This window comes from Malaya genurostris, chromosome 2 (assembly GCF_030247185.1).
Source record: "Malaya genurostris strain Urasoe2022 chromosome 2, Malgen_1.1, whole genome shotgun sequence".
NCBI classification, from domain to species: domain Eukaryota; kingdom Metazoa; phylum Arthropoda; class Insecta; order Diptera; family Culicidae; genus Malaya; species Malaya genurostris.
The window spans coordinates 3,498,525-3,786,882 of NC_080571.1; the positions used below are offsets into that span (position 1 = coordinate 3,498,525).

Consider the following 288,358-nt stretch of genomic DNA (forward strand, 5'->3'; position numbering starts at 1 on the left):
TTCTGCATCATCAACCAACGTCGCAGCAAAGATGGTGCTGTCTGCTTGCTCAGGGTTAGTTTTGATTTGATTTCCACGTCATTTTTTTTCTCGATTTATATCGCCATTCGGTGGATTCACGTGGAGCGCGATGGAGATCCTTTCCCTAAACAATCTGCATCCTTCAACCTGTAAAAGGGAAATGTGTTTTTCCACAACAATCACGACTACGGCAGTCCGTGCGACGATGACGACGATGGGGCGTTGAATGTTTTCTTGTTTTTTTCTCCATTCGATCAATTCTACAAGGACTAATTAGCACCCATAAATGTCTTAATTGAATTCATATTCATGCTCGGGCGAAAAATCGGAAGCTTGTCACGGTACTCACTGATGCCACTGATTGGGAAACTATTGCCGCAAGTGACACCCAGAACTTGAAAGGAATATTTTTTTCCTAAAATCACTAAACAACAATAATTTAAGTATTCACGATAGATGAACGGTAATTGCATATAAAAGTTTTAATAACATTTTTTTAATGAACTTATCTTTTCATCACAACACCTAAATTTGGGTGTACCTCAGCTTTTGTCGCAGAGTAGCCAACTCTCTTTAATTTAATTAAAAGTCAGTCGATACATAAAATGTAATTCCCGGTGACATGCCGCCAGCTTGGCAAACCGTACAGGCAGGATACCCCTCGCCGGGACTGAAATGAGTCCCGGTTCACGCGACAAAACGGTAGCATCCAGAACCGTTGGGACAGGTTAGTCGGGAAAGCGGCAAACACGCAGGAGGACGACGAAATCGATCGCTATTGATACGCGCCGGTAATAGTAATGAACTGCCACAGAAGGTGGAAGGATAAACAACAACACAACGCCTTCTATGATGGTTTCGTATATGGGGTTCTATTCAAGATGGCGGACACGACCGTGCCGTGGTCGCCACCGTGAGAAATGTTTTATTCAACACTCGTTCCCAACCAATGGATCTTTGCCTTTCGGATGCGCGAGTTTGACGCATTCTTGGTGACACTTTGACTACCCGGCGGTCCCGAACTGAGCCTGGCGGACTTTTGTCAGCCGAACCATGCTCGGGATAGTGCAAAGCTACATGCTGTTCATCGAAGAAAGAACTGAATTTTTAATTGTTCCGTTTGGTTTTACAAGAAATAAGATGGATAATGTCGGAACATGATTTGTTAAACCACCATGAAATGATATTCAAGAAAAGAAAAATTAAAACATGTCGATCATTTGTTATTGTTATTGAAAATTATCGATGAATCGTAAGTCGTCATCTTTAATTTTGAAACGACTTAGAACATCATTTTTTTGACATCTACTCATCAAACCCGTTCCGAAACTGTCCATATTGTAATGGTTTGTAACGAATATCGATCAACCGGAAGTCACCATTTTTACATTAAAACGACTCAGAGCAAGTATTCTGAGTAGTCATTCCGTACATTGTATTATTAGTAAGAAATACATATCAATACAAACACGATCAAACTCTCGGCAGACGATAATATTGTTAGGACATTAACTAACACACTATTTTCATGTAATGCGCATGTGGGAATCCAGAGGATTCTAGTAGCAACATGAATCGAACTCGGCGTCGGTATTGATGAACATGTATAGATCAATGCAGTTTGTACAATGTGAAACCTCATCAAACTTAGATTCAAATGAAAGATCTTAAGGTCCCATACAAAGTTCCTAAGTTTCATTTAGATCCTACTTCCGGTTCCGGAATTACAAGGAAATATGTGCAAACTTATTAAAAAATGCGCACTCATTTTTTTCGGACGTTTCTTAACCGATTTTCACAAACTAAGAAGCATATAAAAGGTCTTACAGTGTGATTAGTAAAAAATTTCAGAATTTTTTAAAAAGCGATAGCCAAACGAGGTGCACATTTTCATAAAACTTACTGCTAAATTCATCTACTTGGTAGATCTTGTGTTAGTTAGTGAATATATAAAACTACTTTGGGACTACTTGTCCTCGGTTTTCCGCTTCCGAAAGCACCGATAATAGTGAAAAAATCTCCAAAAACGGAACTCACTTCGATTTCTCAGCAACGATTAAGCCGATATTCACGAATCATGATTCAAATTAAAGCTCTCATTGTCTTTTAATATACTGTGCAATTACGTCAAGATCCGACTTCCAGTTCCGAAATTTAAGGGCGATGAGTGTCAAAACATTCAAATCGTCATTCAAAATGACGATGCAAAACTGGTACGTGACGGTACGTGCGGCTTTGCTCCGTTCGCAGGGTGCTGTTCAATTTCATACAGCGTGCAGGGTTGCCACATTGAATTTATATTTTTCAGGAGTAAAAAATGAAAATTTCTAATTCTTTTATTCAATTTGTACCTACTTGTAAGTGTTATTACAAGATGCTTTTCTATAAAAGTACACTTATTACCTTTCTCATATAGAAATTTTATGCTATCACTTGAAAAATTGACCAATGAAAATTGGCCCAGAGGACTAAGTGTTCTATATCATTCTACACAGTTCATCGAGCTGAGCAATGTATGTGTATGCGCTTGTAGGTTGTGAGTATATGTGTCAAATAATGTCACTCATAAAAAAAATATCTCGTAGTCCCATATTGAATTTCACACCGTCATTTAGAGCGACGATACAAAAAAGGCTAAAATTCTTCTAGATTTGGCTTGAAACTGATTCAATTTGAAGGCTATATTAGTTTCTTACTAAACGAACTGAATTCTGCTCTGCTAGCTCCAAGTTCCAGAAGTACCGGAAATAGTGATCAAAAAGTATAAAACGAGACTCACTCAATTTTCTCAGAGATGATTTGATCGATCTCCACAAACAGGCTCAAATGAAAGTTCCTATAGTCTCATATGTTGCTGTTTAATTTCATCCGAATTCGACTTCCGGTTCCAGAACTATAGGGTAAAATGTGTTTATTGATTTAGTGCGACGATGCAAAATATAGAAAAAATCTCATTAACTTGGCTTAACTGTGAATATATAGTGAACTTGGCTTAACTGTGAATATATACTTGAAAAGGTTATGTTAGTTTAAACCTAAAAAAAAAATTATTTTATTCAAAATTGAAATAAAATTCGTCACAGAAGTTTCTAGTGATATTTTCGAGAATATAAGTAATATGAGAAAGGCATCATTACAGCACTAGGTGGATTAAAAAAGGTTTTTTCAAAATAATTTTGGTTTTAAACTTAAACCTAAAATCAACATTTTATTTTTATTTTTTTGTTAATTTGATCAATTGAAATAATTTTGAGACAGCTTTAAATTTCTGTAGAATTCTACACATAAAGAGCAATAATTTCAATCGTAGTAATTTTTTCCTTGCAGAAGTATAAATTTCGAAAAATGAAAAGCAAAGAACTCAGAATTTGAATTTATATTGATCCAAATTGGTCTCTACATTCGTGAAAAACAAATATTTTGTCATACTGAAAATGTGTGCAAAGTTTCATTCAAATCAGAACAAATCGATTCTGATTTTGCCAATTTTTCTACTGCTAATTTTTGATATTGCTGCTAAGCAATCACTTTGTGTGTGACGGCAAAGCGAAAAGCGCAAATAGACTTGCGATGCAACGTGTAGAGATTGCTGGCGAAGGGGTTGCATAGAGATACAAAAATATTTATTTATTTATTTATTTATTTATTCGGCCTTCAACCACTAGGGTCATTCAGCCCAGAGATACGAATATAATTGAACTGCGTGGCGCCCAAGTACAGCTGAACATGCTGGGTTCTTCTGTTCAATTAGGCTGTTTCTTCGTGTGTTTTCACATGCTCGGGATGAATGACACATGATCACTTTTGAATCGATTTTCTCAAACTGAGATTCAAATATAGGGTCTCATAGTTCAATACTCTGCTATAGAATTTTATCTGGATACGAACTTCGATTCCGACAATACAGAGTAATGAGCAGAGCTTAAAATTGTCACGCATTCTCAATGAAAGAAACCAATTCAACAGCCTCATTTTCAATATTTTACTGTCTCATTCGTAAATAACCGACACCAGAACAAAGAAACAAAGAGAGAATATAATTACCAACATCACTCTTTCCTCTATGACAATACGAAACCAAACTAACATCTTCAGGGAGCATTAGCAGAATTTCAATTCTCACTCTTTCATCGATGTATTGAAAATCTGTGACGCTTGGCTATAAAAAGTGACTAAAATATGACAAATCGAAGTAATTACATCCCACAACCTTTTTGGAAACCAAAACTACTAAAAATTCGAGCACCAACAGGTAAAAGTCATTGTGAAACCTTCTTCTGTAATTTTCGATTCTCAAAGCTTCGATTGAATATCGACACTGCATACTATGGGATTTTCACTGAAAACTGCAAATAACTGAAAGGCCAAATGAAAGAAAAAAACACAATTTTGATACTACTGTCCCGCTTATATCATTGACTGGACATGGAGTTCGTTCTCATAGTGAAGCTGAGAGTGACAGTAATTTCTCGTCATTTTCGTCTATTTTGAGTAATGAAAATGACTTTTATTAGCTCTGGTAATAAGTATCATTTAAAGTGATATTATAAAACATTCATTTTTGTATTAGAAACATAATTAACACTACAAAAAAATTATGCGGAGCTCCGAGCCTATGAATAATTGGAACGGTAACTTTGACCTGCCATATCTCAGCTGTTTCATGACCAATTTCGTTTAATTTCACGCCTGCGAATTTGTTGAATTATGTAAATTCCTTAAGGACTTTAATTTATGATCGTTGAAAAAAATCAATGAAAATGTGATTTTTCTCGTTCCAAGTTATCTTTTCACGCTCAAAATATTCCCTATCTGCGTTCATGCAGCACCGGCTTTGCTAATAGGGTATTTAATATTTTAAATTCAAAATGTTGTTGTTAGTAAACCGATTTTCGAAATTTATTCACCATTGGAAAGATACTACTTCCAGAAATAAAATACACTAAAACAAACGAAAAAAAAAGAGTTTTCTGCACATGAGCGATGAGCTATATCTTTTTACACATATTTCGATTGCTAGTGAAACCAGCTACAATCCGTACCAAACTAGCAAGTTTTGATACTCAAAAAACTTCTACTTTTTCGATCGACAAACATGTACAAATTTCATATTTTTCCTATTTTTACAAATAATTTAAAAATTGAAGCGGTGACATACCCTTTTTATACACTCAATTATTGCTCTTAATACTATAGTTTTACACTGTATATTTACCGATTTTTTAAGATTACTCTTGATAATGCAAAAATGTTAGTTTAGCACAAATTTGTAGCTGATATAAGGTGATTGCTTAAAAATATTAAAATCATTATTAAAAATCTCATCTTTTCTGAGGTCTTCTAAAGGGTGAATTTCTTGCTGGCATCTTTTTGGCCACACTGTTTTTTGACAGATGACACGTAAATCAGGTATAGTGTAATTGTCCAAGATCCATTTTTTTACGAAAAATTGTGCTCAGTGACAAAACTCAATTCTGGTTGAATGGATACGTCAATAAGCAAAATTGCCGCATCTGAAGTGAAGCATTGCAAGAGCTACCAATGCATCCCAAAAAAAAGTCTGAACCAAACTGTGAAATGTTTGAAAATGAATATTTAAGCTATTGTCACACTTTTCCATTGGAAGAAATGGTTTTAAATTCTTCGTTGACCTTTATTTCCATTTAAAATAAACTACTAATCGATTCGTCTCAAAACGTGATCACTATTTCGTACAATTACACTACTATTGAATGCTTTATGACTTCATAATTAGTAATGTTCACTTGCCACTTGTTTAATTAACGATTAAAAATTACCCGACAAGCAATAAAAGTCTTCAAAAATATGAGATGAAAGATTTTCACTTAGTTCACTTGATTGCGCTTTGTTTTCATCTCGTTTGGTTTCGCAAAGTTGCCAGGTTTTCTCATAATGTTACAAAACAAAATTGTTTTTCTTCTTCAAATTATCATCAACAAGTTTTTTTTTGATATATGTGACATTAGTTTAATGATATTATTGATATTTATATTTCGAAAAGACCATTTCGAAATAATTAAATTATATTTTAGCTGATTTTTTTAACAATATTTTAATTTTCAAGGAATGTGAATCAATTCTCCATGTGGAGCAAGGCGCATTAAGCAGAAATATGAAAAAACTATAGTGATTTTAGTGGCTAAATCAAGTTTTCAAGGTAACGTCCTTACAAATGAGATGAAATAGGGAGCCCTTACCCTAAATGATTTAATATCTGGACGGAAAATACGGATTTATCTAGAAATCGTATTCATGAAATAACTATGTTGAGCTCTCAAAATAAAGGTTGTTTACTGAGCTTTAGGGAAGAAATCACGAAAACAATATTTGATTTTGATGAAATTTCGAACTTTCATTTGAATACCACTGATTCATTTTGTTCATTTTTGTGAGGTTATATCGTGCAAAACCTAATTGTACAACTTTCGGGCATGTTTTCTGGTCACTTGATTTTGTTTCAATGTCCTGTTTGATTGTTTACTGATCCGAAAAGAGCGAAATCCTTCTCGCAAACGAATCCTTCTGCTTTGGTTGGCATTGAATTTTTTGGTGAAGTCGTGTCGTCCCCTGATCGATAACCGATACCCGTCAAATACAGCTTCCCATTTAAAATTTATTAATTTAATAATTCGCGGCTCAAATCAAGTATAAGTTCTTTGAAACCAAATGAATCAGAACAAAGTGTTCATCCCTGAAAGAGAAAAGTATAGTTTATTTAGAATATTAGTCTTCTTGGAAACGATGTGTGTTGAAACTTGCAGCACTGTTATCGATGAAACAATTAACGAAGCGAGTGGCGGGAAGTTATTAAGCGTGTAGCGAAAAGAACTGTCAGAAATTGTTTAATCTAAAATCGAACAAGAGTATTAAAAGCTATCTCTGTGAGGAATTAAAACTTAAACCTAATATTAAAAGTAATTGAAAGTTACAATCTTTAAAATTTTGTTTAAGCTTAGAACCTAGTTAGAACTTATTGGTAGCTTAAATCTATGAAGAAAGATTATTGTAAGTAATTGAAACATGTCAAAATTCAATTCTAACCTACATTTTCCTTGCATAGAGCTAGAAGTTTACACTAGGTGGGGAAGACTGCGTAAAATTATAAAGGCATACCGATTTGTGTGAGTAAAATTACAGTTATTACTAAAACTTAATCTAAATTAAAAATAAATTACAGCTTAAAGCTAAAATTGAACTACACTAAAACGGTGGTTTGATTTGCTAAAGCATTTCGAAATCTACGGAACAATGTGGTTTTACTTGAGACTGGATCAATAATCTAAAGCTTTTTATTTGTTTTGTGACTTTCTCCTAGTTGGTAGAAGATATCCTTATAAGAAATATTTTGCACCTGACATTCAATACTCAAAAATATTCTTTTCCTCACATTGATTGTGATAACTAAAACTAAAGTTCCTTCGATTTTGTTATGGTGGATTCAAATGACAACTTTTCAGATAAAAAAAGAACCCAAAATGAGTTTTGCATACTTGAACGCTCTTTCTAAAAGATTCTTTTGGACTAATCTTCTTTCGTTTAAATACACGTGTTTTTTTTATTTTCCGTCTCCTAACAGATGAGAAGCCATCTCCAATCCAGCCTCCAATGAGCACTATCCCTCGAATAAAAACCCAAACAAACACCGTAAAACGAACACTCTATAATTATTAATATTTTACCTGTCATAATTCGTTGTGTTCACGCTCTTTTGGTAGATGTCTTCTCTGTGTTTCTGTTTTTTTTTTTTTTTTTTCAAGACGACAGCAGCCAGAGTCCCATGCTCAATCGTCACATCCAGACATACGGGTGCATAATTCGCCGGCCTTCCTCTGCTACGGACTGGTCTTTTTGGCATGGCGGAGGTGACCGCGAGACCCGTCCAGTCTTGTTGCCGTGTCTTACTTAGGTTTTGTGTTCCCAAATCCTGAATCCACGCCAAGCATCCTAAAAGATGATCACCAGATTTTTAGAACAACTCGAGCCCGTCTGGCTATGGGTGCTCTTGTTCAAATTTTTCCGTGGTAATTTATGATTCAAGTAAGTATAAACTCGGAATCGGCCTCTATTTTTTTTCGTTCGTATCCTTCTGTCACAATCTGGAAGAGGGTGTTTCCTTCCGACGAACCGCTATCAAACAGTTCGAGGGAAGCGGGAGAAAACGGTTCGAAAAATTAATATTTATGAATATGGAGTTATAATTAATTAAATATTCATAAAACAAGGCCATAATTCTAGTTATTCGCTTTCAGCATTAATTCGACGGACGGGTTGACAGGTTTCATATTTTACTGGATTGAGTGGAGTTCTGAGAATTGCAGGTTTCTTCCCATCGAACTACGAATGATTGGAAGTTTTATTGCAAGATGGTGCATTTTTTGTTCAACAATAAGATAAAAGGGGATTTTTCGTATAGCTAGAGCCGATTTGTCATAAAAAATATTGCTGGATGAAATAAATTTTATCAGCATATTTAGCAGCTTAAAAATTTACTCCGCTGATTTATTCATACCCGGCTTTAACCTAGCTACGATCGTTCGTCGGGTAGAATTTACTCCACATTTTTACATAATCATCGTTCACTTTCAAGCATTTTTCGAACCGCTGCATCAATTTCATTAAGCCCTCGACATAGCAAACTCACATCTGGTGGGAGTGACGATCATCGCGAACATTGTTTCCTGTACGCACAAATAGGCAAACGACTACTGATTCAAAACAACACCTGAAATAGCTACACGAGTTAAGCACGTAAAAACACTTCCGCTTTATGAAAAAATAAGGCTGTGTCCATCAGTATGGAACATAATAAGAAATTTATTGAGTTTTAGAAGTTTTTCTCACAACTTAATACTGAAATACAATTCAAAATATTCCTTATTCCTTATTTCTTATTCCTTATTCCTTATTCCTTATTCCTTATTCCTTATTCCTTATTCCTTATTCCTTATTCCTTATTCCTTATTCCTTATTCCTTATTCCTTATTCCTTATTCCTTATTCCTTATTCCTTATTCCTTATTCCTTATTCCTTATTCCTTATTCCTTATTCCTTATTCCTTATTCCTTATTCCTTATTCCTTATTACTTATTCCTTATTCCTTATTCCTTATTCCTTATTCCTTATTCCTTATTCCTTATTCCTTATTCCTTATTCCTTATTCCTTATTCCTTATTCCTTATTCCTTATTCCTTATTCCTTATTCCTTATTCCTTATTCCTTATTCCTTATTCCTTATTCCTTATTCCTTATTCCTTATTCCTTATTCCTTATTCCTTATTCCTTATTCCTTATTCCTTATTCCTTATTCCTTATTCCTTATTCCTTATTCCTTATTCCTTATTCCTTATTCCTTATTCCTTATTCCTTATTCCTTATTCCTTATTCCTTATTCCTTATTCCTTATTCCTTATTCCTTATTCCTTATTCCTTATTCCTTATTCCTTATTCCTTATTCCTTATTCCTTATTCCTTATTCCTTATTCCTTATTCCTTATTCCTTATTCCTTATTCCTTATTCCTTATTCCTTATTCCTTATTCCTTATTCCTTATTCCTTATTCCTTATTCCTTATTCCTTATTCCTTATTCCTTATTCCTTATTCCTTATTCCTTATTCCTTATTCCTTATTCCTTATTCCTTATTCCTTATTCCTTATTCCTTATTCCTTATTCCTTATTCCTTATTCCTTATTCCTTATTCCTTATTCCTTATTCCTTATTCCTTATTCCTTATTCCTTATTCCTTATTCCTTATTCCTTATTCCTTATTCCTTATTCCTTATTCCTTATTCCTTATTCCTTATTCCTTATTCCTTATTCCTTATTCCTTATTCCTTATTCCTTATTCCTTATTCCTTATTCTTTATTCTTTATTCCATTACAAAGACCAGAGAAATAACCTAACTACATTTTGTTTTTCGAAAATACTTCCGTTCGATATTTAATTGGTTACCAGTAAGGTAATCAATCGTTTGTCAAAATAATAGCATAAATGTTAAAATCCGATTGTGTAAGGAAATATTAAAACTAGTTTTTCGATAAGAACGTCGTTCGACTTTCCATTGATTACCATTGAGAATTCAGAAGAAATAATTAGATATTATTCAAGAATAGTTTATATCTCTGCTAATTTCGAAAAGAATCGCTTATTGCACAAAATTTATTGAATGCGATCTTTGTTGCAGTGATGGAAATACAGCTTGGTTTGAGTCTTGGGTTCATATTCCGAGTTCTCATCTAATGTCAACATGAACTTCTGTTTCTGAATTCCGCCAAAGTACTGCATCCTTTTCTCTGAAGAAAATCGCAATCGCGAATAATTCACGGTCTGTTTGATTTTGTCGCTGTCGCACGGTTTTTTTTATAAAGTTTGTGATTTTCTTTTTCGTTTTACAGTAGTTTATAATAAAGTTTCGTATTTTGGGATGTGTTTTCCCTGTTTGTCGCTGTCGTAGGAAATTATAAATCAACCAAGATGTCGAAAGTGAGTGAAATTTTTCCTATGAAACCGAAATGTACAATCATAACCTTATAACAAGACAGTTGCCGTATTTTCTAGTTATGCTAATGTTTTATTTTCTCTAAATATCACAGGACATCCGTTCTTTTTTCAATGTGGGGGTGAAAGTCAAAAAACCGGAAACTCCAAAGCAAAATTCGGCGCAAGCTGCATCGAAACGCAAAGCCGTCGTTTATAGCGACGAAGAACAACCCGAAAAAGATCGTAAGCAGTCGGAAATCCAAGAGAAACCTATTTCACAGAACAAGAAACGGCGCGTGATCGACTCAGATGATGAGGAAAAAAGCCCCGTCCGACAGAAAAAGAGCTCTTCTTCATCGTTGACCAGTGGATCGAGCAAACTGAAGCCGGTCAGTGCGGCTGATGTTTTTAGTTCCGCGCCGGTCAAACGCACCGAAGTGCCTAGACCTACCAAGAAAGCTATTAAGGAGGAAATTGAGATTCATTCCGATGAGGAGTTAGAGAAAACACTGATTGGAATCGATGACAGTGGCATGGTAGCAGGGACTCCAACACCGACGAAAAAGAAGGAAAAAAATAGTCCAACTGTAAAGGAAGAACGCAAAACGAACGGTCATGGGAACCATAAAGAATCGAAAAGTTCTCCCAAAAAGAAGAGGGAAGATATAGAGAAGTATACCCCGGAAAAGAAAGATGAAAATCGAAAGAAACATACCCCGGAAAAGAAAGATGAAAATCGAAAGAAACATACCCCGGAAAAGAAAGATGAAAATCGAAAGAAGCATACTCCGGAAAAGAGAAGCGAAGAGCAAATAAAAACCCATAACTCTGAAAAGAAGAAAGAAAAGCCAATTGTCAGTAAGGAGTCAAGTTCTGAAGAGGGAACGACTCCAAAAAGTTACAAAAAGAACCATAACGAATCTGTTATATCTGATGAAGAACGACACGAAAGAAAACGTATGTCCGCAATGTTGTATCAGAAGTTCAAAAATCGAAGCGGACCAGCTAACCCGGGAAGTAAGGAAATTCCCAAGGGTAAGCCGGACTGTTTGGCGGGCCTACAGTTCGTTGTTACCGGTGTTTTGGAATCATTGGAACGAGATGAATGTGCTCAGATTATTAAAGATTTTGGAGGAAAGGTAGTTAGTTCGGTGACGAAAAAGGTTACTCATATGGTCATTGGCGAAGAGGCTGGACCTTCGAAATTAGCAAAGGCAGAAGAATTAGGAATTCCTCAGCTGTCTGAAGATGCGTTACTCAATTTGATTCGTGAACGCTCCGGTCTTTCAACAAACGGCTCCTCAAAGGAGACTACTGCAGCTAAAATTCTTATAAAAGAGGAGAAAACTCCTTCGAAGGAAAAGGAAAAGAAACGCAAGAAAACTGCTGAACACTCACCTAGCAAGCGTACTCCGGATAAGAAGATCTCGGAAGCAAAATCGTCGTTACCCAAAATTCCAAAGATTGAAAAGAAATCTCCAGAGAAACCGATGATTCCTAAAATCGAAAGCAGATCGCCCGTAAAGAAGCAGGAAATCGTTTCTCCAACCAAACGTAAGGAAAGTTCATACGAAAAAGATATTCACAGTACCGAAAATATGGCCTGGGTTGATAAATACAAACCGACCTCGGTGAAACAGATCATTGGCCAAACCGGAGCATCAAGCAATGTTCAAAAGTTGATCAATTGGCTATCGAAGTGGCACTCGAATCACGATGGCAAAAAGAAAATTCCCCGCCCTAATCCGTGGGCTAAAAATGACGATGGTAGTTACTATCGAGCTGCCCTTCTGTCGGGACCACCGGGAGTCGGCAAGACGACTACAGCAACTTTAGTGTGCAAGGAACTCGGGTTCGATACGGTTGAGTTTAATGCTTCCGATACACGTAGCAAGAAACTGTTGAAGGAAGAAGTTTCGGAACTGCTGAACAACAAGTCTTTGTTCGGATACTTCACAGATGGTGGCAAAGGCGATAAGGTTTCCAATAGGCATGTACTGTTGATGGATGAAGTGGATGGGATGGCGGGAAATGAGGATCGCGGTGGAATTCAGGAGTTGATTTCATTGATCAAGGAAAGCCATGTGCCGATTATATGCATGTGTAACGATCGGAACCATCAGAAGATGCGCTCGTTGGTTAATTATTGTTACGACCTAAAGTTCAGTAAGCCCAGAGTTGAACAGATTAAGGTAAGCGGTCTCATTTTTTTATCTGATTTTCGTGCATAATAATTTTTAATATCGTATCTTTCAGGGGGCCATGATGTCGGTATGCTTCAAGGAGGGTTTGAAATTAGCTCCCGGAGCGCTGGAGGAAATCATTGCGGGTACTGGCGGTGACGTACGTCAAACGCTCAATCATTTGGCAATGTACAGTGCTGGCAATACAAGCGGATTAAGCTTAAGTGTAGATAAGGCCAAACAGGGAGCGGAGTCGGCCCGCAAGGATGTGAAGATGGGTCCATGGGATGTCATTAGAAAGGTGTTCTCCGCCGAGGATCATAAAAGCATGTCAATCCATGACAAGTCCGATCTGTTCTTTCACGATTATAGCTTGGCACCGTTGTTCGTGCAGGAAAATTACTTGAAAGTTACACCGAAAGTTCCCAAGACGCAAGTCATGGATCAAATTGCCTTGACAGCTGACAGTTTAAGTCGCGGAGACATGGTCGATCGGAGAATTAGATCAAATATGGCCTGGTCATTGTTACCACTTCAAGCTATGTACAGTTCGGTTCTACCCGGAGAGTATATGGAAGGTTTTTTCAGTGCCCAGATTAACTTTCCCGGATGGTTGGGAAAAAATTCGAAAGCCACAAAGCGCAAACGTTTGGCACAGGAGATTCACGATCATACCAGGACTTGTACTTCTGGGTCAAGACTTTCTGTTCGGATGGATTATGCACCGTTCCTTGTCGACGCTATTGTTCGACCACTGAAGGAGAAGGGTTCCGAAGGCGTTGATGAATCTCTAAGTGTTATCAAAGATTATCATTTACTCAGGGAGGATATAGAATCACTCATCGAGCTGACCAGCTGGCCGAAGAAGAAAAGTCCAATGGATTCGGTAGACGGAAAAGTTAAAGCCGCACTAACAAGAGCCTACAACAAGGAAATTGCTCCCTATTCCTATTCGGTAGTGAATGCCGTTAAGAAGAAGAGAGCTGAGGCAGTCGATGAAGCGGCTGCCGAAATGTACGGTGAAGACGATGATGCTTATAACGGTGCGGCTGATTCTGAGGAAGAAAAAGACGACGATGATTTGGAAAATAATGCTTTCATCAAGGTTAAGAAGAAGCCGGCAACGAAGGGTGCAGTCGCTAGTAGCACTAAAGCCGGTGGGTCAAAAACGAAGACAACCACTTCGGCTAAAGGCAAGAAAAAATGAGCTTCTTGTTCCAATTGTGTTTAATTTTCTCATTTTAATTGTTCTATAATTGCTTTTGTAATAGTAATAAAATTACATGTGATTATATATGAAGAGATTTTTTTTCAAAACGGTTCTCCAACGAGGGCAAAGTCAAGCCATCCTTTCTCTTCTGCCATTCTCCGCATTGAGCGCAGAAGTTTCCCCCCGAACAAGTCAAACGTTCGGAAGTATGTATCCTTCAATGATACCTCATTTATCATGGCAGTGCAATATCAACGAATTGTTTAGAGCAAGCCGCTTGATTTCGACTTCCGAAGTCATTCAAGCAGCGGCTACGTCTTTGCACTTTGTTTCTAACATCATTATCATATAGTCCTAGTGTTCAAAGATATATAAACTCCTCGATACATTTGTATCATACTCCATCGATTTCCACCTTCAGGATCAACAACTTTAGGACTCCAGAATTCTATTCCAGTCATTCTGCACTTTGTTTTGACAAAATTTATCGTCAATCCTTTCACACTTTCGAGAGCTACTAGAAAGGGTGAAGAGACACTTCTTTAACCTCCAAAATGTGCTGCAATAAGACAAAAGGATTATGATGCCTTAAAGTAGTTTCATACTAAGGCGGACATGACTACTTTCATCGGTACACAGCCCTTCAAATTGAAAAGTAAAGGTGCGCGCGTAATATTTTCATCAAAATTTGGCAGGTGAAAAATCAACGGAGCCGCGCTTGCTGACTTCTGGTCAAAACAACGAATGCGAGCGCACTTGGGATGCGTGTATGTCCAGGCTGGTACGAAGTCGGGTGCACACACATTCTATTACACGCCAGAGAATGTAGACGCGGTATAGGGAGCTCAATGGGTCAGAAACGTCATGGCGTACGATCCTGGCATGCTTTTCGTGGATTACCTCAAATAAGCAGAAACCATATTTTTTAGCGCCGCTTGGAAGCGATTGTATGCAAAATTGAAACGAATCGGCCTCACAGAAAACGAGAAAAAGAGTTTCCTTATGATAATATGTTTCAACGAAATTTTGCTGAACAATCAATAAACAATCAACATAAAAAGAGTTTCGCCCCTTTCCATTTGTTTACTTCTATGCTTCTTGTGTGAATTATAAAGATACGCCCTTGCGCATTTTTCATTAAATTGGCTGGTTTTCGCGAATAAGACAAATCTGCGAGTAATTTTATTGTCTCATTTACTATTTCCAGTGGTAAAAAAATTGGAAACCATCTGATATAAAGAAAAAAAAAGTTTCGCCCTTCCTTACTAGCAATTGAAGTATCGCCCCGTTTGTTGTCATGGAACACGGAGGGCGAAACTTACGTAAACAAATGGAATGACAGTTTCGCGTTTTATAATTCTTTGTATTACAAAAATTGAGATTTTTGTAGAATCCGATTTTTAGGCAAAATTGTAGGATTTTGAAGCTTTTATTGGTAGGTGAGAGAAACTCGATTTGTTTACTTTTGTAAGATTTGGCCATCTTTGAAAAACAGTATGTATGAAATGTATTTATGTATTCGGATAAAACTGAAATGTTTCGAAGAAACAAATCACTCACTTTGTCTAATGCCGATTCCTACCAAAGCGCGGATTTAGAGGCTTGAACGTATAAAAGAGATTGTAAAGATTAAGTAGGTTTATAAAAGTTTAACACAAATCCTTCGTTCACGAACTAGTTATAGCAATTAGGAACAACAGCAGAAAATTTGGAAATAAACGATCCAATAGTTCGTGCTCTTCGCAACTTCTCAATCGATTTACAGTAGACGGCGTGGAATCTACAATCTTCCACGTGTAACGATGAAAAATATTTTACAAACATTACAAAACATGTAGGGAAGACCGGGGCTAAGCATACATTATAAATAAGTTTTTATCCATGTTATCTATACCACAGATAACAGATATACAGGCTCACATATGAACTGTGTGTAAAATTTGCTTAATCAGCGTGGCGAACACTTGCAGATGTCACCATGATCGACACGAGGTGTCACCACGATTTGGGTGACGCTTTCACATGAGCCACAATTTTGGGTGCAACATTTACTTCACGCTAGATTTTTATTTTTCAGTTGGTTAAAATGGCAATTTTATTATTGTTTTATTCCGATCGAATTCTCGTGTGATTTATGCGACATGGAAATAAATTTGTCTCTAACACTTAGGGAAATCGTGTGATAAGTGTTGAAATTGTCGTAGTTGGAATATTTCTATAACAGGCAGGAGGATTTTGTTATCGTTCCAGAACGTAGTGGAACGTTTTCAAAGATCGCGGCGAAAAGTCGAGTAGGTGGCAGTAGTGTTTCCAACGTATAAAAATTTGAAATTTACACAGGATTTTGAAAAATTTTGTTCGAGCCTGTATATCTGTTATCTGTGTCTATACCGTTGTGTAGCTTCAGCCTTCAGCTACTATTCCCAATATGTGATTTAAAAAATATGCATTAGTTTCCGTAAAAAGTCGCGAAGAAGTCAATAACCCAAAATTCAAACTTTTAGACACTGTAGGGCTAAGCCGGACGCCTAATGTGTTGAAACCGAACACTTTTTGTACATTTGAGAAACAGCCGTTAGACCTATGTTTTTACTCAATTTTTCTATACCGTTGTGTAGCTTAACCTTCAGCTTTTTCAGTCTGGTCATGGTACAAAATTGAATCGGAAATCGATTTCGAAACCGTCCTTGTTGTTCTTGTTGAAATTTTTTTATTAAGCTGCATTTGATATTGTGAATGATAGATGCTTTCTTCGAAAAGCACCATTTTTGTCTATCCCAGTGTTTTCGAAACTCTCCTTTCCTCTGCGGCAGCGCATTGAAACGTCTTTCGCCTTACCATGTGTTGTCGGGCACTAGTGGGTTATAGCAGACCCTGTCAGCTTGGAGCGAAATAAATCTTCAGTTCAGCTACGCCATCGCACGGCATCACATTCAATATAACATGTCAATTGTATGAGTGCGCAGTGCTGCTATTTTTGCGCTCACAAATTTGACATTTATCTCCCCTACTTCTATGTACGATATTCGATGCGGACTCGCCTGAGGGCAGCATTCTCGCAAAAAAGGATGTTGCCAATGATTTGTTCGGGAAATGTGAGAGCTGGATATCTTGTTAATATTGTGTCTTTGGTTATAGGGATCAGTTCGGGAATCACAGGTCGATCTATTTTAAATGAACATTAAAATTTGCATGGTAATTGGTAACCAACTTAAGTTTTCATGTATCATTGTGTATTGTATGCCATGTAGGGTTTAAAGACCACAAATATATAACTCATTTTCGCAATTAGAACGCGTTCTGCTATTTAATTTATTTCCGCTATCCGTTTAAAGTACCCCGCGAACATAGCGTGACGCACTTTGATGTTGTAGCGTTGCCAGAGATTTTATTTTTCAACTTTTCTAAGCTGTCATAACGAAACAGTGAAACAGGCTAGTCTAAATTGATCATTCTATGAACCAAACATTGGCGAGAGGTATTATTATTTGTATTTGGTATAGTGACCGGTTGTGTATAGTCGATTTCATTTGCATGAAATGAAATTTTACCGCACTGGCGACGTAATAATAAAAAAATGATAATATTATTTGAGAACACTTGAAAGCAAAACAAAAATTGAGTTTATTCTCGGATCAAATATTTGAACATATAGATCTTTTTGAAAAAATGGCAAAGGGTTGTATGCAAGGTGCAACAACTTGTTTTAGTACTGGGTATCAACCGGTGCATCAGCTGTCATTTTACCAAAATGACAGCAATTTTCTCGCATCGCAATGTATTTAGATGTGTGCGTGCTTTCAGATCTCGTGCGATTCACTCGTCATCTCGTGAGAACCCATTCGGTCATCATCATTCGTTCTGCTTGTCGTCACAGAAAAGTCGTAATGGCCAAAGTGATTGGGCGTGTTTCAGATGTTCTCCCCAAGATCAACCGTTGTTTGCTGGCCCAAGTGAAGTGATTTCATGTTTGTAAAATTGGAATGTAAAAACGCATTATCAGCTAAAATTATCAGCTGTTGTGTTAGTGTGCAAATTCGAGCTGGAAAGTCACGAGTTCAACTGTGTTGCTCAAAGCAAAAGATATACATTTTCATAGTCCTTGCGATTGTAAGCTACGTTTACGACAATTGGATTCACGCAAAAATGTTTCAAAGTGCTTACTGGCGAAAGTGAAAAGTGTGTTGTAATCATTATTGTTGAAATTTGCATAAATTGTGTACTTTTTGAAAGGTAAAAAGTGAAAAACAGATTTTTTTCGCTGCACCTTTTTTCAACTTTGCACCCCTCCCTGCACACACTAAACGTCTCATCTGTCCTGTTCGTTAAAGCAACGAAACGAAGAAGGGCACCCTCGGCGAGGTGAGTGAATAAGAAAGTAAGAGAGTGAGTGGCGAAGAATAACATGTACAGAAACTGACGGCATTCCGCCACGCATATACACAACACTCCTTCTACTTTCTGTTTGCACGGTGGGCTGAAAGTTTCGAATCATTGAAGGCAATTTACCACTGAAGTTCCTAAACCTATAACGATATTGAGCTAGCTTAGCTTAATAGAGAATTTCAAACAAATTGTCAATTGGTGTACTCATACTTTTGGGGTATTGTTTTATCTTCAATTATTCATTTAGTTCTTTTAGAGAATAATACAAATTTTGAACCGAAAATTGTTTAGAAAAAAAATGCTTCTATGGAAACTTGTGATTCTAATTTCTTATTCGCGTTTTAGGCGCATTCTCATTATCAGTGTTGAAGTAGAGTAACTTTACAATAGAGTTCAATGTAATGAAACATGACCAAAACAATATAACTTTACGTTTCTCGATAATTTAAAACGAAAAATCTTATTTTGTCACTGCACTTTGTTTTTGGTTTCATTTTTTTCTTGAACAGTTGAATTTATTGTTGTTTTAGGAACATAAAAATTATGTATAGTTCATCCACAGTTTGTAGGATAAACTATTTTGAATTTTTAAGGAAGTAATATCATTACTATCCTCGCAGTGAAAGTCAAAACTAGTGAAATCTATAAACGATATTGTATTGTCTTTATCTAGTAGTTGTATTACCAGTGTAAGGGCTATTATTGTTTCTTGTTTTTGTAGATGTCCCTCTACTTTGTTTTCTTTATACTATAACCTATACATTTCTTCGTACACAAATAAAAACAAAATGCTTTTGAATGATTTGACTATACTTAGCATGAATATTAGAGGTGGGCAACTAAAATTTTGTACGTTTCTTTGAAAATAATATGAGAACCACAACTGCAGAGCAGTTCAAATTGAACTGCTTAGTGCTAAACTCGGCAGTTCAATTTGAACCGCTAAGCAGACGTAAAGTTTCTTCTACTTACAGAACACTGTTTGTTTTGCAACGGAGTGCAATGTCTTTTCTGACGTGCCGAACGAAAACGTGTTTTCGACTATTTCTGGCCGATGCAGGTTTGGTATTTTGTAGTAAGCAGATTCAATAATCGTTAGAACTTTGTGCATGTATTTCATTCTATATTTTATGCATTTTCAAAGATCGCGAATGTATGAAACTTTTACCAGATACTCCTGTCACCACACAGTGATGCGAAGGTGGCAGAAACATATTGTTAAATTTTTCACTAAATTGAAAAGATTGAAGCGAAAGAATTGACCCAAAATCCATAATCAAATTAAAATGGATTGGAAAATTATTGTCTCTTTTTAGGTTAATCGAGTATTGTTGTTTTTTAATATCAAGACAGAAATGTACTAGATGATGTAAATATATCGATGGAAACCTATGAAACAGGTAGCTGTCGAAAGCATAAGGTGCTGGCCTTACAAGCCAGTTGTCGTATGTTCGAGCCCTGACCTGGATGGATTCTTAGTGTCAGGATCATAGTACTAGCCATACTATATTCTGCGCGCTAAGAATCGGCTGCGAAGTCTGTTGAAACAAAAAGGCCAAATTCCATAACAGGAATGTAATGCCAAGACTTTGCTTTGTCGAATATTGAAGGTTTTTGCCAAATTTTACATGGGGAGGCATAACCGTGTATCGTTCCGAAATACGTAGTTAATTTGAATACCTCCTCAAAGAATTCAATTACTTTCATTTCTATTGAAAAGAGAAATAAATGTCATTCTTTTATTATAACACCAGTTCACTCATTCTCCGAAAAGAACTAGTTCTTTTGGATCGTTCTTGAACCGATTTCTCATCTCTAATGAATATAGATTTTATTTGATATTTGTTAATAATGTATAGAACAACTTGCTGAAAACTGTTCGTAAAGGTATTAAAAAGCGAAGATAAATGTCGAGCATTTCTATTGAATTTTATCCATAAAGCAGATTTGGAATCAGTAATGAGAATAAAATAAATTATATAACTGTTTCTATGAGCAAAATTTAATCCTTATGTAGTTAATGTAGAAGTGTTACTGTATAGACTGGATCTTTTGAATCTTAGTCAAGTGCGCTTAGCACAAGCCACTATTTTTGACGAGCGAATAAGAGAACTTTTCAACTAACATTTAATTCTACCATTCACTGCTTCACAATTACATCACTACATTTCTAGTTTCAGTTAGGACCGCCGAAAGGACTGCAATATTTCGGGCCCCTAACATGAGCAGTTTATTAAAAATGCCTGGACATGAAAATATCCTTGAATTGAGAGATTGAATACAGTAACTTGACAAAATAATTCACATTTATTATATAGATAATTTTTTCTTTTTTTTATATTTGAATTTCCGGGACCGGGAGAATTTTCCCCTTTCCACCCTCCCTTTCGGCGTCATTGGTTTCAGTATAATAGAGCAGACTCTGATACTAGTATTTCGAATTGTTTTTCACACTTTTCATCAGTGCGCCAGTGTAATGCTCGCTATTGTTTGAAGTTTCGGTCAATGTCACAAATATACAAATAATTAGTCGGAAATGCTACTGAAGTCAATTCCTATTGATTGTGGATGTTTCATATTCGATTTTTTCAAATGTCAAAATTGAGATTGGTTCTAAATTAAAAAGCTATCGTTTTTTTTTATTTCCTCTGTTTTGTTGAACCCAACGTGAGTTGTAGTATCATTCTTACTATACCATGATCAGCAGGAGAGTTTTTCCAGAGAGAAAGAACGAGAGCGACCGAACACAGAAGGAAAATCTTGTCACACAGTTTTTGCAGTGCGTATCGGAAACTTCACTCAAGGGTGGGGTGGGTTCTGCATGTTCGCCCAATATCTACTCATTCAGAAGCATTACGTTCTTTGTTGGCTAAGGGTTGCTCTGGTGCTGGTGACGGTAAACTCGATTGTCTGTGGTAATGTGAATCTAAGGTGCCCTCGTTTGTCACTGTTAGTGAAAGTCTTATCGAAGAACTATACCAAAGCCTGAAAGTAATGGTGGAAAGTGGTGTTGTGTAGCTTTGTAGTCGAAAATATGAAAGCGATCAGTGATAAATGATTCAAGTGCTGCTGCTACTTCAACCAAGATAAAATCTCTCGTTGATAACACTTATGTAGTCAGGCTGGCAGGCCCATTTCTGGTAGGCTCCGTCCGGTTCTCTCCGAAGAAGGGAAACTAGGTCGACTGCTGTAACTGGATTCTGCTCTCTTTGGGCTTCCCTGCTCTCTCTCCGCGCGCGTCCGTAATCCTGATTTCAGTGCTCTGTGTGTATGGCTGCTGTTGACCTGGAAAATCGGGAGCAAAATTGAAATTTAACACGAAACGACGATAGAATGGTGAATAGTCAAAATTACTGATTTAAATTGACACCAACGCACATATGGTAAATTAACATTTTATTCGAATTTCAGGATTGAGAATGGATTCTGTATTAAACAATTTGCAGTACATTATTTTGACCTAGTAAATGAGACAAAATATGGTTTCAGGCATTGAAAATTGAAACCTTTGTCTTAGTATTTAAAATGGATTAGTAAAATGATTTTAGTTTATTAGTAGTAACGAAGGCAAAACCTTACTTCCAGAAAAAGACATGTGCCTATAATACCATACAGAAAAAGAACTGTAGGTGTTAAAACCGTATCCGATTAATTATATCAAAACTGAGCCCGGCTCTATAATTTGTATACCATCTACCTTCCTGGTCTTCCTGATCGCTTCCATCGTCATACATTCCATTGTTCACATAAATACTCTTTCGACAACCCGTCGCTATAGTCAAGCCAGTTCCAGTTGGATGTGATTGGCCGCCAAAATAAAACCACCCACGATTTTCTTATCTTTGTTTACACACCATTGATACGTAATATCGGATAAACCTGTGATCTTTTACATTAATTGAAAATAGTTCAAATTAATAGTCGAAAGACTGACTTTAGAAGGCAATCTCCAATAGCAAAAGGGACTAAAGAGAAGGCATTTATTGAATCACCGTCCTAATTTAACCGAAAGGATTTTTCATTCGGTAATGTGTTTGCTCCCGGGAGACGACTATCCAAACCGTAACAAGCACTCCGATCACTGGACTGACTTGGATTCTGCGAAACTGTTGTGGTGTGTGTTGTGCGTGTAGATATGAGTGACGATACAAAAACTGCAGAGTACGATTACCTTCAGTGCATCCGTAGTACAACACGCACAGTAATTGAGGAGATAAGCTGTGGGATTGAGAAGATTGGGTGAGATAGATTTTTAGATACATGTAACAATTGAGTCTCTATGGGACTTGTCTGTGTTTTGCAATGTGGAATATTTGTCTGATGTGACTTTGATTGCTTTCAAGTTCATTAAAAATTAATTTTGTCACGTTTACCGGTTTGGGAACAACATATTGAAGAGTTATTACCAATTGTGCTATTCAGCGCATCTAGTCTAATGAAATTGAAGTGAAAATATCTTCTAATAACTCTGATATCGAACCATTTCACTAGTTTCTTGTTTGATAGGCCACATGAGGATGACGATGGAATTCTTAACCTTTCCTTAAATGACATGGAGTAGGCTTTGGTAGTACCACATATTGTAGTAAAACAACTGTTTATATCCCCCCGGCGAACGTCCACAATTGGGTTAAAGCCGGGTTTAAATAAACGACATAAAAATAGTAAACAACTGTTTGATTGGAATGGTCTGCCCTTACAATTAAAGTCAATAATTTCCCACCTGAACATAATCAGACAGGACTTTACTTATCTGGTTTGATATTCAAAATAACGTTGCTTGAATCTACCATACAATATTAAACTATTTTTCCCAGATTTTTAGTTTGCTTCAATCAATATTTTGATAAACATAACAAATATTTTACTTGTGCGTTCCTGTAATTTACTTAACAACGTTTGACGTACATGAAATTTACAAAATCAGTTGAAAAGAAACAAACTTTTGATAAAGTTAATATTTGTGGTGCTTCAAATTTGCAAACAACCAACCTTAGAGAAGATCGGGTAATCACTGGGATGGTGAAATCGAGCGTTTGTTCTCCATGTTCTGGGTTGTTACGGTCGCGCGGATTTCGCGGTTTTCGCGGATTTAGTGTGGTTTCTGCTAAGATTTTGATGCTATGGCGCGGATTTCGCGCGAATTTCAAAAAACAACATTCCACAAATTTTTGATGCTTGTGAGTTTTATGAAACCCTAAAAAATTAAAGATGGGCGAACGTTTCAGCAAGAGGAGCTGGCCGAATTGGCGAATTTTCACCTTGATCAAACTAAAATTTACTAGAAGGCGGTTCTAGCAAATGTTTTCTTCAGTGGACAAAATTTCGATTTTATGCTATTCGATCTCGAGTGATACAAGTTGCTATTTCAACAGAGCTGTTACTAGAATTTATACAAACTTTTCGATATATGTAATGGCGTTTTCTCATTCCAATGCGGAAATCGAAAGAAGATTTTCGCACTCAAGGATATTGACGTCTGATGGAAAATATCGTCTCGGTGAAAATACATTCAATAATGCAAAGAACGCAATGAATGGAATGCGATTCTTCAATAATATGGTAACAGATTTTGTGATAAAAATGATATGATAAGAATCGCATTCTTAAAGCAAAATTAGCACGACATGCTTACGAAGCGAAGTCTGACAATAAAAGAAACGAAGAAGTTTTGGGATCCCATCCGTGGTGATAAGATAAGTGGTGATTCCTGAAATATGGAAGAAATCCAATGTGAACAAGGGTATAGTATCCAACTACCGTGGAATTGCTGCTTTGTGCTCTGTATCGAAGCTGTTTGAAATTATAGTTCTGGATTTTATAACACATAGTTGCTCTGACTACATATCTGAGACTCAGCTTGGATCCATGCCAAAGCTTTTAACTGCCCCTGCTGCGTTCGACGAAATCAATCATCACATAACGATCTCCAAGTTATGTAGACTGGGATTAAACGGATCATGCTTTAATTGACTTCGATCATATCTAACTGGTAATGAAATGATGGTGAAAATAGGAGCTTGTACATCCTCACCATGTGCTGTTACATCTGGAGTTCCTCAAGGAAGTCACCTTGGACCGTTCATAATATTATTGTATCTCAACGATCTAAATTTTTTGATCAAGTGCAATAATGATTTAAAAGCCACTAAAGGCTCCGTCATCTCTTTTAGTAGCTAAAAGTCTGTATTCAAGTTCGACTAGAATATTCCACAAACTGTTCTCGAACGCGCATCTTCTGTTAAGAACTTGGGTGTTCTGGAAACCAAGTTAAATTTTAAAGAGCACATAGAGCTTGCAATTGTTACAATTTGACATTCGTCGTCGTAGTTTTCCTATTTTTTTTCTTCGGATTCCCTATGTTAGAAGTAATTATGGATATAACGAGCCCACTGCTAGCATGTGCCGCATATTTAACAAATGTTTCAATTCTTTCATTTATCACGTAATCGTTTCTTATGTTACTGTCTCATTAGATTTAGCTACTATGGAAGCACTAGATTTAAGGAAATGTATCATTTGAATGATTTTGATCTATTGATGCAAAAGATGAGGAGGTTTCATGCCTGTTGGAGAACAAGTTTGACAGAAACTAATTCCAGTACGCTTTTCTCTGATGTAAATAAAAGAATAAAAGATGAGGAAAAGAAAGACATTCTGAGTAAAATCTGACAACAGAAGAAGGCGCTATTATAATTTAAACTGAAATTAAAAAGATTGAATCAGATCATCCTGATGTGGTCTACCTTAAAATTCTTCTTACCAAGCAGGAAATGTTTGCCGAGCAAAAAGATGTCGAAGCAAAAAAAATATCTTCGGTGAAATCTGTTTAACTTCTTTCAAAATCACAATTGTATGCATTTTTATTTTTACTGTAACAGTTAGTTAGTTAGTTTTCTTTATTAGAGAGACTTTCAGCCGGTGGCTGGTTCGTCTCTTTTACTGTAACATTTTCCGTACATCAGAGAGTATTAATTAATGATCAAGAGTAAACCAAGTTAACTTGTGTTGGTAATTTGTGTATTACGTACATTTTATTTGGTACGTATGTCATAGATCTATGTATTCATATATGCAGTGCAACGAGTTTATCAAAGTGACTGGTAGGATTGAGTTTCAAACAATCTTTTTTGACAATAATTTATTCTCAAATGAATGTTAAGCCTGACATTTTGTATGAAATATCAGTTTTGAACAATTTTTCACCAACGTTTGATGGAAAATTGCTTACATTTTTTGAGTGTAGATTTTAATTCCCTAATAAAAAAGTTAGCAACACTGGTTCAATGCATTTGTATTAGATTGCGCTTCACAAAATAAGCAAAACTAAATATTTTCTGTTACAAAAGCAGTCTTCCGGAAAACTAAACTGTTCACAACAACATTCCATATCCATTGCCTTTCGCGTGTTAATTTAAGGGTTCCTATTTTACGGGTTTACTTATAGAAGGTACGTAAATCTTTATTTCGCAATAATTTCTGCAAGCGGAAATCCTTATATGAATGTGTTTGTTGCAAATCAAATGTGTCAGTGGAAGTAAGCTGAAACTGAAATAATTTTTCTCGAGCAGTTTTGAGGAAAACCGAATAGTTTTAGACTAAGACACTTTTCTCGGTTTACAATTTTAAGCAGAATGAACTGATTGGTTTATTTTTCAACCATATGGAAGATTTATTAATTAAAATCAGGAAAAGAAGCGCCGGAATTTGTTTTTTTTACGCACATATTGTTGACATTAGTCATACGCTTGCAAAAAGTCTTGCTCCTTAACTAAGGGCGTCGAAAAAGATGGAGAATAAAAATGAAATCGTTTTCATGGGTGCTGTATGCGGACTTGTTTATTGTGTTCATATGACAAACTTATGCAGATTTTTAAATTATATTTAAGTGAATTTTCAAATATTGCGGAAAGTATCACCTGCATAAAAATAGTTGTCTAACGCTTCGCTCGAAGATCGTGCGTTTTCAACTTCGCGTGGATTTCGCGCGTTTTGATTTTGAAATTTTTAGTAACAACCCTGCATGTTAGAAGCGGCTTACAACAGCGTCTGACTCGGAGTGGGCGGCTGAATATGAAAAATGGTGTCTCATCAACTACAACAAGTGTGACAGCCCAATAACGAGACTAGGTATTCCAGTCCTGGTTAGGCGACATATCGAAATAAAATTTAATAAAATAAAAAAAAACGAAATTCAGGACGGATCAATTGGCAACCGACATTGGCATTGTTTAAAGGAATCTGATTGGAAAGTCAGGACTCTATTGGAGCCTGCATGCGTCAGTCTCGAGAGCTGCAAACAACCAATGAGGAGGCTGTGATTCTGAAAGAAGTACGATGCGCGCTAGAGGAGCGAAAATTCCGTGTGGAGGATTCAACTGCGGGAACCTAATCCAAGATCACTTCAAGGTGGTGGTTTTTATATTCACCGAGACCCAATATGTCGGCACTAAGTATGCTCTTATATTTAGTATCAAATATCAATCATGTTACAAAGTGCTCAAGAATTCGATTTACGAATAAAAACACACCTTTTCGATTGGAATGCAATTCTGTTCCAAAATAGGTAATTATGTTCTTTTTCAACCCTTTTTTCAAGATAGGCACTGTTAGGATAGAATTTTTCTAACTGAAAAATATTAAAGAAATCATTAATTTGTCACTTGAGCGTTTAGTAGAAAATTATCACTAGAATAATATTTTAACACCATTCAATTCTACTATGTATCACGTCACTATACACAACAACACTTTGAAAAGTGTATAGTGACGTGATATATAGTAGAATTGAATGGTGTCAAAATATTATTTTATTAAAGAAATATTACAATCTCATCACTCCCTTTGCTTAAATCTTATTTTGAATCGATATCTATTTGCATAAAGAAGCTCCATTTTACAGTTGCCAAGCTTTTGAAATTTATATTCCACGATTAATGTTGACTTAAAATTTGAAAAATCTATATTTATTCTTCTGTGTAGAACATATGTTTACACTGTTGGATGAATTCAAAGTGATCTACCCGTTTACGTTCGAACTATTTCCAACGACAACACTAGAGTCTGGAATGTATCGAGACCACTAAAAGTAACTACATTCTCTGTCACATGTTCGGTTACTATTTTGTTCTGTAGCTGTGGTTAATCACCAAAGTAATAGCATTTTATATTCCTCAGTGTTATGATCATCTGCACAAGAAAGTCATTTGTCATGATCATCACAAGAAGGGATATAAGGCATGTGTTACGTAGTATTGGAAAAAATCGATTTTTGTCTGATTTAATATACTAAGATACCAAAAATCTACGTTTCTAGATTTTCAAAGTGTGTGTTTATTTTAAGTATGATTGGTATAAACTGATCTGAGCAAATATTTTTTTGTGTCAATAAAATAATTGGAGCTGTCTTGTCGGTGCTCGAGGGATTGAAATAAACTGCGGTGCGACAGTAAAAACGTCTACAGTAATATCGCGCATCCAAAACTTCTTATCTATATAACGTCAAAAAAAATCACGAGAAAGTGAGTGATTGATGATCCTACTCTGTTTGGTGAATTTCGACCTTGCAAGGAAGAAAAAACGAAGCATGCAGATAAAACTTTGTAAACACGATATGAATAGAGTCTGCTTTGTTCAGGGATGATTCCTACCGTATATAAAGGCATATCCGATATCCATCTGGATGTTTCTATTGATGCGGTAGAAAAAGCATTTCTTTCGCGCATAATATCGCAATATTTATGTTCAGCTATAAAGTGTCATCTGACTTTATTCACAGCGACTCACCAACCGAATGACTGGTGGGAGGAATAACCGCCACCATTTTAGTTGTTAATCAGTAGGTTTTTTGTGCGCGAAGAGAATTCAATCGGATAGCCGTTGGTCTAAAATCATGAAGCGTCGCCTGTCATCCCTCGTTGATTAAGTCAATATTCCATCGTCGGTTGAAGCGAACCTGAATGTCATGGCATCCAATTGAATAAACATTGCCTAACCGGAAAGTAAATAGAGGAGACATCTTACACGCAGCTCTTCTTCTGTCTTGAACAATACTTTGTCAGCATGTTTTCTCATAGAACACGGCTCACTTAAACAGAATTTCAACCGGTTTTGGAGTTGGCTGCAGGATTGTGCTAATGAAACCAAAAACATGTTCGTCGTTGATATGCTATCTGTTTTCACAATGCGTTCGCTGGGTGGCATATTTTTCTCGTTCATCCATCAACTTAAATACATTGCATGTTAAACAGTTGACATACACTTTCGTATTACATGATTAGTTTATACTTATACTCTTATAATGCAATCCTTAATCTTTCACTTAAACGTTACACGAAATGGAAAAGTAGAGATATTCATAGATTCTATCAAATAATATTCATAGACATTGTTAATATTATTTTCGCATAGGTTCGTGTTTTATCCATAATCAATTCGTTGATAGTCAAATTTGAGTTCTAGAAAGTTCCACGGTTTAAATGTTAAATGAATATCGATACTATATTTTTGTCCCATTGAAAATATTCCTGTAAAAACAGCTCTGGTTATATTCCTGTATTTGCAATCGTTTCCGAGAAATCAACAACGATCAATATAGGGTAGCAATCTCACGGCAGAGATCTATGAGCATAATAGAGGAACCTAGCTTGCATTGATTTAATAAGGTTAATTCGTACGTCTAAGTAAGGACACCAAATTACAGATGAAATTTCAAAAACAGATATGACAAGGGTGAAGTGCAATGATCTAAAACAATAACGATCAGTGATTGCTTGTACTATTTTTAAGATATATTCAATATTTTAATTAGTTTGTGCAATAATGTGTAAATAGTGATCTCTCCGTAACATGTAGCAAGCAAACTCCCGGCTTTACAATCCTTTTGTGGAATCGGGCCTTTCTGTTTCAACAAACTACACAGCTGATTCTTAGTGTACATAATCATTACATGGCTAGTACTACAGACAACTGGCTTGTAAGACCAGCGCCCTTTGCATTGAACCGCCAACCCAGAGTGACCAAAACATGTGATATTTGAAATAATATTTATTCAATAATTAATTTCAATTAATAATGTCTGCACACGCAAAAAGTTCTAGAAAATAATCTGAAAAACCTCCGCTTCATAATTGCGTTTCAAGAAAAAATAATCTTTAATTAGCAATATGATGACTTACTTCAAAATATTGCTAAAGACTGTCCCAGAAAGTATGGACGCAACCAAAAACTGCTGCTATTTCGCAATGGTTCAGAATCTGTCAATTTTTATGGCTGCGTCCTGTTGTTTACACTCTTCTCTAACCACTTGTGCAGTTGTTTATTCGTTTTCATTAGTTTGTTTCGAAATGCGTAGACTTTCAGCAGAACAACGTCGAACAATTGTGTACAAATGGTGCACAGAACGCGGACTGTCACTGAGAAAGATAGCAAAAATGGAAGGAGTAAGTGAAAAATCCGTGCGTAATGCAATCAGGAAGTTCGGCGAGGATAACACCTTTGAGAATAAACCAAAAACGGGTCGAAAAAAAGGTCCTGCTAATCCTCAGTTGGATAAACGCATACTGAAGGCGTTCGAGCAAAAGAAGGAGGCTTCAGTTCGGGATGTGGCCAATAAAGTGGGAACTTTGAAGTCAAATGTTCTTCGTGCTAAAGAACGTTTGAATCTTCGAACCTATAAGAAGCAGAAACAACCAAAACTTAGTCCGAAACAAGAAGCATCGATCAGGCCGAGGGTTCGAAAGCTGTACAATACGATTCTTGCTGGAAATTTGAACTGCATAATCTTAGACGACGAAACCTACGTGAAACTCGATTACAAATCCTTGCCGGGACCACAATATTACACCCAAACCTCCATTTACGAACCTTATATATGTATGTATGTATGCTTACACACTCACTCGTTTGAGTATATGTATATATATTTATACATATAAATGATCGCTTTTCTTTCACTAATATTTATATGTATTAAGAAATACCAATATTTGCACACATGCTTACATATATTAATACATATATACATATATAAGTTACGTAAATGGAGGTTTGGGTGTATACGGTGCGAGAAGGGCAAGTTTTAAACCAGTCCGAGACATCAATTGAAGTCGAAAAATTTGGTAAGAAATCTATGGTCTGGCAAGCCATTTGTAGCTGCGGTAAGATTTCGAAACCCTTCATCATCGCTGCTTCAATGAACAGCGAAATATACATCAAGGAATGTTTACTAAACCGACTTCTAACCATGATTCGAAGCCACAAGGATCCTGTTGTCTTCAGGCCAGATCTTGCTTCTTGCCACTACTCGAAATCAACGGTAGAATGGTATACTACCAAAAATGTCACTTTCGTCCCAAAAGACATGAATCCACCAAATTGCCCACAACTTCGACCAATTGAGGAATTTTGGGCATTAACGAAGGCACATCTTAGGAAACATGTCTCGGCAACCGAAACCATTCAACAGTTCGAAAAAGATTGGAAAAAAGTGTCAAAACTTGTCGTCAAGAAGTCTGTATGGAATTTAATGAGGAACGTTCACAAGAAGGTGCGCCAGCTAGTCTACAATGGCTAAGTAGCAAATGTTGAGAATAATATTCTGTTGTTGTTGTCTAATATTATCAGTATATCGAATAAAATTTGAATATCTAACACTTGTGAATTATTTACAGCGAAATCAAAGTGCGTCCATACTTTCTGGGACAGTCTTTAATACTGTAATGTTTTTAATACAGCGAGCAAAAACCTTCCGTTGAAATAATAAGTACATTCACGACAAAGTTTCTTAGACTAATATTGGCATGAATAATATATTTTGTTACGATCTTGTGTACGTTATCTACCGAGGATTAGAAGAAAATAATCAAATTTTCGGGTTTGGAAAAATGTATTGTTATCGCTTCTAGAAAGTAAATGAATTAATTTTATATTAATTCAACTATTCTGTCTTTTTTTTCTTGTCAGTCAATAATATTTTTAGTTATTGGTTTCCAATCTTGAACTAACTAGGAATTATAAGCTTATTATCGGTTGTTTATTCTACAACTAACAATTATTAAAATTCAGAAAGCAAATTTGTAGTCTCATCAATCTGTTTTAATCCACCTAGTGGTATAAAGATGCCTTTCTCATATCAATCATACTATCATATGTAATACTGTGGAAGCCTTCGAAATAATTTTCTTCGTTTCTTCGTTATGGGACCATAAGACCATTCATTTGAATCTAAGTTTGTAAAAATCGGTCACGATCTATAAGCAAAGTTAGTACACATATAATCATTTTGTTGCACATTTTACTCCAGAATTCCAGAACCAGAAGTCGGATCCAAACAAAATTCAGGAATGTTGTATAAATCCATAAAACCTTGCATTTGAATTTTGTGCATCTAAGTTTGTAAAAATCGTTTTAACCATCTCCGAGAAAAGCTGGTATATTGTTTGTACATTTTACAACAATATTTAGGAATTTTTTATGGGATCACAAGACCTTTCATTCGAATCTAAGTTTGTGAAAATCGGTTCAGCCGTCTCCGAGAAAAGTAAGTGCAAAAAAAAACGTTACGTTCACACATATGCACATACACATGCAGACATTTTGCGTACTCGACGAACTGACCTCGGTTCAAAAGTCGGTTTTCACAGTGATTTTTTTCTTCAATTTTTTTCAACGCCTTTACCTGGAAATAAGCAGATATTTATAAGTTTATATGCGAAGTAGATAGTTTTTTACTCTCCTTATCTTCTCACAAAATATACAATTTTTTTCCTTCATCAAATTTATATATTTTCCAGCTCCACGAGCAATGACGACGTGGTGCCTTGCGAAATCGATAAGATAACAAGTGTCTCACCAAATTTCAATGAAAGCTAACTCACTGTTCGAAATCTCAGCAAACGGATTTGGGTATCTCGGTATATTTGTATATTAGTGACAAGTTCAGCATAATAATATGCCTAACTTCGGCAAAAGAACGCACTTCACCGATATATCAGCATAATAAATTAACGAATTTCGGAAAAGAATATGTGAATTACTCGAATACTCGAACTACTCTATTTCGGAAAAGAATGTGTAAATTACTCGAATACTCGATACTCGAACTGTTTGCAGTTCGACCCCTCTGGTAGAAGGAGAAAGTGTAGTTACGAGAAGCCTTCTGCTTACTTACATTACCTCTACATCTCATTATTATTATTAATATCATTTATTTTAACCCAAAAACCAAACAACTATTATGTCTGGTACTTGATTTTGATCCATCCAGCATCGTTAGTATCGAAAGCCATGGTCTTTTATCATATAATACATTTTTTTATGATTCACATACAGATTATGAGACTGCAAATGTTTTTTTTCTTCTGAAATTCAATTATTATTAGTTACTGAACAACCAAAAGAAGGTCAGTAGAACTTAAGACGTGGGATTGGATTTTTTTTTTTCTTTTAAACGTTCATGGAACATTTCAACATTTTTGAATTTCGTTGAAAGAATATATGATGTCTGGAAAAAAAGTTTTTTTTTATCTCGGGCTCCGATCCCTAGTGTTATACACCATTCGACTCATCTCAAAGAGATCCGAAAATGCATACGCGAGCTCCTTTCTTCGATTCTTCTTTTCTCTTGATTTTATCGGAGATGACCCCGTCAGTTTCAGAACTGGTTTGGAGCCACTATTAAGTCATTGATCTAGATTGAAGATAAAATGGCTGACACTTCCGATTCTACAGATGTAATCAAATAAGTGATGTATTCGACAAGCCGCACTTTTTTCCATTCATTTCATTTTCTAGAAGATTAGTGAACCGAATAAGGCAATTTCAGGCTCTTTTGGAAGCTTTTATTGAGGGCATTGTTCAAGTTTGAAGAATCTCCGGTTCCGGATATGTAAAGACATATGGTGAATAAATTTACTGATAAACCACAATATATTTATTTTCCGCTCAATTTTCTCAGAGTTGGTCAAATTCGTTTTTGACAATATGAGCCTCGTTTTGAAGGAATTATTGAGTAAATTGGGAATGCTACCGGCAAACGGGTGTATACATAATCGTTTAAGCGACGTAACCAACGTAGGCAAATTTCCACTAGTCAATTTTCAAGTGATTGCGTAAACTTTCTGTATTAGAGGTGCAATAAGTGTACTTTTATAGAAGTGCATCGTTGTCATGAATTTGTAATAACACTAACAAGTAGGTACAAATTAAATAAAAGATTTAGTAATTTACATTTTTTTCACCTGATTTAAATGTGGCAATCCTGCAAGCTATACGAAATTGAACGCTGTGAGCCGCACGTACCATTGCGTACTAGTTTTGCATCGTCATTTTGAATGACGATTTGAATGTTTTGACGCTCATCGCCCTATAATTTCGGAACCAGATCAGATCTGAATCAACTATTCGGGAACTTTTTGAAGAATTCTAAGGCCTTTTATTTTATTTTTTTATTCTAGTTTGTGAAAATCGATTAAGAAAATTCCGAAAAATTTGATTGCGCATTTTTTCATAAATTTGCACATATTTCCTCGTAATTCCGGAACCGGAATTCGGATTCAAATGAAATTCAGAAAAAATGTATGAGGCCATAACACATTTGATTTGAATCTAAGTTTGTGAAAATCGGTGTGTGACTATTTTTTTCCTTTTTTTTGGTGCATATCACCCTGTAATTCTGGAACCGGAAGTCGGATCCAAATGAAAATCAGGAATTTTATATGGGACCTTAAGACCATCCATTTGAGTTTGTGAAAATCGGTTCAGTCATCTCCGAGAAAATTGAGTGACATTATTTGTCACATACACACAAACGCGCGCGCACACATACACACAAACACACATACAGACATTTTGTGATCTCGACGAACTGAGTCGAATGTTATATGACACTCGGCTCTCCGGGCTTCGGTTGTAAAGTCGGTTTTCACAGCGATTACATATCCTTTCTATATGAGAAAGGCAAAAAGTTTCAAGTTAAACTGTCTGTTGCAACTGCATAAATCTCTCAACTATACATCTACCGTTATACTATACTCTTACTACCTATACTACGGGAAAGAAGCAAACACAGAAGATAGTACAATTACATGCGCTCTCGGAAGTCATCGCCGGGAAGGAGTCAACAAACACTGGACTGTTTGCGTATTTGTATATTGTTTGTATAAATAAGCGCATTCAGCACAGAAACGTCTTAGCAGCCAGGAAGGGCGGGAGTTTTTCCCGGAATGCATGTCTTTTAGGTTGCGAGTGCATTTTCTTTACTGTCCTTTGTTACTCAACACGTCTTTCCATCTTGCACTGAAGCGCTTTAGGTATTGTCAGAAGAAGTAAATAAAATATGTCACACTAATCCCAATCTTCTGTTCTCTTTAGGATCCACGAAACTCCGAAACTACATCATATTTGTGAGTATAGTCACGAGAGAGCATCGTTGGTTTTACTTTTAGTGATAATGTGTTGACAGTTCCGAAAACTCCAATACAGTATCGCCATACTATCTACTGGGTGTTGACAAACAACAGAAAGTTTTCGATACTGTTGCAAGCCATTCAAAATTAAGATTAGATTAATCAAGAACCCATATCGGTCGCTTCCTAATGTTCAACCGGGCTACAATCGCTCATACTCAACGCAGTGGCATACTAATTGGAGGCGACTGTGATTAAGTTGAACAGCCACGGGCTTGGTATGTTTGGAAACTAACACAACACAAAAAGAAACGACCACAAACTGGGACGAGATTAAAGTACTCCTCTTTCATTGCTGGTGTGGTTTCTGATGAATAGGAGCTCCGAAAATTTGACTGCCTTCGCTTTGAAATGATTACTTGCTACTAAAATATTTAAAATTTGAACAATAAATGTCGAAACGGAAAAGACTTACTTGATTCTTACGAGTCAAAGAAAGTTTCAACGGGTCACGTACCCCCTTCATTCTCGTCGGCAGGGTCGATGATTCGAACAGATGTTCACGACGTATTACCTCACTGGGGCAACGGCAGCTAGGCAGCTAAAGCAGCAGCAGGTTCGGTTCAACCGAACCCAACCCAAACCGAATGCTCGCCGAATACCGGCAGATTGCTGACTGCACAAATCCGCATGAGAGCACGAGAGCAGCAAGCAAATTAATTATGTATAGTGAAAAAACCCGCTTCCTTTGCCTTCCTTCCCGAGGTGGGCTGATGATGGACCGGGTACAAGGTAATAAAGGTACGTGGCCGTGCAGTATGCTTACTTCCTACAGTAAATTGTGGAATAAAATAAAAGAAATAACTGAAGTTTGACTGGTTGGAAGGTATGTAAAACAGATGCTTGCCTTCTAATAATAATACAACAGCGGTGTTGAATGGCCCGGCAATATTGCGAACATATATGTGTGTCTACATATAATTCCAAGGAGTTTTATTCCTATATATCACAGACATGAATAACTCAACGTGTTCTGTGAACCCTAGAGGGAATGGCTCTTTAGTCCCGAACGATGTTATTCTGAGCCGGTGCGCGCCTGGAAGGTGAAGCATGTTCTGCCCACAAGGCCGTAAACACTTGAACTACCCACTACTGGTCCCCGGTTCACCGTTACGACGTTAGCGAATCGAGCCGGTGCTGAAGGTATTCCCCATATTGAAGATCTTTTCTTGCGAAATATTATATTTATCATGTACAGCTCGTACATATATACAGAAGGCACTGCGAAACATGAAAATAGTTTGCTGATCAACGTCGCATTAGCGTATTCACACTTGATGGGCGAATTAACAACACTATTGCATACAGACACAATCAAACAAGCAAACTGCGGTCAGTTTGAATATTTCGAAATATTGATGGATATAATCTTGATTCTTTTGGATGTGCGCTCGAAAAATTGATGAAACTGTCACCAGAACAATGAAAAATTAAAACCGGTTCTCTGTGGAAAATTTTATTTTTTTTTAAAAATACTTTTAATTCAGGCCTATTTGCGTACAAGCTTTACGTGGCCGATTGAGCTGAGTTTTTAGATAAAAAAATTTTTGTGTTGGATCTCGTTGTCACCCTTTTTCTAGTGGGAGAGGAGCTTCCATTTCCCTCTTGCGAGGATTGAGGGACAGTTTGTTCGTGGTTCGTCCCGTCATCCATTGACGCATCTTTGGTATTGTTGTTGACTTCGTTGCTAGTTGCTGTAGATGCGCCTTGTTGTACATTGTTTGCAGTTGCTGGTTGGTTGGATGGTAAGTTGTTAACTGCAGCTGGTGTACATTGTTCTATAGGGAATACGTTGGATGGTTTTGTTGAAGGGGTTGCTTCACTGTTGTTAACTGTCACAGGTGTACTGGGGTTGCTTGGGGTTGGTGTGAAGGAAGCACCGTTGTCCTTTGGTGTAATTGTCTCCTTGTTCAGTTTATCACATGACTTTCCGTATTGAACAGCTTTTTGGCAATATTGACATGTGGCCATCTGATTGTCATAGGTAATAAGTGATTTGCATGGGATACTTGTATTCTGACCGAAAGTCACATAAGAAGGTATAGGCCTCTTCAAGCGCATGCATAACAAACGTACGCCATTTAGAATACCGGGGAAAAAGTTCTTCCGCTTTTCTTTTTCGATAGAGAGAATCTCTCCGTATTGGGACATAGTTTTGCGAATATATGAATCGGTGACGCTTGAGTGAAGATCATGCACATGCACTTCTATAGCACTATCTTCCATATACACTGAGGTCTTTTTTTATGCGGTTTTTTTACGCGACTTTTTTTATGCGAATTTTCAGAGTTATGCGATTTTTTTTATGCGAAGTTTCAGAGTTATGCGGTTTTTTTTATGCGAATTTTTAGAGTTATGCGGTTTGCCCTTCTGCGGTCTTTTTTATGCGAAGTTTCAGAGTTATGCGGTTTTTTTTATGCGAATTTTCAGAGTTATGCGGTTTTTTTATGCGAATTTTCAGAGTTATGCGTTTTTTTTTATGCGGGTTTTTTATGCGGTACGTAAATTCGCATAAAATAAGACTTCAGTGTATACTGGAATGTTGTACTTAATGTTTTCGTGCTCCACATAGTGCACATTGTTATTGTCTTTTGCGAATTGAATTGCATCCAACTCTCTATAAAACGGGATATAAACAACATTATTTGTCTTATTGCATTGAAGTAAATGCACACGTTTAATGTCAAGATGCATTTGCTCCTTAAGCAAACTTTCAAGTTCTCGTATCGAAGGTCGAATTTGGCACTGCTTGAAGTCAACAATAATTGTATTCTTTCGTGTCGGCGTTAGCTTTTGTTCGTTTGGTTCACTCATTTTCGATGTCGTTCTATTGTTCACTACACAATACTGTACTTGTTTTCTTCCGTCCCGATCTGTGGAAAATTGGTACGGTGATATTCATGATTGTCAAGGTGGTAAATCGCGGAGCTAAAGATGCTAGGAAGAAAACTACTAATCGTACACAATGTACAAGAACGGTGCACTGTTGAAACTTTATGGAATTTGGTTCTCACTCATTTCAGACACTTCTTTTAAGATGTAGCTTTAGACAAGTAAACACTGTACTGCACCACTTTCTTTTGTATGTAACTTTTTATTGCATGGGTAAAAAATGATGATCTGTCAAGTAGTTATAGAGATGGCTTTCAAACGACGCGGTCGTGGAAAATTCAAACGCAGAAGGCGCAGTCACACGGATAATTGGGAATCGACAATTCGACCGTGTCCCATGTGGTAAAATCGATAAAGGAAGTGGAACCCTGTGAACACGAAGAAGTTGAAGGAATAATTCAAGCGCAATCCGAACCTTTCGATTATGGATATGGACAAGAAGGTCGTATGGTTTGTCCAGCATCCAATGAAGCGCATCAAAATCTTCAAGTCAAGAAAGGCACCCAACCGAACCGATAAACAAGATACGGTGGCTCAATCCTGCGCCAGGAAGCTGTTTCGCGAGTGATTGGTGCAGTCGGTTTGCATCGACCGGCGAGTCCCGTTCAGATGTTCCGGAAGAAGAAGGTTGACTTACTTGCCAACTAAGCACTTGATGTGGCAGGCGATCTGTAGGTACGACTGATTCAGCAATTCGTAACGACCGGCACCATCGACGGCCAAATATTTCCGGAATATTTCCAGAAGAACCTTCTGCACTTACTCTAGTCCCACTAAGGTGAAATTTTGTTTTGGCCAAATTTGGCATTGTGCTATTACGCGAAACCGATGATTGAGTGGTACGAAGCCAACGTTGATGTTTTTGTACAGCCGGAGGCAAATCCGCCAAACTCGTCAGAACTTCTAGATGTGGGCATTTACCATAAGAAGAAAAGTAGAATAAATTAACTTTTCAAAACCACAAAAATATCAGACTCAAATTAATCTTTGTTGATCATTCTGAAAATGCGTGATAATGGACGATGTTCTGGAAGACTTTAAGCATTTTCTTTATATACTGCCATGACGCTCCCCCGCTATTCTGGCATGATTTGGCATCTTGTCACTACGCCAAAAGTGTTTTAGAATGGTTTAAATCGAATGGAGTCCATGTTGTACCAAAAGAGGCAAATAAACCCAACTGCCCGGAGTTGCGACGATCATTCATCCCATCGTTTTTTTCGTATAAATGAATAATAATGCAAAACTGAAAAATGCATATTGGATTGAACTAACAGCAAATTTGTTGTTTATCTAAATTTAATGTCGCGAACAAGTCTTAAATTCAATTTTGGTGAGGGGACGGGTACAGCGTGATGGGTTAGGCATCGGCCTTTCACACAGCCCACCTGGGTTCGATCCCCAACCCCGCACATAGACTCAGAAAGCTTTTCTGGCCCGAAGGGGCGAATGACCTTAAGGTTAAAACCTCTATAATTAAAAAAAAATTGGTGAGAAGTTTGTCAATTTTTTTTTGATTTGCCAAGCGGTTTGAAAATTGCGTATAAAGAACTAAGTTTTATGTTACAAACGAACTATTGAGCTCGAATCTCTACAAAGAAGTGAGTCTGAAAAAACAAATTCTACCATTCATCAAAGCTTACAAGAAAACATCTTGTAAAAAAATGACCTGATTTGGCGGACTGCCTTCATAGTCGAGATCTTTTTTAAAAATGCTCCTAATTGCGGTAAAAGCTAAAGTGGTCTCGGGCCCACAACAAAAGACATCGGTCGCCTGAGACATCATCTGGACATTTCTTATTATCTATATAGAAAAAGATGGCCAACCAACCGTTAATTTTTCGAAAGATAACTCTTCGTATCAATGTATTGCTATTGAAACCATAGCGATTCATAATAACTACATATTTTCAGGATCAATTTATTTCGAAAGTCTTTCAGACTCTAACACCGAAGATCAGTCAGTGAAGTGGACCACCGATAAAACTTGGATGTAATAATCAGTGGCGAATAAATCATTCAGTAACAATTAATTGTCTATACCCTTTGAAAATTCTTTTGCCTTTTGCTTGCTTCGTGTGACTGCCTTTCTTTGCAAATGTAATTGATATCAATTAAAGTCAATCATTTGGCCTCAGCCGCCAGCTGGCAGCTGGTGATCTTGTGAGGAACAATTTACTGTCCGAGTTTCGGTTTTATCTTTTTCAGCGTGTCGGTACTACAACTGAGACGCTCGAGTGGAAAATTTATCTTTCCCCTTGACGATAATGGCCAACGAATTAGGGCTGAGTTAAATCGGGCAAGATAAAAAAAAACAATATTATTGCCACCGTCAGGTTGGAATAATATCTGTTTGTTTAAAAGCTAGGTAAAGTAGTTTTGGAATTTATCGATGACATGGAAATGAATAATGGGCTTAGTTTGTCTGAAAGAATAAATTTCTTTCGGTCAGATTGGCGACCAACTTTTACGTAAGCTGATTAGACGGTTGCTCTCGTATGCATTCTGTGAGTTGAAAGTTGCTATATATACGCCACCAATGACGTCAATTCTGTTCTATATATTTCGTGCTATTGTTCAGCATTGCAGCTTAGTAAGTACTTCCTGTGGAGAGGAAAGTTATCATCAACCAGTTAGGCCGTGCAGTGCTGAATAGAATGAAGCGCAGGTTTCTTATTTTGTATTATATTGCCCTCACTTTTTTCTTTGCTATAACACGAAACGAGAAATCAGATGTTATTCGAAAGCTTATTGCAATGTTCAGTATTGTGATGAGGTTGTAACATCCATAAAATTTATTTTTCGAACTCGAACTGATCTTCGTCCTTGTCGATTTACATCTATTATTACCGAACTCAATTCATTATGCTTTTATTAGGACAGCGGACCGATCAAACCATCTAAAATATACATAGATATATTTGCATCAATGACCCTTTTCACCATTGAACGACATAACGAGCTGTGGACAAAAGCGAACTGACAAGAAATGAATCTCCCACCATGCATAAATGATAACGATGATGGATGCATGGGTACCAGGACGATACCATTTGCTTTTGGATGCTGGCCAGCAATCACTGTCAGGTGTCCGGTTGGCGAGAATAGGCTCCGATTAAAATTATTATCGCCACGAGTTTACACCTAGTTGGACACACGATGCGAACTTGCAAGTAATTTTTTAATCAATTACGGTAGCTGGAAAAGTGACTAGGGTTCTATAATTAGTGAGAAACATTGCGATATCGTAGCCTTCACCAAGTTGATTGATTAGATACCAGATTGCACAGGATAGGAATGACCTTCGATCGTCAAAATTCGCACTCGGTAGAGTTTGTTCAACACTGAGAATATCTTTATTTTAGTTTAAGTTAAAGACGAGAAGATTGCATTGTTGCCAAGAATACCGAGTAGTGAATTGAGCTGCTCAACGAATCCAGGCGGCTCCGAATTTTCCGACTCACGTCGCTTTAAACACCGACTTTCGTACATGTGCTGTAACTTGGCAATGTCCTTATCACTGAGACCTTTTCGCTGTCCCAGCGTAACATTCGGTTGCAGAGCTTCCATAGTTGGTTCTTGGTTCTTAGAAAATGCTTTCGCACTATAGTGCATGACACTACCGTAATCGTACTCGATTCCGTAGCTGGTGAGGTCACTTGCATTGTATTTGTTGAAATTATGCTCATGGCCAGACTCGATATTTTCCCATAAAATCCGTACGTATTCGTCCCGATCGGTAGCACTCTGCTGGTGGTAGAATCCCAATGCATGCAGTAGCTCATGAATCACAACTCCATGTCGAACGCAACCTGGAGAATGTAAATTCACAGTCTGACCTTCCGATTGCATACCCACGTTGGACCAGCAACCACTGCTGGTGGATCGAAATACCACCCAGTTGGTATCATTTTTACGATACGGACGAAACTTGATGCAAGTTTTGTCGTGATATTCCTTGATAGATTTTAGAATCACAAGTTCCTCCTCATCCGCTGTAATGAAAACAAAAACATTTTTTTTATTATGATCATGCACTCTCATAGAAAATTTTAACATACTGAAGTTCTCCTCATCGATGTAGTACGGAACGGTAGCTTCAGTCCATCGAGCGCTCTCGTTGAGTATCCCATTTCGTACTTGTTGCGAATCTAACAGTATATCACCTTCGAACAATCCACTCAGCTCCCACGGATTCACTTCCGCGTCGTCATCCAGTGCATCGATCTGCATCGCTATTCTGGATGCCTCTTCATCACTATGCGGATGACTGCTGCCATGTTTTGCGACCGGCGGTCTATGCCGTAGATCATCACTACAATTCACCAAACTAACTGCTAAAATTAGCGGAATTATCCAACGAAAACCCTCCATCGTCACTCATTCCGTAATCCACTATAATCAGCATTGCCTTTGCGGAACTTCCTTATAAAGCTCTGTACCCTTTGCCATGCATGACTGTTTGAAACCGCCATCAGCTCGGCGGGGTACATCCCAACGGATCGCGTGTGGTTGAAAGTGGCGCTTATCAAATTTAGGGCGCACACGTTGCCTCAGCGGAATGCGAAGTTCAACTTGATTGTCGACTCCCAATGGGGGAAAAGAGTAGCTAATTAAATTCGTACTTGACAGTTGCGTTGCTGAAACCAGGGACCAGGGTAATTGTTCTAGGGGGTTAACTTGAATTAGGCGCTGATCATTGAATTTAGATGACTTTTAATTTTCCTGTAGGGTTGGACAGCGATGATTTCAATGGAATAAACAAACTTTGGCAAAACAGTTATCTTGAGTTGCAACAATGACAACGACTCATCAATTTCTTCCATAGATACGGCTAACTCGGTTATTTAAGCGAATAAAGAGTAGGGAAACGGCTCCCTATTTTATCTGAGCTCCTATTTGCATCTCATCCCGTCACCTCATTACTTTGAACATGAATAATATTTTACAACCTACCTGAATCAAACTGTAAAATGTTTTGAAATGATTATAAAAGCTATTGTCACACTTTTCCATTGAAAGAAATGGTTTTAAATTCTTCGGTGAACGTTTTTTTAATTTAAAATAAACTCACTTTTCAATTTAAGACACATTCTCGTCTCAAGATTTACAGTTCGTCATGTTTCTGATTATCTACTAATCGATTCGTCTCAAAACATGATCACTATTTCGCACAATTACACTACCATTGAATACTGGATGACTTCATAATTAGTAATGTTCACTTGCCACTTGTTTAGTTAACGATTAAAAACTTCAAAAATTACCCGACAAGCAATAAAAGTCTTCAAAAATATGAGATGAAAGTTTTTCACTTAGTTCACTTGATTGCCCTTTGTTTTCATCTCATTTGGTTTCACAAAGTTGCCAAGTTATCTCATAATGTTACAAAACAAAAATTGGTTTTCTTCTTCAAAATATCATCAAAAAGTATGTTTTTGGTATCCTTTAGTTTAATTATATTATTGATATTTATATTTCAATAAAACTATTTCGGCATCGAATATTACCAGAAAGATCGTGTCAAATACTATTGAAATAACCATTGTGGCAAATCTAGTAGCACTGGTTTCATTCCGCTATACGTCAACATAACGCTGTGAAGTGTGTGTGTTTCATCGGCTGTGCACAGAGATGCCAGATATTTTCATAGTAAATATGTATTACTTTGCATAGAAAGTCTATATCTGCTCTATCTGTTTTCACTAATAAAATGATGTTAATCATAATCAATTATCCGCATAAAAGATTTAAACTTTAACATGTGATTTGTCCGTTGATTAATAAACTTTTAAAGAATCACTGCAATCAAATACTAATAGATACTCAGAGAGAAAAGTCTATTTTTTTACTTCTCACTTTTTATGAACCTGTACAAATCTGTATTAAATTTAGGAAATCTGTATAAAATCTGTACGTTGATTTAAATCAATATGCGAACGCGAAAATCTATACAATACAGATAAATCTGTATAAATGGCATCTCTGGCTCTGAATTTTATTTTAAGAAGGGCTAATGCCTAAATAGTAACAATTCCGTTTTTGGTTTTACTCAAAGTTCACTAAATTAACTTTGCAATAAAATTTTAAATTCAAATCGAAAGGTAACGGAAACGACCGAAAAATTTTAAATGTTGAAATGATTTCAAACTGGTTCTAAAAATATCGTGTGTTTGCTCATAGTTGGTATTAGGCCGTTCTTAAGAAGAATTCTGACATTTTGAACCTGCGAGTGTAATAGTGGAATATTTGGTTTTGATTGCTGTCACCATTGCTAATTTATAGGATGAATAAAGGACCAACGATTGGATAGATAAAAATCCATTGAGATGAAATTAGGAGCAGAGTAGTGAACACAACGTAAGTGTTTTTAGCTGTTTCATGAATATTAGTTAAATTTTCAAGAAATGTGAATCAATTTTTAACGTGGAGCAAGGCGAATGAAGCAGTAATATGAAAAAGTTGTAGTGATTTTAGTGGCTAAATCGGGGTTTTGAGGCGACGTTCTTACAAATGAGATGAAATAGGGAGCCCTTACCCTAGTTAAATTATTCTAAGCAAACAATGTAATAGTGTGTTTAAGGGGCTGGGGTCCCGTAGGAGATTGATAGTACCTATTAGCTCTCTCCGGACAGTACAAGCCTAGATACCGTGTGGAAACCAGCGAACCAAGAAAAGATCCACTGGGTTACTGCTTCCATGTCGTAAAAGGCGACAATTGCAGGAGTTTCTTTTTCCTTTCAGTTAGCAGATATTTTCAATGTTTCACTTCTGATTACTAAATTTTACTAAATTATCTCTTCATTCAACCTATCAATTTCTGTCTAGCTTCAGATAAAAGTTTTATATGGAATGTTTCCTTCTTCCATGTTATTGATTGTCTTTCAGGATTATAAATTGAATGATAAAAATCAACTATTGCAAAAAAAGGGGACGGGTGTGGCGTGATGGGATAGTCGATGCCTTTCACGCAGCCCGCCTGGGTTCGATTCCCAACCCCGCACATAGGGTCAGAAAGATTTTCTGGTACGAAGAGGCGAATGACCTAAGATGTTAAAGCCTCTATAATTGAAACAAAAAAAAAACTATTGCAAAAAGTTAATAACATATATCGGTATATTGAATACACAGTAAAAAACCAGTTTTAATCCACCTAGTGGTGTAATGATGCCTTTCTCATGTATAATATTGTGGTATTCTATTCAAAAAATTTTTCTTCGATTTTTGAAAGAAACCAAGAGATTGTTTGTGCATTAACTAGTAAAACATACAGAATAAAACAGTGCTTTGATTGCGTAGGTCATCCTTAAGAAAACAAAGTGGGCTCACTATTATATGCTCTTTCGGCACCGGAACCCGAGAACCGGTAAAATCAAAGTCGGTTCGTACGGCCACCAACTAACATGGCATACAAACTCTACTAATACGCACTCTAAATTACGATTTAAATGTTTGTCGCATCCGAAAATATGCAGTAATTTTTGGTAGGACCATAAGACCTTTCAATTGAGCCAAAGATTGGGAATAACGGTTAAGAGTCCAGTTTATAACATTTTTTACGGGTTTTGTTCCGCCAGTTTAAGTGACGGTGTACAATGTTGAACACACTTTATCCTATAACTCCGGAACTGGAAGTCTGATTCGGATGAAATTCAGGAATTCCGTATGGGATCAGAAGACCTTTTATTTGAATCTAAGTTTGTGGAAATCGGTTAAACCATCGCTGAGAAAAGTGAGTGAGATCCATTTTGGATATATGACCACTATTTCCGATACTTCCGGAACCGGATACCGGGAACCAGGATAGCCGAAATCGGTTTGTTTAGTTGCCTACTGATAATGACTATCGATTTGTGTAGTTTTGAGACCAGTTTAGAACATTTTTTACGTGTTTTGTTTCGCCGGTTTAAGTGACGGTGTACAATATTGAACACACTTTACCCTATAACTCCGGAACCGGAAGTCGGTCCGGATGATATTCAGGAATTCCGTATGAACCACGAGACCTTTCATTTGAATCTAAGTTTGTCAAAATCGGTTCAGGCATTTGGCATTTCAGTTATTTGGCACATACACACACATACATTGCTCAGCTCGATGAACTGAGTCGAATGGTATATGACACTTGGCCCCCTGGGCCAATTTTCTTTAGTCGGTTTTTCAAGTGATTGCATAACCTTTCTACATGAGAACGGCAAAAAACACTTGATATTAATATTTCAAACAACAAATTATTATTTTCTTCGGTAGCCGGCTGCCCAGATCAACTAATATAACCAATTAACAATTTTAATAAATAAAAAAAAATCGCGGTAAATCTGTTGACCTTATTTGGTGATTTAAAATGGTTTTATAACAACTGTTTAGAATATGTGAACGCAATGAATCAACTATTTTATCTAAATCTTATTCACTCGTTTATTTTGTATCACGTAATTTCATTTATAAAAAATAGTTTTTATTCTTTACGCGATAGTATTGCAAATTTTTCTTCAGTTTCCTCGAATAAAAGCTGTGAATCAAGACTTCCCGGGACTTCAATATAGGATATTGTTGAAACGTTCACTCGGGATGTCAGTGAGTTTAGTGCGGCGCATCCGAGCATCTTGAAACCGGAACATACTGAGTCGCGCACGAATAATAATAATACTGAAATTTTTACTAACAAATATCCTTCTCCCGTGACTCTTGTGGAGTGCGCAGTAGTATATACGGCCTCTAGTAACAACAAGTGTTGGACTAACATCCCTTCCCATTCCTTAGACGATCTACGTTCAGGCCTGGCCGGCACCGGTACTGATCAATGAATTCTGGGATTACCAGAAGATGTACATTGAAAGATCATTTATAAGTCCCGGGTCGGATCATCTAGAAACTCCCTGTACAATTTCAGCTAATCCCGATCAGTAACGGAGTAGCAACCAGGGGTGGTCGCTCAAGCTCAAGCTCAAGCAAACAATGCAATAGTGTGTTTATCTTTATTCTAGCGGAAATACAGTTGAGTTATCTAAAAGATACTATAAGACAGATCGCACAACTGAAGTCAAAAATACAACTGCGAGTTGAAATTTTTATCACCAGACATGCGTCTAAACGGTTTTAAAATATGTTTTAATCCACCCATGAACTTCAGTTCATCATCTTCTCAAAGTTACGTACGGACTTTCGGAAGATCGTACCATACGTGCCGATCTTCGCTCTTCGAATCGCACATTCCAAAGCAACATCTGACGATCATCCGTAATAACATTATCGTGCATATCGGAAATATGTGTTCACAGAATCACAGAACTTATCAATCCCGCACCATTACGATCAAAGCAGTTCCATCGAACGGTAGCAAAGAACGACCGACTGATGCTTGTTCCCGTATGAGATATGCCAGTTTTTGCCCATGACAATCGTAATGCTAATTCAATTTCTCGTGGAAAAAATATTAAGGTGACTGGGGTGACTCGCTATTGTCATGTTGATACCCTCCCACTGATTTATGACACACTATAACTAACCTAAAGGCACCACAAGTGGAGTGATTGTTTCAAGCAATTGAAATTCCTGTCGAGGTTTGTTGCATTGATTTCGAATTAAATTTTTCGTTTGAGTGGCTCAGGCCAGTGTCAATCGTGTTTATTGTCTGATAGAAAGAGACCGAGGACACAAACAAACGCATTCGCATACTTTAAGTAATTGGTTTGAGCTTACATAGAACACAATAGTTTCACAGATTTTATGGTGTTAAACAAGAAAGAAAATTTGATAAATTTGAGTAAGTGAATCTTTCAAAAAGATTTATTTTGTTGAATGTATCGAATCTATAAAATTTTCCGCACTTTTAAGGCAATTTTACGATATTTAATTTACGTTTCGGATATTCCACATTTATCTCACACTGACAAACGACTAACAACCGATCTATCGCATCATTTTTCTTCTAATATCGCTCAGTGCGCGTAATTAATTTCCTTCGACAGTAGCGCAGCTTGTGTTGTTTATCACATGATCTAATGTTTCTAATATTTTTCTTTTCTTTTTCTTTCAGCTTACGAAACCCACTCCCGTTGCTCAGTTGCCGCCGATTTCAACCAGATTCGAGTTCATCTGATTCAGAGCTGTATATGGTGTGTGGAATGCTGGAGAAAATTGTTGATTTGTTGAAATAATTGTTTAGAGCTTAGGGAGTGAATTAATTTGAAATATAGTGTGAAATAAGTCAAGAAAATATATATTCTATTCTAGCGGCGTGTTTCCCATAGTAATCTTTTGCTGAGTACGAGTTCAAAGTCAGCTTTGTTTATTGAGCAACCACAGAAGCGCATGTAAAATATCGAATTCGTGTGGGTGATGCAACGAGAACGATGAAGACGAGTGCGGGTAGTAGAGTTGAAGAAGCGATGGTGGCAGTCAGTGAATATTCATGAAAGAAGAAAAGAGTATGTAGCCCAGATGTGATCTGCCAGCCAAGAGATAGAGTAGATGTGCGTTCGTTGATTTACTTTGTGTTTTCTGTTATCTGGTTTAGTCATTACACTTGCCCTATAGTTGTGTACGTGCGTTGCTTCGCGAGGCAGTGAATGAAAAGCAGCAACACACCGCAAGAGCAAAATAAAACGAAATAATAACGAAGAAAATAACAACCAGGGAGGTCAACAGAACTACGTGTTTACATCACAGCTGAGGTAGATGATTTCACGTGATCCGTAGAGACTACCGAATTGTGCACAAGTGTGGGTGTGTGCGGGTGTTTATAGTTCGGAATCGTTTATCAGGCAATTGTTTACAGTTGACCTATTAACAACAAAACCGCGGCAATTATGTCACTAGATTCGATGGGACCGTCGGCCACCGGTGGTGGCAGTTCCGGTGTTGGAACTTTATCCGGAACCAGAATGATTCACTCACTGAGCACGCCGTCTGGAGTGGACGGCACTATCTCGGCTTCACATTCTCGGGGTGGCAAAAAACTGGCTGTTAGAATACAAATGCTGGACGACACGGTTACCATGTTTCAGGTTCAGGTAAGACCTATTCTATTGGTATTAGTTTAATGTCCGAATTTCAGTATCAGCCTCGTTCAGCTCAATAATTTTGCACTGTCATAAAACGAGTCAGTAACCTCTTTGTAAACTCATTCCGAAATCGGAGAAATCGCCAGGCAATTTTAGTGCTCTGCATTCACGAACCGCAAACCAGGTCAGTGAAGACATAGCAAAATGAAAACGAGCCTTCCTGCGTTACCGTCTCCTTTTTTTCTGCTGTTTTGTTTATTCTTGTGTGTGTTCAGCAAATTTGGAAAACCTAATGTTCATTTGCTTTTAATAACGGCGCCAACATTCTTCCAGCTCTGTTCGTCAACCCTTTCTATTGCTATGAGAGGTTTGCCGGTCTCAACGAATCGCTTATTTTATCGAACGGCTGAAATGCTGAAAAAAAAATGTTTAAACGAGCCCGAAACGACTAGATTCTTGTACTGATCTTCCGAATCGGAGCTTGTATGAAAATCAAACACAAATGTGTCTGAGGGAACCCGCGTCACCAGCGTGGGCACCATTGATATCTTTCTCTCGAGTGCCAATAACAGGCCAAACTAGTTTTCTGACGATGAAACAACCATCAACAGTTCTCTAGCTCTTCCGCGAACGGTTCATAACGGCTGTATGTCCTCAGTTGAAGCCAACTGGCATTGTGCGTTTCACTGGACAACGTTTTAACAATAGCGGGCACCGAACAGTTAAGTTAGGACAGAAGAGCTGTTGATATTCAAAATCACTTCATTTTGACTTTGCCATGAGCTTAGACCATACAAAACAGCAGGCTAACAGCAGATTATGCTTGGGGCGAAAGTAAAACTCAGTTTTGTTTTATGGAAAACGTCTAGATTTTTGATAAAAAGTATACACATGAAAATTGTTAAATGTTGTAGAAAATGCCTGAAAGCACTAAAACGTACTGAAATCTAACTGAATACTTTTTTTCAACCTATATTATATAAAGTTTGGATTTACATATGCAGGGTTGTTACGGTCGCGCGGATTTCGCGATTTTCGCGGATTTGGCGCGGTTTCTGCTAAGATTTTGATGCTATGGCGCGGATTTCGCGCGCATTTCAAAAAACATCATTCCACAAAATTCTTTGCAATTTTTTTAAGTTTGTGAGTTTTATGAAACCCTATTAAAAATTAAAGATGGGTGAACGTTTCAGCAAATTGGTCGAGATGGCCGAATTTTCACCTTGATAAAACTAAAATTTACTAGAAGGCAGTTCTAGCCAATGTTTTCTTCAGTGGACAAAATTTCGATATTATGCTTTTCGATCTCGAGTGATACAAGTTGCTATTTCAGCATTTTGCACTCAAGGATATTGATGTCAGATGGAAGATATCGTCTCAGTGATAATACATTCAATAATGCAAAGAACGTAATAAATGGAATGCGATTCTTCAATAATATAGTAACAAATTTTGTGTATGATAAAAATCGCATTCTTAAAGCAAAATTTGCACGACAGGCTTACGAAGCGAAGTCTGACAAGAAAAAAAACGAAGAAGTTCTGGGATTCTATCCGTGGTGATAAAAAATTGTTCTAATAGTTTGTTGGTTCTACTATCAAACATTTTCAATTGTTCTTTTCGCTCTGGAAATATGGAAGAAATCCTATGTGAACAAGGGTATAGTATCCATCTACCGTAGAATTGCTGCTTTGTGCACTGTATCGAAGCTGTTTGAAATTATAGTTCTGGATTTTATAACACATAGTTGCTCTGACTACATATTTGAGACTCAACATGGATGCATTCCAAAGCCTTCAACTTCCACAAATTTAGTAACCTGCACTCCCTTCATCATACAAGCACGACTACAAGTAGATTCTATATACACCGATTTTGCTGTTTCGTTCGACAAAATCAATCATCACAAACGATCTCCAAGTTAAGTAGACTGGGATTAAACGGATTATTTTTGAATTCGATCATATCTAACTAGTCATGGAATGATATTGAAAATAGGAGCCTGTACAACCTCACCATTTGCTGTTACCTCTGGAGTTCCTCAAGGAAGTCACCTTGGACAGTTATTAATTTTATTGTATCTCAACGATCCAAATTTTTCGATCAAGTGTATGAAACTATCGTTTACCGATGACTTTCATATTTCATATTTCAAAATGGTTTCAAATGTTACTAAATGCTCCGTCATCTCTTTTAGTAACAAAAAGTCTGTATTCAAGTCCGACTATAATATTTCACAAATTGTTTTCGAACGAGCATCGTTTGTTGAGGACCCGGGTGTTCTTCTAGAATCAAAGTTAAATTTTAAAGAGCACATAGAGCTTACTCTTACCTCTAAGCTATTAGGATTCATTATTCGCGTTACTAAAAAAAAAGCATCGAAAAAGCTGTAGAATAAAAATGCAATCATTTTCATGGGATTTCTTGAAGTGTTGTATGCGGACTTATTTATTGCGTTCATGTGACAAACTTATGCAGATTTTTAAATTATATTTAAGTGAATTTTCAAGTTCTGCGGAAATTATCACCTGCATAAAAATGGTTGTCTAACGCTTCACTCGAACATCGCGCGTTTCAGTTTTCAATTTAGCGCGGATTTAGCACGTTTTAGTTTTTGACTTCGCGCGGATTTCGCGCGTTTTGATTTTGAAATTTTTCGTAACAACCCTGCATATGGTAAGAAACTATGTTCGATAGGCAAAACTTTCGTCATTTAAGAGTGTTTAGTGCGAATGACTATTTTTCTTCTTCGTTTTTCGTTTTTGTAAACATTCCTTGATGTATATTTCGCTGTTCATTCAAGCAGTGGTGATGAAGGGTTTCGAGATCTAACCGCAGCTACAAATTGCTTGCCAGACCATAGCTTTCTTACCAAATTTTTCGACTTCAATCGATGTCTCGGACTAGTTTAACACTTGCCCTTCTCGCGCCGTATAATATTGTGGTCCCGGCAAGGATTTGTAATCGAGTTTCACGTAGGTTTCGTCGTCCATGATTATGCAGTTCAAATTTCCAGCAAGAATCGTATTGTACAGCTCTCGATCGGCATGATCGATGCTTCTTGTTTCGGACTACGTTTCGGTTGTTTCTGTTTCTTATAGGTTCGAAGATTCAAACGTTCTTTAGCATGAAGAACGTTTGATTTCGAAGTGCCCACTTTTTTGGCCACATCCCGAACTGAAACCTCCTTCTTTTGCTCGAACGCCTTCAGTATACGTTTATTCAACTGAGGGTTAGCAGGACCTTTTTTTCGACCCATTTTCGGTTTATCCTCAAAGGTGTTATCCTCGCCGAACTTCCTGATTGCATTACGCACGGATTTTTCACTTACTCCTTCCATTTTTGCTATCTTTCTCAGTGACAGTCCGCGTTCTGTGCACCATTTGTACACAATTTTTCGACGTTGTTCTGTTGAAAGTCCACGCATTTCGAAACAAACTAATGAAAACGAATAAACAACTGCACAAGTGGTTAGAGAAGAGTGTAAACAATAGGACGCAGCCATAAAAATTGACAGATTCTGAACCATTGCGAAATGGCAACGGTTTTTGGTTGCGTCCATACTTTCTGGGACAGTCTTTAGTTCGGTACGTCAAAGACTTTTTCCTTTGGTGCAAATAAGTCTTGCAAATAGCATTCGCTTTACATTTGCTTAGCGATTTATGTGGCACTAGGAGTTTAACATAAAAACTAGTCTCAAAACTATACCAATCGGTAGCCATTTTCAGTAGGCTACCAAACGAACCGATTCCGGCTATCTTGGTTTCTGGTTTCCGATTTCGAACGCACCGGAAATAGTGGTAATTTATTCCAAAATGGATCTCACTTTTCTCAGCAATGGTTTGACCGATTTCAACAAACTTAAGCTCAAATAAAATGTTTCGTAGTACGGAACTCCTGAATTTCATCTGGATCCGACTTCCGGTTCTGGAATTATAGGGTAAAACGTGTTAAAATTTTTAACTGTCACTTTAAGCGGCGAAACAAAACACATAAAAAATAATTCTAATTGACCTCTGAACGACTCCAATCGGTAGCCGACAGTCTTTTTAAATATTTCAATGGTTCTAAAGAGAACCGATTTGTGGAATTTTTCCGATGTTTACAACTGTTGAGTACTTTTTGAAATCTTGGTTTTTTATCTACACCAGAACCAAAATTCTGCAATGCAAGAGCTAAATACAGAAACCGATCAATAATTCAATCTATGCATTAAGTTCCAGAGTTCATAAGCTGAACTCTTCTTCTCAACACAGAATTCGCATTTAGTGCCAAAACTAAATTCTGAAATTGTATCTGAATTCAGTACCAAATTCTACTTCCAGCACGCAGGTTCTGAATTTTGAACCTAAATTTAGAAAAAAAATGGTGTCACATTTCGGAATTGAAGAACACTTTCTACCACTTTTGAAAAATCATTTATTTTTTTCTTTGTATTTTCTTATAGTAAAACATTTCAAGAATATTCTGTGAAATTTTCAAACCTATCGGAACAAAACTCAGCAAGTTATGGGCCTTTATCTTTGCTTATCTCATACTGCGAAGAAGTAAGAGCTCGGCGCACAGGCCCAAAATTTCTGCTTCGATGGACTTAAAACTTGACAACACATTCTTGAAATATTTCATTATAACAAAATATAAAAGAAAAAATGTGATTTTTGGAACATGTTAAACCCTACGGGGTCCCTAGAGAAATAAATGGTTTACATCGATTTTATAGACAAAAAACGCGTTTTTCTTGAAAGCAGGTTTTAAAAGTCTATGTCCATCGTCACTCAAAAACTACTAAAACTAACGTTTTTGAATTTTGCACACACTTTCTATATGTAAAATATTAGACCTCAACGTTTTTCTTTTCGTTGTTTGTTACTTTAGGGAGGTTTTAAGCTGCAAAATGGCGGATTTTTTCGTGGAAAATCGTAGTTCTGACTACTAAAAATAAAAAAAATCAAACACAAGCGTTGGGGTCTGGAAAAACATCTACTCTATCTGTGCTGCTTCGATTTGTGGACTTCTGATTAGTCTGCGCTGAGATACAGTGTACACCGCAAATTATTATTTTTAAGAAGCGTTCTCAAAAATAGCTCTTTACCGAATTATTTCTCAATATTTTTCCACGAAAAAAAAATTCCAAAGTGTTGTTCGAATGATGCTTTGTATTATGCAAAATGTTTGAGTTTATTTTACTGAACGATAGTTCTGAAAGAAAATCACAAAATTATGTTTTTTTTTCATCATTTAGATCTTCAAATTAAAGTTTAGAATTCAGCTGGACTAGAACCCGGGAAGTCAGAATCAAAATTTTAAATTTTTGAGTTATTTATGGTTATTTCTCACTGTAGAAAATTGCATCAAATTACTAATCATGTTTCTGGTGGTATGAAGAAAGAACTATGTCGATGTGTTTAGTACAACACGAGATATGAAAAATTAAGTTCTACCCAGTCTTATAAATGCACATAAAAGGAGCATAGTAACTCACTTAAAGTTACAATTCAAAGCATTTTAAGATAAGTCATATCGTTATTTTCACGATTATTTTTACATTTGTTAAGACGTAGCGCCGCTAGTTTTAAATTTGATCGGTAGAGACCCTCTATCCGTGCAAAAATAATGGTTTGTCATGTTGAAGATGTGTACTAAGGTTCTATCCAATCGAAAAAAGTCGATCCTGATTTTACTACCTTTTCTGTTATTAATTTCTGAGATTGCTATAACGCATAAGATTGCTATAGCGTGATGGATAAGTCGACGCCTTTCACGCAGCCCACCTGGGTTCGATTCCCAACCCCGCACATAAGGTCAGAATATTTTTATGGCGAAGAGAATATTTTTATGGTGAAGAGGCGAATGACCTTAAGGTTAAATCCTCTTCCATCGTTTGTTTATTTCCTTTCAAGTCAAGACTCGAACATGTAACATCAGCCTTCACTCTGGCTTCGTCCTTATATTCTAAACCTCCGAACCGGGCATTTGAATTGGTAAATATGTTTAAAAAAATCCTGAAACACAATTTGGACAGTTAAAACAATAGTAATTTTCCGAAAATTAACATGTTTTGCGAGTTTACAAAACACGAATCGACGGCGTCAAATTAACAAAAACACTTGGAAGAAAGATCTCATTATTGTCATACTGTTTCCGGTATTTAAATATTTAATAATATTATATAATTGTATATTGTCGAAAATCGTTGAAGACTAAAATGCTCTACAATTAAGACTATCAAGAATTAAATATTGGCAATAGCTTTTAACAGAGTCCAATTGAATCCCAGTAATGTAATTTGATTTTGAAAAACAAATTTATTAGATTGATCCACATAAAACGCAGAATAGTTAATGTTGAAACGATTTGTGATTCGCCGTTCGACTTTGATCTATGTACTGTCGCACAGCTATTTAGTCTGATTTCGTTCAATTCATAATCGATTCATAGCAAGATCGTAGAGAAAGCCGCTGTGAGTCCAATATTTTTAAAAACTACATCCAGCCACCATATGAAACTTCCGTTCCGTGCTCAATTCTTCCTAATCCAATTGCAATAATTTGTGAAAGTATACTCGAAAGTTCTGCAGTGCGCTAATTCAACTTGTGTTTGCCAAATTACTTTAATATTCCGAATGGAAATCATAGATAGTACGATAATCCCATTGCATCTAACTGACCCAAAGCAAATCGCTACTTTCAGCATAAATCTTGATTCAAAACTCCTATAATCGCTCTTGCAACATCCGTTTGGCCCATTCTATTTCTCGTGCCAGCTCGTGGGGTGACGTAACGAAAAACGAAACGTTCTACTTTCCAGTCGCCTAGGGACGTTCTGCAGACGAGAAATTGCATCCATATAATATTCACGGAAAACTCTGCCAATATAGTGTACGAATAGTTGCTGCCACCAGAGTTCCATATTTGTACTGTGTACATAACCCAATGTCAAGCAGAATCCCACTCTCCCTTTCACTCATTTTCCTCTCGGTAGCTGGCCCTACAGCTTCGTGGTAAAATGAGGCATTTGATAGTCGACGTTTGCAAAACGTTCTGATGTAGGCAAATGAGCTATGCCCTCGGCTCTGGGTGAACCAGAAGTTTCCTTTCATGAGATTTATGATAAATAATAGCGAGTGGCTTCCATGTTAGCTTAACGGCTTGTTTTCTCATTGAAAATTCTTCGCCCAGGGTCGGAAGGTTGTTACTGCATCAATCCGTTTTAGATCATTCGTCAAGTTAGAGAGGGCAACCATTGTCTCGAATTTAGAATACAGCTCAAATATCCGACTTTTGGCTTCGTTTCGGCACACGATACTGAATTTATCCAGAGCATTATTCTCATTCATGACCTGGGGAATCGTTTGCAAAATTGTGTACTAGTTCAAGTTGACGGTACAAGTTAGAACTTTAGTGTATCTCAGTGTCCTACATAGCCTGTCTCGTTTGTCATTTATCATTTTTTGATAAGCTGAATCAGAGATGATGTTGGTATTTGGGCTTTATATTTGGTATGATTTGGAAGCGAACAGCTGGTTCTAATGATACATATCGTTATAAGCATAAACTTTTTTTCATTTTTTGTCCGAATAATGTTTATTGACATGCTGGTGCGGAAACAGGGGAAGGAAGGGCGGTTGAGGGGTTAGCATCCCGGTGGTACAGTTGCATACAATTGGCTTGAAGCCGAAAATTTTAGTTCTTTGTTGCGATTTCGCTGTCAGATGCTGTGTTTAAGCAGTGTTCATATCTTTTTTTATGCGGTTGCTATAATATAAGTAAACTCAGTCAGAACATAAGGAGTGTATCGATAAGTAGTTAGCAACATTCAAACAGTTATTACTCTGAAATGGCTTGATTTTTTGCAGCGTGTTTTGCGGTGACATGTTTGTTTACATGTCAATAACAGCTGCGCAATTGATTGGTTTCGGTACGGTTTATCGTTTCAATGATGAGTCGAATTGATCCGGGAACGCGAAAGAAAATTCTGCACACTTGGTGCTCAGAAAGTGGTGTCACGTACAACCAAATTGCAAAACGGGTGAAAGTGCACCACACCAGTGTCAAAAATATTATCGAGAAGTTCGGTAAGACCCTTTCCATGAAGGATTTGCCCAGATCCGGTAGGAAAACGGGTCCCAGCCAGCCCGGCCGGGACTTAAAAATGGTTGAGTACATCGGGAAAAATCCATCGACGTCGACTCAGGATTTGGCCAAGCAGTTCAACACCAACATCGGGATGATTCAACGGATCAAAGTTCGGAACTCCCTGAAAACGTACAAGAAACAGAAGGTGCCGAAAAAGACCCTGGTACAGCAAGTTCAGGCCAAAACAAGCGCGCGAAAACTGTATAACCGGATTCTACAGTATAAAGACGGATGCATCCTGATCGACGACGAAACCTACGCCAAGGAAGACTCTCGAGCGCTGCCCGGACCGCAATAGTATACGAAATCGGTATACCAGGACCTGGACGACGCGATGGAAAAGTTTGGGCAGAAGGTGTTGGTCTGGCAAGCAATTTGTACCTGTGGTTTGCGGTCGTCGATTTTCTTCATGAAGGGCACAATTAACGCCAAGGTGTACGAGGAAGAATGTTTGAAGAAGAGAATGCTGGCATTGTACAGAAAGCATAAGGCTCCTCCTCTCTTCTGACCGGATTTGGCTTCAGTCCACTACGCCAACTCCGTTCTACAGTGGTTGTCAAAAAATAATGTACAATTCGTAGAAAAGGACATCAACCCACCGAACTGCCCGGATCTTCGGTCAATTGAAAGGTATTTGGCAATTGTCAAGCGGCACTTTCGGAAGGAAGGTACAGTGTCCCAAAACATGCAGGAGTTCAAAAAACTGGACAGCTGCCACCAGGAAAGTCACAAAAGTAACTGTGCAGAATTTAATGAAGAATGTCAAGTCCAAAGTGCGAGTGTTTCACTGAAACTAGGATTTTCTTCAATATAATCAGTGAAATGCATAAAAATGTAATTTTTCTACAATATATCGAAAACTGATGTCAAAATATGTTTTTATTCGTTTTTTTATTAAATAATCAATGTTGCTAACTACTTTTCGATACACTCCTTAACCAAACTACAATAAACAGAATTTAACATATTATTCAAATTAAAGTTAAAATTAATAATAAATACAATGAAATTTTAACGTGAAGCGACTGTATTCACAATCAATTTCATAATTGATATTCAAATTCCTCGACTTTTGAATCCTTTGTTCCGTATTGAGCAATTTATGATTTTTAATAGGGGAAGTGGGGGTAAGCCCGCCACTGTGGGTAAGCCTGCCACCTGCCTGGTATTTCACTAAATATCCTCTTTCCAACTCAATTAACAACACACATTTTTCCTATATTTCTGATTTTTAACACTTCGAAACAAATTGGACTACAAGCTTTCAAATGTCAGGTAAAATTGAAAAAAAACCTGTTTTAATCCACCTAGTAGTGTAATGATTCCTTTCTCATTAACATTTCATTAGAAATCGATGCAAGTTTCAATGGAGTTTTTGACAATTTTTTTCCAGAGCCGGTCCGATACCGTCACAGGCGTAAAAACTTTTTGCGGCCATCAAACAGCTACGCTTACAAGTTTAAATAGTTATAAAGTCTGCTTCGAAAATTTCGTTCTTATCTGTGTCGTAAATTTTATGACGATCAAGCATTTCGACCAACATATAATAAGCTCAGCGAAAAAGCTATTGTTTGAATTAAAACTGGTTGATTCAACTCTCATACACTATTTAGATTGAGTCAATCGAACGAAAATAAAACCAAACGAAAACCTGTGCTCCTGTTACTGCTGTATAAGAAATTCCAATTATTATATTATTATTTTTAGATTTTTTTTGTTATTATCAATGTAATCATAGCCGATGAATTTGGTTGTGTTTTGAAAACGTTGTAAGTTTTCAGTCTCCCGTTTACGCTATAAAAAATCGAACAAATCACACGTGCTCCATTCACGATAGAGATTTGTGGAGATCGGTTCAACCGTAGCTGTTAAATCAGAGCGAGTTGCGTTTTTGGTATTTTTCTTTTCGATTATCGTTGTTCCGGAACCAGTAACCAAAAGCTGGTAGTCCCAAAGTAGGTTTATATATTCACCAACAAACAAGATCTACAAACTAGATGAATTTACCAGTAAGTTTTATAAAAATTTGCACTTTGTTTTGCCAACACTTGTGGAAAAATATTTATGAAATTGAAAAAAAATTGCAATTGTCGCACTGTAATACCTGAACCAGAAATCAGATCCAGATCGACATTTCGGGGATTTTTTAAAGAATTTTTAGACATTTCATTCGCATGTTAGTTTGTGAAAATCAGTTAAGAAATTCCCGAAAAAAATCAGTTCGGCTCTTCTCACTAATTTACACTTATTACCTTGTCGGATAAAAATGAAATTCAATAGCAGATTGTGGACCATCTCTAAGAAAAGTCACTTATTTGCTTCTCACCCTGCAATGTAATTCCGGAAGTCGGATTGGTATAAAATTCAATAGCAGTCTACGGAATCATAAAAGCTTTCAGTTGAGTCTGAGTTTGTGAAAATCGGTTTGGCCATCTCTGTAAAAATTGAGTGACATTATTTGTCACATACACATATATATATACACACACATACAGACATTTTGTTATATCGACGATCTGAGTCAAATGGTATATGAAACTCGGCCCTCCGGGCCTCGGTTGTTAAGTCGGGTTTCATAGCCTTTCTATATGCTAAACATATTGGCACATTGTCGCAAAGCTGATTTACCGGTAGCGACACCTCCCAATGAAAAATGGAACCAATAAAAGGTATAATATAAAAGTAGTGATTTCCAACATATTTGTCGTTTATTCTATTATACAAATAGATATCAGCAATAAAAGTACACTCGGAGTAGAAGAAAATCGATTTCAAAGACTTTTTTTAGTGTAAACTACGATTAAACATGAAAAATTTTCAGAAATGTGTAAAATTGGGTAAGGTTAGGTTTTTTCGGATCAACATTTTTTTAAACAGAAACCAGTGTAATGTTGATATCTCGAGTACTAGAATGTGTAGCGATCGAGTACTATTTATTTTGGATCTTTTATTTGTTATTTCCAGGCATTTGAAAAATGGTATCAAACTGAATTTAATGCTCTATTCTGAATAAACGGTAGATTCCGCACAATGAACTAATATCAATATTACCACCTCAGAATAAAAACTTTTTCTTCAACTTGATTTTTCAAATGAATTTGCCCGTTTTCATAAGAAATCGTTGAAAAGGTGGAAATTTTTATGCCGATTCGACAGCTCTTGCTGAAAGTATCATCTCTAAACAAGCAGCGCCTCTACATTTCAGTTTTGCGACAATATGCCAATTGCATAGCCTTTCTATGTGAGAAAAGCAAAACAAAACGGATATCGCCACGGAAGAACGGATATTATTTTTCTGCTCAAAAGTTTAAGCGTATAGTACTAAAGTATCAATTGAAAGCTATTTTAAACGATATATAAAATTTGCCGACACTAGGATTCTAAGAATGATGAATTTGAACAAGTGTTTACTAATACGTGCATCGTTGGGGTAAGCCCGCCATTCTCCGCGTGGGGTAAAATTGCTTCGATGTTTGATTTATTTGATAGTCCTGATTAAGACTGAAGTCTTTCAACAAATACCATGGAACTAGGAAAGAGGAAAACTTAGCCGTATGAGTTAGAGCCAACAGTTAAATCTTGCCAGAGAGGTAGTAGTCCTTGAAATGTACTCTAAAGGCGTATAATGTTTTACTTTTAATTGTGAGTCAAGAGCACTCGAACCATATCAGTTTCAGGAAACATAAATAAATAACATCATCAACTTAGCCCAAAGTTTGGATTGTACAGGAATTCTGAGGTTGTAAGTTTTTCTGAAAATTTTTTATACCAAATGTATTCGAATCGCGGAAACGTCGAGATTGGGTGTAATCACGGAAAAAAATTTTTATAAAAATTCGACTCTCTTTGAGATTTCCGAAAACGAAATTAATTTTCTTTCATGCCAAACGTCTTAGAATTACACAAAACGTTGTTGACAACAACGTCACCACAGCAAAAAGCGTTGGCTTCAGGAACCAGCGTTCATAGCAGGGAGTTGGTCGCCACCCTGGAAAAATGACCAGATTGAATATAATGGAATGGAATAAGCTTTGTATTCTCCCACTATATTCAGTGCGTAGCGACTGATAGATAGATGGAGTATCAATCATCGAAATAATAATCGTACACGGTCGCATTATTATTCATTACGCAAACTTGTCTGAACACTTAACTCAAGATGCGCGAAGAGGTAAAACTGTATGCAACGGTATTCTTCCCAAGAGTTCTACCGTACATGCTAGTTAGTAACTATATTACTATCTTTTGGCAGTCGCATGTTAGTAGGTAGGGTGATTGTACCAATATCACCTCAGTTCCGTCGTTTTGCTTATCTATTAACTAAAGAACGATGTTCTCCTTCCCTCTTCAAAAATTTGAAAAAATGTGTAATGTCTCGACTAATTAGATGAACATAGGAACAATTACTATACATGTTAAAACATTGTAATTGGATTTGGTATGCCCAATAAAACCCACAACGCTGAATGTGTACGTCTCCTTTACTAACTTTCACCCCGGGATGGCTGTGGTTAGAGCGGTGATTCGAATATTGAATAGACCTGTGAACTATTGCTCAGAAGGTGTACCACCATTGTTCGCTACGTGGGACTACAAGCGGGAGGTAGATATGCAACCACGCCATCGGACCGCAATTCGATATGTTCCCTAGCTGAGATGTGGCTTCGGTGAATATCGCTCTGCCAAGCGGTAGTAGGAGGCACTTTCTGATATAGTCCCCCACAATGGTTTCCGTTTGTGGCAATGACGTTTTGGCCTCATTCATTTAGTCGCTAACTTCAAATATACCTACATACACTTACTCTGAGCTGAGCTGCAGAACTACCCTGACTCCTGCTGTGCCACACTATAGAAATAAAATCATACTCGAACTGACCAACCAGTAATCAGTAGGCGTTTGAAGTGCCCTATTTCTTCGAGTCTGGACATTCAAAACCAGACAGTACCAAATGAACGAAATCGTAAGACCTTATTATAGCTATAATTGATTCATTTTGATGTTAGTTGTTGGTCCTGTGTGATCCAATTACTATACTATTTCCGGGTTTATTTGCTTCTTCAACCGTCCACATCCTTTGCCATTGATCCCAATGAAGTTGTTTCGTTGCGATAATGACATAAAAATGTATGAGAGCAATATCACCAACAGCTGAAATTTTACCCTTCAGTGCAGTATTTGAGTGTAGGCAACGAACAAAAAATCTAAAAAAATTAATTTCAATCGTAAGCTGAATTTAATATTTGTTTTTCTGTTTGCTTTTATTGACTACGAGATCGTCTGTAAACCCCATCACCATTACAGTAATCGACGGAATTCATTTCAGTACGCTATTTCACACGACCAACTTCCGCACCCGCGATAATCAGGACTATTCCGCAGTAGGTGGATACTGAGAGACACGCCTTGAAACTAACCCCTTCATTAAAACGTACTTTCATCAATGTCGGAAAATGCGATGCCGAATAAAAAGCGCTCACTCTTTCTATTCATGAGTCACGTTTGGTGGACGTTTTCATGTCGCTTAACAAGTGGTATTGTGAGAAGGATGAAAGACTCCATCTCTCAACATAGTGACAGTCACGACACGGCAAATAAAATTATGCTCCCTACATTTGCCAGGATATCCCGTTTGAAAACCCGCAAACGTGGCGTCGTTCCCGTCAGTCAGTGTCAACAATTTTCGAACACTATCAATGAATAACGAAATTGATTGATTTTCGTTCATGCATTGCTCAAGCATTTTCAGCTAGCGAAAATACAGAGACTGCTTTGATTTGAAACAGTTAAATAATGATACTTAGACCAGGCATCGAGAAATGCATTCATATGCTCTTCATATGCGGGTTTCAATCATAGTTCACGCTGAATATTTTAACTGAAGAACGTCATCTGAATAAAATAAGTTTCTTTCAGTGAAAATTTTGATTCTATATAAACGGTGTTATATTCGAAGATGCTTGAGCCTGTCGAAAATATGTGCACATTGGAAGAAACTTCAACGGCTTTACCTGTTTCAAATAGAGGACAGAAACGAAATGAGGAGAAAACAACTTTGACTGAAATTGCACTGAGGTTTATTGGCCACACAAATGGTAAAGCTTCATGTTGTATTGACGCCGGAAGTGGCTGTCAGAATGCGCAGGAAAAAAATGACATCCAGAACTTCATCCGTCATTTCCGAACCCGACACTTTGAATTGGCAAAGACAAACGGATTAATTAGAGATCAAGAGGTGTCAATGAAGAAGCAGAGAGTTATTGCTAAGCGAATGGTGGCTATTGACAAGCAGCTTTTGATGGATTCATTGTTGAAAATGATAGCATTTCACAATCTTCCGCTGCGATGTTTCCAATGGGATGGTTTCAAGCAAATTATTGATCCATTGGCGTCTGCTGTTGGTGTTACCATAAATACTGGCAACATGATAGCTTTTCTAAAAGAAATTTCACAAAGAATTCGCGCTGAAATCAGTTCAGAGCTGCAAAACAAATTATTCAGCCTTAAAATTGATTCTGCGTCTCGGCAAAATCGTCATATCGTAGGCGTAAATGCCCAGTATGCCATCAATGACGTGATAGTAATCCGTACCCTGGGTAAGTTTTCACAAAAATGAGCAAATAAATTATTAAATCACAAATACAAGGAAAATTTATTCCAGATATGATAGAAGTTCAAGAACGTCAGACAGCGCGTTTTGTAAAAACTAAAATTTTGGAGATAATTCAAAACTTCGGAGTAGGAATTGATCCAATATTTTCTATCACGTGTGATAATGGGCCCAACATGTTGGCAACGGTACGTCACCTGAAGGAAGAAGTAGAACTAATGACCGCTTGTTCAAATGATGATTACGATACTGAAGAAGAAGATAAAAAATTACATAACTTCACATCTGCTTTAAGCAATGAACTGCAAGAAAATTTAAATCTGGTTCGTTGTACTGTTCATACCCTACAGTTAGCTATACTGATGTAGTTGACAAATCGAATTCTTCAGTGAAAGCAGTTACTGAAATTGCAAAAAAAATTAGGCATATGAAATACAAGCCAAATTTTGTTTTGTCGAATGCAACATATCCTCCAATTTGGGGACAGACCCGATGGGGAGGAATTTATAGAATGATGCTGAGTTTTCTTCAGCAAGAAAGTTTTTTCAAACAGTTGGCACAACAGTTCCCAGAGTTAGGTAAGCTATTAGTATAAGTTTTCTAATGTTGAACTTGTACGAAATTATACATTTATTTAAGAGCTTGATGATTCGTGGGACTTTATTAAAAATTACGAGCAAGCTTTCAAGCCTCTATACTCATGCACTGTAAATATGCAGGCAGAACATGTTTCATTACCAGATTTCTACTTGGCTCATGGCTATAATGGAAGTATCGAAACTAAATAATCCTTTCTCGACACCATTGACAGAAGCACTAACGATTCGGTTGAAAAATCTATGCCATTCACGAGTTTTCAAAATGGCCCTTTATTTGGATCCTCGATTGAATTATATGGGATCAAATTTATTTAAAGCAGAAGAAAAAGAGCAGATACAGGTAGGATTAGAAAAATTCATGTTTCATGTATATATATGACTTAAGCACGAATTTTTTTATATTGAAGATAAAGAAATTCGTGCTTAAGTCATACATATATTTTTTATAATCCATTCAATTTTAAGAGTTACGTGATTGAAACGTACAACAAGATTCGTTCGTACAAAAAGAGTACTCCGTTAACAGCTTTGGAGATATCAGCGTCCACAAAGAAAGATGATTTCGATTCATTCATCACAGCAATGTTCGGCGAATGTGCTACCTCCTCGGGAACAACGGAAAGAACACAATTCTTACAGCAACTCAAAGCTCTTGATGTAGAACCTAGACAACATCATGCATACAATGTGTGGAAGCACTGGATGGATAGACATCTCACACACCCTGAACTCTCTGCCGTAGCTTCGGTTGTTCTAGCTACACCTTCAAACCAAGTGTCAGTGGAAAGGTCATTTAGCGCATTGCCGTTGATCATGACCGATCGTCGCTCGGGAATCAGCGAAGAAAATTTGAGAAACATTCTTCTTGTAAAGTTGAACAGAAGTCTTTTTGACACAATAATGTCACCCCAGTAAGTAAAATAAAATTGTCTCGAAAAGATAAGCTTTCCGTCAGTTTTCTTCAACAATTGTCTAAAAATGAGTGTATTCCGAAACGCACCTATGCTTTTTTATTTCGATTATGAAGGTTCAAATCTTATACTCATTTGGTTCTCAAGTATGGAAAACTTGACCCATACTCATCTCGCTATAACCATCTCCATCTATTCAAGTTTTTTTTCAGAATATTTTTCCATAAAAATCATAAGAAATTTTCAATTTTTCATTCTACTTCATAATATTGTCAATTTATTCATTCAATTGGTTGAGTTGATGATGACTATCTGAAATTGTTTTCAAGTTGAAAGTAAGGTGACACAATCACATAATTAAAATCATTGGACGTTTGCAATTTTTGTATTTGTTTTCTCATCTCGGTTATTTGTCATACAAGAAAATCGCAACCAGGTGAATATTTCAAAAAATTTTCTCACAAAAATACACGAACGCAACCCATTGTAATGCAAAGGTGTGTTTAATTCTGTTCTAAGAACGTCTACGTACATATGGAAATGTGTAATGTTCTAGAAATATTTGCAGCTCGAAAGGAAATCTACCCCGTACGTTACAAAATTGAAGATAACCGATCAATCGAAAAAAGTAGCTTCCCACTTAACGGTAATGTATTGAGACAATGAAGAGTAAATAAATAAATGCTCTACACATCAAATTAATCAACTATTGCCTTCTACCGGAAACGAAAATGATGTATCATTCTCATATTACTTTCTTACACATTGACGTATGTTAATGTAACCTCTCTAGAAAGTCAGCACAGATGGAAAAAAATGATCACTAGTACAAATTCAAATCTAGCAACAGTGCACTGTTTCGAATATCAATTCTTCATTGATGAGTTGAACAGTGTATTCATTTCATAGTGAATATGAATAAATCCCAGCCGAATGTACTTCGGATCCCTTTCAAAATTAAAATATTCATCATAGTAATCCAGCGACTTGCATAGAAGTGATGCTCAGTAATATTTAACTGAAGGTGCAAATTATTCAGTGATTGAAAATGAATATTTATAACTCTGCCGTCAGTATCTCGTTGGTTGGTGTGGACAGAAGTATGTTGCAGGCACCTACCAAGAACCACTTCTCCACTATGAAACGAAGGATGATAGAGCAAAAAGGGATCGCAATCTTTCCAGTGGATGAGTTTGGTTCATAAAGAAACAAAAACTGATGGGTTGCCATTTGGTTTTCGACAGGATCTAGTCTGAAAACGGGTACTCGGTATTAACAACTAATTTCATTTTCGAAAACAGGTACTATGTGTGACAGTTCGTTGCACAGTGAGGGTTTAGTGCAGGGTAATTATCTCGGGAGGTGATGCGAAAAATGTTCACGTTGACTAACGTGAGACGTGCAAGTATAGACGTATAACTAATGCGTAGGTGGTGTTGCAGCCTAGAATGATAAATGAAGGGTGGGTGAACTGAATAAAAAGTGTTAATAGATTATTCGATTCCTAGTCGCCTCGAGATTACAGAAATTTCATTCGGCTGGACATCAAACAATCAAAATAAATGTTTTTTGTTGCACTTTCAGACAAAATAACTACAGTTTGGCCAGTGTTTCACAGGACAGCGTTTTTTAAGCACAATTCTTGGTAGATCTTCGAATTCACAGTTTCAATTGATTCGTAATCGTAATTCTGAGAGATCGAAAGATTGGATAGCGTACTCTTTGGCATACCACTTTAGCTCGATTTGTATTTATCACGACTTTGACGTGATATATATTATATTGGAAATTCAGCATTATCATCGAACTCATACATTTTAATAACTAAATCGATTGTAACTGTCTTCAACTAGAACCACCGATAAAACGAAATTTTCAATTTACTCTAATATATTCAAGAAAATTATTATTTGAAATTGTACCTTTTATTTTAATAAATATTTTGTCCTATTTATTTTATTGAAGCAATCGATTACTATTCTTCCTAGTCACCATTTTTTAGAGATAAACGATTATTGATGCAGAAAACATGTGGATCGACAAAAAACAGATATCATCTCACAGTTAGGAGGGTAAAGTACGTTTTCTTCAAAGATATCGATCGTTGGATTCGTATTTATTTTACTAACGAATTTGTTATTGTATCGACAATTACCTGTAGACTACGCTGTACTGCATTTCTTTTTGTATATCGATCATTTAGGAGAACAAAATGAAATAGGAGTCAGTGGGAAAAAAATGCAATTAAGAAAATCAAAGTCTCTAACTTCTTAAAAGAATTGGAATAAGATAGAATTGACAAAAATGTAAAACCTTATTCAATGCCAAACAGGCTCAACACTCTTGTGAGTGAATTCTATCATTGTTTGTGATCTGTGACTGGCCGGAAGTTTCATGGTCACCCGAATGTCATCAAGTCCAGACAAATAACTCTCATTTGAATGGAGATGGGACCCAAAATTTAAAATTTTAGCTGTTAAGGAAATTACTAGATTGTTGCTCACGACGTTCATTCAGTAACATTTCCGGAACCGAAAGAAACAGCTGTAATACATTTGCACTTGATCATTGACCCTTTTGCAAGCTTCAAAGTACGTTGAAATTGGTTAAGACATCATCAAGAAAATTGTACAATGGGCGGTTCGTCGATAGCGCTTCTATCTCTAGAACTGGAAATGTTCGTCAAAATCCATTTGAACTTTATCTGCGACCGCACGTTGCCCGTTGAGATTATTTGCATCGGGAATGTCATCTCCGAAAAATGGAACGGATTGAAAAAAGTGTAATCTGTTAGATAAGTCACTTATACGATTATATTTCCTAAACCGGATCGAGAAACGAATTACATCAACGTAGCTTTCAAACAACCCTAAGAATCGATTTAACCATCTTCGAGAAAATTGATGCGAATAGAAAAAGGGTAAAAAAGTGCACTCTCAAACTCAAGCTCGTTGAGCTGAGCAGAAAGGTATGTAATACTAGGTTACCGGAACTCCCATCGAAAGCTGTTTTTTCTCTGCATTACCACCACATGAACTTGAAAAAATTACAAAACATGTTTTGCAAAAATTTTACATTTTTTTTGAAAAAACGAAAGTTTTTGATTTGTCTTCTGTTTTAAATTAGCAAAATTGATGTTACGCGCTTTGATCAAAAATAAACAATAAAAAGACCACGATAAAAAGGAGCGAAAGAAACAAATCTGCAGGGTGACAAGTGACCGGGAAAACCTAGAAAAAGTCGGGAATTTGGTTTTACCGGGAAAAAGTCGGGAATTTTAGTGCAAATTCGGGAAACAATTTACTAGTCCTAATCTTAGTAACGATTTTCAGCATCATGATTTTCCTGATACAACAATTTTGTGTTTGAACTAGAAGTTCAGTACAAGTTTTGAATCATCTTATTGTCCCACACAGGTTCAATGGTGCACAATCCATTGAAAATGGGACCAACACCTCATGTCTCAACGGTTTTTGTATGGGTTTGACAGCAATTTTAAATCAATAAGAGCTTTCTTAGTTGTCATCAATAACAGCACAATGAAAGCTCATAATGAAAAATAAGGATAATTTGGATGCTTCTGTTGGATTTCTATAAAATCTCGACAAATATTAGAAAAGGTTCCAAGTGCAATTAAAAAGTTTCTCTTTGTTTATTTTCTCTTGCTGTTATTACGGCGTATTCCTGTATTTTCCAACATTTTTTAACAGTATATCGAAAGTTGGAGCTGTCATTTACACTCAGGACCTTTTCTAGTGTTTGTATTCAAATTTCAGAATAAGTATGCATAATGGTAAAAGTAACATTAGGTAACATGTTTAATACATTTTTTAAGAATTCTTAGGAGCCGTGATTTTAGTTGTCAGCCAATAATTCCCCTAATTTCACAAAAAAATATTCAGTAATGTCAAATTGTGACAATACTTGTGTAGTAATCTTGGTATTGATTTCACTTTCATTTTATCCACCGTTTGCAAGGAGTATTTGATTTCCCTCTTTGACAGCTGAAATTGGTTTTTAAGAGTTCGTAAGAGCCTGTTCAGTGAATCTACGTTTAATTTTTTTCGAAGATTATCAGCTATGATGAGGATATAGATGTCGACGAAGGAGCAGTCGAAGATTATCGATGATAGGAGAATCAAATTTAGATCATCTCAGTCACTAGAGGCATAGATTGTTGCTGTTTTTCCAAAGTGACAAGCGTACATTTAAAGAATTCTAGAAGGATTTTGTTATCTCGCCAAAACCCAACTCTGAAAGAATATCGTATACGTTGTTAGCAGTGGCGTCTCGTCCTCATGTGCACCTCGTGCACTGCACAGCTGGTCAAATAAGCTTCAGTGGCTTATGCTTATGGCAGTTGGAAACAAATTGCTGTCTCAGTTGCAATGTCGAAACGGTTCTGATATCATACCATATAAGCAGTGCAATAAGTAAATAAGTATTGAAATACACTATGGTCTGTCCGCGAACGGTCCAAAAGAACTAGTTCTCCTCGAAGATTCAGTGAACTGGAATTCTTTATTGAATAATGATAGCTTTCTATTCTTCTCAATAGAAATGAAAGTAATCGAGTTCTTTGAGTATGTGTACAAATAAGTTGCGTCTTTCGGAACGTTTGCTGGTTTGAGGAATCTGGTAAAAATTCGCGAACTTTGAAAATGTATACAAAAGAGAATGATTATTGGTAGAACACATGCAAAAAGCACTCACTATTATTGAATCTGTTTACTGCAAAATATAATTTGTAGCTCTCATATTATTTTCGAAGAAACATACAAAGTTTCAGAAAAACGAAAGAACGGTTCAATAGAACTAATTCTTTCGGTACAACTATCAAGTTTTCAACAGTTTTTTGAAATGAACGGTTTCGCACATTTCTAGAATACACTCCTAACTTACATAAGTTTTAAGAAGGACCGATTTTCCAAATTGCCTTAAAAAGACTGATTCAGTGGTAGTGAATAGCTCAAAAAATAATTATTTAATTTTAATTATAAGACTTCAAATTTAATTTTTCATCATTAGGCTTTAAAATAACTGATATTTCTTAAAACACCACCAATAATCAAATATGATGTGAAAGCTGCGCTTAAGAGCATTATTGGAAAAAGCAAGAAGTTTAAATAAAATGTGTTGATTTTTCAAGAAAATTGCAAGAATTTTTATGCTTCATTCATTTTTATGGTAAAACCGGGAAATGGAAATCGCTAATTCACTTGCCACCCTGAAATCTATTTGACATTTCCAATCGACCTTTTAACATAAACAACTAGCCAATTGTTGTTTGCATGTATTTATATTCGCTACATGATGCTACTGTTTTCACAGACATTTTGCATTTCGGAAAATCGGAATTCGATGCGTCTAAGATATAGTATTTTTTTTTATTTGAGAAATACAGTACAATTTAAAAACAGTACAAATTAGAATACAGTGGTAATTACAGTATTTTCAAGGGGAACATTTAACTTGTATGCATGCATAATTTGGGTAAAATAGGGAATAGTTAGTAAATTTCATTTCCTATTTATTTTCAACGAAAAATTACACAGACTGGCTGTGCCAAGTATAATAATGTTACTCATTATACACATTCTAAAATCTTACCGATCATATTTTTTTCTCCATCACAACTTTTTTTTGACAAAAGTTAAGTGACGAGATTTTGGTTTCATTACATACCAATTGTGTACAATGTCAATATTCCATAGATTATGGACAATGAAGTGTATCCAATACCACCGTTCTAACAAGTCATGCTCGTGAAGATACACTTCATTGGAATTTACAATAGAAATGTCTCCCCAGTTCACCCGCTTTCATCATTTACATAAACAAACGAACCAAGCTGCAAACATTCTGCTTTTGCCACTCAACGGCAGATCTGGCAGATGAAAATTGATTGGTGTCGTAAAGTACCTCTTTTAAGGCCCTGTTTAGATTCAGTGACCGGGAGAAAATGTTAACATGCTTGACGAAGCCTGAAATTTTACAGTAGTAAAACATGCCATTATTAAAATGTCGGTTTGGGATCAGATAACATGGAGTTCCAAGTTAAGAGGTTGGATAATCGACTGTGCGAAAAACAAAAAAATGGCTACAGCAGTGCCATTTTATGTGGATTGAAATAATTTCATTTGTATAACAATCCCAACATTTGCTTTTGACCGAATAATCATCAGATTATTTTTGCTGTGATATCGTTATATAGAAACACACCTCTCCGATTATTAAGAAGCTCCGATTCAATCTAATTACTATGTCCCAAATGCATAAAATCTATTCCAAATGGATCCTAATACAATCACATTCATAGCCCACGGAATGTCCATGTAAAAACATTTTCTATTTTTGTCGCTCTTATGCCGCGAGCCTTCTTCAATTCCCGTCCATTATCGAAATTACGGCCATCGGGAGTGATATCGTATGTGTGTTTTGCAACATCACATCCGAATAGGAAATGAAATTTTATCCATACCGTACCGTTCCATCGCCAAATTGTGAAATGGCTGTCAGTTGTACTGCTAAAAATAACTCGTATCACTTTCCTTCTGAGTCCGACATGTGCGGTTACAGGGCCAGTGACATACGAGCAAACATTTCACCAAAGAGAAGAAATTGTTTATTTGAATTTGTGGAACGTTTGGTACATTTCAGTCTTTTTTTCAGTTCTGCTTTCAACATCCTAACGGAAATTTTATTTATTATGCAAAAGCCCACAGATAACAAACCGCTTTCTATGTATTAGATGAATGTATAGAAAGAAATGAAAAATGTGTTAAATTTAAGAAGTATTCGTAGTTCTTCTTTGTTTTATAAATTTCCTTCGTATTCCTATAACCTGTGATGGCTAAAATATAATACACTACATCAGAATACATGTCAAAAGCGATCAGTTACACTAAAATAATGAACAACCTGATGTCTTGGTGACTGCGTTCAGGAATGCTCCTCCACCAGTACTGGTGTTTTGTTTATTTATCTTTCGTCCAATTCCAATACATTCCACTGGACGTTTTCCATTGCGTACCTACGGATAAACTTCGCCGCATCAACGATAACGAAAGCCTGTCGAAAGGTAAATAAGAAATAATGGAATTTTTTGTGGTGAATAATTTATTGCCTCACTCTTCCTGATCACGAAAATAGAATAAAGATTATGGATATTTTTACACCGATATTCCGCAGTTAAACTGAACATGGTCAGCGATGTTAGGTTTAGCTTTCAAACAACAGTCTGTTTGTACTTTAATAAAGAAGGATAAGCTCGATAAGGTTAGCTGTCATGTAGTGGTGTGTGGTGTCTATTTCAGAGTGTTCATGACATTGATGTGCTTTGATCGAGATTATAAATCGGTTCCGTTTCAGATTACAGTCAGGGCCGCCGAGAAAAATGCAATATTACGGGCCTCTAAACATGAAAATAGAAAAAAACATTGTGAATATGGGAATACATTCGAATCAGGAGATTTTTAAATACATTATTTTTTTTTTTTTCATAAATACGTTTATTTCTTAAGGCAGTTTACATAAGTTTTTCTTCGCCTTAGCATCACTTTTACATAATATTCTTATCCTAATTTAATTCTAACATAGTCACAACGTTTTGCATTTATTAAAACATATTCTCTTATTACTTAAATATCATCTTAGGTAACTCGTCATTAATTATGAAATCTACTCGGAAATATTATTTGAACCAAACGATTAACTTCTATAAATTATAAAATAAGCTGTTATTTTCAGACATTTTGTTAATAATTTCATAAACTGTTTCGAGTTTGTTTGTATCATTACATTATTTTTATTCTAATTTAGCTATTGGTTGAACTCATGGACGTAGCTGGGATCAGAACTAAGTCTTGAAAGGGGCCTTTATTAAATTGAAACTCCAGTTTTCTTTATGAAATGATAAATAAGTTTCATGTATGAAAGGTCACGACAAGCAAGAATGTCTCGAACTGGGATATTGGATAGTCTACCTTGGGTACGCAAAGAATTTATTAGTTGAGATCTGACATCACGATACTCCACGCATGTCCAAACGACATGATCAATATCTCGATAACCTTCGCCACAAGCACAATGATTAGTCTCGGAGAGCCCAATTCGAAGGAGATGTGCATCTAACGTGTAGTGATTGGACATGAGTCTGGACATCACACGAATGAAATCCCTACTTACATCCAGTCCCCTGAACCATGCCTTTGTCGATATTTTCGGAATAATTGAGTGCATCCACCGACCCAGATCATCTTTATCCCAAGAAGCTTGCCAGCTGGCAAGTGTTCTTTGGCGAGACGAGCTATAGAATTCGTTGAAAGCAATTGGTCTCTCATAAATTTCACCCTCAATAGCACCACGTTTGGCTAAAATATCGGCTCTTTCATTGCCAGGAATGGAGCAATGAGCCGGGACCCAGACTATAGTGATTAGATAATTATTGTTCAATATGTCGTTCAGGCACTGTTTTATTTTGCCCAGGAAAAACGGTTCAGTCTTGCCAGTCATGTTTGAGCGAATGGCTTCAATTGCACTCAGACTATCTGTGAAGAGAAAATAATGGTTTGGAGATAATGTGACGATTACACTCAAACTATAATGAACTGCTGCTAACTCTGCTATATAAACAGATGCAGGTTCTTGAAGCTTGAATGAGGCCGAAACATTATTGTTGAACATACCAAACCCTGTCGCTTCTTCAATTCGCGATCCGTCCGTGTAAAACATTTTCTCAGAGTCAATATGCCTGAACTTACTTGAAAATATTTTTGGGATTTCCGTCGAACGTAGATGATCCGGGATTCCACGCACTTCGCGCTGCATGGATGTATCGAAAAATAAAGTTGAGTCAGGGACATTTAGGAGGCTGACACGGATAGGAATATAAATACATTATTTTAACAAAACAACTTTGAGTCTTCGGATTTCAAGGCCCCTCGGAAAAGCCCGGGCACGGGAGGATTCCTCCCGTTCCCTCTAGGCGGCCCTGATTACAGTGTATACCTACTACATCAAAGTGCAGTTCAACAAAATAGTTTTCAGTAATAGGAGGGATTAGAGTAAATTAACATTTCATAGTTGAAGATTGATCGAAATCAGACTATGCTCATCAGGGATCGAGTGTTAGCGATTTTCTGTGGTTTCTGATTGAACTTCGACTAGCAATAGTAATAGCAATAAGTCAGAAAACGACTATAGTTGACTTGGACGGCAATCAAGATGCTTCCGAATCGATCGCAAATTGGATTTAATAGTGCTTTTCTAGTAAGAATTGACCTAATTCGCAAACTAACACATCCATCATCCTGGACTTTTCAATTTGCTACGAAAAAGAGACTCATAATTATTAGGGTTAGGGGTTAATGAATATGTTATGAAACGTCATTCTTTTCAAGCATTGACATAAATTTTGTGAGCTGATCAGGGATTAGTTGTAAATTGAAATGTGTCTTTGAATAATTACAAATCACGTGGGCATCATCCAAAAATCGCACCCCTTGTAGGTTGTAGGCATGATGAATGTAGTTCTCTCTTAGATTTGCAGCGTTAGCGTTTGCATTAAAAAATGGACATAAATTGCTAATTTTTCATGGGTTTACCTTCACCCGCACTGACTAAACTACCCATGTAGCATCAATCATAGAAACCCATGAGTCAGCAGGCAAAATTTGACAGCTCTGTCGCTCCAAAAGGGACATTGGGCGGCACTTTTTGGATACGCCCATCGCATCGCAAGAAAGCCCAGTTCCAGACGGCCGACGTTCCCGGAGCGAAGAAAAACCCCTTTTCTTCGATCCGGGTTGGCCGTGAACGAGAACATTTATAGTAGGAAATTCCTGTTAGAAGTTGCTTCGTTCATCAAGAAATACCATAAGGGCGAAGACGCGGTGTTCTGGCCGGATCAGGCGTCGGCCCACCACTCAAACGATCGTTGGAGCAGCTGGAGCCAACTCAGGCCTACTTCCCATCGAGAATTTCTTGGCCAACCTGAAGCGTAATAACTACTCCAACAATTTTGTCGCAAACTACCATTATATCTCAGGAACCAGAAGCGATAGTCATTTGAACTTCGAGTTCAATCAATTACTCAATAGTATCTCTCAATCGAGCCTAAGTTTATTGAAATTAGTACAGCAATCATTATATCTCTGGAACGAAAGGTATTTAAACATAAAATTTGACCAATGAATCGATAGTAGCTTTCAAATGAACCTAAGCATGTTGAAATCGGTTTAGCCTTCGTCAAGAAAATTGAACCGATAAAAAAAGTGCGGTTAGACGGCTACATCACTTATACCAAAAACTGCAAACGACAGCTTTTTAATATTTAAAATTTAGCTTTCAAATGATTCCAAGCTCGTTGGAACTTGCTAAGGCATCTCTGAGAAAATTGAGCGGTAAGAAAAAAATACAAATCTTATTCAATTTTATCTCCGGAACCAAAATTGACAGCCATTCGAATTTCAAACTTGATCCATGTCTCAATAGTAGCTTTCAAACAAAGCTTATTGAAATCTGTTTGGCCATCTCCGAGAAAATTGAAAGATACACGCTCATACATACTCACACAAACATTTCACGATCTTTTTTTTTTTTTTTTTTTTAAATAACTATTTATTGGAATATGAGTTAAAATTAAATTATTAAGATTTAAATTGGGTTTTCAGCCACAAGTGGTGACTTTTCAGCCCTGTTATATATATATGATTTGGTTATTACCATGAAGACATCATTTGCTTCCGCAATTCTGAGATTTTTGTGTAGGGAAAATTCTAAACCTACTTGTATTGTGTAATGGGGAAAAGGAACTTATATACTAACTTACTAACTAATACAGAGAGCGAATCGATTCAATTGAAGATTGCATCGATTTTTGTCGGAATTTGCTTATAATATTATGTGACATTACATCTAATGGTTCTATATTTGTGAGTCTGTGTAACTCATTTGTACTAAACCAGGGAGGACGCTTCAGAATCATTTTCAGAATTTTATTCTGAATCCTTTGAAGCGTTTTCTTCCTGGTGGAACAACAGCTTGACCAAATTGGTACCGCATAAAGCATGGCTGGTCTGAAAATTTGTTTATAAATTAACAATTTGTTTTTTAGACAGAGCTTAGAATTTCTGTTTATAAGAGGATATAAACATTTAATATATTTATTACACTTTGCCTGGATTCCTTCAATGTGATCCTTGAAAGTGAGTTTTTTGTCATACGTTAAACCTAAGTATTTAGCTTGATCAGACCATGTCAATTCCAAGCCATTCAATTTGAGAATGTGATTATTGTTTGGTTTAAGAAAAGAAGCTCTTGGCTTGTGAGGAAAGATAATTAATTGCGTTTATGCTGCATTTGGTTTAATTTTCCATTTTGACAGATAATCACTGAAAATATTTAAACTTCTTTGTAGGCGACTGCAGATCACTCTTAGATTTCTACCTGTGGCTAACAGACTTGTGTCGTCACAGAATAGCGATTTCTGACAACCAACGGGTAGATTTGGAAGATCAGAAGTGAAAATATTATACAAGATTGGAGCTACACTCGAACCCTGCGGAACACCGGCTCGTACGGGTAGCAGTTCAGATTTACAATTCTGATAGCTAACCTGAAGAGTACGATCAGTTAAATAATTTTGAATCATTTTGATCAAATAAATAGGAAACTGGAAATCAGACATTTTTGCTATTAAACCTTTGTGCCAAACACTGTCGAATGCTTTTTCTATGTCTAGAAGAGCAACTCCAGTGGATAACCCAGAAGATTTATTTGATTTTATCATGTTCGTTACTCTGACAAGTTGATGAGTAGTTGAATGTTCATGACGAAATCCAAACTGCTCTGGTAAAAAAATTGAATTCTCATTTATATGAGTCATCATTCTTAACAAGATAATTTTTTCAAAAAGTTTACTGATAGAAGAAAGTAAGCTAATTGGGCGATAACTTGATGTTTCTGCTGGGTTTTTATCAGGTTTTAGGATAGGAATTACTTTAGCGTTTTTCCATCTTTTTGGGAAGTTAGCTAATGAAAAACACTTGTTGAAAATTTTAACCAGGAGTCTCAAGGCAACATCGGGAAGATTTTTAATAAGAATATTAAAAATTCCATCATTACCAGGAGCCTTCATGTTTTTGAGTTTCCTAATAATTGATTTAATTTCATCAAAATTCGTCTCAATAATGTCATCGTGTGATAACACTTGGGTTGAAATTTGATCATACTTCAGTGAGACTTCATTTTCAATAGGACTCACAACGTTTAAATTAAAATTGTGGACACTCTCGAACTGCTGAGCTAGCTTTTGAGCTTTTTCACCATTTGTAAGAAGTATTTGATTTCCTTCCTTGAGAGCAGGAATTGGTTTCTGAGGTTTCTTAAGAACCTTAGAAAGTTTCCAGAAAGGTTTAGAATATGGTTTAATTTGTTCAACTTCTTTAGCGAAATTTTCATTTCGCAAAAGAGTAAATCTATGTTTAATTTCTTTTTGTAAATCCTTAACTATGTTTTTCATAGCAGGATCACGAGAACGTTGATATTGTCGTCGACGAACATTCTTCAACCGAATGAGCAGTTGAAGATTGTCATCGATGATAGGAGAATTTAATTTAGTTTGAGCTTTGGGAACTGAAAGATTTCTAGCTTCGATAATATAATGATTCAAATTATCAATTGCTGTGTCGATGTCCGCAGAATTTTCTAAAATAGTTTCATGATCCACATGATTTTCAATGTGAGATCTGTAATCCAACCAATTAGCTCTATGATAGTTGAAAATAGAACTAATTGGATTAATTATAGCTTCGTTGGAAAGTCTGAATGTTACAGGAAGATGATCTGAGTCAAAATCAGCATGAGTAATCGGTTCACTACAAATGTGACTTTGATCTGTTAGAACCAGATCAATTGTAGACGGGTTTTTCACGGAAGAGAAACAAGTAGGATTACTGGGATGAAGAACTGTAAAGTAACCAGCTGAGAGTTGATTATGAAGTATTTTACCATTACTGTTATTTTGCCTACAATTCCACTGGACATGCTTAGCATTTAAGTCCCCTATTACGAAAAATTTCGATCGATATCTTGTAAGTTTTTGCAAATCGCCTTTAAAGAAATTTAATTGTTCGCCGGTGCATTGGAATGGCAAATATGCTCCAGCGATGAAATAAATTCCATGAATGGTTTCAACTTCGATTCCCAAGCTTTCAATAACTTTAGTATTGAAAGAAGGTAAAATTCGATGTTTAATTTGCCGTTGGACAAAAATGGCAACTCCACCACCAATTCCAGTAAACCTGTCAAATCGATGAACCACATAATGTGGATTACTTTTCAATTTTACATTTGGTTTAAGAAAAGTTTCTGTCACAATGGCAATATGAATTTTGTGAACTTTGAGAAAATTATAAAATTCATCTTCACTCGATTTCAAAGATCGAGCATTCCAATTTAAAATATTCAAATAATTATTTAACATCACTGTTAAATTTTAAATTCATTATAATGTTATTTGCAAATTTCCATCCGATTTGAAATGCTTCAAAAAGTGATGAAGTCGAATTCATTTGGATGATCATTTGAAAAAGTTGATCTTGTAGGTAGATCATTTTATTTTCAGTTATATCGCCTAAATCGACTTCATTTAAAGAAGCGAATGGCATTGAAGGAATATTTGTAGGTAGACTGCCATTAGAAGAAGATGATTTGGCCGGTCTACCTATTAATAAATTGTTTTCTTTAGAAGAAGAACTGCAAGGCGGTCCTGTGTTTTGATTATTTACATTAGAAGAAATAGGAGATAGATTTCTACCTAATATACCAGCATAACTGACATTAGAAGAAGATGATGACGAGGTCGATCTACCTGTCAATAAATTGTTTTCGTTAGAAGACGAATTGGCAGGTGCCTTAGAAGAATTTTCAGGTATGTTCTGTAAATTTAAGGTCCTTGATTTGACTTGTTGTCTAAGCGAACGAGCGTTTAAAATTTTTTCCCTGACAGGACATTTCAAATAATTGGATTTATGATTTCCATTGCAATTTGAACATGAAAATTTATCAGTGGTTTTATTCATTGGACAAACGTCTTTCGAATGCGATTTACCACAATTCAAACACCGTATATCCATATGACAATTTTTGGTTCCATGGCCGAAGCCTTGGCAACGACGACATTGCGTTAAGTTTGCAATACGATTATGCCGTTTATAATGTTCCCAATGAATTTTAATGTGGGAAATGAAACGTACTTTTTCTAAAGTTTTCAAATTGTTTACATCACTTCGATTGAAGTGTATTAGGTAAAGTTCATGGGAAATTCCAGAGCGTGGTTTAGAAGTACCATTCGCTCTTTTTTTCATAAGTGCCATCATTTCACGATCTCATCGATCTGAGTGGAATGGTATATGATACTGGGAGTCTCCGTGGTTGCGACAATTATTTGCCCTGTCTGTAGAGAAAGGCAATGAAGCATTTAGATACATTTCTTGCCTCTCAAGATAGTAGGTTTAGAACATAATAAGCCTAACAAGTAGAATGAGTCATTCCATCTCAGTTTTATCATATGCTACGTGAGAACATCGTTGTGGAGCCGAAAATATAGTCGAGATCACGACACACGATTGCCAATAAAATGGTATTAAAACAAACATGAAATTTCCCATTTCATTAGTATTTTTTCTCAAACGATGGTCAAAAACAGATAAAAATCCCATAAAACTGTCTGATAAATTCTTCTAGTTTGCAGAGCTTGATATAAAAACTTAATTCGTCACTACTGGTCCCCCCTTTTCCTGTTCCGGAAGCACCAAAAGTGGTGAAGAAAAACTCCAAAAATAGAACTTTCTTCGATTTCCCTGCAATAGTTGAATCGATTTTCACAAATTTTGATTTTAATTAAACCTGATATTCGCCCTTATTCTGAATAACGACGTATCGTTTTTTTGATCGTATTTCATTCGTATTCCTAATAACGCTAGCAAAATCAAAGGTAGCTATGATTCGATCGAAACACATTCGATCGAAAAATCAATACGTCGTTATTCAGAATAAGGGCGATTATCTTTAAGGCTGCTGTGAAATTTCATCCGGATCCGACTTCCAGTTCCGCAGTTACAGGGCGATGAGTATCAAAGCTTTCAAATCGCCATATTCAATAACAATACAACAGCGGTACGTACAACGTGGAAGAATAGAACACAAACGATGAGTGCTTTGTTTTATTTCGTACACGCTATAAAGAAAACGAAACGTTTACGGATGTTTGCTATTAGTGTGTGATATTGGTAAAAGACGGTGCTGCAGTTGATAAAAATTTAGCTATTTTAAGTGCTGCCGAAAGAATGTGGTGTAGTGACGTCAATAATAATAATAATAATAATAATAATCCTACTACATGTTTTATGCTGCTGATTCATGCTGTTTAGCTCGACTTAGATATGCAGAAGTAAAAGAAACGCAGGTTCGTTTCGTTTAATTGTTTTGTTTAATTTCGAACATTCTTTCTTATTTCTATTCAATGAACAGTCTTTCTTGCGAGTAAAAAGAGTAAAATGAGAAAGACATCATTACACTACTAGGTGGATTAAAACCGGTTTTAGTAATTTTTTCGAACATAGTAGGCATTGAAAACAATTGCGCAAAAAGTTATGTACTAAAATTTGATTTTAAGGAGGTTCAAAAGAAAATGTAAACCTTTTTGTGTTAGACCTATAGTTTCTTTGGCAACGATTTTTCTCATATAGAAAGGCTATACAATCAATGCAAAAACCGACTTTTGAATCAAGACCCGGAGGGCCGAATGTCATAAACTATTCGACGAACTGAGCAACTGTCTGTGTGTATGTGTGTGTGTGACAAATATTGTCACTCACTTTTCTCGGAGATGACTGAACCGATTTCCACAAACTTCCAATTTTCATTCGGTTTAAATCCCTGCTTCCGGAGGTTGGGTGCTTAGTGTACAAATGGCAGTTTCAAGTTTTTTTCATAAACTACCTCTTTATATTTGCTAGTTAATTTCTCTAGTTTGCCGACCATGAGAGTCTGTAACCAAATAAACCAACCATTGATAATCCCATAAAAAATCTGAATGTTATTCAAGTTTGACTACTAGTACATTTTTTCCCAAAATTCAAATCTTCATAGAGAATCGTAAATAAATTGGTAGGTCATATTAGTGTATGGTTGAATGAACCGAATGTCACTATGCCGATATCCAGCTTTTGGTTGCGGAACTACGAACAATAGTCATTAAATTTAATCAAATGTAGCTCACTTCACTTTCTCACACATGATTGAATAGATTTTCACCAACTTAAATTCAAATATAGTATATCAATGTAGCAGTATTATGCAACAGAAATCTTCAAAACTATTTTCTAAACTTTTTTAAATTGTAGTATTTCCGTGAATTTCTGCTGTGATATACAGGAGAAAGTGAAAATGAGAAAGGCATCTTTACACCACTAGGTGAATTTAAAAACAGGTTTTTATCGATTCGAATCACTGTGCGGTGGTGTAGTGATGTCATCAATAAAAACAGCCCATAATATTCACATGCATGTTTGTTTCATACTGCTGTATCAAAAATATTACTTCTTATTTAACTTGAATTTCAAACACAAAAGTAACAGGAGCCCAGGATTTCTCTTGGTTTGTTTAATTTCATTCTATTTTTTAATAGAAATAGCGCATGAGAGGTATGGGGTTATATGGGAAAAGATGAAAAGGTTCTCGCTCCACCAAACTTTTCGTTTTCTTCTTGCAAAAGCACAATGCAAAAGTTTAGCTCGATCGGAAAAACTATATTTTCGCACCTGAGGTTTAAAGTTTGTATGGGATTTAGTATGAAGAAATTACTTTTCACAAAAAAAATCGGCTGGAGATCAACCTTTGAACTCTAAAAATCAGTGCATGTAATATTTTCGTAGGAAATTTAAGGCATAAAACAGTACCATTTATATCTTCTAAACTATAAGAGATATGGAGTTTATGTCTTCGGCAAAGTTGTTGGATTAGACTTTATCTAAAATATTGTAAAAGATTCCATAAACCTGTTTCTTCAAATTAAAAAGTTAGACTTTTTTGTGTCTTTACAGTGATTTTTGGAACAAGGCTTGTCGCTTAAAAAAGTCTTCAAACTTTTGGAAGACATCTAACAACTCAAATATACCGTTATAGCATAATAAAAGAAGGCAAAATCGTATTACCACCAATAGCAGCAGTGGTGCTAGATATATTAATGAATGAGCCTTTGTTCGGACCTTGTTTCGGTTTTCCTTTAATAACTTTTTCTACAAATGTCAAATTGTTTTGTCGTCTTCCTTTTTCCTCCTTGATAAATTTCCCTAAAAAATAACACTCACAGATTTCATAGATTGATTTCCAGTCGATTTTTTCGTTAAAAAGGAATTTTTCCATACTAAATCCCATATAAACTTTAAACCTCGGGCGCGAAAATATAGTTTCCCTGACCGAGCTGAAATTTTGCACGGTGCTCATGGGACCCAAAGGGAACACGAAAAGTTTGGTGGAGCTGAAATCAATATTTTGTCCCACCCTATATAAATCAATTAACTGGAATTGGAACATAGTCTTTGTAACTGAATTAAATATTCGAATGGAATTTTTATTTAACCTAATATATTAGATATTGGTATGAAAACTGGAATAATTTCTTTGAAACTATTCAGTGAATTCTTGTAGCATGCAGGTCTTATAAGTTTATAACCGAAAAAAGTCACTTTTGCTGAACCAATTAAATTTAGATTCAAGTAACTGGCTTATCCAATTTCCGGTTCTGAAAGTACAGGTTGATGGAAGTTAAAAATATCCAACCATCATATAATTGACGACACAAACAAATGCGAAATTTTTAAAACAGATTTCAAAACTACTTGAACTTTTAATCTTGCTTATTGATGATTGTGAAACCTTACTAAAGCTATGACGGACAGGTTACGGAAACAGATTGTCAAAAACTGCAATATGAAACATGTACCGATTTCTCACGAAATGAGAAAGGCACCATCACACCTTTAGCTGGAATAAAACAAGTTTTTGTTAATTTCATTTATTTTAGCTTGTAGTTTCGAAATCACCCGTAAAATAATGTTTTATATGATGAATGCTTTTTGTTATAGATGATGCAATAGAAATTTAGATCTGTGTAAAAAAACGTCAAGTATCATATTTAACAAAACCCCTGTATAATCACAAAATTATTAGTTTCACAAGCTTTTTTCTTTTTCTCCCGTAATACAGGCTTATTAAATGATTTTGACATCTCGCCGAATGACCTTACGGTTAAATCCGATGTCAAATAAATAAGTAATAATAAAATGGTTATGATAATATACGATTACGGGTTGTTCAATCGTCAAAATGATTTCATTGAATTATATGTTTAAGATCTTAATTCTAGTGAAAGGCTCAATTCTAGTAAAAAAAAACCAGCTACAAACTAAACTTGAATTTTACACGGTACTTAATACCACATACGATGTAATCCATAAAAACCTAAGTTGTTAGATGACGGAAAATTCTACTTGTATTAACTTAATGTTAATACAAGGATTAGAATGAATTTTACTGGTTCCGACTGTAATTTGCACCATTTATCAACCAAGTAGATTAGTGCTTCTGTGGGTCAGCCGATTAGCGCACATACTTTGTGATTTCGTATTTTTCCAAAGATTCTTGGTTCAAGACGCGGCTGTCGCTATCGATATTTTTTTTATTTTAATGAATTTCATGTCTTGCCATTAACCAATCATGTTCTAACATGAAATTTCCATAAACTGCAGCGCCCAGTTTATGTGCATCTTATATGATGTAAAATCGCAAGGTTTTTTTTCGTAGTGTGCAGAGTTTTTCTATTCACAACAGAAACTCTCACTAATGACATCCCATGAACTTATCACAAATCTTGCGATAAGCATTTTGCTTTCAATATGATGCCACACATGAAGGATGATACTGTACATGTGCTGCGAGAGTAACTTCGATAATATCATTATTAGTTTTGTGACCCGGTTGGTGGTGGTAACATCGAACTCGTTGGAATAAGGACAACGCAAATACTTAAATGGGTCACGTAAGCCGAGTGCTCGAGCAAGATTTCCATCTGGCACTGAGAAAGCATCGTTTCGTTATATAATACGAGCAGTAAGGTTTGCCTGGATACATGCCATTACTCCGTTTGGAAACGTGACCTGACTTACGGTGTCCCAAATAAATAAATAAAAGGTAACGTAAATAGTTGCCGTAGCACTGAAATAGAGACTGTACAATGATACAACAATATTGCCATTTCATCAATGTTACTGTTGTACGCTTTGTAAACTTTGCTAATTAAAATTGGCAGATATTTGTGAGGGACAGGTCGTTGATCCTTACCTAGCTCAACATTTTTTAAAAGTGTACTTTGGGCGTGTGCCAGAATTATTCACTTCTGCTGGCTTCCCATTTCCATTCTGTAGCCTCCAGTCTCAGATGGATCTTTATTCTATTCATCCTTCCGTCTGCAATGCAGTAAGTTTTTCTTTCACCTGCTACAATGAAAATCACAATTCCTTTGAGTCTGTGTCATGCCTCAACGCAAGTTACCGAGTTTGTTCATCTGCTTTGTGTGGTTCTCTTTTGACTGTTTTAGCTGACAAACCGTTTTTTTTTATAAAAAAAAACACATTGATAAGTTTCGAGCGGTTTAATGGATGGTTTTTACTTTCATTTTTTTTATTGTGTTTGAAAGGATGAAGCTGATGTACAAAGATAATTTGGTTGATATTGGAAGACATCGTAGTTAGCTGTTTGTCACGATGGATGACGAAAACCTCTGAGTGCTATAAATATACCATCGCAGTTCGTCAAACCAAGGTACGATGGTTATAATAACAATTACTATCGTACTTCAATTTTTCATCTGGTTTCGAGCAATTTTCCGTTCTTTTCCTTTTTCATCATCTTGTTTGTTTGTTTTTTCCTTGTACTGATCATACCCTTCCAGAACCAGTCTATGTTAAGTTTTACTCTGAATAAAGGAATTGTTTTTCTGATGAATGTTTTCGAGTTAATGCGCAAAGAGTTTGCCGTCTCGTTTTGTTTGTCGGCCGGTTTCATGCAAGATTCCAATAGCACGGATAGCTAGAAAAAATCGTCGCGACTAATATGCATACTACTAAAAACTTTTTGTTTTGTCGTAGCTTGTACTGCAAACTTTTCAATTTTTAAAGCAAAAAAGCATACAACACCTCACCGTTAAGTTTCATTAGAAAAAGTGGTATTGCTTCGGAACAGCAACAGACAAAACACAGCTTTATAAATGTGAGCATTTCAGGAAAAACTTCACGCTATAAGAGCCATTGCTAATGCTTTGCTTTCGGGGATAGAGATACGTCGGATGTTTGATGACAGTTGGAAAAGCTTTCGTTTTATAGCAATTGTTTGCTCTCGTTTAGGTCTGTTGTTCTGTATAATCTGTTTCGTCAGATCTCGCAGTACGGTCACCCGAATCGGTTCTTTGTATCCAAATGACACAAATCTCCACTTTAAAATAAAATATAAAAAAAGTAATCAATATTTCGACCAGCAATTTCGACTTATGCACGATTTTCATAAAATCAACGAACAAAGCTTTATAACATAATTCTGTAACGTCACTGGAAGCCACTATCAAAAAATTTTACACATTGGTTCCTCTGTATCAAATTAATACAATTCATTAAAGGTAGTATACAGCGTTGCTATACATGGATGTGAGCCTATCAGAACTACTCTCGTCTCAAAGGAGATTCAAAAAGTGTTTCTAGGAGAAAGATGTAGTTGTACGTCACAATAGAGGAAAGAGGTTGAAGGTCTATTTGATCTGATTTTCCGTGAAACGAGCATTTGATGAAGTATTTCCAGAGATATACGTATTTACGGTTGTCCAGATTTTGTCGCAAACAAACCTTACAACTCCTCCTGTAATCCTGGATCCGAAGGTCGGACGTCGATAAAATTCAGTACCAGCTGAATTAATGAGCTCTACTGCTCAGAATCCGAATACCGGTATAACCGAAGTCTATTCGTGTGACCAACAACTAACAAAGTCTAAAAATAGGAAAAGTTTTAAGCATAATTTAAAACAACGTTTGTTGCATCACCGTTTTATGCAATGGTTTGAAATTTTAAACACTCATCACCGGGTAACTCAGGAACCGGAAGTCGGATCTGGAAATTTGAGACCTTTTATTCGAATCTAAGTTTCACCATTCGTGCGTAAAATGAGCGAGTATCGACAACTACTTTCGGTGAGTGAGTATTGACCGCTGCTTCCGGTTCTCCTGGAATCGGTATAGTCTATGTCGGATTTTGTGTCTAGCAACTAACATGACCTATAAATTAAAGTAGTTAGGCTTCCAATTTATTACAATTTGTTGCATCACCGTTCTATACAACGCACAGTGGTCCTAAGCTGGAAAAAGGCGGTCAAAAGTCTGTACTGACTTTCACTGATTTTTAAGAGCTAACGTGTCTTCGAAGAAGTTTTACAATATTATAAAACGCTTCTTTTGAAAGTGGCACCTTAATTTTTGTTAAGGGGGTAGTACCAATTTCGAATAAATTTTTTTTTATCTTATTTTGAAGAAAAAAACCATTTTAAGTATATTTGCTGAAGATATGCCACGCGTAACTTAAGTAAATTGTTGCGATTTTTATTTTGTTTACTTTTTGACAATTAATAATATTAGCAAAAAATCTTAGTGGAACTCGATGCAATTTTTAAGGCCTTTTCAAAGCTAGTTTTAATTATTGAAAATCCGAAAAATTATCAAAAACTCAACACATATTTAAAAAATGGAAAAATGTTTTCTAAACAAAATATGATAAATTATTGTAAAAGTATAAACCTTTACGAAGAGATTCCATGTTTAAACGTGTAAATAAATTGAGTTTCCGCGAAGCAACACGATTTTTAAGACGAGATGTAAAAGTGAGTTACGGAAAAAGCAGATGCGTGACGCCCTCCGTTTCTTAACCATTCATTTGAAAATGAGTCATACGAATAGTAGTCAGGATATTCTCATTGGAAAATAAATTGTATTATGAATATATTTTCCTATAATTATTGTAAAAAATAAATTATGCTTATATTTTTAGTCAAAGTAGGCCATGAACAATTAGGGTTAGAATCAAATTACGCGGTATATATTTGTAAATAGTTTCTTAAAAGCAACTATATGCATTAAAAGAACGGTTTGTCAGTTACTGATTTATGTCCACGTTTTTTATTGATTCGAACCACTGTGCATCGGTTTGAAGTTTTAAACATTTATCACCTGTTAGCCTCGGAATCAGAAATCGGATCAAAATCAAATTCTGGAATTTTTCTTTTTTTTACTATTTTTGAAAAATTGCCTCATATTTACTTCTTCTGCCAAAGCAAACTATCGCAGTTTTTCATTCTGTAATTTCGGAACCGAAGGTTGATTCTGTAGAAAACTCTTGGTCCAATTTTTCAACCAGTGTCTCGTATTAGCTTATTTCCCTAATAAATGAAAAATCTGTGATGAAATACTACACAAATAGCTACAAACAATCACAGATGAATTGCTCACAGAAAGCATCGTTATGCAGAAGATAGCTCCAAATATTCATTTTCGCAATTTTGGCACAACAATTTCAATTTTGGTACAACACGCCCGGTAAAGTTTTGAAACAAATAATTTCCTTATAATCTCAACAGTTGCACTGAACTTTGCGGAAACTGATTATTGTTTTGTAAGCTTCTTCTACTTTTAAACGAGTATAAAACTACTCAACTAGCTCAAATATAACTCAATTACTACCTGAGTGTTTTTCATTCTACGTTTTCGCTTCCAGTTACATTCTATCTCAGTTTGTGAATCATCTGGGATAATCAGGCCATCTAGTAAAACAATATTCAAATAAATTGAAGCGGACTTGGCTATAAAATGTAGGTCACGATCCGCACCACTTTATCATATGAGATTTTCGAACTCCAAACAAACTTATCTCAATAAACGACCACGATTCCGGCTTTGTAGAGTACAAATGTGGTGAACTAAAAACAGTCTGGTATTTTTCTATTCACCATTTTGTGCAACTGAAGAGAAACAGCAAGTTTTTCCCTTTGCAGGCGTCGGTTAGATAGGTCAGAGGATGATCCTTTGCTGCTTTTCATTCTCGAATCGTTTTGCCGTGTGTTTCTGTTATTAACCGAGGCATCACGCCTTCGAGTTATGCAGTACAAGACCAGCGTTTTGTTTACAACATCCGCTCCTGTTGTCTCTCATTCTTCACTAACATGTTGTGAAATAATATGTTTTTCTATGTCACACATTTTCCATTTCGCTGGTGACAGGAGTGGTGGAGTGTTCCGAAATACCTATCAACTCTGTCACTTTTCATAGTCGTTATTTTTCAACAACGAAAGCAACGTTGGCATGAACCGCATCGTTTATAAAGGATCTCCAGGACAGTGACATCGGTTGACCGCAATGAATTATCCCGAACTAGGTATATTGAATATTTCAAACTAATGGCTTATACGCGACATACTTTTGCCCGTTTTAGAAACCGGACAACATGATTTAATTGTGATGCATATTTGATCATTGTGGGATGATTTTTTTTAATTGATACGACTTTTTCATGAGCTTAGTACAAAGGGATGACATTTTCAATAGCATGGTAACATAGAAATAATACAAAAGTCAGACCTCAATTATTTGCATTTTATTTGTGAAGGCAATTTTATGCTTTATGCAGTTTGATCTGATAGGTCCTATATTGGTACTCGTTTTCACACATTTCATGCGGTATCTCTCGCGTAATGACACTTCAAATGATGGCTTTCAAAGCACTAATCATATCAGGCGTGTTCCTAAAAACTGTAAGAAAAAAAAATTCAGGAAAATAATAGTAAAAATCCGATTTTATACCGTCTCTCTTCGTACTATCAGGGAAGTACAACATTTAGTTTAATTTCACTTCCCTCTTTTCCCAGTAGTCATTAGTTTAGTTTCTACAAATCGAGATAAAATATTTTCAAGTGCAACGATGTAAAAAGCAACAAATTCCTTAAAACTGAACAGAAATTTCTTCTAGTTTGTAAAATTTTCTAGTTGATGGTCTAAATTGAGTTAATATTGGCTATACGGGTTCCCGGTCGCGCTTCCGAGAGTACCAGTATTTGAGGTCGAAATAGAGATGGTACTCGGAAAGCAAAGTATCGATACCAAGGTATCGGGATACCGAAATTTTGGGTATCGATACAAGGTATCAAATGGCAATAAAGTATCGATACCTGTAAGTATCAATTGATACTAAACAGTAATCATTTCGAAATAGACTAAAATTGTCGACTGTGGCGTTGTGTCACCAGTATATGTATATTTCTTGCCACATAGATTGCACTTCGCCATCACGACTTTTGGTCCACGTCAAAGAATTTCCGCAAGCCACTTTGTGTTGAAGCCAGTTCCGTACCCAGGATTTCGTTCCGGGAGATGCCCAAAAGAAACTATCTGATGATCTTCTTATGTATCTAATTCTTGGTATACTTTCAATAACTTTGTAGATTCTAAAGTATCAGTTATGGGTTGGTCTTTATTAGAAATTGATATAGTGCACATTTTATGTAAAATTATCAAGTTTTTTCTGACATATGGTTGCTCAAAGAAGATGGTACTGTGAGGGATTGAAGCAAAAATCTTGTAGTGTTAAAAGATGAAAGATTATATTTTTTTGGTTTCGATTGTAGTGGTTTTAACCATAAGGTCATTCATCTCTTCGGACCAGGGCCAGCTTTTTATCCCCATGTGCAAGATTGGGAATCGAACCCAGGTGGGCTGCGTGAAAGGCATCGACTAAACCTTCACGATATACCCGTCCCCCAAGAGATTATATTAAATTTTGTCGACTTATAGTTTTTGAATACCATAGTCATGAGTGTTAAAACTATCAATTTGAAGAGAAAAAAATACCTTAAAACTATTCAGTAAACCCTTCTAGTTTGCAAATTTTTGATGGATATTCACTGAACAAATTTACTTCCACTAAACCTTTCTAGGCTAGTCTACCAAAAGTATACTATGATAATGCCAGAAAACAGACGTAATGACGTTTCCTCCTTATGGAGTCTTCCTAGGCCGCTTCGGACCACTTGTAAGGATTTTAGTTTATTATCGGGAAATCGGGCGCATAAAAATGAATCTAGGTTTCATGAACAGTTACTTATCGGCACCAAAAGTTCAACAAAATTTCCATCAGCATAGCCAAACATGCTTCCGAAATGCACTCGCCCGAACAAGTTGTTTTTGCACCCAGAAGCAGGATATCTTTCCAATCTGCAGAATCTTTCCCAAACTACGACGTGTGCGCTTAGTAGTAATCCTTGTAGCATCTGTTACTTCGCGCACATTCACTTTAGAAACATTCAGCTTCATTTTAAATAGTTTCGATACTATCTACTGAATCCGTTTCGTAGGGTCTTTCGCTGCGAGCTTGATCGGTAGTGGAGTTTTGCGAAGCCACTATTTCACGGTGTAATCTGAAGGAGCATTTGCTATGTTCTTTGGCTGTTTAGGCACTCATGAAAATGTTTTTTGAAAGAACGAAAATCCTGTTCTTTTATTATAAATTTATGCGTATAACATATGTATAAGTAGATAAGATGTGAAAAAACAATCAATAAAATTGGCTGATTTCGGGAAGGGCCAGGGCCATGATGATGATGATTTCACATTTTACCTATTTTCTCAAAAATTTTCATGTCATAACCTTTATGTTGATACACGGATACTACACTAAAAGCCAATTTCTATTGAACATTTAGGAATTTTGTTGGTTTGTGCAAAAGCACTTTTTTCTATTTGTGCGTGTTTTTTTTATGGTTTTCTTATTCAGTGCACGCGTCGAAATCACCAAACTTGGGTAAATTTCGATTTCTTATAGATGGTAACTAAAGAAAAAAAATTGTCGCCAGATCAAGAAAAATATGAAACGTATAGATCTCAACAATTTTATTTGTTAAAAACTTTCTAAATCTCAAAGTCGACTAAAAAAATTTGTTGGAGATAACACTCGATCTCGACGTTTTGCGCATTTCTAAGGCAAAACAAAAAACGAAAAATTTTGAAAATTCGCATAAAAAAACACATCACTTTGAAAATTCGCATACAAAAAGTCGCATATAAACCGTATGATTTTACTTTACGAGTTTTCCAGTTGTGTGTTTTATATCATTTTTGAAAGTTTTTTGAACTTTCTTTTATGCGACTTTCCGTATCTGAGTTCTACGGTTTTTATTCGTTGGATATTCTTCGCATAAGACTTCAGTGTATAATTGTTGTGTGCCGGTCGTATAAAATATTAAAACTATTTCATCGGTTTTTTTTCTGAAATTTATCTTTACACTTACCAAACTAACTCAGTTTGCTTACGGCGTTGTTCGGACGATTGAACCCTTCAGTTATAAAAAAAATACTTTAGGAATGAGTATGTTACTTTACCCAATAGCCTTTATATCCATCCAGTCTCATGCATCTCTTCAATTCGCGTTTGGATTTTAGATCAGAATGCCTAACAATTCTTAGCGCGTCTGCTCTTCTAGACTTTCGACCCAAAGGATTCAGGCTGAAATTTCAAGAGAAAAACTTATCTGCGACAGAAACAATACTTTGTTTGAAACTGTACGATTATTACATAATTTCTTTTGACAGTTTCTTCACGCGCCAAGTTTATGACAGGTCTTTTATATTTCAGTTTGTTTTGGCAATATCAGCAATGTTTGTGTATACGATTCTTATTTTTTATGCTTATCTGGATTTCGGATCGCATGTTAACTAAACAAATAAGCACTAGGTTCGACAGAATCATTCATAATCGAAATCCTGTGAGAGCTTCAACAATATCTACCACCTCTCTGAAAAAAAATCGGATGAGAGATATGAATAAATCAATCTTATTCCAAGCTCGATTCAACATTGTCTTCTCACTCGTTCCTCTCCAGGGAACTAACCACAAGTCAATCAAACAAAAGTGCGAAATTTCATCTTTCGTAGAGTTATATATCTATCAGAATACGAAATTATTATCTCACCCTCGAATCAGTGATATATTCTGCTGATGCATTGTGACTTTGATTGGGATTTATTATAAAAGTCTTGGTTCGTTTCACATTCTAACTTTTTTTTCTATTTTCTAATTCCCACAGGCCAAAGCCCTTGGTAAGGTGCTATTCGAGCAGGTATGTCGCCAACTGAATCTGCTCGAGGCAGATTATTTCGGGCTGGAATATCAGGAGGCACCATCCGGAACCAAGTACTGGCTAGATTTGGAAAAACCATTGAACCGGCAGGTTGGCCTGTCACTCATCGAACCAATGCTGCGATTCTGTGTAAAATTCTACACACCTGATCCGCTGCAACTGGAGGAGGAGTATACCCGGTACCTGTTCTGCCTCCAGGTCAAACGGGATCTGGCGACCGGGAGTTTGCAGTGTAATGATAACACGGCAGCTCTGATGGCCAGCTACATTGTACAAGGTGAATAAGATTATGTTGCAATAATAGTCGTACAACTAGTCAACGGTTGATCTGCACTATTTTAGCATCTTGCGGAGACTACGCCCCGGAGGATTATCCAGATCACACGTATTTGTCGTCATATCGATTCGTTCCTCAGCAGGACCACACCATGCAGCGAAGGATAATGGAAAACCACAAGAAACACCTGTAAGTCAATGGAAGCTTTCACATCAAGTCAAGTTTATCATACAGTACATTATTTCTATCTTACACAGTGGTCAATCCCCGGCTGAAGCAGACCTAAATCTACTGGAAACGGCTCGTCGGTGTGAACTATATGGCATGAAGATGCATCCTGCGAAAGATCATGAAGGTGTCCCGTTAAATTTAGCAGTAGCGCACATGGGCATCGCCGTTTTTCAGGGTATCACTCGAATCAACACCTTTTCCTGGGCAAAAATACGGAAAATCTCGTTCAAGCGGAAAAAATTCCTTATAAAGCTACATCCGGAAAATTATGTGAGTTTCAATTAGAAAGCGGACAGTCTCGTATGTTATTTTGATAATGTTTTCACGCAGATGTATCACAAAGACACGGTGGAGTTTTTCTTCGAAGGTCGCAACGAATGTAAAAATTTCTGGAAAAAGTGTGTCGAAAATCATGGCTTCTTCCGATGCTCAACGGTTCAGAATGTGCAGAGGCGGAAAGCCCGAGTTCTTTCCAGAGGCAGTTCTTTTAGGTAACACATAACTGATTCCGCAGTTAACATCCGCTTTCTTACCAAAACTGAATTTCTATTTGTTTTCGTTCACAGGTACAGTGGTAAAACGCAAAAACAAATCATCGAATTCGTACGCGACAATTACGTAAAGCGACAAACGTTCCAAAGGTAAATATTGATTTTCACACCATCCCTAAGAAGACTTTCCTTCGGCCTACCCACATAGACATTTACGAGGCTTTCTGTCCCAATAATTCGTATTTTCTCTTTTCTGTACTGCGCTATTTCCTTTCGTCAAAAAAAAAGAAATCTATACGTACGACTATAAGCAATCTACACCTCTTTCACAGTTGCTTACTTATACGTTGCTCCCAAATCCTTTCATAATTTATGCTTGATGCTCATCCCATACGCTTCCAGCATTTTTTGTTGTTGTTATTGTAAACCTATCATCGTGCGTCAGCAAAGGGAAATCCTACCATCAGTGAAAATGACTTTTGTCAATTCATCGAGCTTTCCGTTTATTTTTCGTGTTCGATTCGGTTAGTAGTTTGTTTTCTATGAATATTGGTTTCGAGATTATTTTTCGTTTGACGCTTCAGTAACGCCATTCGGTTTTGTTGATTATGAGCTCTGATGTGTGCTAGCTTCCAATCACCAAATCGACAGGTTATCATTTTAAGATAAAACCGTAATTTTCTACTTTTCCCTGTTTATTTAATCCTATTCATATTGTTTATTTTTTTATTTGTTCTCCGACTCTTAATAGAGAGAGGTAACTGTTTTCTAATACGTTCAATCAATTTTAGTTGTTTGTTAGCAGTCATTATGTGTTATCTCCAAAGCATACCTTGTTAATTCGCTGATAGCCAGTGACGTAACATAAATGGCTTATAGAGAAGATGATCGAAAACATCTTGTGAAAAGTTAAGAATACTTATTCGTAAAACCAGTGGAAAACATTTCAAGCACTAAGGCCCTCGAATCTTGAACACTTTTCGTTCGTTAAATATTATAAAGGGTGTTTTTAGAGTGTCACAACTTTTTTATAAATCAAACCAATTTTTGATCACTTTCTCACACAAATCGGGATGTAACACGCTCAATATCGTCCTCCGAAGCATCCAAAGTATTGCACTAATTTTCATAGACCAGCGACTCAACGTAGTCCCACAAAAAAAAATCTGGGGATGTCGGATCACACGATCTAGGCGGCCAATTGACGGGGCCAAAACGTGAGATGACATGATCACCGAAGACAGTCCTAAATAAATAAGGTAGCCCGCAGTGTATGAAGAAAACGTTGAGCATGGCACGGTTACGAAACCCATTCACAGTGATGTTGGCTCCATCCTCATTTTTAAACAATCAAAGATCGATGACGTCACCAGCGTGAACTCCACGCCAAACTGTGAACTTTTCTGGATGTAATAGGGTCTCGAGAACTTCGTGAGGATTGCTCTCACTCCAAAAATGGCAATTTTGTTTTTTCACAAACTTGAACCAAAAATGCTTTTTGAACTAGAGATGGGCAAAACAGTTCATTTCGAAGAACCGTTCAGTGATGCCGAGTTCTATCAAAAGAACTAGTTCTCGAGAGCCGTTCGTTCGTTCTTTATAGTTAGTTTAGTAGTTGAATGACTAACCGAGATTCCAATTAGAACTAAGGTTTCGTAGGCCGAAAAAGACTGAGCGAGCAAAAAAAAATTGTCCATGACTTTGAGACTTTGAAAAACTACCGTTCTCAAAAAAAGAACTAGTGGTCATTCATTCTTTCAAAAGAACTAGTTCTTTTGAACCGTTCGCGAACGAATTGCCCATCTCTAATTTGAACGCCAAACACATTACGCCATTTTCTGTGCGTTTCACGAATTGAACTATTGTTCTCGAAAGATTTTTTTTCACAATTTGGAAGTGTTGCTCTGGTGTAAACCTATCCATGATGAATTATCAAAGATTACTGAACAAAACTTTGAAAGTGACAGTGACAGTTAGATGACCAGAATGACAGTTATACCTGTCGAAGATGTGACACTCTGTAAAGAAAAGTTGCCGTTATAGGGAAGATTATGACAAAAATAACATATGGCCACTTGCTTTTTGTAGACCGCTAGAAAATTTTACAGGGGTTAGTTATCCTAAAGCTGTGCAGCCGGTACTAGAACATTTTGAGACTTTAAGCTAAAAAAGTTCAACCGAATACGATGTTCATTATATATTTTTAACATAAAAAACAGCATATTTCACTCGATAAAAGTATACTTTATGACTTGACCAAAAATTATTGATACTGAGTTTCAAAAATCTATACTACACACTTGAAAATTAAAACTAAAAATCTCCGATCTCGATCTTCTATCTTCTATCCGGTTTCTTATTGGTTCAACAGGCGACATACACTATCACTTGAAATTATTTTCGTTGTTCACGATTAAACCGAATTTGGATAGTGTCATTTTACCAATTTGTCAATCAACTTACAGGTAGCTCAGAAAAGACAGCTTCTTTTTCTGTAGACACTTTAATTGATAAATGTTTCTGCTCAACCTTCCCAAAATTACGGGAGAAAGATTTTTCAGTCAGTAACTACAGATTGCTTATTAAATAACAAAACACTTTGAAAACATCGAACATTTTCATTCTAAAGTGTTCTGTTGATCGAGATCACAATCGTCACTGCTGCGACCACACATCAGCTGAGATCATCAACCCAATGGGCAGCAAAAGAGACAAAAATAAACTCTCAAATCAGCGTCTGACAGTGAAGCAGAAAGTGAAGATAGACTTGCGATGTGGTGTGTGTGTTTTTTGGCGAATGGGTTTCCATAGAGATAGGAGTATAATTAAAGGCTGTGGCGGACGAGTAAAGCGAAGCATGCTCGGTTTTTCTACTCAATTAGTCTGTTTCTTCAAGTGCTTACAGGGTTTTCATTACATAGCATTCGCATTTAATTTCTCCAATCTGTTTGGATGTTTTCGATATAAAAATCGAACGCCGACTTTCACTAATGTGATTTGATGTCAACTAAGAGTTACCATTACATCAAAAACGAAATAACGAAGAGATAAACGGCACCAGAATAAGGTTTAATTTTTAGATAAAAAGCCATGTCCATATCACATTTTTAAAATAGAACTGCTCATTGCGTGAAGTTTACCTTGACGTTCAGTACTTTTTTCGTTGGAGCTTCCAGTAATTATATCGGCCTAAACTCCGCTACTATGTAGAAAATATTTCAAATTGGTCAATTTTAGGGTGCCGTGTAAAATTGCCGCAATCTTAATCACATCAATTTTGACTGACCAGTTCTTGAATGAATTTAGCAAAGGTTGTAACTAGCATTGAGAGTTTTACTTTGTTGCTTTGTAGCCTCTTTAGAAATCATTATCCTCATTGATGAGAAACTCCTGTAATTTTTTTCATTGTTCTCCCTTATCGCTAAGAAAGTTTTGCAATGCACAAAAAGATCATAATCTCTGAAAATCCGGCTTTGAATATATGATGGGTGCATCATAACTTCCCAACCAAGCTCCCGCAGTTTGAGTCACTATAGAAGTGCGTGGCCAGGCGCTGTCCTGATGAAACACGACACATTGACTGTTTGACAATTTTGAACGTTTCAAGTCAATCGCTGGCTTCAAGGCCATCGTCCAAGTACCATGCGCGAGGGTGGTTTTAGGAAAATTTCGATGGAAATTTTAAAAAATTTCCCGAATCAAACAACATTTAGACCTAGACCTCTGAAAAATTTTTATATCCATCTGCAGGACGAAAACGGCAGGAAAATTCGGAATTTTTTAATTTAATCAAAAATAACATTAAAATTTGTATTTTTGTGATCTTTCACAATTATCTCGAAAAACGATGCATTTTGGGGAAAACTTTCCACAGTTTCCATAGAAATTCAAAGAATTTCATATAACCGATTTTCGCGCATGGTACTTGGACGATGGCCTTAAAAGGTCCAGTTCTCATCCTCATCATCATCAAATCCTGAACGGAATTGATAAAAATTGCGCACAAATAGCTGTTACGGTATCGGGACCATTTGTCAAAAAAATGTTTAAAATGTACCGAAACTTTCCTTTGATCACATTCATTTTAGCGCCCTGTTACCCACAACAGAAAACAAAAACAGTGAAAGAACTTGATAACGAGCGTACATTAAATTGTTGATCGATACTTTATGGAATATCGATCACCACAGCCATCCACTAATAAAATATATAACTTTTTCTTCCCAAACTCGATACGGCAGTTTGCCCATCTTTAATTATCAATGAAAATTTGCATTAGCTTATCTAGTTGGATATAAATATAATTCATGCCCTTGCAGCTTCCACTCATAATCATTGTTCATATCGACATAATATATTTTCATGGTCATTCTCATTTGCTCTCTTCGTCAACTGAATGATAAACTACGGTAAATTTGTTTGCTGCTCTAGGATTCCATTGGCACCCTGCATTTTGCACAATTGTTCTTTCTTTACCTTTCACTTTTCTTGTTAGCATACAAGCTCGTTGCGGTCACATACATAAAGTCGAGCTTAACAAATAAAATAAAGCCAACTTCATTCCTTATCATTACTATTAGTATTTGTAAGTCCCTTTGCTGTTTTTATTCGTATGACACGCTATTTTTTCTCATACCTCTCTCTCTCTTTTTTCTTTGTGTTTCTCTCTTTTTGAATCTCCAATTACAAACAGGTCTCAGTCTTTCCGTCAGGGTCCTCTACATTCAAGTAACCGAAGCCAATCACGCACTTCATGTAACGTGAATCAAAGCATCTCGGCTCATCCTTTACTTCCGATCGAAACCGGTTTGTATTATTTAATTTATTTATTGATTCGTTTACTTATATTAATTTATTTTTCGTTCTTTAAGTACTTTTTTTCTTATTTTTCGTTTAGTTTAAGTTAGTCTATATATTGTTATGATGTTTTTGATTTACTCACCTTGTAGTTCGTTTGCACCGTTTGTTGAAAAATATTGACAATTGCTTGCAACGTTTAGACTTGGTAATCACTGATCCGAATTAAAAATGTGCTGAAATTTGTAAAGTTACGTTCAAGTATTTATTTTTTAGTTTCAGCATTTGTAGATGTAGTTTTTTTTTATTGACCCCACTTAGGCGTTCCGTAATTCGAGAGCTGATCTAATCTTGCACTTCGTGTCTCTATCTATACTCCATAGCGGAATGGGAGCGTCGCAGTCAGAGCAACGTCTTGAAGACGCCTTCTCAGATGAGGAAACCAGTGGATATGGAGGAGGATCCCCGACCCGGCAGTCCTACCGGCCGCAACCGTTCTCAGCTCACGGAAGCCCAGGTGGAGACCTATCCGACGAGGAGCTTTACCCAAATGGGAACGGATACATCCACGGTGGCGGGGGACCGCCATCAGCAGTCGGGCAACCAGGACTCGAGCCGATCTGCCTCACCGGGGGGCACATGGAGTTCGCCATATCACCCCAACAGCAGCAGCAACAACAACAACAACAACAACAACAACAGCAGCCATGTGCGAGAAGTCGATCGGGCTCGTGTACGTCAAGACGGTCTCAGTTCCGGTAAGTAGAAGTACCTATGCATTTCTCAATTGATTCAAATGGAGCAAGAGTTTTTTTTTTGTTTTTGTACACGTTTTGGAAATTTATAAAACTAACATAAATCATTGAATGAAAGTTGAACATATGTCATCTGTCACACCAACATCAACACATCTGAACAGTGTTTTAGTTTGTACAATGAAATGGTTGATTAAATTTTATTTTTAGCAAATGATTTTCCGATTGACTAAGGTGTTTGGCGTGATAGGCATTTCTTTTCAATGGTTGAATGCATTGTTGGCCTTTTTAATGCGTGAAGAATCCATGACAATCAGTTATTAGAGTTAGGCAAGCCTCGTATCTGATCAAATAGAACGTTATCAAAAAACTCCTCGAACGAATCAAACACCCCAGATAGATTGTTCAATCAAAAAACTCTGGTCTTCTTTCTCTCATAACAAGAAAATAAATGAATTTTTTTTAATAAAAAAAAACTAAACCGGGCGATTTGAGTCTATCCCAAAAACCGGGAATTTTTATCTCGCAATCCGGGAAATTGAAATCGGCAATTCATTTGCCAACCTGTCATTTGGTTTTGTTGCTACGAAGATGTGCGTGGATCAGAAGGATTTTAGTAATCGGTTTCAGGTGACGAATAGTACTAAGATGCTAATGACCTCCTAACACAAGAAAGAGTTTAGTAATTTTCAATGTTTGGTAATGCATTGGAGATGGTCGGGTAAGCATGTTTTCAAACCCGAATCTGAAAATAGTCCCGGAACCAAATTGTTTAACCCGACTCTTACCCGTTGAAAATGAACAAATCGGCACCCGAACCCGACAAACATATCCTTTTCATATGCCTGCAAAATATCATCAAATTGTACATCTCTCTTGTCACATTTTATGGATACGAGACAAAAACCTTTTATATCTGTACTTATTTCAGTGGAATTTCTAAATCACGCCAAACAGCCTTGCATTTCAGGAATATCGCTTATAAACATTATCAATCGTTTAATTTTACGCATGGTTAAGTTGTGTTAATCATTAGTGTGATCATCCAAAAAGTGACCTCGTATCGATCGGTCTACCGTTCCTTTTCCAATCGAACACCAAACGAAACTCGGACGCGCGCCGGAACAGGTCTGAACCACCGCCTCTATGCCACTATGTCCCCCAGTTACATTCATCGCAGCCACAGATATACCACGCCGCCGCAGCAGCGTCGGGCCTCAGCCGGTCCGCTGGGCCAACCGGCGGATCGCAGCAGTTCTATGGGGGAGACAACGGTCTCCTCCACCAGCCGGGAGAGTGTTTTATCGCCGGCGGACATTCACATCAGACGCTCTTCGGCAGTGCCGGCAACGGGCCGCATGGGCCCATCGGGAACCAACAACTCTCAATCCCACCATGCCACACTAGCCCGTTATAGCAATACGAGTACTTATTCGATGTCTAAATCGGTCAGCACCGGTACCGACCTGTCGGACGATATTGCCGATAACATTATCTACTCGGACATTAACGATCTCTATCGCCGTGGCCAACGATCCGATCGACAAGTCGCTATCGGCATTATGGTTAACGGCGGAGAGAGCGCTAGTGCTGCCGAAGATGAAGAAGAAGAAATTATGGATGAGGTGCTAGATGAAAACGCCATTCGACAAACGTACGTAGATGACGATGAAGAGGACGAAGATGAAATCGACATCCGCTACGCTACAGCAACCCAGATTAAGGTGATGACGGGAACCGCAGCTAACATCTCGATGAATAATGCTATAAGCAATACTGTTGTCAGTGACGATCTTTACGCAACGGTGAATCGAAAAAGTAAAACCAACAAACCACAACTACTGCTACAATCACAACCAAAACAAGCCAATATATCTCATCATACCGGTAAACACTTCAGTGATGAGTTCATAGATGATACCATTAGAAACTATAATAGTCATACTAACATAAGTAGTCAAATAAACACCTCTAGTACAGGTCAGCTCAACTTCGTCAGTGGCGATATGTACGCAAAATCTTCAACCCACTTCGAAGAGTATTTCGGCGCCAATCGGTATTCCGACACGTCGGATTATTTCAGTCACAGTCATAGCCAGCCACACTATTCCCATTCGCCAAATTCTCACTCGTTAGCCACGACTATAACGCACAAAAATGGACTTACCGACGATGACGAACGCTACTCGCAGTCGCATCCACCACCGGTGCAACCGCGAACTTCGCACTCGTTACCACGTAATTCTGAACTGTCCAAAATCGATTCCATAGATTCATCCTACAGCGGTGGAGAACATCATCTGGTCGGCCATCATTCACTGAGTAATCTGCCCAATTCCTCCAAGGTTACCAACGATTATCTCCACTATTCGACTCTGTTGAAAAATGCCGAAGATGATGGTATGAATAGCAAGAAAACTTCATCGGAACGATTGGAGTACGAGTTGTCCAATGCGAACCTTTACTCTACGGTTCAATATAAGGGCACCTATGACGATCAGGATGACTACGAAGACGACTACACGGGTGGCTATCCGACTGACACAAATAGCATTGGGAAGAACGTTTGGCAACGAAGTACCTCGTGTAAGGAATTGTACGATTACAACTACGATGCAGGAAGGCTGGACTTTTCGTCACTCGAGCGAGAATTCCTAACTTCTGATCGCATCGATAGTCCTGTAACGCGGTATGACGATTCTCGCCACTCGATGTATGTACAGAAAAATCACTCCATGGATATAGGCCAGGAATTCTTGGGTACGGATGGGAAAGTCTACTCATCCAGTTATCCCGGAACGACTTACAATACAATTGATCACAACAGCTATAAACGTCAGAATGGAAATTTTTATTCAAACTTCGAATATGGATCCCAGGATGATATCTCTCACGATAGCTATGAGCTCCTGGAGAAATCCGACGATGATATTTACTTCAGAGTGAAAGACGAACCACACACTCGATCATGCTCGTTAGACTCCGGAAACTATATTCCAACTGATGACGAAAGTATTTCCGAACATCATTCGCACCACATTTCCCGATTTGCCCGATACCGAAGTAGTTTGGAGACTAAATCCAAAAGCACAGCAGATATTGACGATCTGGACGATATGTTTTTGATGGAAGATCCACGAGATCTTCCGCGAGAAAAACTGTGTGTTAAATCTGATGGTAATTTCTACAAACAGCTCAAAAAAGCAATGGGCTCAAGGACATCCAGCCCGGAGTCACGTAGCGATTGCTATGAATCTAAACTATCTAAAAGTAGCGATTCGAGCAAAAAATCAAAAGACAGCGTCTACCACACAGATAGTAATAAAAAATCTCGCGAGACTCTCAAAAGTAAATCCGGTTCTGGATTCAATTCTAGAACCTCCAGCCAGGATTCGCGAGATTCCTTCGGAATGGATATTTTATTAACCAAGAACTACGAAATGCCGACAACCACAAGCAAAAAAGCGAAGTATCTCAGTAAACGCTTTGACAGTAGCTCACGAAATTCGAGTCAGGAATCGAAGAGTGATTACTACGACGCCAATGAGCAGGCAGTCGAGTTGGAGGATATGGAATCGGATGAACTTTACCCTCGAGCAAAAGTTCATTCACACGATAATATTCCTGGTGAAGTCGGTGGAGCACCGAACAAAACCGTCAGCAATGGTTTCTACGATAATCAGATTTACTCGTCGACGTTCCCCAGTGCACAGTCAAAACCTCCCACGAAGACAACTTCGCACGTGACTTCGATTTCATTGCAGAATGTAGAACTGGATCGAAACGCTCGAAGTTACCCGTCGTTCAAATCACCCGACCCGGTAGTACCTCAGGCGATGCCAAAACCAATCGATAAGCAACCTCCGAAAGCGACACACATCTGGCCAGAAGAGATAGAAGGCCTCCCGACTACGATAAGTAGTGAGAGCCAGCGGATTGATCGTACGCGAGCTTTCCGTAGAAAATCGGACAGTGAAAATATATTCAGTTTTGATAAAGAGAAAATCGAATCTTTAACTAGTAGTATGAACGACGAAACTCCAACCACTGCAATCATGATAGAAACCAAGGCAAAAACCAGTCCAGACTATCCTTTGACCCCAGAACTGTTGTCGGAATTCGATAAACAGAAGATCGAATCTCCTCACGCTCTTCCCAAACAGTCCCGCAAGGAAGAATTGATGGCAAAGACGCACTTCGAAGAATACAACCCAAAGTTGATCCTCGATACGCCAATTCCGGGTGTTCTGACTTACACCCACGCCACCGTTGAACGTACCAAGTCGGATCCAAACTCTTTGGCCAATCGGCCTCGTCTGGGACCGAACTCGCGGCGTCATACCCTAATGCATCAAAAATCTATCGATCTAACTCCGGCCGATTCAAGCGAAGAAGAATATATGTACAGGCAGATTCCGAGTGCTCCGCCACTGTGTAAAACTCACGGCAGTCATTTTGAAATCCCTCAAAATTTCGATATGAATATGGCAGTAATCGACTTACCTCCGAACGGATTCGAAGTACCCAAGAGCTTCTTCAAAGACTACAACCGTCGAATGCACAAAGTACTTAAAGATGACATCCCGTACGTTCTGCACAAGCGTCACATAATGAACGGAACGGCACCTTCGCCGTCGCAAGAGAAACAGCACCGATGTGCGAAACCAAAAAGTCCCAAATCTCCCAAAAGCCCAAAGTCTCCGAAGTCCCCCAAATCTCCGAAAATGGAAATGCGAGACATAACAACACAGAAGGAGAACACACTGCGTGTGCAAGAGAATTACGAAGTTCAGATGGCAGACAATGGTCAAGGATTTCTTTTTACCCAAAACATAGATCTCTCTAAAGTTGATCCCGTAACCCTAGAAGTCGACAAATCTGTTCAAACTATGCAGATAACCAGTCCGAAACGGGACATAACAAAGAAAATGGACCCACTAATGCTAGAACAGCTTAACAACAAGCTCAGCCAAATTGAAAGCGATTCGGCTACGAGCTCACGCACGGACAGCAATCCAAACAAGAAACTGGAACCGAAACCCGTCGAACTTCCGTACCAGATTGAAAAGAAAAACACTGAACTTACGGTACCTAAGCGAGTTGTTAAACCTCGGATGGCACCAGTTAAGACAAAAACCGGGAAAGGCAAAAGAAACGCCAAAACTCGCATTACGTCATTTTCGTCTGATGATGAAAGCTTAGACTCGGACGATGTTTTCGGATCTGCGGAAGCGATGCCTACCAAACTAGAATTTTCGCCACCTCAATCTCGCAAAGAGATCGAACCTATTCTGAAACATGAGTCAAGCAAAATGGCATCCAATGCATGGGCTCGTGGACAGACGATGAGCTCAACAGAAATTGAAGGATCGCCGCCACAGTGCAGAAAACTGGCGGAATTGGAGAGCCGCTACCATACCGGGGCAAATCTGAATACCCATCAAATGACCAGCACCGAACTGCGGAGAATCTCCGAGCGATCTTTCTCGATTCCTAGCTCCGAAGATGAAGCAAAACGCGAAGAATCAACAAAGGCCTATCACAAAACAGAGAACATTCCATCGCCCATCATTGAGTCTACCGAACATCATCGCACAGATGACGAAATCTACGAGACGGCTCATGAGGACAACTTGGGCTTTGCAAAAACCCAACGAAAGGATCCATCTAAGAAACCTAAAGAATCCAAACTTTCTCCTTCAAAGACTAAACTAATCGAAGAAATGATTGATTCGTCGATCGTGATGCGCTCGAAAGGACATGCACCCATACTGTTTGCTCACGCTCGTCTGAATTTGAGTGAAGGATCTGCGTTTGCATCGCTCCAACGACAGCGAGCAACACTGGATTCGCCAACATCCGGTCGACGTGCAAAAAGTTTAGATACTCCCGTAATATCTTTACACAAGCTGCCACCAATGAACGCTTTCTCTTCAAAGGATGATACTGTAGGTTACGAAGAAGAAGCGGAAGTGTTGGAGGTGAAGTCCCTACAGAAGAAAGATCAAATCATCGAAGAGGAACTGGATGAATCGACTCACTCCTGCGGCGATGCGATTGTCGTTAGTGATCCGAAAGCGTCCCGCAAAACATCCACTCTCGATGATGAAGAATTTCGAATGGTTCAAATAGACGATGATGAGCTAGAGTTGTTGGATCGTCTAAAATACATTGAAAAGATTGAATTACAAGGAGTGAAAATCAAGGAAAAACGTAAGACAAAAACCAAACTCAAAAGTGGAGATCAATTAATTCTGGAAATTCCGAAGTACAAATTCGAACCGTTCAGTTCTGGAAACAGTTCGATCAAGACATCGCCGGCCATCAGTCGTGCCAGTAGTGTTGAGAGTACCGGAAAAATACGCCAGAAAACCGAAAGCGGAACGCAAACGCCAACTGGCGGAACTGCTGCCGTGAAACCAAAATGCAAATCTACCAGTCCCAAAGGATCCGAGAAGATTCCTCAGCCTAAGCGACGAGCATCTGATGAAGTGAAAAAGAGTTCTCCCAATGATATCCTGCGTACCAAGAGTCAAGAATCTTTAGGGAAGAAAGGTAACAGCAAGGAAAAATCTAAATCGCTCGATAAAATGGAATTAAAACGATTAGGAAGCAAAGAGAAGAAATCAGTGGAAGAAAGTGAACTGGAGCGTGCTCGTCGAAAAGAACGACAGCAAAAGCTTTACGAATCTGCCATGAAGCAAACGATTACAATGCTGAGCCCAGTAAAAGATCAGCTACCTCAGTTTCCGGTGTCCGAAGATAAGATATCAGTAAAAACTGAAGGCGATAAAATTATTATCGACGCCGAAGTTAAGTCAAAACCTGAGGATCTTGTATTCATTGCGAAGGCTCCTAGGAAATTAGATTGTGGGCTAGCGAAAATTAGTCGTAGTTTTGAGGATCAGAAAAGTGTCGAGAAGCTAGACAAGGCCAGCCGAAGTTTCGACGATCGGAGTAAGTCTTTCGATGACCATTCGGATCGGTCGGAGCATGGCAATGCTGATGACAGCAGTAGTATCGTCATAAAATCACCCACGAAGCTATCGAAGAGTCAGGAACTGAAACAAAAAATCGAAGGATCGGTAGTACATAAAAAGATCGAGGGTAAGTCAAAAAGTTTGGAGAAGAAAACTGAGCCTCAATATTTGGATATAGAATATAAGACAAGAAGCTTAGATCAAAATTACGTTGATCATTGTGGGGAAACAACTTCACCCGATTCAGAAGGCAATGCGTATGCCAGAAAGCAGGAAGTGGTAAAGGTTGACGTTCATCGACCGAAAACTGAGCCGTCTCATACGGAACGCAAACGAGATCGAAAATCTATCGATAGTGATAATAAATATGCAGAAGATCGCTTACGATTCGATAAAGGTAAAAGTTTAGATGCCAATTTGGGCACCGAAAAGGATAAGACTCCTGCAATAGAACGCAGATCGCACTCACAACCCGATGCGCTCATCGGGGAGATTGATATGCAAGATATTATTTCAGAACGACGTACATTAGATCTGATGAAGAGACGTTCAGAGGAAAGGACGCTGGATAACGGAATGAGTCTCATGGAAAATGAAGATCGCAAACCGACGAAAACTGGTAGCGATGAGTCGTTGACAGAAGTTAGTGAAATGAAACCCGAACAAAAGATAGGTTACCCGTATTGTCGTGTTCCCACAATCGAATATGAAGAACCTTCACTGGAAGAAGATTTGGAAGAAGAAAAAGTAGAGGTGGTGGCGACTAGCAAGAAAGAAATTATGAGTAAACTCAATCTTGAGAGAAGTAGAAGTGATGAAACCACTTCTTGGGTAACTATTGAGAGTGAAGAATTCACGGGAACCGATGGGATCGGGCAGCCTGAGGATGAAGTAGTCGACGGAATACACAAATTCGAAACACAAACTACATTCGATGACATTCGAGATATCACTATGCCCGAATCCGAGGTATCGACATCGGATATTACTGTTATTCAGAGGAAAGTTAAGACTAAAACTGTTACTGACACAAAATCGTTTGATCGGCCGCTGCCCAAGATTCCAGAAAAAACTAAAAAAGATAAAGGCCCCACAATGGAGGAGTCCAAGATTTCTCCAGAGGAAACTCAAGGTAAACAAGCTTCTCAACGGCGGGGAGACTTCCTTCGGCTGTCCATAGAGCGATCGCGCAGTTCCGATACGGGATCCAGCCGTGAAAACGACAATAGTCCCGTGCGGCATGACTCCAGCACACCCCGTGGCAAAGGATCTTTAGATGAAGAGTCTAGTTTGAGTTGCTCGATTGCCCGACCTTTGGGAATATCACAAGATATGGATTCGTTGGAACACATAAAATGCAATGAACTACGGGAAGCGATGCTTAAGATGGAGGAAACTGATGAAGTTAAAAGTTGTGTTAAAAAAATGTCACCAACGTTAGAGAAACAGTGTCCAGTAGATTTAGGCTCTGGATCAGAACTCGATGTGGATACGGTTGAAGATCGTATTTCTAGAATTCTGCAGAGAGAAGAAAGTGAATCCAGCTCAGACAACGGTGCTACTCAGAGACCAAAAGTTTTAAAACCTATACGTACTACTTTGGTGCACAAAAAAGTATGTCGCACTGCTCAACCGAATGAAAAGCAACAGCAACAAACGACGGCGGAGCTTAAATCGGGTACCTTAAAATTATTGAGTGCCGACGGTGATCGTAGTTCGTTGGAATCAAAATCTAGTTTAGAATCTAAAGGATCCCTCGGCTCATTCGAAACCGAAAGCAGTTCAGGATCGCTGGGAGCCGCACAGAGGAAAGGCGATTTACAACAAAAGGAAGCGGTATCAACGTGGAAACCGTTTCCGATCGAAAGTTCCGGTAGTTCGAGTGTCGAAGAAAACTGGATGCCTCCCGATCAAGAAAGTTATGAAAGTTTTGACATAGCTACCGAGACTATAGAACTTCAACGAGTGGCAGCACCGGATCAGAAAGAATCTTCTCCTGACGAGCAAAAAGAAAGTGATTCTGATTTCCAAGATGAGCTGAACGATTTTCCGGCTACATTCGGATATCCGGAGATGACATCGACACTAGGGATTAACATAAATACGGTGGGATACGGCACAGGTTTCGGCATCGGGAGAACGTTATCGAGAATCTCCGAGCGTAGCACAAACTCGGAGAAATCGAGTGCTGAGGACATCGAAGCTGAAAAATCTAGCTTGGAAGATCTTAGTGCCCACGATGAATCGGCAATCTCCAGTGAGCACCAAGCTAGTTTAAGCTCCGATTTACATTCTAATTCGAACCAGGCCTATATATCAGATGCAGATCGAAGAACGTCCGCTGAAATGCCCGACATTCCATGTGATTCGGCAGCAGCTGAGCGACTATCGGAAATTTATAAGAATAATGTTGTGAAGAACGGACGTTTTACTGTATCCAATGTGAATGATGGAGGTAAAAAACGAGACGTGAAACCAAATTTACAGTGTTTATCTACTGGTGGTAGCCAGGATTCCGAAGATTGGCCTTTACCGGAAATCCCCTATGACAGCACACCGGTTGAAAAATACGATCCGAACTTTATCCCGCCTCATCCCGACAAGCCATACCCGAAACCATACTGGGCTGGATCGGCTGCAACAGGTCATTCTCAGGAATCTGATAACTGGCCAACGCCACCCTCCAGTATGTTGGATGTTGCGATAGTAGAGAATGTTCAAACTTTCCGCGTTAGTGAACTCCAACATCCCACGCAAGTTATGGTGGAGTCTTATACAGAACCTACCGGGGACGATGATTCTGATCCTGACTACGCCGAGGTTCCTGACGAAGCACCAGAACCTCCAAAACGTGATTATAGACCTGCTAACATTCAAACAAAACCGATTATAGGAACATCCCCATCTTCGCCGATGGTAGATCTCTTTGAAGATATGCCCCACTTGAATGAAACTGTCACTTATGAAGGCTACGATAACAACACATGTCTCAGCAGCACTTTAGGGCCAACAAGTTGTCTACGTACCACTTTTGATGCATGTTCAACTCAAAGATCATTTTCGAATCAGGGCATCATGAAAGAAACCACTGCTGATCGCGTGATTATTTCGCAACCAACGAAATCCCCTCAGAGCCTAAGTCCTATTACCGACGACGATTTCTTCCTGAACGATGAAGTTTTCGGCCCGGGAACAGTAAAGATAGAAATATCACCTGATGATAGCAAACCTCCATCCGATCTTACGATTCAACAGAAATTTTCACGAAGTTCCAACAATTCCGATACATCGATCGACGACATGCTATCGACTTCATGTACCACATACATGGAGGAAACGGTGCGTCGAAACCTAGAACCACGAAGATTGAGCAACGAATCGTGTAAAAAGTGTAGTCATAGTAGCCATTCTGAGGAGGAAACCAGCTCATTCGGTACTGATCTGGATGGTACGGTGAAAATGGGTTTACAGCAGAAACGGTGCACCCACAGTTCGCATTCGGAGGATACTTCGATTGGCCTTAGCATCTCTGAGTGGTCTACCGGTACCAACACGGTGCGACAGTATGCGAACTTATCCGGGTCGGATAGTCTGTCAGCGGTATCGAATCATTCGGGTAATGCGAAAAGTGAAAAATCGAATCACACCAAAAGTAGCGTAAGCTCCGTGCATAAATCTACAGAGAGCCTAGATGAGAAAAGTGTGAGTTTATCTAGTAACAACAACAAACGGTTCTCGTTGGAGAATCTTTCGGATGGTCCGAAGTATGAACCATTTAGCAATTCAGATACGGATAAATTTTCTTCCGGAACGAAGAGTGATGATACGACGTTGACTTTGACGGAAATGGCGCAAACTATTACGGAATGGTCGACAAGTAGCAGCAATACGTTGATGGCTCAGGCAGAAGCATTGAAACACATCGAAACCAAAGGTGACAGAGCAATGAATCGAACAACGTTTGAGTATATACCATTGAAAGCTCCAAAGGTAGTTAAGAAGCCTCAGCTCGAGGATAGGAAAAATCTCCCAGCTGTACACGTAAAACCCAAACCAAAACAGGTAACCCCTCCGCAGGTGGTAACCCCGGAAATGGAAACTAAGCCTCCACCACCAGACGTGATTCCTAAGTCTGCAGTAAAAATCCCACCAAAAATAGTGGAAATGATTGAAAAATCCCCTAAACGATCAGCTCAATCACTACCTCCTCCAATTCAGGAACAACCTCTTCCACAACCGTCTTTATCAAGAGATCAACTATACTTTGAGCTTGAGCCACCAGAGCCACTAGTCAGTAAACGTCGAACACTGGAGATGATGTCCCAACGTTATGCGAGTCAGGACTGTTCTGAGTCGGAACTAATCTCAGAACGACATCAAGTTCCAGATGTGTCGGCCCCACCATCAAAACCACCCCGTGGAGACTCACTTCCATCTGGCAGTTCGGTTCCTATGGTCGAGAAACCGTTAGCCAAACATCATAGCTATGACGATAAAACCCTTTCCAAGTCTCAAATCCGAGAGTACAAGTCCACTAAAATGCGCCACAGTCAATCGTTCCACGAACACCTGGTATCCTCAGATCTAAACAAAATTGTAGAAGAAAACATGGGAAGTTCTTCCACGACTACTCACAGCAGTGAAGCTACGGCCAGCACCGATAATTCATCTCCAATGTTTCCGCGACCGGAAAAACTTGTCCGTTGTTCACCGTATTATTCTAGCAGTCTAAGCTCAGAATCTCCTCCAATTCAACCTATGCAACAGCCACCTGTTCAGAAACCTCCACGTAAAACATCTATTCCACGCAATCTGGCCCCGAAAAGTCCTCCTAGCGGTAACGACACTGATAGTTCATTAGATCACCGGCAGCAGCATGATCCGAAACTACGTCCTCGCGGTTACAGGAAAAAACGAACGGTTCCACTGAAAAAGAGTCGATTAGACAACCGTCCACTGGAACACCAGGAGAGCTCCGAATGCTCGGAAGGCTACTTCCCGGAAATAGAGTCCGGTGGATCGGATGTGATCGATCAACAGCAGTATCACCGCTATCCGGACTTTGAGGAGGAGTTGGAGCAACTGCCGGAAGACTATGAAGACGAGACGTATCGCGTGGAAGACGAACGTGAGAGTAAGAATGGTGGTGGAGTGTATCCTAGCGCTTCGTATTCCAATAAATTCGAAGGATTAGATATGATGGAGAACGTAGATGAGATGGGATTCCCAAGATATGATCGATTGGGGCACATCACCAATCCAAACCTATACAAATCGGACACTCCTTCACCTCCGATCAAACCGGCACGACAACGCAAACGACAAGTCAAGCGAGACGATGGAGACGGTGAGTACGCGGGAGTGCAGTACACGCCGGAAAGTGGCAGCTGCTCGGAAACGAAAGCGGGTCTTTCGGATGATGTTTGCTATTCGAGTGAGGATAGTTTTGCAGCGGGTTACACACATACAATGGTGGGTGGTGCCCGGTATCAGAAAAACGTGGAGATTCCATATCCGGACTTTCTATCCGATTACGAAAACGAATCGTCGTCCACCACCTGTTCGTATGCTCGGCGAATGGAGCAGGACCGGCACCGATACGTCGAAATGGAGCACGGTGGTGGAGGTGCCAGTGCTGATGCGGAGCGTGGCGGCGAGGCGTCCGGATTTGACCTGCGGGCACTGCCACCTCCGATTTTCGTGGAAGGTCAAGGATTGGAGGAAGAGGAAGACGAAGAAGAGATAGAGGATAATGCAATCTAATGAAACTGCAAGACTGAGACGATTGTAACCGAATTGCCAACAAAAAATACCTTTGCATTGATCGATCAGATGAAAACAAGTAACCGATGTAGGCGCGAAGAAGGATGAAGTAAGGTGGACGGCAAAGAATGCTCCGGGTGCCATCTATTAGTGAGATTTTATACTGAACCTCATCGAGTGTGGCTCACCGTTGCCATCACAATCGTCTGGCGATAGATGAAGACCGAACCGAACGAAATAATATCTGATGATATTCAACACCGAAAACAACATTAAAAGCTATATGTCGTTAAATGAGGGGGTTGAAGGTTTTAAGCGCTAAAAGAAAAAGAGAGACAAAAGTTATTAGTGGAATATATACATGATAAACTCTAGCTGTTACTTCACTCTAATCAAAGTTTAACATTATACAAATAGATAATTAGTTTCAAATAAGAATTTATAACGAACATTCAGTGGCCAGTAGGTAGGTATAGCAGGCATGGAAGTTTTCTGTTAAATCGCGGAATGGCCTATGAAATTTTTGCTACATCCACCGGATTTAGCAAGATCGTTTAGTTTAGTTTCGTTCGGTAAAACAAACATGAACCTGGAGGTGTTCATTGAGTTCAAAAACTATGTTGAAAAAACACATAATTTCAGATAATCGTTTCGCATTGTTTTCAAATAATAAATGATCAAGCGTCGTTGACTTTACTTCGGAAACTCTTTAAAACAAGAACCATCACAGCTATGTTACCTTTCTGGACTAATAATAATGCAGACTAATTCAATAGTTACACCAACCTACTGGACACTGTGTATGGACAAGTTTTTTAGAGAAAACATGGTAAACCCTTAGGTACCGTAAGACACAGCCGAAGCATGCTCTAAACAATTGTTATATTCTCACTAAGCACATTACAAATCGAAGAAAAAAAACAATTTTAGATATTGCATTATAACAGAATCTTGCATTTATGAAGTGTAGCCAATTGAGAAAGGTATCGAAACGAGAACATTATAATATTATAGGAAAGGTGGAGTCAGAGATGTTTATATGTAAACGTTGTTAGAAAAAAGGAAAGTTTTCCCGATATTAAAAGCAAACTTTACTTGACGTGGATCTGTCGATATAGAACTACAAATGGGAAGTAACGAATATAAAACTCAAAACTTAATCAACAATAACAAACGATTGTTTTAGCATAATTCAAAGTTTTCGAGGAAGAAGAATTTCAAACAATCATTGAAACGAATGTGTCAAATTTTCCCTACCTGATTTACTGTTCGATTCGTGAAATCCGTGTTATGAGTAGTTTGTCTACTTCCAACGTACCTATGAATGTCAGCCAAGTTTTAATTCTATTCAATGTTATCTCTCTGCTAGGTTTTAATCATCAGGAATTTTTGAAACATAAGTGAACACTTTAATATTATTATGCAATAAAAAAGAATACGGTTTATAAATACTTAGGAAAGAGAATAATACTTATTTTGTATCGACTTTTATTCTGGAATCTCAATTACGATATAACGAAGTTTATAGAAAATAATGTTAAAGTAAAATCAGAAGAGGCACATTATGATTGTATTCAATTCAGTTCAAGAGCTGATTGCAATGCCAAACGGTTCCGAAGCTAGCAGCGAATAGAGTATCAATGGACGGTGAACGAAACGATGATGAATGCCAAAAGATTACATTTGCCAATCACCAGTTTAGTATTTTCTATTCGTTTTGCAATCAGAGAACACGCCAAAATGCTAATCGTAATCCAAACAATCTGTCAGTAGACTAGAAAAACCTCTGATAGGAACCATTCAGCTCAGTTCATCGCATTTGAAGAAATAAAAAAGACAAAACATTCAGATTGAACAAGAAAAATAATAAGCCGGTAACAAAACAAAACCAGAGCAAAACAAAAATAGCCGTTCACGGGCAATCCAAATTAAGTAACAAACATAACATAATGGTATAATAAATAGCAAGTTTGGAAACTTTAAACTGTTTCGAACGATTCACCTTGATTCATATTGGTCTGATTTATTTCTATACCAGGTTGGTGGATTATCCTATTTTGCTTGAATGCACCAGGACTACACTGCCGTTCTACGCATAATTGTCCCCTTACATTCAGGAAATCCCATAGAATATGGGACAGCTATGCGTTGAGCGGCAGTACAGGTGCAGCATGTTATTTTTTCTCTTATTTTCTGCGGCACCAATACATGTTTTGACTTGATTTACTTCTCCAGGTGAATCGCAAAATGCTTTCCGAACTTCTTGCACACAAGTCGCAATTTCATTTGAATTCTCAAATTTCGCATAAGCATTCTCCATAACCAAAAAAATAGACTTCAATTCATCACTTTGACTCTAGCCTTACTTTTGAGGGGGATATAAGTAAAATTTCCTTGAAAATTTTCAATGTTTAATGTTTTAGTTATATACGGTAAAAAAGGTGGGCTTTATTTTACTTTGAAAATGATTCTAAAAATCAATTTCCTTAAAATAAAAAATATTTTTTTTATTTTAGTTGTTTATATATTGTAGCTGATAATTGCTGAAGTTTATTGTAAGGAAAAGTGGGTAATGCCACGTTTTGGGATTTGCCGAATTTGTTTCAAAGTTATAAGGATTGTGAAAATATATTCTATTTTGTCATTCTGAGACTTCGTAATTAAAAATTTAAATCGATGTAATTTAATTGAATTTTAATGATTTTAATGAAAAATATAGATATTTTTTCCTGAGCTACAGTTTCCGATTGATCTTGATCATAAAGACCTAATTTGTCAAATGACGGAAAATTTTATTTGTAATGACTTAATGTTAGATGAGCTTGAATTTTACTGGTTTCGACTATAACTTGCGTTCTGCTAGCAGGTGCGACTGTATCAATTTAAATGCACCTTTTACCAACCAAGCAAATGCATGCTTCTGTGGCTCAGTCGATTAACAGACGTACTTGCGATCGAATGATTCTCGGTTCAAGTCGCGTCGGTTGTTATCAGTATTCTTTTTTTTTATTCTAATGAATTTCATGTCATGGAGTTTTAGACACAATATTAAATGTTCTTTGACGTAAATTTGCGTGAACTCCGACGCTTGATTTATGTACATCTAATAAGATGTAAAATAACAGGGTTTTTTTTAGTGTGTATTATTTTTATTAATAATGTATTGTTGTTTCGACATTCTCCACTAATTATGTTCTACAAAATAGTCGCCCATGAGTGAGAGGATCAAAATGTCATGCAAACATTTTTTCAGATTGTAAATAGTATTCACTCACAATGGTTTTAAGGATATTGCGCATTTTATACTTTATTAGACTCCGACGAAAAAATTATTTGCATAGTCCGTTTCCCTCAGTACACACATACAAGTAAGCTTAGTATATGCACACCAGTGTTGCTACGCTTGCAGATTCATCTCTAAATTTACAGATTTTTTATTAACGCTGCAGATATTTATGGAACCGTCGATTTTTAGGGATTATACTTATTATCAAATGTAAAATGACCATTTTTGAAATTTATATATCTTTCGAGCATTTGCGCTGTATATTTCCTAGCCAAAAGCAATGTTTCCGCTTTCAACGTTAGCAGATTAATTGCACAAACAATAAAGAGCCGGTTTGAGCATTTTCGTTGATGTGAACAACATTTGCACTAATATTAGTGTGCGATTAAAAAGCTCATGTGAACATTTTTCGTACTAACTAGACGACTAGACCGATTCCTACAAACTAATTTTCGAACAAAAGGTACATATTATGGTTCCATTAGTTTCTTTACCTTCTATTTTTTACCCAAAAGTGTAATAAACTTCATCAAAAGACAGCTACAACAAATAGAAAAATTCAACCAATCAAAAGTAATTTTTTTTTCTAAAAAATTGATTCTTTCAACAATTTTTTAGCAGTGTACAGTTTATCAGCATAGTCTCGACAGTTTCCGAATTTATTCCCGAAGATACCAAAATAATCAGACCAACCGCTTTTGAGATATACACTCAAGTTTATTTTTATGCAGGGGATACAAAAAACGGAAAACCAAGGAAACTTTTTTGCCATGGGGTCTTCAAAATTTATGAAACGTCGAGATTTATTGTTAGCGTTAAAACAAGAAATGAATGTTTCGATATTTTCTAAATGAACACAAATAATCTCGACGCTCCGTGCATTTTAACAAAATTCAAATTGTCTTCAATTCTCAGAAGTTTACATAACTTCTATATTTTAGCATATTTAAAAATATGCTTAGATCTTTCTCAAAAGTAAAGCTAGAGTCAAAATGGAAAACTGATAATGAAAATTTTTTTTTTTTTTCGTTTATAAGCAATAGCTTATACAAAGTTTAAGTCAAATAAAAAAAATAGAAATTTATTTATGGAAAAATACTTGATTTCCGATGGAATTACCTTCAAGCATGAACCGACTCTGGGATTGCCTTTCTCTATATTTGTACCTAAAATAAATTGTTATAGGCTTCCTTTTGGAATCTACAGTTCATTACGATGCAACTCGACACAATCTTCCGTTAAAAGCATGTTTGTACTGATTTGTCTTATTTATAGTCATTTTCCATCATGTCATCAATTCTGCGTATGAATATCAGTTCCACATCACCTATGTACCGTAAGGGTGCCAATAAAAAGAGGTAATCTCGAATTTCGTAAAGCAAAAAAAAGTTCCTATGTAAAATTTAAGCTAAATCGAATGAGAAGTGTATCGAAAATAAGCTATCCACAGAATTTTCTTTCAAATTATGATAAAAAATGATGTTTTATTTAAACGAGGTTAAATTGAGCATAATGAAAACCAGATGGAATTTAAGTTATTCCTTCACGAATTTTCGAACTTTTGATCGAACGCTCTTCATCAACTCCTGAATGTTCCCAGCTGCCTTACCAGTCTTCTTGAAGACCCTCTTCACGATTGTCCAGTAACGTTCGATGGGTCGAAGCTGAGGGCAATTTGGTGGATTGATATATTTCTCAACGAAATTTATACCCTTTTCAGCAAGCCAACTGAGAGTGGTTTTGGCATAGTGAGCCTACGCTAAATCCGGCCAGAACAGTGGAGGTGTACTATGCGTCTTATATAAAGGCAGCAATCTTTTCTGGGGACACTCAGATCGATAGATCGATTCTGCATTTATAGTTCCGGTAGTGTAAAAAATGGTTGACTTCAAACCACAGGAACATATTGCTTGCCATACCAGTATCTGTCGATCGAATTTCTCCACTTGAATCGACCTGTCCGCATCGCTCACATCCTAACCAACGACGACAGTAAAGTATTGTGGACCTGGAAGGGTTTTTGATTCCCCCTTTACATAAGTCTCATCGTCCATCAAAACGCATGCATCCGGACACTGCAAAAGACGCGAATACAATTTCCGGGCCCTTGTTGCTGCTCGCTTCTTCTGTTCTACACTTTGTTTCGAGATTTTCTGCTTCTTGTAGGTCTTCAGGTGATTTCACCTCTTGATACGCTGGATCATTCCGACACTCGTTTTTGCTTTTTTGGCCAAATCACGTATTGACATTGATTTGTTCTTCATGATTAGAGATACCACTTTCTGGTCCAGTTTCGGGTTGGAAGAACCGGATTTTCAGCCTCTTCCTGGTAGCTCATCCAAAGAATAGTATTCCCCGAACTTATTAATGATGGTTTTAACACTGGCATGATGAATTTCAAACCGCTTCGCCAATTTTCGCATAGTAATACCCTTCTCACATGTGTCCAGAACCTTAATTTTCACTTCCTTTTCAATACGCGACATTTTTAAAACGCAGAATTTCAACCGCACAAACAAACGAAAGCTGACAGCCGAACGCACAGCATGCTGTGATCTGAGCATAAAAAAACCATCACAAATATATCACAACACGGGACCTTCGTTTGACGATTTTGAAACAGACCGTTGAACCGAATGCCATTATTTTCGTTCAACAAACCCGGCAGTCCATTGTTGAGCTATTTTTAATATGAGGAGTTGGAGTCCCGTTGAACTAGTTTTACTGGAGAATTGCTGAAATTTATTCCACTTACTTTTTTAAACTAACACTACATACCTGCACAGTACTTCTACTTCACGTAGAATAACAATAAATTTTCTTTCTATATGAAGGTAACACACACTTTTCATACTATTTTTGCAAGAGAAAAAACAACAAAAAACCGTTCCAGCAAGTTGAACGAATATTTCGTGCAGTATGTCGTTCAACAAGCGCTCAAGGGCCAACAAAATAGAACGGCCTGCTGAGCGGGTAGCTTACTTTCGATGCACTCCTTATATGGTGTAGTCCGGTGGTCAAAGTTTGAGCTTTCTCGAACTTTGAAAATTTCCAAAATCGAAAAAAAAATTGATACCGATTGTCTTAGAAGTGCATGAAACGTCGAGATCTGGTGTTTGATAAAAATCGACTCTTTGGGACTTTGATATTTCTGAAATCGAAAGACTACAATGATTCGTATTGCTTAAAGACGAGGCTCTTTTGTACGTCCTATATCAGAAACTGGTATCCTAATTTGGAGCCCTTATCAGCTTGTATGGAACTGATTTTCGTGCTTCACAACGATTGCTGCGCTTTAACAGTTTACTTCAGCCGAGATTTCATCGATCGACGTTCGGCTATTACGAACCGATAACGTCACGCTTGATGCATTTGACACTGTTGAACATCCTTTCGATTTTGGTGAAACATCTCATAAATTTGCGCTGAACGTTCTGCGATCTATCATGTTATGACTTGATTGATATTAAGAGCATTTTATTAATAATTAATATATAAATACCGTGGTCATCGCAAATGACTACAGAAAGACTACATTTTGGAACCTTCAACATACAACATGTTGCAATTAAAAATGTTTCGCTAACATAAACAAAATTAATATTCTTTTTTTTATTTATTGAAATAAAATCACATTTCCTAAATAAATATAAGGATATCACACCTTAATAATGCTCTAGTATTTGACCTTTAGACAAGGAACAAGCGACAACCCTATGCGGTTGTTCTGTTGACATAGAACTACATAAATAGTTTTCAAATCATTGATTGTTTTTTGTATGATTCATTCAGATTTTTCTCAAATAAATTCCAAAGAAATGATTGCCTCTCGTGCGAACGGAACTAAGTAAATTTGCAAAAAGTTTTCTAGCTAATGTGTCCACCATCAACTTTCTCCACGGCATTAACGTACCGCACAGAATGCCAATCGGTCCAGTACTAATTCTGGTCATGTGAAGGATCTATTTAAATGTCAGTGGCGATGCTTTGGCAAATGCGAAGTGATCTTATGAATACAAAATTGTCATCTCTGTCAGGGGATTCTATGATAAAGGTTCGGAAAACAAGGGAAATTAGCCACTATTTGTTATTAACCGAATTTTCGACTAATTATCTAAAAAATATCTACTTGAATCGATGCGTCGAAATATTTTTAAGCGAATATTTCAAAAATCTGTTCACAAATTGATCGAATTGTTGGTGTTGAAAACAAGATCACTGTTTAAACGGCTTTATTTTCCGTATTTTGAATTGGCATCCCTGAATTAAAGAAAAAAACAGAGATGTAGTCCTACGTCTAAATCTACCAATAGTACATGTAAAAATACCTTCACATTTCGTCGCCTTATGCACAGGTTGGAATTCTCGGTTCAAAAATATCTCCATCATTCAATTTATTATTCATTATTATTCATATTGAAATAAACAAAGTGACGGAATTCATCTGCTTTTCGGTGGAACTGAAAGAGTCGAGCAGACTGGTTGTAGAATAAAATCAAGTGAGCTCAACTCATACATTAATTTCCGGTTTTATTACTTGTACAGTCTCCTAATTCTAGCACAATAATTTAAAGTTACAGTCGAAGGAATCAACGTTCGAATGTTCATGCAACAACATGAGGGGAATAAGAAGCTAGCTACCAGCCCAATCAATGCTTTGCACACTTCAATTCATTTCATTCATCTGTTCATTCTGAATTCTCGGCAATTTGTTAAGTTTGATTTTGTGGTATTGAGTCTAACTCTTGCATGACAAATCCAATTTATTGAATTTTCTCAGGCCGATTTGTTTTGCCCGATCCGAACGTAGTTTACATATTGTTTGATTTGTTTTGTTTGTTTTTTTTTCTTTCCACCCTGCGTTCGATTTGTTTTGTTCGTATTCTGCCATCCTACCCCACCCATGTCCAACGACGATCAAAGACGACTACCACGGTATCAACGGAAACGTCTCGTTGGATCGGCGCAGTGAAGTTGTCCAATCACCAAACCGGTACGAACTGGCCGGTCTCGGAACAGGAAGCTCGTCTGATCGATCCAACAACAATTCGCTGTCGCGGACCAGTGAAGCCGGAACGTACGATCTGGGCAGCGCCGAAACGAAGGCTCGCAATGGTTTAAACGGAAACGGGTTGCATACGGTGGATGAGAATGTGGTTAACAATAATAATAATAATAACAACTTTTCGCATCATCAATATCAGAATCAGCCGTCACCGCAGTACGGTTCGATGTCGATGATTCCGGGTGGACCGAATGGAATGAACGGTGGAAGCGGAACGTTGCGTTCCATTGACGAGGAAATCAGGAAAAAGAAGTGGCCCACAGATAGGGCTTACTTCTTGGCGAAAGAACTGCTGATGACGGAGAGAACTTACAAAAAGGATTTGGACGTCCTGAATGCGGTACGTAATCTTGGAATACAATAACATTTGGGTCATGGATTTAATTTGTTAAAACTTATTACAGTGGTTCCGTGATGAATTGACACCGGAAGACGTGGAAAATTTGCAGCCTCTGTTTCAGTATTTCGATTCGATGCTCGAACATCACAGTGTGTTTCTGCGTGACCTCGAACATCGTATCTTGCTCTGGGAAGGCCGTGGGGGCCACGAAACACACCGAATTGGGGATGTTATGCTGAAAAATATGGTTGTTCTTCCGGTAAGTATGGTTTTGATATTTCAAATATATGCTTTTTATTGTGGAACATGAAAGATTTGCTTCAGTCGTTTTTGGTCGTGGTAACGTTCTGTGGAATATGAGCAATTCCAGAAATAATTGATAAGTCATTAGACTTCCGTATCGGAGAAACTTTACACAGGTTTTTCAGTGTGACAACCCGTTTTTTTTTTAATTACTTTAATGATACTTAATCTAAGATGATTTTTTTAGTTACTTTAAACTTGGATAATATCTTCAATTATAAAAATTGTCGGAATCGTGTCGTGGTGATCTCTACGCACGTCCACACGATATGCTCGATCTCCTGATAACCATCACCATAGAGGTGTAGAAACCGCGAGTCCAACATGCCGGAGATGTACTTTAAACGTGTAGGGGTTTGACATGAGTCGAGACGTCACACGAATGAATAATGGAATCCTCTCAATTCGTCAGTTTGCCAATTTTCAAAAAATTTCTGACGAGAGATGCTGAAAAATTCATTGAAGCACAATGGTCTTTCATTAATATAACCTCCTAATGCGCCAACCATAGCACCGTCGCAACCAAAATCGTTCCGCAACCACCGTATTCACCTAATTTAGCTCCGTGTGACCTCTGACTATTCAGAAATCTTAAACTACCCTTGAAGGCTATTTCGAAAATTGACTAACAACCGTTTCGAGGATTGGAAAAATCTTGGTATAAGTGTATTTGGGCCGAGGGGATTACTTTGAGGGGGACGAAATAGATTTGGAAGAAAAAGTAAAGAATTTTTATGTTTTATGAACAAAGTCTTACTATTTTTTCCAACAGTAGTATACTGTTTTAAATAAATAATTAGATTTTCGTCACCCGTTTAAAGTGCAGCTTCAAATCGAAAGCGTTGAAAAAAATTAGTTGGTTTTGTGATTACTACGTTATTGAAAAAGTTAGATACTATTGGTCTAGAAAGATTATGATATTTATGTACAAGCAAGGAGGTGAAGAGTAGAAAAGTTCTTATGATTAAACTTAGAGTAGTTAAACTTAAGCATCTGATCCACCTTTTTACCTTTTTTTATAAATATAAAAAATAGGTATAGAATTCGCTCAAACTTTAGAAAAATTTTCCGAGGCCCGGAGGGTCGAGTGTCATATACCAATCGATTCAGCTCGACGAACTGAGCAAATTTCCGTTTGTGTGTGTGTGTGTGTGTGTGTGTGTGTGTGTGTGTGTGTGTGTGTGTGTGTGTGTGTGTGTGTGTGTGGGCCTGGATGTGTGTTGTCAACAAAGAGGTCTAGATCTCAGAGATTTTTTTTTCATAAATACGTTTATTTCTTAAGGCAGTTTACATAAGTTTTTCTTCGCCGTAGCATCACTTTTACATAAAATTCTTATCCTAATTTAATTCTAACATAGTCACAACGATTTGAGTTTATTAAAACATATTCCTCTTATTACTTAAACATCATCTTAGGTAACTCGTCATTAATTATGAAATCTACTCGGAAATATTATTTGAACCAAACGATTAACTTCTATAAATTATAAAATAAGCTGTTATTTTCAGACATTTTGTTGATAATTTCATAAACTGTTTCGAGTTTGTTTGTATCATTACATAATTTCTATTCTAATTTAGCTATTGGTTGAACTCATGGACGCAGCTGAGATCAGAACTAAGTCTTAAAAGGGGCCTTTATTAAATTGAAACTCCAATTTTCTTTATGAAATGATAAATAAGTTTCATGTATGAAAGGTCACGACAAGCAAGAATGTCTCGAACTGGGACATTGGATAGTCTACCTTGGGTACGCAAAGAATTTATTAGTTGAGATCTGACATCACGATACTCCACGCATGTCCAAACGACATGATCAATATCCCGATAACCTTCTCCGCAAGCACAATGATTAGTCTCGGAGAAGATCTCAGAGATGGCGGGACCGATTTTGATCAAACTAGTCGCAAAATGAAGGTTATCTCGTCACCCAGAACGCTATTGAAAGGTTTTGAGATCGGATGTTTACTTCTTGAGCTATACGAAGTTTTATGTCAAAATTTTCAGTTTTTTGACAGTATCTGTCACACTTGACCTTAAAAATAGAATATGTTTTCAGCCTTAGATCTCGCACGGTAATAACTATCCAACAAGCCATAGATTGTTAAAATCCGTCCATTTTTAATGCAGATATCGACAATTTTGTGTAAGCGACCTATTCCAGCAATAGGAGTGTTGGGCATTGTATGACAAAGCAATGCTTGGGAGCAACACGAAATACGATTTTTTTTTATTCTGTTACGTACAATTGTTTCTAAGTACCTGTGTACAGCATCCTTTTTCATGACAATTTGCCTCGGACCGAGTTTTGGACGGTTCGTTTTGGGCAACATAATCGTTCGAATATGACATATGTAAACCAGATGAAGGCAGAATTTTCGAGTTGAAAGCAATTCCATAATTATATTGATTTAAACGACTTATAGCAATAAATGCTGAAAGAACATAACACCATATTCGAATCAATTCGTCGAGATCAGCTAATGCGTATTTGACAAATAATTTCACTCAATTTTCTCGGAGATGACTCAACCGTTTCCTACAAACATCAGATTCCTATGAAAAGTCGTATGCTCCCAAACAAGATTCCTGAATTATGTTTGGATCCTACCTCTGGTTCCGGAACTACAGGATGATATGTGAAACGAAATTGTGTAACTCATTTTTCTCGTAGATGGCTGAACCGATCTAAGATTCAAATGAAATCTAAGAATCATCTAAGATTCAAGTGATACTATAAAACATCTCGCTTTTCAGTCAGATCCAACTTCCGGTTTAGGGGATACATGGTGATTAGTATAAAAATATCAATTTTACTTAAATTAATCAGGTTTATCGGGTCTGCTGATTCGAATAGTCGACGACCAAATAAACTTATTTCAGTTTTAGTGGGATTCAATTTTCGGTCCGAAAGGCACCCACTTGCGCTACGATTTCTCAAAGATATCTACACTTATTTTCAAACATTTTGAATCCTATGTGAACTATACTGTTTCTCAGGTGAATTTAACTGGCTTCGGTTAAACCGACTTTCGACTTCCAGTTTCAGTATTGAATCGTTTCCCAAAGCTTTATCGTTTTCTTAAAAGAAGGCCAAATCGAATTTCAAAAACGAAAAATTCAAATTAAGGGCTTTATGGTCCCATACAAAATTAATGAATTTTACCAATTCTCACTTCCGATTCTGGAATTACAGGGTGATGAGTTTTTAAAATTCAAACCGATATAGAAGCTGACAATCCCGAAAAGCTTTAAATTTGGACTATTGAAATTTATTCGTCATATTTATTTTCATTTAATTTCGATTTATTCAAATCTAAATTAGGATTTAACTGGATCAAACCTAAATTTAATTAAATGAATCGAAAATGCGACAAAATTAGCCACGCAAAAGTGGATCTTTTTTTAAATCTCCAATCCAAATTTTAAATCTCCAATCCAAATCGAATTTCTCCACAATTTGTAGACTCCATCGAGTCCTTAAATTTAATTAAGAACTACTACTATTGTGATGTTAAATAAATATCATGATTCACTAAATTAATTAATACGATTTAACAAAAACCGCACGACTCGAACCTAATACGCCAAACGCAAAACATATAAGGGAGACCGGTGCGAAAATGGCCACTTTTGGTCTTGCGCAAAAATAGCAGAGAAAATAATATTTTCACTGGAAATGTTATATACTGTTCGAAAGCTATAAAACGCAATCTGATTTGGATTGCACCAACCTCGACATCCAAAATCTTAAAATAAATGGGGCTAAAATGGCCAGTCACATTTTGACGCAGGAAACCATCGGACTTGCCCTAATATTGAGTGTAAATAATTTTTTTGGCTTTATTGATATCTCACAATTGTTTCGTACATGAAAAATTTCATATCATCTTGAATTTAAAGATACACATATGTGAAATCGGTTGGTTATATCGTTTTTTTGATCATTGATTATGTCCGTGATTCGGGGATTTTGGACTATGGAACAATGCGAGGGGACCAGGCCCGTGCGCAGGGGGGGGTTTTGGGGGTTTTAACCCCCCCCCCATGAAGAGTACTTATTATATTAAAGTGCAAATAACTGACATAATTTGAACCCCCCCCCCCCCCCTTTAATGATTTCTGCGCACGAGCCTGTCAGAATTCGTTTTACATTATCAATATAGTGGATAAGGCGCCTTTTCACCTTGTGGACACCCTCCTCTCCCCTTGAAACCCCCCCCATGGATGATTCCTGCGCACGGGCCTGGAGGGGACCAAGACTAAAGAAATTAAATAAGACCGTTCAGATGAAGCTCTCAAATGTTCCCGTATTTTCCCCCGTTAATATGAGGGATGCTTCCCTGGCTCCATTGCCCGGAGAGCCTCTATTGAACTTAGACTGGCCGTGACAATGAAGTAATAATCTTTGGCCGAGGTATCAATGATCTCGAGGGTATACTGAATAGCAGCTAATTCTGCGACGTAAGCTTAAGCCGGATCACTGAGTTCATACGAAGCGATGATGTTTGATCCGTCAGTGTAAAACATCATTTCTGTTAAATAGAACAGTACGTTGATACGTTGTTCTACGATGCATGACTATTAAAATGCGGAACAAGTAAAATTCAAAATAAGCAATTCGATGCTAGTAAATAATAGGTAGTTTGGGGTTGGTCCGCTTGGCATTAGGTCCTTTGACATATTTCCGTTTGGCCTAAGAGTTTAGTAGTGGTCGAAACTGCACAGGCCTCGGTGCGGTTACACAAGACAGTGTCAAACATACAGTGGTGCTTTATGACCGGTAATTGAAGGTGGCGAAATAGTTCGAGCAAGATTCTGCAAATAAGAAAGACAATCTACCGCTGGGAGCCGCTCTTGCTCTTATTGTGGCGCTCCTGGTGGACGGATTTGGAAATTCTTGGCGCCCACGTGTCAGGAATTTTGTCAGCTTCACGTTTGATTTTTGACATTCCGCAATCCGACTGTACTTTGTAAACAATCAAGCCGAAAGAAGGAAAAAAAACTGTGCACAGTTATTTGGAAAATCCATTGTGGTCTGCTTCTAGGATAGCTAAATAGCTAAAATTGCCCAGAAATACCGTATGGCGCGTTATCAAACGGTATAAGGAAACATTGACGACGATTCGGAAGCCTCAAACCAATCGTCGGAGTGTAACTGTCGACCGGAACCTGCGTGGTAAGATTTTCAAGACGATTAAGAGGCATCCTAATCTGTCGGACCGTGATTTGGCCAGAAAATTCGGTGCTGCCTATAGTACTGTGAGGAGAACTCGACTCCGGGAAGGAATCAAGTCGTATCGAGCTAGCAAACAGCCAAATCGGACCATAAAACAGAATAGTGTGGTCAAAATTCGTGCGCGGAAACTATACGACCAGGTGCTGACCAAGTTCGACGAATGTCTTCTGATGGACGATGAAACCTATGTCAAGGCTGAACTCGGGCAAATCCCAGGTCAAAAATTTTACTTGGCAACGGTTCGGGGAAATGTTCCAGCCAAATTTAGGCTCGTTTTTGCCGACAAATTTGCAAGAAAATTTATGATTTGGCAGGGCATTTGCAGCTGTGGCAAAAAACAAAAGTTTTCGTTACAAATAAGACAATGACATCGGAACTATACCAAAAAGAGTATCTCCAAAAACGAATTTTGCCGTTCATTCGATCCCACGACCATCTCGTAATGTTTTGGCCATATTTGGCAAGCTGTCATTACAGCGAAGTCGTTCAAGAATGGTATGCAGAGAAAGGGGTCCAGTTTATTACGAAAAACCTTAACCCACCGAACTGCCCCCAGGTCCACCCTATTGAGAAATACTGAGCAATCACGAAGAGGAGACTCAAGGCATAGGGAAAGGTTGCAAAGACATCAATCAGATGACGACCTGGTGGAATAAGATAGCTAAAACGATGGGCGAAGATGGTGTGCGCCGCCTAATGAGCCGTGTTACAGGAAAAATTCGAGAATTTTTTCGGAACCGGGACGAATAATTTTATTCGTATTTTTTCTTAAAAGTATGAAGAAAACGCTACATTTGTATAAAAATGATCTTGAATTCAATAATAAATAACTGAAATACAGGCAATTGTCTTTGTTCCAATTGTATCTGAAGCAAGTTTTATGCACTGAATTACCGTCATTTGAAGTAATGTATGCTGTTCTCAAAATATATCACATCATCGCAAGCCTCGTGGATTGTAGTGTTATAAAAATCGGCCTAGTTATCTCTAAGAAATCGTAGTGAGCTTCGTTTTGGAGGATGAAATCCAATAGCAACCTATGGCACATTTTATCAACCTATGGGATCAAGAGACCTTTCATTTGAATCTAAGTTTGTGAAAATCGGTCCAGCCATCTCCGAGAAAATCGAGTGCACATTTTTGTTACACACACACACACACACACACACACACACACACACACACACACACACACACACACACACACACAAACACAAACACACACACACAAACAGAGACATTTACTCAGTTCGTCGAGCTGAGTCGAATGGCATAAGACATTATGACATTTGGCCCTCCGAGCCTCGGTTAATAAGTCGGTTTTCACAGTGATTGCATAACCTTTCTATATGAGAGAGGCAAAAAGGGCTGCTATAAGGATTGTTTGTCCGAAAATCCGAACAACTACAAATGTTACATTGATCTGCTAGAATCAGATCAATTGTAGAAAGATTTCTCGTAGAAGATGAATTAGTTGAGCTATGGGAAATAAAACTGGCTTAAAACCAGTGGAGAGTTCATCATGAAGAACTCGTACTTTCTGATTACTCCACGAGCATTTAGAATCTTGTTAGGAAAAAAATAGATACCTTGTGCGTTTTAACAGATATTATTTGATTTATTTGCTCATCAACGGATTGAAATCGTAAACATACTGCATCCCAAAAATGGGATGATATGAATGATGTACCTCAGGTATATGTACATCTAATGATTTTAAATTGAATTTTATTATATGAAAATTCAAAATTTTTGATCAGGACATTATTAATAATTGGTTTTATAAGGTTTCCAATACAATCGCAGCATGACAATTCATCTGAGGGTATCGTCGATTGAACAGATATGCTTGTAAGCGAATTACCATGATTTAAACATCGTATGTCCGTATGACAATTTGAAGAAATCGGTTACGTGTAACCAAAACCCTTTCAAAGACTAGAAAAGGCTTTACGCTTTTCTTATATGCACATGTAATAATGATTATTTCCTATTCATACTTCGAGATGCCTGAAAAGTACTTCAATCCTCAATTAGCTGATCATGTTTGGACACGGGATATCTGTTTAAAGTTTGAATTAAAGAATATATAAACTACTAAACAGGGGCGATTTGAGCCTTTTCCAAAAACCGGAACCGTGAAAAAAACTGTAAAATGAAATCGGCAATTTAATTGCCACCCTGGTGTATGCAAAAATGTTTCCCCCCTTTTTCAAATTGAAGCAAGTAGGGGACGGGTATAGCGTGATGGGCAAGTCGATGCCCTTTCACGCAGCCCACTTGGGTTCGATTCCCATCCCCGCACATAGGGCCAGAAAAATTTTCTGGCCCGAAGAGGCGAATGACCTTAAGGTTAAAACCTCTATAATCGAAACAAAAAAAAAATTGAAGCAAGTCGATCCTGATTTCGCAATCTTTTCTGTTGTTAACGTCTGGAAAATACGGTCGAATTCGATTGACCCCTTTGCAGAACAGTGTCTCGTTTGTTCAACAACTTCATCAAACGATTTGATATTACTGTTTGATTACAGATCTATGATGAATACGTCGAGAGTCACCGGGAGATCCTGCAGCGACTGAACGATTTGTACGAAAACGACGAACGCTTCCAGCAAACGTATCGCGACTTCGAGCTGCAGAAAGTGTGCTACCTTCCAATCTGTTATTTCGTCCTGAAACCACTTCACCGCTTGTTGCACTACCAGCTGCTACTGGAACTTCTTCTTGAGCATTACGGCGAAGAGCACTTCGATCGAACCGATTGCCATGGAACACTGATGATGCTGACCCGAACCACTGAAGTGGTCCGACGCGAGCTGGCCTCGTCCGAGAACTATACCCTTCTGTGTGAGATTCAACGCGATCTGGTTGGATTTGATACGCTGGTGCAAACCGACCGGAAACTGGTGCGTCAAGGCTGTCTGCTGAAACATTCCAAACGTGGCCTACAGCAGCGAATGTTCTTCCTTTTCTCCGATATTCTGTTGTACGCATTCAAATCGCCCATCACACAAACCTTCAAGGTATTAGGTCATGTGCCAGTGCGGGCACTGCTAACGGAGAATGCTGAGCATAATGCATTTGTGATATTCGGTGGCCAACGAGCGATTACTGTTAGTGCCGGTACGACGGCTGAAAAAGCACTATGGTTGGAAGAATTGACCAAGGCAGCGGCCAGCGTGAAGCACAAACCACAAACGCAGTTACCGTTGGTGTCTATTAAATACTGCAGTAAGTGTTTTTTTTTTTAAATATCAACAGCAGAACTTTTTATTATATTTGTATACTTATTTTTCAGCATCATCTGAAGAGAATCTGGAATCGTGTGGGCTAAATAGTTCTCCGTTGACCACACCGCCGAAGCCATCATCTAGAAACAACACAGCACTGCATGTGTGCTGGCATCGTGGAGTCACCATCTGCCTGGATGATCATCTTCGTGCAGGACGGGTACGAAAAACTACCGGAACGGTTCATGGTCATCGATTTCTTAAAATGTATGTTTCTTTCAGAACCAGATATCCGGCTATCTATTGCGCAAATTTAAAAACAGTTCCGGTTGGCAAAAACTGTGGGTTGTGCTGACTTCGTTCTGTTTATACTTCTACAAGAGCTATTCGGATGATGCGGCTTTGGCTAGCTTGCCATTACTCGGATATACGGTTGGCCCTCCTGGTATCCAAGATGCCGTGCAGAAGGAATATGTATTTAAATTATCGTTCAAAAATCATACCTATTTCTTCCGAGCAGAGAGCGAACACACGTACCAACGGTAAGAGTACTCCATTTTTCCCCACATATTCACAACTTGAAGTTTTTGGTATGCATATTCCAGATGGCTAGAGGCCCTACGCAGTGCCACACAAATGCAGGATCTTAAATTGTCCACCGGAACCGGTAACACTCATCACATTACTAGTAGTGGTAGCAATATCAATAATAACCACAACAACAACAACAGCACTACACCGGTAGTGGCATCCCAGTAAAGGCCAAAGCTCATCATCACCCCAGAGTAAGCCAATAGCAAAAAAAACAATAACAATAAGTCAATCATTATATTGATAACTGCAATTAACGTATGTGTTGTGAGAATGAGAAATGCGAGCAGCTCTAGTTAGATTGTTTAGGAAAAATAGGGTGTTTTTGTTAGATTCTCAATATGCATCTTTCACAACAAAGACAGGATCGTTTTACATCGGTGTATTACACAGTTTCCTCACACTCTGTCACACACACAATTACACTAACCGCTGTACATAATACAATGCAGAAATAAATAACCATTATAAGTTTGTTAGTCAGTCACGTAGGACGTGTTTTTATTATATCCACGCTCTGTTAATCCAACAGGTTATGGGCCTGCATATAAAATAAAGTAAATCGTAATAAAATGGATGGATCCCGTTTTAGCATCCAAAAATTAAACAATAGCAACTACCCAAGCTGGCGTTTCAAAGTCGAACTGCTTCTTATCCGCGAGGAACTATGGCGATTCGTCGAGCCAGGAGTCAAGCCGGATAACGAAGATGCCGCCGTTTGGAACGCAGGAGACGCTAAGGCGAGAGCAACTATCGGGCTCCTGATTGATGATAATCAGCATAGCTTGATTCGCGCCGTAGGAACCGCAAGAGCAACCTGGCTCGCTCTGAAAAACCACCACGAGAAAACAAGCCTAACCTCGAAAGTCTCCCTTCTGAAACGCATTTGCGATAAACGCTACTCGGAAGGGGAAAATATGGAGGAACACTTGTTTGCCATGGAGGATCTTTTTTCAAGACTCGCAAACGCTGGACAAGAGCTGGCAGAAAACCTTACCGTCGCAATGATTCTGCGCAGCTTGCCAAACTCGTTCGACGCTTTAACAACCGCCCTTGAGAGCCGGACCGAAGCTGATTTAACATTGGAGCTGGTGAAGCGGAAGCTTTTGGATGAAGCTTCCAAGCGCCAGGGCACTCAAATGGACGCAGTGCTGAAGGTTAAGGAGGAAGGCAGAAAGAAGAAAATCATCTGTCATTTCTGCAAGCAGCCGGGGCATAAACAAAAGTTTTGCCGGCAGTTCATTCGAGAGGCAGAAAAACAAGGTAATGTTCAAGCACAGCTTACAAAGAAAAAACAAACAAACAGTGTCTCGTTCACATTCGTGACCTGTGTCACCAGAAGCGACAACATGAGCAAAAGCTGGATTATTGACTCTGGCGCTACGAGCCACACCGTCGCGGATCGAGATTTTTTCATTGAGCTGCGCCCCAGTGACGTGAAATCCGTCAAATTAGCAGACGGGAAAGTGGCCGAAGTCAAAGGTGAAGGCCGCGGAGAAATTGAGTGCTGCGACGAAAACGGTAACCGCAGAAAGATACTCCTAAGCTCGGCATTGTACATTCCCACACTAGCGATGAATTTGCTGTCGGTATCAGCGCTCATCGAAAAGCAAGCAGTAGTAGTTTTCAGTACCAACGGTTGCCAAATTAAGCGTAATACCGAGACAGTTGCGGTGGCAAATCTTAAGCAAGGATTGTACCAGTTAAAACGTCCCGACGAAACCGTTCTCCTCACAAAGAATCACCACAGTAAGAATTGCAGACACATTTGGCATAAGAGGTTTGGCCATCGGGAGCCGAATGCTATTAGGAATCTGGAGAAGCGCAACCTAGTGAACGGACTCGCGATAGCCGAGTGCGACATCGATGATTCCTGTGAATGCTGTCTAAAGGGTAAGAGCACACGCATACCATTTTCTAAGGAATCGAAATCACGTACTGCGGCCCCCCTGGATATAGTTCACACAGATGTGTGCGGTCCAGTGGAAGTCCCTTCAGTGAGCGGATATCGCTATTTTATGACAGTAATCGACGATTTCTCCCGTTTTTGTACCGTATACCTGCTGAAGGAAAAGTCAGAAGTAGCCGACAAGATGGAAGAGTACGTCGCATACGCGAAGAATCAATTTGGTCACTACCCGAAAATCGTGCGCTCGGATCAAGGAGGCGAATACTCCAGCAAACATTTGCGACGTTTCTACAAACGACTCGGCATTAGTGCTCAATTCACAGCGGGTTATAGTCCACAACAGAACGGTGTAGCGGAACGTCGCAATCGCTACCTAGTAGAGATGGTAAGATGCTTGCTATTTGATGCGAACCTGCCGGAGTGCTATTGGGCGGAGGCTTTAAACACAGCAGTGTATCTCCAGAACATGCTACCGTCCAAATCCGTGAGTGTTACCCCTTACGAACTGTGGTTCAACGTGAAACCGAATGTTAGTCACCTGAGAATCTTTGGCAGCAACGCATGGGTGCACATACCGAAACAAAAGCGCAAGAAGCTCAGCGAAACATCCCAAAAATTAACGTTCGTCGGCTATTCTTCAGAGCACAAGGCCTACAGGTTCCTAGACCGGACAACGAGGAAAATCATTATAAGTCGCGATGCAAGATTCGTAGAAGAAACTCCTACAGTCCGGAACAGAAAAAAATACATTTAGCAATGAGGACAGCGATACGGTCGAATTCGAACTTCATCAGACGAACAATAAAGTCGCAGACCCGGTAAACGTCGAACACGCAGACCCGGAGGAAGATCTCGACGATATTGTAACAGATAGTTCAGAGGACAGTTTTCATGGATTCAGCGATGACGATTCCATAGAAGGAGAGGAAGCCGAACAACCAACAAGATGCTCCGAGCGTTCAAATAAAGGAAAACCTCCTGCAAGATACGCCGACGTTACCAGAGCAACGACGCACAGTATCGATGAGCCTAAGAACTACAACGAAGCGATTAACAGCCCCGACAAGTTATACTGGCAAGAAGCGATGAAAGATGAGATGACCTCGCTTAACGAACACCAAACGTGGGATTTAGTTCAACCCCCTCCAGGCAAAAAGGTCATCGGATGCAAATGGACCTTTAAGAAAAAGAAAAATGAAAACGGAATGGAAGTACGATATAAAGCCAGGCTTGTGGCGCAAGGGTTCTCACAACAATATGGCAGTGACTTCGACGAGGTGTTTGCCCCCGTAGTTAGACAGCCAACCCTTCGAACTATGCTGACGATCGCGAGCAGAGAAGGTATGATGGTTAAGCACCTCGACATCAAAACGGCATACCTGTACGCAGAACTTAACGAAGAAATATATATGAAACAGCCACCGGGGTTCGCCACGGATAACGGACTTGTTTGCCGCCTTAGACGCAGTATATATGGTCTTAAACAGTCGGCGCGAGTTTGGAACAAAAAGATAGACGGCGTGCTTCAACAGATGCAGTTTAAACCAGCCGAAGCGGACTCCTGCATGTACGTGCGCAAGCGAAACGGAAAGTCGACATTCATCTTAATTTACGTCGACGATATTGTCGTCTTCTGCCATTCGGAGTGCGAGTTCCAGGAAATCCGTTGCGTGCTACAGAAACACTTCAAGCTATCCAGTCTTGGTGAGCTGCGGCAGTTCCTCGGCATTCAAGTGGAAAAAGTAGGCGACCACTACACACTGAGCCAGAAAAATTACATAGAGAAGCTCGTGACCAGATTCGGACATGAACACGCGAAGACATCGAAAATTCCCCTTGACCCGGCATACGCTAAACAAAAGGAGGAGGAGGAGGAGCTACCTAACAACATTTCCTATAGTAGCTTGGTTGGAAGTTTGTTATACGTTGCGGTCAATACTCGACCAGACATCTGCGTTAGCACTTCACTACTCGGGAGGAAAGTTTCCAAACCGACGAACCGTGACTGGACGGAAGCGAAACGTGTCTTGAGATACCTCAACGGCACAAAGGATTTGAGACTGCACCTAGGCCCCGGAAGCGGAAACCTTGAATGTTTTGTAGATGCCGATTGGGCCAGCGACGAAGGAGACAGAAAATCAAACTCTGGTTTCCTAATCAAGTACGGCGGCGGATTGGTGAACTGGGGTACGCGCAAGCAATCGTGCGTTGCGCTTTCATCGACAGAAGCAGAGTTCATCGCCTTGGCAGAAGCATGTCAAGAACTTCTATGGCATCTAAAGCTATCAAAGGATACTAACGAAGCACATCCTTTGCCAATCGCTGTGTGGGAAGACAACCAGTCCTGCATCAAACTGGCGAAGTCGGATCGCATTGGAAAGCGATCGAAACACATCGATACCAAACACGCATTCGCTAAAGACTTGGTACAACGTGAGATGATCAATGTCAAGTACATCCCGACATCCGAAATGCAAGCGGACATTATGACCAAGCCTCTAGAGCGGGTCAAATTAGAGAGACATCGAAACGCGATGGGGATCAAACCCATTACCGATACCGTCTTCGTTGAGGAGGAGTGTTAGATTCTCAATATGCATCTTTCACAACAAAGACAGGATCGTTTTACATCGGTGTATTACACAGTTTCCTCACACTCTGTCACACACACAATTACACTAACCGCTGTACATAATACAATGCAGAAATAAATAACCATTATAAGTTTGTTAGTCAGTCACGTAGGACGTGTTTTTATTATATCCACGCTCTGTTAATCCAACAGTTTTTTTAATACAAGTACTGCGAATAACAACAAAGAAGGAAATTTAGAGATAGGCTTCCTCAAAGGAAGTATAGGCACCACTTCGGGCCCGTATCGAAAACTATACAATGATATAATCAACTGGTCATTCGAAGGGCAATAAGCCGGTAGCGTTTGGGCTATTGTGAAGAGATTTCTTGAAAAAAAAATCAATCATAACTCAAACTTGAGTTTGGTTCTCACTGTGAGAATATAGTTGCAATCATTGAGTTGTAAATTGTTTTTACGAACAAAATCATTAGCAAACAAATGCCAACCGAAAAACGGGAATCTTATCAAAGATGACGATTATTTATATACGTACATATATCTATTTTTCTCTAAACATTTTCGATTGTTTCAATTCAAATGCAACTAAAACAGTAAACAGATAGCGGCAGGAAGAAATATAATTTAATAAACGAAAGTCTTATATTCACGAAAGGTAACGTTTTCGGGAAAGTCGATTTATTGTTTGGAACGAAAATTTGAGAAAATAACGCCATGAAACTAATTCGTACCCCAATCGTCGCCTAAAATATCATAAATTCAGAATTTGAGAACACCAATACTGCTGGCTTCTGAATTGTTTTCAATGACTTCCACTGTTTGTCTGTCTGTCTGTCATACTCGTTCAACCTTTCTTAAATCTTTCTAAAGTGGTCGGGAACTTCAATTTGTATGTATATCCTAGCTCGCCGAATTGAATTTCGAGCATGAAACAGAGTTCATCCAGTGTAGAGAGAGCAGTAGGCCTTGCCAAAGTCGGATGTCAAAAAATTTCGTGCCAAGTTTTTTTTTATTGAAAACTAGTTTTTCTATTAATTGAAAAACATCCTAAACGGTTTATTCCAATGCGTGTCTCTCAATTTGTTTAGCTAGGAGATTTTACTACAAGGACGACACTCGGAGCTCGAACGGACTTGACTATGAGCATAAAAGCTAAGTATTCAAATCGATTTAGTATTATTCTTTTTCAATGTTACCCTCTACATAATTTGTGCGATGGCTTCACTAATAAATACTTCACTACCTGCTGACAGATTCCGAACCGTTTTGATGACTGTTAATAGTCATGTTGAACTGAACTGGTTTCTCTCAAGTCATATTTATGTTCATTTTTGATAAAATCGACGAAGTCGGAAACGGCGGCCTCCGCTATCCCTTGGCCTCGCATTAGAAAACCGCAAGGCGGCGAAGCTGCGTTTAGAATTTATTTTCTAGTTATATACCACAACGAGGACAAGGCAACGTAGTACGAGTCGTACAATCACTAATCGAAACACTAATCGGAAAACCTATAATCCAAGTGTTATCAGGCCATTATGTATTTCAACCTTTTAAATCACTCCCAGAATAAAACAAATAAAAAAATATGCACAATTGAAATTATGCCAAATGAAACAGTATATCTTTTTTATTTTATGCCAAACGACATTATGCCAAACAGATTTATGCCAAACAAGTTTATGCCAAACAAAATTCGGCTAAATAACGTACACCCATTTTACAGAATGCTATTTGTTAAATTGATAGACGGCGGATACTCTTTACTTGATTTCTCTTCTGATGATAGCTGTCCAATTTTTACGTCTAATTCATAACTATTTGTTGTTCATCCAATCGTTGTTGAATATGTTCATACAGTATGAATAATAACAACATTATTTACTCAAACCCGGAGCTTTCAGTGGATTCATCTATCTTGTAAATTTGATCGAGCTACTTATGAAACATGATTTTGTAACGAGTATCTTTCACTCTGCATAACTCAAACTACAATATCTGTGGACCTTTGTAGTGACCTTAGTGACTTGATATAATTTATAGAATATGTCAGTAAAATTAATCTACGATATTGTCTAAATCCTATTCACTCGTTTATTTCGTAGTAAGTAATTCCATTTAGAAAAAATAGGGAAGATCTTATTCGTTACATGATAGTATTTCGAATTTTTCCTTAGTTCCCGCAAATAAGAAATATTAATCCATACTTCCCGGAACTTCAGTCAGGGCCGGTGAATGAGGTGGGTACAGTGGGTAGCACAACCCACCCGAAAATTCCAAAGGTGGGTAATTACCCACCTGAAATTTCGAAGAAAAAACTATGGAAATATAAACATTTTTCATAATAATAAGAATATTTTTGTTGTAATTCGAAATAAAAAATTAAATCAAAATTAAAATACGCTAGTTCTCAAGGTAGACCAAGCATGTGAAGATATACCGCAGAAAGGTGAGACGTGAGCAGGCAGAAATCTTTTAGTAATTTAACTTTTCCCTTCCAGCAAAGGAGCCGAGCTTATACATCTCATCAATGCGAATCACTCGGGTCTCTGAGATACCGGAAAATACCGATAGAGGTCTTTTACTCTTTACATTCCGAACTGGCAAAAGAAGAATGCAGTAGCAAGTAGAAAGTAACAACTTTTGGTAGCTTTGCGGGAATAGTAAATAGTAGAAGACCTTCATCGGAATTTTCCGGCAGATGTTTAAGGTCGACTCCTCTTGTAAAAAGTGAAAGTTAAGTTACTAAAAGATTTCTACGTGATGAAATGAACCTTGTCACATCTCACCTTCGATATCTTCACATGAAGAAAATCACTCAGAATCTTTTGACGTAGGACTACGTTTTTTTTCATTCAATAATATAATATAATTTTAAGGCACACTGCTTAAGCTCTAAGATGCCAAGGGTATTTTCTAATCTTAATTAACGATTAACTTAAAACTAGAATAGTATCATTAGGTAATGTCGTATCGGGGTCGCGGATTCTCGAAAATTCAACTTTCTGGTGGCGATCAGCAGTGGCCGGTGAATTGAATATAGCATGAGAGTCTTCCAGATGGCGTTGGTAAATATCTATGTTGGCCGCATCATTCAGTCCGTCGTGTAGGTCCGCGGGAAAAATCATCAGGCTACGAAGACTCGGCGGGTGGCCCGCAGCCTGGTCATCGACTGGAGCGGTTCTCCGTTGTCGGTGATGGTGATGTTACTGAAGAGAATGAAAGAGAAGTAAATATTGTGGAAAACGAGGTAAAAAGGGGATGTGGGAACAGCATGTCTAAATACAACAGAGATCTAATTGAATTGAAAACAAATATTGGCAGTGATTTTGAAACCAGGTTAAACCTTAGATGCGAAATTTTGTTTTAAAACTTAGCACCGAAAACTCTTCAAACTTCTAATTTACGCGTTTCATGAAAAATTTTATAGAATCAATATTTCATTTAAAAAAACGACTGCAATTTTTAGGGATAAATATCATATCCATTAGAATAGAGAAATACTTCGAAATAGTGGGTCGTTCTCCGCAGTATGAAAAATTACCCACCTGGGTTTAACATGTTTCACCGGCCCTGACTTCAGTATCGGATATTGTTGAAACGTTCACTCGGGATGTCAGTGAGTTTAGTGCGGTGCATCCGAGCATCTTGAAACCGGAACATACTAGGTCGCACGAGAATACTACCATTACTGAAATTAACCTAACCGATATCCTTCTCACGTGACACTTGTGGAGTGCGCAGTAGTATATACGGCCAGAGTAACAACAAATGTTGGACTAACATTCCTTCCCATTCCTTAGATGATCTACGTTCGGGTCAGGTCGGCGCCGGTACTGATCAATGAATTCTGGGGTTACCAGAAGATGTACATTGAAGGATGATTTACCAGTCCCATGTCGGATCATCTAGAAATTCCCTGGGCAGTTTCAGCTAATCCCGATCAGTAACGAAGTAGCAACCAGGAGTGGTCGCTCAAGCTCAAGCTAAAGCAAAGTTCATCCAGCGTATTACGATCGGAACTGAATGACGGCCACATATCCTTCACCCCGAACGACAGCTGTTTCTGCAACTATTCATGAATGCGTTTCGAGTTGTGGCACAAAGACCAATTTTGTTGAAATACTTTTGTCTTCGGTCCGTGTTATGCTTTGATCCATAAAAGAACATGCTGACTAAAAATCATGGTAATGACCTCTATGTTTACTTGTCGTCTTCTGGAATGACACAGAGTATGTTCTGTTAACATTTACAGGCGCCAATCCAAACACCATAACAGGATAATTGACCAGATACACGTTTTTATTCTCGCCACACCTCTTACCAACAGAGAACTAATACAGCGGTCGGTTCTGGTAAACATGTTCCCGTCGGTGTAAGGGATTTTTTCACTTGAACAAATTCAAGAATTTCTTACATCGCCCGACTCGTTGCTCCCGAATGCGGTTGGTAGTAATGTGAGTTTTCTTCCATGCCTTCGACTTCGCCCCACAATCTTCGCTTACGATCTCCCGTGCCGTAAATCGCTGATCCCGTGTTCTTTCCTCCTTTTAATTATTGAACGCACTGGATTCGCCAGAATACAGCGATAACCCTCGGGGCTCGAGCGCTGACCTTGGACGACCTGTGATCACCTTCGCGTATAGTTGTCCGTTGTTTTTTCGGTCTATTTACGGTTCACCGGAACGCGATTGAAATGTCAGTTTAGCAATGACTGAGTGGAATTATAGATTTAAAAAGTCAAATGAATTAAAACTCACAGAAAAGATTTTTTTTGAAAAAAAAATCTCTCAAAGGCAGGACTCGAAGCTGCATTCATTCCTTGCCACCCAGGTTTTGTAAACAGATAAAACAAGAAAACACACAGACACCCCGATTCTGTATTTCATTCGAATCGGATTGTTTCGATCGAATACGAAATTTTGCATTCTGTAGCTTGATCGAGTTCGAGTTTTCCATACAAAAGCATCACTCGATCGAATTACAGAATGCAAGTTTTTACATTCGTTCGACAAAATCCGATTCGATCGAAATACAGAATAGAGGTGAGAGCAAAGCAAAATATTAGATTTTAATATACTTAGTCTTTAAGGCAACTTCAAACATTTCCTGAAAGTTTCAAAAATATCCGTCTTAAAATTAATTTTTGGTAATCATTTCTGTCGGTTGCAACAGTCCTAATATTAGTATTATTGAAATGTTGTGCAACGCAAACGTAGTTTTCTAAGCTGTCGTTGAAAAGAGAAATATAGGTTGGGTTGGTACATTTGTCTTGATAAGCTGATGTTTTTTCCCTAAATTGATCTAGCAGTTTTGAAAATTGGATATTTGTTTCAAATAAATTTAAAATGTCTCTAACATCATCTTGACCTGAATTTCGTATTTAATATATTATTTCTAATTTCAAACTTTTCGAGCCAATTTTCTGCACTTTTCCTCTAAGTTCAATGAATTTCTAAATCATGTGACATCAACAACAGAATTTTCGATTTCGGAAATTTCATTTACACAAAAAACTGGACTAATTTTGGCAAACTGGACAGGAAAATCTTCCAAATTCAAATTTGTTTAGTTGACAAATGACCAATACTCTGGCTCCGGTTGCGGAAGCCGAATCAAACAATAGCTAATCTGCTGTTGTGTGTGTAAAGAAAAATCAACATTCTCTGAGTAAATGCACATATAAAAATAAATAGCAAAACTAAATATATCTTTGTTATTAAGATAACTACATGTTTTTATTAAAATATTTATATCAGACATTTCAAAGCATTTCCCATACGTGCGCGAGTAGTATAATGACCGAGGGAATCTCACAAATGTATGGAAAACAAAGCTCAATAGAACGAATAGTTTTCAAATTAGGTCCATTTCTATTTCTCAGGACACTTCTTGAAGGATTTTATTCGTGAACATCCATGAATAGAGAAGAAAAAAAACAAACAAACAAAAAACACACGCAATCGGTTCGAATCCCAGCAAAGGATCTTCCGGCTTTTTTTTCGGAAGTCCTTCGAAGCGTGACATACAGTTGCAGTGATGAGATGACGCTGATTCGTTGCGAACACTACTACTCCCGCCGTAGATTGTCCAAACGAGCCTGTAAGTCGGCATCGGCATCTGAAACTGGTGAATTGGCTCCAGGACCACTCACTGCTCCACCTGCGCCAACAGCAGCCGCTTGTGGGGCCTTCATTCCTGCTGATATCGCCAGTGAGCCCGAGGCCTGTATAAAGCGGAGAAGCGAATCGTTCAGAAATTATTGATTCATCCGAACCAGCTACACTAACCTGTGGTAATCCGGACAGTTGATCATTCAACTGCAAGCCCAATTCATCTAGAACCTGTGACACAATGGCATCAGTTTCTTCTTCGTCACCCTCGTCTTCCATTGCATCATCCATTGCGTCGTTAATCATTTCTTCCTTCATATCCATAATTTCTGATTGCTTCTCAAACTCGTGTAAAATTTTCTGTATCTGAGGCAAATTTAGCTGTCGATTCATGTTGGTCATAGCCTTTGTAACACCCTTCATCGCTTCTCCCATGGCATTCTGTGATTTCAGTGTCTGAATCTTTAACGAGACCGCCTGGATGTTGGCCTTCATCAGCATAAACTTTCGAACGTAACGCCGCGTCCGCACTAGATCTTTGGCCATTATTTTGACCGCGTCCATTTGATTTTCCTTCGCTAACTTCTTAATATCGGCAATGATTTTTTTCTCCTGCTGCTCCATTTTCATCTTTTCCCGATCCAGATCTCTCATCGCTTTATTCAGTGCACGCTGGTTCTTCCGCATCATTTCGTCCGGGGACATTTTCTTACCAAAGAGCCAGTCCATTTTACGTCCGGAAGTGGTTTGATCTACTCGTCAAAATTGCAAATATCTGTTAAATTAGGTGTTAAACTTCACCCGACACAGGATTTGTTTTTCAGTGATTCTGACTCATCAGCAAAAACAAGGCAAACATACATTTGACATCTAATGTGATTGCAAAATAATTGGTCGAGGGTGGCGTCAAAGGTGTCAGCCAAAATGAATTGCGTGAAACTAACCACCAAAAATCTCATGATAAAAGTTTACAGTTATACATAGAGCCATCCATCAGCGAATAGCAGAACTAAAAATACATCACCTACTTGTGAAAAACAAAATACCTGTAATCTAAACACCAAGCAATTAGGTTCTCTGACAGCTCACTTACAACCACAAATCTCGATGAACATTAGAAAAGGTCCCAAGTGCAAGTGACAGTTTCTCTTGGTTTACTTTCTCTTTCAATTATTACGGCAAATTCCAGTAATTTCCAACAAATTCTACAGTGCATATCGAAGGTTGATGGTTTTTGCTATAATCCTATGTGAAGTGTTAGATGGAAAGATTGCTGATTGGATCGTTATACTCGAAGGAGAAAGTAAACAAAGAGAAACTGTCATTTGCACTTAGGACCTTTTCTCGTGTTTGTCTTCAAATGCAAATGAGATTGGTTTGTTTTCATCAGGAAACGCATGCATTAAACACGGTTCAGACGATCAATCAACTTCCGTCGACGTCCAGATTATTTTTATTAAGTTTTTTAGCCGAATATTGCTCACGTATCCGACGTTAAAATGTTCCGTGAACTTGACGTAGTGTCCTTTCATATGAATTGCTTACAATTAATGTTGTTGTTCCGTAATCGTTCCATGCAGCTGATAGTCACTTGATGCTGCGTGTGAATCGCTTTTACATATTGTTTTGTTTTTATCAGGAAACGTGTTGGCCACCCATTCTTCAGTTGGGCCGCCGTTCATTTTTCACCGGGCATAGAAACCTCAATACAATTGACACATTGTCGCAAAGCTGATTTACCGGTAGCGACATCTGCCAATGAAAAATGGAACCAATAAAAGGAGAATTCTTTCGGAAATTTTCATATCGGCAGTAGTGATTTGCAACATTTTTATCGTTTATTCAATAGTACAAATAGATATCAGCAATAAAAGTACACTCGGAGTAGAAGAAAATCGATTTCAAAGTTATTACCACTACTTTTTTTAGTGTAAACTACGATTAAACATGGAAAATCTTCAGAAATGTGTGAAATTGGGTATTGGGTTTTTTCGGATCAACATTTTTTTAAACAGAAACCAGTGTAATGTTGATTTCTCAAGTACTAGAATTTGGGTACTTTATTTGTTATTTCCAGACATTTGTAAAATGGTATCAAACCAAGTTTAATGCTCTATTCTGAATAAACGGTAGATTTCGCACAATGAACTAAGATCAACATTACCACCTCAGAGTAAAAACTTTTTCTTTAACTTCTACTATGATCTTTCAAATGAATTTGCCCGTTTTCATAAGAAATTGTTGAAAAGGTGGAGTAATTAGAACTTTTCCTACCGATTTGACAGCTCTTGCTGAAAGTGCACTCAGAGAAATAAAATGGTAACAGCTACCACATGGGAGGTTAGTTTAACCGACGACACGACCAGGCACTTCGAAGAAAAATCGCAATAAAAAGTGTTCATGCGCGATCACTATCAGTTACCGAAGTATTGAAAGACCCCTAGGTAATAATAAAAATATATATTACAAGCATCACTGCTGTGGTTGCTACGAAATAGTCACCATGCACAGCATGATAAACAAACAGGTAATACTTTAAAAGATGTGTTATAAGTAAATCAGTTTATTTCAAGTTAGGCTAATTATATTGATTGCAGGAATAAACCAGTTTTCATGGCGCTAACAATAAAGCGATGTAATGATGATCGAGCAAAATGGAACATATCCGTATATATTTGCCACTGAATTTTTCGTTTGCAATCTACGTATCTATCAAAAATATTTGAATGACAACATGAATGATAATATCGTTTCGGGATTTTGGTTTTTTTGCTTAATGTTCAGAATCACGATTTTGCATTTCATTCTAATAATCAAAATACCCTGTCAAGTCGTTCCCACGGATTGTCTCGTCTTCTACTGGCGTTTAAAAAGAATTTCAGGTTCTAATAACCGTTCTCACTTCCACTTTCACTTTCACTTCACACTTATATCACTTCACTTGATTTTCCCTGTTACCAGTATCACCCACACTGAAGTAGTCACGTAGTGAAAAAAATCATTTTTCCAAAAAAAAATGATGTGATGTTCGTAATAACCACAAGCTCATAAAAGTAATTACTTTTTCCTCTGATGCGACTTTCGTGATAAATACCTACATTCACTTCAATTGATTTTCACCGTGAAGTGATACCGGTAATAAGGGCCTCATTATATGAATTCGATATAAGGGAAGAATTAAAAAGGGACACTCCGTTTCCGCATTTTAGTGTAGGACACTCGACCTACGGTTTCGTCCACTTCTTTTGGTTCTTTCACACAACGGCATGTAGCTACGTACATATATCATTAAATGCAATCCATGTCAGCGAAGCGCAGATCACAGTTGATTGAAATTGTTATCGCAGCATATTTCACCGGTAACTAAAGAATTTTTTTTGTAAGACTTTTATATAATTGAAATATTGGTGAAAAAGTCATATAAAGTTTGTGAATGCTGATTAGTACATTTGAAAGTATATAAATAATTGCAATCACGATCGAAATGATCTAACAAGTAGCAACATCATCAAAATTGCAGCATAACACCAACATTCGCGGTCATACTGTTCATCTGAGTACTACAATGCAATGGGTTGAAGATCATTCTGGTCTCACGGTGAGATTTTCTTCACCCTCTAAGCATCACGCCGTAGATAAACGCAAAACTGGTTAGTTTCGGGTCTTTACGCACTTTGAAGAGAGGCTACAAGAATACATATTATTAGTGAACAGAATATATAATTGAATACAAAATTAGCAAGCCATAAAAACTCTCAATTCCGATTTAGATCTGCAGTCGACGATGAGAACTTTTGAGATGCTCTAGATTGGGCATGTGAAATAATGAAACCGAGAACGATTACCTTGAAAAGATAAACAATGGTAACTAGGGTTACTGTAACTGTTATTTCGAAAACAACAATTTCTCTGACCGCGTTCCCAATTTTAAACTTTTTTCATAAGATATCATTTTGACATTACCAGTTACTGAGGGGTTGCTCGATTTGCGATACAGTTTTAAAAGCGAGTGGCAGGTCGTGTCGTCGGTTTAACCATACGAGTATAGTGGTTTTCAGCACACAATAAAATCAAATGATGTTAACAATATGCAAGCTCATTTTTACTATGAATGGTTTTGGCTCTAGAATTGTAATATTGAACTGTATATGGTATGAATAACTACTACAATTGGAATGTTTAGCATTAACGTGAAAGCATCTTATTTTTACATTGTACTTATTGTTTTAACTAGTGCCATGGTATTTTAGACATTTCACTTCTGGTTCTTTCGAAACATGGAAATCTGGTTAATTTGACAATGGTGAAGATCATTCGAACATGCAAAAATGTTCAAAAGTTATATTTATTGAAATTTCGATGCAAAAATAACAAGCATACATTAAAACCTGCTTTATTTTTCTAACACACTTTTTCACTGATTTAACATTATATATAAAATTGTAAGAAATTATTCATAGTAAGAGCTTGTTTTTTAACGCCTGTAGGCATTCAAAATTATCAACTTGTTGCTCTCTTTAACATTTTAACGTTTCTGTTATGAAATCGTATTTACACAGAAGCTTAAGGGAAAACTCAGAAAATTTTTCGGATTTTATTTCCGAAAAACCTTCGATATCCGCTAAAGAAATTCATGTGCCGAGTGTTCACGATGCTCCGAATCGAGCGCTCCGTGTTTTGAAACAATTTGTAACATATTTTCCTTTATCATTATTTCTTATGAAATTTACTCGCCTGCAATACCAATACTGAAGTACAACTACGCACTATTACAAAATTAAACACCAATTCAATACATCGCCATTTCGTCGTTGGAATATGAAATCTGTCACTGTAATGAAGCTTTATGTGACACTAAAAAAAGCAGACGCGTTGATTGACAATTTGTATAGTCGCACTAAGAAAATACATGATCGGTTGAAAAACACATAAATTATGTTGATATGAACAATATGTATAGTGCTTTCAAACTCGACAATCTGTATCCAACTATATGTTTATTCATGGTAACATTATTATATTCTGAAGAAGAACTTACTCACATGGTAGTCATAACTATATCACTTCTCAACATTATGGTGACTGAAAGTTCAATTTCACCTTACTTGTAATTGTCATTGGGACTTTTTCGTTCTTATTTTAATGATTGTCAGAATTACCACGCCAGAAAAGTCATAAAGACAAATAGTATAGTCAAGCAGTAGAGTTTTTGTCCTAGTGCTTATTACAATACAGATGGTAAATAATCTGATATCATGGTCGTTACTATTATTTGAGTGCATAGTTGAAATGACCACCCGTAAAATAATAAACCATTGATTTTACAGCATAAACAATTGATTCACAATTACATATATGGGTTACAATACATTTTATTGTATCTTGACAAGATTTTTTTCATTTCCAACAATTCAATATATTGTTTCTACGATTCTACAACTGAATTTATTGTACACGTGGTGTTTTAAACAATATGCAAACAGTACATTTGATTGTTTTCCAAGAAAACATGTATGAGAAAATTTTATGATTTGAATTGTTACGATACTTAACAACCTATATATTCTATTGTAAAACGCAAGTTCACAATTTATTGAATAGTGTATAACAATACATTAAAAAAAATTTCAATGGTCACAGCCAAATTGTGGCAGGTTTTGTAACAGTAAATCGTATTGTTTTCCTACAACATTTTTCATTCGGGCATGAGGAACAGGTTGCGGTTACTGTAATATTTGTCTGAGTGTATCATCTCTAAACAAGCAGCACCTCTACATTTCAGTTTTGCGACAATGTGCCAATAGATTTTTGCACCGAATAGTTTTTTTTAAATGACCTGGCAACACCGGTTCGCATCTGTTTATGGTTTCGATCTCCAAAAGTGTAAAAGTTTAAAGGAATAAGGATTTTTACCATACCGGTTATCAATATGTCTGTTGCTGTAAAGAGACCATTTACAGAAACGACACAGACTATTCAGGTAATAATGATTTCATATTTTATACACAAATTTTACGCAGCACCGGCGATTCCACGTTCTTATTGCAGGAACCTGTTCCGATTGTTCCGCAACTGTTGGGTTCTAGTAGCTCTAATACTACTCGGATCTACAAGCGCATACGATTGACGTCCAGGAAATCCAGTGGTGTACCTGTGTCAATTTTAGCTTACGTCAATTTACTAGAGGACACGGTCAACAGTAACGATGCCCTTCAGGTTCTCATCAAGATCAGTGACTCGATGCAGTTTGATGAGTCAGAGTTTCCGGAAGCGATTAAAAAGTTGGTTGAGCATTTCCGGCGTGAGTCGGAATCGGCTGTACGGGTTAAGATATTGTCGCTATTTGGTGATTTAGCCTGCGAGACAGGCATAGAATGTCCACCATTGATTGATGAGGTGATAGCCATGCTGAAAGGTGAAACATCCGCAAAGGTGATTTCGCAAGGCTTGTGCGCTCTTGAACGTATTGGCCGAGCCTGTTCGCTAACGTCAGTTGCATATATTAATAAGATGGTATTTTTCGCAAAAAGTAAATTGTTTTCATCCAGTCACAACGTTCAAAGACATGCAATTTTCCTGCTTGGCGTATTCGTGTTGGTTTCGGATGCTGAGAAGGAAAGTTTAGAGCTGATTGGAAAATACACTGATTCGTCCGATGCTAGGGTGAGAGCTCAGGCTTTTCGATCGATGCTAACGCTAGGTGAACGAGGCGTACAATTACCAGCATCACTTTACGAACGAGCTTGCAATGCTTTGATTGATGACTACGAATGCGTTCGAAAAGAGGCTCTCCAGATGGTGTACGAGTTGGGTGTAAGGCATCCGGAGTACTCAATTAAGCTTCCGGAATCGGAACAGAATGTTCGATTGATAGACGATGCGTTCGGAAAGGTTTGCAGTGCGATTAGTGATCTTTCAATGCACATTCGAACGCAGGCCGCGGATCTGCTGGGAGGGATGACCATGGTTAGCGATGAGTTTCTCCACCAGACACTGGATAAGAAACTGATGAGCAACATGCGTAAAAAGAAGAGTTTACATGAACGAAGTGCTGAACATTTCACTAGTGGTGAGTGGTCAAGCGGGAAAAAATGGGCGGATGATGCTCCGAAGGAACTAGTAAATGCAGATTCAGTTTCACTGATGGCATCTGGAGCCTGTGGTGCTCTAGTTCAGGGATTGGAGGATGAGTTTCTAGAAGTTAGAACTGCATCTGTGAATTCAATGTGTAAACTAGCTCTGAAAAATCCGCTTTTTGCTGTTACATCCTTGGATTTTTTGGTCGACATGTTTAACGATGAAATCGAAGAAGTTCGTCTTCGAGCAATTTGCAGTTTGACTGCCATCTCTAAGCACATTATTTTACGAGAAGATCAGCTGGAAATAATGCTAAGCTCACTAGAAGATTATTCTGTGGATGTTCGAGAGGGACTTCATCTGATGTTGGGAGCCTGTAAAGTTTCAACAAAAGCGTGTCTTTCACTGGTCGTTCAAAAAGTATTGGATGTACTTTTGAAGTACCCGGAAGACCGTCTGTCAACATTCGGATGCATGCAACGAGTTGGGCAGAAACATCCCGAAATTTGTATGACATTGACTCCGCAACTGTTGCAAGATCATCCGTTTTTCGACAGTGCCGAAAGAGATGTAGAAGATCCGTCTTACGTTTGCATTTTGATTATGTTGTTTAATGCTGCTCAGCATTTACCGCCGATGCTAAGCCTTTTTCCGGAAATTATAGTGAAACATTACTCATACTTGCGAGATACCATGCCGGAATTCGTACCTCAGTTGAGTCTTGGAAGCGGTACCAGTGTAACGATGCTAGCTGGGTCAACCGGATCTCGACAGTTTCTGGAAACATTAATACACAACATCCAGCAAGCATATTCTATTCCAAAAGCCCGGTTATCATTACTTAAAGCCGTCCAGGAAAATCTCGATCAGTTGGCTAAAATCGATCCTTCCTTCTCTGGAACTGCCAACTTTACCGCCACTTTCGTGGGAATACAGTTACTGATGGAAAAGCTACATGTGGCAATTACTGGCCAACCAACGGAGGAACCTCTAAAAGAATGTCTCAATCAATTGATACGAAAATGTCTCGAAATGCAGAACCTCTTTTCGGAGCTTACACTTGACGATCATCTTCTTGTCAAACAGATGTGCCTTCGAGCTAGTGCGTTCAATCTTGTCCTGGTGGTTAGGGATCGATCCCAAAGCGCACTTGCACCTTGTCAACTGCTACTGCAAATTGCGGCAGATGCTAGTAAATTCATGCAGGAGAACAGTTCGCTTGTAGCTGATTCATTTACAAGTGCAATTCTAACAAAATTGGCATCTATAGGTGATCCTCGGCCCGGACGCGTGTTTAGAGAAATTCTACCGGTTGTGCAGGCCGCCTCTCTGGCGATCATTCCGAAAATTAATACAAATGTACGTAGATTTTCATTTAATTTTGTCGAATCAAATCATTTAAGCCAATTTTACTGTATTATAGATAAAAATGTGCAAAGCACGAATCGTCGAACCAGCGGAAAACTTCTATAATTCGGACAACGTCATCAAAGTCACCGCTGGTCTGATAGCTGCTCTTCCGTTGGTTGTTGAATTGGAAAACATGCAAGAATCTCAACGACAATGTCTTCGAGTAAAGGTAAAATATCCCGATCAGAGTGTGCACATTATAGTACCGCGGAGACGTGACATAAAAAGAATAATAACTGAACAGGGCGAAAGTGAATCGCATTGGCGCCTTAGAACGACGGTTCTACTGTCGCATGGTACATGGACTGAAGCAGCCCAGGTGGACATCAGCATCTGCTTATCCGTGCGTCCGAACAGTGAGTTGGAGTTGTGCAAACCGTTGAAAGTGCACTTTGCTCCCAAACCGGTTAAAAGAGGTATTTGAGGTGACTTGGAAGTGTGCCAAACGATAACAGTTGGAAATAAACCAATTAACCAATATTGATGAGAAATAATATCTCATTTCTTTGCATATATTCGAAACGTTCAGCATAATTGTGATCTCTGTTCTACTGTGATAAATCTCGATTAAATAATCTGTATGCTATTCCGATCCCTTTAAAAAAGTTTGATGTAACATTTCTCCACCGTAAAAATGACTATCTGGTGTGTAAGAGGGTTGTGCGACTTTCTCCCGAAAACTATTTCTCAGAAAATAAAGCAACGAAGTATTTTATACCAGAAAAACATCTACTATAATCAGGCGCGTATACATGGGTGAGGGGGGGGTGGTGGTGTTGGAACCCCCCACCACCTCCCGAAACTCAAGAAATTATTAGAGGAGACAGGGGCTAGACCGGACAGTTTAAATATCCTATAAACCTGCTATGTTTCGAATCATAGATTGACTTTGTAAACGCACTTGGAGATGACGCGGTAGAGATGATTTGGGTAAAAACCAGAGATGCCAGGTAAAAATTTCAAATATCTTCAGACAGTTTATTTCTCTATAAAGTATGATACGTCAAACTGATTCGGCAATTATAAAAGTCTGTAAATTTTGACGAAAGTCTGCGAAAAACTAGATTTTCAAAAGTCTGCATAACAAAAAATGTCTAAAAAGTGTCCGATTTAGCCCCGGTCTCCTCTATATTATGATTCAGGTCGAGACGAGTGCGCTGACGACCCGCACCGGGCACTGTGGGGGGCAGCGCCCCCGCAGAAATCACCTCTGTCTAGTTTTTTTTTTTTTTTGCCCACCACACTCCCCCACACCAAAAAGCTTCAATTTGAAGCCCCCTGGTAGTGGACGCAACTAGTCTCAGCGGAAAAACAAGAAACAAATAGACACTGGCAATAATAATACTAGAAATACAAATTTAATTTTGATTCAAAGTCCGCTGAGATTCTATTTATTCATGGTTTGATGTGCAATTTATTAAAGTGGAATCCCAGTGGAAAAGATTTCCTTTTAAGGGATCCACAATTTAATTACTACGCTATGTTGGAAAGAAAGTACAAATTAAATTAGGTAATTAGTTATTAATATGAAATACTGTTGACGATAAATACATTACATTATAAAACAAAAAACTAAATTAGCTAAATATCTCGTTCAGTCTATGCTTAAAATGGTACTTTAGTCTAACCGCAAATGTGGCACGATTGCTTATTCCTCGCATGTCAGGCGGAAGTACATTATATTTAGTTGGACCAACAAAAAGGATCCGTCTTTGACCAAGGCTTGTAGCTGCTCGAACACGAAACAAATTGTTACTACGGCGTGTTGTTCTAGAATGGGATATAGTTGGGAACTGTAGGTTATGGTGTACTGTGGATTTATACAAATTATCATGGATGAATAGCAACGTTTGGACATCACATAAGTATGTTATTGGTGAAACATTATGGTTTCTGTCAGAGTATAACAATAGACTCGAGAATAGTAAGGGTTTATTGAAAATGATTTTTAGGCATCTGTTCTGTAGAATTTGGAGTTTCTTCAGATGAGAACTAGCGGCTCGCCCCCACACCGATACCAAGTAGTTGAGCTGTGAAAGGATATAAGCAAAATAAAAATTTAACAGCACACGCTGGGGAACAAAGGACTTGACTCTCCATAAAACACCGCAGTACGACGCCACGTGCTTGGCAACAAACTTTATGTGGTGAGCCCAGTTTAATGTGGGGTCGAAATATATGCCCAGATACTTGAAATAGTCAACTTTTTCAATAATATTGTGTCCAAGCTGGGGATGATTATGCGTTGGTATAATTTTCCTTGTGGAACGGAAAATCATATACTTAGTCTTTGTGGCATTTAATGATAATAAGTTCGCATTGAAATATTGATCAAGAGTTCTTAAATCACTTTCCATTGAGTAAATAATAGCATTGATGTCACTGTCAGGATAGAACAGAGCTGTGTCGTCGGCGAATAGTCGTGGAGTTCCTTTAAGATGTAAATTACCTATATCATTAATATATAAAAGAAACAATAGTGGACCAATATTACTTCCTTGTGGAACACCAATGTTTATTGGAGCAAGGTTGCTACTGTCACTTTCGATGGATACAAATTGTTTTCAATAGTTGCGGGCGTTTGCCCGGATTACCCAAAGCTAGTGGCTATCCCTCAGTTAAGTCCGAACGAGCGGCAGCGAGGTCAGACAGCAGGTCATTAAAAACGATGAGGCCGCATCAGACCTTTCAAAATCGCAGTGAATTAGAACAAATTCTATTAAGCAGCATGTTGATCTGTTATGCCAAATAATCATTATGCCAAACGGTATTATACCAATAATCATATTCTAGCAACTAATACCTTCGGGTGTATGGTTTTCTGGACTTTGGTACAATCTGGAAATTTTTTTCTGGATTTTATTACTTTATAAAGTTTGTATTTCTGGAGATTAGTACTTTCTGGTCAATGATTTTCTGGAGAAAAAGTTTCGGTTTTTTATGATCTGGAGAATAGTTTTCGGGGAAATGTTATAGAATCGTGTAAGAGCGGACGGTCGAGCCAGTGCTGGTGTCTATTGCCGTGGAATGAGATTAGAGTAATCTCGTTCACTGGGTGATTGCTGTACTGTATTTCAAGCAGAATTCTTTACGATTTTCTGTGGGGTACTGGTAGGTTATCAACACGGTATCTGCGGTAAATTCATTTATTTTTTTTATCACCCCTATTCTGTATTTCGATCGAATCGGATTATTTCGTTCGAATGCGAAATTTTGCATTATGTATCTCGATCGAATTCGAGTTTTCCATACAAAAGCATCACTCGTTCGAATTACATAATGCAAATATTCCGACTCGATCGAACTACAGAATAGGGGTGTATAAAAGTTTTATTTAACCCCCATATTTACCATTATGGTTTTTCGCCGGGAGATCAATGTTAAATACAATGCTTTCGTAATTCATGTAAACATAACATCGTTCTAGTCACACAAGCAGTAGAGTTGTTTGGAGCCGGACTAGAATCGTTTTTGGTTTTTGGTTCTTCTAAATATGGCTCAAAACTGTTGCTTCACTCCAAGTCAAAAACTTCAAAACGGAACTAATTTCATTTTTATTGATGACCAAACCGGATTTCAAAATCTTAGACTAAAACGAAATGTTTTATGGCTCTACAGACTGCTGTTGAATTTAATCTGGATCTTACTTCCGGTTCCGCAACTACAAGGTAAAGTGTGTTCGTTAGAAACTTGGCTGCCGGGAGAAAGGGGGACATCCCTCCGGGCTCGTACTTGTCATGTGGCCCGGAAATTCAAAGATTTATATGCAGACTATAAAAAATATGGGTGTGTAATGTCAGAGACATAACTGGTTGTCGTGAATACGAATAAAACTGACACGATTTCTTTATACTTTCGAATTCGAATTGATAGTTGATCGATTATGTGAATTGTGAAACTTTCACTACTAGAATTTTAAACGACTTTTGAAGTCGATTATCTCATTTCGAATTTGCATATTTCATTGAAAGAAACTATCAAGATGCTGAACAGGATTCATTTTTGCCTTTTAGAAGGATCAAATCGTGGAATTCTCTACGTTATTTAGCACAGTTTGGAACATTTTTCTCGAACGATTTTCGCACAGCGAATCGCAAATCAAATTATTTTGGATTTTCACTAAAATGATGATTTTCACCTTCGATTTGCATAGAAGTAATCTTAATAGTTCTTTAGATAACATTTAGAGCCATTAGAACGGCTGATTTTATATAATGTTGTCCACTTTTCGTTTTTCGTTTTCTTTCTCTCCAGCAGCTCTGTTGGATGATGCAATCGCTCTTGTTTGAGTTGAAACTAGCTTTGCGTACAAACCGCAACACATCCGCTCGCAGTGCCAAATGATGCGAAACTGGTTTAATGCGTCTTCTCGCCTTAACGACCGGAAGGCAAATAGCGGACCTTACACGATCATTAAAAGTGTCATTACTTGTTACATACGAATAAAAGATGGCAAAATGCTTAATCGTATAATTGCGTCTTGTTTTAACGAGAACATGTAACAGAATGAATAATTTTTCTTTCCTCGCTGTCAGCTTCGATATTCTTTCAATCACGGCATACTTGATTGTCCTCTCTGTATGTAACATCTCCCCCTTTAATTCAGTATCGAATGTAGTCTTCTAAACGTCTGGGAGGTTTGGAGGATCTGGTAGGCCTGACAGTAGGATTAGCTTGTTGAAAATTTATCGGCGTCAAAGTCGAATAAGGTGGTGTAGTTGCTCTCATGGTATCATTTAGGCTGTTAGATGAACTTCCTTGATTTGATCTGGAATTTTCGACTGGTTCTTGAATACAGCTTGTTTGAGTAGGAACGGGCAATCCAAAATCGTGAATTAATTCTTCTAGAGATAATTGAACTTGATTTGTAAATTGTTGTTCACCATTGAATCTAAGTCGTAATTGATTTGCATGAGTACGAATGAGTTTCCGACGACATGAGGCTTGATCCAAGAGAACATTAAAATTCACATTTCCTATAACTTCAATGATTTTTCCAGGATTCCAGTTCCAATTACTTGCATTTGTGTACACCTTAGCATACACAAGCGCACCAACTGTGAAGGATGATGATCGTTGAGGATATGCGACTGGTGATGGACTAACTTGTTGAAACGTTGTACATCGCAACAAATCGAGTGTAGTCTTCATTGGTCGACCTAACATGAATTCTGCCGGAGATTTCCCTTCCAGACTGATACATGGTGTTGATCGATATACTTGAAGAAACGTTTGTAGAGCATCAGATGATGGTATATTCTCCCTCGCTGGCATTCGGTGACTAAAGTCTCGAGATTTACCATTGCTGCTGCGTCTGTTTCCAGCTTGGACAGTAATTTTGTTCTAACGTCTGCATCTTTGGAAGCTTGAAGTCCGCAAATGAAAATTAGAGCCTTGAACTGGTCAATTGTCAAGTTGTTCAATTCGAAGTCCTCACACTGGCGATTAACTATACCAGCGTAAGTTACATAGTCATCTACTTCGTTTTTCACAATCCTGAGACAATCATATCGTTGACTGAATTGAGATTTATGAAGTCCAAAAACGCTTTTCAGTTTCTTCACAACTTCTTCAAACGTAAACTCTCGTGGGTGTCGGGGCAGGAGATAGTTTAAAAACTTTTCATGAACTGGATCGCTGAGACTTCGCATCAGTAAACGAATTTTTGCTGCGTCATCCAATTCTCTCCCGTCTGCGCTGAATAAATCTTCATACTTCGAAAACCATCGGTCGAACGTCATACCTTCGGCTGGATTATGATGAAACTCCTTGATTGTCACAGAAAGGGACTCGATGATCTGCTCGGGAATAATATTTCTTTCCTCGCTAATGAGAACTACGACCTGAGCGTTTGAGATTTTTAACCACGCAGAAGGTGCGCTCTCCGATGTCGCTGTTTGAATGCGTCTTCTCGCCCTGACGTCTGCTTCCATCCAACGCACAAGAAGAAATGATCGATTTTCGACCACGGTTTCCCTTTCATAACGTTCAGTTGAAGATATGTGCCTGACTACCTCAAAATTGCGCGAAAAACTCAAGCGAAAGTAGAGTTTTCTGCGTTGTTTTCAAATTAAAAAAAAAAAACTTATTTTAGAGTTGTTTGTGGTTGTCTCACACTGTTCAAAACATTATCCTAAATTCCTAATCATATTTTTGATTAAAATATTGCGAGAATTGTGTTGCTGCCATTAATACAAGTCGAGATATTCACGATTAAGTTCTGCCTATTCTTCCGTATGGCTAATTTTGAAAAGGCGCCCCAGAGTAAGGTATGTCGTGCGGCGTGTGAATTATTTGGTCAAGTGAATGTAATTAAAAATCTTTTAAATCGACGAAATTCCCATGCCCACCAATGTTTAAGAAACTTTTCATATAGTCCCCCCTGGGCCAAGTTTTCTCTCGACAGCCCTGACCTGGACTCTACCTAGTCAAAGAAATTCACATTTATTCGTATTTCGATCGAATCGGATTATTTCGATCGAATGTGAAATTTAGCATTCTGTATTTTGATCGAGTGATGCTTTTGTAAAATTGAAAAAAAGCATTCATTACAATTAGGATTTTACTCTTTTCCTTGTACTTAAATAAGCCAAATATTTAAACAGTATTGAATTATTGTATGTAGCGTGAAAAAGTCCAGCGCAGAATTAAACATTCAGCAGTTTTTTTTCTATTCGGGACGTGTCATCATTTATAAAACGGTAATTTATATCAAAAAAACGACATCAACAAGCGTGTCAACCAAATTTACAAAAGTATATTTGCACCTCATTTCAGAAACTTAATTTTGATCGGGTTGCACTTTGGAGGCAAACACAGAGAGAAAAAAAAACGCAACCAGACTCGCAATCAATTTCTTCTCACCATACAGTAACATTTTTTTTATTCTGAGAGATGCAAATTAATACAAAATGTATCTTACCTAGATCGGTGTTTATTTCGGTCCAAGCATATTTTCCGGACGAACCCATTCACTGAATTGCTGTTCCGTAAGGTAACCCAGCTTGAGAGCTGCCTGTTTCAGTGTGGTGCCTTCCTTGTGCGCCGTCTTGGCGATCTTGGCAGCCTTATCGTAACCAATGTGTGGATTCAGTGCCGTCACAAGCATCAGCGATTCGTTCATGATTTTGTCGATGTTAGCTCGGTTTGCTTCAATGCCAACCACACAGTTTTTGCTGAAAGTACGTGCACTGTCCGCTGCAAGGAAAGCAAACTGTTGGACTCGTTTATTTATTTTTAATAAAATAATTTTCTACTTACACAACAATCGAATGGATCTGAGCACATTAGACACGACTAGCGGTTTGAATACATTCAATTCAAAATGTCCATTGGATCCGCCAACGCTAACTGCCACGTTATTGCCCATGACCTGAGCGCACACCATGGTCATCGCCTCACATTGAGTCGGATTCACCTTTCCCGGCATGATCGAACTTCCAGGTTCGTTTTCTGGTAGACTCAGCTCACCCAGTCCACATCGAGGTCCCGATCCCAAGAATCGGATATCGTTTGCAATTTTCATGCAACTGACGGCAATTGTATTCAAGCAACCCGAAACTTCTACCATTGCATCACGAGCAGCTAATGCTTCAAACTTATTCGGAGCAGTGACGAATGGCAGTCCGGTTAGCTCAGAAATCTTGGCAGCACATTTTTCGGCAAATCCGATGCGAGTGTTCAATCCTGTTCCAACGGCAGTACCTCCCAAGGCCAACATGTACACTCGAGGTAAACATGCGTCAATTCGTTCCATAGCAAAAGCCATCTGCTGGACATAGCCACTGAATTCTTGACCGAGAGTAAGCGGTACGGCATCCTGAGTGTGCGTACGGCCAATCTTAATGATATCCTTGAACTCATCCGATTTGGCCTTCAGAGCATCGTGCAAAATTTTGATGGCTGGTTTTAAATTGCCCGTCAGTTCGCGGGCAACCGAGATGTGAATCGCTGTCGGGAACGTGTCGTTCGATGACTGTGACTTGTTGACGTGATCATTCGGATGCACCGGTGTCTTAGAGCCCAGAGTACCTCCGAGCAGTTCGATCGCCCGATTGCTGATGACTTCGTTTACGTTCATGTTTGTTTGAGTGCCGGAGCCGGTCTGCCAGATGACTAGCGGGAAGTGTTCGTCATACAGTTTACCGGAAATCACATCGTCGGCGGCTTCAGCAATAGCATCCGCAATCTTCGAATCAAGCCCATACTCTTTGTTGACGAGAGCGGCAGCTTTCTTCAAGATGCCCATCGCTGTTATGACTGGTTGCTGCGAAAGAAAGGCAACTCTTTTACTGAATATTTAACATTAGTAGTAAACAACGAAAATTGGAATCGAATGCTTATCGAAAATCTTCTAAAAACATTAAGTTAACTTTGGAACTTTTATAACCAAACCATTTACGTTATTATTATTGATCGTCAAAAAGTGAGGGCTCAAAAGTTCCCATCTCATGCTTCCCCGTTTTTCTATACGGCTTCAACTCGGTGATATCGCCTTCTCCGTTAGTAGCAAAATGAGATGGTGTGAATTGATTTGTATTTAATAACTCATTTGAAATGCGAAAATTATAAAAAATCCTGCAAACATAGACCTAGTATTTTGGCTTAACATCTTATTGCAAAAGTGTCTAAATTGACTTTAATTTATCCAGACTTTTTGTCAACTGGTTTTCATAAAACCCGTCTGTAACATTCCTCGCAATATCCCTAGATGAAAAACGTCATCCTTCGACAAAATCAAAATACGTCTTAAGAGCAAGAGTAACTGATTGGGTATAAATCAGGCGTTTTTTTTGAGAACGGCCAATAAGCAACCTGTCAACTTCCACTGACGAAAGAAATTGCAAGCGAGCTATGAAAGATAGAGTATTAAATTTAAGACCAGACGAAAGAGAAAACTTTTTCCTGCCATTTACTATTATGACTTACTCTCAGCGAGTGCCGAGTCATTCGAAATTACTCTTCAAAGTGAATGTTGATGGATGGCTTATTGGCCGTTCTCAAAAAAAAAAAACGCGTGAAATAATCTTTCTACTCTTATTAGTGTTTTATATAGGAGCGTCTATAGAAAAAATAGTTAGATGTGTGCAATATCATACTATGTCCCAAGGGTATAATTGGATGGTTCCAAAGGTTGAAGGTTCGGATACGGTTGGTAAGAAATAGGATATTGTATGCATACTGGAGTATCGGTAAGAAATGTGAATTGTGTGTACAAAACTGAATAACACAAACGAAATACGCGTAGATACGGAATGGGTCATCAAAATTCGAATTTGCGTGTATGAACAAAACACACGAAAACTTTTTTTCTGTAAAGACATCTCCGAAAAATGTTGGTGCATTGAAAACACTGGGATTTATCGGCTCCCGAACCAGAAATATTTTCCATTGTAGCTTTCAAATAAACCTAACTTTGGCGAAATTCGTTGAGTCATCTTCAAGGAAATTTATCCCACGAAAAAGATTTCGATATTTCCGTCCACGTCCACGGACCTTACCTCTACCGTACGTTTCGCTAAGTTGGACAGATTGGGTTTAGGTTCTGACATACTGCTTTGGTTTCATGTGTATCTCAATAATCATCGATTTGCAATCAAGATGATGGAATATGTATCCAAAGAGTTTATTCATGCATCTGAAATTCCATAAGGTAGCCATCTTGGACCTCTGATCTTCGTCCTGATATTCAACGATGTGAATCTTTCTTTCGCTGATGATCTTAAGCAATTTCAAATAGTTCGAAGCATCTTGGATGCCGTTTTCTCTTGAACTTTGACAACTTTCACCATTTCAAAAGAATAATTTGAAAAATATACCTCTATTATAATGTTTATGACTCTGCAATATACATCTCATCTATCACTATTGTAGTTTTCATACGAACAACTTATGAGTTCCAAAGTATATGTTTGCCTTAGAAATTTCGCACAAAGTTCTTAACGGATCAGGGTCATTTCGCCGAAAGCCGTTTCGCTGAAAGCCATTTCGCCGAAAGGGTCATTTCGCTGAATCCTGAAATCTAAATCCTAAAATCGTAATTGGAAATGATTAAAAAAAAAACAAAGGAAAGATGATAGCGTTAACGCTCCTACAATTGTACTCCATGAATAAAGATTAATTCTTGTACTCTTGAATAAAGATTGTTTCATGAACCTAAGAACGGAGTTCCCACGAAAACTTGTTGACTATTAGCTACTAAGCATCAAAGCAATTGCATAGATGTATCTACCAGGCAAGTGTATGTGGTATTTTCCGTTTATTAAGTGAAAATGAAAAAATATCGTTTCGGTTCATGCACAGATAAAAATATTTTGTGAATTTACATCTATTTTCATGCACATATTTGGAGCAGATAATTAAACATAAAATTACTTTACAATTCTGTACGTTTCAATACAATTTGATCGCAAAATAAGCGTTAATTGAAAGATACAGTTATATTCATTGAAAATTCAATGCAATTCAATTTAGTTTTGCATCGATGAAGGTTTTCAATCAAAATTTCGATTCAACCCATGGCTATTCCATGTTACTATTGATTTACATCTCGTGTAAATTTCATTATTTCTTTCTGTGTGTACTGTCCGACATCGCTACCGCTCGTTCGGATCTAGCTGAAGCAAAGAAACCTAGCTTTGAGTAGACCGGGCAAACGAGGCGGTTACAGGTTTGTATGCAAGAGGCTGCCGCTTCCGACTGGGTCGGCGGCCGATTCAGCTGACGTCGCCTCGGCGGCTTTGTGCCGCCGAGCCATCTTGGTTTCAATTATGTGGCTGTGCCACGTCAGTTATACATACAAGAGACATAACACGCAGGAGACATGACCCTTTCGGCGAAATGACCCATTCGGCCAAACGACTTTCGACGAAAAGATCTATTCGGCGAAACTACTTTCGGTGAAATGGCATTCGGCGAAACGACTTTCGGCGAAATGACCCGCCCGCGTTCTTAACAATTTCATATGAATTTCATAAGACTTTTTATTGGAATTCCAAGTTTCGTGACTTCAAAACGTGGTCTTATGATTCGCATATGATATTCTTGTGGCTGAAAACCATTCGATTTCATTATGGAATTCAATTCAATTGTTTACTTGAGTACAAGACTGAGAAGCATGCTTTAAAACGTAATTATATGCAATCAAAGTTGTCAGTTGTCGACTTGTCCTTTTTTTAAATATTGTGCCGTTCAACACAAAAAAAAACACGGAGAAATCGGTTATTGTATTCAAGCGGTATTTTTTAATCAATCAGTTGGTAAAATTATATAACAAAATTTTAAAGTTTCGGCGGCGAAGTAGAAGAGAAAAAATAGACCCGTAATCGATGTATATGTTTCTGTTGAATTTGTTTCCGTGGATATAGGACTGTAGAGTGAATGCCGTGGTGACCAAACACAACGAAGCACGCTTGGTTTCGTCTAATCAATTGGACTTTCTCTTCATGTGTTTTCATATGCAGGGTAATTTAATTGGTAAAACAATTTCCCCGGTTAGGAGTTAGTTATGGGTTGGAGTCCCGTCTCTGCGGTAACATTTTCGCGGTTTTCATTACATAATTGAATTCATATGTCAATTTTCCAATCTGTTTTCACCAGCCACCTGACACCGGTATGAGAGCACCAGCCATTTGAAAGTACACCGATTACGTTGAGCCCCTCGCGTTTTGATCCCCAAACACTGCGATGTTTTGATACTCATCGCGACTCTCAAATTGTGAAAATTACCTGCATTTGATGTCCCAAAACACTGTCTGCTGTATTTTAGCTAAACCGACAAATTATTGTGAGAGAGTCGACCCAAAACTCACTAATTTTCGTGCACTAAACCAGGTAAACCGTGAAATAATTGCATTACTGATTGTTTGTTTACGTTGCAATTAGCTGATTTTGAAGTTCCGATTTTGATCTCATCAAGATGGTGTCGTGACAGGGGGCCGCTTTTCACCGTTAAATACTGATCATATTTAAAATTTTATGGTATGTTTCGGTTTCTTATTGTCTGCAGTATAGTGAATATTTTAGCCTATCCTGAGTTAGTGATGTTTTTTCTGCTCAGCTATGTGCATTTTTTCTATCGCACGATCGCACATCTAGCAGTTTGTTTGCAAGCTGATCGCCCATCAACCAGTAATGAATGTGCATAGTAGATTAATTGGCTTACTTTTATAAACTTGTGACGCTCAAAAAGACAACACGTGCATCCGCATCCGCTTTCGCAAAAAAAAAATCAAACGCAAATGTTCTTTAGGATACATAACAACAGCTTGAAAAAACCTTTCCGCGTAGCTCAAATTTTAAATTGTAATTTTTAACGAACGATTTCGTGAATTTCGAAGTGCCAAAACAAAGAATGACGCAGTCCATTGATTGTTCTCAGAAGAGAATGTTAACTCGCTGTGATTTTCTCCCTGTACTGAATTGATTCCGGTGATTGATGGGTTAGTCGATATTGCAAACATCATCGGACATGATCATAACTAGTTAAATATTGATTGCAGTTAGGCTATATAGGATCTGATCAGGATGAAGATGTGAGACTTTCTCATAATTTGGTTTGGAGAGCCCTTACACAATAGACATATGATCTACATATAACCATTAACGAATGAAAACATGGGTATGAAGCGACAACAGAACATTTCGAAAGGATATCATATGTTTTATGTTTGTTCATCAAGCTATTGACCAATGTCGTTTTCCCTTAAGAAAACTGAAGCTGACCCAGGGTAGTTTCATCAAACAAACACTTTTCACGGGGGTTTGAGCAAACCTGATATAACAACCAGGTTCAAAACTGACTATATTTATTCTTAGTTCAACAACTTAACGTTCGAAACTAGCTTAACTAGGTTCGAAACTAGCTTCAAACAAATGGTTTGACAGCAGTTAGGGTGGAAACTGGATTTGGTTTGGGATTAAGCGAAAACACCAACAAGAGAAATTATGCGATACCTTCAATATGATGATCAAGTACACATGAAATAGTAGCTAGTAGCTAAACGATCAATTTACTTACCGGCATTCTCTCGGTGGGTCCACCAATGGGAAAGTTCATTGTGGAACGAACGGTTTGGGCACCATAATACTTATCATTCGGCACCTTCAGCTCTCCAAATGTATCCGACTCGGTTCGGAAGCCTTGGCTAACCTGCGACCAAAGAGAAAACCGATTAAATATGTTTTGTCCAAACTAAAATAAGTATCACAAATTGTGCGATAAATGACTAAAAGATTTAAAATATGGTATATTGGCTAAAAGAATATTATAAAAGCACATTCGGCACTTCATTACACGTACGGGTTTTCAAATCTAGAGGAACCAGAGGACTCTGACTCTGACGAAAATAGTGAAGGTAATTCGTTTATCACTACCCAAGGGTCAGTTAAGAGAAAGAAGTCTTCTTCCAAATTACCAAAAAAGACACCTAAAGTTTCATCTTCAAAAAAAGATCCCCGTGTTAAACAAAAAAAGTCAAAACCAAAGACTGTGCCTCCTGGTTTGTCAAATTCACAAACCAATCCAGGATCTAGCACAGAAAAAGGTAATAATCCTGTGGGCTCCATTTCACAGCCACCAACAGGATTACTGAAGTTTTCGGAAATTGTTGAATGGATTTTCTCAGCATTCAATATATCTGAACCCTTAAAGACCCTCATAATGGCATTCCTTCCAATAGCTAGAAATTTTTTGAAGCAGTTATCAGCTCAATTGCCAATTGTCTCAGGTTTTGTATCTTTTGATGGATAATTTATCACCCGCCGCAAATGATACAATCACTGTCCTGCAGTGGAATTGTCGAAGCATCATGCCAAAACTTGATTCATTAAAAATTTTATTGCATAGTCAAAAATGTGATGTATTTGCTTTATGCGAAACATGGCTTACTTCAAACATAGCTTTAAATTTTAATGATTTTAACATTATACGTCTCGATAGAGACTCTCCGTATGGTGGAGTGCTTTTGGGAATTAAGAAATGCTGTTCCTTTTATAGATTAAACATCCCTTCAACTTCTAGTATAGAAGTTGTTGCTTGCCAAATAAACATTAAAGGCAAAGATATTTGCATAGCTTTGGTTTATATTCCTCCAAAAGCACAAGTTGGACAGCGACAGCTTAATGAAATGGTTGAAGCCCTTCCTGCTCCACGATTGATTCTGGGGGATTTAAATTCGCACGGAATGATGTGGGGTTCCGTTTACAATGATAGCAGATCATCTTTAATACAAAACATTTGTGACAATTTTAGCATGACGGTATTAAATATGGGTAGCATGACACGGATCCCAAGACCTCCTGCACGCCCAAGTGCATTAGATATATCTCTTTGCTCAACATCAATTCGACTAGATTGCACCTGGAAAATATTGCCTGATTTACACGGTAGCGATCATTTACCAATCATCATCTCAATTAGCTGTAACAAATGTATTGCTAATTCAGCTAGTATTCCATATGATTTGACAAAAAATATCGACTGGATTACATACCAAAGTAGAATCTCTAGTATTTTGAATTCAATGGAAGAGCTCCCTCCACTTGAAGAATATGACTTCCTCGTTTGTTCGATTCTGGAGGCCGCAGAACAATCCCAAACTAAACGCTTTCCTGGGCCAACGACTAACAGAAGGCCTCCCAACCCCTGGTGGGACAAAGAGTGCTCAGAGGCTAAACTCGCAAAACAAAATGCTTGCAAGACGCTTCTAAAACGGGGAGGAGGAATTCCTCAGAATTTTGAAAAACTTATGGTTTTAGAAACCAAGTACAAGAGCATACTTCGAGCCAAAAAATGTAGCTATTGGAGACATTTTGTCGAAGGTTTGTCAAGAGAAACCTCAATGAGCACTCTTTGGAATACGGCCAGACGAATGAGGAATCGTAACGTGGGCAATGAGAGTGATGAATACTCGAACCGATGGATATTTGACTTTGCTAGGGAAGTTTGCCCAGATTCTGTTCCTACGCAAAGCATTATACGGGAATCTCCTCCAAATAATGGTTTTATTAATAACCCATTTTCAATGATGGAATTTTCTATAGCACTCTTGTCTTGTAACAATAACGCCCCTGGGTTGGACAGAATTAAATTCAACTTGGTGAAGAATCTGCCCGACCTCGCAAAAAGACGTTTGTTGGAATTGTTCAACAAGTTTCTTGAGCAAAATATTGTTCCACCTGACTGGAGACAAGTGAAAGTTATTGCCATTCAAAAGCCGGGGAAACCAGCTTCCAATCACAACTCATATAGACCCATTGCGATGTTGTCCTGCATCAGAAAATTGTTCGAAAAAATTATTCTACGACGTCTCGACACTTGGGTCGAGACGAACGATTTGTTGTCAGATACTCAGTTTGGCTTCCGTAGAAATAAAGGGACGAATGATTGCCTTGCATTACTTTCGTCTGACATCCAAATTGCCTTCGCTCAAAAGCAACAAATTGCATCTGTATTTTTAGACATTAAAGGAGCATTTGATTCAGTTTCCATTGATGTTCTTTCAGACAAGGAGCGCCAACATGGACTTCCAGCGGTTATAAATAATTATTTGCACAACCTTTTGTCAGAGAAGTGCATGTATTTTTCACATGGCGATTTGGCAACATTCAGAATTAGCTACATGGGTCTCCCGCAAGGCTCATGCCTCAGTCCGCTCCTCTATAATTTTTACGTGAATGACATTGACAGCTGTCTAGTAACCCCATGTACACTAAGACAATTGGCAGATGATGGCGTGGTTTCAGTTACTGGGCCCAAAGCTATTGATCTGCATAAACCATTGCAAGATACCTTAGATAACTTGTCCGTTTGGGCTGTTCATCTTGGTATCGAATTCTCTGCGGAGAAAACAGAGTTAGTCGTCTTTTCAAGAAAGCATGATCCCGCGCAGCTTCAGCTCCATATGATGGGAAGAATGATCCAACAGGTTTTAACTTTTAAATACCTCGGGGTGTGGTTCGATTCCAAATGCACGTGGGGAGGACACATTAGGTATCTGATAACGAAATGCCAACAAAGAGTAAATTTTCTTCGAACAATAACAGGATCTTGGTGGGGTTCTCATCCGCAAGTTCTAATAAAATTGTATCAAACAACGATACTTTCAGTGATGGAATATGGATGCGTTTGTTTTCGTTCCGCTGCAAACTCTCATATTATCAAACTTGAGCGAATTCAGTACCGTTGTTTGCGAATTGCATTAGGCTGCATGCATTCGACACATACAATGAGTCTTGAAGTTCTGGCGGGAGCTCTTCCATTTAAAGATCGATTTTGGGAGCTTTCATCACGCCTGCTAATAAGATGTGAGGTGCTGAATCCCATGGTAATTAATAATTTCGAACGACTAGTCGAGCTTCGATCTCAAACAAAATTTATGACAGTATATTTTAACCATATGTCACAGGAAATCAACCCTTCAAGATATATTCCTATCCGTGTCAGCATCCTAAGTGCCCCTGACTCAACTTTATTTTTCGATACATCCATGCAGCGTGAAGTGCGTGGAATCCCGGATCATCTACGCTCGACGGAAATCCCAAAAATATTTTCAAGTAAGTTCAGGCATATTGACTCTGAGAAAATGTTTTATACGGACGGATCGCGAATTGAAGAAGCGACAGGGTTTGGTATGTTCAACAATAATGTTTCGGCCTCATTTAGGCTTCAAGAACCTGCATCTGTTTATATAGCAGAGCTAGCAGCAGTTCATTATAGTTTGAGTGTAATCGTCACATTATCTCCAAACCATTATTTCCTCTTCACAGATAGTCTGAGTGCAATTGAAGCCATTCGCTCAAACATGACTGGCAAGACTGAACCGTTTATCCTGGGCAAAATAAAACAGTGCCTGAACGACATATTGAACAATAATTATCTAATCACTATAGTCTGGATCCCGGCTCATTGCTCCAAAATATCGACAAAGGCATGGTTCAGGGGACTGGATGTAAGTAGGGATTTCATTCGTGTGATGTCCAATCACTACACGTTAGATGCACATCTCCTTCGAATTGGGCTCTCCGAGACTAATCATTGTGCTTGCGGAGAAGGTTATCGGGATATTGATCATGTCGTTTGGACATGCGTGGAGTATCGTGATGTCAGATCTCAACTAATAAATTCTTTGCGTACCCAAGGTAGACTAAAGGCCCCTTTTAAGACTTAGTTCTGATTCCAGCTGCGACCATGAGTTCAACCAATAGCTAAATTAGAATAGAAATTATGTAATGATACAAACAAACTCGAAATACTTTATGAAATTATCAACAAATGTCTGAAAATAACAGCTTATTTTATAATTTATAGAAGTTAATCGTTTGGTTCAAATAATATTTCCGAGTAGATTTCATAATTAATGACGAGTTACCTAAGATGATATTTAAGCTATAAGAGAATATGTTTTAATAAATTCAAAACGTTGTGACTATGTTAGAATTAAATTAGGATAAGAATATTATGTAATAGTGATGCAACGCGAAGAAAAACTTATGTAAACTGCCTTAAGAAATAAACGTATTTATGGAAAAAAAAAACTTCATTACACGCACTTTTTCTCAAAATAATTACCATATTAAAAACAAACAAGCCCACTGAACAATTCACAAACAACCAAAGGTGACCTTAAACAGTTTCGCTTCCTTTCACTTCTGATTTAAATCTGTCTGACTACTAGGTTGGATGGTTTGGTTTTATGTCCAAAAAGTTTGACCGCTGTGGGAAAAATACTACGATCAGTGGTAATAACCGAAAAAAAACACAAACCACCGAAGCGCAGAAACGCAACGATAATGAACCAAAGATGACTAAGAACTGCGCAAACGTTCCAAACAATTCCAGTTGTTCGTGACAAGTAATTATACTGAATGTAGCAAATCTCTGCCAGTGTTGGGTGGATGTATTTGGAGACTGACTTGGATGAAACAAAATTAATCCAACGGACGCTGCAATGCTACTCCGTCATCTCGCTAGGCTGTCTAGCCAGCAAGAGAGAGAGTAAGAGATAAAGGAGTACAAACATTGAAAAAACAACAGATGAATGTGATTGATACCGGTTTGCTCTGGTGGTGATGTAACCGCAGAGGCCTGGCAGGCAAGGCATGTTACTTTCCATTCGAATGTACGACCACTAAGTACTGATTCATGAATTCACTAAGCGGTTTGTGGTGTTCGTCCATTTTACTGATAACTTAGTAGCATTTTCGTTTTCTACATTACTGGTTCAGGACAGTAAAAAGCATCTCGATTACTTTCAAATTCAAATGATCATATCATTCAATTTGACGACTTCGTCTAATCAAATCTTATGGATTATCGCTCTGGAAAAATAATTGAGCATAGAGATATTAGTAAAAACAATATGCAAAATAAATCCTGTAGTGTCACTTTGAATGGTTCGATCTGTTGGGGTGTAGCCAAAGCTTTTAAATTGGAACTCCTTGATTGAGTTAGACGCCGCTATTTGTTAGTATTCAATAAAGAATTTCGTTCCACTATAACAGTGGAACATATTCAAACATAGTTTTTCTTCTCGCAAATAATTCTCAAACAAGATATCGCTAAGAAATTTAGTGCCAGCCGAAACACTTTCAGAAGGATTTCTCTCTTTTCGGGCAATCATCAATGAGGTGTCCGAGAGTTCAACAAACAGGTTCTTACGAAATACGAAGGATGCATCCTCTACGATGACAAAATCTACGTGAAGATGGATTATGAGATGCTTCCCAGACAAAAGTTCTATAAAGCTGTAGACGACAAAACCCCAAGAAAGCTTTTTATTTGACAAGGTACTTACAACTGCGAACAAAGAACTAAAGTTTACATGAGAGACCCGACTATGGATTCCCAAATGTACAAGACGGAGGAGTGCCTGAAAAAGCGTAAGTTCACAATTTAAAGTTTTTGCCTGATATGACAACCAAAGTAGCAATCCGCAACTAGTTCTAAGCTTGAGCGACCACCCCTGGTTGCTACTCCGTTACTGATCGGGATTAGCTGAATTTGTACAGGGAGTTTCTAGATGATCCATCCTGGGACTGGAAAATCATCCTTCAATGTACATCTTCTGGTAATCCCAGAATTCATTGATCAGTACCGGCGCCGGCCAGGCCCGAACGTAGATCGCCTAAGGAATGGGAAGGAATGTTAGTCCAACATTTGTTGTTACTAGAGGCCGTATATACTACTGCGCACTCCACAAGTGTCACGGGAAAAGGATATTTATTAGTAAAAATTTCAGTATTGGTATTATTCGCGCGCGACTCAGTATGTTCCGGTTTCAAGATCCTCGGATGCACCACTAAACTCACTGATTTCCCGAGTGAACGTTCCAACAATATCTTATATTGAAGTCCCGGAAAGTCTTGATTCACAGCTCTTATTCGAGTAAAATGAAGAAAGATTAGCAATACTCTCGCGTAACGAATAAAAACTTACCTATTTTTTATAAATGAAATAACGTGTTACAAAATAAACGAGTGAATAGGATTTAGACAAAATAGTTGATTTATTGCATTGACATATTCTAAACAGTTGTTATAAAACCATTATTTATTATTTATTATTCTTTATTATTTCATTATTTTATTTACTTATTAAAATTATCAATTGGTTATATAGGTTGATCTGGGTAGCCGGCTACCGATAAAAATCTTAATTTATTGTTTGAAATATTAATATCAAGTGTTTCTTTACTACGTGTTCAATATATCGATATATGTTATGTCTGTTATTAACTTTGTAATATCAACGGATTTGCGCAATAGTTTTAGATTATTTATTTTTTTATCATTCAATTTATAATCCTGACAGACAATCAATAACATGGAAGAAGAAAACATTCCAAATAAAACTTTTGTTCGAAGTTAGACGGAAATTGACGGAAACAAAATCACGAACATGTTTTCTCTGTTATACTGGTTAATGTGACAGAAATATTTTATCATTACATAATTAGTTACCCAATAGTTTTTTTAACTTTCCAATCACATCTTTTTGTTATAATGAACCAATTATTATTTATAATCTATATGCTATGTTGTTGTTGTTTTAGCTACTAGTTAAAAATAAATTTATTTGACGTTGCGAAACCGTTATGAGCACGGAAGCGTATGTGCAAATCGCTTCTGTGTATTAATTTAGCAGTAACATAGATATTACAAGATTATAACATACAATTTCTTTATTGATTCAGGTAGCTATCCGTTAGCTTCCGAAACGTAAACGAAAATGAATCGTAGAAAACTTTTCGTTGGATTGAATATTGTGAACACATTATGGAGTCGTAAGAAGTGTATGAACTATACATAAAACAATATATTACGTTTTAAAAAACTAATATTGACAAATATAATAAGTGGCTATTTAAGTCATATTTTCTCTACATACTATCATAAATACGAAGAAATTATAATTCTCCATATAAATGAATTTAAACAAATAACTAATAAGAGTTTAGTGTACATGATTTAATTTAGAGCATTTACAACGGGGGGTAATCAAGGATGGCTTTTATCGTATCAAAGAACGCTCACGAGCAACTCTTCACACGATTCAATCAGTGCCATAAAAAAGAGACGGATATCATCGCAGCAACAAAAAACCGGCATGGTTCATTTAACATAGAATAGACACCAGTGCGAGAGCGAATTTCTCTCCATGACCTGTCTGAGAATCAAAGGTTAGCTCGCTGCTGTGGGGATTCGCACTGAAGCAACAAACGGTCGCTTATTCTCGTTTCGCGATCCGATTCTGTATGGGCAGTGGATAATTGCTATAGAATTATTTTACTATTGCCGCTTATTCTAACTATGTGCATATAACCTTTGTATAAGTTGTGTCTATGAAAATGTATATGAATTCTCCACACAAGGGTTATGAAATATTGCAACCTAGTATGAGAATCATCAAGTCGAATCATCGATTCGATTTTCTGCGATAACTGTCAACTTGCGATTCTCTCTTGGTAAATTCCACACAGCACCAATCATTATCAGACTGTATTTTTTTATGGGCCGTGAAATACTCAGATTATGAAGTGGAGCGAAGAAATGTAGAAAAATTCTCTCGCGGTTCATGCATTGAGAGACTCGAGTTCTTGTAGCATCTTCTACCAGATTGAAAATGTTGTATACAATATAGATAAATATCGAGCAGTTTCTGTCAAATTTTCGGTAATCACCAACACTGGGGGTAATTTCATAGTTTGTTTTTTGCATCTTTATAAACAGATTTTGATTGAAGACGCATCAAAAAACACTTAACGAAAATTAAATTAAATTTTGCTCGAAAGTTTTAAAATCGTTGTAAAATTTGTACATCGTATCAAGTTTTTAGTTTAAAATACTATGCTGCTTTATATTGTTGATAGAAACAATCATTCAAAATTTCTTGTTGAAAACTAGTCGCAGATAAGCTGCCGTAACAACAATGATTACTTGGGAGATTTGAAGGGACTCGAGAGCGAAATTCGAAGGGACGCGAGAGCTCCCAGACTCGGACGTAGTACATCACTCTATCCATCGTTGCTTTGACCAATCGCGTTAGTTTATCAGGTAAACCGTATTCGTGCATGATCTGCCATAGCTGTTCTCGATCGATTGTGTCGTTTACCGCTTTGAAGTCAATGAATAGGTGATGCGTGGGTACGTTATATTCACGACACTTCCGGAATACTTGTCTATCGTCAACATTCAATACTTTTTCCAAGTGTAGTATTAATTTTATTGCGAATCAAACAACCGGTTGTAAAATCTAACAAGGTGTGCATCGAAAAAGAACATGTGACACTACATAAAAATCCCTGAAATTTACAAATTGACCATTTTTATCGATTTGAGCAGCTTCATATAAATTGACAAAAATCATTGATTTTCATGCTCCTATAATATTTCTTATCATCTATCCTATAATATTATGTTTTGTAGTATTTTACAAGACTGGCTTGGAGCTAATCTTCCTGTCACACGTAGACCGAACTCCCCGCCTTGGAGTACGCCACTTTTGCGTTCATTGCGCCGAAAACGAAATGCATGCCAGCGCAAACTTCGCCGTAGACGTTCGACTGTTACTACCCATGATTTTCATGCCGCCAGCACTGCTTATCGGAACCTTAACGCTGTCCTTTACAGATCTTATGTTCTGCGAGTTCAAGCAGGCTTGCGACACAATCCTAAAGGCTTTTGGAATTACGTTAACTCTAAACGGAAAACATCAAAAATACCTCCTAATGTCTACTTTGAAGATGTGACTGCATCTTCAACTGCGACCGCTTGTGAATTGTTTGCGAATCACTTTGCCTCTGTTTTCGCTTCCTGCTCTGCTACCGAGTCTGAGTTGACTTCTGCCTTAGCTACTGTACCGCATAATGTTGCTGATTTGAGTACCTTTTATGTGTCACCGGATATGGTACTTAATGCTATCAAAAAACTTAAAAGCTCGTTCTCTCCTGGTCCAGATGGAATTCCGGCTGTTGTGTACTGCCGCTGTGCTGTCGCTTTAGCTGAACCCTTATCTCAAATTTTCAATCGATCGTTTAGTGAGGCAAGGTTTCCTGAAGTTTGGAAACAATCTTACATGTTTCCAGTGTTAAATGGAGACCGACGAAATGTCCAGCAGTACCGTGGAATTGCAAATCTTTCAGCCGGAAGTAAATTATTCGAAATTATCGTCTACCAGTTTATTCTCCGCCAAACCACTAGTTACATTTCACCTGACCAGCATGGATTTATGCCAGGCCGATCCGTTTCAACTAATCTACTGCAATTTGCGTCAACTTGCATTAACCATATAGAAGAGAAAGCACAGGTCGACGTTATATATACTGATTTGAAAGCAGCCTTCGATCGTATCGATCACGAAGTTCTTCTTCGTAAGCTCAGTTTACTTGGCGCCACACACCAGCTAACTACTAGGCTACGATCTTACCTCACCCAAAGAATTATACGTGTTAAATTAGGTTCTTGTGAATCGTCCGCATTCACCAATAGATCAGGTGTGCCACAAGGTAGTAATCTGGGTCCCCTGCTGTTTACTCTCTTTTTCAATGATGTGGCTACGGTTTTGGGTGCTGGATGCAAGCTTATATATGCTGACGATCTCAAGCTCTATCTAGTAGTAAAGTCGATTGAAGACTGCTATCGATTACAAACCGTATTAAATAGTTTCGTGGAGTGGTGTCGCTCCAATCTGCTGATCATTAGCATCGCTAAATGTTCCGTAATGACATTTCATAGGAAGAGCAATCCGATCATCTTCAGTTACAGTATTGATGGTATAAACCTACATAGAGTCAGTGAAATCAGCGATCTCGGCGTTATTTTTGACCACAAACTGAATTTTAACTCTCATATAGCTAACATAACTAAAAAAGCGTATAGGCAACTGGGATTCATTTCAAAAATATCCCGCGACTTTACTGACCCATATTGTTTGAAATCACTTTATTGCTCTTTAGTCAGGCCAATACTTGAGTTTGCATCGCCAGTTTGGAATCCACATCAGCTAACTTGGAGCTTGAAACTTGAAAGAATTCAGAAAAGGTTCATACGATTAGCGCTCAAGAATCTACCATGGCGTGATCCGCAGAACCTTCCACCATACAAAGATCTTTGTCAGCTACTAAACCTTGAATCATTAGAACGTCGTCGTCGTATACAACAAGCCGTAACAGTAGTGAAAATCCTGAATGGTGAAATTGATGTACCCGAACTGCTATCCCGTATAGATCTACGAACCTCTAGGAGAACTCGCGATGTATCATTACTATCGACAAGATTTCATCGCACAAGTTTTGGATATCACGAGCCAGTTACTTCTATGATACGCACTTTTTCACAAGTAGATAGTGTCTTCGAGTTTGGCGACTCATCAAAAAAATTTGCATCCATCATACGCAGACTACAACTTCTGTGATATATTTTATTTTATTTAATTTTTGTATGTATTCTGCTTTTAATCAACGACAATTATATTAGTGTTATGTGTATTATGTCATTATTTTTAGTATAGTTGAAAAGATAGTGGTTTTTATGCCTGTTTGAGAACTATGCCATTGGATGTGTTGGTAAACTCAAATGGGCTTTTTCCCACTCAAATCATTTAGACTGCAATGTCCGATGATTCAAAACAAATAAATAAATAAATAAATAAATTATTCATCGACTAAAACTCACAGCTTAATATGATGTTTAAAATCTCATTGATACGTCCCGGGTTGGCGGTTCAATGCATAAGGTACTGGTCTTACAAACTAGTTGTCGTAGGTTCGAGCCCTGACCTGGAAGGATTCGTAGTGTCAGTAGAATCGTAGCACCAGCCATGCAATGGTTCTGTACAGTCTAAATCGGATGCGAAGTCTGTTAAAACAGATGGTAAAATTCCACTACAGGAATGTAATACCAAGGCTTTGCTTTTTTTACGTGGTATCATTAGTTAATAACTCCTGTAGGATTTCTGTTGTAACTAATTTTCACACGCCTCACTAGTTTAAAAACAATATAGACGATCTTAGACGAAAATCAATCGACAATCATGTCAGATGACATACACGATGACCTTGCAAAACCGGTATGTGCTGGTACGGAAGAAGAAAACCAGTGGCGCCTCGTGACAAAATTGACTAATTGTGCACTGCCTATGTGGTATGATAGCAGATGTAACAGTTCGTAGTAAGTAAAAACTAAAGATTGAGGAATGGAGATTCGCTTGTATTTTTTAATACAATGAGATAACCTTCGGATGGGATTTTTTATTAAGCAAACAAATCTCAGACCTGAGATGAGTAATTCTTTCTCTTCTTGAATCTGTGCAGTAATTCATGTGCACGGAAGAGATACTACCACAGCGACAACAGATACTTGAAATTTTATGTCTGATGTATATGAGATGCGTGTAAATACACGCAATTCCGGTGCGATCCAACCTGCTTTCATCGAATGACTAAAGATTCAAAAAAAACAATTGAATTTGGATGGGGTGAGGGACGCAGTTTATTCCTTCAATTCGACAGGTTGTGCAGTGCACGAGGTGCACATGAAAACGAGAAAGCGTGCCTTGTTCAATTTCGTATAGCGATCAGAGTGGCCACATTTCAATCTGTATTTTTCAGTAGCAAAATCCGTACATCTGTATCGGAAGATAAAATTCTGTATATGAAAATGATAAGAAATAAAAGCGCAACGAAAGTAAAAAGTCATAAAATCGAATCTGAAAATGGCAGCTACTGTTTGTTTAGAGGTAACGTATCGTAATGTGATTGGTTATTTTTTTACAACCTTAGATTATGACCAAAGCCACCATCTTTCCATCTTATCAGAAAAAATAGCAGATGGAACCATTTGTAGTTTTTACCATCCTTGAGATTCTCTTTTATTCAGCTTGTACTAACCAGTATTATAACACAATCATAATAACGATGCTAACCCGATTTTTACAGTCCTAGGTTCAGATAAAAAATATCATAGTCCCATAGGTGGCTATTGAATTTCATCATGCTTTCATAGGGTAAAGTGTGTTTAAAATGGCACATGTAAAAAGGGTACAATTTTTCTAGATTTGACTCAAAACTTATTTAGTTTGTAGGCTATATTCGGAATATGTCTGTGTGCGCACCTGTCTACACTTCTTCTATCCACTCAATTTTCTCGGAAGCGGCGAAACTGATTTTAACAATCTTAGGTTCGGTTGAAGACAACTATTTGAACACAGTTCGCTTTCACATCTCATCCAAGTCAGTCGATAAAACAAAACCGCTTACGTTCGGGACGGAAGAAACCAAGTACAGTATTGTGTAGTGAACAATAGAACAATCTCGAAATGAGTGAACCAAACGAACAAAAGCTACCGCCGACACGAAAGAATACAATTGTTGTTGACTTCAGGCGGTGCAAAATTCGACCTTCGATACGAGAACTTGAAGGTTTGCTTAAGGAGCAAATGCATCTTGACATTAACTTCAATGCAATAAGACGAATAATGTTGTTTACATCCAGTTTTATAAAGAGTTGGAGGCAATTCAATTCACAAAAGACAATAACAATGGATGTCTGTTCTCTGTGACTTCATGCCGTAGAAGTTATTATCGGGTAAACACGGTAAACGGCTATCCGCATTAGGCCGATCCGACCGATCCGAGCTCTCCGGCGTTTACTTTTTCTCTGCTTCGGCTATGGCTGAGCTGCACATGTTTTAAACATTCGAACCCGACCTCCCGCGAACAACTCTTAGCAGCAGAGATGCCAGGTTCACTGTATAATCTGTGTTTCACAGATTTTCAATATACTGCACAGATTTCCGAAAGCGATCACAGACTGAATACAATGAAAATATGTTTCGGCCAGTGCGCTTGATAGCGTCGAGACTATGCTCGCGAAAATTATACCTTTCTACAAGGTTCTTATGTGAAGCGGACACAGATTTTGCACTGGTTATTATATCGAACAGATTATTGGAAAAATGAGCTGGCATCCTTACTCAGTAGTGAAAACCGATGCTAGACTACAGACTCTCATAGTAACAGACTGGCGAATACTTCTTAGGGAGCCAAACGAACCTACAACCTATGCTACAACATATGAATTTGACGGTTCGTTTGGCTCCCAAAGAAGTATTCGCCGGTCTGTTACTATGAGAGTATGTAGGCTAGATGTAATACTTATAATCTTAGCATTGGGGCAACAACATAAGCAACTGGCACAACCTTACAGATTCTTCTATCGATATTTTTTAATAATTCAACTAGTATAGGATTTATAGCTCAAATGGTAATCCGGCATCTGCCATGACGCATCAAGGTCTATTCAAAATTTTCCAAATCGGCTTCGTCCCGGTACGGACGCGAATATCCTTCAACACGTTTCGTTGCGTGTATTAACACTTGCCCGACATCGTCTCATGTCGGAATACACACATTGAATCGTGGGAATTTGGGAGGCAAGTGCAATCTATCACTAGACGAATGTATTGCTCGTTTTTGAACTTCTCTTCCAGCAATGATCAACACTAACCGGCTTGCATTTCTTTCTTTTGGGAGATCTATCGGGTAACAAGCATTCATATTGGTGTCCATTTCTTTCACTAGGGTCACTCATTTTGCTTCATAAAAAACACTGTTATCAACGACTCCTGAAAACTAACGATGTACCAAACGATATGACCGATCCAACCGACCGATTACCACCAACTGCACTCTAAACAAAATAGATTGATTTACTGAATTAAGGTAAAGTTGTATTGTTCTGTAATTCATGATAGGAAAACGATGGCACAACAATAGTACTGTTCTGATTAAAATGAATAAATTTGACTCTAGTCGCGATTATGTATACCGTTTAAAAATTTTCTGCTTATACCGACAATCACGATTATCATTTTGTTTCGCATTTGCACTTTATCAAATTATTTAGCTTTCAATTTCAATGAGATTATGTAATTTTCGCATTTATCTTAGCCGATAAAAGATACTTACCTTGGTAGCGGTGGACAGGGTTCGGGTTTGTGCGGCGACAATTAATTTCAACTGCTGCTGGCCTCGCAAAGCAACACGCGACAGGTGCAAGATCCTGCAAGCCATTCTTCTTGTTCTGTATCAAAAACTTCTCACAATCCGGTGATAAAAATTAAAATAAGGATATGAGCACTGCTTTCGTTTTTTTAGGAACAACGAAACCAACAGCAGCAGAACGCAACTGCACACGATGTGAAAAATATTTTTGTCACTTCTGTCAGTTTCGCAGGTTTTGTTATTATTTCAAATGTATGTGTGTTTGTGAAATCGTTTTCCATTGATGTTTCTGAGTGTCAAATCGGTTAATTTGTAAACAAAATCATGCGTAAATTCACGATTTATTTCAGTTCGAAATAGGTATAACATGATTAGTAAATCTAAATCATCGTGATGTTGCATGAATTCTGTATAATAATTAGAACCACATAAAAATTCATAACTTAACATTTCTAATTCTAACAATTCGTTGTTTCGATGCGCTTTATGTAATGAAAATTTCATGATATAATTTGTATAAAACAAACGAGAACCCCATGGAGGAAGCAACAGACAGCGAAAGTTATCTTCTAAAGGAGTCAGAAAAACTATCTTCAAAAGTTAAGACAGTGGAACATTTTGAGTTGAATGACAGCAGAAAGGCAAGTGAATCAATTATTGCAAATAATGGAGTAGAGCATCAGGAACCACCGGCAATCGAAGAACTCACCGAAAATGCTATTGAAGAGAAATTGCTCAACAATGTGGAAATAGAATCAGATTCCGAATCTAACCTGGATGAGGCAGCTCTTCTGGAAGAAGCAAAACCTGATCCTGTTGATCCGATGATAACCGACAATACGGAAAAACTTAGTGATAATGTAACTCCTGAGTCAATGTTTGCCGATCATGTTTCCGATACACACCAGTGTACCAGTGCGCTTGAAACGCAAGTCGAATATTCTGAAGTTCCTCAACGAACCGATTATGAACAGGAGTATTTGAAAACTATGACGATTTGTGAGATTGGTCGTTGTTCTTGGGACAAAGCGACAAAGCAAAATTACGTACGTGGATGTCTCTGGTCTCCAGATGGAACATGCGTCCTAGCAGCGGTTAACAACGATGGGATGCATGTGTTTGAACTTCCCTCGGATATGTACTCGTCACAACAAATATCTACAGAGCGCCCGGTTCAGCTGCTCGACGCTCCGGTACACGTGCGAGAATCAACCTTGGTATACGACTACAAATGGTATCCTGGGATGAACAGTTCCATGCCAGAGACCAGTGTGTGGATTGCCTCTAGACAGCATGAACCGATTCAGATGTGGGATGCATACACGGGAAAGATCCGATGTTCTTACAAAGGGTATAATTCGGTAGATGAAGTAGAAGCAGCCCTTAGTCTTGCTTGGTCTTTGGACGGAGGGAGTATATATGGTGGCTATAAGAAAAGTATCAAAGTGTTCGACGTGAAAACACCAGGAAGAGAAATATCCTCTTTTTCTACCAAAGTCACTGCTTCTTGTATGACGGTATGCTCACCATTACCAAATTTGTTAATTTTCGGTTCATGGAGTCGTTCAATTACGGCTCTTGTGACCAACACTAATCAAACCATTCCTGTTGGAAACAACTCACAAGAGTGCAGTCACAATGCTGGAGTTACGTTGCTCACGTTTATTCCCCGGACGAATCTGTTCGTATCCGGTGGCCGAAAGGATCGCAAACTGATGATGTGGGACATTCGGAAATTAACACAGCCGTACCATGTACTCGATCGGATTTGCGATACCAACCAGCGCATCTATTTCGACAGTTCGCCGTTTGGAGAATGGCTCATTACTGGTAACACAGACGGAACTGTGCGCGCCTGGAATTTGCTGCAAATCGAGACGGCCAGTAGGTCATACCGTCAGTATAATGTAAGTTCGGGTGCACGAGGTCATTGCTATTTTATGCAAGTTCGGGGATAGGGATGAATGATGTGACTATTTTTTTTTTATTTATAGTTTCCACTACATCGGGATTGTTGCAACGGCGTCTCGTTTCACCCATCCAAACCAATAGTGGCCACGGCGAGTGGACAATTTCACTTCGCTTCCCCTGAACGCGCCGAGGAAGCTCTTGGCTTGGATGACTCAGCTGCAGACAACATGGTCGGGCTCCAAAAATCTAAAGATCAGGAAAATTCACTTACACTATGGTGGATTGGCGCTTTGGATTCTTCGGAACAATAATTTCACACTGGGAATCGAGCCCCATAAAGTTTTTTGTGTGTAGTACATTTTTCTTTCTTTTCCGTCGTCGAATTAGTTTAAAATCTTTCTGATTCTGTAATTATTAGATGGATTAAATATGCATTATATGTACAAAATAACAATAAAATAATTAAAGAGTTTTCTTTTACGAGTAACGATTTTTAAAGACTTTCCCTCGCGTTGCGATTTGCTTTGTTTACTCTCACTTTGAAAGAATTTAGTCAACATTATTTGCATGTTAGTTCATCAATACAACTTCCTAAATTGTGTAGTTATTGTTTGTTGCCTTTATTAAATCTAATTCATGCACTTTTTGGATTCGTTTTGCCTACAACGGAGAAAACAGACTCTCCTTAAATATTTTTTCTCGATTGATTTCTTCTACACAGTCAAAAGTCAACACCCTTTTCATAAGTTGGTTGGTATTCTAAACAGCTTCTATTTACAATTGTTTGATCAACTGTGGAGTTTTAGAGACAATGTTCGGGAATTTCATTGTTGCTAGACACAAAACTGTTGTTGCTGTTCTTCCTTCAACTTTTTCACTTGTTACTAATATTGTATATTTTGATATGATCATCGCCGTAGCATAAAACACGATTGAATATGCTTCCGATATTTGCTCTGCTAGGCCCAACTGATTATTATGTTTGTTGAATGGTACCTACATTGCTAATGTGCCTACGGAAAATGCAGAGGTTGGACTGAAATAAAAAGCAAAGCATGAGCTCTAAAGTTTGAAAATAGATCAAAAAATGATTAACAAAATATAGGTAATATAATTTATTAAAACGTTGATGGATTATATGATATCAAATGCTTTCATTTTCCCATAATCACCAAAAAGAAGTTAAGGAACACAGTGATTTATTGCTTAGTGTAAGTTTAAACGAAAATATTTGAAACAAGCCGTAGTTTTGTATAGAATAAATATTCCTGAAGAGGTCATTTCATTTATATGATGGAGCAAGCAGTGTGTGCTTATTCGAAATAAAAAAGGTTCTTCGTTACACTAACACATGGATCAATAAGTCCCGAGACTAAAGCAGAGATGACGCTCGTAGTAAACCAGTAATCACGTCTTTCTAGAGTACTAACCTTTGCTTGAAACGGGTCAAAATTTTAAGTCGATCCGACCAGAAACAGCTGAGTTATCGAGGTTGGAGTAAAGTCGTTTTGTAGTTTGTTTAAAAAATGGAAAAAAACGAGTTTCGTGTTTTGATAAAACATTGTTTTTTAATGGGTAAAAACACCGTGCAAGCGAAACAATGGATTGAAAAATGTTATCCGGACTCTTGTCCATCAAAAGCAACGATTTGTCGGTGGTTCGCCGGGTTTAAATGTGGTCGTACCGACACAAATGACGCGGAACGCTCGGGTAGACCTGTGGAAGCCGTTACACCGGAAAATGTGAGTGAAGTGACAAAAATTCTAATGAAAGATCGTAAAGTGAAGCTCCGTGAGATTGCTGAGATGACACAGATATCATATGGAAGTGTATTTACTATCCTTCATGAAAAATTGAGCATGAAAAAGGTTTTTTCCAAGTGGGTGCCGCGATTGCTTTCAATGGAACAAAAACAGCAACGAGTCACCCTGCCACAAGTCGATGAAAACAATGGCGAAATTGAACGAATTGGGCTTTGATCTGCTTCCTCACCCCCCATACTCGCCAGATTTAGCCCCCAGTGACTACTGGCTCTTTGCTGATCTTAAAAAAATGCTCCAGGGAAAAAGATTTGGCTCAAATGAGGAGGTCATCGCTGAAACTGAAGCTTATTTTGAAGCGAAAGATAAATTTTTTTATAAACATGGCATTGAAAAATTGGAAAAACGTTGGAGCCATTGTATCACCCTAATAGGTGATTATGTTGATGAATAAAAAAAATTGCAAAAAAAATGTTGTTTCCATTGTTAGTCTCGGGACTTATTGATCCATGTGTTAATATTTTATTATTTATTTTCGAAATTTACAACGTACCATACAGTGTAAACGATAGGAACGATCTGAGGTGGACAAACCTACAAATAAATGGCCTCGACTAAAAAAAATGAAAATGAAAACGTATCTGTATAGAATTTTTTTTACAACCTAAGTGTAAATGACGGTTTCCGATTCCGATTATTACGGTATTCTCAGTAACACTTCTCTTCAACTTTTTACAGAGAATAATAACTAAAACTTAATCTGCACTGATGAAACTATCGAGAAATACAGGAGTATGTCGTATTAATAGAAAGTAAACAAATCGTAATGAAAATTCGAAATTGATGTTCAGATGTTTTTCAAAGAAGGACGAATCTTACAACAGTAAACAAACCGAGTTTCTCTCACCTACCAATAAATGCTTTAAAATCCTACAGATTTGCCTAAAAATTCGGATTCTATAACAATCTCAATCTTAGTAATACAAAGAACTTTAAAGGGTGAAACCGACGACACGACCTGCCACTCGTCTATTAAAACTGTATCACAAATTCAACTACTGGCCATCAAGACTAAACAACTGTTGTTTTCGAATAACAGTTACATTCATCGTGACTACCGGTTTCGGCAAAAAAAAACAAATAAATTTCGTATAAATTTGTAGAATAAAATTCATGAGAAAAAACACGGTTTTATCTGTATGTCACCAAATAAAATGAGAAGATTCTATAAATATCTTCTTTGAAAAACAGCTGATATATAATACACCCAAACCTCCATTTACGAACCTTATATATGTATGTATGTATGCTTACACAGTCACTCGTTTGCGTATATGTGTATCTATTTATACATATAAATGATCGCTTTTACTTCACCAATATTTATATATATTAAGAAATAGAAATATTTGCACACATGCGTACGTATATCAATACATATATACATATATAAGTTACGTAAATGGAGGTTTGGGTGTATAGCAAACTCAAAAACATCCACACGTTAACCTTATGTGAAAAAACACGTAGATTCCAAAAATGGCTTTGCATTGGAGTTTACGTGATCTTAACAACCATCGGATCATGATTGAATTTGAAATGAATGTCAGAGTTATTGCTGTTGTCACATATATTTTATGTGTCACGCACTTACTTGAATTCATTTTGTCATGTTCGTTTTGTGCCCGCAATATGGAGTCAGTTGAAAAATCTAGAATTGTTTGTTCTAGGCCAAATCCCTTTTGACCCTTCTACGGTATTTCTCACAGTAATTGCTCATTAATATTATCGACAGTTATGCAGTATAGCTAATTTTTATTATATTTTCAGATCTAATATTAGTATAATTTATAAGCAAATGTACCATTTATTGAGTTTACTAAATGGATCTACAAAACCAACCCTCAACAACTTATTTGCATGACCAATTGATATTACGCAAATTCTGTGCGCCAAAAATACGAAACTGAAACACAACTCAATTTTGTTTTTTTTTCTACAGTGGAGTTCAAAAGGCAAAACCTCTAGATTGTGTTCCAGCACATCAATTCTCTAAAAGTGGATTAACGAGATCACATCTTGAACTACTAGTTCCAGCTAAATTTATTCCTTAAAGGAAACAATGTTTGCTTCAGTATAGCTGCTCCGAAGAAAGGATCAGTTCATACATTTAGAATGCGTTCTGCATTTCTGATATTTTTCACCAGTCATTTTTTGTCATTTAAAAGTAAAATTTTCAAAATATCTGCGTGCGAACAAAATTTATCGCAATGTTATGTCCAATAGACTATGTAATTTATTAGTTTTTAGTACCAATATACATTATTAAGTTTTAATATAGAACCTAGTAATAATTACATGAAAATAATGTGATTATTAATTAACATTCTGGTGAAAAGTAAGTTCAGATGAAATTAACTTTACAGTACAATTTAAACGAACTTCGTATAAATTCCACAAAATTAATCTGTAGAATCTACGAAAAAGTCACGTAGATATTACATGATACAAATGTGGACTAAGAGTTCATGAGTTCATTCTGTGCTATCTATACTTTACATAAGTAATACAAGAAAAGTTCTATGAATAAAAATCACATACGTTTTCATGTAGCATTGTAGTGAGGATTTTTCTGAGTGCTGCAATGCTCTGTTCAAACGCATCAATTGTACACTCAGAAAAATAAGATGGTAACAGCTACCATATGGGAGGTTAGATTAACCATACGAGTATAGTGGTTTTCAGCACACAATAAAATCAGATGATGTTAACAATATGCAAGCTCACTTTTACTATGAATGGCTTTGGCTCTAGAATAGTAATGTTGAACTGTATAACGTATGAATAACTACTACAATTGAAATGTTTAATTTGACAATGGTGAAGATCATTCGAACATGCGAAAACGTTCAAAAGTTATATTAATTAGAATATCGATGCAAGAATAACAAGAGTACATTAAAACCTGCTTTATTTTCCTTAACATTCATACATTAATTTAACATTATATATAAACATTATCATTAACATTTAAAAAAATTATTCATAGTGTTTCTTCAGCCTGATGAAAAACCGGCGAATACGACATGTGCCAAATGTTTAACATGCTCCGAATCGAGTTCTCCATGTTTTGTAGCAATCTGTAACAATCTTTCCTTAATCATTTTTTCTAATGAAATTTACTCACCTGCAATACCAATGCTGAAGTAAAACTGGGCACTATTACAAAATAAAACACTTATACAAGATATCGCAATTTCGTCGTTGGAATATGAAATCGGCCGCTGTAATGAAATTTTATGTGACACTAAAAAAAGCAGACGTGTTGGTTGACAATTTGTATAGTCGCACTAAGAAAGTACATAGTCGGTTGAAAAACACCATACGACGATGTTCTTTCTACATAAATTATGTTGATATGAACAATATGTATAGTGCTTTCAAACTTGATAATCTCTATCCAACTAAATGTTTATTCATTGTAACATTTTTATATTCTGAAGAAGAATTTACTCACATGGTAGTCATAACTATATTTCTTCTCAACTTTCTAATGACCTAATTTCACCTTACTTGTAGTTGTCATTGGGACTTTTTCGTCCTTATTTTGATGATTGTCAGAATTACCACACCAGAAAAGTCATAAAGACAAATAGTATAGTCAAGAAGAAGATTTTTTGTTCTAGTGCTTATTACAATACAGATGGTAAATAATCTGATATCATGGTCGTTAATATTATTTGAGTGCATAGTTGAAATGACCATGAGGAACAGGTTGCGGTTACTATAATATTTTTCTGAGTGTAGTATGTATACTGGAAATGGTCGGGTAAGCATTTTCTTAAACCCGAACTCGACCCGTACCCGATCGAGAATAAACATATTTTACCCGTATTCGAACGGAACCCGAGAATAATGTTTCTTCCAAACGGGTCCGGAACTATTCTTTATTTTACAAGACAAAATTTTCGTTTTGTACCGAACAAATCATTTTCTGCATGTTGCTTCACCGTCTACATCCACTAAAAAACGATGACTTTCTTCAAATCGTTTTTGTAGGAAGTGTTACTTCATTACTTGTTTGAAATTGCACAATAACACAATAACGAAATGTCATACTGGTCAATAACTTCCAGGAGAATATTTATTTTTGCATGTGAGTAAAAATTTCTATTCAATTGAGTAAAATAATCTATTCAATTGGGTAAAGGATTCATACAAAAATATAAACTTTGATTTTTACATGATAAACGAACCAGACATTCTGGATAGACAACAGCACCATCGATTAAAAAACGTAATGGCGATGAAAACTACAAGCGAATGTAAGGTTTTTTCCGACAATGAGGAAGACTTATAAAAACACTGATGAAGAACGCAAAAAGCGTTTCGAAATACCGGTATCTGGTCGTTCACTATTACGTTTGTATCATAACAAAATAGTTTTTTTTCATAGTGGAATCCAAAGGAACCTAAAATTTCTCTAAGAAGTTTTAGTTGTTGTAAATGTTCTGTTCAAACCACCAGAAAAGATAGAGTAATTCAGAAATTTTTACTCATGTGCGACTTTGTATCTGATAATCTTCCGTAAAACGCATTGAAATAAATCAAAACTCGATAAATCTTAGCATTGCAAACTTTGTAGCTTTCAAAAGAACTCAAGGAGGAAAGCATGTTTTGAAAATACGTCTCATAATAAAGTAAGATGTATTAACATCAAAATGCGATCTGTTTACATCCGTTAGTAGACTGTATCTTCGAAACCAGAAGTTACAGCTGTATCTTCGGAACCGGAAAGAGTAACTTTCAAACGATCCTGAAATTGCAGGAATCTAACCATTTCCCGATCTCATCAAGCTAAGTCGATTGGAATACATCACTAGGGGTCTCCGGGGCTACGGTCAAAAGATGGGTCTTCATTCCAGTAATTACATATTCTGTCTAAAGAGAAAGACACATCATTAAGATGTTTCGCATATGCTCGAAACATACAAAGTTAGCTGCATGCGAGTATGTCTAGAATTGACGATGTCTAGAAACCTTGGTGTTACATTCCTTTCGTGGAATTTAATCATCTGTTTCAACAGACTTCGTAGCCGATGCATAGTGTACAGAATCATTGTAAAACTATTAACTCTAAAAATACTTTGAGGTCTCAGCTTGTAAAACCAGTGCCATATGCATTGAACCATCACCCGAGCGGATCAAATTCCTCAACAAGCGCTCACGTGGCGCACGTGGTTTGCAGTAAAATGTCAACGTTATACAAAATCAATGGTTTGTACCAAAATCTACTCAGACAAACACAAAAATTGAACAATATCTACTTACTTGATACTGGTTCCTACCGTCCGAAGAGCCATCCCACATACATCCAGATCGGAAAACTAAACTGGATACTTCCCGTCCCATCTTCTAATGATGCTGTTGTTGATGCTGCTGCTGTTGCTGTCGCATCGTACTCGGGTAGGTTTTGGCCACATTGAGAAACGGAATCGGAGCCGAAAACTCGGTTACCTTACGGAAATAGAACGAGTATTTAGCCTCTAGATCGATCTCCTGCAGTGGAACCATCTTGCGTCGTTCGGTGCCGGTAGTTCCAGCAGCATTCGTGCCTCCCAGCATGGTTTCCTTTCGTTGCAAATTTGAGCTCTGTGGACTACTACTGCTGTTGATGATATTGCTAGAACTGTTGGCGTTGGCGAGTAGCTGTTGTTGCTGCTGCTGTTGCTGAAGCTGTTGTTGTCGAATGGAGGAAATTCGTTGCGGTGGCTGGGGTGGAGCTTCGCTGCTACCGCTATTACTGTTGGTGCTGGTGTTGAGATGCTAGAGTATGAAATAACGATAGCGATTTTAGCAATGGCATGGATTTGACGTATCAGGATTTATCTTATCAGTTGAATTTCAAGATTAGATAGGACAAAACAAATATAGTAGTTTCTTACAGGTGGTGGAGGTGCCGGACAGGTTCGATGTGGTGGCAACGGCGGTGCCGTGGTTTTCATGCTGCCACTGCTGAGAGTTTTGGTGCTGGCAATACTGAGTTGGCTGGTAGAAATGATCGAATTAGAAGATGTGGTAGAAGCGGTGAGCGTTGCGACATTATTCGCCGATCCGCTATTGACTAGCTTCGATTTGAGCTCGTCGGCGACGGCACTGGCCACGTTATTCGCAGACCCGAAATTTGGTTCGGGTGCTTCGGGGGCCAAACTCATTGGTAAATGCGTCAGATTTGTGTTCGACACGCTTCGAACCGGTGGCGGCGGCGGAGGTTTCATCACCGGTGGTTTGGGAGGTGGCGCCGCTGGTCGTCCTGAAAGATTGAATACTCGGTTGAAATTGAGCTTTTTCTCACATAAAAGTTCAGATTATTTACCAATCAGATTATTTTGCCTCAAAATGGACTCTGAAGATTGAAAACTTGAAGGGGGACCTCGTAATGTTCCGAAATGGTTCGGATAGCTGGGACCGCTTGGTGCAACTGGTGGTGATCTATTAACGATTGAAAAAGCGATTAGTCTTCACCTGCCACTCGTATCCCGGGTACCATTCTTATTCTTTGAGTAACTACTATTTATAACAATTAGCATATCTAAATACCAATAAGCTATGTATGTTCACCAAAAAACAAGGAAAACAATCAGCGATATCACACCTACCTGGGACTCCGCATGCTGTGGTGCCTACCGACCATGTTACGATTGGTGCCATTACCATTACCACTGGTATTAAGTTGCATTCCCGGTGGTTTCGGGGCCAGATTTGGTTTACCATGGTTCGGTACTGGCTTGACGGTGGTCGTCTGAGCTAACACCGGCGGCACCGGACTTCCCGAAGCGGATGAGTTCGCACTGCTGCTGCTGACATTGCTACCGCCACCGCTGAAGAGGCTCGATTTGTTCGGCTGCAAATGGTTGTTGCTTCCGGCAGGACTAGTGACCGATGCTGGAGTCGTTCCATTCGAGGGTGACGCCGGTGAAGGACTCGGTGTCGCTGGCGCTTGGCTACTTACCGAGGGTAGATCATGAACAGAGGCACGATCGATACGGGATAGGTCAGAGCAGAATTATGGTTGATGATGATTGATGCACAACCCGAGTAGTGTTTAGAGGAAGAGAGAGAATTGGTTGCGTGTATGATGAGTACGCTAGCTAATACGACGATTGATGAGTGTAAAGTAGGTGATGTGAATAGAATATAAATTTTTACTTCGTGTTCCAGTCTTACTTTGTTTTAAATTTCCTTCGGGTGACATCCAAAGTCTGGCTCATTTAAAAATACTACTGTTCATCTATTTCCTAGCACATTCATTTAATGATGATCAGACATTTATTCAATTATGATGATCTGGCAAGGAATTTGTAGCTACGAACACGAAGTCAAACTTTTCGTTACCAATGAAACGAACAAGGAAATTGGAAGGATATGAGAAAACGCTGCACTGATACCTCATTATTGAAAAAAAATTGTTCGAAACGACGACCGACGGACGGAAAAAATCAAATTTTATTGAATGGTGCTAAATTTCATACTAATTTACAAATTACTAACATTAATTCAATTACGAGAAGTACCAGGTTTTATTTTTCGGTAAAGAAAACGGATCAGGTTTTCAATGTCATTTTAGATAAAGAAAATATGTCTGCAGGCTTGTGTTTGATTCAGGATTTAACTTTGAAAAACAGCTTTTTAAGACTATCTATCCAAAGAATTGCTTTCAGAAGTAATCAGTTTTGACTTAGCACTACGACTTCGAGATTTGATTTCTTAGTAACTGTTTTAACAGTTTGAGTATTTTTTTTTACTTTTTTCACGAATGGAAGAAGGTGTAAGATTGTTTAAATAGTGATATAAATAGGTCCCAACAAAAAATCCTCAGAATCTATAAATAGTTGCACATTTGTTAGCTTCAGTCTATGAAAATCCATTAACGGAGACACATTGAGTGCGCAGACCGCCATCTACGTCAAAACAGTGGAACTGCACCCGGCATAATTCAACTGATGATTCAGTCAATAGCGAATATGAAGAACAACAACTAATATAGTTCTTCTGTGAGCAGTTCTGTTGTGGGTCGTTCACAGTGTGAGGTTTGTTTTTTTATATCATTTTTTTATACCCGACTTTAACCTAGTTGCGGTCGTTCAATGGGTCGAGGTTCGCTTCAAATAGGTCGATTACATCATCATCCAGCTGCTGGTCGTTTGCATTGGAGCAAAATATACTGTAAAGTTTAAAAAAGCGGAAAAATTTTCACAAATCAGCCTTCTAAAGGCTATGAATGTTAACAAAAGAACTATAAGAATTATTCAACTGCTAAAATTTCCGGATCGGAAGCGAAAATTATACTTTTAGTGCACCATTCGCAGTGCGAGCTTCGCATCAAATGAGTGCAAATAAAATAAACATTCAGCTATTTTGCACTACAGGAAATGCACCGAACAGTGCTCAATATCAAAGATAAATTCCACAATTCTTCCCTTTTAAAAGTCTTAAATAAGTTCCATGTAGCATTATGATTGTTTCTTTCGCCGTGAGGATTGTCCATTTGCCACAAAGCTGCAAACAAAATCACGTAAATTGAAAATCCTTCACGAAAATTTCTTGAATTAATCCACACTGTGAACAGTTCTGCTGGGAACCGAACAGCGATTATTGTCGGAGAAAATTCATCAGTTATGTTCATTCAAGGGCCAGAATTTTCGGAATTCATTAGCATTACGTTAGTTTCTTTGACCGAAATATGCAAATCCGAAATAAGGAGTGTATCGAAAATAAGCTATCCACATACATTTGTGTTGTACGTATGTATTTGTGCTGGTTTTTTTATGCTCAGATCACAGCATGCTGTGCGTTTGGCTTTCAGCTTTCGTTTGTTTACTTGATTGTACGGTTGATATTCTGCGTTTTCAAAATGTCGCTTATTGAAAAGAAAGTGAAAATCAAGGTTGAGGACACATGGCTAAGTGAAAAGAGTATTACTACATCATTCAAGTGTTAAAACCATCATTAATAAGTTTGGGGATGAGCTACCAGGAAGAGGCAGAAAATCCGGTTTTTCCAACCCGAAACTGGAGCAGAAAGGTATCTCCAATCATGAAGAACAAATCAATTACAATAAAATCATTCTGTTCAAACACTTAAACGAAAAGTTAACAAATCAATGTCAATACGTGATTTGGCCAAAGGAGCAGGAACGAGTGTCGGAGTGATCAACCGTATCAAGAGGCGAAATCACCTGAAGACCTACAAGAAGCAGAAAATCTCGAAACAAAGTGTAGAACAAAAGAAGCGAGCAGCAACCAGGGCCCGGAAATTGTATTCGCGTCTTTTGCAGTGTCCGGATGCATGCGTTTTGATGGACGATGACACTTATGTAAAGGACTCAAAAACCCTTCCAGGTCCACAATACTTTCTTGTAGTCGTTGGGGAGAATGTGAGCGATGCGGACAGGCCGATTTAAGTGGAGAAATTCGGTCGAAAGGTACTGGTATTTCATGCAATATGTTCCTGTGGGTTGAAGTCAACCATTTTTCCCACTACCGGAACTATAAATGCAGAAATCTATCGATCCGAGTGTCTCCAGAAGAGTTTGCTGCCTTTATATAAGAAGCATAGTACACCTCCACTGTTTTGGCCGGATTTGGCGTCAGCTCACTATGCCAAAACCACTCTCAATTGGCTTGCGGAAAAGGGTATACATTTCGTTGAGAAAAATATCAATCCACCAAATTGCCCTCAGCTTCGACCCATCGAACGTTACTGGGCAATCGTTACTGGGTCCCCATCGAATCATTACTGGATCTTCAAGAAGACTTATAAGGTAGCTGGGAACATGCAGGAGTTCAAAAAAAATTTGGCCTCAAGCGTCAAAAAAATGCGATGCAACACTTGGCCAGAGCTTGATGAAGAACGTTCGATCAAAAGTTCGAAAATTCGTGAAGGAATAACTTAAATTTCATCCGGTTTTCATTATGCTCAAGTTTAACCTCATACAATAAAGGATCAGTTTTTAGTTTGAATAAAATATCGTTTTTTTATCATAATTTGAAAGAAAATTTTGTGGATAGCTTATTTTCGATACACTTCTTAATGTAAACGACAAAATATTTTTAAAATTTTATCTATTTATTCAACCCCGGATTTAACCTAATTTTGGTCGTTTGCCGGGGGACAACAATATTTTCTTCAATACTTTTTGTGAGCGTTAATACCGACCGTTTTGATTACAATGAAAAGGAAGCCTCATTTCAAACGAGTCTTTAACGAAAAAATAACCCCAAAAATAACGATGAACAAATTAGTGTTAAACAATACAACAAACAATGATATAGCTGTTTATTTTTGTAGTAGATTTACATCTTCAGCGAAGAAAACCTTCGAGTAGTGGCTTGGGAATATTTGAGTACTTTTTGCCACCCTTTATTTATCTACACTAGAACCTAAATTCTTAACCTTGGACTGATGACTCCGAGTTCAGTTGCAAAATTAATTTTCAAAATCCAAATCAAGAATTCATTCCAGTTTGTTCAGTTTCCGAATCTAGTTTCAAAACCCAAGTTCCGAATTCAATTCCAGCATGCAGGTACTGAATTCTGAAACTGGAAATGGAACTGGAAATAAATTCTGAACCTGAATTCTGAAAGTGAACTCAGGAAGAAAATTCTGAAAATTAATTCAGGAACTTCAGTTTCAGAAGTCAGTTTCAAAATACTGGTACGGAATTGAGGTCTGACATTTTGTTCCATATACATCTAAATTTATATTTTCAATATTACTCCAGAATTCTGAAGTTGAATTACTGAGTCAGAATTCAGGATACAAATTCCGAACTTAGATTAAAGCTCTAAATTCAGTTTCAAAAACTAGTCAAGGAAGTTGCAAAAATCTAGTTCCAGAATCGAGAATTAGGATTCAATTCCAGAGTCTTAGTTTTAACTTTTGAAACTGCAACTGAAATCTGAAACTAAATTCTAAACCTTCAATTCAGTTCGGAATTCAAGTTGACAGATTCTGATTTCAGTCAGAAAAAGGCGGGTGGGTAATGTCAGAGACATAACTGGATGTCGTGAATACGAAAACAACTGACATGTTCCTTAACACTTCCGAATATCAATTGTATGAATTATGCACGCATTCCCCTTTTTCACATTTTTCGCAAAAACAAAGAAAGCTTCACTTGATCTCGATTACTGTGAATTTCACACAGCAAAAAGTGCACAAATCTAAGCAAACTATTCTTGATTTGCAGTAAACTGAGGATATTTCCCTACGATTTGCAAACAACAAATCCTAATAGTTCTTTAGAAAACTTTTAGAGCCATTAGAACGGCTGATATTGTGTAATGCTCTCCACCGTTGTTTTTTTTCCCAATGCTAATGACTGGCAGCTGTGACGTAATCGCTCTTGTCGAAAGCGTGCAGACGACACAAAACACATCTGCTCGCAGTGGCGATACAATCCAAACTGATTCAAGTTTTGTTGAGAGGCTTGTTTCTACCTGATTTCGTTTGTAGCTTTTTCACTAATGGGCGGTCCTAACGGCTATAAAAATAGCCGCATACAGAATTTTAATGTCGATTATTTCATTTCGGATTTGCATATTTTATTGAAAGAAACTATCAATATGCTGTAGGGATTCGTTTCCAGCATTCAGAAGAGTCAAATTGCGTAATTATCTACGACATTAAACTCTGGAACATTTTTCGCAAAAAAAGGCTTCACTTGATCTCGATTACTGTGAATTTCACACAGCGAAAAATGAACAAATCTAAGCAAACTGTTCTTGATTTGCAGTAAACTGAGGATATTTCCCTACGATTTGCGAACAACAAATCCTAATAGTTCTTTAGAAAACTTTTAGAGCCATTAGAACGGCTGATATTGTGCAATGCTCTCCACCGTTGTTTTTTTCCCACTGCTAATGACTGGCAGCTGTGACGTAATCGCTCTTGTCGAAAGCGTGCAGACGACACAAAACACATCTGCTTGCAGTGGTGATTGAATCCAAACTGATTGAATTTTTGTTAAGAGATTTCCTTTTATGTGATTTCGTTTGTAGCTTTTTCACTAATGGGCGGTCCTAACGGCTATAAAAATAGCCGCATACAGAATTTTATTGTCGATTATTTCATTTCGGATTTGCATAAATTATTGAAAGAAATTATCAATATGCTGTAGGGATTCGGTTCTAGCATTCACAAGGACCAAATTGAGGAACTCAATTTGCTCCGTCGCTGCTGGTTGATGATTCCACTCCCACGACGTCTGCTTCCATCGAACGCACGAAAAGAAATGATCGATTTTCGACCACGGTTCCCCTTTTATACGCATTCAGTTGAAGATATGTGCCTGACTACCTCAAAATCGTCGTCCTTGCGCGAAAAACCCAAGCGAAAGTAAGGTGTTTTTCGCGTTGTTTTCAAATTTTAAGAAAACTTAATTTTTGAGTTGTTTGTGGTTATCGCACACTGTTCAAAATATTATCCTGAATTCCTGATCATATTTTTGATGAAATGGTGAAATAATTATGTTGCTACCATTAATACAAGTCGAGATATTCACGATTAAGTTCTGCCCATTCTTCCATATGGCTAATTTTGAAAAGGCGCCCCATAGTAAAGTAAGTCGTATTCACGACAAAATCAATTTTAGAATCCAATCCAAGTGAGCCACGCAGAATGTTTGTTTTTGCAACTGCTTATGCCCCGTTTACACTTCTGCTGGCTGTTAGCATGCTGGTGCCAGTGTACTGCCCTCTCAGGAAAAAACGTTCAACTGTGGTTCAATGATCCAAAATATTAGACCAACGAAGGAACACCGTTGAACGTTTTTTTTTTCCTAAGAGGGCAGTACACTGGCACCAGCATGCTGGCAACCAGCAATAGTGTAAACGCTACATTATTAAAGACGACTGAGGCCACCTCAAAACCGTCGCCCGGGTGTGAAAAATGCAAGCAAGCGTGATAAGTTTGTCTATTTTATTTCAAAAGTTTGATCTGATTTAAATCTTGGAATTACTTATGGTTATCCTTTTAGGGGGAATTTGGCCTTTCTGTTTCATAAGATTTCGCAGCCGATACTTAGCGCAGCCGATTCATTGCATAAATTCCTGATCATATTTATAACTACATGGAGAAAGCATTATGTTACAACGTTTAGTACAACAGGAGACATTCACGATTTTGTTCTACACAGGACAAATTTTGAAAAGGTGTATTCATAGTAAACTAAGACATATTCACGTCAAAAAAAAGTTAATTTAAGGAGCATCCAAAACTGATAACAGCGTTCATTTAGGAGTTGACCTATTTTTTGTGCTATGATATATAACCCATTTCATTAGCTCTAAGTTTCGTCCAAGACTCATCAGTGCACTGATGAGTCTTAGACAAAAAGTAAATCCAACAGTAATAGTAAATTCAATAAAATTCGAGAAAATCTACCTGAGCCAGATGGATTGATGGGAATAAACAGTAAATCACACTGTGACATACACACCAAAGTACGAAACCAAACAATTTACTCATGACAGTTTAGTTTGAACTGATGACAAACTCATAGGTAGCTTTGAGCATTAAGATAGAGTTAAATTGTAGAGACTCAGAATTTAGAGTGAAGCTAAAATGGCAATTTTATCAGTAGATAGGAAGATTTGTTCTAGCAAACAATCTACTGCTAAAAACTGATCAAGCAATACACACAGTCATTGTCGAACGAATTTTAACGAACTAACCCCAAACGAGAATCAACACTGTAAATCTACGTCACACAGACAACGCACCGATAGGAACCAACGTCAAAGCACTTAATATATTATGACCATGTAACCATATATGGAACCTACCTTTTTTGACTGGAATAACTCGATTTCCCCTGAGGTGTCAGTGAATCATTTGCGTTCTAAAAAGATAATTTGAAAAAATGTCACACGATCGGTTGAATTACAGCACATAATACACTTCTTACCTTCAGCTGCACCGGGGGTTGCGGTGGAGGTCCTCTATTCGTTCGCAGATTGTTTTCCGTAACCGGCACATGATGATTGTTATTGTTGTTGCTGTTGATGGCATTGTTGCTACTACTGTTGACATTATTGCTAGTGTGTTTCTGTTTCTTGAGCGTCAGTTTGGCCGCCAGCTCATCGGCAAAGTCAACTGCTCCACCTCCGCCCATTCCCCCACCTATCCGATTGTTGCTTTTAATCGTGTTCTCTGGTGATGGTGACTTATTGCTAGTTGTTCCTGCCGATGATTGTGCTCCTGGCATGAGGAAATAGGAAAGCATATAATCAGTGTTCACTTATCAGCTCCCGTCAAGACGACCCCACAGGCGCCCCACGACATTGTTACTAGAATCATACAACTGTGGTTTAGTGTGTGAGTCATAAACCCTTGAAAGGTATGCGTACTCGTGGTGTTCAATTTAGAATTGTTACAAGAATGTAAACACAATAATGTTCAGTTCTGATATCTATGTGAACAACTACATTTATTTACAGTTGATAGTGATTCACACGCACAATACGAAGCATTCGAGAGGTTACTCAGATTTATGACATATTCAAACGTAGTCATCGATACAACAGAAAACCGGAAGAAGGTAATCGATGTTGAACTAACATGCGGTAGAACAGCCAGCACATATCTTCACTGGGTACACCCACATCGATTATTCCATCATCGAATGCGACAATGTGACTCACCTCTACTGCCGACCGGTTTGAGTTTCGGCATCGATGAAAGACCTTCGAAGATACCGCCCAATTTAGGGCCTCCTCCTGCCGCACCGTTGGTATCAGTGGCGGGTGGTGCAGGTCCACGATGATTATTCACCACCGGAGCCGCTTTACCCTGGATCATCGGTGCACTTTTGTCCACTGTGACCGTTTTCTTCAGTTTGGTACCCTTCTGGATGGACTGCAGCAGCGCGTTTCGTCCATCAGCTGACGGCATCCCGCCACCTACTTTCATCACTGGCGGGGGAGGTGGCCCCGGAGGCGGCGGTGGCCCTGGAGGTGGTGGCGGTGGGGGCATTTTTCAGGAAACTGTAAAAAATGAATCCTAATTAAGATAATTCAAAATAAATTTATATGCTTAAAGCCACACAATGAAAACAATTTAATTGATGATTGAAGGTTGTTCGTAAGTTTCAATCTGCCCTAATAAAAAGCGGTGCATCCTTTTACGGGACATCGATATAAAAACTGCATTTGCATTTTGCAACAATGACTGTTTTCCTAGAATTGTAAATTGCCTCTTAAAACAACAAAACGGTCAATTTGCAAAATTAATGTATGTTTTATTTAAATTAGGACATGAATGTTTTGAGTCAATGTTTACTTTTATCTAAAATAATTATATATATTCGAATTTTAGCAGACACAGTATTACCAAGAAATTCAGCTCTCACATTTTACGAACAAATCATAAACGACATACTTTTTTTTAATTGCTGTTTCACTAACATGACAGGCTAAGGCCAGTGATAGTCCATCTTGCCCGTACATTGTTAGATTATATTTTTATTCTGTATTTTAATTTTAGATTGTGTTTTTTTTTTTCACTTTTATTCATATAGGTTATATTGCAATTGTATTTTTAATTTCGATTATTTTTTGAGTTCACATCGAAACTCGTACATACGAGCAGGTGAGAAAAATGGCAAGCCTGTGCGCGCGAAAATAGCGGCTCGGCACACCCATAAATTTATCATGACATGTTAAATGAATTACCGTGCGATGGCGTTTTTGAACTAAGGATTGATTTTGCTCTAAGCAGACATGGTCTAATCGACGTCAAAATTATGGTTAGCAGCAGTCTTTCCGGAATCGATATGGTGGTGCCTGTGCAGGAGACTCAAGCGCATATCCAACCTCAAATTTACTGTGAGTCCTTGTTCAAGTTCTTCCCGGGCACCGTACACGAACGAACATAATACTTGGTACGAGCATAAATCAAATAAACATAGATTTCCCAGTGTAATAGTAATGTAGTTGAGCAACCCGTGACACCAAAAGCACCGTCTGGTGGAGAATGGGTGCGTAAATGCTCCTAAAATGCATGCAAAAAGTTGTCTGCGCATTTAATGCTTATGACAGACATGTGATATCGGAATCACTGTACACTGTGAAATCACATGTCTGTCACCCTAAATCACGGTGGTATCACCCGAGCATCATGATACAACGGTGATTTCCGTACTACGGTCATTTATCGTTGTACTGTGCAAAATCACATCACTGTTTACTGCTACCAGCGCCATTGACGAGCGATGGTGAACTCACGAAACAATATTTCCTTCTTCTGAGTATCAAATAATGAACAACCTTTGTTTTATTTTGAAAAAATCTCGGTAAAATGCTAACCAGCAGCATAAAACTACACTTTATCAACGTTGTAGCTTATTTCGAAATAGCAGCCAAACAAAGAAATGTTTATAAATTTGGTGAAGTTTTTAAATACAAATATATTACAATATATTCCTATTTGTACATAAAATCAGCACTATTAAGTTATTGTTTTCTATTCAATAACAAGTAAATTTATTGTTGAAATGGATTTAGAACACATAATGATTCATATTTTGAATGCACATGTGGTAATAATAAACGATAAATATCCAATACATCAATAAACCAATTGTGTAGTCACAACTTTAAACTCCTCAAAATCCTAATAAAACCATAATGAGATTATATTCCAGCCTAGTAGACCATTTTTCATAAGCGTTATGAAGTAAAACGAAGCATCAAACCTATGTCAAATCTATTTCGGAATGATTTCAAATTCAAGAAGGTTTTAAAATCAGCTTTATGATAAACATAATCATTTTTATAAAAATTTCGTAATGCATAAACTGTGCCATACATGGTTACATACTAAGAATATCTTAGATTTATATACTATTTTGAGGCTCAATGTTAAAAGTTTATGTGCTCTTATTTTTATTGTGAATATGAGGGTAAAAAAGGAATTATTACTGAACAACTTGAAATTTTTCGGATTTTGCAAAGTCAGGCATGATTTACAAACAAAATTTGGTGATTCATAACTTTTTGGGAAGAAATCAGCTTAGTTGCATACAAAATAGTGCTAGTGTTCCGAAAATTAGTTCTAAAAGTCTTTCATACTTCCTCCATTTTCTATTTCTTTTATGTTTGTGAATGTTTCGGTAGAACATCAAAATTATGGACATCAAGTTTTCCCTAATGCTAGTTACATTTAAATAATGAAGGTAAAAATCCTGTATCCCAGAAAAAACGTGTCATAAATGTACCTTAAAATTTGATATGAGTGAAACTGTCATTCGAAGAACACTCACACACAAAATTAGTTTAATAATTCAAAGAGGCATTGATTAAATCTGTTGGTTTCTATATTATCGATCATCTGAGCTGGGAAATCAAGCTAAGTTTGAGTTGTTTCGTTTCACTGTACAGGGTCCGGCACTCGAAGTGTAACCAACTTCAGACCTTCGAGCCTGGCGTCATGGTAAATGCGACATTATTATCGGGAAAGTATTCTGGAGGTTGCTTTGAAGCCGTGGGCAGACAAACATTTCGGTGGCAGACCATGGACGTTTCAGCAGGACTCGGCACCGTCTCACAAAGCTCGAGTGAACCAAGAATGGCTGAAATGGCTCTCGAATTCACCAGATGCGAATCCAATGGATTATTCTCTTTGGGCCATTTTGGAGAGCAAAGTCCGAACTAAAAAATACACCAGTCTCGAGGCGCTGAAAAAAGTTATTGTCCGCGAGTGGGCCAAAATACACCTGCAAGTCACATTCGGGCAGCTTGCGATTCGTTTTTTGACCGTCTCAAGGCCATAGTCAAGGCAAAAGGTGGTCATATCGAGCAAAAGTGAATTGATTCTGAATTTTGTATTATTTTTACACATTTTGTACTTTGAATTAAGTAAAAGTAATTTTCCAAACTGAATTTATGGCCTTTTTAATTGGTTACACTTCGAGGGCCGGACCCTGTATATTCTTTCTGTGCGCAAAACATGTCTGTCACCTCATCGTTGTACGCGTACAGCGTTGTACAGAAATCATTGTACGGAAATCACATGTCTGTCAGTGGTATAACACAACCACAGTAGCTAATGGAAAAAAGTACACCCGTTTTTCACTAGAGGTGCTGTTAGTGTCACCGTACAGTGAGAAATCTATGTTTATTTGATTTATGGTACGAGTTTCCGTGTAGATACATCGTGTGCGTACGCCAGGCACATGCTGAACCGAATTTTTAAAACTTTTGGATATCTGGTCTAAAAGTGTCAATAGTTTCTAAGAAAAAAAAGGCGGGTGGGTAATGTCAGAGACATAACTGGATGTCGTGAATACGAAAACAACTGACATGTTCCTTAACACTTCCGAATATCAATTGTATGAATTATGCACGCATTCCCCTTTTTCACATTTTTCGCAAAAACAAAGAAAGCTTCACTTGATCTCGATTACTGTGAATTTCACACAGCAAAAAGTGCACAAATCTAAGCAAACTATTCTTGATTTGCAGTAAACTGAGGATATTTCCCTACGATTTGCAAACAACAAATCCTAATAGTTCTTTAGAAAACTTTTAGAGCCATTAGAACGGCTGATATTGTGTAATGCTCTCCACCGTTGTTTTTTTCCCAATGCTAATGACTGGCAGCTGTGACGTAATCGCTCTTGTCGAAAGCGTGCAGACGACACAAAACACATCTGCTCGCAGTGGCGATACAATCCAAACTGATTCAAGTTTTGTTGAGAGGCTTGTTTCTACCTGATTTCGTTTGTAGCTTTTTCACTAATGGGCGGTCCTAACGGCTATAAAAATAGCCGCATACAGAATTTTAATGTCGATTATTTCATTTCGGATTTGCATATTTTATTGAAAGAAACTATCAATATGCTGTAGGGATTCGTTTCCAGCATTCAGAAGAGTCAAATTGCGTAATTATCTACGACATTAAACTCTGGAACATTTTTCGCAAAAAAAGGCTTCACTTGATCTCGATTACTGTGAATTTCACACAGCGAAAAGTGAACAAATCTAAGCAAACTGTTCTTGATTTGCAGTAAACTGAGGATATTTCCCTACGATTTGCGAACAACAAATCCTAATAGTTCTTTAGAAAACTTTTAGAGCCATTAGAACGGCTGATATTGTGCAATGCTCTCCACCGTTGTTTTTTTCCCACTGCTAATGACTGGCAGCTGTGACGTAATCGCTCTTGTCGAAAGCGTGCAGACGACACAAAACACATCTGCTCGCAGTGGCGATTGAATCCAAACTGATTGAATTTTTGTTAAGAGATTTCCTTTTATGTGATTTCGTTTGTAGCTTTTTCACTAATGGGCGGTCCTAACGGCTATAAAAATAGCCGCATACAGAATTTTATTGTCGATTATTTCATTTCGGATTTGCATAAATTATTGAAAGAAATTATCAATATGCTGTAGGGATTCGGTTCTAGCATTCACAAGGACCAAATTGAGGAACTCAATTTGCTCCGTCGCTGCTGGTTGATGATTCCACTCCCACGACGTCTGCTTCCATCGAACGCACGAAAAGAAATGATCGATTTTCGACCACGGTTCCCCTTTTATACGCATTCAGTTGAAGATATGTGCCTGACTACCTCAAAATCGTCGTCCTTGCGCGAAAAACCCAAGCGAAAGTAAGGTGTTTTTCGCGTTGTTTTCAAATTTTAAGAAAACTTAATTTTTGAGTTGTTTGTGGTTATCGCACACTGTTCAAAATATTATCCTGAATTCCTGATCATATTTTTGATGAAATGGTGAAATAATTATGTTGCTACCATTAATACAAGTCGAGATATTCACGATTAAGTTCTGCCCATTCTTCCATATGGCTAATTTTGAAAAGGCGCCCCATAGTAAAGTAAGTCGTATTCACGACAAAAACACACAACATATTAAACAATTAGCAAAATGAAACTTTTCGTTTTAAAGTTATAATTTTTGGAAAATTTTCAGTCATGCATTTATCAACCATGCCCATTTTGAAAAACTCACAACTTTTGAACGACTTAGTCGATTTTTTAAATTTTCTGATATGCACTTTAAAAATGATATTTAACAAAAAAAAATTGAAAGCGCTAACGGGTCAGTTTTTAGCGATTTTCACGGTTTGTGGATAGAGGGCGCTACATGTTTCCATTTTTTTGAAAATTTAGACTTTTGAACGTAACAGTTTTTGAGTAATAATATTTTGAAAATTTCAAGTAGAAATTTGGTGCAAGACTTGAAATCTAAAAAAAAATTGAAACTCAAAAACGAAAAATTTCTATATGTTATGTGAAAACGACCAAATCATTAGAAAAATCTTTTTTAATCCACCTAATACTGTAATGATGCCTTTCTCATGAATAATATTGTGGTATTCTATTCAATTTTTTTCTCTTCGATTTTTGAAAGAAACCAAAGGATTGCTTGTGCATTAACTAGTGTAACATACAGAATGAAACAGTGATTTGCTCGCATAGGTTATCCTTAAGAAAACGAAGTGGGTTCACTATTATATGCACCTTCGGCACCGGAACCCGAGAACCGGTATAATCGAAGTCGGTTCGTACGGCCACCAACTAACATGACTTACAAACTCTACTAGTTTTAATTAAAATTTGGAAGATTTTATACAATTTTGCCATCGCACTCTAAATGACGATTTAAATGTTTGTTGTATCCGAAAATTGGTAGGACCATAAGACATTGGACCCTAAGATTGGGAATAACGGCCAGTTTAAGTGACGGTGTACAATATTCAACACACTTTACCCTATAACTTCAGAAATTCCGTATGGGAACGTAAGACCTTTTATTTGAATCTAAGTTTGTGTAAATCGGTCAAACCATCGCTGAGAAAAGTGAGTGAGATCCATTTTAGTATATATGACCACTATTTCCGGTAATTCCGGAACCGGGTCCCGGGAACCAGGATAGCCGGAATCGGATTGTTTAGTTGCCTACTGATAATGGTAATCGATTTGTGTAGTTTTGAGACCAGAATGAGTTTAGGATTTTTTTTTACGTTTTTTGTTTCTCCGGTTCAAGTGACGGTGTACAATATTGAACACACTTTACCCTATAACTCCGGAACCGGTAGTCGGATCCGGATAAAATTCAGGAATTTCGTATGGGACCATGAGACCTTTCATTTGAATCTAAGTTTGGCCGAATCGGTTCAGCCATCTCCGAGAAAATCTAGTGAGATTATTTGACACACACAGACATTGCTCAGCTCGACACTTGACACTTGGCCCTCCGGGCCTTTTTACTAGTCGGTTTTTCAAGTGATTGCATAACCTTTCTATATGAGAAAGGCAAAACATCACTAGAAGATTCTGTCAAGTTTCTTTTTTTGAAAATTGAATAAAATCAAAAACTTTCTTCGGTATAAGCTACCATCACCTTTTCAATTTGTAAACAGTTATGTCAAGTTAATAAAGATTTAAATGTGGCTACCTTGCACGCTATACCAAATTGAACAAAGAACGCTGTGTGCTAGGCGGGTGCGTTTTCTTTTTCTTTCGTACCAGCACGTACCGATTTTGCATAATTTTGTATGACAGTTTGAAAGTTTTGATACTCATTGCCCTATAATTTCGGAACCGGAAGTCGGATCTGAATGAAATTGCGCAGTATCTTTTAAGACAATGAGAGCTTTAATTTGAATCATGATTTGTGAAAATCGGTTTAACCGTTGCTAAAAAATCGAAGTGAGTTCCGTTTTTGGAGCTTTTCGTCACTATTATCGGTGCGTTCGGAAGCGGAAACCGGGCACTACTAGTCCCAAAGTATATATCCACCAAATAACAATGTCTGTCAACTAGATGAATTTATCAGAAAGTTTAATAAAAATTTGTACCTTGTTTCGCACATCGCTTGTGAAGAAATACACATGAAATTGAAAATTTTTACTTATCGCACTGTAATACCAGAACCGGAAGTCGGATCTAGATAAACTTTTCGGGGACATTTTAAAGAATTTCAAGACCTTTCATTTTCATCTTAGTTTGTGAAAATCGGTTGAGAAATTTCCGAGAAAATTGAATGCGCATTTTCTCATAGATTTGCACATATTGCCATGTAATTCCGTAACCGGAAGTCGCATCCCGATGAGATTCAATAGCGATCTATGGGAGCATGAGACCTTTCGTTTGAATTTAAATTTGTGAAAATCGGTCGCACCTTCTCTGAGAAAAAAAAATATACACCCAAACCTCCATTTACGAAACATATATATCCCAAGTAACAATTTTTGTTGCGCTAGCTTATTTGTAACTAGTTTGCAACCAGAAATTTGAGTGATTGTTACTAACATCTAACCAATTGCGTGACTCAAAAAGCGCAGTTTCTACTAGTTGCTAAGTCAGCTAAAAATAAGTTGTCATTACGTTGTAATGCCATACTGAAATAACTTGTCTTTCCATAACTTGTTTTCAAGTAAACTAGTTGAAATTTAGTCTCCATCGACAAAATAAACATTGAATGAATCCAGAATACTTTTCTATCATCAATAAAAAGGTAAAAGAGTACTTTAAATCACAAACTTCGTGCAAGGTACAAATTTCACAACGATTTTAAATCTGTCGAGCAAAATTCAATTTTACTTAACTGTTTTTTTATGCGCGTTCAATCAAAATATGTTTATGAAGATTTGAAAAACAAACAACGAAATAACCATTTGTTCAGAATGCTCAAAATTAATCCAAATAGAGTATGTTATGTTTTATGTTTCATATATCATGAGAATTATCATAATCGATGTTCAATTTCTGTATTGTTTTCTTCGTGTTTATGATAGGGCATAGAACTTAAATGACTATTTTCGGCAAAAAGTAGTTTTGAAAAAAGTAATATCTTGGTTTTATTTATGTTTCATACACTTCTTGAGACTCCTTATTGTGTTCGACATATTCAAGCCAATAAAAGTTTTTTTGGTTGCATTTTCGTTATCATAACGTTGGGAAAACCTACCGCACGGAACCACCCGCGATCCCATTTCAACCAGAATATTAGTTGATTTTCTGAATTCGATTGGTTAAAATTTGGTACAACTAATCGATTGTTGTTTTAACTAAACTGTCATTTTTGTTTTTTGATTAGCAGAAACGATGGTTGAAACAACTAATTTGACTGTTTGAAAAAAAATGCTGTCAATTAGTGAGGACACATACCTTTCAATTTCAACAAATATCTTAGTTGAAATAACTGGTGTTGTTATTGAAACAAAATTCTGTTAGTTGAAAAATACATCGGTTTTATTTGTTTTAGACATTGCAAATAGTTGAATCAATTCGAACAATGTTATTGATTTGCGAAAATTTTAGTCAATTTATATGAGCTTGGGTGCATCAACCGCTGGGAATTGGAATTTTGCGACGGCAATTCAAACGCGCCATTCAATCGCAGCGCGTTCTGTGTGTTTGAAACCCTTCGCTCCTGTTACTTTCATAAATTAAATTCATGTCGAAAAGCGTTTTATTGCTAATGCATGAACATCATCATCGGTATCAAACAGCTGCAAGTAAAACAGTCAGGTGGAAGTAAATCAATGATCAAATTTTAAGTATAAAATTTTTGCGCATACCTGAAAGATTACGAAATGATTATTCATTAACATTTTCTAATTTGTTACCAAATCTTTTTCATCTTAAACAAGGTTAACTTTATCACAACACCGCTGTTAGATAAACACTTGTTATCATAAATTTCTCAAATCGAATAAACACAATTTACCAAACGCTTTAACCATCGATGTTGTTTTCATTGACATTTTGAAGCGACGCGAACAGATTTCAACTAAAAAAGTTGTTGATTTTGCATTGCGATTATTGTTTTGCTTTCAACTGTCTCCGGCATTTGACAGCATTCAAAACAACATATTTTTCAACTACTTGAATATATGCAAATCAAAAACCATATTGGTTGAATCAAAAAGAAATTAGTTAAATCAACTATCGCAAAAATCAAAAACTGCGATATCGCAATTTTATGATCGAAGGGTTCTCCGTGCGATAACTATCTGAATCAATGAAGAAATTATATGTTATAATTTTATAATATCTATGTTATTGCTATATCAATTCATAGTAACGATTCACATATACGTTAACGTATTTATAATGGTTTCGCAACGGAAAATAAACCTTATTTCAACTGGTAGCTAAAAGCATAGCTATGATTAGACATGTTGGATTAAAGTAACGATAACTTACAAATGATAGTTAGTTCAATCTTTACGTTATAAATAAACAGCGCTGTCACCTAATTTTAACCATTATAACATAAAAAACATGTTCGTGCTCTTGTTGCAACACAGTTGGGTTAAATGGCATCAAAACTAGTTACGGGTTGCTACTATTGAAGCCAAATAAACTTATTTTCAACTAGTAGCTAGAAGCATAGTTGTGATTAAAGATATGTTTGGATTAAGTAACGGTAGCTTATAAATTATATTTAATTCAATATGACACAAAGATGTTATGATTGGAAACCTAAATAACTATTTCGTAACTAGTTATGTTATGAACAAACATCGCTGTCACCTTGTTTTAACCAGTATAACATAAAAAACATATTTGTGCTCTTGTTGCAACATTGTTTGTACTTCGTCGTATCAGAACTAGTTGCGGATTGCTACTTGGAATGTATGTATGTATGTATGCTTACACACTCACCCGTCTGCATATATGTGTATATATTTCTACATGTAAATGATAGCTTTTACTTCACCAATATTTGTATGTTTTAAGAAATACAAATATTTGCACACATGCGAACATATATTAATACATATATACATACATAAGATACGTAAATGGGTGTTTGGGTGTATAGCGCCATCTATCAACAAACCGCTAATAACTTATACAATTGACATTTTCAAACCCAAAAATGCATTGTTTTAATTTTATATTTTTCTGGAAAGTATAAGCATTTTCACAAAATATATCAAAAAATATGCTCCCTCTATCTAAAAACACTAAGAAGCCTCTAAGGTCGAGGCTCGAACATACGACACCTGACTTGTAAGATCAACGTCCTGTGCATAGAAATGCCTACCCGGGAACGTTACTGGTTCTTTTCATATCAATTTTGTTAGATTGTTGTTTTCGCTGAAGAAGCGGAAGAAGTCATCTTCGGATCATTATCCGTGCTCTTGGTAAAGCAAACATGAAACATACCCTCTCCTACTGTTCAGAGTACAACATTTGTGAGGGTGACACCGTATTTGCCATTATAAGCAGTACCATCAATCATACACTCAATTCATCTGTTGTGCGAACCCTAAGTATCACTGAAGATAACCACACCAACCAAAACAAAACCACGTAAAACACGACCCAACTGTGATGGAAAGACGAGCTTCGATAATCGTAGCACTGACAGTCACTGTTCGTAGTATGGGCTGATGATCTAACTAAGTATCTCATTAGCAAGTAGTAACAAGTGGTTCGCAAGTGCGCAGGGTGTATCAGATTACAATGAAATAAAAACGCATTTTAGCACTCCAAGGAGACACTTTTCCGTGGATCTAATTTAAGCAAGTTCTATAGCTCGATGCGATTGGATGAAACGATGCGCTAGTCAAAACTGTGTTGCAAAAATGGTGTCGAACGCACGATGTTAAAAATAAGAGTATAATAATAATCCTTCTTTGTGGTTTGTGGTTGTTTGCCACGATTTGAAAGATAATAGACTTGACTAAAGTTGATACTGCGGGTGTTCAGTATCAGATAGTTTTTTTTTGTAATTTCTGAGTCATTTCGATTCCATTAAGATTGAAAGGTCACTGAGTTAAATTATCATTTTCACAATATATGGATATTCTAATGTATTCGCACTATTGGCATTTCCGCAATGACAGCTACATGGTGTTTTTCACATAATGTCAAATATATAAGAAAATCAAGTTATTTTTATAAGATTTCCATATAGCGAATATAATTTCATACATTGGGACAGTTTATGAAGTGGTTATTGCATTCGACCCGAATTTATTTCTAGTTCCATATACCAGTAATATAAAGAGCAATTGGAATAAACAAGTGATGCGAATACGCTGCATATTACATATCGTGGGCTTATTACATTCAGATAAACTAGGAATAGCAAATGTGAGACAGTAATGAAACATACTTTATAGCTATTCAATAGTCCGTGAAGACATATCCTTGTTGGAAGTTGAATAAGCTGATGTGCTAGCGCTTATACATATACGCGAAAATTTCAGGAGAACTGACTGGAGCAGTTGATAAATATCGAGGACACACAACCACAAGTAATATGATTTGCGACCATTATCATGTAAAATCTAACTCCTTAATAAATCAAAGTTGATTTTTTCTCAATAAAATTTACTAACTTCTTCAACTAAAAAAAACTGCGTCTCTTGTTCTTCCATGAACAAGACTTCATGTACGCTTCCAATAATGATTAAAACTTATTGGACATCGGTTAGTTTTTGAATGCACCTTTATTAAAGGTTATAAATTTTCAAATGTATTTCATGGAATATTGTACTATGTACGTACTATGTATATTTTAAGGATTTTTTTTACCACTCGATTTTCTCAGAGATGGCTAAACCAACTCAACAAACTCAAGGCTCGTTTGAAAGCTACTATTGGACCATTGATCAAGTTCGAAGTTCAAATGACTCTCGCTTCTGGTTCCGGAAATATAATGGTATAACCGAAAAATCGCACGATTTTTTTTGCAATCTGCATATTTATTACATTGGTAAAATCATACATTTAATATTAAACGAAACATGTATACTCATCGTGTATTTTCCATAAAGTAAATAATAAATATGGAAAAATCTGATGCGTCAGAACATAGAACTGCGCAAATATATTCGAATGCTCGCCAGCAAAATAAGCCTTTTACTATGCCTGCTATGCTTTCTAAATGTTTTATTAAAAAAAAAAACAAATGTATCATTTGATTGCAAATCTCCTTCACATTCGAAAGAATAACTGCTGGAAATCAGTTAATCTGTTTTCAATGTATTCGAACGGTTGATTTGCAACACTGAACTGACTGATCTAAACTACTGCATTCGTCTGTAAACGAGAATGGGATTCGTATGAATGATGATCGAGTACACGCATCGTTTGAAACTGAACTAGCAGACATTCTAGCGTTTCGCATAATGTTAACCAAGGGAATTTGAGTGATTTCTTCATGGCTTAGCATTTATTTTAGGAAGTTTACTGATATTTCAATATTTAGTGGCAAACGGCTCGGTAGATGTAATCTCATATGTTATGTAACTTGTTTAAAAACTACTATTAGTGTATTTTATGAGCTCACAATACTAACGGACGACTATTTTATGACGGTATTTTCACCACTAAATGGACAAGGAGGGGTTTTAGCTTTTCTCATCACTGTGAAAATCGACTTTTCAGGTTCGGAGGGAAGAATGTAATATACCATTCGATTCAGCTCGACGAACTGAGCAAATATCTGTTGTGTGTTTTTGTGACGAATATTGTCGCTCAATTTTCTCGGAGGATTTTCACAAACTTTGATTCAAATGAAAGGTCTTATGATCCCATTCAAATTTCTTGAATTCAATTTGGATTCGACCTCTGGTCCCGGAATTACAGGGTGCTATGCACCACAAAAACGAAAATAATTTGAGCTATTTTTTACGAAAATGATTCAACCGATTTTAACCATCTTAGATTCAACTGTGAGGCCTCAGATACCATAAGAATATCCCGATTTTTGTTCAGATCCAACTTCTGGTTCGGGAGATAGTGTGCTTACAGTAAAAATATCAATTTCAAGTGGTTTTCCATAAGTAACTATGTGATGAGGTGCGATTTTTTTAAATTAAATTTCTCTAGTTTGCATATTAAGATAATGTAGGGCCAAATAAATTCATATCAGATCTTCATAAATTAAAACTCAAATTAACAGTTCTGATAGTCGCATAAAAATATCCAAGTCCGACTTCCGGTTCTAACATTACAAGGTAATAAGTTTAAAAAATTTCAAACCGTCATAGAGAAACGTAATATATTATCTAAGTTGTGCTCGAAACTATGCCAATTTGTAGTCACTGTTTCAGTTTGTAGTTCATATTATCTGATGGTTTAATGATCCGAATTTCACCGGTGTCTAGTTTTCTGTTCCGGAAATAGTGTCCAAAATCTTCAAAATTGAGCTCACTACATTTTGTCAAACAAACAATAGCCTCTAAATATTTGAGAGCGGATCATTTCACTGAAAGCCCATTGCACCAAAAATCTTTCCTCGAATGGGCGACCGCACACTATAATTCACTCGTTTACCCGGGATATCCAAATCTAGCTTTGCCTTAGTTTAACTCAAACAGACGTTGCCGAAACAATGTTATCGAAATGTCTTTCGGCGAAATTACACTGATATTTCTAAGCCTTAGAAAGAAGCTATTATACATTTATCTATTGTGATTGTTCGGTGAACAAATCTTCTAAGAGCTCAAAAACTAATTGTAAGAAAAGCGGATTATTAAATTTAGACGCACAAAAAACGTATTTAATACAAGGGAATATTCTACAATTCGAACTCGACCATCAAGAGTTGTTACTCGATAATTTCGTCTGATAACTTATCGTTCGTTAGCGTTTCGGGTAGAATGAGCAAAAATATATGTAAAAACCAAACTTTATAGTTAAAAAAGTCGGCATAAATCTCATTGAATGCCTTGAATTGTTATTTCATATTTACGAATGCACAGGTGCTCAAAACAACGGTGATATTGAAATCGACATTGGCAAGAGTATAGATAATGGTATCACGATTGATAAGTAGAACTGATTACAAGATATGGTTTTATGAACGATGACTCATGCAAATAGTATAACAGCCTTTATATCTAATGATGTTGGAAGAATGAAGCAGAAAACCCACGCCAAATAACTTGCTTATTTTTAATGTAGTCTTTCGGATATGAAAACTAACTGATCGGATGCGTATGTCGTTTACTACTTGCAAATGTCTGAATCAGAATTAATCAGAACTCAATGTTTAACCAATTAAGGTATGAGATAGGAAGAGCGGGTGGTGTCGACTGGTAGTAGACATGTCTTTGGGAAAGTGACCGTTCTCCAAAGTCAAGCGTCGTGTCTGTTTTGATAGTAAATGAAAAGGTTACGAATATACACTACCTTGCGCTCTATTCGGTAGGGGGCATGTAGCAGAAAATACATTTTTAAGCTTTCGGTTACGTATAATTTTAACGGTGCGAAAACCTGTCGTTGGATATTAAGGGTCATAATGGATTCAACAAAGAACTAGGGGTGGAATCATGTAAGGCTAGATCTTGCTTCTTGCCACTACTCGAAATCAACGGTAGAATGGTATACTACCAAAAATGTCACTTTCGTCCCAAAAGACTTGAATCCACCAAATTGCCCACAACTTCGACCAATTGAGGAATTTTGGGCATCTTAGGAAACATGTCTCGGCAGCCGAAACCATTCAACAGTTCGAAAAAGATTCGCAAGAAGGTGCGCCAGCTAGTCTACAACGGCTAAGTAGCAAATGGTGAGAATAATATTTTGTTGTTGTAGTCTAATATTATCATTATATCGAATAAAATTTGAATATCTAACACTTGTGAATTATTTACAGCGTAATCAAAGTGCGTCCATACTTTTTGGGACATTATTTCTATTTTCGCGCCCGAGGCTTAAAGTTTGTATGGGATTTAGTATGGAGAAAATCACTTTTAACGAAAAAATCGGCTGGAGATCAATCTATGAAATCTAAAAATCAGTGCATGTGTTATTTTCGAAGAAAATTTATCAAGGAGGATGGCTTGATGGATCAAGGAGGATGGCTCATTCCTTAATATATCTAGCACCACTGCTGTTAGTGATGGTAATATGATTTTTTTCATTTATTTTGCTAACCTTACTGTAAAGAAAAAAATATTTATGTAAATTATGTTTTTAATTGCATAAAATAGTATCGTCTGTATCTTCTAAACTATAAGAGATAGAGAGTTTGTATATTTGGCAAAGTTATTGGATTTTTCTAAAATATTGAAATAGACTCCAAAAACCTATTTATTTAAATTAAAAAGTTAGATATGTAAAAATACTGTAAACTCTTAGTGGAAAGTGTATTTATTCAGAATTTGTGCACATTTGAAGCGATTGTGCATAATAATGTTTTTACACGGAACAGTGAAGTGAGTTTCGAATGTTGCACTCTAATTGTATATGTCAAATGATGTTTTTTGTATCTTCCAATCTTCTGTGCTACGCCGTCCGGTGTACAACTTGTATTCGGTTTTTGTTTTCCGAGTGCTCGAAGTTTTCAGCGAGAGAGTCGATTTCGCTAAGTCAAATGAAGAAAACAGCGATTTAGAAGAACATTTTTTAAAAAAGAAGCTTTTATTTCGTTTATGTCTTTTCCTGCAATACAACATCGTATCTATACCTGCCAATATAGAAAAGACAACCGTGACTGAAAAATTCTTTTCGGTAGTAGTTTGCCATCTAGTGACTAGTAGTCATTACGTTACGGTGTAAACGTTTTTTCGGTGACAAGGCGCCATATAGCTGCAGATTGCAGAAGACAATTCAACCATCCATGTTGGTTGAAAACAACATCTTATTTGTCTAATTCAACTAAAAAATTGGTTGAATGGAAATGGGGTGTGCCTTAGCTAAGAAATGACAGCACGTTCAATCGGTGAATTCAACTAAAAAAATAGCCATTTCAACTAATATTTTATTATTATTAAGAGAATGAGAATTAAAAAATCTAAATTTGCAAAAGTAAGATTTTTTTAGTTGTCTCAAAAATTAACTAAAATCAGAAAATCAACTAATTTTTTCGCCAAAATGCTGATTTCGGTCTTGCAGTGTGCCAATGGTGAGTTCAACTATAACTGTTCGATAGGATATTCATGAGCAACGTTCCAAACGATTTAAGTACATTCAATATCTGCACCTATCTAAGTACGTGCAAAATAAGTTTGTTTTGCTAGACAAATTCTCTGGTCAATTACTACGTGCGTTAATTCATGCACCAACATCACGGAAGTGTTCTAATTCCGATTGTCTTTTATTGTCCATTCCGCTACTGTCGGATTATTCGAGCATTAGTTCTAAATGATTTCTGTATTACAAGGTGAAGGCTTTCTGCAATTGCCCTACGCTACTCCATAATCAACCACAGAACATTTGCTCTTATAAACAGTCATTTTTTTCGGTTTACTCCAAAACAGACCAAATATCGGTGCATCAATGACGAAATGCGGTAATAAACAACAAACACAGTTCCAAATTTGGACTATTGCTGTAATTCCAGCGAGAAACAAACAACCAACGCTGTGCACTCGTATTTTGTGTCAAAGATAGATCGCCCTCGGTCAGCCCGAATAGGCCAAACGCACAAAGCCGCTAGGCGAAATTCGAATGGATTTCTTTTTTTTTATTGCGAAACTGCGAGTTGATGCTTTGTTTGCAAACTCTTGATTGGTATTCCGGAATTCAGTTTCTGGTTCACTTCGAAACCGATTGACACTTTGTTGTCAGTAAACAACAAACATTTTACAACGAGATCTGTGGCATGAATTGAGGAAATATCAGCTGTGACTGATCGATACCTTTTATGTTCTGTTCAAGCACCTGCTGCCAATCAATGAATCGGCTAGATGTGGGAAAATTGATCGGATTGCGTATTAGAATGGCCTTCGCCTACGTAAAAGGAAAGCTAAAATCAGAATCGATTGATGCTTTGTTTATTGTACAAAATGAGGCAAATAATTCTCGGTCTTCCCAGTGCAACTTGAAGAGTAGAATCAATTAATCTAGGTCCAAGGCCTGTTTCTAACACTATGTGCTGCTTAGAGTACAGATAGTAGCAGCCATTAAAATTTTTCTTCTACTACTACTACTAAATCATAATCGCAATCATTGTCACTGTCATTTGTCAAGTTGTAAGATATCTTATCGCGTTGGGTTCAACGCGAGATGGTCAATAGTTTGTCTTCCGTCGAATGATAATAAAGCAGGAATAATGGAAAACAACTACATGCGCGGATTCACTCGGGCAACGGTTCTTTTTTTTTCGTTGGACTGATTTTGGCCAATGCTATAAATTGTTCAGCACATATACATCGATAAATTTACTAAGATTGAGTTCTGTAATAAAATTTAATCCGACGTAAGTGAAAATCCCGTGCTGTTGGTAAAGCTAATAATTTGTTTAGCCGATAACGACCAGCGTCTAGTGCAAAAAGCTCTGGTGTTTGTAGAAATGTTTTCAGTTTACCTACCTACATAGTATAACATATAGTGACTTCAAATCTTCTGTTCTCATCCATAGTTGTTAGATTTACTAAATATTCCGGTATGAAAAGTGCGAAAAGATGCAAATGTGTCGAGCATGAACATTTGATGTGAATGAGCCTCATTTTTTTTTGTTTGGCTGGTACGACATCTACCAAACATGTTTAATCTACATCAAGTCGTTGAACAAACAACATCATATTTTTTCGTCGTGTTAAAAATGTTAAATTTCGTTCATTTATCAAAAAAGTGCTACAGAGTCGCATCGAATACCAAAAGCGAATGGCATCAATGTTAAATGTTGCACAACAAACGATTTCAGACCCTACAAAAGCTATGAAAAAAATCCAAGTGTGGAAAATTTGTGCCACATAAATTGAATGAAAAGCAGATGAAAAACCCTTGTGAAATTTTGTTTCAAAGTCACAAAAAAATCAGTTTTTGTTACTGGTGATGTAGAATTCTAAACGGAAAAAAATAATGGGTTAATCCGGAACAACAACTGTAAAATCAGATCGATTCGGCAAGATGGCAATGTTCTGTGTTTGTTGGAATCAGAAAGGTGTGGTGTATCACGAGCTCTGAAACTTGCTTAAACTGTTAATACTAGCCACTACAGACAACAAATGATCAATTTTTATATATTTTACTTAGTCTTCGATAAATTACATCGCACAGACACCTAATTACTAGTTCTTAATCTAAACATATTTTTAGACACATTAAAATCAAATTTGTCGTAGACTTCGTTAAAAAGACGGCAACATAGATTAAAAGGGTGGTTTTGTCCATATTGAGTGCGATGGATTGGCAACCGTAGAAATTGCACACGTCGAGTTCGCCTTAATGGAGAAAAAACGGCGTTTTCCTAACAGCTCCGCGCCGTCAATGTTGTTAACTATTACATCAGGAAATCGCCGCTGCAAGACCTGTCTCCTGCCCTCCAGTGTTGGTAAATTGATGAGTCGACAGCGGTCCTCGTAAAAGGGTAGATGAACGGGATCAGACCAAGGGAGTAGACGTGGTGCGTATCGTATGAAGCTCCTTTGCACGCTTTCAATTCTTCTGATATGAACACTATGGAACAGTGCCCATACCGGAACGGCATATTCTAAAATACTGGGAACAACTGAACAGTACTGTTCGGGACAACACCTTCGGCAACACTGCCGGCGGCCGATGCGGTGGATGTGGTTGACGTATAGACCGGCGGCGGCTAAACTGGGCCGATATGACGTACGATCGGTGTGAGGCAGAATGAAAAGGTAAACAAAGTTTGGAACAGCAGCACGTTGGGAAGATTAAATTTGTTTGATTTGCTAAAATTATAAGTTTAATCATTGTTTTGCGATTAAAATCGAAGTTATTATCAGTTATCGATTGCTGGTATTTAAATAATTAGCAGGTAAATGGTGATCTAGTGAGATTAAACATCGTTACTAATTATGCTAATCTAAAATAGTACGGACGGAGATAATAAAAGTACGGTAGAAGTACGGAACAGTTGGCGGAAATATTAAGAAGTTTTCCACTGTTAGGGTGAGTTAAAACTTAAAAATAAGGTAAAATAGACATTACAAAACAAGCTAAAATATTTATGCAGGATCGCAGTACTGGCTGTGCATTCGTTAAAAAGGGAAAGAAGCCTAAAAAGAGGAGAAGAAAACTAATCGTAAGTAAAGTGAAGAACATGTAACATAACCTAGAAGCTAAAGTTAAATTAAAATTGCAGCTTTGATCTGCATCTGAAACGGGCAGATTCATCGAAAGTTTTACTTGGTGTAAATCCGAACAAAATCAAAGGATTAATCGGACCAGTTCTCGAAGGATGGCTTCGGATTCCCTGATGAACGAATCGTTGGCGACTTGCCTGATGTGTGGCGGTCCGGAAGAGGATGATACCCACATGGTGAGCTGCAACGAGTGCAAACTGTGGGCGCATTTCAAGTGCGCAAAAGTTACCGAAGAGGTAAAAAAGGTGGATTGGTATTGCCATAAGTGTATAGCATCACGAGATTCACTGTTGGACGTACCGAAGCCGAAGAAAGGCTCGAAGAAGGGCTCTAAGAAGGGCGATACGGATTCAGTTCACAGCGCAGGATCTTCGGTTGCCAAGCACGTTGAGCAACTAGAGCAGGAGCACAAAGAGCGAGAGGAAGCTATGTTCAACGACTTGACAATACGAACGAAGAAACTGGAATTGAGCCGTAAGCTGAAACAAAAGCAACTGCTGCTTGAGAAGGAGATGCGTGAAAAGGAGCTCGAATTGGAGCGCGAGATGCAAGATCTTCAGCTGAAGCAAGAGCAGGAATTGCTAGACCGACAGCTGGCCGCGGAGAAGGAGTTCTTTGAGAAGAGACAAGAAATTCGGCGGAAGAGGGAAGAGAGCCTGCAGAAGGTCAAAGAGTCATCGGACAAACCGGCCACTGGCGGAGGTAAACCGGCCGGCAAGGCGGGCAAGGGTGGCAAACTGGTTCTGGCAGGTGGAGCTGGTGTGAGCGAGAAAAAGCCGAACATTCCAGCTGGTTCGGCAAGCCTGGTACAAAGCTGGCTCTTGGAGCACCTTCTGAAGGGCAATCAGCTACCGGAAGAACAGCCGGAAGAGTCTGAATCGTCCGACAGTGAGGAGGACGAAACGGATGATGATTCGGAGGAAGATTCTGATCCGGAAGAAGCACGTCGACCGGATGAACCAGAACTTTCAAAGCCGGCACCAAGCACAGTCGGGTCGAAGAGAAGCAGTGGACACGGGCCGGGGCCGCATGTAAAGGTGACGAAAGACCAACTAGCAGCTCGGCAGGGTGCTTCAAGACATCTGCCAACGTTCAGTGGTGAACCGGAGGTATGGCCGCTGTTTATTAGCAGCTTCGAGTACTCGACTGAAGCGTGCGGATATACGAACATCGACAACCTGAAACGGTTGCAAGACAGTTTGAAGGGGAATGCCCTCGAAGCTGTGCGTAGCCGACTGATACTTCCGGCAAGTGTTCCGGATGTCATCAACGATCTGCGCAACTTATTCGGGAATCCGCAGAAGCTGCTGAAGACGCTGATGGCGAAAGTACGGAACGCGCCAGCACCCAGAATCGACCGTTTGGAATCCTTCATACACTTCGGGATTACGGTCAAACAGCTCTGCGATCATTTGGAAGCTGCTGGATTGAAAAAGCACCTGAGCAATCCAATGTTGGTCGACGAGCTGGTAGAGAAGTTGCCCACCAGTTACAAGCTGGACTGGGTAAGATATAAACGAGGCAAACGCGGTGCTTCGCTGAAGACGTTCTCCGGTTTTATGCAGGACATAGTGGCAGACGTGTCCGAGGTATCGGATTTTCCCAGTTGTTCGCGAAGTGAACCGGCGCGTACTGGAAAAGAGAAATCCCGGAAGAAGGAGTTTGTACATCTGCACGATGACTCTAAGAAGGAAGAGCAGAAACCTTCGGAAAGTTCGGAAAGTTCCGGCAAGCCGTGCTGGTATTGTAAGCGTACCGATCATAGGGTTCGGGCTTGCGACGACTTCAAGAAGATGAACGTTTCCGAACGGTTGAAAGCAGTGGAGAAGCTGAAGCTCTGTACGCTCTGCCTGAGTAATCACGGCAACAGCCGCTGTAACTTCAAGCTGCGATGTACCGTGAAGGACTGTGGTGGAAATCACCACCATCTCTTGCATCGTAGAGAAGAGTCGGTGCAGCAATTCGCACAGCGTACACCGTACCGTGATATTCCGTATGGTTCCAGTGACGCTGATCGTGGGAAAGTTAGCTGTGAGAACGTTAGCTTTTCTGGATGAAGGATCGACTACTACGCTGATGGAGGAGAGGATTGCTGGAAAGCTTAAGGCGAAGGGCAAGGCTGAACCCTTGATAGTATCATGGACCGGTGATATAAAACGCCACGAAAATGGCTCCCGTATAATAAACCTGCAGATCACGGCAAACGGAAGCAGTGAGCCGTTGCCACTGAAGAACGTGCGTACGGTGTCGAAGTTGATGTTGCCGAAGCAGAACGTAAAGTTTGCGGACGTTACAGCACGATATCCGCACCTAGCGGGTTTATCGGTAGCTGATCATTCGTCGGAGGAGCCGGCGATCCTGATTGGGCTGGACAACCTGCATTTGTTTGCGCCATTGGAGTCCCGGGTTGGTAAAGCTGGCGAACCAATTGCCGTGCGGTCGGAGTTGGGTTGGACGGTGTATGGTCCGGAGAAACAGAAGCCATATGCCGAAACGTTCCTCAATCTTCACGTTGCGAAACCAGCAAGTAACCAGGAGCTCCACGATATGATGCGAGAACAGTACGTGCTGGATGAGGTGGGCGTCACTTCGTTTGGAGTACCGGAGTCAGTGGAGGACCAGCGTGCTCGAGCGATCTTGCGGACTACGACGGCGAGAGTAGGCGATCGTTTCCAGACTGGTCTCTTATGGCGCGAAGACGAACGACGATTCCCCGACAGTTATCCGATGGCTGTGCGTCGAATGAAGGCGCTCGAGAGAAAGCTGGAGAAAGACAGTGGACTCAAAGAGAATGTGTGCAGGCAGATTGATGAATATCAAGCCAAGGGATACGCACATAAAGCTACGACGCAGGAGCTTGCAGAAATACCGAGTACAGTAGCTTGGTATCTGCCGCTAAACGTCGTACTGAACCCTCGAAAACCGGATAAGGTACGATTGGTATGGGATGCTGCGGCATCTGTCAACGGTGTGTCGCTCAACACGGAGCTGTTGAAAGGGCCGGATATGCTAGTCTCGCTTCCCGGCGTCATTAGTCGCTTTCGCGAGAGACCGGTTGCCTTCGGAGGTGACATTGCCGAAATGTACCATCAGATCCGGGTCAGACCGGAAGACAAATCTGCCCAGCGCTTCCTGTTTCGGAAGGATCCGGAAGAAAACCCGCAGGTGTACATGATGGATGTACTTACGTTCGGGTCGACGTGCTCTCCCTGCTCGGCACAGTACGTGAAGAATCTAAACGCTGAGCAGTATTCGGCAGAATTCCCGGAAGCAGCGGAGGCGATCCTTCATCGTCACTACGTGGACGATTATTACGACAGTACGGATACAGTCGAAGACGCGATCAGGCGAGCGAAGGAGGTGCAGTATATTCACGATCACGGAGGATTTCACATCAGGAACTGGGTGTCAAACTCCAAGGCGTTTCTCGATGAACTGGGTGAGCGGAAAACGAGCGCAAGCGTACACTTCAACCGGGACAAAACCACCGAGTACGAACGTGTCTTGGGCATCGTCTGGGAGCCGGAGCAGGATGTATTCTCCTTCGCTACATCTTCTAACACGGGGCTCCAAGAAGCTGTGCAGAGCGGAGAGCGCCCAACTAAAAGGAAGGTGCTAAGCTGTGTGATGGCGCTGTTCGACCCACTAGGTCTTCTGTCGCCGTTCACGGTGCTGGGACGAATGCTGGTCCAAGACATTTGGCGACATGGCTGTGACTGGGACGAATGTATCGACAATGTATCCCACCAGAAGTGGACACGCTGGTCCGGCTTGCTATCGGACATCGAGCGGTTTAAAATTCCGCGGTCGTACTTTGGAAGTGCGAAGTCAGGTGAAATCGAAGATGTGCAGCTGCATATATTCACGGATGCCAGCGAAACAGCGTACGGCTGCGTGGCATACTTTCGAGCAGTGATTGGAGGCGAAGTCAGGTGTGCCCTGGTTATGAGTCGGTCAAAGGTGGCACCACTGAAGCAACTGTCAATCCCACGACTAGAGCTTCAAGGTGCGGTTTTGGGAGCAAGGCTGGCACAAACGGTTCAGCAAAATCACAGCCTCCGAATCAGCAAACAGTTCTTTTGGACTGACTCGCAAACTGTTTTGTCCTGGATCCGTTCCGACCAACGCAGATACAAACAGTTTGTCGGATTTCGGATAGGGGAGATTATGAGCTTGACGAAGCTCACTGAATGGTGTTGGGTGCCGACGAAGTTAAACGTCGCAGACCAATTGACCAAGTGGGGCAAAGACCTGGAACTACTTTCGGACAGTTCCTGGGTACGAGGCCCAAACTTTTTATACGAGAAGGAAGAAGATTGGCCGAGGAAAAGTATGCCGCCGGCGAATACGGCGGAAGAGTTGCGGGTACATCTGCTTTTGCACGACGTGGCAGTAGCGGAAAGCTTGCTCGACTTTCGTCGATTTTCGAAGTGGACAGTGCTCGTACGAACCATGGCGACGGTGTATCGGTTTATATCGAATTGCAGAAGGAAGGCCAAGGGTTTGCCGACCGAGACGTTGAGGTCAACGGAAGGCCAGAAACCGACGACCACGAAGAAGGCAATCCGATCGATCCGTGTACCGTTGCGGCAGGAAGAGTATCAGAAGGCAGAGCGGTCGGTGCTGAAGATGGCGCAAGTCGAAGCATACATCGATGAGTTGAAGGTTCTGCTGAAGAATAGAGACCGTCCTACCAGTCAATGGCAGACGGTGGAAAAATCCAGTGCGTTGCACAGGCTAACTCCTTTAGTCGAAGAAGATGGCTTGATTCGTATGGAAGGGCGTTCCGCAAATGCGGAGTTTCTTCCGTTCGACTTGCGGTTTCCAGTCATAGTTCCGGACGAGCATCCAGTTGCGAAGCTTCTAGTGGAACACTACCATAAGCGGTTTGGTCACGGGTACCGCGATACGGTGAAGAACGAGTTGAGGCAGCGATTTCACATTCCGAAAATCAACGCAGTAGTTCGGAAGGTAACATCGTGCTGTGTCTGGTGCAGGGTACATCGCAGTCGTCCACAGGCTCCTCGAATGGCTCCGTTGCCGGTACAAAGGCTGACTCCATATCTCCGAGCGTTCAGTTACGTCGGTGTCGACTATCTGGGTCCCTTCGAGGTGACGGTTGGTCGCAGAAAGGAGAAAAGATGGGTCGTCTTGTTCACCTGCCTGGTGATCAGAGCCGTGCACGTGGAGGTGGCGCATAGTTTGACAACGCAGTCCTGTTTGATGGCGATTAGACGGTTTATTTGTCGGCGCGGAACTCCCATAGAGTTCTTCTCAGACAACGGTACAAATCTACGAGGAGCAAGCAAGGAAATCGTTGGGATCTGTTACACCATCGGATTGGATTGTGCCGACGAATTTACGAACGCGCAAACCAAATGGACGTTCAATCCACCCGCTGCCCCCCACATGGGAGGCGTGTGGGAGCGGCTTGTACGGTCCATCAAAGAAGCACTGCAGGCGTTGAACAACGGGCGACGGTTGACTGATGAAATCTTGCAGACGTCCATCGTTGAAGCTGAAGAGATGGTGAATTCTCGACCACTCACTTACGTTTCGGAACAATCTTCGGAAGCAGAAGTACTGACACCCAACAAGTTCCTGCGAAACTTCTCTCCGATCGACCGGGATGCACTGCCATCGCCGGTGAAAGCAGCAGAAGCTCTTCGGGACTCGTTTAAAAGGTCTCAAGAACTAGCTGAGGAGATGTGGAAGCGCTGGATTACGGAGTACATTCCGACCGTGAACCAGAGAACGAAGTGGTTCAAGGAATCCAGGCCGTTAAAAGCGGGTGATTTGGTGTATGTAGTCGAAGGAACAAGTCGGAAGTCATGGGTTCGCGGAATAGTGGAACAACCGATCGTCGCTGGTGATGGGAGAATACGACAAGCGTTGGTACGCACCAAAAATGGTGTATTCAAGCGTGCGGCAGTCAATCTAGCGGTGTTGGAGCTGGATGATGGTAACACTGGATTGGAAACGGGTTCCCAACCAGGATTACGGGCCGGGGAAATGTTCGGGACAACACCTTCGGCAACACTGCCGGCGGCCGATGCGGTGGATGTGGTTGACGTATAGACCGGCGGCGGCTAAACTGGGCCGATATGACGTACGATCGGTGTGAGGCAGAATGAAAAGGTAAACAAAGTTTGGAACAGCAGCACGTTGGGAAGATTAAATTTGTTTGATTTGCTAAAATTATAAGTTTAATCATTGTTTTGCGATTAAAATCGAAGTTATTATCAGTTATCGATTGCTGGTATTTAAATAATTAGCAGGTAAATGGTGATCTAGTGAGATTAAACATCGTTACTAATTATGCTAATCTAAAATAGTACGGACGGAGATAATAAAAGTACGGTAGAAGTACGGAACAGTTGGCGGAAATATTAAGAAGTTTTCCACTGTTAGGGTGAGTTAAAACTTAAAAATAAGGTAAAATAGACATTACAAAACAAGCTAAAATATTTATGCAGGATCGCAGTACTGGCTGTGCATTCGTTAAAAAGGGAAAGAAGCCTAAAAAGAGGAGAAGAAAACTAATCGTAAGTAAAGTGAAGAACATGTAACATAACCTAGAAGCTAAAGTTAAATTAAAATTGCAGCTTTGATCTGCATCTGAAACGGGCAGATTCATCGAAAGTTTTACTTGGTGTAAATCCGAACAAGTACAAAGTTTTCAGGCAATAGATGTCTTCGAAAGACTGTGTATTCCGACGGATGAAACCCAACATGGAAAAGGCCTTCGCGGTGATTAGTGTGACGTGTTCCGAGAAGCGTAGTTTGTTATCCAAATAGACTGCAAGATTCTTTATTATAGTGACTCGCTCAATACTTGTTGCGGAAATTTTATAGTCGAAAACAGTTGAAGTGCGTAAACGAGAAAATGTGACAGCATTACATTCATGAATGTTGATCTCCATGCCATTGATATTACACCAGTCGATAAGTGTTTCAATGTCACATTGCAGTGCGTAACAATCCAGTGGTGATATAATACTGCGGAGAATCTTTAAATCGTCTGCGTATAATAATTTTGGAGATTTTATTGCTTTGCAGAGATCGTTGATAAATAGAACGAATACCAATGATCAATATGAACTATGAATTGATCGAAAAACGATCAAAACGGGACAAAAGACACGGCAAAGTCATTTTGTTACACCACAATGCACTTGCACATAAAGAAAATCCGTTTCAGGATACAATAAAAGTACATGACTTTTATCCCTCCCGCCGTATGCATTAGACTTGGCCCCTCCAGAGAATCATTAGTTTTCATCGATGGGCAATGCATTGACTGAGCACCACTTCGAATCCTATAAAGAAGTCGAAAATTGGGTGTTTGACTGGTTTACTACAAAAGACGAACATTCCTATTGGCGTGGTGTCCAACATTTGCCAGAAAGGTGGTCAAGATGAGTAGAAAGCAATGGTCAATATTTGAATAAAATATTTTTATTTTCCCATTCAAAATTAGTGTTTTATTTTAACAAAAAACCATTCACTTATTACCGGTATATGTGGTATACAAGAGTTAAAATTAGTGAAGATTGTATATTTTTCACTTTTGTGAGTTTAATGCTATTTTAAAGATGTGATTAAAAAAAATTACGTCATTTTTCGAAACTACTTGGTATTGATTTCCAGAACCCACATATGGCGAGAGTAAAGAGACTTAATTTTGTCATTTATCAACAATACATCTCAATAGAGACTGACGTAGCATGATAATAACTTTTCATGCTCTCTTCCTTTGTTTGGTTTGCACACGGTTCGGTGAAAGAATTTGTTAACCGGAAAAAAGTCCCGAAATATTTTCAATATTTGAAATCATTTTGGGCACAGATCTTCGTGAACATGTTTTAAGAGAAAACATTATTTTCCATATTCCTAATGACAAAATCGTTTACATAGATACGGAAAATCTAAAAGTGATAGACAGTGATGCCAGTTTTCTCTGAGGTCAAATCCGTAGGTTTGGATTCAAGTTTCCTCATATTCATACGTGTTCATGAAATTAACTGTTTGGAGTTATGAGCGATAAAGAAAAACTGATCAGCGATAGAGATATATTGATATTTTTATAATCGGGCATGCAAAAATACATTCATGAAGATAGTAAAATAATTACACGGAACGACCGAAATAAGCTCTGCGCCTAATTCGTATTACTGTTTTTGAATTAGTTGATTTTAACAACAAAATTTCCAAAATAACTATAAAATTAGTTAAAATTTAGAATTAACTGTGCTGAAAAAAACTCTTATTTTTAGAGAATGTGTTTAGTTGGCGAATATTCTGGACATAAACCAGCAATATTTCAATCCAACACGAAATTCTCATTGACAACTAATTTCGTTATTAAAATCAGAAAATTTGATTCTATTTATCTATCACCGTCATTACTGAAGTACAGCACAAAGAAAACAAAAATGAAATTGGTTTTATTAACAAGTTTATTAGCCAAAAACTCATGAGAAGTGTCAAAGCAAAACAAAATTACAATTAAAAAGCTAAAAGTCTTGTGAAACTGCTTGCAAATTGTTTTTATGTTTTTCGCATGTGTTGCGATATATCCATATATAAACTTCTAAACCGATATGTAAAAATGACGTAAACTCTTAGTGGAAAGTGTATTTATTCAGAATTTGTGCGCATTTGAAGCGATAGTGCGTAATAATGTTTTCACGCGAGACAGTGAAGTGAGTTTCGAATGTTGCACTCTAATTGTACACGTCAAATGATGTTTTTTGTATCCTCTAACATTCCGGGCTACACCGTCCGGTGTGCTACTTGTATTCGGATTTTGTTTTCCGAGTGCTCAAAGTTTTCAGTGAGAGTCGATTTCGTGAAGTCGAATGAAGAAAACAGCGATTTAGAAGTAAAATTTTCAAAAAGAAGTTTATGTTTCGCTTATGTCTTTTTCTCCAATACATCATCGTATTTATACCTGCCAATATAGAAAAGATAACTGCGACTGAAATTTTTTCGGTAGAAGTGTGCCATCTAGTGGCTAGTAGTCATTACGGTGTTAACGTTTTTTCGGTGACAGAGCTGCAAATTGCAGAAACCAATTCAACCATTAATGTTGGTTGAAAACAACGTTTTATTTCTCTAATTCAACTACAAAATTAGTTGAATGGATATGAAGTGTGCCTTAGCTAAGAAATGAAAGCACGTTTATTTGGTGAATTCAACTAGAAAAATAGCCATTTCAACAAATATTTTATTATTATTGAGGGAATTAAATTAGAATTAAAAAATCTGAATTAGCAAAAGTAAGATTTTTTAGTTGTCTCAAAAAATAACTAACCAAAATCAGAAAATCAACTATTTTTTCGCCAAAATGCTAATTTTTCCGTGTATTTTCTGTAGTTATCAGGAGGAACATTACAAAATCTGGAGATTACTAGATAAATAATGCAAAATCCGTTGATTTTTTCATGCTTATCCGTAGATCTACGGATAAATTGTGTTGGCATCACTGGTTGTAGACTCATTCTTAACACAATCTCCTATTTGTAAACATTTCGATAGTCCTACGACAAAAGGAACTAACTTTGTTTACTTTTTCTTTCACGATTGATTTCATATTTCTGTATAAAATGTTCAAAACGACAAATGTAGCAATGAGAGATTCTCTCTGTTTACTTTCTCTTTCGATTATTACGATACTATTAGCCATCCTTCTCTCCAATTATTTACCGATAATAATAACTAAAGTTATCATCTTTGAATCTACACTGAAGAAATTACTGAAAAAAGCAGGAATATTTCGCAATAATCGAAAGAGAATGTAAACTAAAAGAATCTCCTCATTGTTACATTCGTCGTTTTGAACATTTTATACGAATTTGACACCTTTTATATTTGAGGACACGTTCATTGATTTGAGATGCGATTCCAATGCATGTCAAGAGGGCATAGGCAGAGTATTTCTACAGATTAGAGAAAGCTTCCAGGTGAGGTGTTGGTGTCGTGAGATATTTTTTGTGAATCCTTTTTTTTTAATCTATTTTGGACACAAGTCAAGTAATCGTCAAAATAACGTGGTGACTCTATCCTTAACTGTTGAAAACTATTGGTAAAAAATAACCATGTTTTCATCATTTTCTGTTATAACTTCGATTTTCTTGAACACTACAATTCATAGAAAGCATTACCCGAATAGTTATACCTAATTTAATTATTTATAATTTTATACTAAAACTCACAAAGTTTATAGTGCACTTTTATTTCATTGCTCTTAAGTCAGCCCTAAATAAAACAGTCTCTAGAAGTGTAGTTCAATGATTTTTTTAATTAGATAAGGTCTTTCACACAAAGTTTGAAGGTTATTTTCCTTGTTTGGACACCTCTGGTAGACTAACGATACGCGATTCAAGAGGTAGTACGGACGACCGGGTAGAGGCATGTCAACAGAACAGACAACAAGAGCGATCCGGGAGGCGACAGTATACACATAAATGACGAATTGCTCACCATTGCCTCCCGCAGTCGATCTGTTTTTAATTTTGTTATGCTCGGTGGGAGAGTTCTTGAATCGTGTACTGTTCTCGTATATGCGAAATAATCTCTAGGGAGGCGTACGGAGTTGTCAAACATACAATCATATTGGTGCATAGATGATAATAAAAATGAAAAAAAAACTATTCAGTCCGACGTTCAACTTTTTACTGAGCTTTCACTATGATAGAGCCAGGTCATACGTCAGTATCAACAAAACTTCAAGAACTCAGAATCTTGCGAGCATCTGCTGGCACTTGACTATTGCTCTTGCACTAAAGCAGCAAACCTCCGTAATATGACTACGTGTAGACAGACGATTACTCACCACCTGGTTTCGTCTTGCGGACTTCCCTCCTGTTGCTGCTAATGCCACTGCCACTGCTACCTCCGCCAACACCACCGTCCGCTGGCTGCTGGAGCTGATGATGCAAAATTTTATCTCCGTTCGACTCCAGCTCCGTACCAGATAAATGAACCGTCCTGCTTGGAATTTCGCAGTGACCTTCTTCCGGGAAAGAAAAATCTCACCACAACTGAACACCTTATCTAATCAACCTCGTTTAGTTAGCCAGAAATCATCGGAGCGCAAGCGGTGATCACTTTTTTGCATTTGAACAGGAATTTCACAAATATTATTGGTTTTGATTAATCAAAAACGTATGTGCACACATACACAATTCTACTGCCAGGCAGACTCAACTTTTTTTTTCTTTACTTGACACTTTTTTCACACTCATCCACGCACTCAGTCGTATATTGCATCCTTGTCTGACACATGAAACTACGTTTTCTAGCACACTTCCATCGACATGTTCCGGAGTTGACAAAATAAAATCTTTCCGACAGAATCCAAAATTGGTACCGAAGGATGATACGTATGATGTTTTATTGAAGCACTATCCGCACGGGCCGAGGATCGACATAGCGATAGAGAAAAGGAACGGGGCTCCAATTCCAATTTTCCGTTTTCTGAATGGACACTGTAGTCGTCGTCGTGTATGTGCAATTTTCGAGCGAGCTGCGAACACTTTTGACGTCTTCACTTCGAGAGAGACCCGTTCGTTTTGATTGTTCGATCGTCGGTGCTCGATGACTTTTGTGATTATAGCAGCACGATAGCACTCATTTCATGAGACTTTCATAATACCGTCAAAAGAAGTAATGAGTTGCTTGACAGGCGAGGAAGAACAAATCACTGACTGTTCATTATACCTAAATATAGGGTTGCCGCCTGAAAAAACGTTCTACGGAAGTCCTCCGCTGGCCCAATATGTTCTACAGTTAGGTTTTGCACGAACATGACATAACCTCACCAAAATGAACTAATTTTGATAGTGGTTTGTTTATGTGTTTATTCTAGTTTAAATACGTGTTCATAGATATGTAAACACAACTTGATTCATCGGCAGTTTATTCGTGTCGTCATCGTGCAAAACCTAGTTGGTTCGAAGAATGACCCCATTTATTAGTGGGTATCAGGCGTTTTTAACAGGCACTTTTTCGTCATTTTCCAATTTTTAATTTGAAGTCGCAAAACAGTAATGACGAGTTTTCTATGCAAATTTGAAATATCATTACTTAGTCATCATTAAAAATGCCAAAAATAATTCTCGTGTAAGGGCCGCTTTTGATAATATTTTCATCAATCCGATGCAGGGATGTCAGGTTCACAGATTAATCTGTGTTACACAGATTTTGAGTTTTCTGCACAGATTTTAAAACTGACACAGATTTTCACAGATTTTTGAAAATGTTCACAGATTTTCACAGATTCTTGAATAAATCACAGATTTTGGAAATCAAGTACAGTTTAGCACCAAAAAGTAACACAGCGTGTTGGTAGTGAGACCTTTTTTTTTTTTTTGCTCACTAAATTGAATTCGAATCAGCAGAAATGGGGACGGAAAATGGGTGGTGAGAACTTTTTTTTTTTTTTGCTCACCAAATTTGATTTTGAACTGCTATCGGGGTACGGAAAATAGTCACAGATTTTCACAGACTGGTTTTGGATTTGACCACAGATTTTTGAAAAAATGACCTGGCATCTCTGATCCGATGAAGTTCCACTACACGATCAATAGTATTGTCAGTACTCCTTGGATTGGAAAGTGACCGGGAAAATCAGAGAAACCGGGAAAAAGTCGGGAATTTGGTTTTAGCGGGAAAAAGTCGGTAAAAAATTAGTGCAAATCCGGGAAAAAATTTACTAGTCCTAATCTTAGTAACAATTTTCATCATCATGTTTTTCCTGATACAACAAATGAAAAGATGAAGGCCATTTTGTATTTAAACTAGAAGTTCAGTACAGATTTTGAAACTTCTTATTGTCCCTCACAGGTTCAATGATGCACAATCCATTGAAAATGGAGCCAACACCTCAGCAATTTAAAATCAATAAGCAAGCTTTCTTAGTTGTCATCAATAACAGCATAATCAATGCTCATAATGAAAAATAAGAATAATTTGGATGCTTCTGCTGGATTTCTATGAAATCTCGATAAATATTAGAAAACATTCCAAGTGCAAATGACAGTTTCTCTTTGTTTATTTTCTCTTTAAATTATAATGTTTAACAGCAGATCGAAAGTTGATAGTTTCAGTCGTTATTCTATACAAAGTGTAAGATAGAAGGATTGCCTATAGGACCGTAATAATCGAAAGAAAGAGTAAAGAAAGAGGAACTGTCATTTGCACTTAGGACCTTTTCAAGTGTTTTTCTTCATATTTCAGAATAAGTATGCATGATGGTTAAAGTAACATCAGGTAACATGTTTGATAATTTTTTAAAGAATTCTTAAGGGCCGTGTTTCTAGTTGCCAGCCAATGATTTCCCTAATTTCAAGAAAAATTTGTCTCAGTAATGGTAAATTGTGACGATACTTGTTTGGTAATCTTGGTATTGATTTCAATAGGATTCACAAAATCGACAAAGCTGTCGACTTTCATTTTATCCACCGTTTCCACATTTGATTTCCTTCTTTGACAGCTGAAATTGGTTTTTCAGAGTTCGTAAGAGTCCGTTCAGTGAATCTATGTTTAATTTTTTTCGAAGATTATGAACAATGATGAGGATATTGATGTCGACGAAGGAGCAGTCGAAGATTGTCGATGATAGGAGAATCAAATTTAGATCATCTCAGTCACTAGAGGCATAGATTGTTGTTGTTTTTCCAAAGTGACAAGCGTACATTTTAAGAATTCTAGAAGGATTTGGTTCTCTCGCCAGAACCCAACTCTGAAAGAATATCGTATATGTTGTTAGCAATGGCCTCTCGTCCTCATGTGCACCTCGTGCACTGCACAACTGGCCACATAGGCTCCGTGAGAGCTTGTATACACACATTCAGGAGAGGCTTCAGTGGCTTATACTTATGACAGTTGAAAACAAATTGCTGTCTCAGTTGCAACGTCGAAACGGTTCTGATATCACACCATATAAGCAGTGCACAATCCGTAAATTTTTTCACGAGACGCCACTGGTTGTTAGAAGTAATCGGGTTTGAGGGAGGAGTGTTGTGCTTTAGTTTATTCATTTTTAATTTTTAACCTTATACTATACCAGGCTAAAAAGTATTGGAATATACTAGAGATGGTCAGTTCGCGTACGGTCCAAAAGAACTAGTTTTCCTCGAAGATTGACTGTACTGGAGTTCTTTATTGAAGAACGATAGCTCTCTATTCTTCTCAATAGAATAGTCTTTCGAAACGTTTGCTGGTTTAAGGAATCTGGTAGAAGTTCGCGAACTTTGAAAATGTATACAAAAGAGAATGATTATTGATAGAACACATGCAAAAAGACTTTATTATTATTGAATCTGTTTACTACACAATATTATTTGAAGCTCTCATATTATTTTCGAAGAAACATACAAAGTTTCAGAAAAACGAAAGAACGGTTCAATAGAACTAATTCTTTCGGTACAAGTTACAAGAAGGACTGATTTTCCAGATAGCCTTTAAATGACTGGTTTAGTGGTAGTCTTGAAAAAGATTGAATAGTTCGAAAAATAATTATTTTATTTTAATTGTAAGATTTTCAATTTAATTTTTCATCATTAGGTTTTCAAACAACTGATGATATTTCTGGAAAACTACAAAACACCACCAATAATCGACGAATATGATGTGAAAGCTGCGCTTAAGAGCATCATTGGAAAAAGCAAGAAGTTTAAATAAATTGTGTTGATTTTTCAAGAAGATTGCAATAATTTTGATGCATCATTCCTTCGTGAAATGCAAGACTTATCACTTTCATCACCGTTGGCCAGATATGTTACTTGTTTTAATCCTATTGTTACATCGATGTTACTGGCGAATTAAAATACAAAATAAAGACGGAATACATTGGGCTGGATGGTACTGTTGGTTCAGAAGCTAAACGTTTGGACAAACTGTGGATGAGAGTTTTAATCGTAGTTCCAAGGAGATACCCGAAAAATACTTATTTCTTAAGTCTCGTTTTTTTGGACATGTGAAAAAAGAGGGAATTTTTATTTTGCGCACCGGTAAAACCGGGAAATTGAAATCGCTAATTCACTAGCCACCCTGATTTTCTCTTGCTTTAGAGTGTGATTTCATTATTTCCTCAAATATACACTATTTTTCGCACTGGATAAATACTACAACAATATCAATATAGAATATTTTTTTCCATTTTCTGTCTTTCATTGCTGTAAAAAAAAAAACAACTTTTAATCGGAAACCGGAAAATCTAGTGTTATATACCATTTGACTCAGGTCGATGCGTTCGGAAAATGTCGGTTGAGTGTGCTGCATTCATGTGCACTTTTTACACGGATTTTCAATGAATGAACGATGAAAGTACTCTAGAAAGGTCGTGAATACAACGTACCCACGCATCACCTATTCATTGACTTCAAAGCGGCACACGACACAATCGATCGAGGCAGGCTATGGCATATTAAGCACGAATACGGTTTTCCGAATAAACTGACCCGATTGGTCAAAGCAACAATTGGTAGAGTGATGTGATACGTCCGAGTAGCTGGCACATCAAACCCCAAAATGTTTTGTATATCAAGTTTCGTTGCTGCTCATTAAATGTAATCAACAGTTCGAAAAAATCAATTTCGATTTATTTTATCATGAATTATTAAGTGTTATCTACAGAAAGCGTACATAGCGCATTATTGCTCTTTATATGGGACATGCTTTTTGAGTATATTCTTGGAAAATTAATGAGATCCCGAATTTCTACACTTTTTAAACAATTTATTTTTCTCTGCTAGTTTTATACGCTATCTCTAAAGCTGTCGTGATAACATTCATATCGTTTTCAATAGTCTTAGCCCAGTTTTCAACATCACCGATTTCCTACGAATAGAAGCATTTATTCAACTGAAATAATGCAGGTATTAATATTACTGTCTACCTTCAATGACCCGTTAAAGTTTTCGATCAATGTCAACCATTGCTGGGTTTGCTTCGCAAAGTTTGTCGCACCTACGTGCAACTGTTTGGCTTCTGCGTCCAATCGTTTTTGATTCAGATATGCCTGGGCCACGCTGTAAATGATTGAATGACAATAAAATAAATAGAACAATAGAGGATAGAAATTTAATGCCACTGACGCTTCATTTTTTGGATAGAATTTCATTCTATTCACAAAACAAATGTTTCTATAAAAAGGAAAAAACAGTAGGACTCGATCCAGGGTAAAATTTTACTATCATGAGCTGAAGGCTTCTAGTTCAGTACAAAAGGAATTGATGATTTTATATGATAAAATTATATATTCTAGACTTACCCCACATTCAAATGGTCAACCAAATTCTGTGTGAGCTCATTAGCAGACAAAATAGCTTCTTTCCTTCGGCGCTCTGAAAGAAAATATGCGACTTATCTGCTTATTACACATTACATTTCAATTTTTTACGCACCTTGCTCTTCTTTTTTTGCTGCTTGACGAGCTTGATGATCCTTAATCATTGCCGATAGCATTTGAATAACAGTTACTATTTGCTACTTAGAAATGCAATTGAAAATACTTTTGAAAATGCATTCAAAACAAAACAATTTTTGGCAGTCACTTGTTATCACACAAAACAATGTTCATTTTCAATGAGTTCAAGCAAACGCGAAAACGAAACAGGGCATATAGTCGGCACGACTGGCCCTCTCCTCGAACTGACAGCCGTCAGTTCAACAAGATGAAGAAGAAGAAGATTTTCAATGAGTGTCATGAACACAATAAAATACACACTATCGGAAAATATAAAAGAACTAGGTTTGATCGAAATTTTAGAATCCATCTCCGAAAACATTGCTGCATTTCCATGCTTCAGTACAGCTAGGCCTTGGTTTTTTCGGAGCACAGAATCATTGCTTGACTGGTGTTGCGATACTATTGACATCCTTCTAGATCGTTGTTCGAACGTAAAACAGCTAACTTGTTGAACAAGCACCCTATCAAGAAGCATAGGGAAATGTTACGCTTCAGGCGATTTACTTTCATGAATATTTTTGCAAAAAACTAGGGTAACAGTGGTGTTTTGGCCACTTCATATATTTTGGCCCACCTAACAAACTTTATGGATTCACCCGATGTTAAGTAACCCATGTTGTATCAATTTGATGCTAGCCACATTAAATTACCTATTGCGGAAGGATTTTCTAAAGATATTACAACATTTGGTGGATAGTGGGCTAAAATAAAATAAATCCAAAATACGTAAACGTGAACTGCCACTGGAAAATACATTCTGATTATTTTTACTTTTTTCAAGCGTCTTTCGACTATGGTTTGTAATATTATCAAATTAAAAAAAATGAATCAATACGAATGCGTGAAGTAAGTAAAACATTAATTCAATGTTTTTTGTTCGTGATCACATGAGACATATAAAATATTTGCTTTGGACTTACTTTAGCATCCTTTGTTGAGTGATTTTATACTGGTAATTGCTTTACTGCACGTTTTTGTTGGTTTGTATAAATTAATGCTTAATTAGTTGGTAGGTCGTTTCCAAGTTCGTGTTCACCACACAAATTTCTTTCACTATCATCTTTCTTAAAATTCATTAAATCTATGTTTGTTGTATTTATCTGCCTGATGTTTTGCTCTGTTACTAACATACACACGAATGTTAAACTTTTTTTTCAAATTGAGTTGTTCGGTACGTAATGCTTTAAATGCCAACGTTTCTCTGTCTATCACATCCCAGTGGAGTTCACACGAATGAATGAGTCCTAGAAATTCTAATGAAGTAGTTCCGTTTTACTTTACGTTGGGGTATGTCGGCAAGTCCACTACCTCAATTTTGTCGTTAACTTTAAACGATGGGAACAACCCCACCTGACTGGTTCGTACATTCTTACCCTTGGAGAATCCATTCCAGTGATTGCCTGCGACGCCAACCAGGTCACCTTTGCGCAGATGTATCTCATCATGATTCTTCGGATTATGGGCCAGTACGGATTCCCGGTTGTGAGCATTCTGACCACCATAGTAGTAGATGTCGTCCAGCGATTTAAACCGCCGGGAAGCGTCCGGGTACATGCTCTGCATGATTTCATACGCCACACGGCACACCTGCGAACTAAAAGTGCACACAAGATAGTCACTCAACGAGAGCAGATGGATATCCAGAATAATGCCGTTCAGCGACGAATCGGTGTATCGGGTTGACACTGCCGCCACCTTTGCTACGTCCGGGTCACCAATAACCTCATAGTGAGGATATTTAGATTTGGCCTCATCAATAACCTACAACACAGAAGTATAATAGGATTCGTATGGGTAAGATTTGGTTATTTTACACACCTTCGGATCATCACTGGCGACAAACACCCTCCGCTTATCAACCGCTTCTACCATTTCCAACTGATCGTAATAATCGTCAACTGCTATCATGTACTCTTCAATTCCATGGAAAGCCGCTTCCGTTCCCACCTTGTCCGTACGTCTGACGTGAATTCTAGAAATAAAAACAATGTTTGGAAAAAAAAAATTCTTGATCTTATATTTAACAAACTTACCCAACAATCGGTTTGCGGAAACCAAGCTTCTCAATTCCATTTTCTAGCATTTGACGCGTCTCTCCGGTCGGCTTTAACAGATACTTCAGAAACTGCCCAATCCACCAGACTATCGGATCACCGTGCAATTTTATCATGCGTGGTGCCAAATCGGCTGGAATCGCCAATGGTAGATAGGGAGGACGTGGATTCAAGGAATCGATTATCGGAACTGTTAGAACCTGGGTTTCTGAGGTTCCGGGCCAGCTTCCATGACTGGCTCCATTAGCATCGAGGCAGGTATCTGAAATGGGTTGGAAAACTTCTTCCCAACCAGCTTTGTGATAACGCCAGCCTTTTGATTTGAGAATCAACGTTCGTTCGGTGGCATAGGCCATAATAAAACAATATACAACATGATGCAACTGACACCCGTAACCACAGCCTTTGTTAAGCCGACAAACCAACTTACGAGCTGAACTGCAATCTTCCGGACTTTGTAGGTAAGTCAGTCGCTTCTGAACCAAGTCACTCAAATCCTTGGCTTCTTTGATACGCCAAAACTCGTAGCCGTCACTGGCACGCATCTGATTGATATCGTTCAGCAAAGAATTTTTGTGTTCCCTCGCGAGCGACAGGAAGTTCTCTAATGGCGCTGCCACTTCTGGTGAGTTACGCCGTGCAATTTTGGCAACCTTAACGACTTCGGAATGTAAATAGTTCCACAGTTCTTCTGTGTTGCTAGCCACTCTTCTTCTCATATTTTCATATTCCAGTGACACACCTTTAAAGCGACCGGCACCAGCTCCCTGAATTTGAAGCTTATTGCCAAGTTCATCTATAAACTTTTGCTTCCGATTGTACGATGTATCACTGAGGTATTCGTCAATCAAATTACGCAGCTCCTGATCAACTTGTTTGGATTTTTCTAGATAAGCTAGCGCCTGGTTTAGCCTTCGCTCGGTATTATCATTATCACCACCACTGCTAGTATTTAGCTTCGAGTAGAAAATTACTACAAGAATCACCCACACTGCAATGAAGCCAGCCAATACACGTACCCAATTATTTAATCCGGTCAACTGTCGAAGAATCATGTTTATATTCCCTTAAAACTACCTCCAGCGTAATCGTATAAAACTTTGACACTATTCCCGTTTCGGTTATTGGGTAGGAACTAAAAATGATGATCCATATGAATAGGCGTCATTGCTCTGCTTCTTTCTCCTACACTTTAGCTTTCGTGACGTGTATTCTTTTTTTCAAAAGTGGGTAATTATCCAGTCAAACTCCACACAGATTGGCAGATAGCAATTTTTCGCAATCTAGTTAATTCGATTTAGGTCCAGTACTGGCGTGCTGCTACATCTGGCAAGTGATCATTTAAAAATTTATTTTCTGCACAACCTACGTTTTTCATTGCAGCAAACGCATTGCATTTTGATCGCAGAAATAATACGAAAGCAAAAACGATCTTTCCACTTGAGCAAATACGTTTTCACTGTTTCCTATTGTTATTCAAATACCTCCAATGAGCAACACCTTCATACTAGTTCGTTTCGTAGCTGCGATAATACACGACAGAGGAATACCACACAATGTATTTGACCTATAATTTCCAACTCATTATTGTTTCCATGCCAAACGCTCTAGCAAAGGTATCAGAACATGGATGAACACTGACAACATAATCAATGCGAATGTCACGAATGTCATGACAGCTCCGCCAGAGTAGCCAGATGATATGTTAATGAGTGCAAAATAATTTTCAAAAGTCATAAGAATGAATTCTGACTTTTAGGCATAAGTATTGTCAATTACGCCTTTTTTTTGGCTAACGACCAATAAGCTATCCATCAACATTCACTTTGAAGAGTAATTTAGAATGACTCGGCACTCGCTGAAAGTAAATCTTGTGTTAAATTTAATACTCTATTTTTCATAGCTCGCCTGCAATTTCCTTCGAAAGTGGAAGTTGACAGGTGGCTGATTGGCCGTTATAAAAAAAGCGTAAAATGTAATCCATCAGTTTGTCTTATGAAATTTAACAGAGCGACATTCCATTATATCTAGGTTGATTTTTCGAAGGGCCATATGAGCAAGGGCTCGTTTACTTTTTCTTTCGATTATTATGACGCGATTATAGAAGTTTTCGGATATTTATCAATTCTGTTTGGAAGTCGGAGGCTTCGGGCTATATTTTGTACAAAGACTTGAGTGATAAACGTGCAAATCGCTTAGTAAATAATAAAAGATTAATTCCGAAAGTCCCTCTACAAAAGGGCCTCTCTTTGTTTACTTTCTCGTTTGATTATTACGGAGCCATTATTGCAAATTCTCTAAAGTTACCAATATAAATTGAAAGATTGTAGTTTTACCTTGAAAGTTTCTCGAAGAGTAAAGCCACAGACTAACAGACAGGACACTCAAATTAGATTCTTTAACCATATAAACGGTCATTTCGAATATTCCTTTAGTTGGGACAGTACTCGCATATGTCATGATGGCGCCACGTTACCCTATCAAATACATCCTGTCTGTCATCTTGACTGTGTTTATTTTTTTCATTTACCAACCGAGTTGCCATTCATACAGAATTACCTGTACTGTATTGATTTGTATACCTCCATGCGAATTTCATGCAGGATACAGATTAATTACATATTGCCAAAACTATATACAGAATTGTGCCTACTTCTCATCCTACAACGCAATACAGAATCGAACCCGTTTTGTTACAATATTTACTTTCTTCTGGTCTGCCGTCACTTAATTTCGGGTGAAAACTACCAACACAATCAAAAATAGTCTAGATGAACAACGTTGAGTAAAATAAATGTTTACCTTCCAACATCGCTAAAAAAGTTAAATATATTATCAACGTAATCCAATAATTTATTGTGACGATTCATTATCAAATATTATGATGAAATCTGGCAACCCTGCAAGCAGCTGATCGGTGTTGACAAACGAGGGGAAACCAACTAGTAAAAAAAACTTTTACGTAACACAAGGGGTGTACCGATAGTAAATAGTTCGCGCAGTACAATATAGGTGGAACCAGTGCATCACGAAAAAATATTTTTATAAGAATTTACTCATAGTGTCATGTCTGTTAGTCTGTGGTAAAGCGTCAAATATAAAATCAGTTCGGTAAATCGTGAAAGAAAAAGTAAACAAAGAGAAACTGTCATTTGCAGTTAGACCCTTTTGTCGTGGGACGGTCGAATTACACAAAGAGACCCAGATTGACGATTGACTATCCAAGTATTTCTCACATTGCAGTTGAGACATGTCGTTTTATAAACAATCTATCTATACGAAATACACTACGTTGAGACTTACTGTTGAATTCCAAGATTTACAAAGTAGTACATTTTCTTCGAAACCGTAATTAACAGATCGGCTGAAAAGTTCGTATCGTTTCTATGAGAGGGCGCCACTAGAATTAAATCCATACCATTTTCAGTTAGTACCAACCTTCAAAAGATACGTGTATAAATTTGACAGCTGTCTGATTATTAGTTTGTGAGATATTGCATTTTGAATGAAGCTACTTTTGTTATTGTGAAAAAAAATGGAAAAAAGGAATTTCGTGTGTTGATGAAACACTACTTTTAGATGAAAAAAAGTGCCGCCGATACCAAAAAATAGCTTGGTGAGTGTTATCCAGACTCTGCACCGGGCGAAGCAACAATTCGTAAGTGGTTTGCAAAATTTCGTACTGGTCATATGAGCACCGAAGACGATGAACGCAGTGGACGTCCAAAAGAGGCTGTTACCGATGAAAACGTGAAAAAGATCCACAAAATGATTTTCAATGACCGTAAAGTGAAGTTGATCGAGATAGCTGACACCCTAAAGATATCAAAGGAACGTGTTGGACATATTATTCACGAATATTTGGATATGAGAAAGCTTTGTGCAAAATGGGTTCCGCGTGAGCTCACAATCGATCAAAAACAACAACGAAAAACCATGCTGAAATTGAACGAATTGGGCTTCGAATTGCTCCCGCATCCACCGTATTCTCCAGATTTGGCCCCCAGTGACTTTTTCATATTCTAAGATCTCAAGAGAATGCTCGCTGGTAAAAAATTTAGAAGCAATGAAGAGGTAACCGCTGAAACTGAGGCCTATTTTGAGGCAAAGGACAAATCGTACTACAAAAATTGTATCGAAAAGTTGGAAGATCGCTATAATCGCTGTATCGCCTCTGATGGCAATTATGTTGAATAATAAAAACGAATTTTGGCAAAAAAATGTGTGTTTCTATTAAACGATACGAACTTTTCAGCCGAACTGTTACCGTGATTTGGTGTATTTCATTCGAGTATGAATCCAAAAGACGCTTTTTTAGCACAGACTAACAGACATGACACTATGAGTAAATTCTTTCAAAAATAAATTTTCGTGGGGCACTAGTTCCACCTATATTGAGCTGTGCGATCTATATACTATCGGTTCACCCCTTGTGTTATGTAAAAGTGTTTTTACTAGTTGGTTCCTCCCCGATTTTAACAGGCTCTGTAGAATAAACGAAATGAATCATGGGGTAATTTTCATCCGAAATTAAGTGGCGGCAGGCCAGAAACAAGCAAATATCGTAGTAGAACATGAGTTCGATTTTGTATTGATTTGGAAGAATTGGCACAATTCTGTATTTAGTTTTGCCAATATGTATTAAATCTGTATCCTGCATGAAATCCGCATGGACGTATACAAATCACTACATTACAAATACTTTGTTTAAATCAAAGATGATGGTGGCATCTCATCAGGATTGTTTTTTTTTATTCAAATATAAAAATCGAGAACAAGTTTCATTTTTCAACAAAATCATTTTTGATAAACGATGACGATATCGAGGTGGTTGACGAGTTCGTGTATTTGGGCTCACTGGTGACCATGGATAATGACACCAGCAGAGAAATTCAGAGACGTGTTTTGACAGGGAATCGTGCGTACTTTGGACTCAGAAAAACCCTTCGATCGAGAAAAGTACGACACCGCACGAAATTGACCATCTACAAAACGCTTATTAGACCGGTTGTTCTTTTATGCTTTATGTTATGTTTTATGCTGGCCATGTCATAAAGATGTCGGACGACAGCCCAGTGAAAAAGGTTCTTGAATCTAATCCGACTGGTACAAGAAGAAGAGGAGCGCAGCGAGCAACGTGGATCGATCAAGTGGAGAGTGATCTCAGAAGCATCCGTGCCTTGAGTGGCTGGCGACGAGCTGCCATGGATCGAGTTATGTGGAAACGTATGCTTGACACAGCAAAGGACATCCCAGGACTATAGCTGTTAGGTAAGGTAAGGTAAAATTCATCATTGTTGACAATAACATTGTCAACGCGCAAAGCGGCCCATACACGCTCAGTTTTCCGGACAGTTTCTCGTGAACTGAACGACAAAACGCAAAACTGAATAGTCACCACACAAGCTCAGTTCAGTTACAGTATTTTTTATTCCGTTCAAGGTTCATTTGGACTGTCCGGAAAACTGAAGATGTATGGGCCGCTTAAAGGTTGCTACTTGGCTGTAAGATAAACTTGTGATAAGAAATCGGTGGGTCTGGCCACTCTGGCACTTCTGATTTGAAAGCTCGAAGGTTTCACAATGGGTTATTTTGAAAGATCGAATCGAAATCTATCGAATGTAAACAAAGTTCATCCGGGGCACACACGGATAGGGATGTCGAAGTTCTCGAATTAGTAGAAACTAGTTTCAAACTAATTGAATTAAAGTCAGTCGATTATCTGAGTTATCAATCGATTACTTCATTAATCGATCGAAATTCAGACCGGCTATTATTGTCTGAATTGGATTTTGTGGGGTGGCGGATCCCTTATGAGTATTTTCGGTTCCGTCTTCCATAGTGGAGACAAGCGTTGAAATATTTGCTGTATTCATTTGTGTGATGCAAAGATATTTTTACCGAACACATCGCATTCCATTGTTTGTAGATATAGTAATCTAGGTGGCGCGACTGGAGGGATGCCTATTGATACAGTAAACCTATTTTTCCGAAATTTGACAAACTAATATCAAAATACACTTCCGGTAAATCTCTCAATGGGTGAGCACGTTGTATCGTTCTAGTGCAGTGAAAATTCGAGTATTTCGCGAGAAAGAAAGAATTTTTATCCGTACTTTGGGGACTCGACATAGCCAAACAGTGAGATTTTCGCTTGTAGTCCAGTGAAAAGAAAGTCCATTGAAGTATCCCCTCTCCCCCATTGTTATTTCATTAAATATTCTGTTTATTTTTTTCATATGTAAAGTTTAACACAACGTTCACGTGTACATGTACATATTTTGTGATGAAGCAAATTTCAGTTTTGTAAAACACTTGTATTTCTTTTTTCATTGTATACGCACACATTTTATTTATTTTTTGAATGTATAAGCGATATTATAATTCATTATTTGAACGCAATCGTAGGAACCAACACATCATTATCTAGTGACACAATTCTGCCTTTCGACGGTTGTGCGGCCTTAATCCAGATGGGAAAAGACAGATGTAATCGTCTAACCACTCCTACTTTCAACGAGACTTCAATTCCATAGCCAACTGAGAGATCCTCGGCGTTGTGCATCAAACCGACAGTGGACACTTCGATGGCGCGCGGCACAGGTAAATCCATTTCGTATGTGACATGCTGTTGGTTGCTGACTGTAAGGTGGTTGGATTTGATTCGATTCACAGTTAGTTTTCTCCCGTGGCTGGTATATTGATGCAATTTTATACTAATCGAAGTGATGTTTCCTCTAAACTTACTTATGGTAATTGGAACATGCTGACCAGGAATGAAGCTTGTGAAGGGAACTTGAACTGATATCGAAGTTGGCGGGTAGAAACCAGAGCAATGGTATGTTAAAGATGGTTCCTGTTCCATTCTCGACTGTTATTTCGTACTTTGACCTTGGATTAAGTAACACTACCAAAGGTCCCACAATAATCACAACTTCTGTGAATCAACAACAATGCACGAATGTTCAGCGTGCTGCATGCTGCGAAGGCGTGAAGCATGACCACGCCTGATTTGCATACGTGTGTACAAACAGCTAGAAACGTATGCGGAATTAGGGTTAATAAAACTAACACGATATGACCTGAGCTTGGTCACGGAATCCTTTCGTCGCGAGCCTGGTTATTGTTACTTTTGATCTTGATTGAGAGCAATATTACCGCACTACTATTCCAGTTCCTCGAATTAGTGACACGCAAAGTTTAGTTTAGAATATCAATAGTGGTTTGCAGTTTTCCTGCGAAAACGACGAAATGCAATTTTATATATACAGGTACAGCATTGATCTCCCTTTCTGGCATCGTATGTTCGAAGTATTGTTTACCTATTAGGGATGCGATAAAACTAATTAAACAAAAAAGATTGATACGTTCCTTTTGGATTTGAATAGTGAACAAACAGATACCGGTATTTCGAACGCTATTCGTGTTCCTCATCAGTGTCTTATAAATCTGTTTAATTTAAAAAAAAAATGCTGTTTTGGTACTACATTCAGCCGCGGAGTTTCACCTCATGTTTCAACAGTTTTTGCAACCGATAGTACGCAGGACATTTTAAAAATGAATTTTTCATTGGATCCAGCCTCGGTTATATCGGATGCCAGTTCCCGACTCCGGAAGTACAGGAAATAGTTATCAAAACAGAACTCATTTGATTCCCGGGTTGGTGATTCAATGCATGGGGCGCTGGTCTTACAAGCCAGATGACGTATGTTCGAGCCCCATCCTGGAAGAATTCTTAGTGTTAATAGGATCGTAGTATTAGCTATGCAATGATTCTATACGCTAAGAATCGGCTGCGAAGTCTATTGCAACAAAAAGACCAAATTCCAGATTGGAATGCAATGCCCGAACTTTGACTTTGCTTTAGTTTTTTCATACCTGTCAAAACCGATTTTCACAATCTTAGGCTCAAATAAAAGGTCTTATTGTCCAATAGGTTGCGATTAAATTTTCTCCGGATCCGATTTCTGGTTGCGTAACTACAGTGTGAAGTTGTTGAAAATTGCAAACCGTCATTTAAAGCGACGATGCAGAAAAGGAAAAAAATTCATCTAAATTTGACTAATCACTGTTTACAAATTGAAAAGGTTATGTCATTTTATTCCCATTTTTTTCTAGATTTTCGTTTATGAAAATATGAGTAATATGAGAAAGGCACCACACTAAAAACGAAATAGACTCCCAATTCAGTTGCCAAATTCCAGAATAGAGATAGAGATAGAGAATTCAGTTCATGATTTTAGTTCTAGAATTATGGAACCGAACTCATTTCTCGAATTCAGAAGTTCTGGAACTGAATTTGGAAATTCCATAATCTAATCTAATCTAATGGAAGATTCCAGAATCCAAGTTTTGAATTTTGTTTCAGCATTCCAATGAATTCTGAAATTTGGGAATTAAATTATGAAACATAATTCAGGAATTAACTTCTGGTTCAGAAGTCAATTTCAAAATTCAGGTTTGGAGCTCAGATCTAACCTTGGGTTCCAGATTCTCGATCTGAAATTCATATCCTGAATTTTGTTTCAAAAACCCTGAAGTTGAAATTAAATTCTGAATCTGTAATCTGGAACTAAATTCTGAAACTGAATTTTGAAGCAAAGTCCAAAAGCTGAAATGACGTTCAGAATTCAGGTGAGCCAGAATCCATGCTCTGAACGCAGTTCCAGATTCAGCATTCAGAAGCTGAATGCGATTACTGATATTCTGTGGTCGCGGCTAGAAGATCATCACCACGACGTCCAGTTCCTTGTTAAAAACAGGTTTTTTTTTACATTTTAAGATCATTCAATCCTTTGATTCCTGTCAGAATCCGCAGATTAACGTTTTATTCATACGTATCAAAGCTTATGAGGAATGCATCATGTTACCAATAGGTGAAGTAGTACTGTCATTTTTCTTATAAATACACTGAATAAAAAGGTTTTTTTTTTATCTATTTCGTTATAAAAAAAAAAACAAACTATCCGTACGTAAACAATGAAAACAAAACTAAGCGTTATTCATTCTCAATACAACATTATTAGTTTTTTTTAACACCAGTATATATTCATTTTATAATATATAATCAGAAACAATTTTTCCGTGAACAGTTATCTTGTTATTTCGTAGCTTACAGATGTTGTCCTTAATAATAAAGCATTATTTTCAGATAACCATGAGCATTAAAAGAGCATATTCAATTTGCGTTATACGAAGTGTTTGTATTCTAGATGAATAATTAAAAATGGTTATAAAGTAATATAAACAAGTCTAATATACAGTCAAAACTGGGGCTAAATAAACGATGTATAAAAAACTAACATACTCGCGTAAAAACAATATAATCTGATGTTATCCGTTAGTTTGTATTCATTAAACATTTCAATGAAATTATTATTTATCGTTTTTATTTTCAATAAATAATTCCAATTGAGATTATTGAATCTCACAACATCGATTGATCGCCCGTTTCCCAATTATACAAACTCAACACTAGTTTCGAAAATCGAAAGTTGAATGTCACCACATCTGTTTAACTAATACCATCGCTCGAATTATCCTGTTTTCCACCAATCATGACGTACTAATGCACGGAACTGAAGACAGTGCGATTGACTGAAGGGCCACACGCAAATCGGTGCGCTAAGTATCGCGATTGTTACCATAACTACGTTGTACAGGCTACTACGATGCATGGATTTTGTAATTGCACACGACACCATCGTCAGTCTTATGGCGTATGTTGAACCACAGAGTCGCTTAGATGTACCTATATAAGTGGACCGCCTCGCTACAAATTGTATCATTCAGAAACGGCGGCATTTGTTTACAAGTAAATCCACCAGCTGATAAAAGCCGTCCATATCTACTGAGCAGTTGAGAGTGTATCAATACAAAAATATCTTCGACATGCCGTGCAAGTGCTGTGGTAAAGGTGAGTCTGATGATTAGAAATTTTTGTGATTGTATGGTATTGTATTACGGATGCGGTTTAATCTTTGACAGAATGCAAATGCACTACGTGCTGCGGTGTGGACAAACCGTGTGAACCAGGATGCAACTGCAAGTGTGCATGTAAAACGGGCATGGAAGGCGATCATCCTGAGGGATGCTGTAAGAAATGAATGTCATCTACGATGTGCATCTTAAGAATATACTTTTTAAATTAAATTATTGTACTCTTATTAATAAGACATTATAACTTATGTTATAGTAAAACTTAAATAGATTTGTATTCAATTCAATTTGTACAGGCCGAGTTTGCCTTGCCCTCGCAATGAAATTCAGGTTTTGATAGAAAATTTTGCTGTTTCGCAATGAGGATTTCTAATTTGACTAGACTGGACAATTGGGTGGATTACAAAATTGCTTGCGAAAGGCCATCTAGGCTTCGGTTATGTGGCTGTACAACATAGAGAGATCTGAGAAAAAAACATCTACAAACCCTTAACCGCCTCGTTCGCCGGGTATACCCAAAGCTAGATGTATTTACCTTAGCTAGGTTCATTCACCCTAGTAGGATACATTTACATTAGTTATCTCGCAGTCAAACCCAATATAGTTTCAGTAAATTGTTTGTTGGATGAAACTACCCTGGGTCAGTTTCAGTTTTCTCAAGTGGAAACGACATTAGAAAGCAAGATTTGGACAACACACGTATCAAAGCGGGTCAGTGGCATTCCGTCGAAAGCCATTTTACCGAAAAGGTTATTTCACCGAATTGTACAGCAAAGTCTTGGCATTACATTCCATTTGTGGAATTTGACCTTCCTGTTTCAACAGACTTCGCAGCCGATTCTTAACGTTCAGTATCATTGCATGACTAGTACTACCAAAGATAAACTCAAGAAGGAGTGGTCTGCGATTTCTTATGTATCATTTGAATAGGACCCCTCGTTGAGCTCGGTTCACTGTCGATTTCAGTCTTTTGAAGTAACACAACAAGCGTCTGATGGCTAGATGCGTCGTAACTATGACAATGATTGTTTATATTTGAAAACAATATCAAGTTACAGTATGAACGTTATTAAGCAATTTTGCCTCATATCCATTGCTATTGCCTCATCCAATGAAGCTTTAAAATCAATCGAGCCTAGAAATCACTATGGAAAATGTTTGCGATACTTTCCGTTAACTACCGTTCGCTACCGATGGTGGTTCGGCGGCAAACTCAGCTGATGTCGCCTCGGTTATGAAGCAGCACTACACTCTTAGAAAAAATGAAATTTACGCTTGACGTAAATTCAAGCATGCCGTAATTTCGTCGGCGATGACACAATATTACATCTCCTAACATGTAAAAATAAACTTTGCGTCTGTGTCGATGTAAACTTAAGCTACATTAACTGTGAAGTTACTGATATGACTCATCTGTACATGCTTAGAATTGTGAATGTAAGTGAATCGCGACGCTCCATTTATGTGCATCTATAAAGATGTAAATTTTTCTTAGTGTGTACATAAATTATCTAGGAGACGTAAAAACAGATAAATATTTTTGATGAATAGCCAGGTTTTGTATTTTTTAAATTAATAATGTGATGTATTCGAAACTACCCTTCCGGCGAAATGTCCCGTTCGGGAAAACGACTTTCGGCGAAATCGATCCATGTTGGGCATATTTTTCTTTGGGCCCAGATAATGGAAAAATACCACTCTGTCTTAATCATGTCGTTTTCGTTTGAGGAAATTGAAACTAACCCAGGGTTGTTTCACCAAACAAACACTTTTCACGAAACTGTGTTTGGTTCGCACTTAGCTACAGGGGTGTTAATAATCCCGAAATAAGAATCAGATTCGAAACTGACTCGAATTCAAGTTCAATAACGTTGAACCAAGGTTCGACGGAAGCTGGATCAGGTTTGGTATCAAGCGAACACGACATCCTTGTATGGCTGGTGTTCACTAGAAGATCGATAATACCTATTATCTTAGGCCGTGTGGAGTCCTGAGGAAAAAATGGTCAATAATAGATTCACTGTATCTCTAAATGTTTCAAATCCATTCTACCACTTCTTTAAACCAACAATTTTTGTTTCAATATCTATTTATTAATTCTTCGAAAAAAATTTGATCTATTGTTTGAACTTTCAAAATTCTTTTCCTCACGTTATGTTATTTCTTATCGTTCATAAATAATATTTGCTTGTTCCTTTCGAGTCTTTCGGAATACCTCTTCAAAGTGAATGGTGGCATATTGGACGTTATCACAAAAAAAACGCGAAAGATGTACATGGGAGTACAAAATGTTTAACATGCCTTAACTTATTAATGTTCAAAACCAAACCATTTTTCTTTATTAGATTAATCTAGTCCACAATTTATCAACACCCAACGGGAAACAAATCGAAAACGGCATAGACTCAGAGGTCGGTAATCTGCGGCTTGCGAGCCTCATGCGGTCATTTGTATATGAAGTTGCGACTCATTAGTTCAAGATTTAACGAAGATTATACACCACTCCCATCTTTCAACCATGTACACTCGCATTTCACCGAAATACGGTGCCAATGTCGTCATTTCCGGTCGAAATAATAAAGGTCATCGCGCCATTTTGTAGAATTCCCAAAAGAAACGGAGGCTCAATTTACCAAGCTTCTCCTTCACAATAAAGTACAATGGCTTTCCAGAAGTATATTCTGGAAACGTTTTGCTTTGTACTTAAATGAAATAAATTCATTTCTCAATGCTAAAACCCTTCCTAATCCACCTAGTGGTGTGATAATGCCTTTCTCTTTCTTCAAAACAGTCTCATAAAAATATTTTTTATCTTTTAATTAAATAATTTGTGACACTAATTTGAACTCATTTTTGACACCAATTTAATAAGATTGAATCGAGTTTTTTTAGATGACACTAAATCTCGACGTTTCATGCAATTTTAAGAGTTTTGGCATTGAAATTTTTTTTCGATTTCGGAAATTTCATGCCCGATTTAGCTCAAATTTTGCATGAGGACTTTTTTCGAGGTGCTAAAACTTTTAAGAACTAGCGCTTTACGAAATTAGAGGTGATCCCAAAATAATGGCACCCTTATATATAAGAACGGTAAAAATCAACGTGTTTTGTCGGTTACGTCACTTATACCATCATATCTCCGGAACCAAAAGTCACAGTCATTTGATCTTCGAACTTGATCAATGGCCTAACAGTAGCTTTCAAACGGGCCTAGACTTGTTAAAATCGGTTAAGCCATGGGAAAATTGAGCGTTAAAATATCTTCGAAAAGTGCACACACACATTGATTATCAAATTTTCAGAAATTCGAGAATTGATTATACACTACATACTATTTATACTGTATATTAATCGTACTCGATGAATAACCTTATTTATAGTAACAACTTGAAAATAATTTTCAAAGATTCTTTAGAACAACTTGTGATCAACTGAACGGTCTGTAAAAACTCGCATAATTTCAGTAAAACATAATGATTTTTTTAATATTTACCGTAAGCTTTCGACAAAAAATTATCCAACAGCAAAATTTAATGAGTTAAAAATCGTTTTCGCTTGAAGATAACTGAAACTAACCCAACTCCAACCCCAAGTATAATCAGAACGAATTGGCTTAAGTGGCACGTTTCCCTGATTTTTTGAAGACTTATGCCATACATTTGTCATCAGTTGCACTCAGAACTGGGGGGACGGTTTTTTTTTCAAGCGAAAACGCAATAAAACTGTATGGGCAGAAAACCCAGTCTATGTTTTGACACAAGAATTGGTTCACTTCGAAGAAAAATCAATTCTTTTGAAGAAGAATTTAGAGAGATAAATTACTAAATTTATAAATATTCAATTTCTAAAACAATATTGCGATAACACCAGTGCATCTGTAACACAAATTATTTCAGTATTGTTAAAGAAAAATTGAAGATGAATTTGATGGCAGATTTCGGTAATTCAAAGTCAACAAAAACACTCGAAACATCTATAGTAAATCTTGTTAACACATATAGTAACGACATCCACTTTGAGTCATTTGGAGTTAATTAGGTTTTTATAAAAAAAATCAAGTACAATTTATGTAAAGAAATTATTTCGTGGTTCTTTAAAACGTTCGAAATTTTGTTAATAGTGTTTTTGACTCTTTCGACTCAACAGGTTCCTGACCCCCAGCTGTCCCAGAAGGTTACGGGTTCAAGTACTATTCCTGAAGCTGGAAGCTTTATGAAATTTTGCACAGCTCGATTTTAAGCATACAGTTTTTATTTTAAATGATCATTTTCAAAAACTTTTCAATTTATTCATCACTCTATTTCTTAATTTCTCAACACACTGCTTCTTCCAACTTCCAAGCGTAATTTATTTAAAAGTTGTAAAACGCTCTTAAATTTTTCATGTATTGTTTTAAATCTTTAGAAATGCTAAAGTTATTCCTATTATAACTGAAAATGTTCGATTGATAGTTTGTAGTTTTAACCTAACTGAAATAAAGAGAGAGCCTCTCTTATAGTATTGAAAGAGTAATATGTTGGAGAACCGTTTACCAGTTGAGTAAACTGTCGTGTTAGTCAATCAGTATGTTCGACTGTTCATACTCTGCACACGCATTCTGGTTAGTCGTCCACCCCTTCGAGTTAGGCTAAACCTACAACACGATTCTGTGAGTATTACATTATGTCGGGTGTAAAATGATAAACGGCAGTTGCTATATTGCATAAATAGGTGCAACACAGTGGTAGAAATCAATAGAAGGATGTCTCACACGCACGATTGACGCAAGACCGGCGACAGACTGGCGCCGCTTGCTGTGATGCTGTCACAGCTTCACATTCCTTTTCGTTCCAAACGACCACGTCGTTTTCTTCGCGGCTACAACAATGCCAACCAAGCTTGGAATCGTTTTCACCAACAGCACGGATGGAATTTTCTACCCTGGTCAGGAAGTTATTGGTGATGTTGTTGTGACCTTGGGAAAGAGCACCAACGTATCAAGTGCGTGAAGTACTTTTTTCAAGAAATTTCATATTATTAAAGTATCTGAATTTCATAGAATTAAAGATTACAATACTCGGAGTTGGTAAAACAAAGTGGTACGAACGGCAAGGGCGTGCTTCGATTGCTTACAAAGGAAAGGAACGGTACCTATACTCTGAACTAGTTCTCTTTCAACCAAATGGTAAACAAGCTGTTGGCATTTGCATGACATCCTACAGTCCTACTTCTTCCACAGAAAAACAAGCGGTCGTCCAACCCGGTACGTACAACCATGGATTTGCCTGCAAGTTACCGGAAACGCTACCAGCATCATTCGAAGGAAAACGTGGTCATATTCGCTACTGGCTAAAAGCGACCCTCGAGCGGCCCTGGAGACAAACAAAAATGCATTCATTAAATTTTCAAGTAGTCCGTCAGTTAGATCTAAACAATGAAATCCTTTTGCCCGTTAGATCCGAACTGACAAAATCTCTTGGTTACTGGCCCTGTGTGCCTAGTGGTGTTCTGTACGCATCGGTAGAGTTACCGACTTCAGGTTTTGTGCCAGGCCAGTTCATACCGGCGGTCATACAAGTTAATAACAAAGGCGGTAATAAAATATCACGAATTGTAACCATGTTGGTTCAGAAAATAACCTACAATGCACGACGTCCGAAGATGCAACAGAAAGTGAAACGGATGGTAGTATGTAAAAACGTGACACCGGAAATCACTTTACCGGAAGGGGGCGTCCTAGCAGCAGAAAATCTACAGGTACCCTGGGTACTTCCAACCAGCAGTTACTCCCGGGTAGTCGAAATCGGATACGAATTGGTGGTTGAGTTCGAGATCGATACCTGCTTCTTCAATGCCAATCAGAGTGTTCGCGTTCCGGTGGTGATCGGTGTGATACCGGCCCGGGACTCGGATATCGTTGAAAGCAACGCCCTTCGGGTTTGGACACGGAAAGCTTGAATATCAATTGTTGTTGTGCTGTTGTTCCGGATGTCTATGGAAATCAGTGTACTGACTTTTCTCTGCTTTACCTTTTCTAGCATATTTATTGTTGTTCACGAAAGATTTAAGAAAATTTATTTAATAAATACTGGGATTGTGCATTAAATCTGTTCTGGAAAACGGTCAAAATTATTAAATTTTACATGCATCTTGTGTGATTGCTTAAGGTTGGAGCAAAATATTAGTGTTTGTCGTTTATTGAACATCTTCATCATTTCGGTAGTGCATAATTCTTCTTCTGTTTGGTGTCACCTCATTTGAGATGATGTCGATTGATAGCACAGCAACTTAGGCTATATTGTCAGTTAAACGTATAAAAATTCTTTCTTTCGCGCAAAATACTCGAATTTTCACCGCACTAACACAATACAACGTGCTCACCCGCTGAGAGATTCACCGGAAGTGGTAGTGCAGAATAAACGGCTTCAAACAATATGATTTGCGATTTAAACACTTTCCAACCCTTAGTCACTCATCTAGTGATGCGTCATTATAACTGGACAACCAAACATCAGGACGGTTGCACTCGATACTCATGTTTCGTAGTAGGCTTGGAACGCTTCGTAAGAGAGGCAGTTTGAAAACTACAAGCACTTGCACACGGCCCCCATCGAAATAATTGGTATACTCTGCACCCGCCGTGCTCTGCAAAGGAATCACCCGCCTATAAATTGTCGCCCTCTCGATGGGTACTGCATCATTCGGAAGTGAAAGTAATTGTGATTGCAAGATACGCGGAGCTGTTGATTAGCGGGATTGCTCAGTATTGAAGAATCGCGTAGAGTGAATTTATTGTATTAAGGTGATCATTACATCAACAATCAAAATGCCGTGTAAATGCTGTGGAAATGCAAGTGAGTAGATTCATACATGAAATTAATTCAACAATTCACCATATGAGATATAACGCAACTGTTTTTTTTTCTCCTCTAGATTGCAAGTGCACTACTTGCTGTGGAACTGACAAACCGTGTGACTCAGGATGTGCGTGCAACTGTCAGTGCAAGGTAGGAAAACCCTGCATTCAACCTGGATGCTGTTAGATGCACAAGTTATACTGAGTCAATTCTGATTGATTGGATTTTTTTCAAATAAATTCATTTTTTCCTAACAACTGTTTTCTACTTAATTCTATAATGTTGAAGCATATTCATCACGTTGCTTCGAGTTACCCATATATCAGGCCCGCAGCCAGGTTTTCGTTTCGGGAGGGGCTCTCAGATTAATCAAGGGGTTGGGTAGGGTACTAAATGATGAAACAATCATCATTTTTGCGATTTTTTCACAGAACTATCGTTCAACAAAATAAATTCTAATCTTTCGTATAATAAGAAGCATCATTCGAACAACATTTTGTCATTTTTTCGTGGAAAAATATTGAGAAATAAGTCAGTGAAGAGGTATTTTTGAGAACGCTTCTTAAAAATCATGATTTGCGGTGTCCACTGTATCTCAACGCAGACTAATCAGAAGTGAACAAATCAAAGCAGCATAGTTAGAGTAGAAGTTTTTCTAGATCCCAACGTTTCTGCTTGATTTGTTTTTAATTTTTTGATTTTTTGGTGGTTGTTCAAAGTGAAAACTACGATTTTTCACGAATAAATCCGCCGTTTTGTAGCTGTTACACCTCCCCAAAGTAACAAACAACGAAAAGAAAACGTTGGGGGCTGGTTTTTTATATTTAGGAAGTGTGTGCTAAGTTTGAAGCAAATCGGTGCAGTAGTTTTTGAATGACGATGGACACGGACTTTCAAAACCTGTTTTCGATAAAAACGCGTTTAAAGTTTTTTGTCTATAAAATCAATGGAAACAATTTATTACTCAAGGGAGCCCGTAGGGTCGAACATTTTCAAACAATCCTATTTTTTCTTTTATAATTCGTTATAATGAATCATTTCAAGAGTGTTTTGTCAAGATTTCAAGTCAATCGAAGCAGAAATCTTGTTCCCCAACGTGTTCTGTTAAATTTTTATTTTGCTTACATCCATTCACAGCTCAACTACTTGGTATCGGTGTGGGGGCGAGCCGCTAGTTCTTATCTGAAGAAACTCCATACTCTACAAAACAGATGCTTAAAAATCATTTTCAATAAACCCTTACTATTCTCGAGTCTATTGTTATACTCTGACAGAAACCATAATGTTTTACCAATATTCATTTATTTATTTATTTCGTCAAGCAAATGTAGACTACATATAAATTGTTTATAATGTTCACTTACATACTACGCATTATTTCTACGACAAAGCTGAGATTTGATTTGATTTTTAGACATAGTAAGGTCAAGATGTTCGCAGTATTGATTGTAATGGCGCATTATTCGATTGACTGGACTGTATTTTGCATAATTTGTTCTAACTTGTTTTTCTAAAAATAATTTCCTGGAACGTAATTGACGGCTAGGTATATAAAAATTTAATGCCGATAAGAATGGAGCTGAAGCTGAGAAATAATGTCGCTGATAAAATAAAGCACTGCAAAGTCGCGGCGTTCTTTAAATGTTTGTATATTGATGAGCATGCAGCGTGCTTCATATGATGGTAGAGGAAATGCTGTCCAGTATAATTTACGAAGTGCATATAAAAGAAATTGTTTTTGAATAGATTCGATGCGTTCTTCGTGAATAATATTGTATGGATTCCATACTAGGCTGCAATATTCCAAAATAGGTCTGACATATGTAGTGTATAATAATTTAATTGTGTATGGGTCCTGAAAGTTATGCCTGAAGCGTTTAATAAAGCCCAGCATGCTATTAGCTTTATTGATTATGGTATTGTAGTGTTCCACAAAAGTGAGCTTGGAGTCTAAGATTACGCCTAAATCTCTTACAATTTTACATTTTTCTACAAGTTGATTTCCTAGATGTATGTTTATAGGTATAGTTTCATTTTTCCTACTGAAAGTTATTGAGTTACATTTTTTTACATTGAGTTGGAGTAGACTTTTGCAGCACCAAATGTGGAATAGATTGATTTCGTTCTGGAATATTACAGCGTCGTTGATATTTTTAATTTCCATGAAGAGTTTCATGTCGTCTGCATATATAAGCACTTTCAGATTTTTGAGTATGAAGGAAATGTCGTTTATATGTAAAATGAAAAGGAGAGGCCCTAAGTGAGAACCCTGAGGTACGCCAGAAGTTACATTAATTGGTTCAGACAGAATGTTTTGGAAGCGGACTACCTGTACACGATTCGTTAAGTATGATTTGAGCCATTCCAGAAGAGTATGTTTTATGCCATATTTTTGTAGTTTGTGTAGAAGTAATGGTATGTCAATACGGTCGAAGGCTTTGCTAAAGTCAGTGTAAAGAGTTTCTACGTAGTTTCCGGCGTCCATTGCATTCAGAGTGAATGTCATAAATTCTAAGAGATTTGTTGTAGTTGAGCGGCCTTTAAAAAAGCCATGTTGTTTGTTTGTTATTACATTTTTAAGTTGATGAAAAAGTTTTTCATTTACAATTTTTTCAAATAATTTTGGAATGCATGAGATAATGGCTATTCCACGGTAGTTCCGAATGTTAGATTTTGCACCAGATTTAAATATTGGTACAAGAAAGGAAGATTTCCATGCTTTAGGAAAAGTACATTTATTAAGTGATAGGTTAAAAAGTAGTTGTAGTGGTAGTGTAAGTTCTTCAGCAAGATTTTTTAAAAATATTGGTGGTATACTGTCAGGTCCAGGCCCTTTTGAGGCGTCTAAGTTTTTCAGTGCTGTCGAAATGTCATGTTCTGATAGATAGTTTACAGAGATGGAGTTGGAAGATGCAGGTATGAAAGAGAAGTATTCACGGTCACGGTCAGTTTCTGAATAAGATGTATATACTTCTTGGAAAAAATTTGCAAAGTGATTGCAGATTTCTGTACTATTTTTCCCTACATGTTCGTCGAGGTGCATTTGAGATGGAAAATTGTTGCTTTTTAGTTTAGTTTTTGTGTAGTTAAAATAGTTCTTAGGGCAAGTCTTTATTTCGTTTTCAATTTTGCGGTTATATTCTTCATGTGCTGTGTTAATGGCTATTTTAAGTTGATTGCATAGATTTAAGTAATTTTGAAGATGAGCGTCACTTTTTTCTTGTTTGTAAGTTTTGTGTGCTTTTTGTTTCCTATTTTTCAAATGTTTTAGTTGTGAATTGAACCATACAGGTAATTTGCTGTTATGATTTTTTCTTCTTCTTTTCATAGGCAAAGTTTCGGCTAATATTTTGTTTATAATGTGATAAAATTTGTTTACTTCGACGTCGACATTTCCTTCTGTACTCAGTATGTTCCGACAATTTATTATACTTAGTCTACACTTGACTACTTCAAAGTCAATTTTATTGTATTCCGGCACTTCCTCTTATTCCAAGTCGTAGGGAAGGGATGCATTGTGTGTAAATAATGAATATTCAATTGCGGTGTGAAATGCTTCATTTTTCCATAATGGCAGGTTTGATGCATTCACACAAAAGTCTTCTGTGCAATTTGTGAAAAGATAGTCTAAATATGCGTTTTGTTGATTTTTTACGGAGTTTACTTGATGTAGGCCAAAATTAGAAAAAGTAGTGCAATGTTTCGTTTTCTCCTACGACTGGAAGTAAGATTGATTCATTTTCAATGTCAGAAACGAAGTCCGCATTACGTTGATTGAAGTCGCCAAAAATATGAAGCTTTACTTCAGGTTCCTTATTCGAAATAATTGTGTCTAAAGATTGAAAGAATAATTCAAAGGAGAATTTGTTCGCATTTTCGGGTGGGAAGTAGACAGAGCAGTAAATATGTTCTTCTCCCAATATTGAGACTTTGGCCCATACATGCTCAAATTCTTTATATTTTGGAGTAATAATTTCTTCAGAAGTAAGGCAAGAGTTTATGGCTATGAGGACTCCACCTCCAGATTTTTTCTGACAGAGAGATAAATTTCGGTCGTGCCGGAATACGTTAAAATTATTTCCAAAAACTTCTTCGCTTCTAACACTTTCATCCCAGCTGCTTTCAGTTCCAAGGATTACGTCGAAAGAGGAGGTTATTAAATTTTGATGAATTTCTTTCATTTTGGCCGGGCTTTTCATGCGGTTGAAATTTTGGCAATAGACCAAAATTTCAGTCACATTTTGTCTATGAAGCGAAGAAGTTTTTGAGAATTCTGGAATACTTACATTACTAATTCCTGTTTCTATTCCTTCGTCAAAGGGCGTCGTTATTTCCGAAAATTCGGCCTTGTAAAATTGTGGTCGGCTTCCCGGATTAGTTGGAGTCGGCGGATGTGTTCACTTGTCAAAAATTTCCCATAAGAGTCCAGGTCGGCCTGCGCTTCCTTAGGTTTCATTCCATATTCCTGATGCACTTCGATGAAGATTCGTAGGAGGTGGTCAGGTGTTGTTGGAAGGCCTTCTGATGCTAATAGCATTTTTATACTAGCTGGTGTCATACCCTCGATGCATACTGTAGGTTGTTGATTTTTCATGTATGACAAATACAGACGGACGACGTGCATTATTTTCGGGTCACGAAGCCTTGCTTTTAGGAAGCGTTCGTCGCCATTTGCAGATTGTGAAGTAAGACGTACAATTGGAGGACGCATTGGATCAATTTCGAATTGGCTGTCTGTACTCATGTCCTGTGATACTGTAGATGTATTTATGTTCTGTGATATAGAAGATGTGTTCACATACTTATGTGATGTCCAAACGTTGCTATTCATCCATGATAATTTGTATAACTCCACAGTACACCATAACCTACAGTTCCCAACTATATCCCATTCTAGAACAACACTGAACGAGATATTTAGCTAATGTAGTTTTTTGTTTTATAATGTAGTGTATTTATCGTCAACAGTATTTCATATTAATAACTAATTACCTAATATATTTGTACTTTCTTTCCAACATAGCGTAGTAATTAAATTGTGGATCCCTTAAAAGGAAATCTTTTCCACTGGGACTGTGTCCACACAAACAAAAACTCCACTTTAATAAATTGCACATCAAATAATGAATAAATAGAATCTCAGCGGACTTTGTATCAAAATTAAATTTGTATTTCTAGTATTATTATTGCCAGTGTTTATTTGTTTCTTGTTTTCCGCTGAGACTAGTTGCGTCCATTACCAGGGGGCTTCAAATTGAAGCTTTTTGGTGTGGGGGAGTGTGGTGGGCAAACAAAAAAAAATATCTTGGACCTGTGTGCCGAGCTCTTACTTCTTCTCAGTGTGATATAAACAAAGATAAAGGCCCATAACTTGCTGAGTTTTGTTCCGATAGGCTTGAAAATTTCACAGAATATTCTTGAATTGTTCTACTATCAGAAAATAGAAAAAAAAATAAATGATTTTTCAAAAGTGCTAGACCCTACCCGCCCCTTAAGTAAGGGCGCCAAAAGAACAGCATACAGATTTCCATTTGCCGATATATACGCCCTTATTCTGAATAAAGACGTATTGATTTTTTGATCGAATGTGGTTCGATCGAATCATAGCTACCTTTGATTTTGCTAGCGTTATGGGGAATACAAATGAAGTACGAGGGAAAAAACGATACGACGTTATTCAGAATAAGGGCGATAAATTTGGGTTGGGATTTTGTGTAAATTTTTTTCGAAACGACCTCCAAATTTCGTCAATTGCTTCAAATTGCAAGTTCAGTTATTTATTTGAGTCCAAACGTCTTCAATTGGCCCAAACGCGATTCGAATTATATCAACCCAGAGTATTCCGAAATTTCTAATTATTTGCATTTGAGTAACTATGAACAGTTTCGTCCAATGTACTCGAACCATCCCGTTTGCTTCTGTTTTTAAATTACATCAATTGAACCGAGATTCGGGAACTCATCGACATGTTTTACCTATTCGAATGATTCACTCTCTTGCTCATAAACTGATTTTGGTTGTATTTTGCTTGAATCATTTGGGACTTTTAAGAGCAAGAAAAAACTGCTTGAAAGTGTACGTGTGTACCTGAATTGGGGAAAAATGTTGAGATCGAATCAAAAACAATTGTCATATGATTCATTTTTACAGAACACTCTACCAATCTACTTCACTAATCTCGAGCAATCATGAGGGTCGTTCGATTATTCTAATTTAAGAGTATTCGAAATAATATTCATCCAAAGATATTTTTTGAGCTGTGAGAAATTCACAGGGACTACAGGTATAGAAATAAAAGGAACAAGTACAGAAGCTAAGTTCAGGAAAAAAACAAAGAAGGTACAGGAACAAGTGCAGAAAGTACAAAACCAAGTACAGAAATGAGGGAAACAAGTATAAGAAGTACTGGCACAATTGAGTGCAGAAAAAGGTACAGAATGTGCAGATGGTACAGATATAAATTCAGAAGTTACAGGACGAAATACAGAAAATACTGGAGCAGGTACAGAAAGTACATGAACAAAGTTTGAAACAAGCACAGAAAGTACAGGAACAAACACACAAATAAAAAAAATAAAAAACTTGTATAATCTATGCTCTAGAATTTCTACGATTACTTACTTCTTTCTAGTACTAACTCTTGCGCCATATTCGTCTAACGTGTTCTGGTTGATAGTGCTCATACATATTACATCTAGGAGCCTGAGTATCTGCTTTCAGCGATTTATTGTTGATTTTTCATGTTATCAAAGTAAGAATCAGAGTAGGTGCGCGTGTTCTGTAGGTTCTGTACGCAAAATTTTACACGGACCCTGTTAGGGCATATTCAGGAGTGTTCTAGTTCTAGATGCATAATTTATGTCAGTTTTAAAATTTAAATCTAGAAATTATAACAAAATAAACTGGCAGCCCCAGCAGCGTTTTATCTGTGTTTCGAATATAGAAAAAATAGAACGGCAATGTATACCAGTTTTAAATTTGACAGTAGAACTGGTCGAATAAACTAAAACGGATTGCTGGGGATACGTTTGTTTCAGTTTCATTTACATTATAGATAGTCATGGGCAATACGGCTCATTTCAATGAGCGGCTCTGAACCGAACGCTCTTTCGTAAGAGCCGGTTCAATTGAACGGCTCATTGACTCAATAAACGTCAATGTGGAGGTTCAAGAGAGTGAGTGTGAGAGCCACGTAAATGCATGAGCGGTATGGGCGATCTAAACTTGTGTTTCACAACTAGAGATGTCCGTGTGCGGGGAAGCGGGATATTGAAATAAATTAGTTGAAATTCCATTTCGGAAAAAAATCTATTTTTCTTCTCCTATTATGACAGAACTCTTTGAAAATTCACTGCTGGATAAATGTTCTATGTATTTTTGACAGCTTCATTAGAAAACATCATCGTTTAACCAACAACGCAATCAAATTTGGGTGTACACAGGCACACATATTTTCCAAGTTGAAACACAGATTTTAAAATGGCACCTCTGCTTGAGATCCGCGGTTCAATTTTGAAGAGTCGTGGTTCGTTCGCTCATTGCTACGAGTCGGTTCAAATGAACGGCTCATGAGCGCTCGCCCATCACTAATTATAGACCACCCATATGAATCTTGCAGCTGCTGAATTTGCTCTTAAGGGTTTAGCAAATATAAATATTCGCATATTTCCTAGTGAATCAGAGTGAATTTCTAACATTTGAAATTTTACATTTGAACTAGTGTAATTTTCATAATAAGAATTAGTGTTGTATTTTATGGTGCCGTACTCAAGAGAAAATATTGAGCTGATTCGCTCGGACAATGACGTATGCAATTCAGCTAAATATTTGAATTATATAAATATGAAATCCGATTCTATGTTCCATGTAATTCCTAATATTAAGATGTTACCTTACAGAATGGAGTTTCATATTCGATCATGATGTTTCGATTCAGTCTCATTACAACACCGGGATACAGTTTCTGTTTATTAGAATGTTCTTTATTGTATCAATAGAAGTTGTGGTTAAATTATCATTTTGCACGTTTTTTGGTAGTTAGCGACACAATGTATTATTATATGAATTACTGAATGTATTTACTCGTATTCGAAATACTATATACTTTCTCTATCCCTGTAAACAATTGAGAAGGATGTGGCCGGCAATGATGGTTATCATGTTCAATTCATATCAACTCCATGAAACTCTTATTAATCAATTACTAGAAATCATGAATGATATCGCAGTATGCAATCCGGCAAGTCCAAAATCACAACGCGACGATTGAGTTGTCAAAAATTAGTGAAAAAAAACATAAAAATAATCGAAAAGAAACGCGAAATTTTAAATACGGTGTCTTGAACAACGTCACACGAGCTAGTTGTCGGAGTTCAAAGACCAAACATGTACGGATTCGTTATCGGATAATTCCGAGTCTCGTTCTAACAGTGTTCCAATCACAATCGGAATGGAAAGCGTTATGAAGGGATCGTGCAGGAAGTACGTGTCTATTTCCATCGTTACCTTCAGTTCGTAGGTAACTTTGATGATTCTCGAAAAATCACTGCTAGTCGATGGCAGTACACAAGGCACTTGTAGATTATCCTCTGCCAGCACACCCCCTTCGGGAAGGGTAATTCCGGGTGATACATTTCTGCAAATCACCGTGGTTTCGATTCGTTGTCGTCGTTTTGGAATTTGAGCATTGTACGTTATTTTCTGCGATAGGACGGTTGTGATTTTGCTAATTCTAAAATTTCGCCGGCTGTTGACGATTATCAGTGCGGGAATAATTTGACCTGGAAGAAATCCGTTGGTTGCCAGCTGGACTGACATCGATAGAGACCCAGCCGATAAACAGGGCCAACAGCCAATAGTCTTTGTGTAGTTAGCTTTGAGCGGTAAAAGAATCTCGTTCCTCAGATCGAGCTGACGAGATACTTGGAAATTGAGTGTGTGTGCTTTGGAATGTTTCCATGGTCGTTCTAAGGTGGCCGTAAGAAAATATCGAATGTGTCCGTCTTTTCCTTCGAAGGATGCTGGCAGTTTTTTCGGAAGGGGACAAGCAAATCCGTACGAATATCCTCCTGCTGGTATAAAATCTGTAACCATTGGATAGAGGGTATGGAACATATTTGTTGAATTTACTGAATGAAATAACAGAACTGTTTACCGTTTACTTGACAAAGTACTAGCTCCGAATACAGATACCGCTCTCTGCCACTGTACACTGTACTGGACGCCGCATCATTTGCTTGAAATAGAAATTGTTCCAGACTCAGGAATCTTGCACTGTTACTAGTAGTCTCGCTCCATTCTGTTTTTCCAATCCCACAAATCAGTAACTTGACGCCTGAAAATGAAGTCAATGACAACTAGATATCCTCAGCATCGCTCCCTGACTGTCACACATACGTGAAATCTTAATTGTTTTGGTCAATTCCACAATCACCTCTCCAACAACCTCCTGGCCGGGAAGGAAAACACCGTCGGTTCCACTGGTAAGAACAACTTCAACCTTGATTCGCATTTTGTTTCGTTGAGACGACACCCAAACCGCAGCGCGAGAGAAACTTACATCTCTACTGTCTGTTTTTTTTTTTCTTATAAAACCACACGTGGATTAGCCTTTGAACACTGCTTGCCGATGGAAATAGGATGCTGCTCGATGGCGCCAGTCTGTCCTGATGGTATGTTCTATGCAGTACGATTTTGGCAGCGAATCGTTTTGTGACAATTTGTTCACCCAAACAGCACTTGTGTCATTTACAAAGAAAAGTGCATATTTTGAACCAAACTTTAAATGATGAACTTGATATCCTACTAAATGCTGAACCTTATTAGTAGTACTATTTATTTATTTCAATGGAATAAAGAATCGTTGTTCATATAACTATTTCGACAATACTTTTAATACGGTTCACCTCATTTGTAATGGATGTATATCTGAGTGAATACAGTGTCTAGTGTGTTACTCACCAAAACTATTAGTGTAAGTATAAATAATGGAGATGATTTGTAACAAAATCACATTTGTTGGTCAAGGAGAAAGCTCTTGGAAGCGTCGTCGATTATGTTCAAGAGGATCCGGAACGAAACTATAATCGATTTTACGGAGACGGGCAGAATTTAACAGAAGTCAGATTCAAATTAAAAGTACATTACTCGATTTTCAGTTCCGGATTGTTTTCGTTCGACACGTCAGTAAGGACAAATAGCAATAACTTTACGTTTGCCTAGCGGTTTATGTTGAACTGCAGGTGGTAAAACAGTTCAACGCAAACTGTTACGCACTGACGAGTCTAAGAAAAAACGTAAAGATAACTAAATAATTCCAAATGGCTAAAGAAGGATATTGTTACTATTTGTTTTGACAGGATTTACTATAAATGTTAGAATGATTTCGTTTTTGAATTGATGTAATCTGCCAGAAAAGGGTGTAGCCGGGTTTTCATATAAAAAGGGTTTATATTGGAGATGGTTTTCCCATAATTTTAACCCTTTAACTGCCATATAGGTGGAGTTATGGTGGTTCTTCTGATTTTCATTTTGATTAAATTTCTCTTTAGCAGAAAAATTGAAAAAAAATCAGGAATATTTTAGGTATTATGGGAAACCTTTCTGATTTGTTTTAGAATTTTTCAAAATGTATTTCATGTGAAAAAAAATGTTCAAAATTTTCGAATTTATTTTAATCACACACACAATTTCGGTACCACTCTAGATTTTACATAAAAAATAAATCATTTATGAGTACATTACGCTGTATTTTTTCAGAATTTTTAGAAAAGCATGCGTCCGACGACACGACCTGCCACTCGTCTATCGAAACTGTATCGCAAATTTAACTACCCCTCAGTAACTGGTAATGTCAAAACGAAATCGCACTGAAAAACTATTGAAACTGGCAACACAAGTTGATAGATTATTGATTTTAAATAACAGTTACCATAACCTTGGTTACTGCATATTGAAGACTTGGGAAATGTAAACAAAACAAACTGCCTTGAGTGGAATTATCATTTAGTTTAATCGAATAGAGGTCTTCGTTAAAGCTTGCTGGTGCTCATATTAAAAATGACTTCCAGACAATTCAATATTTATGAATGTTTGTTAAATAGTAACCGTACTTAAATCTATAATGACTATCTGCTATGTAAATAAGTTTCATTTCAATTCGCCACATGTTTAAAATCGTTCAACCCTCGTTGCTAATCAGCATACATGTTGTGAAACAATGCGCTGTCATATTTTGGAAACTCCTTTACTTCTACTCTCAGTAATTTGAGATCTTCGAAAAGTGCGTGTATACTTTGATGAATATGAAAGACACTTGAACAGCATGGAAATCAAATTTTTCGGGATATTAGATCTGATTGAAATTATACGTTTTGAAGTGCACATGGAAAGCCTCCAGTTTAAACTGATCTCCTTCAAATAATTTGATTATTTGTGTCTCAAACAGACTGTAACCAAATACAAATAATACAAATAATTTGTGTTTGCTGTAGCTACAGTCTACCGTAAGGCGGCTGGAACTTGTTGAAGTAGTCGAATGTGAAGAGTGTCGGATAAAATTTAACGATGAAGTCTCATTTTCGTTTCGTGAAGACTGGTACTAACTTCCAGTTTGGTTGACAGTATATTAAGCAAAAGTCATGTGTTTCGGAAACTCGGCTTCCTAAAAAGAAAGACCATCATCATGGATGAGTTAGATGAATACACTGCAGATAGAGCTAATGGGTAGTTGTGGACGATATAGGATGACGCCTTTCTGTCGCAACACTACTTCTAGTACTAGATTTGGTTATTGTACTATTGTGGTCGGCGCAAATCTAGAAAGTACGTTGTAACAAAATTTAAATTTATAGAAAAGTTTCACAACTTTCTCAAATAATTTGTTTATTTATTATAGCGCTGCTTGGTAACTAGTTCATAGCAACTAAAACAGTGTTGCTCAAGAAGATTATTTTCATGATTATCGAGGGGTCGCTATATTTATGGTAACTGGCGGTAAATCACTCTCGAACACTTTTTGTTCAGGTTTTTGTTCGGACTGCCTGGTCGTGTCGTCGATGCGTCCCTATCAAATTGTCATCAACCGATGGAGACGCATTGCATTTATTATTAATTATTAGCAGATTATTTTAAAAAATCTGAAAAAATTACAGCGTAATGTACACATAAACGATTTATTTTTGATGTAAAATCTAGAGTGGCACCAACATTGTGAGTACGATTAAAAAAAATCGAAAATTTTGAACATTTTTTTCACATGAAATACATTTTGAAAAATTTAGAAAAAACATCAGAAAAGTTTCCCATAGTTCCTAAAATATTCCTGATGTTTTTTTCTTCAATTTTTTTGCTAAAGAGAAATTTAAATAAAATGAAAATCAGAAGAACCACCCTAACTTCACCAATGGGGCAGTTAAAGGGTAAAAATTTTGGGACAATCTACTCCAATATAAACCCTTTAAAACAGCGTATATCAATTTTTTTTTTTTTGGTGCAGTTTTTATATGAAAACCCGGTTACACCCTTTATCTTCAAATTTGTCTCTAACAGTGCTGAAGTAATTCGTGTCAACTGTTTCACTGGCTTTATGTCCGTAAACCTTTGGCAAGATTCTATTTTTGTTTTTCGAACAACCCATTTCTGGTTTGGAAACATAAACTGAGTTTCGTTTTCTTGCAGTTTTGTAGATTTTTCGCTACATTGTAACTTTTTTATCAAATGTTTTGGGCTCTGAGCAATTCTAGAAATTATGAGCAGAAAAGGTGGTAAAATGGAATCATCATGTTCCGATTTAGATAAAACTTTGCAAACATCTTCAGTATGACAAATCATGCTTTTTTCCCGGAAGGAGTGACCAATCTGACTGAAGACTGACTTTTAAAAAGAGCATATGTATTTTTGCATGAACATTTTTTCAATAAGGTTTAACTCGGAAACTGTTATTGGGCTATGATTTTGTTCAAACGCAGCACCGATAAACCACCTCGGTGGTACGATTGTTACCTGCATGCAATTGGCTTGAAGCCGAAAATTTTGGTTCTTTGGTTCTAGTTCGCTGTCAAATGCTGTATTTCAGCAGTGTTCACACGTTCACATTTTTCTTCATGCGGTTGCACCAACATAAGGAAACGATTTCGATGGAATATAATCAAACTATAATAAACCTCCATTTCTTTTTCTTATTCAAAAAGAGGTCAAATTACTTGTTTTATGGAGAATACAAGACTAGAGTTATAATTATATTGGGTTTGAAGAAATTAACTTTCGACATCAGTGTGGTTGGATTGTATGGTATGAACGTAGCTTAACATATTGTTGACAGCAACGCCATCAAAACAAAAAGCGTCGGGTTCAGGAACCAGCTTCCACAGCAGGGGGTGCGTTAAGCACGATTGAGAACACGTGCGAATGTGTCTTGAAAACTTTGTAAGGTATTCGTTCTCTCGTACACGCTATACGAAATTGAACAAAGGATGCTGTGCGCTTCCTTCGCAAAGGCGGTGGTGTTTTCTTCTTGCGTACCAGCGCGTACCGATATGTACCGGTTTTACATCGTCATTTAGTATAACGGTTTGAAAGTTTTGACACTCATCGCCCTATAATTTCGGAAGCGGATCTCGGATCTGGATGAAATTTCACAGTATCTTTTAAGACAATGAGAGCTTTGATTTGAATCAAGATTTTTCAAAATCGTTTTAACCGCTACTGAGAATTCGAAGTAAGTTTCGTTTTTGGAGTTTTTTTACACTATTATCGGTGTTTTTGGAACCGGAAACCGGAGACTAGTAGTCCCTATCCAAGATCTGCCAACTAGAAGATTTAATAGTAAGTTTTATTCAAATTTTCACCTCGTTTGGCCATCACGTGTGAAAAATTACCTATGAAATTCAAAAATTTTCATTTATTGGAACCGGAAGTAGAATCCGGATCGACTTTTCCGACTTTAAAAAAAAAATCAAAACCTTTTATTTGCATCTTAGTTTGTGAAAATCGGTTAAGAAATTTTCGAGAACATTGATTGCACATTATCTCATAAATTTGCACATATTTAGAGTCTTTCTTCTCACAAAATGTGCATCCACATTACCTTGTAATTGAACTGAAAGTCGGCTGTAGGACCATGAATCCTTTCGTTTGTATCTAAATTCGGTTCAGCCATCTCTGAGAGAATTGAATGACATTATTTGTCACATACACACACAGACATTTTGTGATCTCGACGAACTGATTCGAATGACTCTTATTGTCTTAGAAGATACTTTGCAATTTTATCCAGATCCGACTTCCGGTTCCGGAGGTATAGGGCGATGAGTGTCAAAACTTTCAAACCGACTGTTTGCAATATATATTATTGATAAGATCTCTGAAATGTTAGAATTCATTCGATGAAAACATTGCATTGAGACGAGGTTGCTCGATGGAATGATAATCTCGGAATACAATTTGACTGCTATCGGGTCTCCGGAATTCAGCTAATAAAATGCTTTTCGAAGGTCCAAGGGTGATCATGTGATAAGAATATGCACTCAATTTTCTCAGAGATGGCTGAACCGATTTGTATAAACTTAAATTCAAATGAAAATTCTTACGAACTCAGAATGCTATTGAACTTGATCGAGATCTGACTTCGGAATTACAGTTGATATGTATGAAAATTTTATTTTGAAGAACGTGTTTCCGACGACACGACCTGCCACTCATCTATCGAAACTGTATCGCAAATTTAACTACCCCTCAGTAACTTGTAATGTCAAAACGAAATCGCCTGAAAATCTATTGAAACTGGCAACACAAGTTGATAGATTATTGATTTTAAATAACAGTTACCATAACCTTGGTTACTGCATATTGGAGACTTGGGATATGTAAACAAAACAAACTGCCTCGAGTGGAATTATCATTTAGTTTAATCGGATAGAGGTCTTCGTTAAGGCTTGCTGGTGCTCGAACATAAATGACTTCCAGACAATTCAATATTCATGGATATTTGTTAAATAGTTCAACGTAACCATACTTAGATCTATAATGACTATCTGCTATGTAAATGAGTTTTTAAATGGTGTTAAGTTTTGCAGTCATTCAATCCGTCATTGCGAAACTTTTTATCAGTCCGATCATCAGAATTTAGTATTGAAAGCATATCTGCTATTTTCTAATAACTTTCTAAAGTAAAACCATTTCAATTCACCCCTTGTTTCAAATCGTTCAACCCTCGTTGCTAATCAGCATACATGTTGTGAAACAATGCGCTATTTTGGAAACTCCTCTACTTCTACTCTCAGTGATTTGAGGTCTTCACAAAGTGCGTGTATACTTTGATGAATATGAAAGGCACTTGAACAGCACGGGAATCAAATTTCTCAGTATATTAGATCTGATCGAAATTATAGGTTTTGAAGTGCACATCGAAAGCCTCCATTGCAAACAGGTCTCCTTCAAATAATTTGATTATTTGTGTCTTAAACAGAAAACAGACTGTAATACGGTCTACCGTAAGGCTGCTGGAACTTGTTGAAGCAGTCCAGAGGTTCCCAAAGTGGTCGATATAGACCCCTTGGGGTCGATCGACCCCCTGTTGTTTGATATAAGTTGTTATTTGAAATATTCATGCTAGAAAAGTTGTGTTTTTTTGACCATCCGCATAAATTGGTAAGTATTTTACATCAATATTAAAAAAGCAAGAAATTGAATTTTCAAAGGAATTTGTTAATGGAGGCTGTCTGAGGGGTAAGTTAATTTTAGTGAGGGGGTCCATGACCCAAAATAGTTTGGGAAGCCCTGGTAGTCGAATGTAAAGAGTGTCGAATACAATTTAACAATGAAGTCTCATTTTCATTTCGTGAAGACTGGTACTAACTTCCGGGTTGGTTGACAGTATGTTAAGCAAAAGTGATGTGTTTCGGAAACTCGACTGGTTACTAAACGGAAAGACCATCATCATGGATGAGTTAGATGATTACACTGCAGATAGAGCTAATGGGTAGCTGTGGATGATATAGGGTGACGCCTTTCTGTCGCAACACTACTTCTAGTACCAGATTTGGTTATTGTACTATTGCGGTCGGTGCGAATCTAAAAAGAATGTTGAAACAAAATTTAAATTTATACAAAAGTTTCACATCTTTCTCAAATGATTTGTTTATTTATTATAGCGCTCCTTGGTAACTAGTTCATAGCAACTTAAACAGTGTTGCTCAAGAAGATTATTTTCATGATTATCGAGGGGTCGCTATATTTATGGTAACTGGCGGTAAATCACTCACGAACACTTTTTGTTCAGATTTTTCTTCGGAGTGCCTGGTCGTGTCGTCGGTGTTTCTATGCTAGACGGTGTAAAATTGAACGAAATCCTTTGAAAAAGACATATAATTCTTTTTTGTGCAGGCATTCTAAGTTGATAGCTAAACATTTCATTTCGGGAACATAAGAAATATGAGAAAGGCTTTGATAATTTCAATAATCTCTTCAGTTCATTTGAGACTCAACTGCCGAAAGAAGGATCAATGTTTAGCCAGTTCAGCTTTCGGTTTCTTCAGTTCAACCGGGACTCACCTGCTAGAATAAAAATAAACAATATTCTCATTGAATGCTCGAAAGAAATTTTTAAAACTGGTGCAAGTTTAATTTGAAACTTAAAATTTCCTTCTCTCAAAAATCTAGGCATACTTTGATTTTGAATCTGTACAATCAACAAATTTCATTGTTACACTTTTTACCGTCACGGCTAACTTCAAGTTATTTGACAATTCTGCAGTACTGTTTACATGCTCGCAATAATGCAAAGTCCATGGAGGTAGTATTGTTGAACTGTCAAGGATGAATGTTTGTTCATTTTTGACGTCACGATAAAAAACATACTTACTTAATATCATATGTAATGATGAAATAAAACAGTCAGAATTGAGCATTTAAAATGGGTCTAAGGAGTGTATCGAAAATAAGCTATCCACATACATTTGTGTTGTACGCATGTATTTGTGATGGTTTTTTATGCTCAGATCACAGCATGCTGTGCGTTTGGCTGTCAGCTTTCGTTTGTTTACTTGTTTATGTGGTTGAAATTCTGCGTTTTCAAAATGTCGCGTATTGAAAAGGAAGTGAAAATTAAAGTTCTGGACACATGGCTAAGTGAGAAGGGTATTACTATGCGAAAATTGGCGAAGCGGTTTGGAATTCATCATGCCAGTGTTAAAACTTTCATTAATAAGTTTGGGGAACACTGTTTTTTGGATGAGCTACCAGGAAGAGGCAGAAAACCCGGTTCTTCCAATCCGAAACTGGACTATAAAGTGGTATCTCTAATCATAAAGAACAAATCAATGTCAATACGTTATTTGGCCAAAAAAGCAGGGACGACTGTCGGAATGAGCCAGCGTATCAAGAGGCGAAATCACCTGACGACCTACAAGAAGCAGATAATCTCGAAACAAAGTGTAGAACACAAGAAGCGAGCAGCAACAAGGGCCTGGAAATTGTATTCGCGTCTTTTGCAGTGTCCGGATGCATGCGTTTTGATGGACGATGACACTTATGTAAAGAAGGACTCAAAAACCCTTCCAGGTCCACAATACTTTCTTGTCGTCGTTGGGGAGGATGTGAGCGATGCGGACAGGTCGATTAAGTGGAGAAATTCGGTTGAAAGATACTGGTATGGCAAGCAATATGTTCCTGTGGTTTGAAGTCAACGTCCAAAACACTGCGATGTAACACTTGTCCGGAACTTGATGAAGAAAGTTCGATCAAAAGTTCGAAAATTCGTGAAGGAATAACTTAAATTTCATCCGGTTTTTATTATGCTCAAGTTTAACCTCGTACAATAAAGGATCAATTTTTAGTTTGAATAAAATATCGTTTTTTATCATAATTTGAAAGAAAAAATTGTGGATAGCTTATTTTCGATACACTCCTTAACAGCAAATAACAGATTTTCTTTGTTCACTTTTTGTTTCGATTGTTTCTGCGTTATTATACAACTGCACATTAACTATCTAGTACTGAAAGCAAAATAAAAATTATAGGTGTCATACTACACAAATAGTTAGGAAATAAACGTGAAAAATGATGACACAATAAAAGAAGAGAATGTAACCATAGGAAATCTCGATTTAAAAGAAAAATTTTTTCCGCCTAATTCCACTATATTTACAAAAATATTTATTATTTCGCCATCAATGTCACGAAATGCAACAGACTTGGAACTGATACACTGATGAAAGTTATCAAATGGCACACCGAAATACTGATATCTGGGTATGTTACTATCTCGTTAAATGGAAATAGTTTGCCTTTTTAAATCGATTTTGTTCATTCCACGCTCAAAATAGTAATTTTTGAAAGAAAATCAGTCATTGGCTTTTATTAAGGCCCATTTGAAATGGTCATGTCAAGATGAGCATTGAAAATTGAGTTTTATTGTAGGGCAAGTTTTCGATTTTATTAAAATTGTATTTAATATACTATGCATATATTTAATCTCGTTTTTTCACATATTCTAGAATCAAAATTCTGAGAAATGCAATCAAATTTCACAATAATAAACTTAAACATAGATTCAGTTTCAGAAGCTTTAGCATGAACGAATGAAACCCGAAAGCAAATGAGCAAAACTGTTTGAATATTAATTCGTGTCAACTACAAATTGGTTATTGTGCCACAATTATTACCGTCTCCATTCATCAAGCCGACTTCCTGCCCCAAGCAACAGTTGCATATGTACATTTTAACTATGTTTATAAGTAGTATCTACAATGCAAAAGATGAATGAGCAGTAAGTGGTAAATTGAATGAGTTGGTTCTTGCTACCGTGTGCATCATTTCCTCAATCCTGGAATGTATGCAATTTGCTCTGCACATGCGTGGAGTTTTACGGTTCCTTTTGTGTAGTTCATAGGTAAAAACATTCAACGTGGGAAACTACTGTATAAGGTGACATTAGCGGCGAGATATTTTGGTAACAAAAAAAATGACAATAATCAATAATATAATCAATACGTATGGAAACTCTTTTATACTGAAAACATGCTTTTTTTTCAAAGTGTGGTAGTATATAGTGACTTGAATATAGTAGAATTGAATGGTGTCAAAACATTATTCGAGTGAAACAATGAAACAATTTAGATAAAAGCATTTATTTGACACATGAAATGGTACATTTTCCCCTGCGATGCAGATTTTGCCCTGTTGTACCCTGGCTGCGGTTGGCATGAGAACAGTGTGAAGGTGCGAAATTGAGTTTTTGCCACCGAAGGACTGATAATAGCAAACACACCAACACATGGGTGGTTTCCTACCGCAAGCAAACATAGAAAGCGTCGCGACATGGCACTGTTGCGCCTGTGGGGTATACTCACTTTGACCTCCTTCTCAGTGTTTACTAGGATCCCGTAGCAAGCGAAACCATCAGCGTAGATATAAAATCATCTTTAATAGTTTTTTTTGTGTGCGAAGCTAGACCTCTTAGGTGTTACCACCATGCCAACCACCTGTAAGTTTCGACTACGGAACGATACCAACAAAGTGTACTACTGTGGCGAAACGTTGGATGGCAGCATAGACCTTACATTCTCCGAGATTAAAAAAGTAAACGGTAAACATATATTTTTCTTTGTGCTTTGTTGGGTTCAGCTGCTTCTGTGTCGTTCTATTCGCAAACTGTTTCGCAAACAAGGACGAGCAAATAAGCGAAGGGTGGGGTGAGAAAATGGGCGCGACTGGCTGGTTTGCTTCGCGAATGGCATACCTTGCAGGCGCACTAGAACGCAATAGAATAGTTGACGCGTAAAATGAAAACTGAATGCAAAAATCGGAATTTGATTTTTTTAGGAATTAAACTTATTATTGCTGGCGTGGCCCAAGTAAAATGGATACAACATCGTGGTCCCAATCGATATAGTACCACTTTCAAAGGCAGTGAAGCTTGTCTACACTCCGAAATTGATCTACTGCGAGCAGATGGTAGGAAAACGGATCCCATTTCGGTTCATTATTTTATCATTCGTGTACTCTCAGGTGACTCAATGGATGTTCCAGCTGGGAAGCATACATACAGTTTCGATTGCCCCCTACCGGAATCATTGCCAGCCACATTCGAAGGGAAATATGGCCGGATTCAGTATATAATCACTGTGATTTTGCAACGCTCCTGGAAGGCCGATAAAATATTCACGATCGAATTTATTGTGTTGCGAAATGTGGATCTTAGTGCGGAGCCACCATCGATACGTGGTCCGGCACGAGTAGAGATATGTAAAGCGTTTCGGTGCTGGCCCTGCCGAACCGGTCCATTGATGGCTACGCTACAGACTTCCGCAACCGGTTATATTCCCGGACAGAGAATTTCGCTTGTGCTGGAAATCAACAATGGGAGCAATTCAAAAATTCATTCCATTCATCTCAAACTAGTGATGGTAGTTGCGTACATTAGCGATACTCCTCGTGTAAAGCTGAAGATCGATCGAGAGGATGCAGTTCAGATTGAGCTCGAACAAACAGATGATAGTGAGGAGGTCAAATATGAGGAAAGCCTCATAGTACCTCAGCTGCCCGCGTCCAGTGGAAATGATAGTTGTTGCAAGAAAATCCGAATCGATTATGAACTGGAAGCAGAACTGGAGGTCGGAGCAGTGCATCAGTTGTTGAAGTTGACAATACCCATCGTCATCGGAACCATTCCACTCAACGGAGATCGCCGTGAATCGACCATCATGGAGCTGGAATCATAAGTGCGGTGTGATCAACAGTGCAAGCTAGGTTTTGAGTTGTGATTTTCGGTTTTTGGACTGCTTGTTAATCTTTTACAAATTATTCTTTATAACGATGTTTTGCAAAGTGTTGTCACGTTTGCTTGTTAATGTTGAAGTGTCACAATGATAATAATCATGATAATTATAAAAATTATAACAATAATAATACGCTCATTTCAATGTATATTCACGTATATTATTAAAAAAAACTATGACCAAAGAGTCATTTGTTCACTGCTCATAATTCACTGTATTTTTATACTCTCCGAACATCACATAGATTGAACTAATTTTTATACAATTTTTAAGTCAAAATTAATTGAAAAGTATGAAAATGTTTATAGTTGGATCAATTATTTTTTATTCATCAACATAATCCCCTTTTGGGGTGATACAATGGTTCCAACGTTTTTCCAATTTTTCAATACCATGTTTATAAAAAAAATTATCTTTCGCTTCAATATAAGCTTCAGTTTCAGCGATGACCTCCTCATTTGAGCCAGATCTTTTTCCCTGGAGCATTTTTTTAAGATTAGCAAAGAGCCAGTAGTCACTGGGGGCTAAATCTAGCGAGTATGGGGGGTGGGGAAGCAGATCAAAGCCCAATTCGTTCAATTTCGTCATTGTTTTCATCGACTTTTTCATGCTCAATTTTTCATGAAGGTTAGTACTCTAGAAAGACGTGGTTACTGGTTTGCTACGAGCGCCACCTCTGCTTTAGTCTCGGGACTTATTGATCCATGTGTTATTCGATTTTCAAAATTTTCAGGTTCAACGAGTATCAAAAAAGAAAACTTCAACACTCGTGTTTGCCTTTCTCATGCTCGGACGATGGTCTTGATGCAATAAGCGGTTCAAAAGAGTGAGAGTGAGAGTCAAGAGAATACACAGGCGTCATAAGGTTTCACACAAACGTGACACAATCTTACACAAATGAGATGCGGCTGAATGTAAAATTCTTGCAAGTGTAACTAAGTATGACTTATTGACGACAAACATATTTTGTCACATAAATAACGCTGAACAAATGAACGACTGAATGCAAAAGTCGGATAAGTGCAACTAGGTTTGGAAAACCCGTTTAAGTATTTTTGAATGCAAAAACCGGGTCAAAACATTGAGAGCAAAAACCAAACATGGACTTTGCAATGCAAGAATCGTTTAAAAGTATCTTTTTTGCAAGAACCGGACAGAAAAACTTTGAATGCAAAAACCGGACAAAAACTTAACCGGTTCTTCCAAAACAAATGTATTTATCCGGTTTACCGACTGTTGCAGTAGACGAAGCATGGTTTGCTTGTTTGTTACGGGCAACTTGATTTATGCGGCAGTTTTGCTCTCAATGTTTTTATCCGGTTTCTGTACTCAAAAATACTTAAACGGGTTTTCCAAACTGCTTTCAGCCGTTCAAATAAGAGTAAAAACTGCAACAGACAAGGCACTAATTTCTAAATAACCAGGAGAACATGTCACTTGAGTCAATTTGTTCTGATTGCTGATTATAGTTGTTTTACTGTGTGTAGATTCAAATACTAATTGGAGGGTAACTTTGCATAATACTTTGAGAATACATTGATGGTTCTAAAAATAACCGATTAGTGTAATTTGTCCGATGCTTACAAATACAATATCCTTACTAAAAATCGGGCTAAACTAAACTCCGTCGTTTCACAGCAAACTGTGAAAGCAAAACCCAGACTTTGCCGATTCTTCCGAAACATATATTTTATCCGTTTATTGCATTCAACGTTTTCTGCCGACTGCCGCCGCGGATAATACAAGAACCGGACAAAAGCATTTGTGTCGAAAGAACCGGCTTAGTTTTTATCTGGAGTTGCTACGAACCGGTGCAAACGAACGGCTTGTGAACGCTTGTACATCATTAGCCCAACGACACGAGCTGCCACTCGCTTTTCAAAATTGTATCACAAATTCAACTACCCCTCAGTAATTCCTAATGTCAACATGAAACTTTGTGTAAAATACTTGCAACTTATTGTTTGATCATACAAACTAGAGTGCCTAAATGCAGAATGACGACAGCTGTTCGTTTGGAAGACACATTTTTGACAATATCGTTCCAAATGGACAACCGACATGTCAAATACAATTTTAAGCTAACGCAACTTCTAACATTTCAGACTAATGTACGATTCAGACGGTCCGTCTTCTTCCGTCACCGGTATCGGGACGTCAGCATCCGTCAAAATTACTTTAAGACTTTCTTTACGGTGACGTTACGCGTGAATGGCTCCATAAGAATGCAAGCGACTAATTTTGACAGAGACGGTGACGGACCGTCTGAATCATACTTAAATATTTTGAGTTGTTGCCAACATTACGGTTGAGTTGTCGTCACTCTGGTTCTGGGCTCTCCAATACAAACCAAACGAAATGAACGAACTATTTAGTCATGTGAAATCTTATGGACACGAAAAGATTGTTCAGAAAATCTAGATTAGTAGTCATTTCATCGTGAGTCAGCTTTTTTAGTGGTAAACTAATTGATGCAAAATTGCTTTCCGTACAGGATTGCAGTGTGGCCAGTTTTTCACAATGGGACGTTTTCCCGCCATGGAAAGCTCAAGATCACCTTCACCGAGGTTGCGTTGTCCTCGCAATCAAATCCAAGTTTCGATAGAAAATATTTCGACTTCGCATCAGAAATTCCGACGTAACTATGGCATAACTAGCTTTAAGTAGAGCGGGCAAACGGGTAGTTTACAGACGGCGGCCAATTCAGCTGGCGTCGATTCGGCGGCTTGGTGCTGATCTGTAACAATCTCATTTGATGGTTCGATAAAAAAAAACTAGGTGCATTTACCTTACTGAGTTGCATTTACATTAATTAAAAAACCTACTGAAGCAAAACCTGGGCAGCACACGCATCAAAGCAAACCATGTGAGGCACATTTTTTTCCTGTGCTAGGATAACGGAAAAGTATATATACGCATGTAATGTTAGTTGACCATTTAATTTAAGTATACCGTACTTCATTTCTTGGTTCCGAACTCTTTTTTCATAGATAGCTTCACCGATTTCAACAAACTTATACCGTTTTCGTTTTTGGCGCTGTACTGGTCCCGGGTAGACAAATGTTTCAGTAAATTGGTATTCTAGCATTCAGAATAGAATAATATCACAAGCATTTATCTTATCTGATGCTGATTTGAAGATAAAGCTAATGGATCAATTAAAGTTAATGAAATTGCGATAACTCATTAATAACGAAATAAGATATAATAACTAATGTTGCTGCTAAACTTATATTGTACAATTTTATGTTCCTTCGATGAAATATCAAGAAAATATCAAGTATAGCTTTGACAGCATAGAAACATCAAGACAAGATATGATGGTAGCATTTGTTAATATTTAGATCGGTTTTTGCCTTTCTCTATAGAAACCCGAGTAGAGTGTGAGATCAAAAAGAAAACTCAATTTGTTGTTGTGCTGTTCGTATATATCGATTACTTAATTTGCAATTGTTTTGGTCGTTTTAACGAAATCGAAAGCAAAAAAAAATGCTGTGTGACATCAAACTGAAAACTAGTTTTGCTCCCAGTGAAAGCACATTGAAAACTTAACATGATGTAGATTTGAGCATAAGCTAAAAATAGAACAGCCAAAACAGGTCCGGGATAGTATACATTTAGGCGATATTACTCGCAAGCAAAAAAAAAAGATTTTATGCAATCTCCATATTAGTCGCAAGCAAGAAAAAAGATTTTATGCAATCTCCCCACACTACCGCGGAGAGAATACGGTTTCGAACTTAGGTGATTTCGAATGCAAACTTTTTGCGATTGCTATGGACTGTGAGTGCGACTAATTGGGACAATGAACGATTATCTCGCTTCTGACCACAGATAGAACCAGAATCTCTTCAGTAAATTTTTTGTTCTTGTGTAGACTTAAAATTTACGATCGATCATTTGATGCAGAATTAGTCGTGTGACTCAAAATTATGAAGATTCAGTTGGACAGTTTCTTTAGAAAAGTGTATTAAAGTTCCAAGATCTACTAGATGATTGACAAAATACTTCTCATAGTATCTAGCGTTAGTGAGTATATGAAGTTCTAAGCATTTATAACTAGGAATGAGAATTGTTTTGGAAGATGCCTTCGACACAGTTTGTGGACTGCTTAGGAATATACAAATTAAACATATATTTTGTTGGTGGCTCCTCTAAGCCACTAAAGTATTATTGAGAAGTAGATCTAGGTTCTAAAATCTGAGACATTCAATGTTCGAAACTCGTAAACAATTAATTTTTCCATACTGTTGGATATAAAGTTATGGGTATTTTCAGAGCGGGTTTGGCGAGTAGATTATTTTCGCCATCCAGGTCCCCGATTTCTAGATGGACTGAAAATAATGGTCTAAAAACCTTGGAATGAACTTTGCGACGTCGTATGATTACAAATATCGAAACATTTGTTTAAACTGAATGCAAAAATTGTTACAGGATCGAATACTTAACGTATCTAGAAGGAAATAGATGACGTCAAATATATTTCTCATATCAAATTCCTTCTACGGCAGACGATCAGCGAGATGGGAATGCCAAAGCCACTATTCAGATTGACCTCCTTCAGACAAACGTGGTACCGATGATCGCAAATTTATCTAATCGTGGTTAAAAAGAAGGAGCATTGTTTGCGTAAAAGTTGGGAAAATGTTGAAAAAAATCGTTTCTTCGCGGTTATGGTTGCGGTAGGATTGAAGGAATAATACTTCAATTGAAACTGAACTTTGTATTTTTGTGTTGCCATTTGAAATTTGCTCAATTTCAATGGATTCACTAAGTTGTTGATTTTAATATTTTCATTGTTTGAGTTTCACAAAACTTTTGCCTTTAAACAGCAAAACGATAACATAATGTGATATTCATTGAAAATTTGATGAGTCGATATCATATTAGGATTTTAATCTGATGTTGCTATCATAATCAGATTTCAATTTGTTCTCATTTTGATGTTAGACTTTACTCGGGAAGGTATTAGAATTACTGGATAAACCGACTAGTGTTATATACCATTCGACTCAGTTCGACGAGATCGGAAAATGTGTGTGTGCGTGTGTGTGCGCGTGTGTGTGTGAGTTCGTGTACACTTTTCGAAGATATTTTCACCGCTAAATTTTCTCAGAGATGGCTGAATCGATTTTAACAAGCTTAGGCTGTTTTGAAAGCTACTATTGAGCCATCGATCAAGTTCGTAGATCAAATGACTGCGACTTCTGTTTCCAGAGATTATGGTATAAGTGACGTAAACGACAAAACACGTTGATTTTTACCGCTCTTATATATAAGGGTGCCAATATTTTGGGATCATCTATATTTTCGTAGTGTGCTATTGTTCAAAAATTTAAGCACCTCGAAAAAAGTCCTCATGCAAAATTTGAACTAAATCGGACATGGGTAAGGGGTTCTACCCGGGGGTTAAGGTTTGAAAATTTTCGATCTTGAAAAAATCGACTTCCTTGGACTTTTTGAAATTTTGTTGGAAAAAGTCCCAGAAAGTCGATTTTCCAAAGAAAAATTTTTTTTCGAGATGACACTCAATCTCGACGTTTCATGCAATTCTAAAATTTTTGGCATCAAAATTTTTTTTCGATTTCGGAAATTTCATGTGAAGCATTTAACTTTTGTGTTACTACAACTATTAAAACGGTGAATTGAAGCGGCACTTCACTGCATAAGCAGTCCAAACCTACACACTTAAAACCATTTCTTGAGCTCGGCATAATAAAATGCCGAAACTGATCAGCAACACGTAAATTTGATGATTGCTTAGTAATCAATACGCATGTTCCTGAACTTCGTTAAATGTATTCACTGATATTTCGGTAAAATGCTTCACTTTGCCGGAATTTGGCATAATTGCTTGCTGAATTTATCAGTAAACAACAGATATGCCGACATCAGCAGAGACGTTTGCCGAGGTTTCGGAATATGTGCTAGCTGTTGCCGAGATTCAGCACGACAGCTGTCATTTATTGCCGCGTTCGAGTGAAAAAATGAATAATCTTCGAAGAAGCGTGGAAAAACTTGCAAGTAAAAATATTGAATAAATATAGTGGCATGTTTCGCTTTATAAAAAGCGACTTTATCAGAGCACTCGCGATTATAAGGGAAAAACACCCAACACGGGGCTCAAAGCGTCCTCGAGACAAAACATTGGGGGATATGCGAAAAAATAATCCAATGCATGGAATAATTCAATAGATCAAAGTAAGTTTATTTTTTAACAATATCGTATATGCATCATTAAATATTGAACATTTTTGTAAGCCAAAAATCAAAATATATTTTTATTTTCATATTTCCAGCTCGACTCGAGGTAGCCGCATCTAGAAACGCCGCTTTTTTATGCTACATTTTTTCAGGTAGAGGCTTTAAGCACTACTGGCAACAAATTTGTAAGCCTCCTTTAAGTGTTAATAAAATGAATTTTTGATCCTGAATAGCGTGTTTATAATGTAGAGAAATTACAAACTAAATTAATTGACTAGATATCTAATTACTGATGATTCGGTAATTTATTTTTTTCATTTTTTTGTTTTATTGGATTGCCGAATATTCAGTGAACGTTTCACTGAGCAAACAGTAAATCTTATGCTGACGATTTCGGCAATATTTGACGTTTGTCAAATTTCAGGGTGCCGAGACGCTCAGTTATTTTATTTTTACCGAGATGATTGCTGATTACTCGGCTGTGCGAATCTCGGCATTTTTTTGCCGAGATTCAGCTAAAAAATTTAAGTGTGTATGCGAAAAAATAACCCAATGCATGGAATAATTCAATAGATCAAAGTAAGTTTATTTTTTGAACAATATCGTATATGCATAATTAAGTATTGAACATTTTTGTAAGCCAAAAATCAATATATACTTTTATTTTCATATTTCCAGCTCGACACAAGGTGGCCGCATCTGGAAACGCCGCTTTTTTATGCTACATTTTTTCAGGTAGAGGCTTTAAGCACTACTGGCAACAAATTTGTAAGCCTCCTTTAAGTGTTAATAAAATGAATTTTTGATCCTGAATGGCGTGTTTATAATGTTGAGAAATTACAAACCAAATTAATTGACTAGATTTTTAATTACTGATGATTCGGTAATTTATTTTTTTCATTTTTTCGTTTTATTGGATTGCCGAATATTCAGTGAACGTTTCACTGAGCAAACAGTAAATCTTATGCTGACGATTTCGGCAATATTCGACGTTTGACAAATTTGAGGGTGCCGAGACGCTCAGTTATTTTATTTTTGCCGAGATGATTGCTGATTAGAGGCGTGCAAAACAGCTCATTTTGGTGAACAGCTCCGAACCGATCAGCTCACCAAAGTGAATCGATTCGATGTATCAGCTCATCAGCTCTTTTATTTTGAACTTAAGGTTCATTTTGTGCGCCGTGTTTCTTATGCACCGTTTTTTTTTCAAATGCATGATCGAAATTGAATCATTGATTTGCAATGATGCAATGAATGCCATGCGAAATAATTTATCTTTAATTGATGTCGACTAAATTGAATCTCTTAAAGAGCCGAAGATCCGATCAGCTCGTAGCGTGTTCCTGCGTCATAATGCAGTGAACTGGGTAGCAAATGAGTGAGCTGGTGAGCTGCGGTTCCTTTGAAAAGAGCTGTGAGCTGTCAGCTCACTTCAATGATTCGATTCACTGGAACAGCTCAGGAGCGAATTGCCCATCTCTATTGCTGATTACTCGGCTGTGCGAATCTCGGCATTTTTTTGCCGAGACTCAGCTGAAAAATTTAAGTATGTAGTCCAAACCGAAAGCCATTTTTCAATAAGAATAATATAACCAATAATCACCACAAACAGATACACGTAAAGCTACAAAACTTTTGTCACGCGCAATTTTTATCATAGCCTTCTGCGATCTTAATAAGATCTCACCAAAGAGCGAATGCTTTCACTTTATCGCAACAAATTTTCGCTTCTGGGCCTACATATGTTGCATACGATGCATGGAAAATGATGAAATGACTTTCATGAATCGCGTCACTGCTGTAAGACTGCCATAGGATTATTTTAGGCGCAGTTCCGCGTACCATTAGGATCCAAAACATAGTACGAAGTGATTTGATAAATTTCTCGTGTTTTGGTGCAAACGCTCACCCTGACGTTTAAATATGCAACAATGGGCTTCATCGCGAAACAACTTTTCAGTTGCGTCTGTGTTTTACAGTGATAATATCGAATGACGGCTTTGGTGTACGTGTTCGAATGAAAAAGAAACAGATATCTATTTATTTTAACCAGAATACACACGACACCAGCAGCCCACTGAGCATCTTTTAAGCCAATATTGGTGCAGCTTTGAATGAAACATAAACCCGACCGGTTGGGTTTTTGGTAGTCATTATCGAATAGCCGAAGAAGTTGAACGTCATTTCGCGTGTGAAGCTCGCGATTATACAAGTTTCTCAAAACAAACGCACAATCGGAGCGATGACGGTGAGCTGTGAAATCAAGTTTGATAACAACACCGACGGCATCTTCTACGTGGGTCAAACATTGAACGGAACGGCAGCGCTGCAACTTACAGAAGCGGAAACAGTGAATGGTAAGGCTAAATGCGTGACAACTTTCCAGTTGAGGCATGTGACCTTGGCTATTGAAGCAACCACATAAGCGTGACGCGCAGGTGAATCAAACTACGTCATAGGTATGTGACGTGAAGTCGGTGCTTGACTCATGCATCCCAACATATGACATTGGATTCGAAACACTGATTCATTTCACATGACTTGCTGCACACTTGCATTGTAGGGCTATTGTACCAACAGTCATTAGTAAAGTCGAAAAATTGATCTGACGATTACTTTCAATCAACGAATTGTGATAAAAACGGATACAATACACGCTTAGATTTTTTTCCCGAATGTCGGCAAAACTTTTCCGAGATTTGAACAGCTGAGTGCTCGGCAAACATTAAAACAACTAAAATTCTCGGTGTTTTTCATTTGACAGGTAATTTGCATTTAACGAGATTCTCAGTTTCGGGAAGACTATAAATTACCGAGATCTTCGTCGCTTTTAGAAAGAAATCTCGTTACCATAAATATATCGATTTCAACAAAAAAAAAACCAAATATCAGATGAAATACTGTAAAACATGTACACAGTTGAATGGATGCACTTTCATGTCATTTCCAGTAGGGAACACAAATTGATTTCCCGCAGAAAATCAGATTCCGGCTAAAACGAAAGTAATACCGGGATCTAATCAATAATTTCATGCAGTAGATTAGCGTTACGAGGATCTTTATCTTTTGGAATAGAAAACCGATGAAGACTAAGTGAGTTTTTAAGACTATTGACTAGTGAGACCTGTAAACTAGGAGAAATTACTATCAGGCTCCAAAGAATTTGCTGCGTTTTACAGAGTTTCATATGAAAATACGCCCCCCTGATGTCGAAACACAGTAATTCTGGAACCGGAAGTCGTACTCGAATCAATCCCAGAAGTCCACGGAACCATGAAAATCTACCCATATTGTAATCGTATTCAAGGAAAATCAATGAACCAGAAGTCACCATTTTGGATTCTGAATCGAGTTAAAACATTGTCTTCCGGCTACTGATCGTTATTTTAGTTTCAAAAATAAGGAGTGTTTCGAAAAAAAGCTATCCACAAATTTTTCTTTCAAATTATTATAACAAATGATATTTTTTTCAAACTAAAAATTGATCCTTTGTTATACGAGGTTAAACGTGAGCATAATAAAAACCGGATGAAATTTAAGTTATTTCTTCACGAAATTTCGAACTTTTGATCGAACGCTCTTCATCAAGTTCCGAACAAGTGATGCATCACATTTATTGGACACTTGCGCCCATTTTTTTAGCTCCTGCATCTTCCCAGCTGCCTTACCAGTCTTCTTGAAGACCCTCTTCACGATTGCCTAGTAACGTTGAATGGGTTCAAGCTGAGAGCAATTTGGTGGATTTATATTTATCTCAACGAAATTTATACCCTTTTCCGCAAGCCAATTAAGGTAGCGCTTCGCCGTGGTCAGGTCGAAGCGAGACAACTCACTGCTTCCTCTTGCTTTGTCGCCGAAATTTCACCCTAAATTTCAAATTTCTCCAATACTAAGCCGATTCTCGAAAAATCAAAAACATACGATTGTAGGTAAATGATTTTACTATGCATTTGGCGAAAAATATTAGTTAGAAAGCTTTTCTTTCGCGAGATTTCGTGCGAGTTTTGTTAAACATTTTGTTTTCTTTTTTTCCTTTTCTCGCTATAAACAACTCGCATATGTAGGGATGTGCTACGTTTTCAACAAAGCGTCAAAGCTAGTAGCGATGAAAATCATTACTGATTTCTGGTTCTACTGAAACATGAATAGACATTATTTTACAAAGTAGTAATACTTACTTACATTTTCTACTCATCTATATTCAACGTTTACGCAGAGAGAACAAACAACGAAAACAAAAGAAATGTTGTTGGCGTCTACCGCATGTGACATTTTGCACACCCCAATGCATGCGTGGACATTGTGTGCGTGCGAAAAATAAGGAAAAACTCATTTATTTTTATAACTCGCACGAAATCTTTCGATAAAAACGTTTATCAGACACAATTTATATACGAATCGATAGAAAAATTATTTATCTAGAACCGTATGTTCTTGGAATTTCCGTTTTCTTTCCCGTTTTCTCACAATTTTGGGTAAAGTGCATGAAACCCCGGGATAGGCAGCGAACTCCCGTGACCACGGCGAAGCGCTACCTTAAGAGTGTTTTTGGTATAGTGAGCCGACGCTAAATCCTTCCAAAACTGTGGAGGTGTACTATTCTTCTTATATCTCTTCTGGAGACACTCAGATCGATAGATTTCTGCATTTATAGTTCCGGTAGTGTAAAAAATGGTTGACTTCAAACTACAGGAACATATTGCTTGCCATACCAGTACCTTTCGACCGAGTTTCTTTACTTGAATCGACCTGTCCGCATCGCTCACATCCTCCCCAACGACGACTGGTAAGTATTGTGGACTTGGAACGGTTTTTGAGTCCTCCTTTACATAGGTCTCATCGTCCATCAAAACGCATGCATTCCGGACACTGCAAAAGAAACGAATACAATTTCCGGGCCCTTGTTGCTGCTCACTTCTTCTGTTCTACACTTTGTTTCGAGATTTTCTGCTTCTTGTAGGTCTTCAGGTGATTTCGCCTCTTGATACGCTGGTTCATTCCGACACTCGTTCCTGTTGTTTTGGCCAAATCACGTATTGACATTGATTTGTTCTTCATTCCAGTTTCGGGTTGGAAGAACCGGGTTTTCTTCCTCTTCCTGGTAGCATCATCCAAAGAATAGTGTTCCCCAAACTTATTGATGTTGGTTTTAACATGATAAATTCCAAACCGCTTCGCCAATTTTCGCTTAGTAATGTGTCCAGAACCTTAATTTTCACTTTCTTTTCAATACGCGACATCTTTTAAACGAAGAATTTCAACCGCACAAACAAGTAAACAAACGAAGGCTAACAACCAAACGCACAGCATGCTGTGACTTGAGCACAAAAAACCATCACAAATACATGCGTACAACACAAATGAATGTGGATAGCTTATTTTCGATACACTCCTTACAGCAATACCCCCCAAGTATGTTTACATGAAAAGTTTACGTTGATTGCAACTTACTTCGTAAAAAAAGAATTCATGATTTGGGATTTGATTCGTGAAAAGAGTTACAGAAATCGAATACTTCGTAAATGAAGATTTGGGTGTGTATGGAAATGAAGATGCTGAAGAATAATGCTCGAAGTCATTTTTTGTTTAATAAAACACGTTTTGATGAGAAGATGTCGGAGGATGATTTTATCAATTTTAATTCATCAGTTTTTTCCCTAAAGATTCTTTCATTTGGTCTATTTCCTTGAATCGACAGATTGATTGTTCTAAAAAACTAGATTTTGTTATTTTAGAGAAAACACAACAAGTGTGTGGCTTAGAGGTGCGCATAACAGCTCATTTTGGTGAACAGCTCCGAACCGATCAGCTCACCAAAGGGAATCGATTCGATGTATCAGCTCATCAGCTCTTTTAGTTTGAACTTAAGGTTCATTTTGTGCGCCGTTTTTCTTATGCACCGGTTTTCTTTCATATGCATGATCGAAATTGAATCATTGATTTGCAATGATGCAATAAGTGCAATGCAAATTAATTTATTTTTGACTGATGTCGACTAAATTGAATCTCTTAAAGAGCCGAAGATCCGATCAGCTCGTAGCGTGTTCCCTTCGTCATAACGCAGTGAACTGGGTAGCAAATGAGTGAGCTGATGAGCTGCGGATCTTTTGAAAAGAGCTGTGAGCTGTCAGCTCACTTCAATGATTCGATTCACTGGAACAGCTCAGGAGCGAATTGCCCATCTCTAGTGTGGCTGAAGGGCATAATTTTACGGTATAAATGGAATAAAATGTACTGAGATACAATTGGCCAATTAGTCAAAAAAACTACTTCATTTGCAGGTATCTACGTTCAAATCGAAGGCTTCACGGCTGTCCAGTGGAAAAAACGTCCCCCGCAGGGTCATCGACATGGTTCCAAGCTTTTCAATGGTCGGGAAGAGTATCTTAACACGCTCACGTACGTGATAGGCGATGAAACCGGATCTACCCAGGAGATTGCACCGGGAACACATGTGTTCAAATTCTCTTGTGCGTTACCCGACACACTGCCCACCTCGTTCGAAGGCCAATATGGACATATCCGTTATACAGTAACAGTCTGCGTGGAAAGACCATCGAAGCAAAATACGGTCTATCGTGAAGCGATTACAGTTCTCCAACAGGTCAATCTTAACAATGATCCTACACTTCGTGGAGTGAAAAAGCTCGAGTTGAGCAAACAATTCGGCTGGTGGGTTTTCAAATCTGACCCGTTGGACATAACGGTAGAAGTTGCATCCACCGGATTTGTTCCCGGTGAAAATATTCCCGTGTTAGTCCAGTGGAATAACGGCAGCAGTGTAATAATCCAGGGTATTCGAATCAAGCTGTTCAAAAATGAGATATACTTCGCAACAGAACCGTTTGAGAAATCGCGTACCGACACGCAGAGTATCGCAAAAATCGAAAATCGAGACAATCATGCTCAGGGTAGAGTACGATTTGAAAGAAACCTTCCGATTCCATCAACCCCACCTAGTAGTGTCAGTCCATTGATAACAATATCCTACGAACTGGTAGTTTACATCCATATTTCCACTGGAGAGATTCCCGAATTCAAAATACCAATTACTATTGGAACTATTCCATTAACAAGGTTAGCCCCAATAAGAACACCGCCCGAAAACTCAGATCTACATCCTCCAAGCTACGGCTTCAATGTAGAAGGATTCTCATCATATCTTCCCGATAATAAGGCAGGTGCTCCCACAACATCACAAACCGCAGCAACATCACTCGCTGCTGATTCAACTCAAATTCCTTCGGTTGAACTTCGTAAGTATTTGGAATATTTTACCAAAGCTTCATAAAGATTGCATTATTATCTTCCACAGCCCCTCCATCGTATGAAGAAGCTATGCACGGTAGCACTTCGAATCTCCAACCGGATCAAGATACTCTTCCAGTTGAAACCAAACCGTTCAGCCCTCGATATCCAGTGTACAAGTTCGATGGTTCCGGTCCAAGTCAGCAGTAATTTAATGGTTTATTAATACTTATATGATGAATTATTAGTAAACCATCCATCATCAGCAGACAACAATATTTCGTACACTACGTTTTAAGCAAATTATTACCATCAATTTTTTCCTGGTTTTTCATATAAAGTAGCTTGGTTTGGTTAATCGATTTTACACCTTAACAATTCCAATATGTGGCCGATAATGCAAATTACACGTGTAAACATTAACCAAATGTATGAGTTTATTTTATGTTTTATATTTATTTTATTGATTGTTACATTTTGGTTTTACTATTTCCATTTTCACATAAAATAAACAGCTTTTTTGAGTAAATGATTTTGAACATTGATGATTGACGTTTCAAAAATTTCCCCTCTGAGAGAGTGATAAGTTTTTGATCGTGAATATCACTTGTTGTATCTTTCGTATAATAATAATTTTTGCTACATGCCATCGGAAATGTGATCAGCAATTCATGATAAAATTTTCAGTTGTATGACATAACCTCAAATTATTCATAACTAAAGTTTACTGAAATGTATGACACCATATGAGTATCAAAGAAAAAAAATTCATGACGTGTGTTTGCATTTCTCGTACCCGCGACGACGATTTTAAATAATGGCAGCAGTGTAATAACTATCATTATTCAGTTTCTGAGTATAGCAACAGTATCAAGAATTCAGTTTCTGAATATAATTACAACTCCAGGTTCAGAAATCAGTTCCAGTAGGAGGAATATTCTGTTATTTCAGCGTTGTATATTCGGGGGAGATGACATTAATATTGTGGAGCATTGAAGCGACTAAATTAATCGGTTCTTTTCATAGCCTCCACCATTTTTACGTAAATAATTACTATGATAATTATTTGTTCTTTGGTATAAGCGATATAAGTATTTCGGAGATGAATTCTGCTTCCGAGCTTCAAAACTTACTCCTTGAGCGGAATTCCGTTACTAAAATTCTGCTTCAGACCAGAATCTTGATTCAGAGTTCAGGATCATAAACCAGTTCAGAACCAGAAACACGATCACGAATTTAGCTTCCAGTTCCAAAACACTCAGGGTAGAGTACGAGTTCAAAGGTTCAGTGATCATTTCAACAATCCTTTTTATTTGTGTTCAAAAAATTTTTTTTTTGTATGACACTAAATCTCGACGTTTCATGCAATTCTAAGACGTTTGGCATCAAAAATAATTTCGATTTCAGAAATATCATGTACTCCCCCCTATGATGATTTTTCAAGATCGAAAGTTTTCAAACCTCAACCGTCGGGCAGCACCCCTCACCCATATCTGATTCAGCTCAAATTTTGTATGGGGACTTTTTACGAACTGCTCAAACTTTTGAACAATGGCGCTTTACGAAATTAGAGGTGATCCCAAAATATTGGCACCCTTATATAAATTAGAGCGGTAAAAAACAACGTGTTTTGTCGGTTACGTCACTTATCTATTATCTTGAATTATCTTGCATGCAAGTTTCTACATTGAATAAAATTAACTGTCCGTGTTTTATTAATGTAAAAGGTGATGGTGTACCAATACAGATGGAAGGTGCTTCTGTAACGGTGATGAATAGAAATCAATATTTTTCATGTTTTCCTAAAAAATTATCAAATACTATGACAAAACTTATTGTGGTAAATGGATCGCATCCGCAATTATTAGGGGGGACAGAAGTTATAGTGAAACACAAAGAAAAATCAGCAAAATTAAAACTTTCAGTGATTAATTCTGAAAACAAGTTCAATCCGTTATTTGGTAGAACGTGGTTAGATGTTTTAACAGTTCGGCTGAAAAGTTCGTATCGTTTAATAGAAACACACATTTTTTTTACCAAAATTCGTTTTTATTATTCAACATAATTGCCATCAGAGGCGATACAGCGATTATAGCGATCTTCCAACTTTTCGATACCATTTTTGTAGTACGATTTGTCCTTTGCCTCAAAATAGGCCTCAGTTTCAGCGATTACCTCTTCATCATCGCGTGCAGTCCACTCAGCCGACTGTCAATTGGACTCCGGAGTGAAGTGATGGATCCATGTTTCGTCCATTGTTATATATCGACGAAAAAAATCGGTTTTATTTCGATATAACAGCTCCAAACACTGCTAAGAATCATCAATTCGTTGTTGTTTTTGATCGATTATGAGCTCACGCGGCACCCATTTTGCACAAAGCTTTCTTATATCCAAATATACGTGAATAATATGTCCAACACGTTCCTTTGATATCTTTAGGGTGTCAGCTATCTCGATCAACTTCACTTTACGGTCATTGAAAATCATTTTGTGGATTTTTTTTCACGTTTTCATCAATAACAGCCTCTTTTGGACGTCCACTGCGTTCATCGTCTTCGGTGCTCATATGACCAGTACGAAATTTCGCAAACCACTTACGAATTGTTGCTTCGCCCGGTGCAGAGTCTGGATAACACTCATCAAGCCATTTTTTGGTATCGGCGGCACTTTTTTTCATCAAAAAGTAGTGTTTCATCAACACACGAAATTTCTTTTTTTTCCATTTTTTTCACAATAACAAAAGTAGCACTCAAAATACCTCACAAACTAATAATCAGACAGCTGTCAAATTTATACACGTATCTTTTGAAGGTTGGTACTAACTGAAAATGGTATGGATTTAATTCTAGTGGCGCCCTCTCATAGAAACGATACGAACTTTTCAGCCGATCTGTTAATTTTTGTTTGGAGGAATTTTTTTGCTGGAACTGTTTCAGTTAACAATATTTTGGATAAAAATTGTTTTATTTAAGAAATAAAACAAAATTTTTTAAACATTTTTAAAAAAACAGATTTCTCGATGCCATTAAAGGTTACGAAGTTGAACATATTATTAAAGCAAACACACCATTTTTCAGGAAAGCCTACGATGTACCTTACAGGTTAAGGGAAAAAGTTTTAGACTATTTGGAGAAGTTAGAAAACGAGAAAGTTATTAAACCAATTAAATGAGTACTGATACGTGAGAAAAAGAACACTACACTTTTGTGGAATTTGGCCTTTCTATTACAAAAGGCTTCGCAGCCGATTCTTAGTGTACCGACTCATTGTATGGCTAGTACTACGATCCTACTTACACTATGGGCCCATCCAGATCGGGGATCGAACATATTATAACTGGCTTGTGAGACAAGCGCCATATGCATTGAACCGCTAACCCGGGTTGAACTTATACTTATCATATTACGGGTCAAACTCCAGTGATATTGGAAAACCAGACTATGTTCCAAAATCTGAACCAGTAAATATTGTAAGTTATGGTCCAACTGTTCTTTCACATTCGAAGTAAATGCACTCATGACTCAACAACGTTTAACATTGAATTTAGTCGATTTAGATTTTTTTTTGTATTCGCGTCATCCGGTTATGTCTCTGACATCACTCAGCCGCCTTCTAAAAATTGAAATATTGTCATGCAAGCAACGGCAGAACCGATTTGATTCGGATCAATATTTCCGTTACCTTTTTCTGTTTTTTTAATTATTTAAGAAAAGTCTAGAAAAAAGGCGATTCCATTATATCTTCACAATCAATCGTAATGAACAATCACCAGAAGATTTCGAATCTGTTAAAATATTTCGTCCCGATTGTTTTGAGTTATCGCGACCTTAGTAAATTACAGTAAAAGAAAAAAAATCAAATCAAAGAAAAAAATGATCAAAATTTGCTTTTCTGCTTTTCTAAATGAAATCAAAAACCTGTCTAAATGAATAATCTGAATGAATCAGAAAGGGACTTAATGTCTCCCAGAGGGATTCAGTAAAGAACTCTAACTAGACCGATTGACAGTGACATTATCAATTAAATTATGCATGTTTGGCTCGCTTTATGGAAGTGTCAGTGTAAAATGCTTCAGCTAGAGGAAAGGACGATGCGAACTAAAAAAAATCTACGGTTTATTTCGGATTTTGGGGAAAAACTGTTATTTATACCGCGTTGCATATTTCATATCACTTAATTTTTTTCGAATTCATATCAAAATCACCACGAAAACGTTCACAATCGAAGAAAACCGATTGTCCATTTTCGCTTTTCTTCACTCAATTTCAGCAAATTTCCGAACCAATCGATTGACGGCGAAATTCAATCTGAATCGGTTGTAGCTCTAGAATCCGCATTGATTTTGAATTCATACTGAATTCCCCATTAATTGCAGAAAGAAAAATTTTCCCCCGTGTCAAGAATCGAGAAAGAAAAATTTGCATATTACTTTGCCAACTACCCTAGTCCAGCCAAGCTGCCTGATCATTCTAAGCGGGGATATGAGTAATCGTGAAAGCACGGAACGACTTTCAGCAAAAGAATCAAATGATAATCTCAATTATTAGATTGTTTATCGTGTCGTCACAAATGAACAAGCATTCATCCTTGACAGTTCAGCGGAACTGTTTACAAACAAACTTAAACAAAAAACAAAGAACACGTCTTAAACAATCATATTTACACTTTGCAACTAGTCACTTTTATCTAATAAATCTCAAAAACAAACCGTATCCAATCGTGAACAAATGTTTAAAAATTCTATTTAGGCGATATAGACCGTAAATGATCTCATCCAAATTGTTAACAGGCAAACAAACAAATCTCTGTTTACAAACAGTACTGCCGGACTTTCAAAAAGTATTCATTCGAGTGAGGTTAGCAGTGACGGTAAAAAAAACCTAATTCGAGACATTATCGAACAAAAGATAATACTGTACTCAAATGTTGACCTGATAAAGTTGT

The 288,358-nt window shown here is 37.7% G+C and overlaps 16 protein-coding genes and 2 long non-coding RNA genes across 31 annotated transcripts; 11 read left to right on the forward strand and 7 right to left on the reverse strand.

Annotated features, from left to right (window-relative positions):
* The first annotated feature begins 10,287 nt into the window (after positions 1-10,287).
* LOC131430201 (replication factor C subunit 1) lies at positions 10,288-13,971 on the forward strand. Of its 2 annotated transcripts, XM_058594950.1 has the most exons (4): positions 10,288-10,366; positions 10,437-10,524; positions 10,635-12,713; positions 12,778-13,971. In XM_058594950.1, the coding sequence occupies exons 2-4, from the start codon at positions 10,516-10,518 to the stop codon at positions 13,909-13,911; spliced, it is 3,222 nt and encodes a 1,073-aa protein (XP_058450933.1). In that variant the 5' UTR covers positions 10,288-10,366; positions 10,437-10,515; the 3' UTR covers positions 13,912-13,971. The 2 variants fall into 2 exon arrangements, with proteins under 2 accessions (XP_058450933.1, XP_058450932.1); XM_058594949.1 differs by having other exon boundaries at positions 10,311-10,524.
* Positions 13,972-17,783: 3,812 nt separating this feature from the next.
* Positions 17,784-129,719, forward strand: LOC131430001 (FERM, ARHGEF and pleckstrin domain-containing protein 2). Of its 9 annotated transcripts, XM_058594608.1 has the most exons (16): positions 17,784-18,276; positions 47,698-48,673; positions 92,150-92,480; positions 92,546-92,669; positions 92,738-92,981; positions 93,042-93,202; positions 93,278-93,352; positions 97,896-98,008; positions 98,383-98,757; positions 119,707-119,924; positions 119,988-120,188; positions 120,253-120,447; positions 128,262-128,961; positions 129,029-129,180; positions 129,243-129,502; positions 129,566-129,719. In XM_058594608.1, exons 2-16 carry the CDS (start codon positions 48,470-48,472, stop codon positions 129,717-129,719), a joined length of 3,507 nt encoding a protein of 1,168 aa, XP_058450591.1. In that variant the 5' UTR covers positions 17,784-18,276; positions 47,698-48,469. The 9 variants fall into 9 exon arrangements, with proteins under 9 accessions (XP_058450591.1, XP_058450589.1, XP_058450584.1 ...); XM_058594606.1 differs by having other exon boundaries at positions 119,707-120,188; XM_058594601.1 differs by lacking the exons at positions 119,707-119,924; positions 119,988-120,188; positions 120,253-120,447; ... (2 more) ...; positions 129,243-129,502; positions 129,566-129,719 and adding an exon at positions 99,883-113,481.
* LOC131430004 (low choriolytic enzyme-like) lies at positions 40,355-42,279 on the reverse strand. The gene is made up of 2 exons (XM_058594612.1): positions 41,720-42,279; positions 40,355-41,653 (listed from the first exon to the last, which is right to left on the reverse strand). Exons 1-2 carry the CDS (start codon positions 42,030-42,032, stop codon positions 41,025-41,027), a joined length of 942 nt encoding a protein of 313 aa, XP_058450595.1. The 5' UTR covers positions 42,033-42,279; the 3' UTR covers positions 40,355-41,024.
* On the forward strand, positions 57,821-65,189 carry LOC131430003 (uncharacterized). The gene is made up of 4 exons (XM_058594611.1): positions 57,821-63,393; positions 63,459-63,985; positions 64,047-64,346; positions 64,472-65,189. Exons 1-2 carry the CDS (start codon positions 62,754-62,756, stop codon positions 63,773-63,775), a joined length of 957 nt encoding a protein of 318 aa, XP_058450594.1. The 5' UTR covers positions 57,821-62,753; the 3' UTR covers positions 63,776-63,985; positions 64,047-64,346; positions 64,472-65,189.
* A 10,041-nt stretch (positions 129,720-139,760) lies between the features above and the next one.
* On the reverse strand, positions 139,761-141,056 carry LOC131431268 (charged multivesicular body protein 2a). The gene is made up of 2 exons (XM_058596878.1): positions 140,341-141,056; positions 139,761-140,276 (listed from the first exon to the last, which is right to left on the reverse strand). Exons 1-2 carry the CDS (start codon positions 140,890-140,892, stop codon positions 140,121-140,123), a joined length of 708 nt encoding a protein of 235 aa, XP_058452861.1. The 5' UTR covers positions 140,893-141,056; the 3' UTR covers positions 139,761-140,120.
* A 4,948-nt stretch (positions 141,057-146,004) lies between these two features.
* LOC131430800 (integrator complex subunit 4) lies at positions 146,005-149,150 on the forward strand. Its single transcript, XM_058596012.1, has 3 exons — positions 146,005-146,143; positions 146,212-148,599; positions 148,664-149,150. The coding sequence occupies exons 1-3, from the start codon at positions 146,093-146,095 to the stop codon at positions 149,072-149,074; spliced, it is 2,850 nt and encodes a 949-aa protein (XP_058451995.1). The 5' UTR covers positions 146,005-146,092; the 3' UTR covers positions 149,075-149,150.
* Positions 149,151-155,387: 6,237 nt separating this feature from the next.
* LOC131432560 (fumarate hydratase, mitochondrial-like) lies at positions 155,388-176,354 on the reverse strand. Of its 2 annotated transcripts, none has more exons than XM_058598901.1 (4): positions 176,115-176,354; positions 161,669-161,800; positions 155,911-156,916; positions 155,388-155,847 (listed from the first exon to the last, which is right to left on the reverse strand). In XM_058598901.1, the coding sequence occupies exons 1-4, from the start codon at positions 176,217-176,219 to the stop codon at positions 155,585-155,587; spliced, it is 1,506 nt and encodes a 501-aa protein (XP_058454884.1). In that variant the 5' UTR covers positions 176,220-176,354; the 3' UTR covers positions 155,388-155,584. The 2 variants fall into 2 exon arrangements, with proteins under 2 accessions (XP_058454884.1, XP_058454885.1); XM_058598902.1 differs by lacking the exon at positions 176,115-176,354 and adding an exon at positions 166,220-166,513.
* Positions 166,891-178,372, forward strand: LOC131432559 (telomerase Cajal body protein 1 homolog). 3 transcript variants are annotated; one of them, XM_058598900.1, is made up of 4 exons: positions 166,891-167,113; positions 167,203-167,529; positions 176,681-178,057; positions 178,145-178,372. In XM_058598900.1, exons 3-4 carry the CDS (start codon positions 176,687-176,689, stop codon positions 178,370-178,372), a joined length of 1,599 nt encoding a protein of 532 aa, XP_058454883.1. In that variant the 5' UTR covers positions 166,891-167,113; positions 167,203-167,529; positions 176,681-176,686. The 3 variants fall into 3 exon arrangements, with proteins under 3 accessions (XP_058454883.1, XP_058454882.1, XP_058454881.1); XM_058598899.1 differs by lacking the exons at positions 166,891-167,113; positions 167,203-167,529 and adding an exon at positions 176,385-176,510; XM_058598898.1 differs by lacking the exons at positions 166,891-167,113; positions 167,203-167,529 and having other exon boundaries at positions 176,385-178,057.
* Positions 178,373-178,457: 85 nt separating this feature from the next.
* LOC131432558 (WAS/WASL-interacting protein family member 2) lies at positions 178,458-225,446 on the reverse strand. 2 transcript variants are annotated; one of them, XM_058598895.1, is made up of 9 exons: positions 224,714-225,446; positions 194,527-194,868; positions 193,791-194,083; positions 193,669-193,724; positions 186,481-186,825; positions 186,198-186,313; positions 185,767-186,134; positions 185,153-185,647; positions 178,458-179,097 (listed from the first exon to the last, which is right to left on the reverse strand). In XM_058598895.1, exons 2-8 carry the CDS (start codon positions 194,855-194,857, stop codon positions 185,237-185,239), a joined length of 1,920 nt encoding a protein of 639 aa, XP_058454878.1. In that variant the 5' UTR covers positions 194,858-194,868; positions 224,714-225,446; the 3' UTR covers positions 178,458-179,097; positions 185,153-185,236. The 2 variants fall into 2 exon arrangements, with proteins under 2 accessions (XP_058454878.1, XP_058454880.1); XM_058598897.1 differs by lacking the exon at positions 186,481-186,825.
* On the forward strand, positions 215,953-219,954 carry LOC131432955 (uncharacterized). Its single transcript, XM_058599609.1, has one exon. It carries the CDS (start codon positions 215,953-215,955, stop codon positions 219,952-219,954), a length of 4,002 nt encoding a protein of 1,333 aa, XP_058455592.1.
* Positions 225,447-229,462: 4,016 nt separating the features above from the next.
* Positions 229,463-230,515, reverse strand: LOC131432561 (biogenesis of lysosome-related organelles complex 1 subunit 1). The gene is made up of 4 exons (XM_058598903.1): positions 230,289-230,515; positions 230,156-230,228; positions 229,781-229,913; positions 229,463-229,722 (listed from the first exon to the last, which is right to left on the reverse strand). Exons 1-4 carry the CDS (start codon positions 230,347-230,349, stop codon positions 229,621-229,623), a joined length of 369 nt encoding a protein of 122 aa, XP_058454886.1. The 5' UTR covers positions 230,350-230,515; the 3' UTR covers positions 229,463-229,620.
* A 777-nt stretch (positions 230,516-231,292) lies between these two features.
* Positions 231,293-234,057, reverse strand: LOC131430076 (alpha-(1,6)-fucosyltransferase). The gene is made up of 3 exons (XM_058594723.1): positions 232,387-234,057; positions 232,172-232,325; positions 231,293-232,114 (listed from the first exon to the last, which is right to left on the reverse strand). Exons 1-3 carry the CDS (start codon positions 233,460-233,462, stop codon positions 231,626-231,628), a joined length of 1,719 nt encoding a protein of 572 aa, XP_058450706.1. The 5' UTR covers positions 233,463-234,057; the 3' UTR covers positions 231,293-231,625.
* A 7,879-nt stretch (positions 234,058-241,936) lies between these two features.
* Positions 241,937-242,613, forward strand: LOC131429470 (uncharacterized). The gene is made up of 2 exons (XR_009229432.1): positions 241,937-242,323; positions 242,395-242,613. It is a non-coding gene; the product is annotated as an uncharacterized LOC131429470 (long non-coding RNA).
* Positions 242,614-246,909: 4,296 nt separating this feature from the next.
* On the forward strand, positions 246,910-248,828 carry LOC131432200 (arrestin domain-containing protein 2-like). Its single transcript, XM_058598335.1, has 4 exons — positions 246,910-246,994; positions 247,057-247,326; positions 247,385-247,510; positions 247,565-248,828. Exons 2-4 carry the CDS (start codon positions 247,212-247,214, stop codon positions 248,281-248,283), a joined length of 960 nt encoding a protein of 319 aa, XP_058454318.1. The 5' UTR covers positions 246,910-246,994; positions 247,057-247,211; the 3' UTR covers positions 248,284-248,828.
* An 8-nt stretch (positions 248,829-248,836) lies between these two features.
* On the forward strand, positions 248,837-249,439 carry LOC131432201 (uncharacterized). The gene is made up of 2 exons (XR_009229814.1): positions 248,837-249,179; positions 249,259-249,439. It is a non-coding gene; the product is annotated as an uncharacterized LOC131432201 (long non-coding RNA).
* A 7,729-nt stretch (positions 249,440-257,168) lies between these two features.
* Positions 257,169-259,150, reverse strand: LOC131428760 (arrestin domain-containing protein 2-like). The gene is made up of 3 exons (XM_058592803.1): positions 258,579-259,150; positions 258,337-258,516; positions 257,169-258,265 (listed from the first exon to the last, which is right to left on the reverse strand). The coding sequence occupies exons 1-3, from the start codon at positions 258,691-258,693 to the stop codon at positions 257,541-257,543; spliced, it is 1,020 nt and encodes a 339-aa protein (XP_058448786.1). The 5' UTR covers positions 258,694-259,150; the 3' UTR covers positions 257,169-257,540.
* Positions 259,151-268,439: 9,289 nt separating this feature from the next.
* On the forward strand, positions 268,440-270,157 carry LOC131428761 (arrestin domain-containing protein 17-like). Its single transcript, XM_058592804.1, has 3 exons — positions 268,440-268,767; positions 269,004-269,135; positions 269,190-270,157. Exons 1-3 carry the CDS (start codon positions 268,653-268,655, stop codon positions 269,900-269,902), a joined length of 960 nt encoding a protein of 319 aa, XP_058448787.1. The 5' UTR covers positions 268,440-268,652; the 3' UTR covers positions 269,903-270,157.
* A 7,992-nt stretch (positions 270,158-278,149) lies between these two features.
* On the forward strand, positions 278,150-283,896 carry LOC131428759 (arrestin domain-containing protein 4-like). Its single transcript, XM_058592802.1, has 3 exons — positions 278,150-278,520; positions 282,445-283,419; positions 283,479-283,896. Exons 1-3 carry the CDS (start codon positions 278,406-278,408, stop codon positions 283,619-283,621), a joined length of 1,233 nt encoding a protein of 410 aa, XP_058448785.1. The 5' UTR covers positions 278,150-278,405; the 3' UTR covers positions 283,622-283,896.
* The last annotated feature ends 4,462 nt before the right edge of the window (positions 283,897-288,358 follow it).

Excerpts from the sequence above, each read along its gene's own strand:
- LOC131430201 (XM_058594950.1), top strand. Across the intron at positions 12,714-12,777 it reads CCAGAGTTGAACAGATTAAG|GGGGCCATGATGTCGGTATG; the intron begins GTAAGCGGTCTC and ends CGTATCTTTCAG.
- LOC131430004 (XM_058594612.1), bottom strand. The coding sequence starts at position 42,032 with ATGGAGGGTTTTCGTTGGATAATTCCGCTAATTTTAGCAGTTAGTTTG. Across the intron at positions 41,654-41,719 it reads CATCGATGAGGAGAACTTCA|CGGATGAGGAGGAACTTGTG; the intron begins GTATGTTAAAAT and ends TTTTCATTACAG.
- LOC131430001 (XM_058594601.1), top strand. The coding sequence starts at position 48,470 with ATGTCACTAGATTCGATGGGACCGTCGGCCACCGGTGGTGGCAGTTCC. Across the intron at positions 48,674-92,149 it reads TTACCATGTTTCAGGTTCAG|GCCAAAGCCCTTGGTAAGGT; the intron begins GTAAGACCTATT and ends TAATTCCCACAG. Across the intron at positions 98,758-99,882 it reads TCAAGACGGTCTCAGTTCCG|GTCTGAACCACCGCCTCTAT; the intron begins GTAAGTAGAAGT and ends GCGCCGGAACAG.
- LOC131430003 (XM_058594611.1), top strand. The coding sequence starts at position 62,754 with ATGCTTGAGCCTGTCGAAAATATGTGCACATTGGAAGAAACTTCAACG. Across the intron at positions 63,394-63,458 it reads GATAGTAATCCGTACCCTGG|ATATGATAGAAGTTCAAGAA; the intron begins GTAAGTTTTCAC and ends AATTTATTCCAG.
- LOC131431268 (XM_058596878.1), bottom strand. The coding sequence starts at position 140,892 with ATGGACTGGCTCTTTGGTAAGAAAATGTCCCCGGACGAAATGATGCGG. Across the intron at positions 140,277-140,340 it reads AACTGTCCGGATTACCACAG|GCCTCGGGCTCACTGGCGAT; the intron begins GTTAGTGTAGCT and ends CGCTTTATACAG.
- LOC131430800 (XM_058596012.1), top strand. The coding sequence starts at position 146,093 with ATGTCTGTTGCTGTAAAGAGACCATTTACAGAAACGACACAGACTATT. Across the intron at positions 146,144-146,211 it reads AAACGACACAGACTATTCAG|GAACCTGTTCCGATTGTTCC; the intron begins GTAATAATGATT and ends TTCTTATTGCAG. Across the intron at positions 148,600-148,663 it reads TTCCGAAAATTAATACAAAT|ATAAAAATGTGCAAAGCACG; the intron begins GTACGTAGATTT and ends ACTGTATTATAG.
- LOC131432560 (XM_058598901.1), bottom strand. The coding sequence starts at position 176,219 with ATGGCTTGCAGGATCTTGCACCTGTCGCGTGTTGCTTTGCGAGGCCAG. Across the intron at positions 161,801-176,114 it reads CCCTGTCCACCGCTACCAAG|GTTAGCCAAGGCTTCCGAAC; the intron begins GTAAGTATCTTT and ends CTTTGGTCGCAG. Across the intron at positions 155,848-155,910 it reads CAGATCCATTCGATTGTTGT|CGGACAGTGCACGTACTTTC; the intron begins GTAAGTAGAAAA and ends CTTTCCTTGCAG.
- LOC131432559 (XM_058598900.1), top strand. The coding sequence starts at position 176,687 with ATGGAGGAAGCAACAGACAGCGAAAGTTATCTTCTAAAGGAGTCAGAA. Across the intron at positions 178,058-178,144 it reads GGTCATACCGTCAGTATAAT|TTTCCACTACATCGGGATTG; the intron begins GTAAGTTCGGGT and ends TTTTATTTATAG.
- LOC131432558 (XM_058598895.1), bottom strand. The coding sequence starts at position 194,857 with ATGCCCCCACCGCCACCACCTCCAGGGCCACCGCCGCCTCCGGGGCCA. Across the intron at positions 194,084-194,526 it reads CAAACCGGTCGGCAGTAGAG|GAGCACAATCATCGGCAGGA; the intron begins GTGAGTCACATT and ends TCCTCATGCCAG. Across the intron at positions 185,648-185,766 it reads GTCCGGCACCTCCACCACCT|CATCTCAACACCAGCACCAA; the intron begins GTAAGAAACTAC and ends TTCATACTCTAG.
- LOC131432955 (XM_058599609.1), top strand. The coding sequence starts at position 215,953 with ATGGAGGAGAGGATTGCTGGAAAGCTTAAGGCGAAGGGCAAGGCTGAA.
- LOC131432561 (XM_058598903.1), bottom strand. The coding sequence starts at position 230,349 with ATGCTATCGGCAATGATTAAGGATCATCAAGCTCGTCAAGCAGCAAAA. Across the intron at positions 230,229-230,288 it reads AGCAAAAAAAGAAGAGCAAG|AGCGCCGAAGGAAAGAAGCT; the intron begins GTGCGTAAAAAA and ends ATTTTCTTTCAG. Across the intron at positions 229,723-229,780 it reads ACTTTAACGGGTCATTGAAG|GAAATCGGTGATGTTGAAAA; the intron begins GTAGACAGTAAT and ends TTCTATTCGTAG.
- LOC131430076 (XM_058594723.1), bottom strand. The coding sequence starts at position 233,462 with ATGATTCTTCGACAGTTGACCGGATTAAATAATTGGGTACGTGTATTG. Across the intron at positions 232,326-232,386 it reads TTCCGCAAACCGATTGTTGG|AATTCACGTCAGACGTACGG; the intron begins GTAAGTTTGTTA and ends TTTTATTTCTAG. Across the intron at positions 232,115-232,171 it reads TCGCCAGTGATGATCCGAAG|GTTATTGATGAGGCCAAATC; the intron begins GTGTGTAAAATA and ends TCTGTGTTGTAG.
- LOC131432200 (XM_058598335.1), top strand. The coding sequence starts at position 247,212 with ATGCCAACCAAGCTTGGAATCGTTTTCACCAACAGCACGGATGGAATT. Across the intron at positions 247,327-247,384 it reads AAAGAGCACCAACGTATCAA|AATTAAAGATTACAATACTC; the intron begins GTGCGTGAAGTA and ends TGAATTTCATAG. Across the intron at positions 247,511-247,564 it reads AGTTCTCTTTCAACCAAATG|AAAAACAAGCGGTCGTCCAA; the intron begins GTAAACAAGCTG and ends CTTCTTCCACAG.
- LOC131428760 (XM_058592803.1), bottom strand. The coding sequence starts at position 258,693 with ATGCGAATCAAGGTTGAAGTTGTTCTTACCAGTGGAACCGACGGTGTT. Across the intron at positions 258,517-258,578 it reads CAAAACAATTAAGATTTCAC|GCGTCAAGTTACTGATTTGT; the intron begins GTATGTGTGACA and ends CTTCATTTTCAG. Across the intron at positions 258,266-258,336 it reads AGTACTTTGTCAAGTAAACG|ATTTTATACCAGCAGGAGGA; the intron begins GTAAACAGTTCT and ends CAATGGTTACAG.
- LOC131428761 (XM_058592804.1), top strand. The coding sequence starts at position 268,653 with ATGCCAACCACCTGTAAGTTTCGACTACGGAACGATACCAACAAAGTG. Across the intron at positions 268,768-269,003 it reads CGAGATTAAAAAAGTAAACG|GAATTAAACTTATTATTGCT; the intron begins GTAAACATATAT and ends TGATTTTTTTAG. Across the intron at positions 269,136-269,189 it reads TGATCTACTGCGAGCAGATG|GTGACTCAATGGATGTTCCA; the intron begins GTAGGAAAACGG and ends GTGTACTCTCAG.
- LOC131428759 (XM_058592802.1), top strand. The coding sequence starts at position 278,406 with ATGACGGTGAGCTGTGAAATCAAGTTTGATAACAACACCGACGGCATC. Across the intron at positions 278,521-282,444 it reads AGAAGCGGAAACAGTGAATG|GTATCTACGTTCAAATCGAA; the intron begins GTAAGGCTAAAT and ends CTTCATTTGCAG. Across the intron at positions 283,420-283,478 it reads AATTCCTTCGGTTGAACTTC|CCCCTCCATCGTATGAAGAA; the intron begins GTAAGTATTTGG and ends TATCTTCCACAG.